This window comes from Carassius auratus, chromosome 5, assembly GCF_003368295.1.
Source record: "Carassius auratus strain Wakin chromosome 5, ASM336829v1, whole genome shotgun sequence".
Lineage (NCBI taxonomy): Eukaryota > Metazoa > Chordata > Actinopteri > Cypriniformes > Cyprinidae > Carassius > Carassius auratus.
Window position 1 is genome coordinate 27,562,829 of NC_039247.1, and position 282,963 is coordinate 27,845,791.

Consider the following 282,963-nt stretch of genomic DNA (forward strand, 5'->3'; position numbering starts at 1 on the left):
AAGATAAAAAAATAAATAAATAAACATACAGCATCTTGTATAAGCCTTATTCCCTTATTTGTCGCCACTGTATGAATCAATGTGTTGATCTTAAAGGCAGTTTACATCACTGCACAATGATGTGAATGATCAACACAAAATATCTCAGTGGTTAATTTTGTTAAATATCTCTCTTGTCTGTAGGGTCTGGCTATGTCTCCTTTTGGAGGTCTCTTCCCGTATCCTTACACGTATATGGCCGCCGCTGCAGCTGCTTCATCCGCCGCCTCTTCCTCGGTCCACCGTCATCCGTTTCTAAACGCGGTGCGGCCCCGGTTAAGGTACAGCCCTTACACTTTACCGAACGTCCCCGACAGCTCCTTGCTCACAACGGCTGTCCCACCCATGGCTAGCTCTGCCATCGATCTGAAGGGAGAAGTAATGACCACGAGTCCAACTTCAGCTGCTCTGGACTCTGAGGTCACCAGCCGCTCGTCTGGTTCAGTATCACACTCACCAAAAACCTGCGCCGAGAAAGATTCCAGCACCGAGTTACAGAGCATTCAGCGCCTTGTCAGTGGACTTGAATCCAAACCGGAAAGAGCGCGCAGTGTGTCTCCATAGAGTGCTGCGCGTGACTGACGGTGACCGGACCGGGAACTATGAAGACATTGACAGACCTACAGGTTGCGTGCCACGATTAACCCGTTTACAATACGGACCTGTATCGGACAAACAGTTTAGACTCAAAATGCACTTTGGTAAAACAAAAATAAACACGTAAAATGTATGTTGTTCTTTTGTTAAATTAAAACAGTAACTTTGATTGTTTCCCCCCAACTATTTGAATACCACAGAAGTATTGAACAGTGAATAGTTTGGCAAGGATGTCAGAGACTGAATCAAGCTGCTGCTCCTCTTTATGTTATACGTCAGGGTGACGGACTTTATTTAATTTAATATGCACTCTGAATATTTTCTTACTTTATTTGATGTGTCTTTAGCGGATGTGTTTGAAAGCATATTAATGAATTAAATCAGTTACCAGAGCAGAGGCATATTGCATGTCAAAGACCAGACTTAATCAAGACTGCTGTTTTGAGTTAATTTTTTTAGTCTGTATTGTTCGAAGCGCAAATTCACCAAGAACGAAATCTACACTACAGTTTTAAGAATATTTTGCAATGTGACGGAGTATACACACACACACACACACACTAGAAAAAGTACTTAAGTATATATATATATATATATATATATATATATATATATATATATATATATATATATATATATATATATAAATGAGGAAGGCGCTCTAGTCAAACATTTATCTTATTTTATTTGTATTTTTTCTAAACTTGTCATTGAGCCCACAGACCACTGATTAATCATGTGATTGTCTTGGTTAACACACGCGGTACTAAAATTGCTTATTAAATACAGCTTCGAACTGAACTGGGAAAAGGGATCATATGGATCAGAATGGATCATATGGTTATTACAAATACAAATGTAAATAACGATATATATATATATATATATATATATATATATATATATATATATATATATATATATATATATATATATATATATATATATATATATATATATTATATTTATGTAATTATTTCATATGAATATTGCTTGTAAATACAGTTGAGATTTTTTGTTTGTTTGTGGGAGCTTAATTTATTGTTGACATATGTGTAAAATAGTTTGTGAGCATTTTCCTTGTTGATAACGTTCTCATCTGCGTCCTCCAGACCCTGGATTCCCCCGTTATACCACAGTGCTAGTTTCTCTAGCAGAAAAAAATAATAATAAAAAAGTAATGTGCCATCGTTTCGATTAACTGTTGTGAAAGTTCTTTGGTTCAAACAAATTAAAGGCGATAACACAATGCATCAATGGCTTTCAAGTAATGATACTTTTCTTTCACAGCAAAATGCTTTAGTCCAAGTGTGTTTAAATTAACTTTTTTGTGACATATGAGCCTAAACTGCCAAAAAAAGTTCAGAAAATCTAAAGAAATAAAGATTTTGCGTTGTGCCCCCAATGTGTTCAGACTTACTTCATTTAGGATCCGATGACGAAAATTGTCAAAACATGACCACCTGAATTAGACAATTAAAATCTGTTTTCTATTTCTCTGAAAATTCGAACTACACAATTACAATACGCACAAAAACAAATTGCATGTATAACCAAATAAAGTAATAATCTAAATAAAGTGATTCATAAATCATTCATTCAAATTTTCTAGATGTGGGTAACTACTTTTCGATAATGAAAGATGTCCCCGAGCAAGTAGGGAAAGAGAAAGTATTAGCCAGGGGTCTCTAAACTCGATCTTGGAGAGTAAGTGTCCTGCAGAGTTTAGCTCCAACTTGCCTCAACACACCTGCCTGGAAGTTTCTAGTATAACTAGTACGACCTTAATGTGCTGGTTCAGGTGTGTTTAATTGGGGTTGGAGACCAAGTTTGGAGACCCCCGGTAGGCTATTTGCACATCTCGAGCAGTCATAGAATGAATTCATCCCTTTACATTAGGCCATGACAAGCCTTTATAAGGCACGTCGTGCATGTTTATGTGGACCGAGGTGAACCTGAAAGAATGTAAAATAACTTGACTGCCCACTCTGTGGAGCCTCGAGTCAGAGTTTATCAAGATTATATCTTTATTTGTATAAAGTACGGTTAATAAGTAACTGCATAGGCGCAGAACAACAGTGGTAAACACCACGTAAACTATCGCAATTGCTCTTTCTATTGCTCATCTGGCGCCTTCGTTATCAGGGCAGTGTTTATTACATGGCGGCGACGGAGCGTCTGAGTTCTGTTGTCGATAAAGTCAAACGTGTCGCCACCCAGCGGTCACAGGGCAAAGTAACAAGTCAAAGAGCAAAGTGTCATTTTCATTCATGCATATAAACATGCACACACGCACCCCCCCCCCCCCCCCACACACACACACAAATGTTCTCGCCAGTGTTTGCTTTGGGGGGCTGGAGGGACGTAGGCTATAATAACGTATTATTATATAGGCTATAAGTATAGGCTGTGTGAAGGAGATTAAGATGTCGGTTTGCAAATCTAATCCTAGTGTACCTACTAATAGGCCTACTGTACTGAGCGACACGAAAGCTTGAGATTATTATAATCTAACAATTAAGAATCGTAGTGGATTCTGACCTAGCCTATATATCGCTGTACTGCTGAACATCTTTTTTAGGTAGCCTAAACAGGGCGGTTTCCATATTGCTGTTTGACTATCAAAACTGTAGGCTACAACAGTAGTCGAAATCTGTCAAAGACAACAGTCCCGTGTTTTATGTCAAAAATAAAATAGACATGGACAGTGTTTTGAAGGGATAGCTCGCCAAAAAAATGCTAATTAGAATGCATTTATTTTTCCTTAGAAACACAAAATATGTCTCGGTTTTTGTCTTTCCATACAATGAAAGTAAAATAAGTCTAATGTTGTTTTTAGACCAGCGTTCTTCAAAACAACTCATTTTGTGTTTCGCAGAAAAAAAAAAAAAGTTTTTTTAGGCTAATAATGGAATGCATAATAATACGAATTATTCAACCACAATTTGGAAAAAGACAATAACATAAAATAAAAATAAGTAAATAGCCTAAATATTAAGTCAGAATGAAAATGTTAGACTATTTTCAGCGGAATATGGATTTGACTATGAAATAATTATCAAATGATTCTTATTTGAATGGTTCCCAATTATAATAGCCTCCATCAAAATATTCAACAAAGTATGAACATATCGCCAACCCACTGAACCCGAGACTCGGGTGATTACGATTTGATTGCAACATCATTCGTTCTGTGACAATATAAGGCTTAAAATGCTAATATTCGACGTCGCATTACCAGCATAATTTGTTATAATGAATTTGTTATAAAGATTGATATAGCATAACATTTTGAAATGCGGTTCCATCTTTGTGGTTGACCTTGTGCTGATCGGCGTTATTAAAGCGCCATCCACTGGTGATCTGAAGGTTATGAGAACCACCAGTTCCACTTTAATTCCCCACTGAGCGTTTTTGAGGGAACATTTAGGCCTGTTATTTTTCATTTACAAAAAAATATCTGAGTTTATTTTTATTTATTTTTATTTTTTTATAAGTAACACCATTTACTTGAATGACAGCTCTCCTGTCCCCACGTTGAAAGAAATGGGTGCAGTGAAGAGGCATTGTTTGAACATTATGTTACTAGACTAAATGTGAACATGCATTTACTCATCTCACTTGCACAAAAACAGACTCAGTATTCCTCAAAATGAGCAAAAACTGTGAAATGCAAAATCATCAAATATTTAATTACTTCGTGTATTTAATCCCTTCAGCCTGAGGCTTATTCATGTCACTTTTGGTGTGAAGGGCTTTGACATTTGCCAAAATAGAACTTTTATATAAAAAAAAAAACAAGCAAGCCTAGGCCAGTTTACTTAACTAAAGAGTTAGTTACTTTTAGTAACCAGTAAATTAATTACTTTTTAGGGAGTATTGTAAAGCATTACTTTTAAAACCAACATAAAGTATACAACATAACTATTAGATCTTTAAATAAGTTAGAAATGTATACTTGCCTAACTATAATAAAGACAAATGTTTGGAAAAATGGATACACACAATGAATCATCACTGTCATGCAATCTAGCAATTCATTACAGAATGCTATTCCCAGTGTTCAATTTAAAAACAAATTATAATCCTTTCCACAACCGAACAGCTTTAAAGTGTCTTTTATACTGCAGATTAAAATGTCAACTTGTTTATAAGGTAATCTTATGTTCAACTGTTCATAACTTTTAAGTGGCTAGTTCAACCAAAAGAGAAAATTCTGTCATCATTTGGAGCCAACTGACTTCCACTGTATGGACAAAAAGCCTATAGACATTTCTAAAAATATTTTATTTTTGTGGATGGAGGCAGAATTCTCTTTAATGATCCTTTTAAAATTTACGCTTTCACCACACCCAGATGTGGAATAGGTTCATGGCTGCAACACAAACATACACTTTGCACTCAATAGCCAACAAGTTGCCACAGATGACACACAAGTTCACAGGCACATAGATACTCGCTCCAGTGACTCATCTCTATATCGCTCATCATAGGGAATATGCTCATATCTATAAAAGCATGTGATATTTACACCTCCACCCCTGCTCACGGCTAAACATGCTACAGTCCCACTTTATAATTCTCCAGCCAGCAGTAGATGATAGATTGCAAGTCTGGTCTTTCATGTGGCATTCAGATTTACAGTAATAAACTCATAGAGTTGATTTGGCAAGTGATCAAAAGACACCAAAATCTCTGAGGCTGGTTGCATAAAAGTTAGTCATCTATTTTCTTTTTCTTTTTCAAGACTGGTCATTACTTTTTAAATTCAGTTATGAAAAGGTAGATTGCTCTTATTTGCATTAGAAAAGTAAGACTGATTACAAATCATCAAGTGCTAGTTGGTCAAACTAGTTTTGCTGACTCCAAACAAGTTGCTCAACGTGGTACTATTTCTAAAATATTTAAGAGACATATTCTGATTAAGTTTCTAAATGCATATCTGAACATTTTTAGTAAGTGCATTGTAACAAAGTTTGTAGATCGGAAGGAGTCGGGATCCGGAAAAAATAACACAAAACTTTAACAATAGTAAAAAACAAGGAAGGCTGCCGCATAAAACAACATGAATAATCCAGGGGCCTGTTTCAGAAAGGAATGGTTTTCTGTTACAGAATGGGAGGTTTGTCTAACCTGAGAAAGCAGGGTAAGTCGAGCCCATTTCTGAAAGAGAGGTAACTTATACTGACAGTCAATTACCGTTGTAGCTTACTCTATGAACTTAACCTGTGGTGCGTTTCCCGTACAACGACATAACCAACTGATTAACCACCACAGTATGATGCATTGTTGTGGAAACTAACTGGCCAATCATGACCAGTCATGTTTCCCAAACACGGTTGCATCTTGTTGTATCTCTTCATTTGAACCACATTACTTCAACAATTTAGGGTCGTTGTTAATGACGTCGCATGCAGGTGGTGGAGTAATAACTTCTGCTAATTAATTAATACAGCAGCAAAAGACCACACCGGGTGCCATGCCTGTCAGCCAAGAAGAGGAAACGGAGGCTACAATTCACACAGGTTCACCGAAAATGGACAATAGAACAAAAATGTTGCCTGGTCTTATGAGTCTCAATTTCTGCTGTGCATTCAGATGGTAGGGTCAGAATTTGGTGTAAAGAACATGAAAGGATGGATCCGTCCTGCCTTGTCTTAAGGGTTCAGGATGGTGGTGGTGGTGTAATGGTGTGGGGGATATTTTCTTGGCACACTTCTTTGGGCCCCTTAGTACCAATTGAGCATCGTTTAAACACCACAGCCTGCCTGAGTATTGTTACTGACCATGTCCATCCCTTTATTACAGTGCACCCATCTTCTGATGGCCACTTCCAGCAGGATAATGCACCATGTCACAAATGTCAAATCATCTCGGACAGGTGTCTTGAACAGGACAATGAGTTCACATTACTCTGCCAGCTCCTCTGTATGTAAGAGCAGCAGCTGCAGGTTACAGTCCGTATACGCGGTCTTCCCGTATCAAAATAATTGTAATTTCCTCTGTTGGAATGACCACTTCAACTTTCCACCGCCTTTATGAAATCATTGGGTCCTCCTTTTGGCCTTTTGACCAGTTCTCCCAGTTCAACTGTCAGCAGCCAAGTGTGGAATTACTGTACTTCATCTTCCACAATGAACAGGTACAAGACAGCGATTCAGGCTACATCCTTTTCCCCAGACACACGAAAACCCTACCAGGTCACTTGTACAATGCTGGTATGTTACTCATCTGTGAACTCTAGCTATAAAGCTTAAATGTCCAGGGGAGGACGGGACAGAGTTTTGGCATCAATGTTTACTCGTCCTGGCTGGTATTTGATGGCGACCTGGAAGTCAGACAGCTCCCCCAGTGATGGCCCACAGCATTTAGCTTTGCTGTGCGCATCATGTCAGTGGGTTGTTGTCAGTGTACAACGTGAAGTTCTCGCCATAGAACAGGTAATCCTGGAATTTCTCGCAGACTGTCCAATTCAAGGCCAGGAACTCAAGCTTACCACTGTGCAACCAATAGTTTTTCTCAGCATTCGTCAGTGTCCTGGACCCATACCCAATTACCCTCGGTTTCCTCTCCTGTCGCTGGTAAAGGATCGCCCACAGGTCTTCTTCAGACACCAGAGTGGAGCGTAAAAGGTAGGTTTAATTCTAGATAGTCTTTGAGGGAACTTGAGGACCCCTTCACTTTCCTTCGGCTGTGCAACTCTTGCTCTGCCCCCATCTTTGCCTGCAGCAACTCGTACAGGGGTCTTGCAACTATGGAGAAAACCTGGATTAATATGCGGTAATAGCTGAGGAAATGCAGTTACCTTCATACATCCCCCACCATCTGTGTAGACATGCGTGTGAGATATTGAACAGCTTCCAGGTCCCTCGGATCTACCCTTATTCCTTCGGCTGACACCAGGTGCCCCACGTACATCTCACATTTTACAGGATTCAGTTTTACCCTGTGACATCGGAGGGCCCTTAGCACTCTCCTAAGTCTCTCAATGTGCTCTTCAAATGACTTTTCGTAACACAGGACATCATACATATATACATATATACAACACTCATCCCTTAAAGAGTCAAGCATCCCTTCCATGCTGTGTTGGAAGGTATCTGGCACATTTGACAGGCCAAAGGGGATCCGGACCCACTCATACAGTCCCCAAGGCGTATTGAACGCTGTCATATGTCTGGAACCCTCATCGATAAAGCCCATCGGTAGGCCTTTCCCTGTTCCAGAATCTTAATACAGGAAGATCCCCAAAGCCTTTCAATTAACTCCTGTATTCTAGGCAATTGGTGTCGATCAGGGATTGTCTTTTTATTTACGAGGCAGTAGTTCACATAGAGCCAGAGCTTGCAATTCTTTTTCCCAATGCTAACCACCGGAGCTGCATATGGTGACTTGGACTTGACAATCCATCATTTGACCAGGAGTTCTTGTATGTAGCCTTTTACTTCACTGAACAGTGGTTTCAGTACAGCTGATTATGCTCTCTTAACTGGAATAGAATTTTAAAGAGTGATCTACATCTGCTGACTGGGGATGCATCCGATGTAATTCTAACCTTTATAGAAGATGCTAGTCTCTTCATATAGCATCTTTTTTTATGATTTTACGTTGACTTTACGCAGATATGCATCTGTCATAAAAGTCACTTTGGTTAGGTATCTCCAGGAGCCCCTCTCCAATCCTCTTTTGGCTCAAACAAGACTACAGGACCCAACTAGCCTAAATTTGGTGTGATCCAACATTGCACCCAGACAACCTGTCCTGCCAGAATGATAACACCTCTCTGACCAACCTTCAGATGACCACATTCATCTTCTTCTGCAGTCCATATAACTTAAATTAGGGTTTGTGCCTTCTCATTTGGGACATCAATAGCTCCAGCTAATAGAGCAGTAAGTGTTTGCATGAGCTGTATGGTTTGGCCCTGAATCAGTTCCTCAATCACATTGAAGCCCAGGAGTATTCTCTCAGTTGGCATTGTGCTACTAGAAATGTTACATTGATAGAGAGATAGAGGACCTTTTTTCCTAAGTTGATTGTAATGACTGTCCATCCCTCAACTGGAATATGATATCCATTAACTACACATTCCTCCGGATCATTCCCACATGCCAGTAGGTATTGCAGTGGTCTCACCTTAATATCAGGTAGGTATTTCTTTTTCCACACAAAATCAACTATGCTGACCTGTGCTCCTGTGTCCAGCAGTGCCCTCACAGTGAGTCAGTTCAATTGCACTGGGTTAATGCTTTGCTCCCTATCAGTTTAATTTTGGTCTGGCAAGTCTTGTGTTCCACTTTCAGGTGTGTTGATTCATCCTTTTGTCTCTGTGGTTTGTGGGTCTTTGATCTATGGCTTTTCTTCCTCCAGGTCGGTCCAGTTTTAAGTAGGTTAAATCAGTTTGGGACATTCGCTCTGTGGACACTGAATGTTCCTCTGCAGGGGGCGGTTCCCGTTTACCTGCCACCGAGGTCATCTCAAGCACCCAGCTGCCCGGTGTCTCTCCTCACCGCAAATGAAGCAATGTGGACAGTCCTGTCTCCCTTCTCCTGTACACTGTGGACAGCACCACGACCGGCTCATTCTGGAAGAAAAACCTTGGGAGAAACCAGTCTTAGTTGGGGGTCCAGTTCTCCTCTGACCAGACAAAACCAGCAGTTCAATGCCAGGCTGCAGCAAGGTCAGAGTGTGCAGAAAAATCGTCTGTTTCCTGTGGTCTTGTCCCAATGGCCATCCAGGAGACAAGGTCTAGTTGTCCTGGTCTCTGCTGACATTCAGTGCTGTAGAGGTCCTCTTTGGGTGCTGATCCACCATGGGATGGATACAGACTGGATCTAGTGGCTACAGTGACCTTGGAATAAGAGAGAAACAGACTAATATTAGCGTAGATGTCATTCTTCTAACAATGTAGCAAGTACATGGTGTGTTATGGAAAGTGTTCCTGGTTCCGCTTTTCCTAATAAATGCAGCCTAAAAATCCTTTAATGGATCTGAAAATTAGGCAAGGCTAGACAAGGCAAGTTTATTTATATAGCACATTTCGTACACAATGGTAATGAAAGAAATGCACAGCTAAACAGATGAGTTTTAAGTCTAGATTTAAATGTGACCAGTGTTTTAGCACATCTGATCTCTTCTGGAAGCTGATTCCAACTGCGGGCGGCATTATTACTAAAGGAGGACCCCCCTTGTTTTTGTGTGAACCCTCGGTATTTCCAACTGACTCGATCCTAATGATCTGAGTGCTCTGATAGGTTTATATTCAGTGAGCATATCTGCTATGTATTTCGGTCCTAGGTCATTTAGTGACTTACATACAATATCAATATCAATCCTAAATGTAACTGGAAGCCAGTATAAGGACCTGAGGACTGGTGTGATATGCTCAGATTTTCTGTTTCTAGTCAGAATTCTGGTAGCAGTGTTCTGTATGAGCTGCAGCTGTCTAATGGTCTTTTTGGGAAGGCCGGTGAGGAGACCATTACAATAGTCCACCCTGCTGGTGATGAAGGCATGAACAAGTTTCTCCAAGTCTTGGCTGGAAACAAAACATCTAATTCTTGAAATGTTTTTAAAATGATACTATGCTGATTTAGTTACTGCTTTGACATGACTACTGAAACTAAGGTCTGTCTCCAGAATCACGCCAAGATTCCTGACTTGATTTTTAGTTGTTTGACCCCTAGAGTCAAGGTATGCATTCACCTTGAAAACTTAATCTTTGTTTCAAAATGCAATGACTTCAGTTTTTTTCCTTCTGTAACTGAAGAAATTTCTGGCACATCCAACTATTCATTTCATCAATACATTCGCAGAGGGAGTCAATGGGGCTGTAGTCATTTGGAGATAAAGCTGGGTAAATCTTGGTATGATCAGCATAGCTGTGATAGACAATTTGGTTCTTTCTCATTATTTGACTTAGTGGAAGCATATACAGAGCGGTGCAAGAATTTACCCTTGTGGGACTCCGCATGTCATGGACGTCCACTTAGACTTAAGCTCTCCAAGACTCACATAATAGCCTCTCCCTTCTAAGTATGACCTGAACCATTTGAGTACCATCCAGGAAAGCCCGATCCAGTTTTCCAGTCTCTCTAGTAGAATGTAATGATCGACAGTGTCAAACGCAGCACTGAGATCTAGCAATACCAGCACCGATATTTTGCCAGAATCACAATTTAAGCGAATATCATTTATTATCTTAATGAGTGCTGTCTCTGTGCTGTGATGCGGTCAAAAACTGGATTGAAAGTTGTCCAGGTATCCATTATAGTTTAAGTATTTGTTCAGCTGATTAAAAACTATTTTTTCTATAATTTTGCCTATAAAAGAAGATTAGATATTGGTCTAAAATTGCTCACAATGGTGTTATCAAGATTGCTCTTTTCAGAAGGGGCTTAACAACTGCTGTTTTCAGGGAGTTTGGAAATGTCCCAGAAAGAAGTGAGGCGTTCACCACTTCTAAAAGATCTGCTTCTAAACAGTTTAGCACACTTTTGAAAAAGATGTGGGAAGTGTGTCAAGATAGCAGGTTGACAATTTTAGGTGCTGCACTATGTCTTCCAGAATTTTGCCATCAATTGCTTTAAAAAGAAACAGAGTATCCTTTTAATATTGTGGCTGAATCTGTCTGACCTCTGCATTACTTGAGGATGTGCTAATCGCCTTCCTGATATTGATGATCTTCTCAGAAAAGAAGGAAGCAAACTCATTGCATTTGCTGTCAGAGAGCATTTCACCGGGAATCTGACTTGGGGAGTTTGTCAGTCTCTCAACAGCAGCAAAAATATTACAGGCACACTGGGTTCCCGCTTGTTCTGTAAACATTTGTGAATGTTGCTGCTAATTATAGCAGGGCCCGACACATATCACTGAGAGCTGCTATCAGTTGTTTTTGGTTCACCTTCAGCAGATGGAGTGTTTGGGCCCTGGCGTTGTGGCAGCGGTTGGAGAGATCTCACAGGAGCAGGGCCCATGGGCCTTGGTGGTTGGGGGGGGCCGTCATTTTTTTGTTGATATCTGATGGCTTGCAGTGAATGAGTTAGAGAGTTTAGTCCCAGCATACACCAATTCCTCCATTTTCTGTGAGAAGCACAGAAGTGGAGATGCTGGAGAGAGGGATAATGTGTTCGGTGAGTGGGGCTGTGTCTCTGGTGTTGCCGGTGGCTGTGATATGTTGTCCAGGCTTCCCAGGTTTTCCCAGGTTTTCCAGAAAGTCGTCCTTCGGTGCTGAATCTTGTAGCTGTTTTGATATGTCACAGTCTGTCTGTGAGGAGCTCTGTGGGCAGGGTTCAGCTGGGATAGTGTCCATCAGCAGTGCTTGTTTTGGCTGCATGGAGTTATCAGTGTCCTTGTGGGATATGTCAACCGCATGATGACTCGGACCCAGGTGTGTGTGTGCTGAATGGATTGACACGCTCTGCCGAAGGATGACAGAGGGAAAAGTAGATATTGTCCTTAAGCACTCTAGCACCAATTTTGTTTGGATTGAGGCCATCCAGTTTAAAAAGTTGTCTATAGCCCCAGAAAAGATTGATGCTTTCAATGAAATTCACACCTTTTATACTGCAAGATCTTAGTAGCCATGTGTTCAGCCCAAGCAACTGTGAAAACATATTTGTTCCTCTTGCTGGGAGTGGTCCACTGATGAACGACTGAACTTTGAGTCTTCAAAGTGTTTCAAAGAGTTCACTGAAGTCCTTCTTAAGGATTTCTGACTGCTCTTTCCGAATATCATTCTTCCCAACATGGATGATGATTTGATTTGAAATCTTGTGCTTCATCAGAATGTTCTGTAGTTCCTTGTTCACAACAGAGACCATTGCTTGAGGAAGGCAGAATGTTGTTGTAGTCCTGCTACTAATGTTTCTGATAATAGAGTCACCCACTATCAGAGTCCTTGGCTCGGCTGCGCTCTGAGCTAAATGCTTTGTTTCAAGAATCACAATCCTTTGTAGATGTTTGCAGCAGTTCATGCAACAAGTAGTTCCAACAGTAGGCATTTTCTCTCTCTTCTGTTTGAATGTAGGCAGTTGTTATCCTGTCTCCGGAATGTAAGCTGCTAGCAGTGGGAGGCAAAGTCTTCTTTTTGTAGTATTATTCCAGTGCCAAAGTTTTTAGTTTTAGAGTTTGTGCCAAAAATCTGTTGTTTGATCACTGTGCTGATCTGCTGAAGTAAAAATCTGAGAAAAATCTGAGAAAAGTACAGAAATAAGAAGCAAAGCGCAGAGCAGTAAGCTAGAACGTCCGAACGGTAGCAAAGCCGGAAGCTAAATATTAGAAATTTGTTAGTGTGTCATGTGAAAGCCAGGTTAAAGAGGTGGGTCTTGCATCTAGATTTATACTGACAAGAGTGTGTCTGCCTCCCGAACAAGACAGGTTGGGTAGGTCAGGTAGGTTATTCCAGAGTTTGGAAGACTAAGTAGGAAAAGGATCTGCCGCCCGCAATTGATTTTGATATTCACGGTATTTTGAAAATGCAGTGGACATGGAGGACCATAGTACAATAATAGCTTGTTCAAATACTGAGGTGCTAAACCATACAGGGATATTATTATAAGTAATAAGCAAGATTTTAAAATCTATACAATGTTTAATAGGGAGCCAGTGCAGTGTTGACAGAACCGGTCTAATATTAGCCATATTATCATACTTCCTGGCTCTAGTAAGAACTCTAGCAGCTGCATTTTGGACTAGTTGAGTTTGTTTATTAAGCGTGCAGAACAACCAATCAATAAAGCATTACAATCATCTAATCTTGAGAGCATGAATTAATGTTTCTGCATTTGATTTTGAGAGCATAGATCATAATTTAGATATATTTTTGAGATGGAAAAATTCAGTTTTACAAATAGTAAAAAATGTGTCTCTCTACGGAAAGATTGCTATCAAATAACAAACCTGGGGTTACTAAATGATAATGGAGAATTGACAGAGCAGCCATCAAGTCTTAGACAGTGTTCTAGGTTATTACATGTATAGTGTTTAGGTCCTATAAATAACACATCAGATTATTATTTTTTTTTTTCAGAATTTAGCAGTAAGAAATTACTCCTCATCCAGGTTTTTATATTGACTATGCATTCCATTAATTTTTCAAATTGGTATGTTTCTCCATTCATCGAAGACATATATAGCTGAGTATCATCAGCATAACAGTGAAAGCTAACACCATGCTTCCTGATGATATCTCCCAAGGGTAACGTAAAGTGTGAAAAGTAATGGCCCTAGAACTGAGCCTTGAGGTACTCCATATTGCACTTGTGATTGATATGATACCTCTTCCTTCACTGCAACGAACTGATGACTGTCAGATAAGTCCTTAAATGCCAGCAAAATTTTCTAGTCTATTCAAGAGAATGTTGTGGTCAATAGTGTCGAATGCAACACTTAGATCCAATAGCACTAATAAAGAGATACAACCATGATCAGATGATAAGAGCAGAACATTTGTAACTTTAAGGAGAATAGCCTCAGTACTGATACAGTCTAAATCTTGACTGGATATCCTCAAAGATACCATTTTTCTCTAAGAAGGAATATAATTGTGAGGATACTATCTTTTCTAGTATCTTGGACAGCAAAGGAAGATTTGAGATTGGTCTGTAATTTCTGTTCTTTGGTGTCTATTTATTTTTTATGAGAGGCTTAATAACAGCCAGTTTGAAGGTTTTGGGGACATATCCTAATGACAATGACAAATTAATAATGGTCAAAAGATAATCTTTGACTTCTGGAAGCACCTCTTTTAGGAGCTTAGATGGAATATACATGTTGTTGGTTTAGATGATTTAACAAGTTCATACAATTCTTCCTCTCCTATTGAGAGATTGAGTGAAACTGTCAGGGGATCTATAGTGCATCTATAGTCTGATGAGATACTGTAGCTGATGGCTCCATGTTAACAATTTTATCTCTAATAGTATCAATCTTGGTAGTAAAGTAGTTCATAAAGTCATGACTGCTGTGCTGTCAACACCTGTTGTTGCTTTATTTTTCGCTAATTTATCCACTGTAATGAATACAGTGGGGTTATGTTTGTTTTCTTCTGAAAGAAACAAAAAATAATCAGATCTAGTAGTTTTTAATGCTTTTCTGTAGCAGTGTTAATTTGGTTAATGAAGACGACGACGAAAAAGGAAGGAGAGTTATGGGGTGCTGCACCAGATGACCTGGCCTCTACAGTCACTGGATCTGAACCCAATCGAGATGGTTAAGGGTGAGCTGGACCATAGACAGAAGGCAAAAGGGCCTGCAAGTGCTTAGCATCTCTCGGGGAACTCCTTCAAGACTGTTGGAAGACCATTTCAGGTCACTACCTCTTGAAGCTCATCAAGAGAATGCCAAGAGTGTGCAAAGCAGTAATCAAAGCAAAAGGTGGCTACTTTGAAGAACCTAGAATATGACATATTTTCATTTTTTTCACAATTTTTTGTTATGTGTATAATTCCACATATAATTCCACATGTGTTAATTCATAGTTTTGATGCCTTCGGTGTGAATCTACAATTTTCATAGTCATGAAAATAAAGAAAACACTTTTAGAATGAGAAGGTGTGTCCAAACTTTTGTTCTGTACTGTACAGTACAGTACAGACCAATAGTTTGACAACATTACTATTTTTAATGTTTTTGAAAGAAGTTTCTTCTGCTCATCAAGCCTACATTTATTTGATCAAAAATACAGAAAAAAATGTAATATTGTGATATATTATTACAATTTAAAATAATTGTTTTAAAATTTATTATACTTTAAATGATCATTTATTCATTCATTATCAAAGTTGGAAACAGTTCTGCTGCTTAATATTTTTTCAGAACATGTGATACTTCTTTAGGATACTTTGATGAATAAAAAGTAAAAAAAAAAGAAGCTATGTTTTTAAAATATAAATAATTTGTAATAACAATATACACTACTGGTCAGTAATTTGGGGTCAGTATTTTTTTTTCAATAAAATCAATACTTTTATTCAGCAAGGATTTGTTAAATTGATAAAAAGTGATAGTAAAGAAAATATATTATTTTTTTTAATAAATGCAGTTCTTTTTAACCTTTTATTCATCAAATATTTTAGACAGCAAAACTGTTTCCAACACTCACAATAAATCAGAATATTAGAATGATTTCTAAATGATCATGTGATAGACTGGATGTTACATGTGAGACTGAAGGCTGGAGTAATGATGCTGAAAATTCAGCTTTGCATCACAGGAATCAATTAGTTTTTAAAAGTATATTCAAACAGAAAACTTTGATTTAAAGTTGTAATAATATTTCACAATATTACTATTTTTTTCTGTATTTTTGATCAAATAAATGCAGGCTTGATGAGCAGAAGAAACTTCTTTCAAAAACATTACAAATAGTAATGTTTACAAGCTTTTGGTCTGTACTGTGTATATATATATATATATATATATATATATATATATATATATATATATATATATATATATATGATATTTTTATAAGTTGCTCCTTTTTCACTTAAAGGGATAGTTCACCCAAAAATGAAAATTGTCATAATTTATTCAAGGTTTTCCAAATTCAAAGGTTAATTGATTTGGTCTAAACAGAAAATAATTAATGATTATTTTAATTTGAAAACTAAACTTTGGTAACTACAGTTTGGCTGACTATAAGTAGTGACTAAAAGTTGACAAAAATGCAATGACTTTTCGTTGACTAAAACTAGACTAAAACTATGAAAGACTCAAATGACTAAAATGTGACTAAGACTATTAAGCAATTTTGTCTCAAGACTAAGACTAAGACTAAATCAAAAATGCCTGCAAAAATTAACACTGTTCTGTAGGATAGTCTACTTTCCCGCCAAGCAATATGAAATACCTCTAGTTTTGTTTTCCTCCAGCTGCGCTCCATTTTCCGGGATGCTCTCTTTAGGGTGCAAGTGTGCTCATTATACTACGGTCTCAGACTGTTTTCAACCGTATCTAAAATGCTAGAAAAGAGAGAGTCCATAGTTTCTGTTACATCATCAAGTTGTTCTAGTTGTTGGATGTACTAAGTAATTGAAATATATCATAAAGATTAGTTATAAAGCAGTCTTTTGTGGTAGAAGTGATGGTTCCACCATACTTGTAACAAGGAGTGGAATATACAGTTTTAACTGTATGAAGTTTACACGAGACTAGATAATGATCTGTGATATCATTGCTTGGCTGCATAATTTCAACACTATCAACATCAATTCCATGTGACAGTATTAAATCTAGAGTATGATTTCGACAATGAGTAGGACCTGGCATGTGTTATCTAACCCCAATAGAGTTTAAAATGTCTATGAATGCTGATCCCACTGCATCTTTTTCATTATCAACATGGATATTAAAATCACCAAGTATTAAAACTTTAAATTTTTGTTGAAGACAGATGAACTCACCTGCTGCCTTTTATGCCTTTTGCTGAGTTTTACAAATCACTGTGTGTAATGTTTTGCAAAAAGGGTGAAGCAGACATTGTGTGTAATGTTGTGCAAATCTGTGGAGGTGTTTTGCTCATTGGAGTAAAATTTAGCTAATTGTGTGGAAATTTAAATTTTAGTGTGTAAACAATCCTAAAAAAACTGTTATGAAAGTTTTTTAAAAAATGACACCTTTTTGAATATTTAAATATATCTAAATATTCTTTTGGATGCGATATAGAAGTCACTTTAATTATAATATTCGTTCCCTACATGAAGAGAGAGTCAGTGGTCCACTGCGAGAGGAAAGTGACTCTCCGGCTGCGCAAAGTGAGTCGCCGGCTGCGTGAGGAAAGTGAGTCGTTCGCTGAGGAAAGTGAGTTGATCGATCGCTGCATGAGGAAAATGAATCGTTCGCTCAACTTTGCTGCGTGAGGAAAGTGAATCGTTCGCTGAAGAAAGTGAGTTGCTCGCTGCCTGAGGAAAGTGAATCGTTCACTCATATTCGCTGCGTGAGGAAAGTGAATCGTTCACTCAACTTCACTGCGTGAGGAAAGGGAGTCGTTCGCTGAGGAAAGTAAGTCGTTCGCTGCGTGAGGAAAGTGAGTTGTTCGCTGAGGAAAGTGAGTCGTTCGCTGCGTGAGGAAAGTGAGTTGTTCGCTGAGGAAAGTGAGTCATTTGCTGATTGGCTTATAAGTAAACAATCCCCCACGTGGGGTGCATTCTTGTGATTGGCTAAAACAAGGTATATATCTGATTGGTTGCAGATCATTACCTGTTTAAAAAAAGGCATTTGTGTGTTAAGCCAAGTCAGGGGAGTCTCAAAATTCACACACAAATGCAGTGAAGTTCACAGACCGCAAGCAGTTTGTAAATCAAGATATATGTGTGTGTGCATCAGAAATACATTTGTGAATCTTGAATGCATTTGTAAATGTTGTTTGCATTTCTGAATTGTGTGTGTATTTCAGAATTTTGCAAGAGGGTCTGGCTGCAGACATATGGGCGAGTGGAGCTCCACTCAAGAGCGGAAATACGTCACCTCCACTTGCGACGCCGCCGCCATGTTGGACCGGGCCACACTTTCCGTAGAATTACGTCCCCTCCACTAATGACATGGCTGCCATGCTGGTCCGGGCAACACTTTCCGTAAAATTACATCACCTCCATGGCGGAGAGTGGAGCTCCATTCAAGAGCGAAAATAAGTCAACTCCACCAAACTTTCGTTTTGTATTATTACTTGTTATATACATGTATAAGGGGTGCTTTGCAAGTTATGTCACCTCTTTGTACGTAATGTTAATGTGTTCTGTACTTTTATCGTTGTTACTTTTACATAGTAGAAATAATAATATACTAATCTTTCACGGTTTATGACAGGACAGCTATTTTTTTTTATCCACCCCCCCCCCCCCCCCCCAGCAATTTGCACTACAGACATCCACAATCCATATTTTTAGAGCTTCTGTGTGACTTTTGGGTTTAGGGAAAACACAAGGAGAGGGTATGATCCAATTGCAAGGTATGATTTATTGAACAAAAAGGGAAATACAAAATAAACAGTCTTGAGAGACAAACAAAACCAAAAGAGGGAACCGGATGAAACGGGAAACTCTGAGGAACGAGAAGGTAAGGGGAAGTCTCGGGAGACGAGAACATGTCACACATAGGGTAAGGACTCCATACAGATGACAGAGAAAGACAGCTATACATAGGGAGACTAATGACAATGGATTGCCAGCACCTGTGCGATTTAATTGGAGTGCAATTACTGTGAAGACAGAACCAGACTAGAGGAATTAAAGTCCCTATGGTGAAGTGCCTAAGGAGAAGTGAGCTCACTATGGAACACCCGGGAAAACAGAGACTGACAGCGTGACATTACCCCCTCCCCTACGGAGCAGCTCTCAGATGCTCCACCTGAAACCCCGGAAAACCCAAACAGAAAAAGAGGTAGGAGGGAGGTGAAGCGGCGCTGGACTAGGGGTAGGGACGGAGGGTCAGAAAACAGGGACAGGAGAACCAGATAGCATGGACAGACTGAGACAAACAACCAGGTGGAATGGAGAGACAAAGACAGGACAACCAGGTAAAATGGAAAAAACAGAGACGGAACAACCAGATGGAATGGAAAGGCAGAGACAGGAAAGTGTAACATAAAATAAGGAGTCCAGGAGGGTGGTGGACCGGCGGAGGATGAAAGGGAGGGACGGAGGGCCAGGTCCAAAGAAGGAGATAAATAGAAAAACAAATGAAAACAAAAACACAAAAACATGGGTACATGGGGGACATTAAGTGATTAGAGGGCCAGCACACCCATGTGGTCAAGGCAGAAGCCCCCCCCAGAGCGGAGCGGAAGACCACCACGTCCTCATGGTCAAGGCCAGAGTCCCCCAGGACGGAGCGGAAGACCACCACGTCCTCGTGGTCAAGGCCTGAGTCTCCCAGGGTGGAGCGGAATATACATATATATATATATATATATTGTACAGTTTAGGTTATATTTGAGTTAGGAAATAGAAAACATTTGTGCAGCAAGAAGTAAAATAAGAGTTTATACAATTAAAATAAAAGAAAATAGGTGTTTATACAGATACTGATTGTAAGAAGTCTATGAAGGGTTGCCAAATATTATAAAAACCTGAGAGATTATCCTTCAACAAATATCTAATTTTTTCCAAATGTACTGAAAAGATCTCGAAGCCACATTTTGTCAGTAGGTATCACTGGCCCTTTCCGTGACATCAGAAGTAACGTTTTTTGCAGTAATAAGAGAGTAGGAAATGAACATTAAATACATCAGACCAATAACTGGTAACTTTAGGGCAAGAAAAAACGTTTGTCACAATTTGATCAAGCGTTCGGAAATAAGTTGTGGAAGCCTATGTATAATTTTGAACTGTATAAGACAATGTCTCTTATTGTTGGAGCAGGAGTGTATATTCAGATAATATTTTTGTGCTAATAAAAACAGACCTATGTGAACAACAGCCTTTTAAAATGCCATAAAATGCATTATATAAAAACAATGAGACAATAATGATTGGTTAATTAATAAAATTGAATAACACTGTTAAAATACAAAATAAACAATTTATGTACATTACATAGGCTATTATTACACATGCCTGCAAAGGGCTCCAAAGACCTGTAACAGGATGATCAAATCCTTGTTTAATATTGACTAAACATTTAATTCAAAAATCCACTTAATATTTAATTTCTGGCCACCTTTTTGTGATAGAAATGCTAGCCTCTATTATTTCTTCAACAAAAACATGTGGACATCACAACCCTTGCAAATACGAATCCTTGTTTTAATTGAAGTAAAATTTTCTTTTGTGTAATTCCTGAATGCTTGAGACTATAATATCAGTCAGACAACTGTATTAGTCAAATCATAGCCATAGGCAACTGTCTAGCTAACATTGTAATTTTTAAACAATAAAATGTAATTACAATTGAGTTATTTACTTTTATATTTTATTAAAGTTCTATTTTAACCCCTATAGTAGTTTTTTTTTTTTAACTTCCATAATAATTTGGAAAGGGGACACAACAATACAATTCTGCTTAGGGCACCCATTTGGCCAGCAGCGGCCCTGCATACATTAACAGTTTCCCTCTGATGGGACACTGCACTTATTCACAAAATAAATTTTTTTGCATTTGCTTTAAAGCCCTACTGGTTATTTAAATGTTTTATTTGTGTGCTGTGCTGACGTGCATTTCTTTTTTTTCAAGCAAACTCAAAGCGTGTGCACAAAAACGAAAAACCCTTCAAACTGTGCCTGATTACTGAACTAAGTTATGTTTTGTGTCGATACTGTCAAAACAAACAAGGTTTATGTATATCCTCAGTAAGTTATGTCTAAAATGAAAGAAACAGATGCATGTCTGTATATTAGATGCGAGCAGGTTTTAAAGAGACAGTACTGAACATGCTGCCACTGTAATTAAAGGGATAATTCACCCTAAAATTCTGTCATTGTTTATTCACTCTCATGTTTTCCCAAACCTACAGTATATTAATTTCTTTCTTGTGCTGCACACGAAAGAAGATATTTTGAAGAAGCTGATAACCAAACAGTTGCTGGTCCACATTAACTTTGATAGTAGGGAAAATACTCTGGAAGTCACTGGGTTCACAGCAACTGTTTTGTGTTCCACCTTCTTCAAATAGACCTTATGTTTAGCAGAAGAAGAAAACTCATTCAGGTTTTAAACCATTTTTGTGTGGGTACTTAAAGATATATAAAAAAAACTAACCTATTTACCATATTTTTCGGACTATAAATCGCACCTAAGTACAAGTTGCATCAGTCCACAAATACGTCATGACGAGGAAAAAAGCATATATAAGTCGCAACAGACTACAGGAGCACAGAACAGCATATAGCACCCTCTCGCGGCTGTAGACGGTAATGTTTTCTCTTGGTTAATTTCTCTTGGTTCATGTCAAATTAATTTTGATAAATAAGTCGCACCTGACTATAAGTCGCAGGACCAGCCAAACTATGAAAAAAAAGTGTGAGTTATAGTCCGGAAAATACGGTAAATTTTTGGGTGAATTATCACTTTAATGTGAATAAAACACCAAATACAAAGAGAAAAATCGCTCAATAATCTTCAATGAAAAACTTTAATACAGTTGCTTTAATAGGAATCAGTGTATATAATGTTTATTTTTATTCGTTCAGTCAATTTTTTGAATGCTCCTCTAAATACTATTGTACCTGAAAATAAAACACTGTTTATTTGTATCTGTATATTATGTGTATTTGTAATGTGTATCTTTGTTATTAAAGAAAAATAGAACAAAGATTAAATAATGACAAAGATTTTTATCATCTCCCACTTTGGCCTAAATATCCGCCATTCTATTTAATATTTCGTTACCTTAATGTTTTGTTTTGTTTTTCTACCATGTGTACCGTAATCATTTCCAACATCATACAACTGCTAGCAAAGCAACATCTGACACGTAAGGTTATTCATTTTATTAAAGCAATTCCTGAAAAGTACCAGGTTTTATCAATCAATCAATCAATCAATCAATCAATCACCTTTATTTATATAGTGCTTTAAACAAAATACATTGCGTCAAAGCACTGAACAACATTAATTTGGAAAACAGTGTCTCAATAATGCAAAATGATAGTTAAAGGCAGTTCATCATTGAATTCAGTGATGTCATCTCTGTTCAGTTAAATAGTGTCTGTTTTAATTTGCAATCAAGTCAATGATATCGCTGTAGATGAAGTGACCCCAACTAAGCAAGCCAGAGGCGACAGCGGCAAGGAACCGAAACTCCATCGGTGACAGATTGGAGAAAAAAACCTTGGGAGAAACCAGGCTCAGTTGGGGGGGTCAGTTCTCCTCTGACCAGACGAAAACCAGTAGTTCAATTCCAGGCTGCAGCAAAGTCAGATTGTGCAGAAGAATCATCTGTTTCCTGTGGTCTTGTCCTGGTAGTCCTCTGAGACAAGGTCTTTACAGGGGATCTGTATCTGGGGCTCTAGTTGTCCTGGTCTCCGCTGTCTTTCAGGTCCTTTCTAGGTGCTGATCCACCATCTGGTCTGGATACGTACTGGATCCGGGTGACTGCAGTGACCCTCTGATCTGGACACAGACTGGATCTCGTGGCCACTGTGACCTCGGAACAAGAGAGAAACAGACAAATATTAGCGTAGATGCCATTCATCTAATGATGTAGAAAGTACGGTGTTATGTGAAGTGTTTCCGGTTCCGGTTTACCTAATTAATGCAGCCTAAAAATCCTTTAACGGATTTGGATATTAAAAGCATATTAGTATGTTATGTGTATGCCAGGTTAAAGAGATGGGACTTTAATCTAGATTTAAACTGCAAGAGTGTGTCTGCCTCCCGAACAATGTTAGGTAGGTTATTCCAGAGTTTAGGCGCCAAATAGGAAAAGGATCTGCCGCCCGCAGTTGATTTTGATATTCTAGGTATTATCAAATTGCCTGAGTTTTGAGAACGTAGCGGACGTAGAGGAGTATAATGTAAAAGGAGCTCATTCAAATACTGAGGTGCTAAACCATTCAGGGCCTTATAAGTAATAAGCAATATTTTAAAATCTATACGATGTTTGATAGGGAGCCAGTGCAGTGTGGACCGGACCGGGCTAATATGGTCATACTTCCTGGTTCTAGTAAGAACTCTTGCTGCTGCATTTTGGACTAGCTGTAGTTTGTTTACCAAGCGTGCAGAACAACCACCCAATAAAGCATTACAATAGTCTAACCTTGAAGTCATAAATGCATGGATTAGCATTTCTGCATTTGACATTGAGAGCATAGGCCGTAATTTAGATATATTTTTGAGATGGAAAAATGCAGTTTTACAAATGCTAGAAACGTGGCTTTCTAAGGAAAGATTGCGATCAAGTAGCACACCTAGGTTCCTAACTGATGACGAAGAATTGACAGAGCAACCATCAAGTCTTAGACAGTGTTCTAGGTTATTACAAGCAGAGTTTTTAGGCCCTATGATTAACACCTCTGTTTTTTCTGAATTTAGCAGTAAGAAATTACTCGTCATCCAATTTTTTATATCGACTATGCATTCCATTAGTTTTTCAAATTGGTGTGTTTCACCAGGCTGCGTGGAAATATAGAGCTGCGTATCATCAGCATAACAGTGAAAGCTAACACCATGTTTCCTGATGATATCTCCCAAGGGTAACATATAAAGCGTGAAGAGTAGCGGCCCTAGAACTGAGCCTTGAGGTACTCCATACTGCACTTGTGATCGATATGATACATCTTCATTCACTGCTACGAACTGATGGCGGTCATATAAGTACGATTTAAACCATGCTAATGCACTTCCACTGATGCCAACAAAGTGTTCAAGTCTATGCAAAAGAATGTTGTGGTCAATTGTGTCAAACGCAGCACTAAGATCCAATAAAACTAATAGAGAGATACACCCACGATCAGATGATAAGAGCAGATCATTTGTAACTCTAAGGAGAGCAGTCTCAGTACTATGATACAGTCTAAATCCTGACTGGAAATCCTCACATATACCATTATTCTCTAAGAAGGAATATAATTGTGAGGATACCACCTTTTCTAGTATCTTGGACAGAAAAGGGAGATTCGAGATTGGTCTATAATTAACAAGTTCTCTGGGGTCAAGTTGATGTAGATGTACCTCTCACCAAAAGAGTTTTAACGTATAAAGCCAGTGATGCAATAAAGGCTTCTTAACTTTTCACTATACAATTCGAGTGCCTTGGAGTTCTAGTTCTTAAATATATACTATCCCATACAACCAAAGAGCACCGAGATTTCATACCCCATGCAGCACTTCTTGATGTATTCAGTGCTTTAAACAAATAGCTTATTTTAGTAGTTAATGATAGTTTAGATGGATAGTTCGACAAAATAAGCCATGAATTTATTCTCCCCATTTATTTTCATACACATGGTGCAAAACCTATTATTGTTACAGGAATCAGGGACAGGAGACTGGAATAACAGGAAAACAAGGTTTATTAGGGCACAATCAGAGGAGCAGGTAAGTGAATGGTGAGGATCAGGTGCTGGAGGTTAAAGTGATGAGTTGATCCGGAGGGTAGTAACACAAGGCGATGGAGGTATATGACACACACACACACACACGATGGAAACAGGAAGACGTTTGAGATCGCTGGAGAGAGGTAAGTAGGGTAAATGGTTAGTCCTTTAAGCAGGTAGGTATTGACCTAGTTGCGAATGAGACCAGACGGTGACTGAGTGTGTGTGTGACTTTTGTAAGAGGGATTGATTGCAGGTGGATGAGGAGCAGGTGGGTGTGTTTAGTATTCTGGTGAGGGTGTGCACTGTGATTGGTTGGTGTTGGAGCCTGGCGTGTCTGTTACACAGTGGTGGACGAAGTACACAAATCAAGTACTTGAGTAAAAGTACAGATACATATGGTAAAATATTACTCCAGTAAAAGTAAAAGTACTCCTTTTTCAATTTTACTCAAGTGAAAGTACAAAAGTACTCAATTTTTTATGTACTTAAGTAAAAAAGTACTGCAAGATAGATGTTTGCAATTTTATATAGGCTACTTAATTTAATTTTATATTAGCAAATTTTTTTATAATCCTACTGCTCAAAATACCTGGGATTTTTTCCAAAATATCCACTATATGGAGTCAAGATATATTTTTGTTGTTGATATGGACTACGCTGATGAGAGTAATGCTCACTGTGAAGCTTACACTGTGATGTACCCTGAGAGAAAACAGAGATGACCATCTGATTTTCACCAGTAAGAAAAAAGTATTTTAAAGTTAGTTGTTTTACAGAACATCAAAGTTACAGTACAGACCAAAAGTTTGGAAAACTCATACAAAGAGTTTTCTTTATTTTCATGACTATGAAGATTGTAGAGTCACACTGAAGGCATCAAGGGCTATTTGAGCAAGAAGGAGAGTGATGGGGTGCTGCGCCAGATGACCGGGGGAAGTTGGACAATAATTAAGACTCTAAAGACTCCATGTTTAATATGAATAAGGGATGATTTATGAAATATCTGTACTGTATTTATAGTTAATGATGACAGATTCACAAACTGAGTTTGTAGTAAACAGAACATGAACACGAGTAGAGCAGCTGATGATACTGCACAGCATGTGCCGGTGTCCTGACATTTTATCCTACCCTGTCAGATTTTCCTACCCGGGTTTTGAGCGATTCTCATTCTCGAGTCAAGAACCGGTTGTATCAGTTTTCAGATCATCAGTACACTGAACCGAAAACCGTTTCTTTCGGACGCGTCCGATTCGAGAACCGAGGAGCTGATGATACTGCGCATTCGTGATTCAGCATGAAGCTGACTTACTCACAGCGCGTCTGAACCGAACTGATTCTTTTGGTGATTGATTCTGAACTGATTTTGTGCTAATGTAATGAGTGCGGGTAAACCGAGGGCTTGAATGAAGGGCAATCTGACGAAACGTAAGTTCATTTAATAACAAATACATCGCAATAGATTATGTATCCGGTGAACTGTTTTTTTTTTTTCAACCGGTTTATTGAATCAAACCGTCCGAAAGAACCGGTTCGAGGAAAAGTATCGAACTTCCCATCACTAATCCAGATTGATATCCAGTGAGTGGTGCGTGTGTTTCGTCTGCAAGCATGAGACTTCTGTCTGCCGGTGTGCAGTAACATGACAGAAGGGGAGACATTCATTAATTTATCATTTCAATTTTATGCTGGTTTTATTGTTACACATGACGTGGACTCGACTGTACTCGGAATATTTTCCGAGTCCAAAATGTTCAAGTCCGTGTCAAGTCCGAGTACAAATTCATCCGAGTGCGTGACAAGTCCGAGTTCATTCAAAATTGGACTCGAGTCCGGACTCGAGTCCGAGTCCAAGTTCGAGTACCCCAACTCTATTAAATAGATCTCTCTTTACAACGGATTTAGTTCCCAAACAACTGACAGTTTTGACCTAAATATGATTTTCAGTTACAATAATTAATCCAAAATTTCGACATTACCTACTTTTAGCAACATCAGACGCACGCGCGCTCACAAGATCTCCCGGTTCTTACTTCTGGTGACTCGCACTAAACGGTTCAATTGAATCAGTGAGTGGTCGACTTCAGAACAGCTGCAATCGGATCATTCTAATTCGTAAACGAATCGTTTGGTGCGATTCGCGATCCGATTTAAAAGTTTCTTTTGAAAAGACTCAGTTCGTTCATGATGAATCAGACACCGCTTCTGAGTGTCGGAGCACGTGATATAGGGAGTAACGATATGTTTTATGAAATGTAGTGAAGTAAAAAGTACGATTTTATGCTTTGGAATGAAGTGAAGTAAAAGTAAAAGTTCCTCAAAATAAAACTACTCCAGTAAAGTACAGATACTTGAAAAATGTACTTAAGTACAGTAACGAAGTAAAGCTACTCTGTTACTGTCCACCACTGCTGTTACAGTACCCCCCTCCCCACAGACCGCTCCTGAGTGGTGGACGTTCTCTTCCCTGAGGAGCAGGTCTGTCAGGGTGGTTGGAATGGAAGGTGTCTAGCAGGTTTGAATCCACAATGTCATTGCGTGGGACCCATGAGCGTTCCTCTGCACCGTATCCTTCCCAGTCCAATAGATACTCAAGTTGTCCATCACAATGCCGGGAGTCCAGGATGTCGTGAAACTTGTAGGCAGCTCCATCGTCAAGGATGAGTGGCAGGGGGGCTTCGGTTACGCCAGGCTCAGTGGAGAGGGACACAGAAGGATGGTGAGGTTTGAGGAGTGACACATGAAATGTGGGGTGGATCTGATACTCAGGGGGAAGGTGCAGTTTGAAGATGACTGGGTTGATCTGCTCTGCGATGGTGAATGTGCCAATGAATCTGGGACTCATTTTGCGTACGGTAGATGCAGGTGGATGTCTCGGGTTGACAGCCAGACCTTCTGTCCTGGTTGGTATGCTGGGGCTTCAGAGCGGCGAACGTCGGCTGTCATCCTGCGTCTACATAGGGCCCATTGTAACTGATGGTGGGCTGCATCCCAGACCCTCTCGCTCTCTTGGATCCAGTAGTCGACAGATGGTATGTCCGAGGGTTCACCTGACCATGGGAAGAGTGGTGGCTGGTAGCCGAGCATGCACTGGAATGGGGTGAGTCCGGAGGAAGGTTGACGTAGGGAGTTCTGTGCATTCTCAGCCCACCCTAGGAACTGGTTCCAAGAATCCTGGTGGCCATGGCAGAAGGTACGGAGGAAGCGGCCGATCTCTTGGATCTTCCTCTCTTACTGCCCATTGGACTGAGGATGGTATCCAGATGACAGGCTGATGCCCACATCTAGGAGGGAATGGAAAGCCCTCCAAACTCGGGAGATGAACTGGGGGCTCTGTCGGAGACAATGTCCTCAGGGATGCCAAAGTATCGGCAGACGTAGTTAAACATCAGTTCGGCAGTCTTCATGGCCGTGGGCAGTCCTTTCAGGGGAATAAGACGTCAAGATTTAGGGAATCTATCAACAATTACGAGAATTCATGTATGATTATCTGAGGGTGGAGGTCAGTGATTAAGTCCACCCCTATGTGCGACCATGGGTGCTTAGGAGCGGGCAGAGGGAGGAGTTTGCCAGATGGTAGGTGACGTGGGCTCTTCAAGATTGCACATTCCTTACATCCCTGCATGTACCTTCTGATGTCAGAAGCCATGTTGGGCCACCAGAAGCGCTCACTTAGTAGAGAGAGGGTTTCATTGACCCCCAGGTGGCCAGTGCCAGGTGATGTGTGAGCCGAGTGGATGAGTGGAGTGCGCAGTGTCCTGGTGATGTACTGCAAGCCAGGTGGATAACACGGCGGGGCGTTGGTGGTGGAATTGGAGGAGGGCAAAGTTTCGGCTGACCAGGTGATGGGGCTGATGATAACCTTGACAAGGAGTATGGTTTCAGGTTCCTCCAGGTTTTCTTCAGGAGTGTAACAGCTTTGACATTTTTGGCCCCTGGCTGGTAGGAGATGGGAAAATTGACACGAGTGAAGAATAGAGCCCAGCGGGCCTGTCTGGGGTTTAACCTCTTGGCTATGTGCAGATATTCAAGGTTTTTATGGTCTGTGAGTACTAGGAAGGGTTGTTTGGCTCCCTCCAGCCAATGCCTCCGCACCTCGAGCGCTAGCTTGATAGCTAGGAGCTCCCGGTTGCTGATGTCGTAGTTGGCCTCCTGCCGGGTTGAGCTTGCGGTAAAAGAAGGCACATGGATGGAGCTGGCTGGGGTTCCCCTGCTGCTGGGAGAGCACCGCTCCTACTCTGGTGGCGGAGGCGTCATCTTCCACGATGAAGGGCCTATAGGGATAGGGATTGACTAGGAGAGGAGCAGTGGTGAAGGCCTCTTTAAGGGAACTGAATGCCTCTCTGGCGGCTGGGGTCCAAGACAGAGACTTGGGCTTGTTTCAGAGAAGACGGGTTGGTGAGTGGGTTGCTAATGGAGCTGTAACCTTGAATCAATCAGCGGTAGAAATTGGCAAAGCCAAGGAAACGCTGGAGTTCTTTTATGGTGGTAGGAGTGGACTAGTTCTGGATGGCGTCCACCTTCCCCTCGTCCATCCGGATGCCACTGTTATCGATGTAATATCCAAGGAACTGCACTGAGGCCTGATGGAAGGAGCCCTTTTCTGCCTTGAGTTACAGCTGGAATGCCCCCAGGCATTGCAGGACCAGCAATGTTCCCCTAGGCTCCAGGAGTAGATGAGGATATCATAGATGTAGATGTGGATGAACTTGTGGAGAAACTCCCGGAGCACCTCATGTTTGAAGTCCTGGAATACGGAGGGGGCGTTGACTAGACCATACAGCATGATAATATACTCATAATGACCAGTAGGGGTGATTAAAAGTTGTCTTCCACTCGTCCCCCTCACGTACCTGGATGAAGTTATAGGCGCTGCAGAGGTCCAACTTGGTGAAGACAGTGGCACCACAGAGATATTCCATATTCCATATTCCTTAGATCTTTAATCTGGGCACTGTCTCAGCCGGAAACAGATCGATGGCACAGTCCCATGACTGGTGTGGGGTTAGCTTGGAGGCCCGCTTGGGGCAGAAAACATCACTAAAGGGGGTGCAACAAGGTGGAATGTTGATCGACTGTCTCTCTACTGGGCTTTAGATGGAGGTGGTACAGACGGGTAGTGGTTTTGGGAGAGGATTGGATGGAACAGGGAATCCAGACAGATAGCCTTGGAAACAGGATTTACCCCACTTCAGGACTTCGCCGGTTTTCCATGAGATGATGGGTTTATGCTGCTCTAACCACGGGCACCCTAGTATCACGTCAGAAGTGGATTCCTCCAAAACCAGCAGATGGATCTGCTCCACATGAAGTAGTCTGATCTGGAGGGTTAGCGGTCCAACACCGTGGCAAATACATCTTCTACTCAACGGTTTACCGGTTATTGAATGGACCTGGTAGGCTGACAGCGTTGTTGTGGTAGTGAATTTGAGCTTGCAGCAGAGGGTCCAAAGTCCAAAACATGTTTGAGCATGAGCATGTTTATTTTCTGCAGTGTGTGCATTTATTTTATTAATTGGTTTATTTGTACAGGCCATCATTCATAGCCTTTGCGAGCTGCAAGACTTGTCTTGGCAGGAGGCTGAAAAGATTTGAGAATTTGACAGAAGAACTGCTCAAGAAATGAAAAATCTCCCCAACAAGAATGTAAAGCATTTATTTTATTTGATGTTATTTAATATGTAATATATACATTATTAACCCAATTTTATTTTCGCCATTTTTCTCTGCATTGTTTACAGCTCGATGACTTGTAGGACCTCATGAAAAAAAAAGTTTGGTGTAAGAAACAGACTCAGAGCACTATAATTTATTGTATGTAAGTATAGAGTTAATGTTCATCCCCTAACTCAATACTAAAGAATGTGATCAATCCTTAATAATTAGAAAAACAATAAATGAATATGAAAATATTTAAGTAACTGAACAATTTCTATTTACAAATACAATTAATAAAATTGTAATTGTGTGTTCTAGCAGTAAATTTAAAACCGGGGAAAGGTTTGAAGTGCTATCACAGTGCTCAATGAGTAAGGGACCAAATAACAATTCCACCACATAAGTTAAAACGTCTGATGTGTTTTATATAAAATGACTTTTAACATTTAAATAGAACACACTGGCAAACCGTAAAGTTTGTATTACTACTGATTTTATTATAGCCCTGAAGTGCAAACATTAATTAGAAAGAATTTTTGAACTTCGTTGTGTACTGTGAGGAAAATTTGCACACGGTTCCTAAAGCAGCCTAGACGATTATTTATTTTAACTAAATAGCCTAAATGCAGAAAAATTACAGTCCTGTGATAAATAATGGATAAATGTCATGACAAGTGACATTCCTGTGTTTGAAATTTATTTATTTTGTGGATAAGTGGATAAGACACACGTCTGTGGTGCGAGAGACCCGGGTTCGAATCCACTGTGAGACACCAATGTGTCCTTGAGCAAGACACTTAACCCCTAGTTGCTCCAGAGGCGTGCAACCTATGGAATATATAGCAATTGTTAGTAGCTTTGGATAAAAGCATCAGCTAAATGAATAAATGTAAATGTATTTGGCCAGCGAAGAAAGTCTTACTGTTGGAGATGCAGCAGGAAGTGTCGCATTTCGCGTCAGCCCCTGATAACTGAGAGAATATATTTTGCAAAATCAGCTAAAGCTGACAAATCATCCTCAATTCCACTCCAAAAACGTTCATATTCCCCTGATATTTTGTGTGGCTTGAATCAGTCTTCATACTCCCGCTGTAATGACCTAAAGCTATTCTCACTGATAGGGGCATAGACAGTAAAAGAAATGGACACAGCGACCCCATTGGATTCAACGGAGACAAGTGAAGTCAATTAGAAGCACGCACTTCCTGGGGGTTGGGTGTACTGCACAGACTCAAACTGAGCTTGATGACGTAGATGTCATGTGAGCAACCTGTCTGACAATTATAAGTCTTTTAATCGCTGTGCCAAGAGAAATCTAAATCACCAACCGAATCTTGCAGAGAAGGCGAGCGTGAACAGGAGCAAATTTTGGTAAGTATTCTGATTAATTATCTCCCTTGACTTTATGCCGCCGCGTCCCCCCCAATTGCCTCATAGACAGTAAAATGGACAGGAATGCTAACAGCAGGTGGGGGTCCGCTAGCCAATGGCGGTGCCCAGGGCTCCTTCAATAAAATATGAAACCCTGCCCCCCTGGATAGGGGTTGGCTCTTCAAATCAAGGCGAAAGTTGATTGGTTGCTCCCACGTGTATCCTGTCCAATGGCATTTTTTTAACTTGATTGACAAATGGTTAAAGCAAAGCATTTGGCAAATGCACTTTTAAAAAGTGATTTTAAAATGTCCATTCAAAATATTTATTAATGTAATCTTTGAAATATGTCTATTCAATTGTCCATTTAAAAAGTGATTTAAAAATATACATTTTTATGATTAAATTATCAAATCAATCAATTGATTCTTCATTTTATTTTAAGTGGAACTCTTGGCCCTCCATAGTAGGCTACATGAAATTTACATTTATAATTTAAATAATTGATTTATATAAATTTACAATTACAAGCATTTGATATATGACACATTTTATTCAGTGTCTATTTAAATTTGCAGCAACTTTTTTCATATACTCTAATCTTTTCAAATAGTCAAATTTTTCCACATAATTAAAGATTCTTTAATCCAACCTCTCCGACAACACTTTCATATGGCATCCTTCCATTCCATATCCGTTTCATTTTCGGAAGGTCCGATGATGGGAATATGCGCATCAATCCATCCAACTATACTTGAAATTCTAAAGGAAATTTTAATTATTGGGTTACTTCCAGAGGTCCGAAACCATAGTTCAAATGAACATTCACAAACAGCGTCGCAAACTTACATGGTAGGAACTACAGCTCTAGACCTGTGGTTAGAGGCATAGTTTTCTGTTAATAAGACATAGACTTAAATTATGCTTTTGGACATCAGCAGCCAAGTTCGCAATGACATAAGGTTTTAATATTAAAGCTGCAGTAGGTAACTTTTGTAAAAATGTATTTTTTACATATTTGTTAAACCTGTCATTATGTCCTGACAGTAGAATATGAGACAGATAATCTGTGAAAAAATCAAGCTCCTCTGGCTCCTCCCAGTGGTGCTATTGCCATTTGCAGAAATACATCTCTCCCGTTAAGAAACAACCAATCAGAGCTGTGGTCTGTAACTTTGTTTGTGTTCAAAATGTAGAAAAATCTATATAATAAGCGAGTATACCATGAATCCATTTTCCAAACCGTGTTTTTAGCTTGTCCTGAATCACTAGGGTGCACCCATAATAAGTGTTTATATTCTGACTATTTTAGATTGCTTCGGGGGTACCGCGGCGGAGTAACTGTGACGGTCACGGAAAGACCGCACATTCAACATGGACTTTAATACACACACATACTCACAAACACACACAGAGACTGTTTAGTGATAAAAGAGTTTATTGTAATTATTGATCAGAGTGAATGGAATACCTGTAAACGATGTGTATTGTTCCCGTGTAGCATTTGTCCCGTGATTTTTAGAGTCCCGGTAGGAAACAATGGCAGGAATTATTGGTTCCGCTTAGGGTGGGAATCTACCATGTATTAATTGAGCGTGGGGGTTTCAGGGGCAACGTGGCCGAGTTGTTGCTGTTATTTCCTGTTTAATGTGAATGATTTAATAACATCAAAGTAGATTTATTAATTAGAACATCATGCCAATATGTTTCTTTTAGACTCTGTATATTTAGGTGAACATGTGTAAAGTGTTGTATGTGAGTTTGTCCCTCCCCATGGGGTAATGGTGCTGGCCACCAGTATAAATGTGAATGACTTTGTAATGGAAGGCAGTCTGTGTTTGTTGCTGCAGTGGAGAGTGTGGCCTGAGGGTTGTAGGTATTGTGTGTAACAACAATGAGTTTTACAGAATAATTAACTCAAATGATATATAGGGAATTTGAATAATTAATCAGGAATATGATTAATTTATATCTCAGATGACAGTTACATTAAATTTGATTGATTATGAAAAATAGCTCAATTGCCTATACCAATAAATAATCACAGGGCACTGTAACTTACTCATTAATATGTCAATATTCCATTCTTCATACCAATTATTGTGATATCTCTTACTGTAAATTACTGCAAATCAAACAGTGGTTTGTCCAGCAAACCACTGTTGACCTATCAATTTTCAATAAAGTTATCACGCCTTATAATTCAAGGAAAAATATTCTCTGGCCATGAAAACATTATCCTATCCTTATGATAAATTTAGTTTCTAAATTTAAAGCTTGTAGCTATAGATCAGACATCTCAGTGACTCATAATGTGAGTGGGGTGGAGTCCAAGCCAATCGTCAGTATATGGGTTTTTAATAATTAAACTAGTAATACATCAAACTACAAATCACACAGAGTAAATATGCGTACGACAATACAAACAGTAAGCTTTATACAAGACATAACGGAATCCAAATAAAAGAGAGAGAGAGAGAGAGAGAGAGAGAGAGAGAGAGAAAATAGAATGAGATCACATAAGGAGCTCAGGTATGGAAATCATAGTCAGTAACTTTTGGAAGCCAACAACGATCAGATCACAGCAACAATTTAAAGCAGCATTTAAATCTCCATAGAGAAAGTGATACTTGCAAAGTGTCCAATGTGCATGAGCTGGACATCGGGGCGCGCTGGATCTTTTGAAACCGGCGTGAGCGTGCTGGAGACCGGCGCACGCTGGAGCACGTGGCCTTTTGTTCTGTCCTCGCGCAGTATTTGAAAGGTTCAACAAACAATGTTCCAGAATTCGTCTTCCTTGCGTGGAGAGGCGAATAGTTGAATAAACTTAGTAAAGAAAAGAAAAGAACAAAAACGAAAACGAAAGCTTCCAAAGGAGCCATTAAAATGGCTTTTTCTCTCAGCCCCTGTGCTGAGGGGGGGCTTGCGCTATGAGCGCGGCCTAAGGCTGTGCGGAAGCAACGTTGGTCGATGCAGGAGGGAAGGGAGTCAGCGTAAGAAGAGAGGAAGAGAGAGGGCGGACCTTGTTCGGTCGTTCTTATGGCTTGAGATGGTCCCCGCCTCTTTTCGCGTTAACAGCCAATGAACGTCCGTGATCTGAAGCGGAGGGAAAAGTTCCTTTGTCTCTGTGGAGACAACCCCCTGGTGATCTAGGGCTTGTCAGATTTCCTCAGGGAAATTTCTAGCAAGTTCGTAATTCCAGATTACATACATTTTTCAGTACTTTGCTCTAGATAAATGGGTCTGTCACAGCATGACGATTACACAGATACTAAACATAATATATATAGATGATCAAAACATGAAGTTACATTCAAATGCAGAATTACACACATTTAAAGATTTGATTAACACATGATAACACTGCAGATAGTCCCAATTTATATGGGAAATTTGTGTATGTTGGAATGTGGTTGGTTTAGTGTCTCCTTTGAGGCTCGCCCACGTGACTCTGGAATTTCTTGTCGTAAATAACTTAAGTCCAGCCAGGCTGGCGCCAGGCCCAGGCATTTAGTGCAAAAAGGGTTTTCATTTGGAAAATCTGAATTAAACACATGAATCGATGATCTGCATATCCGTTACAGTGGGTATTTTGTTTAGTTATTTTGAAATTGACCTTGTTGTTAAGGAAGTTATTTTTGGAAACTTTAGAGAGACCTGTTCCGTTCACATTTCGCACAGCAGCAGGCTCGAGACCGTCGCCTGGAGCAAGAGGCTGACCGACAAGATGCTCGGTGGAGAGCAATGCAGCATCAGTTCTCTCTTCTTCAGGAGGAAGTGCATGTGAGGACGACACCAGATCTACGGCCTGGTAGTGATATTCAGACTGGCCTTTTATCACAACCAACAGTCCAGCGAGTGCCCTACTGTTACGGGATACATCATTCAGCCGACAGATGGAATCACCAGCTGCATCTCCACTGGAAGGCCAAGGCCAGAGTCCATTGAGAATTGAGAGGGAGCCACACCTGCAACGACTGAGTGAGACAGATGACGTAGAGCATTATTTAGCTACTTTTGAACGAATAGCAATGGCGTGTCGGTGGCCAACAACCGACTGGGCAGTTAGGATAGTGCCCCGCTTGTCGGGCAAGGCTAGGGCTGCATATGTATACATGGACATGGTAGACTCACTTGATTATGACAAAGTCAAAGCAGCCATTCTTGCTAAGTATGACATAAATGCAGAGACTTATCGGCTTCAGTTCCGGTCAACAGAAGTGAAGGAGGATGAAACCCCAAAAGAGTTGTATGCCAGACTAAAAGAAAATTATGCCAAGTGGGTGCAGCCACAGCATCATACTAAGGAGGAGATCGGGGAGACAGTCATTTTGGAGCAGTTTTTGCGCATGTTGGCCCCTGATCTGCAAGTATGGATTAAGGAAAGAGGCCCTGTCTCTGCTGCAGAAGCCGCCAACTTAGCAGACACCTTTGTGGCAGCGCGACGCAAGACTCAACCATGGACATTCAAGCGTTGGAAGGGGAGTAAAGATTCCAACAAGTTCCAACACTCCTTCCCCACTACAGTAAGAGCCATCCATGAAGGTAAGTCTGTGAGTGATAAGGTTGGTTCGGCCAAACAAAGCCCTGGTTTGAAATTTGGTGTGAATAGGAGTTTGATATGTTACCATTGTGGACAAGAAGGTCACAAACAGTCAAGGTGCCCTAGTAATGCTTCTACCCAGGTCAATATGTGTACATTTCCAAGATCTAGCGGTGTAGTAACCCCAGTTATATTGCCTTGTGTTGAGGTAGTTCTTAATGGACAAAAGGTTAGAGCACTGGTAGACACAGGAAGTATGCAATCACTGGTGCGTTCAGATTTGGTCTCTGTAGATTTGGGGAGTCACACTTCTATAGCACAGATTTGTTGTGTTCATGGAGAAGAAAGGCAGTACCCCACTGTAGGTGTTCAAGTTAATGTACGCGGGCAGGCTTATATATTGGAGGTAGGTGTAGTGGATGGTTTGCCATATCCAATGATTTTGGGCAGAGACTTGCCTGTTCTAGTAGACCTACTCAGAGATGACAATGAAAGCATGATGGTAAAAGAGTGTAGTGTAGCTTTGACCCGGGCTAAGGCTCAGAAACAAAATGCAGATAGTCAGTCCTTGAGTATGTTACCTTACTTTGGAGTAGATTTGGAAGCTCATCCAGGTAAGTCGAGGAAACCTAAAAGGCAAAAAAGATTAGATAAACTTCGTTTTACTGTGACACATTGTGAGGAACCTAGTGTAGAACAAGAGTTGGCTCCAGTAGACATACCTCAGGGGATTGGATTGTGGCAGCAAGAGGATTCAGTGATTGGTTCGCTATTTAGGCAGGCTCAGGAAGAGGGACAAGATAAGAACTCTACCGCAGGTGGTTTAGGGAATTTGATGTTTGTTAAAGATGGGGTGTTGTATAAGGGGAAGGGGATAGAGGCTCGCATAGTGGTCCCTCAGAAGGCAAAGGATATGGTGCTTGAATTGGGCCATTCTATTCCCTGGGCTGGCCATTTAGGAAGGCAAAAGACTTCAGCTCGGATTAGCCGACATTTTTTCTGGCCAAATATGAATAAAGATGTGGCAGAATTTTGTAGAACGTGTCCTCAGTGTCAGAAGACTTCCGGTAGAGGTCCCCTTAGAGCCCCATTAGAGTCACTTCCCGTAGTTGGTGTGCCTTTTGAACAGTTGGGTATGGATGTGGTAGGGCCATTAGAAACGAAGCAAAACTGGAAATTGCTTTATGCTGGTTATGACAGATTATGCAACAAGGTACCCAGAGGTTTTCCCTCTTAAGACAGTCAAGGCTAGGACCATTGCAATTTGCCTTATGCAGTTGTTCTCCCGAATGGGTTTTCCTAAAACTATCTTGACTGATCAAGGTTCCAACTTCATGTCTAAACTTTTACGACAGGTGTACCGCTTGTTGGGTATTAAGGGCATAAGAACCACACCTTATCACCCACAGGCTGACGGTTTGACAGAGAGGTTTAATCAGACACTTAAACAAATGCTGCGGAAGTATGTGAGTGAATCTGGAGCTGACTGGGATCAGTGGATTCCCTATTTACTATTTGCTTACCGGGAGGTCCCTCAATCTTCTACTGGCTTTTCACCTTTTGAGCTGTTATATGGCCGGGAGGTGCGAGGTCGCTTGGCTCTATTGAAGGAGTGCTGGATGGGAGGCCAGGAGGCTCCAGAGACTCAACATGTCCTTTCTTATGTTCTTCAAATGCGAGAGAGGTTGAAGAGCATGACTCAGCTAGCCCAGTCAAACTTAGCTCAAGCACAACAACGTCAGCGAAAATATTATGATCAAAAGACCAAAGTAAGTAGTTTTGAGACTGGAGAAAGGGTGTTGGTAATGTTACCCAGCGATACCAGCAAACTGCTCGCTAAATGGCAGGGACCTTTTGAAGTGGTCCGTAAGCTTGGACCTACTGCGTATGAGGTTGCCAACTTGAGGAAGAGGTGCTCAAGTCGAGTACTGCATGTTAATTTGCTCAAGAAATGGCATGAGAGACTGCCTCAAGTGGCTGGTGTGTGTTTGATTCGTCAGGTGGAGGATGAAGATGAGGTGGAGGAGCAATATTTACCCCGGCCGGTAGTAGCCACAGTTGACCTCAATCATCTTTCCCCCCTTCAACAGTCACAGCTTCAGAAGATTTGTCGCCCAGGGGTGTGCCAAGAGAAACCTGGACGCACCACACTGATTCATCACAACATCACATTACATGAAGGGGCTGCCAATCGACGGAAGAGCTACCGTATCCCTGAACGGTTATTACCAGCATTGAAGGAAGAGGTGAATCAAATGCTAGCCATTGGTATTATTGAACCTTCTAGCAGTGAGTGGTGTAGCCCTGTAGTCTTAGTTCCAAAAAAAGATGGAACCCTACGCTTTTGTGTGGACTTCAGGTATTTAAATTCAGTTTCCAAATTTGACTCCTACCCTACTCCGCGTATTGATAATTTGATTGACCATCTTGGAAGGGTTAGGTGGCTGACCACACTTGATTTATGCAAAGGCTACTGGCAAGTCCCTTTGAGTGACACTGCAAAAGAGCTGACAGCCTTTAAGACCCCCTGGGGGCTCTTCCATTTTTGTACTATGCCGTTTGGACTGCATGGGGCACCAGCGACATTCCAAAGGTTAATGGACCAAGTGCTAGGTGGGCTGGAAGGATACGCAGCAGCTTATTTGGATGATGTCATTATCTTCAGTTCATCTTGGGAAGAACATCTTGAGTATCTCAAAGTGGTGTTTCATCGTATTCAATCAGCTGGTCTTACTATCAATCCCCGTAAATGTGCCATAGCAAAGAAGGAAACTGAATACCTAGGATATGTTATCGGTGGTGGTGTCATTAGGCCACAGATACAAAAGATACAGGCAATTCAAGACTGTTCCCTGTCCCAATTGAAAACTCAAGTGAGAGCATTCCTGGGTATGGCTGGGTGGTATAGGCGCTTTGTGCCTAATTTTGCGGTTCGAGCAGCACCTTTAACTGATCTGACTTCTTGGCTGGGAGTTCCTCCTTGAAACTGACCACCGGCCACTGCAATGGATGGATCGAATGAGAGACTCAAATGCACGAATCACTCGATGGTATCTATCTATGCAACCTTATCGTTTTATTGTCCAGCATGTTCCAGGAAAGAGTAATGCTACAGCGGACTTTCTTTCTCGCCTGCCGGCTTGAAAATGGGTGGAGGGGAGTGTGACGGTCACGGAAAGACCGCACATTCAACATGGACTTTAATACACACACATACTCACAAACACACACAGAGACTGTTTAGTGATAAAAGAGTTTTTTGCAATTATTGATCAGAGTGAATGGAATACCTGTAAACGATGTGTATTGTTCCCGTGTAGCATTTGTCCCGTGATTTTTAGAGTCCCGGTAGGAAACAGTGGCAGGAATTATTGATTCCGCTTAGGGTGGGAATCTACCATGTATTAATTGAGCGTGGGGGTTTCAGGGGCAACGCGGCCGAGTTGTTGCTGTTATTTCCTGTTTAATGTGAATGATTTAATAACATCAAAGTAGGTTTATTAATTAGAACATCATGCCAATATGTTTCTTTTAGACTCTGTATATTTAGGTGAACATGTGTAAAGTGTTGTATGTGAGTTTGTCCCTCCCCATGGGGTAATGGTGCTGGCCACCAGTATAAATGTGAATGACTTTGTAATGGAAGGGAGTCTGTGTTTGTTGCTGCAGTGGAGAGTGTGGCCTGAGGGTTGTAGGTATTGTGGGTATTTTGTTTAGTTATTTTGAAATTGACCTTGTTGTTAAGGAAGTTATTTTTGGAAACTTTATTTTGCATTTGAAATTAATTTGGATTTTTCTTTTTGGTTAAGACTTTGTTCCTTCTATTTTTTTGTCATGTTTAATTATATTATTGGGCTTGGATGATTGCCCTTTTGTAAGTTTAAATAAATATTTGTTTACATTTCAAAGTTGTGTATTCATACTGCCTCTGTTTAATTTGGCTACAAAATTTGTGGTGCCTATTATTAGGCTGACCATTACAGTAACCCAGTACCTTTGTGATTCTTCATAGACATAAACAGAGAGAAGTAGTTCCGGCTACGATGTTCTTCTGCAAGACGGAAGCAGTTCTGTTTATTAACCGATAGAGTGTCAAAAGTTACAGACTGCAGCTTTAACAGTAGTAAAATGTATATAAAAATACCTTCTTTGTAGCTGACTACGCCACCTATAGTTGAATATAAATAAAAAATAAAGAATCAGGAAAAAAAATAGAACTCACGTTTACACAGGTTCCTTTCTTTTACAGGGATGGATCAGTGGAAAACAACAAAAGATCAGAATAAAACAATTTATTATAATCAATTAAAGAAAAACATGAGAAAAACAAAAGAAAACAACACTAAAAGTTGAAGCCCAAGCTCGAAAGACAGTCTAAGTTCAATTCAGTCTCTGTTGAGCATATGCAGCACTGCTGGCGACCATTAAACTCTCAGATCCCCAGAGAATTGACGTGGCTGGAAAATATAATGGCGGCATACATGGTTTAAACACACAATCCAATCTTCATATAGGTGATAAATGTATTAACTAAAAAACTTATCTTTAAAAGAAATCTGCTGATCCAAAAAGTCACTAATTTAAATAAAATCATCCCATGCAACATGCTGCCCTTTGTTCTGTAATGGGAACTATGTTTATGTTTGTTGTTGGGCCGGCGGATATAAGTTGGGACACACTGTTATGATGTAAGTGCCTGAGTAAAGGAGTTAGACGAAACATCACGAGGAGTCCTGGTCTGTTATTGTGAATATCCAACGTAACACCCTTCACCTCCACAAGCCATCATGACAGTGTGAGCTCGCCTCGCTAGTTACGCAGACCCATCCACAGCCCTTTCCTTACCCCACTGCCAACCCCCCACCCAACCTCCTCCCCTACACAAGGCCTGCAGCCCCACTGTCCAAATCTAGTGTGAGGCTGCCTCTGCTGGTGGCGCAGGCCCTGACGCATGCCTCTTCCCCTCCTTATCTTCTGCTCCCACTCCCGGAGCCGACCTAACCACCCTGACCTAAACATGCCCCTACATGCCCCCCAATTCCCCTCTCTTCCCCTCCTTTACTTCCACTCACGGAGCCGACCCAAGCATAATGGACCCTCAGCAAAAGGTTTTGACGGCTACCTTTCATCCTCCCCTCTTGCATGTGTCACACCCAGGGGCGGCTATGCTTTGACTAAGCCACACCCCTTCTCAACTTCCACCTCGAGGAGGTCCCCAAAGCCAACCCAATGGCCAAACAACACGAGAACAAGTAAGTGATAAAACAATCTTTATTTAAATATTTAAAAATAGCTTGGGGAATAGGGAAAGGGCAATTAAAACTAAACTCTGACTCGGCCCTCCAGATGGGCTATGGCCGGGAAGAGGTCAGGGAGCAAGGGGGCCACGGGGATCCGGGACGTGGGACTCGGGGCCCGGCCAGAGTCTTAGGTATCCGTAGCGCCCTCCTTCTTCCTCCTCTTCGCTGAATACAACTCACGGTAAGTACTGGTTCACACAGTTCGTTCTCGGGGTGCTCACTCTCTTTCTCTTCCTCCACAGGCAACGGCTGGGACGCAAAGGCACAGTTAATTCGGCTTGGTTTTGCTCTCACCTCTTCGCTGATTGCAGCTCACAGTAAGTACTGGTTCACACAGTTCGTTCCTTGGGTGCTCACTCGCTTTCTCTTTCTCCACAGGCAGCGGCGTAAGTACAGGTTTCCTCGGTCTCTCCTCGTGTTACCCACTCTCTCTCCTTTTCTCTCCACAGGTATCAACTTGAGCACAATAGCACAGTTAGTTTGCTTTGAATGGCTCTCACCTCTGGGCTGGACACAGCGTACTGTAAGTACAGGTTTCGCTCTATTTCTCCTCGCGTTATCCACTCTCTCTCCTCCTCTCTACAGGTATCAACTTGGACACAAAACACAGTTACTCTGCTTTGGATGGCTTTCACCTCTTCGCTGATTGCAGCTCACAGTAAGTACTGGTTCACACAGTTCGTTCCTTGGGTGCTCACTCGCTTTCTCTTTCTCCACAGGCAGCGGCGTAAGTACAGGTTTCCTCGGTCGCTCCTCGTGTTACCCACTCTTTCTCCTTTTCTCTCCACAGGTATCAACTTGGGCACAATAGCACAGTTAGTTTGCTTTGAATGGCTCTCACCTCTGGGCTGGACACAGCGTACTGTAAGTACAGGTTTCGCTCTATTTCTCCTCGCGTTATCCACTCTCTCTCCTCCTCTCTACAGGTATCAACTTGGACACAAAACACAGTTACTCTGCTTTGGATGGCTTTCACCTCTGGGCTGGACACAACGTACTGTAAGTACAGGGTTCGCTCTATTCCTCCTCGTGTTATTCACTCTCTCTCCTTTTCTCTCCACAGGTATCAACTTGGGCACAATAGCACAGTTAGTTTGCTTTGAATGACTCTCACCTCTGGGCTGAACACAGCGTACTGTAAGTACAGGTTTCCTCTGTTTCTCCTTGTGTTACTCACTCTCTTTTTCCTTTTCTCTCCACAGGTATCAGATTGGACACAAAGCACAGTTAGTTTGCTTTGAATAGCTCCCACCTCTGGGCTGAACACAGCGTACCGTGCTATCTCCGGAGATCTGAAGCACGCTCACAACATATACTGTACTGAACTAGGCTAGAACCAGCAGTCTCCTTGTCCTCCCGCGACGGAGTGCGTGAAGGCGGGGGTTTATCTGACAGGACACAAGGCAATACACAGCAACCCACAGCAATATACAGAACCACGTCAAAATTTTAGGTTTTCACAGCACGAAGACTCACCCACCACACTCAGTGTACGAAAAGGACACCCGTCTTCCTTCACTTCGCTTGGTTCGGATCTGGCGATGGAATATGCGGCCTAGCTAGTGATGTCGTCGTTGTGACTACTTCAATAAGTATTCCTTCGGCTCTCCCACCACGCTATATTAGGGGTAGGGCCGCCCTCCTCCTCCTGGGGAGATCTACACAACGCCAGGTCAATATACAGGGCACTTTCGGCTTGCTCTTAGTACTCACATCAATGCCGCTTCCAATCCCCTTTTTCACGTCGTCTCAATTCGCCGTATAATCCGTTCACTTCTCAACCTTTAAGGTTCGCGATGTCTTCACAATCATACAATTCCAGCCTGAGGGAGAGAGAGAGTTAGACAGCCACCAGCAGCGCACCAAGACGGGCACGACACAGTGCTTCACACACACCAGAAAGAGCTCCCAGACTGTGAAATAACTTGGCCTTAAGTACTGCCTTGTCCAGCGTATCCTCCAATCACCAACCGCTGTCCCTAACTAGGCACAGGTGCATCGAATTCCCTGATTTTCCCTCTTACGGCGCTACCGGACGTTCCGGTGTTCTGTTTTTCCGGTCCGGGCGGAAACACTTCCGGGCGGAACCAAACTTCCCGAATTTTGGTTCCGCCCCTAAAGATCGTCACCTTGTGACATCCTCCCCCGCCAATCCGTTCTAGTCCCTAGAACGTCCTCGGGCTGTCCACTCACCATAGCGGGCAGGGGGTCGGCCTCGGTTCTCTCGCTGGGATCGTCTCACTGGTGAATCGGGCTCAGCTTGTTCAGGGGCTGCTTCTGGTTCTCTCGGGGCGATCGGGGGTGGTGCCACCACGGGTCTCCCTGGTACCACAGCCCAACCTTCAATCCAGGGGGCCGCTGGTACAGGTTCCGTGGGGACTTCTTCCACGGCTTCAGGGTAGTTAGGGCATGGGCGAATCATGTTCCGGTGCACCACACGGTCGGGGCCTGACTTCCCTTCTGGCCGGATGGTATAGACCGGCTGTCCCGGCCTCTGCTGCCGGCAGACTACATAAGGGGTGGCCTCCCAACGGTCACTCAGTTTCCCCTTCCCCTGCCGCCGATTATCTCTCACCAACACCCTCTCTCCTGGCAGTAGAGGGGCTTCTCTAGCAGTCCGATCATACAACCGCTTACTTTTCTCTCCTGCCGTCTGTATCCTTTTCGACACCTGCTCGTAGGCGAAATGCAAGCGCTGGTGATGGCGCCCCACCCACTCCGTTACACTTGCTTCCTCTTGGTCGGCTGTCACTCCTAGGACCAGGTCAGTAGGCATTCGTATGTGTCTGCCAAACATCAGGTACGTGGGGGCGTAACCCGTAGTACTATGTAAACTGTTGTTATAGGCCTGTAGGAGGTTTGGCAATGCACTCACCCAATCGTCCTGCCGTTGTTGGTCCAAGGTCCCCAGCAGCCCCAATAGGGTCTGATTGAATCTCTCGCAGCCGCCGTTCCCCTGAGGATGATACGAAGTGGTGTGAGTTTTCGTGCAACCGTACAACTGGCATAGTTCTCTAATTACCCTGGACTCAAAGTTGGCTCCTTGATCGGAGTGCAGAAACTCCGGGCATCCGAACGTCTGGAAGACGGCCCGCCATAAAACTGTAGCGGTGGTGGTTGCAGTCTGGTCGAGGGTGGGGATAGCCCAAGCGTACTTTGTGAACAAATCCGTTATTACCAAGATGTTCTGGTAGCGATCTCGTGGTCGGCCCAGTGTCAAGAAGTCCATAGCCATGATATGAAGGGGGGCCTTCGCATGGATGGGTACCATTGGCGCTCGGACCTCCCGTCTGGACTTAAACAATATGCATCTCGGGCAAGCTTGAATTAGGGCGTGCACCGATGCCTCTAGCCCGGGCCAAAAGAAGAATCTCCTAAGCAGGGACACGGTCCTCTCCTGTCCCTGGTGCCCCAACTGGTTGTGGTACGCCGAAACTAACGCCGTTACCTCATCTGCGGGTACCACGATCTGGCGTACTTCTTCGCCCAACTTCGGGTCACTGACCCTTCTGCACAGAATGCCATCTCTCAGCTCCAGCCTGTCCCATTGCCCCAGCAGCCTCCTCCCAGTATCCGTCTGGGCTAACCTCTCCGCTGGCGTCAGCCGTCGGCCCTGTTCCAGCCATTCTCTTACCAGCCGCACATCTTGATCCCTGGCCTGTCTCTCCCTCCACCGACGGGGATCCCATCCCCAGTTCTCAGGCACGGCCTCTTGTCTGCTGCCTGGTGCCTCTACTGCTCCTACCATATAGCCCTCCTCCGGGCTGGCCCCTCCAGGGCTTTCCGCTTCGGGCAGCCTTGAGAGGACGTCCGCGTTCGTGTGTTCACGCCCTGGTCGGTACTGTAGTTGATAGTCAAAGTTGGCCAGTTGGGCCACCCACCGCTGCTCCACGGCTCCCAGCTTCGCCGTCTGTAAGTGTACTAATGGGTTATTGTCTGTAATGATCGTCACCTTGGCACCCCAGAGGTAGTCTTTAAATTTCTCACTTAGGGCCCACTTCAATGCCAGCAGCTCCAATTTGAAAGAACTATAGTTCGCATCGTTCCTCTCGGCTGGGTGGAGGCTCCGGCTGGCGTACGCGATGACCCTCTCGACTCCGTCCTGCCGTTGAGCCAACACCGCTCCCAGCCCGAGATTGCTGGCATCTGTATACAGAAGGAATGGTTTTGTGAAATCTGCGTATGCCAAGATAGGGGCCTGTAGCAGCTCCTGCTTCAATGTCTGGAACGCCGACTCACAATTTGCATCCCAGTCTACGTTGGGCGAACCCCGGCCCCGGTTACGACCTGTGCCGACCAGCAACTGATTAAGGGGTTTAGCAATTTTTGAAAAGTCCTTTATGAAACGCCTATAGTATCCCACAAATCCTAAAAAGGATCGCACTTGCCTCACTGTCCTCGGGGCCTTCCAGTCTTTCACGGCCGATACCTTTCCAGGATCTACGGACACTCCAGCCGCACTGACCACATGGCCCAAAAAGTTGACTTCTCTCCGTAGTAAGTGACACTTATTGGGCTGTAGTTTCAATCCGTACTTCTCCATGGCCCGAAAGACTTCCTCGAGGTGCCTCAGGTGTGAATCAAAATCTGGGGAGTAAACAATCACATCATCCAGGTAAACTAATACTGACTCCATTAACTGACCTCCCAAGCACCGCTGCATCAGCCGCTGGAAGGTGGCCGGAGCGTTACAGAGCCCGAAAGGCATCCGGTCCCATTCAAATAGTCCAAACGGGGTTGTAAAGGCAGTCTTCTCCCGGTCTGCTTCGGCCACCTGCACCTGCCAGTAGCCACTGGCCAAATCTAGGGTAGAGTACCATGCCGACTGCGTGAGGCTGGCAAGCGAATCTTCGATCCGCGGCAAAGGGAAAGCGTCTTTCTTAGTCACGAGGTTCAGCTTACGGTAGTCCACGCAGAATCTCCAAGCCCCCGTCTTCTTTTGCACCAGCACTATGGGGGCCGCCCACGGGCTGCTGCTTTCCCTGACAACTCCTTGCTTCAGCATGCCTTGCAGGAGTGTACGTACCTCGGTATACAAAGTGGGCGGAATTGGGCGATACCTCTCCCGGCTGGGCCCTGCATCCCCGGTAGGTATATGATGTTGTACCACCTGGGTGCATCCGTAGTCTTCATCGTGGGTGGCGAACACATGCTGCCATCTCCGAAGGAGGGCCTGTAACTTCTGTGTCTGTGCTTGTTCTAAATCCTCCCCTTGTAATGACTCACCCGCCAGGTGGCTCGGCACACTCCTCTCCATACCACCCCATGGGGTGTCTACTTGTGTCAGGGCCACCTCGATGACAGTGGGGCACACCTGACGAAAACTAATATCCCTCTCTTCCCTTACTTGGTGGGGTGTAACCGTTGTCAGACGGGCTAATCATTGGTGCCGATGTAGTTGCACCGCGTATGGGTGTACATTCCATATCCTCACGGGGACTCTCCCCCGCCGGACCGTCGCTAGTCCTCGTGCCACTTCCACTTGTGGACAATCCACATGGGGCTCCACCAGCACCCACTCTTCTGGGCCCGCTCTTCGGGGCGGTACTCGCGCCCACACAACAGCCTCACTTTTTGCGGGGACAGACAAAGCAAAACGACACATCACTCTTCCTACCTCTTCCTGTTCTCTGCGGACTTGGCTCATTTGCACCCTTCGACAGTCAGCTACCACACACTCCCACTTGGGCCTCTCTGCAGGTGGTATCTTCGATACGGGCCTAGCCCGAAATAGCTCTTCCCAGCAATCAGCGAGGACATTCATGCCCAACAGGGCTCGATGTGCACCCAGACAATGGTCTTGCACGATAATCACACCTTTCTGGGGGACCATCACTCCGTGAACCTCTAGGTCCGTCAATCGGTAGCCAATATATGGGATGTCGAGGCCGTTTGCGCCCTTCAGAGTAAGCCAGGGGGCCTCCGCCCCTGGTGCCCCTTGTTTCCCAAACACTTCTTCGGATAAACTCTCAGCAAATAACGTCACTTGGGAGCCTGTGTCTACCAGGCATTGAATCTCCTTGCCGCACACTCTCACCTTCGCCACGGGGCTACGCCCAATCATCTGGCTCCTAGAGCCATATCCTCTTCCAGGGTCTTCTCGAGGGGTCCCGGCCCACAGTGGCCGGCCGACCTAAAAACCCCCTTCTGACGCCCTGCGGGGCCCACACTGGCGGCTATAGTGACCTGGTTTGCCACAGCGGTTGCAGATGGGTCGCCCTTGCTCGTCCCATTCAAAACGGGGCCGATTAAAGTGGTTCGGGCGCCTGAACGGCTCTCGGCCTCCCTCTGAGTACACTCGGTCTCGGGGCGCCGGCCGTGGTTCCTCCCGCGCCCGTCCTTGGCGCAATTCTCCTACGAGGGCTTTAGACAGTTCAGACATCTGATCGCGGACATCTTTCAAAAGTTCAGCCTTCAGTGCTTGCTTCCAGTCAGGGCCTCCGGGTTGTGCTGGTGCTACTTCACTGACGGCCGCACACACTGGGGGACCACTCACCTCAGTCTCATCACCTTCCAGGGCCAGTGCCTCTTTCTTCAGATCTTCGAACGTAAGACCCGGGTCCCTTCGAAACTGGATACGTAGGCTCTGTCTCACCGGACCCTCCTTCAGCCCCAGAAGAAACTGGTCCCGCAATAGAGTCTCTCCATCTCCCAACCCGTGGTCCTGACGGGTCTGTAGTCGGGCGAATTGCTCTCGCAACCTCAGGGCGAAAGCTCTAATCGGTTGACGGGGGCCCTGCTTACAATTGAAGAACTGGGAGCGAAGGACAGCTACGGGGGTGTGGTCACCATACTGTTCAGTGAGGAACTGGAACACGGTTTGGGCGTTGGCTCTAACGGCTTCGGGGGCGGCATGCACCTCTCGCCGCGCTTCTCCATCCAGGGAGTTTAACACAAATTGAAGCCGCTGGGCTGCACTAAGGCCCTGTAGGTCGGCCAGGTACTCTAGTTGGGCCTTCCATTCAGACAATCGTACCTCGGATTCTGTCCCCCCATACTTTTGGATCCAGGGGCTCCCCATAAAAACGGGCATAGCACGGGGTTGGGCTGAAGGCCCCGCGTCGTCGGTCATTGGACGACCTTGGTTACTCAACTCGAGGTGGAAACCCTGCCGACTACGCCAAATCTGTCACACCCAGGGGCGGCTATGCTTTGACTAAGCCACACCCCTTCTCAACTTCCACCTCGAGGAGGTCCCCAAAGCCAACCCAATGGCCAAACAACACGAGAACAAGTAAGTGATAAAACAATCTTTATTTAAATATTTAAAAATAGCTTGGGGAATAGGGAAAGGGCAATTAAAACTAAACTCTGACTCGGCCCTCCAGATGGGCTATGGCCGGGAAGAGGTCAGGGAGCAAGGGGGCCACGGGGATCCGGGGCGTGGGACTCGGGGCCCGGCCAGAGTCTTAGGTATCCGTAGCGCCCTCCTTCTTCCTCCTCTTCGCTGAATACAACTCACGGTAAGTACTGGTTCACACAGTTCGTTCTCGGGGTGCTCATTCTCTTTCTCTTCCTCCACAGGCAACGGCTGGCACGCAAAGGCACAGTTAATTCGGCTTGGTTTTGCTCTCACCTCTTCGCTGATTGCAGCTCACAGTAAGTACTGGTTCACACAGTTCGTTCCTTGGGTGCTCACTCGCTTTCTCTTTCTCCACAGGCAGCGGCGTAAGTACAGGTTTCCTCGGTCTCTCCTCGTGTTACCCACTCTCTCTCCTTTTCTCTCCACAGGTATCAACTTGAGCACAATAGCACAGTTAGTTTGCTTTGAATGGCTCTCACCTCTGGGCTGGACACAGCGTACTGTAAGTACAGGTTTCGCTCTATTTCTCCTCGCGTTATCCACTCTCTCTCCTCCTCTCTACAGGTATCAACTTGGACACAAAACACAGTTACTCTGCTTTGGATGGCTTTCACCTCTTCGCTGATTGCAGCTCACAGTAAGTACTGGTTCACACAGTTCGTTCCTTGGGTGCTCACTCGCTTTCTCTTTCTCCACAGGCAGCGGCGTAAGTACAGGTTTCCTCGGTCGCTCCTCGTGTTACCCACTCTTTCTCCTTTTCTCTCCACAGGTATCAACTTGGGCACAATAGCACAGTTAGTTTGTTTTGAATGGCTCTCACCTCTGGGCTGGACACAGCGTACTGTAAGTACAGGTTTCGCTCTATTTCTCCTCGCGTTATCCACTCTCTCTCCTCCTCTCTACAGGTATCAACTTGGACACAAAACACAGTTACTCTGCTTTGGATGGCTTTCACCTCTGGGCTGGACACAACGTACTGTAAGTACAGGGTTCGCTCTATTCCTCCTCGTGTTATTCACTCTCTCTCCTTTTCTCTCCACAGGTATCAACTTGGGCACAATAGCACAGTTAGTTTGCTTTGAATGACTCTCACCTCTGGGCTGAACACAGCGTACTGTAAGTACAGGTTTCCTCTGTTTCTCCTTGTGTTACTCACTCTCTTTTTCCTTTTCTCTCCACAGGTATCAGATTGGACACAAAGCACAGTTAGTTTGCTTTGAATAGCTCCCACCTCTGGGCTGAACACAGCGTACCGTGCTATCTCCGGAGATCTGAAGCACGCTCACAACATATACTGTACTGAACTAGGCTAGAACCAGCAGTCTCCTTGTCCTCCCGCGACGGAGTGCGTGAAGGCGGGGGTTTATCTGACAGGACACACGGCAATACACAGCAACCCACAGCAATATACAGCACCACGTCAAAATTTTAGGTTTTCACAGCACGAAGACTCACCCACCACACCACAAAAGGACACCCGTCTTCCTTCACTTCGCTTGGTTCGGATCTGGCGATGGAATATGCGGCCTAGCTAGTGATGTCGTCATTGTGACTACTTCAATAAGTATTCCTTCGGCTCTCCCACCACGCTATATTAGGGGTAGGGCCGCCCTCCTCCTCCTGGGGAGATCTACACAACGCCAGGTCAATATACAGGGCACTTTCGGCTTGCTCTTAGTACTCACATCAATGCCGCTTCCAATCCCCTTTTTCACGTCGTCTCAATTCGCCGTATAATCCGTTCACTTCTCAACCTTTAAGGTTCGCGATGTCTTCACAATCATACAATTCCAGCCTGAGGGAGAGAGAGAGTTAGACAGCCACCAGCAGCGCACCAAGACGGGCATGACACAGTGCTTCACACACACCAGAAAGAGCTCCCAGACTGTGAAATAACTTGGCCTTAAGTACTGCCTTGTCCAGCGTATCCTCCAATCACCAACCGCTGTCCCTAACTAGGCACAGGTGCATCGAATTCCCTGATTTTCCCTCTTACGGCGCTACCGGACGTTCCGGTGTTCTGTTTTTCCGGTCCGGGCGGAAACACTTCCGGGCGGAATTTTGGTTCCGCCCCTAAAGATCGTCACCTTGTGACACATGCTCACTCTTCTTTCTGTCTTTTTTTCAGCCACACCCCTACCCATCCTTCCGAACGCCCTTGGCTTGGATCCACCCCCCATTTGCCAGCAGCATCAGGACTCATTTTGTCAGGTGCGGACATAGACCTTTTTTTTCCTTTTGTCACCAATTTCACCTTCATCTGTAGATCGCCAAATTAACTGTATCACCCTAAAAAACACAGTACACAATCCATCACGTATTGTATCAATTCCCAAATTCATGATCGCTTTCATCCGTTACACAGAAGTCATTTGCTCATTTTTTCCATGCAGGAGACTATCTCGCGATATCTAGCCATTTCAGCCCTGCCATATGGAGGATCTCACTTTTACACCTAGCACAGATTATTTTATGCCAAATGCACCATCCATGGGGCCAGTTAATCCAGTGTCCTTACTGGAGGCTTTGGACACTGAACTCCACAATAGAGTTTTTTAGGCTGCCGTAACATCGCCCATTCCGACACAGTATGCTACTTCATCAGCCCGTTTATCTGTATTTCCTCACTGCAGCTGCAGTGTCTGTTAACGCAGGAGGCTTTATCACACTTTCCCTCTGCCACAGCAGTGGCTGCTTCGGCAGGAACCACATTCTCTTTTTCAGACAGTGCAGCTGTGGCCGCTTCCGCAGAAGCCACATTTTCTTTTTTAGATGATGCAGCAGTGCCGTTTCCGCAGAAGCCACATTCTCTTTTCAGACACTGCAGCAGTGCTGCTTCCGCCGAAGCCACATTCTCTTTTTTAGATGATGCAGCAGTGCCACTTCCGCAGAAGCCACATTCTCTTTTTCAGACACTGCAGCAGTGCCGTTTCCGCAGAAGCCACGTTCTCTTTTTCAGAAACTGCAGCAGTGCCGCTTCCGCAGAAGCCACATTCTCTTTTTCAGACAGCACAGCAGTGCCACTTACGCAGAAGCCACATTCTCTTTTTTAGATGATGCAGCAGTGCTACTTACGCAGAAGCTACATGCTCTTTTTCAGACACCGCAGCAGTGCCGCTTCCGCAGAAGCCCCATTCTCTTTTTCAGACACCTCAGCAGGGCCGCTTCCGCAGAAGCCACATTCTCTTTTTCAGACACCGCAGCAGTGCCGCTTCCGCAGAAGCCACATTCTCTTTTTTAGATGATGCAGAAGTGCCACTTCCGCAGAAGCCACATTCTCTTGTTCAGACACTGCAGCAGTGCCACTTACGCAAAAGCTACATTCTCTTTTTCAGATATCGCCGCGGTGCTTCTACTCCAGGCGACATCCAGCATCCCATCAGCCATAAGCTCTGCAGTGTTTGGGGGGTTATCAAGCCCCACTCACGCTGCTCTCCCACGCTAATTGCATTTTTGGGGGGAGCGCTATGTGTTCGTGCCGATGCCGAGTTTGGAGACCTCTCCCTGGACAGCACACCGAATATGCATACTATTCTTCTTGCTTTATTATCTGCAAGGTGAACTCATGAAGTGATGTTTTATTAACAAATTTCAGGAGGAGCACGCGCAGGTAATCAACGTCACCATTTCACTATCAGTAACCGCACCATCTATCCAACCACCTCGAGAGAGAACCTCACGCAGATAATCAACTCCGTCAATTCACTATCAGTAATCACATCATCTATCCAACCACCACAAGAGAAAACCACTACAAATAATCATAGCAGTCTTGCCTTCATTCTCTCTAGTCTTTCTGCATCCCTCCACTACCAATCCAGGGGGGATTTGCTCGGTGTTCAGGCTGATGCCAAGCTTGGAGCCCTCTCCCTGGGCAAGGGGGAATGCCCCAGGTTTGGGAAGAATTACAGAGCTCGGAACTCTCTTCGGACACAGCACATCAAATACTATTCTTCTGGCTCTATTTTCCGCAAAGCAAACTCGTGAATTAATATTTGGGTGAAGTGTTGAAATAACATGTAACAAAATTATGTGTTTAAAGAGAATAAAAAGTAATATAAAAAATTGATGGGTCCTGTCTGTTTTTTTATTAATTCCAGTGATGATGCTCTACCAGTGGTGTAATCTAACAAAGTAATAATACTTTGTTACAGAGTATTTTTGGGGAGTATCTTTACTTGAGTTTTTATATTTCAGCCTACTTTTACTTTCACTCCACTACATTTCCTAATTAAAATGTATACTTTTACACCGATACATTTTCATGAAGCATATTCATTACTTACTACAAAACAGAAGTCAGAAGAACACAGACTGCAGGAATGCTGGATGACGAATCAGTGTTCTGGCATTTCCAATTTAGACTCATGCTCATGTGCAAACAAGTGCATGCACAACCGCGGATTAATCATTTTCCATTCAAGTGGAGTCTGGGGTGTGCGATACATCATCGTCTGTGATAATTTGGTAAGTGTTGTTGTAATTATGTGCAATCTGACATTATCAAGTAAGCTTGCACATTGATTTATTAGTCTATTAAAACTTAAAATTCCAGGCATTCTAAATTGTATTCCTCAAAAAATGCTTCTGTAAGCTTTTTATATTTATATCATTTAACATAGTTGACTTAATCTATATCACACAAAAGATATCGATATATAATTTTGCCAATGAATGAATTGCCAATTTGCCAATAAGATCACAGCACTGTTTTGCATCTCTGAGCAATGGAAGATGTTTACTTATAGAATAAATCTGCTTTTTGTAGAAATCACTTGAATAAAGTATTCACTCATTAACACACTCAGATGCTTTGTTTCTGAATGAATCATTCATTGGAATAAATAAGTTGAATCATAATGACTCACTTATTAACAGCCACTGTGACCTACTGGCAGTTTTAATTTTACATTTCAACATTTTTTTTCATGTTTTAAATTATTTCAAATGTTAGTATTTAACTGATTATGTTAAAAACAAAGCATTAGGCTTATTTATGCATCTGTAACTGCAGTTTAAATGCATCCATGTCCCCTCTGAGATAAACTGTAAATACATCTAAATGTTATTTCAGATGCAGATTACATTTACTAGCACCCCTTATGTTCACATTAAGAGTTTCTCCAGCTCCTCAGATCTCCAGATCGAGTGAGAAGGGTATTCCTGCACAACCAGAGGCTACAGTTTCAGGACCGCAACTCTTGGACTGCAGCTTTAGGACCCTAGCTTTTTTGTGACAGCGCCACCTAACGTACTGGATCAACACTAAATAAAGATGGACGACGTGGACAGCAATCAGACGAGAAGGGTATTCCTGCACAACCGGAGGCTGCAGTTTCAAGACCGCAATTCTGGGGCCGCAGCTTCAGGACCCTAGTATTTTTGTGACAGCGCCACCTACTGTACTGGATAAACACTAATTAAAGATGGACGACGTGGACAGCAATCAGACGGTGAGTACCGATATTTAATTAAGTTTTATTTTATAGCATTTAAACGGTGCAAAGTTTACATATTGAGAACTGCTACCTATGAATTAATAAGGGGGTTCCCACCAAATTAAGAATTTGTGAGCTAGTTTTATTAATTACTACGACGTTAATTCGTGGCCATGATTTCAGGTCTACTCCACATACAGTTATACATTGCTATCATGTGTTAGTTTCTGTCATGTTCTGCATGGCCAATATGAAGTGATTTTATGGATTTGATTAGACTCATTGTAGGACAGCTGATTAAAAAAGGCAATAGGGATATTTTCATGATCTCAAAATATTCTCACAAGTAGGCTCTCTCTTTTTCAAGATACATATAACAATCCAAAAAGGGAGATCCCTGCCTGAATTGAAGAGATGCACCACATGCTGCAAGGATGTATATATATATATATATATATATATATATATATATATATATATATATTAGGGCCGGGACTTTAACGCGTTAATTGAGATTAATTAATTGCTCAAAAAATAACGCGTTAACTAAGATTAATTAATTACAGAAAAAAAATTCCCGAATTTTTAATAACTTATTTTTGCACCGCGGAACGTTTCTCACTGGATGAGTTTCGGCGGACCGATTATACTGAAGCACCAACTAGCGTTCGCATATCACCGCAGCAGAACATCGAGCCTCAAGGATCACCTCAACGCAAAACATATAGCAGCTAGCGTGGACTTTACACTTTATGTTGAACTATGTATTATTTTGTTGGTGCAACAGTTTATGTTGAACTCTTTATTGTTTTGGCCAAGGTTATTGAGAGTTGGACTTAGTATGTTATGGCCTCTGAAGCAACAGAGAGATGTTTCCTAATAGTCAGTGTTTCCAATGTTCTGAATGTAATTGACAGTATTGTGTTTTACTTTTAAAAAAAAACACTTTACAGAAGGTTCCAGCACCTATAAGCTTCCTGAATTTCTGAAATGTACTATTTCTAAATTGTTTCTAAATATGCTATTGCTACACTTCATGGCAAAAATTGCACTGGTCTGCTAGACTTGGTTGAACAAAAATAAACAATATTTTGTTGCTTAAGCTTATGTATTCAGTCATTATTCAATGGTATACTATAAATCCATGTGAAAAAAAATTACTTCTCACTGTTCTCAGGTCAAATATTTATCTGTGATTAAAATGCGATTAATTTCGATTAATTAATTACAAAGCCTCTAATTAATTAGATTAATTTTTTTAATCGAGTCCCGACCCTTATATATATATATTCCAGTTGAATATGTTAAACAAATGTTTCTTATTTATCTTTCTCTGTCTCTCGCTCTCTCTTTCTCTAGTGTTGAAGCCTACAGCCATTCTATCCATGCAGAGACTGATGGGAAAGGGAAAAGGGGTTCACTTTGGTGCTGTTGTGGTATTGTCACAAAAATTACATATATATGCATTACAGAACAAAAGTTTGGACACACCTTCTCATTCAAAGAGTTTTCTTTATTTTCATGACTATGAAAATTGTAGATTCACACTGAAGGCATCAAAACTATGAATTAACACATGTGGAATTATATACATAACAAAAAAAGTGTAAAACAACTGAAAATATGTCATATTGTAGGTTCTTCAAAGTAGCCACCTTTTGCTTTGATTACTTTGCACACTCTTGGCATTCTCTTGATGAGCTTCAAGAGGTAGTCACCTGAAATGGTCTTCCAACAGTCTTGAAGGAGTTCCCCGAGAGATGCTTAACACTTGTTGGCCCTTTTGCCTTCAGTCTGCGGTCCAGCTCACCCCTAAACCATCTGGATTGGGTTCAGGTCCGGTGACTGTGGAGGCCAGGTCATCTGGCGCAGCACCCCATCACTCTCCTTCTTGCTCAAATAGCCCTTGATGCCTTCAGTGGGACTCTACAATTTTCATAGTCATGAAAATAAAGAAAACTCTTTGAATGAGAAGGTGTGTCCAAACTTTTGGTCTGTACTGTATATATATACATACATATATGCATATAAATAAACATTCTTGAATCATTCTTGTGTCTTGTCTTCCCTCTCAACACCTTTTAAAATATTGGCTGTAATTTAGTGATTCCATACGCTGATTCCAACTTTAACTTACCTGATAATGAGCTAATTCACCTTAATGAGTTTAATCAATATACTGTATAATTCAAGAGACTAAGACTTTTAAGGTTCTTCATTTTTTACAATTGTTTTAACATTGATATACATCAATTTTACAAAATTGAAATTTCATTTATAATTTGTGTAAATTCATGTTTAAATTTAAAATTGTGACTCAAAGCACACTTAGTATAATTAACCTCTGCTGCATTTTGAATCAAAAATCACATTTAAAAACAAATACTACTGAGATAAATATATTGATGCTATGTACGAAGTAACGTGACTGCAAACTAAACCAACAGGGTACTAGAACTGCGGTCCTGAAACTGCAGCCATCGTTATATCGTCCAGTATGGTGGGGCTGTCACGAGTCCTAGAACCGCGGTCCTAAATCTGTGGTCCTGATTCTGCAGCCTCCGGTTGTGCGGGAACATAGCCTATATTGGATCGAGTGTGGCTAAAATCCACGCCAACGTTAAGGTTTCAGGGTCCAAACAGACACTTTTTTTGTGTTTTGGCAGAGTTGGACTCGGATTACTGCGGGTAAACTAAGGAATTCTTGCCACTCGCCATTCTTAAGTAAAGGATTTGTATGTTGACTGATGCTCTTTTATATGCGCATGACGTCAATATAGTTCGGGCGTTCGTCTGAAACCATTCTGCTGCTCACAATTTAAGGATACTCTGAATCACACGTGCACATGTTTAAGAAATGATCGTAAGATCAAACGTAGGATGGTTTCCATGCAACATTTTATAAAAAAGACCCCTGTACTGCATGAAGTATTATGCATTAACTGATATATCATCTGGTTATTAGCTTCTGGTTGGTTACAACTGGTAATGTACTATAATATATTTTTCACAAAAGAGATATGATATTATAGACTGGTAGCAACTGATTTCAACCTTGCTGAGACCAACTGTCCTGTGAAGTTTATTTTCAACCTGCTTAATAAAAAATAAAAAAATTCCGTGATTTTCAAGCGATCCTGAGGACTTTGATTCTCTGGTTCAGGTGTGTTTGTGAGTTCGAGCTAATCTTTGCAGAACACGGGCTGAAGGTTTTGGATAGAAATGAAAAAGTGTCCTACTGTGTCCACACGATGGCGACATTTACCAACTTTTATAACTATTCAAGTACACAGTTGAAGATTGCCAGTGTGTAAAAAAACTGTAAGAGTAAAACAAAAATTATAAATACATTTTAATCGGTACATTATTTAAAATGTAAAATATACATGATTTAAACCTCACATGATATGTAATCTTACCATAAAATACAGTCAAATCTTGTTTTAGATTAATTTGTGTTATCACGATGCTGTTTTGTCTTTGTTGGTATTACCCTGTGCACTTCCTATATAAAAGTACTGGCCAATTTTTATGGATAGACAACTTATTAGATTTTTAATAGTATAAAGCACCAGGGTTGGTTGTGATAAAGCAGCAGTAAAACAGCAGAGAAGCAGATCCATGTTAGAAAAAACCTACACCAGTCTAGGATGGTTTCTATAACATGGGGCTAGAGCAGCTTCTTTTTCACCAGCAAGCCACTCACTCTATCCATTACTCAGACCATGTATGCAACTTATTTATACCTATTTGTGCAGATATTGTTTTTTAAAGACATATTACAATTAAATTGCAATTAATCAGAGACAACTGTAACTAAAATGGCAGTAATTGTTTTATGAAGAATGGAAAATTGTGCATGAGCTACGTGATCATTACTTTGAGTTTTGTTTGTTCAGTGAATTATCTGTCACAATGGGTGTATTCAGTATCACAGTATCGGATGTGTCACACATTATGCATTAGATTAGACTGACGAAATAAGTATTTATAGGAATTATTATGGGTTACTTATTATTACTTATTTTTACTTATTATTATAAAATGTATGAAACTATTAAAAATATCGTAAAAGCTGAAATACTTAAGTTTTAACAGTCTGAAGAGCTGTAAATTGGAAAATATTATTTTGAATGTTTGAGCACCGTTTTTTTTTTTTTTTTCTTTTTTTTTGAGATTACAAATAACTGACATCTAATTACAAACATGCACAGGTATAGTAAAATAGGACCATTAAATAACATTATTCATTGAATTGCTGGGGATATTGTTATAATGAATTCATGCAAAATAAAATGGTGAAGTAAAATGATTGTACAGTAAAGCTTCGTAATATGATTGTATTGTATTGAGTACATTGTACTGTCCATTAGCCTCTTATGCCATAAATGCATCCTTAAAATTGACAGATAATTGCACACTCCATTTGGGCAGAAAGATGGTACATTTTCCCTGTTCTCCCATGTGCCAATTTCATAGAACTCACCAAAATGTTGTTTTACAGTGTGTTTTATTAGTCTCCATATTTTGACACAAATCAGCACTTTAGATCCCTTGACAGAAATTATAATCTCTTAAGATTATGCAAAGATACAGTAGCTGATGAATAAACCCTTCCCTGAAACACTTTTTTGTTCAGTTTAGTAAATTAACTTGAGATGCGTCCAAACGAACACCAGGAAGAGTTTTACAATTGATTCAGAGAGCTACTACAGCTGTACATGAAATCATCTCATTGAGTGTTGCCTAGTTCAGGTTGAGTGTGATTTCACCATGTACAACATTCCAATCAACCAATCAGAATTGAGAAATAACTTTGCAGGAAATATCTGTTTTAGGCTTACAACCAGAGTTAGGTGCTTCTACACCATTGTTAATCAGCTATCATTCCTCACTGATTTTGGGAATAAATTGGTTGGGTTTTGGTTGTTCAAGGCTGGCTTGTGAAATTGGAGTTGTGTTTCCGCGTTCAAGCCAAATAATGCAAGCCACAACAGCCAACAGAGGGCAGCATATTACAACGAGCAAACGCGTGGTCACACTTTAAACTACTCAGCCAAACATTCTAGGCATGACGGTACATTATATATATATATATATAGTTTGAATATTCGCAAAATAATTTCACTGGAATTTTAAAAGTGAATGCTTCTCCAGGTGGCTTTTCTCCAATATAATCAGCATTTATAGCAAATAACAAGTAACTGATAAAATGCAACTTTGTAACCATTGACCCTCATCAGAGAACTCTCTCTCTCTCTTTCTCTCTCTCTCTTTCTCTCTCTCTCTTTCTCTCTCTCTCTCTCTTTTGAGCATGACAAAGAAGATATTTTAAAAACAGAGGGATTTTCCTGTACGTTTTAAGAATAAGACTGTAATAGCAAACTTGTCGAACTGTTTTAATGACTCTGACCTCTACACACACGCGCGCGGCGGGGGGCGTCAGCCGGTGGGATCGGACCCATTGGTCGGAGGCTCTTTTGGAAGTGAATGGAGAAAAAAAAAACCCAAGGGGACCAGAGAGGCGGAATGTGGGTCCAGTGTGTGATGTGATTGTTAGCAGAAATGTGTCAGCTCCAGCCCCGCGCCCAGGGCCCAGCAGAGCGCGGAGTTGTGAGAGAGGTGAGAGGTGTTGCGGGACGCTGCTGAGCTCGGGCCGCAGAGACACTCAGATATCTTATCACCCCAGCATCCAGCCACGGGAGGGTGGGCTCAACCAACATGCTGAAATGTGTGGCTTCTGCTTGACAGGAGAAGGTACATATACATGAGTGAAAAGTACAGTTAAAGTTTGTTGATGAAGCCTCTATTCTGACTGTAATCCATTAATTCAGGACAGCGTCAAACGGGTTGAGAACCTGTGCAAACATGACCGATGGTTATATTGATCTGAAATGTTAACATGCTGCCTTTATGTTTTCATTTCGTCATGTGAATATTTACTTGAGAACCATGCATTATATGATATTAAATTATAGAATGTTTATGATTAAAAAAAAAATCACATACCTGTCTCGTATCCTGCCCAGACAGTGAATGAAAGAACGCCTTTGTCACTCACTCACTCACACACACACACACACACACACACACACACACACACACACACACACACCTACACGCGCGGTTTATGGTTTATGGGGACTCTCCATAGGCGTAATGGGTTTTATTCTGTACAAACTGTATTTTCTATTGCCCTACCCCAACCCTACACCTAAACCTAACCCTCACAGGAAACTTTGTGCATTTTTGGATTTTCAAAATATCTAATTCTGTATAATTTATAAGCGTTTTGAATTACGGGGACACTAAAAATGTCCTCATAAACCACCTCCTCATTGTAATACCTGCGTCATACCTATGTCATTATACAAATTTGTGTCCTCGTTAACCACATAAACAAACACACACACACACACACACATAATATAAATCCATGGAGAAAGCAAGTGTATTGCCTGAATTAAAGTTGTATTATTTTTATTTTTTGCTATGTTATTAGTAGTAGTAGTAGAAGTAAGCATAATTAATAGGAATATTATATAAGTGTAAATATGTGAATGCAAAGATTTGAGAGACGATATGAAGATGCTATTTTTCCCATGTTTCAAGGTTTTGTGATATGAAAAGAATAACCCGAACAGCTCACATGTTCACACAGATGCACACAGTTGTGTCGGCCGGTCTAGACACTCTCTACAGGAGCATTAAGGTTTGGAATTAAATCAGCTCTTCCCTCCGCTTAGATTTTGCAGTGTTTGTCTCGTTTCTCATATTACTCTTCTGATGTTTAGTTAAAAATTCTTTGTTAAAGTATGTAGATTGAATGTGTTAATGTAGGTTAATGTATTGCATAAAAGTAAAACTGACGTTAACACGGAAAAACTTTACTCAAGATAAAGTAATGCTGAACCAAATTGAATTTATTCTTTTAGGGGGTAAAAAAAAAAACTTTACTGGCCTTACTTAATAGTTGCTTTTTTACTTATTATTACTTATTTTTACTTATTATTATAAAATGTATGAAACTATAAAAAATATCGTAAACCACATTATATAGGCTATATATATATATATATATATATACTGAATTCTTTAATTTCTTTATTCTGAATTCTTTAAATTTAAGGTCAGTGAAACTCTGGTCCTTTTATCTTTGAGGATGAGAAGGGGCAAAGTGACCACTTTTTTCCATGCATTAATGCCTGCATTGTTCAATTTATACAAGTTTGTTGCACCAAATTGTGTATTTTTTCGTGATAAAAATAAAGCGGAGACCACGAGGAATCGCATAGACACAAAAAAAAAAAAAAAAAATACACAAATAAAGCAGACCGTGCACTTTTAACTGTATAATGTAGAGGACACAGCTTTTGTGCCTCAGCGTGATTAAGTAGAGCGTCGAAGTGCATAATCTCGTCAATAATAATAATAATAATAATAATAATAATCATATGTAGTGTTTTGTGTTATTCGCAATATTTAAGAGCTCATACATGCCGTTTTCCGAAAGTTACAACTATATTCGTACAATTGTTGCCATCTGATAAAAAAAAAAAAAAAAAAAAAAAAAAACAGAGAATCACAAAAATACGTCATATTTTGTAATCTTAGCCTATTCAAGCCACAGTAAAATAATGACAAGGCACAACTTCAACAAATAGCATATATGCCTAAACTTAAAGATGTAAAAACTCAAGTGAAAAGTTTTTTTTTGTTTGTTTGTTTTTTTTTTGTTTTTGTTTTTTTTTTTATGCCGCAAGTAGTCAAGTCTATATTTGCATTTTCACATTGGTTAATTATATTGTGCTAGGCAAGTTGGCAAAAAACTTGTGATGCAGTCTTGCCTTTCCCACACGACGAGATTCAAACTAAATTAAATTCAGATCTCAAAAACAACTGAAAAAAAAAAAACCCTTTTGAAAAAGAATATAAGGATGTTTAAGTGTATAAGCAGGCGGGAAACTTCTAGACAACAAATTTATTATTTTAAATCTGATATATTAAGTTCAAGATTTAATTTGTATTTGTCATTTTATTTCATGTATTTATTTTTATTTTTTTGTAGTATATTTTAAACAAGTTCTTCTTCTGTTTTATATTTAATAGATTAATTTCTTGTTAACTATCCGCTTAAATATCCGCACAAGACGGCTAACTCAGAAGAACTTGCGGAAAGTGTTAACATTTAATTCCTTAATCCAATGTGTATCATACGCATTTATTTCTGCACTGTGTATGAAGGCTACTGAAGCGTTTGAAAATTTCTTCTAGAGCATTCTAGAGATTTTGGACAGCAATCTCCATAATTCAGGCTGCATGATATTTTTCTACTTTTAGCTGTCTTCCTACAGCCTACACTCTTGAAAATGAAGGTGTTTCAAAAGGTCCTTCACAGCCATGCCATAGAAGAACCATTTTTGGTTCCACAAAGAACCATTCAGTCAAAGGTTCTTTAAAGAGCCATCGCTTTCTTGCCTTTTTAAAATCTAAAGAACCTTCTTTCGTTACAAAGAACCTTTTGTGAAGAAGAAAGATTCTTCAGATGTTAAAGGTTCTTTATGGATCCATTCAGACAAAAGGGTTCTTCTGGCATCGTGAAGCACATTTATTTTTAAGAGTGTAGCCACTGGTAATGAGCGCACGAATTGTGCATATAGTCGCACGATGAGAAACATGTACAAATATGTGTGGGTTAAGATCAATAGTGCATATGCCTACGTCTAACAATTTTTACTGCAAACGTTAGGAATGCATATCTTTTAAATTATTTGTATCAGCCGTTTCTTAAGCATTATCAATAAATTGGATTCGCTCATTTGTGTAGAACAAAAAACAATAGTCTACTACAAATCACACTTGTGAAGCAATGTTTGGGACACACCAGCTCATTATATCAGAGGGCTGTTTCTGTCTCGTTATCACTCATTAGAAGATTATCAATCAAATATATGCATGGAAATTATCTGTTTGGATTTTCGTGCTCATGACGGATCTTGAATGACCACAGAGCCGAGGCAGTAGAAATTGCGTCATTATATTATCTCCTGGCGGAACCGTGATTTTAACACAACGGTTCGCACGCTATAGTGTTTGAAGCCCTGGGTTATCATGTGCTATATTTAGTTCCTGTGCTCCTAGATATAGCTATGACTTGAAGACTCTGTCTAGTGGCCTGTGGAGTCCAAGTTTTGATTTTATTACAGGAGATCTATAGTCTGGTATGAAACTGAAATGAGAGGATGTCATTATTTATGAGTTTCCTAACGTCCAAGAAAGAGAACAACACTCAGTTATCTTCACTGTCAGACTCACGTTTGTCTTCAGCGCTACAATCCAACCATTCTTTGAAGAAACAGCCTAATCCAACACCAACCAAACATCAAATAAAAGTCAGTGGATGAACTGGCACGTGTTAAATATTTGACGAGCACGTTCACGTTGTCGTTCACAGCGAGCAGCGTATATTTCTGAAGCCACGGATTTGCAGGCCATGGCAGGTCCGTCTTGTCAAGCCACACAAACACAAACAAACGACACATATAAGGCCTATATGACTTCTCATTACAAACGTTAACGTCCCATCAAATGAAATCCTCTGGGTTTTTGCATGTCATGTATCTGTTTTAGGCTAAGTGCTTTTTTATCTCCATCCTTTAACTAATGGACACCAAAGCTTTCATGCATGTAGGAAATCACAATATTCTCTCTATTTTATTGTTAATTTAAGACACTTTAGTTGTTACATATCTACACACTGTTAAATAAAATAAAAACCTGATTCGATAAAAACAAGCTGTAGACTTACAATAAAACACATGAACACATCACTGCAAATGGTCCCTGATATAACACAAGTAGCCTACATCACGGAGACATCTATTTGACGTCTGCATTTACATCTGCAAGACGATTTTTTTAGAGTGTTTGCTCATGTGCAATATCCGATGTCAAATAGGCGTTAAGAAAATGTCTTTAAGATGTTTATGATTAAGAATGTGTGTAAAACATACAGACGTCTTTCAGATGTTTGTACAATGCACATCTTGCACACGTAGGCTACATGTGCTGCCCCGTGTAGGCTACAATTAGACGACGCGCGCACCTACTGTATTATACCTACAGCTATGTGCGTTTAAAATGTCCCCTCATTCAAGAATGCAGAGCTTCTGAAGGGAGGGTGGGTGGGGGTGATGTGGGGTGCAGTTATACTGTGGGTGGACCGATATTGTCACGGCAGTGCGTGTCCACATCGCAAGCCGACCCATATTACCTACGTGGTTCGTCCCAGCGCTTCCGTTCTCCAGCGCAGCGCACAGGGTTTGACCATTAGAGAAACAGACAGAGAGAAAGAAAGAGAGCGAGGGAGGGAGGAGGAGATCGTGCTTCTTTTCTCGAGGAATACTAGACAGAGCCTACTAAAGGGAAGAAGAAGGGCTGCTGTGCTCTGGAGGCTTGAGAACTGCCATTAGCGCAAGTCCATCACCACCACATGAAGAAAGATTCGCATTTTTAATCGATATATACCTACTCACGTGGACGCTTGCTGGACGAAGATCCTTGCATCAGCGAGGAAATCCATGGGAGCACAGAGCAGAATCTCGTGAGCTACACAATTGGAATATATTTGACATTCAAAGGGAAGTTCGCTATCAAACCGAGAATATTTGAACTGACACGAGCGTTTTGTACCGTTTCAGGGATTTGTAAAACTCTGCCTTGCATCGGAATTTAAGGTAATGTCAGTTTCTTCGGCTTCATCTGATTCATTTAGAGTTGTTGCACTACAGGCCATCTCTACAGACATTGCTTACAGAAAAAAAAAACAAAAAAAACATCGGGATACATAACTGCGACATCTGTGACACATAGTAGCTGTAATTGTGGTAACATCGCGAAATATTAGGCTATTTATCAAACACTTGTACTGGGGATTTGTGCCTGAGTCAAAGAAAGTTCTAATAGAGGCCCGTGCGATGATTTTATTCCTGTCTTTGATAGGAGCATGATGGAAAAGAGTAGGACTAAGAGTTTAAAATGGGCTATCTATATGTTCAGGCATATGCGTTGTGTATCTTTATATTAATGTGATGTATGTGTTTGTGTTCAAAGAAAGTTGTCTTGACCTGGATAATTTATATGAGCAGACAAATTTCAAAATGATAAGCACTGGACTGTTTTTATGGGACCGTATCGAAGTGTAGCCTGTTCATTAATACTGTTTCGAGATTTTGATTAATATCGTAGTAGATTTCGTTTGTTGTTGAAAGTTATCATAAAAGGGTTAGGCCTAGGGTAAGAATTTATGGCATTACAATCAAGGGAGTACGTGTAAATAAAGTAATGCAAAATAGTCTGAAGGGAACTGAAAAACTGAAATGCTTGTTTAAAAAGTAAGTGATGTTTTTCTTCTTTTTCTTCTTCTGTTATTCAGGCCTCGCGGTCGCAGTAGTTCTCAGGCCCTTCTGACATGGCGGACAGCGAAGACACCTTTCGGCTCCAAAACTCTCCGAGTGACACCGAGTCAAAAGAATTGCAAAACAATAGTAAACCAGACAAGCAGAATGGAGCCGTTAGCAAATCTCCGTCATCACAGACAACTTACATTCAACAGGTAACTAGGCTACTACTGTTATTCTTGTGCGTGTGTGTGTGTGTGTGTGTGTGGCTACTTGACCAAAACTTCTAAGATGAAACTTGTACCCAGAAGTGAGCCAAATCTTCCTCTTAATACCTCCTTTGGGGACGTCCTTATTTGTAAAACTATTAAAAATATATATGATAAATATGTTTTTAAAAGTTAGGGTGTGTGTTATGGTATTTATACCTAGCTATATATAAAAGCAACAGAAGTATGTCGGATGTCCAGATTTGGACTGCTAGGTATGAGATGACTGGCAGATCTGAGTCAAGTTGATCAGCCGCTGACCTGAGAATATGAATAACGCTGTGCAGTAATTTCATCAATTACTGTTGATCAGAGAGTTATCAAAGCAAAACATACTTCTTACAGAGGCTACACGAGTGCTATCGAAAAGCATTCAAACATGGACTGACAGAATTATCTAACTAAATATTGCTACTACAAGTAGGCTAATTCCGTGTACACGAACGTGTGTACGAGCTTTTGAAAATCTGGCTCCGCGTAGATGTAAGAATAGTTGACAGTCGCCTAACTAGTACACACACACACACACACACACACACACACACACACACATACATGTATATATATATATATATATATATATATATATATATATATATATATATATATATGATGTCATTCCGTGATGATTCGACAAATATTCGTTAAGTTAAAGCAATCCAATTGTGTGTTTGAGTTTTAGCTTAGTCTACTCAATGATTCACATGAAGTGCTACTAGCATGCTTATGTAGCGTAGTCCTACTAACTTAAACTTTTACTAACTTACTTTTTCAGTTTATTAATAAAAACATATTCTGCGTTTACAGTGATTTACTCTAGTCCAACATTTGGAGTGGCAGCACCGTTATTAATGCTTGAAAAGCTGCTAGTATCTGCATTCGTTGCGTTCATTCTCCATGTCTGCATCTGTCTGTTTAAAGGGAATGGAAGGGATAAAAGTTTACTTGCACGAGCGAGAGTTGTGGACCAAGTTTCATGAAGTGGGAACTGAAATGATCATCACCAAAGCAGGGAGGTAAGACACAAATATTTACAAATGATTCGAAAATGCATTGCATAGCCTATGTAGTTCTCGGATAACCTATATAAAAATAAAAAATAAATAACACAAAGAATAATTATGAATTTATAATTACAATCGTTATAATACTAATTCGCCTATTATTAAAAAATATATAATACTAACTGAACAATATTCATTATAAATGAATCTATTATTTTATATATTTTTCCTACTGCAATGGACATATTAAGATTTTTTTTTTTTTTTTTTCATTTTGATTTTTAACGGCACAGTGTGGTTTGCCTGGGGGTATAGATCAACGTTATTTATATTATTAATTATTATTTATATTATTTAGTATTATTTATATTTTGAATTATTTGTTTTTATTAAGAATGTATTTTGAAAGTTTCAGATTACAACATTTTGCAATGTTAGCAGTAAGATAATTCCAGTAAATATGTAGGCCTCAGAATTAGTTTGACTCCATAATTTAAGATTAGTTTTTATGCGAATTATTATGCATAATTATTATTATTGATGCAGATTTGTCCAATATTGTTAAAGTTATGCACCAAACTTAGGTCTCACTTTAAAACTTAGCTTAACTAAGCATTTATTTATTAGCATCGCACAGCCTACTAACAGCATTGTCTCTGAAATATAGAGTTAAATAGGTTTGTTAGTTGTAGGTCTGTTTTAAGGTTACTTACTAACTGTTAATAAGCTAGCAGCAGTGAGGTGGTTTAGATCTGCACTATTGTTATTCTTCTCTGTTTGCTGAGAAGTGTTAGAAAATATTAGTTAGTTAAAAGTTAGTGTTTCAGAAAGCGTGTAGTCCTCTTTCATTAACAATCAGATGCGGGTTAAAAAATGAAATAAGTGGGCATGAACTCCTCACTACGACTTTTTTGTTGCTTGACATAGGATCAGTGTGAGAGGATAAAAAGATCGAGAAATACCGAGATCATCGCTGGAAATTATGTTGATGTTTAACGTTATAATTGCCTCAATGAGTCCGTATGCAAGATAGTAAACTGTCTCGCAGTTCTTGTCCTGTATTATTCATAATAGTCACATCGCGGCAGCTTTCAAAAACTGGTTTTCTCTCTGCACACACTGCTGGCTTTTGTATCGTTTCCCAGTCAGTGCAGTAAAAAGAAAAAAAATAATAATATAAAAAGAAAAATAAAAACATTACATTACCTACCCTATCGATCTGGATTAATAAAATGAACACACCACGGTTTCTTTTTTTCCTTCTTTCTTGTCTTTCTTGTCCTTGTCTTTTTTTTTTTTTTAATAGGCCTACTTTATTTGTTAAAGTGAACACATTAAAATATGAAAATGGCCCACGGAAAGTAAATTGCTTTTATTGCTTTCTGACACTTTCATAATTTTATTCATCAATATACCATTGTTTTTGTTTCTTGATTTTAAAATGTCCTCTTATAATCTACGCCCACGGTAAAATGAATCTGAATCAAGATTTAGCATTTTAGCATTCATGGAACTAGTAAACTATCTAGCTACTGAAAGTGTAGTCGACTCGCCGATCAATAACTTTGTTTGTGGATTGATCGTCTCCATGAGTACGCTTGAGAATAAATATTATAGGCTGGTTTATAATGATTGATTTAGGCTATATGTGTATTTTAAATGAGTAGCTATAATCTGTTTTCTCCTGTAACAAATCTACAATGAAGTAAAAAAAATAATTGTAGTAGGAGTATGTCAGTATAATTTAATAAAAGCTTAAACACATCTTGTAGACAATCCGTGTTGTAATATTTTCCCATTTTTATCCACAGGCGGATGTTCCCAAGCTTCAAAGTGAAGGTCACCGGCTTGAACCCAAAAACTAAATACATTCTGCTGATGGATGTTGTGCCAGCGGACGACCACCGCTATAAGTTCGCCGATAACAAATGGTTCGTGAGTCAATTGTTTTATTAAGAGACAAAGTTACTAATGCAGGTTATTTATTTGCCTATTTTATTTCTGACATTACTTTTTTTCACTCAAGTAGATGGCTTCTGGAAGACTTTCAAAGTCATTTAAAGCAAACGTTTAAAGTTTTCAGTTGTCCATAGCCACCTTCTAGCACCAAAGAGAACCTTCTCAAATGTTCCTGACAAGACCTGTCAGATCATCAAGATGGTGCAACACATTCATATTAGTCAAATAATACAGTTCGGATCATTCATTCAGAGCAGAGGGACACAGAATAATTAAAGAAAGCAGTGTCCATTAAATTATTCCTAAATTAATTTTTACATTTCAGTTTAAACAATTGAAACTTTAAAATGTTTAAGTTAAGGATGAGAAAAAAATCACTTTCGCATTTCTGTACAGGCAATTCCATCTGCTGCACTACTTGTTTTATTTTCCTTTTTTTTTTTTAGGGTCAGTGGTTTTAAATTGTTGAGGTTATTGAGGGAGGATGTCCACAAGCCAATATCCCTGATAATTACCCATTCAGTGCAAGCTCTGGAACTAATGGCCCTCTTGATTAACCATCATCTTAGCCATTGACCAAATTAACCGGTCTTTGAAAGACATTATGTAGGCTACAATACAGTGATGCATGATGAATGGGAGGTAGTAGGCTGGATCACATTTCTATTGCAATAAAGGAAACATCTTTTAGTTTTAATGAAATTATCCTTGTAATAATTAATGCATGGACAAATAAACAGAATCTAAAACCTGTCACAGTGACTTCCCTAACACAGCAGAGAGCAACATCAATGCTCACTTGACAGAAAAAGATAAAAGTGATATAATATATTTAATGTATTATAGACTACAGCATTTAGGGAAGTCAATGTGTATTTACAATGAAGCAAAGGCATGCATAAATCAGAGAATAAATTGTGTTTAAAATGCTGTGTTTTGCACTACAACTCAGGTCTGTGACAGGGAAAGCAGAGCCTGCGATGCCGGGACGGCTGTACGTGCATCCAGATTCCCCAACCACTGGAGCGCACTGGATGCGCCAACTGGTGTCTTTCCAGAAGCTTAAATTAACAAACAACCACCTTGATCCCTTCGGACATGTGAGTGAATAACTGATTCATGCATCTGCTTTGAAACATTTTGTTTGAATAAACAAATATATTACTGACAAAATAGTGTAGCTACTTGATATCAGCACAAAAAAAAAAAAAAAAAAAACACAGAAATGACAGCAGAGAAAGAGGATTTGAGTTTTAAAGGGTCACACATGTCGATCTGATCAGGTAGTGTTGTGGGTGAATTGTATCGAGGCTCTAGATCAGGATATCCACCCCTGAAGAGGTGCTACTGACAAAAGCCAGAACAGTGTAATGACCGAAACACATCTTAAATCCGGTAATGATAATTGGGACAACAGAAACATGGGCAGACAGCCTCAGACGTGGAAACACTGAATTCAGAGAGAGGAACCGGAGTATTTAATCTGTAGCATCCACTTTCAGCCTAATGCACAGTGAACTAATGTAGACAAGTTTTTTTGCTATTGCAAGCTGAGCTGTTCAATAGTTGCTTTAAAAGTTGCATTTAAAAGAGCAGGAGGTTCAACATTTTTCGGATTTCTGGACACGCCATATCACCTTAAGCGTCAGATTAGAAAACGAAGTTTTGTGTCTGTGTCTGAACAGATGGTGCTTAGATCTCTCATATGCATATCTGTGACTGCAAGCAGTTTGCTGTTTAGCTCTGATCACAAGGTTGAGGTCGATCAGGCTTGTTTTCCTGCCAAACCTCAGCTGGTAGAATGAAATAGGAAACTGGAATGTGAGCCGAGTTGTAAATTTCTGTCCAGAATGCATTTTTGATTGGTTGCAGTGGTTCTTGGCAATGCCCCCTTTTGTGCTGAAATAGTGCCTTGGGATTTATAAATGAAATACGGCTTCTCGACCAAAATAACAATCTGTCGGTTTGTTGTTCCAGGTGGCTGAAATAATTTCAGACCTATTTATAATTACTAGCCTCAGAAACAGGGCTGCAGTAAGAACTTGTTAGGCAATACATAAAACAAGCCAATAGTTGAGAACTCTGTCTTAATTAGGCTCCGATGATGAGATAAAGATGTCTGAAAAGAACTCAGAATAATTTCCATGTGGATAACTTATAAAGCATGCACCCAGTAAAAGCGATAGTTAACTTGCGAGGATGGGAACACAGTTTGAATTTTCCAAGTGAAAGACAGTTTTCGATGGAAGCGAACTACAACTTTGGCTTTGATCATTTTAGTACCATTCATCAAGCGCTCGTAGGCCCACACATTCTTTGTCTCTTGTAGCCATCCAGAAATATTTGAGTCAAAATGGATAACTGTGCTTCAAACTGTTTATATTTGATGACAGAGTGTGATGAGTGATGGACAGAGGTATACAAAGGCTGTTAATCTGCAGTGTTTCAGAGTCGCTGTGATGTCGGCAACATGAAAGAGCGGGGCAACATTCATGGCCCTCAGTGATCGCTCACTATCATGAAAAACTATCATACACTGTAGGGGCAAATGGGACATCAGGGCATCCCCAGATCAGACAAATACTGCATTCCCAGTGGGTGGTCCCACAAAAAAAAAAAAATTCTCATGTCCATACAGTTCTCCAAATATTCTTATATGTCCCACTCAGCTTTTTGCCAAAACTGTGTGCCTGCAATCCTTGTTTAATCTAAGTAGGCCGACAGTGTGTGTGGCTATGTGCCAGGTGCTTCACAAAACTGTGAATTATTTCATTTTGACATCACAGATATTACAGCAATGCATTTTGTCTTTTACTTTCAACAATAAATCATCCTGTGGATCTTGAGCAAAAAGCAATATTCTCCGCTGAGAGCTGTGTTTAAAGTTTACAGTGAGCCCTGCTTTCCAAGTCTCAGTGTTGTGTTGAGCCAAGAGCCGCTCGGAGAGAGAGGACTGATGCCACTGATCAAAGCAGAAACGCTGCAGTTGTTTGGAGAATGCATGCGAGGGGAAAACATGAACATGGAAAATAGGAATGCATGTGTGTGTGTAAACTTGGCATGCTAAGCCAGAATGCATAGTTTAGACAAAATCCACTTAGAGTAGAGTAGCCTACATAACACACACACACACACACACACACACACTTGACAGAAACAACCCACAGAGCCAACAAGAACTTGGACAAAAGTGATTGTAATAATATTCTTCTTAAGACTCATACTCAAGACAAGTGACCACTGCAAAACAGCTACTACAGATCAGTTTTCAGCACTACTGTACAACTTTTGTTTAGACAGCTTTTCAGTCTCGTTTGAACAGTCAATAGCATTTGGAAATAGGTTTTAGAGATGGAGAAAACAGTTTCGCTTGTATTAAAACATGCTAAAGGAGAATAATGGAGACATTGTTTAGTAAAGTGTCTCTAGAAATCCGAGAGTACAATTAGGATTGCCATAGAGCTAATTATTGAAATGGAGAAAGTGTTTAAAAAGTGTTTAAAAACGCAGCTGAAAGCAAGAAGAAAAGAGTTCAGAGAGTTCATAACTTAATAAGTGATGTTATTTCGCAATCATATTAATCAAGCATGGTGTGATCATTTTATATAAAATGTCTAGTATATTTACTGTCTGTAATCGAAAAATATCAATTAAATAATATGCATGTGGATGCGAGGTGTCTGCTTATATTTGCGCTCTATTTCTTGTTTTCAGATTATCCTGAATTCCATGCATAAATATCAACCGAGGATCCACATCGTAAAGGCAGATGAAAATAACGGATTTGGATCCAAAAACACCGCTTTCTGCACTCATGTGTTCCCAGAAACGGCTTTCATTGCAGTCACATCTTACCAAAACCATAAGGTAAGACGATAGACGGGGAAAAATGAGGGACGAGAATTTTAGGTTATCGTGCTGTGATCATTTTTAGCATTTTAAACAACAGATAAAAAAAGACTCGATATTGTGAATATACGAAATTATAGAATTTTTCTTTAATCTGTTCTAGGAAAGTGACAAAAATTCGATTTATAATTACTTTTTGATAGAATGCATGACAACAGCTTGATTTCATTAGGGGCTACGCAGATTTGCCCAAAGATAATTATTTGTGTTGCTAGCAAAATATTATTACTAATTGTAACTGTTAACGAATTTATAATATTCAATAATAAGCATTTATAAATCTATTTATTTACTTTACCTGTGGGTTTTTTCTGAATTCAGAAAAGGGATCAGTTCAAAGGCCAGTTAAGTGATTTTCTTTAAAGCTCGTCTTGCATCAATTGAAAGTCTGCCTTTATTACAGTTAATAATGTAATTCGTTTATTGTTACATATACAAATCAGCGTGAAACAACATCATATTTTACTTAGCCTATAAAAAAAAATTAAGAAAAAAAAGTCCGACATTAGTCAGTTGTTATATTTCTCAGAATATTCAAATTTCGATTTAGTTTTTTAAGTCTACTTCCAACCATGATATTTCTACTTCGTCATCATAAGCTCGTTGATTGAACATGATATAAAAGTGGGAAAAAGTCGTTTGTGTAAAGAACTAAATAAAGAGATAAATGACTGTACGCCTAACAATATGCACAGTGTGTCCTTAATAAATGATTACATTAGGCCTATTTGCTTATTAATAAAGTTCATATGCATGTTTGTGTTTTTGTCCCATTTGTTGCACTTCTGGATAGACAGTTGTTAATGTAACTTTTGTCCAGTTAATAACTCGTTTTTCGCTGCAGTCAAACAGCCCAAATAGTTAAAAGTGCGTATCATATTTGCAAATAAGAATATAAAGATGGACACTTCGTTTCGGGTGAGTCTAACACTCATCTGGATAGCAGGTTTGTGTAATAGGCTATATGATTTGACTGATGTGAGGAAGAACATCGATCTGCCCACATTTAGCAGACTTTATTTTAGATCGCTTTTATGTAGGCTGCCACTATTTATTCATTGAATGCAATTAGAGTAAAACAGCAGGACGGTGATAGATGAGTTTGGCTGAGATGAAGTGCATACGTTGTTGTTTCTTCGTCCTTGCTTTTATCACAAAAATACAAATTCTGTTTTTTAATTAACGGACATGATTAGGTTTCTTAATTATTTACACTGCTAAATTTTTCACCGCTTATTACTTTTACTTGTAACCAATCATGTAACCTTTATTGCACCACCAGTTACAAAAGTTAAAGCATAATTTACTACAGCATATGACACATATTGTTTATTATATATTATTCCTCCTATAGGCTATATACATAACCTGCTGCTGTAGCGTGCGGTCCTTTTTTCCAAGATTTAATAAACCCGCACTTCAGTTAATTGAACTGATCAGTGAAGAAGAAAAAAAAACGGAGCAATAAAGTGAAGAATAATAAGAGGATAGATATAAACTGAATAAATGTAAAGACGAAAACAACAGGTAACTGTAGTGGCCAAACAACTCGAAAGAATTCGCATCAAAGCGCCGTCAAGTCAGGTCGAAAAGGACACTGACATATTTGGAAAAATGTTAGTTTGCACTTTTAAAAGGGGCATCAAATTGTAATACAAAACCACTCCGTTTTGTGAAGTCTGCCAAGCACATGCGTTTATGAGAGCTCAAAGGTGCGTCACAACATGCCATTTTATTATTATATATTTTCTTACAAGGTCTCATCTCAAGTGAGAGCCAAAGTAGTGTCAAAGATCAGGTCCTGTTAGGAAACACACCACAACAGCCAAAAACAAAACCCCTGCAGATACAGTGAGTCTCATTAAAAGACTCGCTCCCTAAAATCACCTCAGACCCGCCAGAAATCTCTCTTTACACTCGCATCATGTCAAATTGCTTTTGTTAATTTAGCAGTGGTACTTGGGATTAACCTTATATACAAACCTTTGCGAACTATATTTTAAAGACTTTTATAATTTAAGTAAATGTCTGTTTTCAGTAACATATAACATATAAAGTTGAAATATTTACAGATTATTACTAATAATAATTTGATCCCTTAACAATCAATGGGATTCAAATATGACTAAAAGTAATTAAAAAATAAAAAATAAAGTTATCATTTAGTAAATTATTAGTTTTAAATAAATGCTGTTTACAAAATACAAAATATTTTACGTTGACCTAACAAATTATATTTCACAGATTTCACAGAAGATGACAGGATTAACATTGATTATTATTAGAAAAACAATTCAGTTTTATGTAAGACAAAAATCTACACCAATCTTTAACCAAACTGACAGATGTCAGTTTCTAAATTCTGGCAGAATAAAAAAAAAAATATAAAAAAAAAAAACACTGCCTGTGTAATTCAAGATTTAATCTTTTCATCATCTGCTGATCAAGCAGAGAAATCCACTAGAATAATTTGTCAGTTTTCACCCAGCGCATCTCATGCTCATTTTTAGACCTTGTGCAATAAAATATTCTATTAGACGTGGTTTCAAAGACAAGACTAAAGGCATTGTTCCAGTGGGTTACCTCATTAACAGAAACTTACAAAGCAATCAGTCGTTCAGTGCAGAACAGTGGTCAGTGCAAACTCACAAATTCATTACTACACAGTAAAAAGGCAGCAAAAGCCAATCATCTATACATCTTCTTTTGAATTTTCTTTTACTCTGGCAGGATGCATCATTTAGAAATAAAACAATGTCCTGTGGGCTCTAAGATGTCATGTTCTCATGTCATTAATAACAAGATATCTGGAGTTCAGATCAGGTTGAGAATCTCATTGTTTGTTTTAAGTGAAAGTAGAGACTACAGCAGTATTTAAACAGTGGATACAGGTGCTGAAGACAAACACTGAAGCAGGGTGACACTAGTGTGTTGGCTGTTTTACAGATCACCCAGCTGAAGATCGAGAACAATCCCTTTGCCAAGGGCTTTCGTGGAAGTGATGATATGGAGCTGCATCGCATGTCAAGAATGCAGAGGTGGGTCTGTGAAAAGTGGCATTTACACGAGCGAGTGCTTGCGTAGAGATGATTATAGTGATAAACAAACCTATCAGCCATCCTAGCAGCTCAGGTTAGGAGCTCCCTCTTTATATAGGTGTACACATAGGCACTCTGAATATACTCACAGCAGGCCTGACAGGAGACCTGACCAGCACTGTCTGATGGGCAGTTAGATTAAAACTAAACAGGGCAGTGCTGATCAATGCACAAACACTCACCCAGCACAGACACAAACCAGAGACCGCTGCTTCCACAAAGGCAGTGCTCTTGACTGAGGGGACACTTGTTATTTGAGTGTTCCTCTTGAAAACCGTCCACTCTCGGAGCTGCTGACTCCCATTTGACTGGCCTTCAACCATGGCAATATCTCTTTTTCAGCTCTGTGTAGCTCCAGAACAGTTGTGATATAGTTGGTCCAGCGGAGGCAAAGACCACATGGCTCGTGTTCTTATTTTCTCCAGATGACTGCAGTATAGAGTGCGGAAAAACACATTTTCAAAGCAGAAAATCTGGTCGTATGGCCCACAGCAGCCAACACAGGCGTTGTCCACTCAAAAATGACAGACTTCATAATACACTAGGAAAAAATGTCAATACTTTTTCCATACCGTAGTTAACTTTGTCTGTTGTTACTTTCAAACAAGCAGAAAAAGAATTGACTAATGTCTCCCATGAGAGCCTTCTATTGAGTTTCCAGATAATGACCTGAAGACTTTCAGACCCAACTAATGCCTGGACGGTTCTCCTACTGAATCGTTTACACAGTGCTGCTATTAACATGACTTTATGCATTCAGCAGAAGGTTTCCTCCAGAGGTGGTGTACAAGCAAGGAAACCGCTATTCGTTAACAAGAAAAGAGTAATACATCATAAAACTACAGAGAGAATAAAGAAACTCCACCATGGTGCTCTGTAGAAGTCAAAGGTCCTGATATCCTATCTGTCCTCCACTGTCAAACACTGAGACGAAGCAGGTCTGGTCTTAGTTAAACTCAGGCCAACTGAAAACCAGGTCAGTGGTTCAAAAGAAATAGCGTAGGAATTAAAGCAAAGTGCCTCTTACAACTTTCATTGATTAATTGGCATGGAAAAGCCCCCGTCGCAGACTGACGGCGAAGAGATTATTCCGGCGCAATGGTGTGTGTGCCGATGGTGGATGTGGTTAGTTACCAATGGAATGGTTTCAAGATCCCTGACTGAAAGACAGCATGTAAATGTATGCCATCACATGGCTCATGAAGTCTGTTCTGTTCCCTAAAGCACCAAGGAGTATCCGGTGGTCCCTCGCAGTACTGTACGTCAGCGGGTTGGCACCAGCCAGAGTCCGTTCGGCAGTGATGTCCAAGGTCTGTCTGCTCCTACCGCCATGAGCTCTCAGTACACCTGTGAGAACGGGGTCACGAGCACATCCCAGGACATGCTTCCTCAATCGAGCTCTTACCCGCTGCCCCATGAACACAGCCAAGACTACCACTGCATTAAGAGGAAAGGTGGGTCCATCATGTCACTTGAAACTTTACCCTTTAGTGTTAATTATCGGATGGGATATTTCTAGACCAGTGGTTCTCAGCCGCACTCCTGGAGCCTGCATGTTACCTTAATCAAACACCCCTGATTCATGTGGGTCAAGTACATGCAAAATCTGTAGTGTTGGGCTCCAGACATGTGGATGAGAACCACTTCTCTAAATGGTGCTGAGTTCATTTCCATTCCATTTTATCTGTGCAGTTGAGGACGACCGTCACTCAGGAGAGCACTCGTACAAGAAGACCTACGTGGAAAGCTCATCTAGTGAGGACGATCACTACTATCGACCTGTTAGCTACTCTCAGTCTCTGGGTCTTAACGGCGCTCCCTACAGGGCCGAGTCTGGCCAGCGGCAAGCGTGCATGTATGCCAGCGCATCGCAATCCACCGAGCCCATGCCCAGCCTGGAAGACATCAGCTGCAACACCTGGGCGGGCGTCTCACCTTACGCCGGCTGCTCGGTGACCACCATGCAGCAGATGGAGCGACTGCCCTACCAGCACTTCTCAGCTCACTTCACCTCAGGAACCCTCGTGTCCAGATTGAGCGGCGTCGCAGGCCATGCCTCACCACAGCTGGGCGACACCCATGCGATGTACCAGGGTCCCATGTCCCATCAGTCGCTGGGCCGCCAGTGTAGTCCGAGTGCGGGAATTCAGTCGCCAACTGCCGGCCTGCAGGGCAACGAGTACTTGTACACTCATAGTATACCCCGCACCCTGTCCCCACACCAGTACCACACCGTGCACAGCGTAAGCATTATGCCTGACTGGAACGAGAGCAGCTAACTGGATTCTCTCAAGAAGCATAAGAGGAGGCAGGGAGCGTTTCTGCATATTTATATTTTTTATATCTACACTGCCTTTGAGAGCTTGCAGCATAAACTTGTATCATAAACAGTTTGAGGCTAGTTCAACTGGCTGAGGCAGCAATGAATGTCTCATTGTTTGAGCAGGACAGTAACATGAGACATGTATTTCCATCATACAGACTGTATATCAGGGACAAAGAACTATTCCCATTCAATGCAAAGACAAATGCACAAGGATTGCAGATTTATTGACAAACCTTTTATTGAAAAAAGAAAAGGATGACATAGTATTTGAAGAACCCAGTCCAGGTTTAAAGTACATTTTTCATTTCATTATCTGAGTTGTTTTAACTTTGTACTTTTAAAGTATGAGGCAATATATTATAGAACAAATGTTTGGGATCTTATGCTTGATGGTTTCTGTAAACCTGTATGGGAATCTGGTCAGTGAGCACCATCGGTCTCTCAATTCACAGCAGATCGGTTTAAGTGCTGGTTTTTAGCTGGTCAAGACAAACACATTTTGGTGGTGCACATTTTGTTCAGGGATGTATTACAAGTTTTTCCCACTTAAATCAGTTTTCACTGATTATTTATGCGTCTTTATGACTCTGAACTACCAGTAGGTCCATGATACAAAAAGACAGTAAAATAATTGGATAAATGAGCACTTTTTACAAAAAATGTTAGCTGGAAATTGTGCAGCAGAGCACATAATACAAATGAACAGTACAAGAGATTGATAGTGTAATAGTACTTATAAGCTAGTTATCATCAGGGCCATACTGGCCCCAGTGTCTCTTTTAGTACACGGATGAGTAACATCTTTCACCAATTTTGCACCAATCACAGTGGGAATAACAAAAACATGTTATTCTAGAACATCTAAGATACAATATCTCATCAAACATTGGTAAGGAGATCTTTATTTTTGGACACTTGTAGTAAGCAGATACTTCCTGTTAATAGTATTTATTTTTCTTGTATTTTAAAACTTTGTTACTTTACCTAAAAGGCCGTTTGCTAGGTTGACTTTTTTCATTACTTTGAGTTTGGTAGACAAGCTTTTTTTTTTAGATGAAAAAGAGAGGGAGGGAAAATGCAGAAAAACATAATCATCAGTCTGGTTTGAAATTTTGAATGCCTACAATTAAATGTCAAAAACATGCAAACATGAATTACTTGGGTGTACATACAACAAAATGTACATAGAAAACAGAATAAATGTTAAATATTCTTCCTTGAATTCTGAGTTTATTTAATGCAACTCTACTGACTGTGGTGTAAATACATGCCGTGATACAATGCCATGCTATAAGCCTGTTAACACTTGACTCCGTGAATAACCTCAATGGATTTGAGGAATGAATTTTCAGACTTGGTAGACCTGAAGATTGCTAGAGTGATAAAACACCATTTAAATAACTGGAAAAAAAACTAATACTAACTATTACATAAAAACAAACATCATAGTGTTATCCTAGAAGGTAAAGCACATCCATTAAAATATGACAATCTTTTTCACTGATGAAGCCTTTTCAAGTGCTTCGTTTTGTTATCTGTTTGGTTGAGGAATGGCTTGCATTATTAGCAGATATTAATGATGGTCTTGACAAATTAGCACTTGTATAGAAAGTCCTTTGGATTAAAGGGGGTTTAACCAACAATTACATCCCTGAGCTGAGGCCTATCTCTAAATCTTCAACATGTCACCCTTAAGAAAACAGTCCATTCTGAGCCAGAATGGAGTTAACCATTGACCTCTAGTGGCAGTCGGTGGATCGCTGAACTGGTAAATGGAAAAAAAATTGGAAAAGTCTGAAAAATGACACATGCATTCAGGACAAAAGACAAATGGGAGCTTGTTTTGATTTGATAAAAATATATAACTTATTTAAATAATAATAATAATAATAATAATAAAAATCTGAAAGAACAAGCCTACAAACATTTTTTTCAATTATTTTTAACTGGAAGTAAAACATTGATTCCACACAAATCAAATGCTAGATTTTCAGTAACGTTACAATAAGGTTTTATATGTTAACATTAGTTAACCACATTAGTTAACATGGACTAATAATGAACCATACTTTGACAGCATTTATGTTAATTTCAACATTTAGAAATAAAATTGCATTAAATACAAATATAAATCAACAGTTGTATTTTTTTACATTAATGTACTATGAACTAACATGAACAAATGATTATATTTTTACTAACATTACCAAAGATCAATGAACACGTAAAAAATGCATTGCTCATTGTTCATGTTAGCTTATACATTTACAGCTTATACTTACACTTATTTTTAAAGTATTCCCAGTTTTTTTTTTGTTTGTTTGTTTGTTTGTTTATAGTGATTCAAGAATTCCAAACAATGATTATGCATATGAAGTTTATAGTTGAGTACAGAATCACAGCTCTCACAACTGTTTATTAGTGTTTTTCAGTCGCTTGCCTCTCTCTGGTTCAGGACAGGTCTTTGGCCGAAACCGGTGACCTTCCCTGCAGACACCTTTGATCTGACTGATGGGGCCTCTCTGGACAACCTGCTCCTACGCATCCAGTCTTATCCCTCGCCGGGACCCTGCGCAACCCCCAACCAGCCGGAGAAATTCATTAACCCTTTAGCCTCCCTGCCTCGTCCCTACTGCTTAACGGCTGATTTATGAGCTCGCCCCCCCACGCATCTTCCGATCAGCCAAACATGCATGTGTGACTCAAGATGGATTATACCGTAGGTTTCTGAGAAATGTTTTGAGACAGGCTATGTTTTTCAAAGGCAGGTTGACTGGACTAGCCGTCAGGGTTTAAGTGGTGAGGGTTAGAGCCATTCATTATGTGATGAGCCTTTGTAGACTTTAATAATCCTAGAGAAGAGAATCAAGAGTCAGAAAGAACAGGAGGAAAAAAAATGCCAATTTATTATTGATAGACTGCCATGAAATAAAAGTCGGCTTATATTTGGCCATGTGAACCTAATGATTAAAAGAATTAACTCTACTTTTTGTTAGTACTATCAACAGCCTAATCAATATGACTGTTCTGTATAGGTCAGTTACATGATAAATCATATTTCAATCATGGTCATGATTTATTAAGCATAATCCTCTCAAATATTTGTCCGCTGGTTATTTATCCTGAAAACATTTCATTTTCCTTTGGTGTTTGTGTAATTTCGTACTGGTGTGCAGAGATATTTGGTACTGGAGCTCTACAGTAACAATGATGATATTCACATAAATATTCTGAAATGTTAATGTGGCCAGCAAACCAAAGATTTACAAATATATACTCTAACTTCCCTATATATATATATATATATATATAGGGAAGTTAGAGTAATGATAAACTATGGCCCTACTCAACCCAGAATCTGTAAAGAAAACAAATCATTGTCAGTGGCCTGAATGAGCAAAGAGAAATAGAAAGAACAAGAGCATTCCAAAGGGGAGAAAAACGAGAGGGGGATTACTTTATTAAGATGTAGTGAAATGCAGCTGACTCGTGACGGATGACTAGTTCAAAAAGGAAGGGTCCGAGAGGCAAATCTGTCTGCCGCAGGAGTCGCACAGCTGCTTTGAAACGTTTGTCTGGGCCAAACTGTAGCAGTCAAAGCCCTTTCATTAGAAACACTGAGAGTCTGACTCCCGACGGCAGCGTAGGATCTCTCTGGAGCTCCACCATGATGAAATATAGCATTTGGAGAATTCTTTGGTTATTTAGTGATTTTGAATCTCTTCCTATTGTTAGTGAGCACAAGCCGAAAACTGGGTCACAGAGAAAGCAAATGAAGTCAGGCCTTCATCAGATAGCATGTTTTCTGGTTCATGTAAAGACGTCTGGTGTATCAGCAGAGACATGCATCACCCTGTTGACGTATAGCATCTGTGCTTGAACGCTGGGGGCTTTCACCACCCAGACCCGGTCTGAAGTGAAAGGAACTGGAGTGTTGAGAGGGTAAGAAACAGTGCGGAGGCCAAAAGATATCAGACCGCTTTCTCACATGAGGCCCTACATGAAACCAAAACAAGACTTCAATGTGAGCTTAAAGGATAAAGGGCCGTCCACACTAATAATGATAACTATAACAATAACTAGATTAGAATCCTCACCAACAGATAATAGTGTTATTTTTATTCCAATTGCTATAAATGCTTTTTAAAGTCTGATGTATTCTAGTTGTCAATGTTTTTATCATTCATTAGCGTTTTTCAATTACTGCAAAAAAATCTCAAACTATAGAGCACTCAGGCTTTCATCCTTACTTCCACAATCACAATGAAGCAACATCGAGTCCATCGATCAAGTCTTCAATCCAGGATGCTCTCACCAAGCCCAGTGATTTATAAGAACAGCCTTGTGAGACTGATGAACAGCCATGGCATTGTTAAAATCATGGGGCCAGATATAACCAGGGGTAAAATCATGGCATTGATGTAAAATGCATTCATATCAGATCGTAATGCATGTCAGAACATCTCCATCTGTCCTTGTCATGGGAAGGCTGGATTGTCCAGTGGGGGTTTGGGAGTCTAATCTGTAACGAGGACTGGAAAATAACTTCCAGCTGTCTAATCATTAGGACTGATAAGGCACCCAATTCCCTTCACCTACAGCCCGTCTGTGGGAAAAGGTAAGAGTCCCACTGGATGGTCTGGTCCACCAAGCCACAGCTCCCTCACCTGCATTTTTTCTCCATATGGAAAGTATTGAGTCTTGTGGAGAGCGGCTGTGTGTTACGCAGAGGGTCTGTGCCGTCTCAGGGTCTATCTTTCTCATTATTTGTTGACAGCATGTAAATGTGTCTGTCAAGCTAAAAACCTTCAAATATTTAAAAGTTTCACTGGATTGATCTCACTTCATGCCCTATGCAAATACACGGGTAAAGTGAGATTTTGCACTTTCACACTGCCATGATGACCCGGGAAATATGCGTGCTTTCACACACAATCAGTAAAGATCCCGTAACAACACGTGACATCAGCGCTAGTCGAAAAACGAAAAACTATGTCGAAAACGCTAGGCATGTTATACTTTCACTGAAGCAAGCAAAGATCTCGGCGTCAGCGCAGAAAGTGAGGAATAAACTGATCTCTGCTTCATTACAGTTTGCACATATTTATTTGTCGCAAACGTTGATCTTTCTTCAAAACAGCCGGTTAAAGAGTCGCACGATAACGCTCATCATCACTTCGACATGGCATTAGATCTGGCTTTTGTTCACACAGCGTTCGTGTTGTTAGTTCATTCAGATCTGTCAGTGAAAAACACAAGGTACTTCTACAGGTGATCTTCATGTTACAAACATTCAGACAGACGGGGAGGGTTTAGTTTAGTTTAGTGGGTATAATTTATGTTTATAGCATGTTTTCCAGTACACAAAGCAGCTTTACAGATACTAGAAACTGTACATAAACAGACAAGGAAAGCAGAACAGTACCTTATGGTATTATTATTATTATTATTATTATTATTATTATTACTTATAGTGTTCCTGTGGCTCAGTTGGTAGAGCATTGCGCAAGGTTGGTGGTTCGATTCCCTGGGAACACATGACAGGTAAAAACTGATAGCCTGAATGCACTGTAAGTTGCTTTGGTAAAAAGCGTCTGCTAAATGCATACATTTAAATTTAATTTTAATTTATGGTGACAGACAGTCACAAGGAAAAGATCCCTAGGATGTTCATGTAGATGAGGAAAAAGCTCTGATGGGAACCCTCATTCTCAAGCTGATACCAGAATTGCATTAACCATAAAATTTCTGTCATTCACCGAATTTAAAAGAACACTTGTAAATTATATTAAGTTTCATCATAAAATAAATCACCTCATATACCATGGTTAGGGGAAGTTGTGGCCTTGTGGTTAGATAGTTTGACTGCTAACTCTATGATTGTAGGTTCGAGTCTCGGGCTGACAATACCATGACTCAGGAGCCCTTGAGCAAGGCACTGAATCCCCAACTGCTCCCTGGGCGCCGCAGCATAAATGGCTGCCCACTGCTCAGTGTGTGTGTGTGTGTGTGTGTGTGTGTGTGTGTGTGTGTGTGTGTGTGTGTGTGTGTATGTGCGCGTGTGTGTGTGTGTGTGTGTGTGTGTGTGTGCGTGCGTGTGTGTGTGTGTGTGTGTGCACGTGCACTTTGGATGGGTTAAATGCAGAGCACGAATTCTGAGTATGGGTCACCATACTTGTCTGTATGTCACATCACTCACTTAAACTTTCACCTGCACTTATGATTTCTTAACAGTAAACCAAAAAGTGAATATAACAATTAAAGGGGCATAAGAAAGATTACATGCATATGCTGCAGTTTCAATTGGAAACCTACAGTAAATGCAAATATGTTTCCAGAAGAAATGCATTTTATCTGGAGCTCTGGGATGATAATTTTTTTGTTCCCAGACTTTATAGTTTGTTATAATTTGCTAACATTAGTTACCATTAATAATGAACAATACTTATACAGCTTTTGTTAATCTTAGTTATAGGGGCCATGAATTGAGAAATCGAATGATCTTTAAGAGGTCTTATACTGTAAAAACTTACTGCAGATTTCATAACTCAAAACCTCCTTGTTCATTAATACAGTGATCTTTGATATGTAATGACTCCTGTCAGTCAAATGTCCTCACAGAATAATTTATTGTTGTTTATTAGTCAGTACATCAAGCTAGTGACTAAACAGTCAACATTGTTCCAACTAGTGTATGCCAAAGTGCTATACATATACAAACAAGAAAACGGACAAATTGACAAGTTGCTTTAGATAAAAGCATGTACCAAATGCATGAAAGAAAAAAAAAATCATGGTGCTAACCAAGGCTATCTGCTCACTGTATTAACAGCGGTCTGAAATCGATGCAGACCTATCCCTCGACACACTGCCAGCTGTTCTTTGAGGAGTATTGATCTCCCTAAATGTAGGGGTCTGGAAGCCTCTTCCTCTGGTGGGAATGACAGTCTGTGGGCTGTCTAAACACACAAGCTCCTGCCGCAGCAAGCCGAACAAGACAGCAAGGAACCTCGGAAGAGGCCGATGTGTGACTTGATGTTATCAATAAAAGCGCCTCCAAATACAGACTGGAGTCACGACCTGCCACTGTCACACAGACTCGCCACAGCAGAGAGCCTCTCTCTAGGATGCCAACACTCAATATCTTGCTGGTAGGTCTGCCCTCTCCATCCATACTGCTCAATGTCTCGCTGTTGTCATTGTTTTGCCGCATGTGTTTTATGCCCTCTGCATTCTAGAAAGTATGCTGGCACTTTTCCTCACTGGCATGAGCATCAAACAAAAATATGAAATGCATGCACAAATTGAAACTGCAATAAAAATAAATAAAAATAAATACCTTAAAAAAGTCTATTGCAAGAGATGGGCAAATCATTTACACTGGCTGTAGAAAATGAAGTCCCACCTTGCATTTGAAAGGCCTTGAGTGCTCTATTTGCTCTAGAACACACATTAGCTGGACTAGTATTTTACCGTTTTGAACTAAGGGAACAACAATTTAGGAAGGACACCCCTGCTTTGATGGTTTGCTAACACTTTATTTTGATGGACCACTTTATACATTCTACTAACTGTAAGTAACTTTACAACCACATGTCAACTGGCAGTCATTGTATTACCCTAACCACATCTGTTTAATATCTGCTAACACTTTATTTTGATGGTTTCCAAACAAATTTTCTACTGACTTTAAGTTACTATGCAAATGCACCAACTCATTCTACTAACCCTAATCTAACAGTCTACTAAAACTCTAATGAGAGTTATTTGACATGTAGTTGCAAAGTATTTATTAGAATTAATAAAGTAGAATATCAAAATTAATATTGAAACGAAACCATTAACAGTACATAATGCCATGATTTTACACAACTGTCGGTTTTTACTGCTTTTTTACTGCGGTTTTTACTAGTGGCATCTGCGTTAAGAAGGGATTTCATGACTGTACCACTGTATGATAGTATAGGTAGAGGAACAGGTTTACATTATGTAAGCAATATGTACAATATTCGGCATTGTTTGCTTCATCTAACTCCAGAAATGTGTAGTGTAGTTCTGTGTAGTGTAATACTGAAATCTAACAAACCGTCTATCCAATCCTGGTTAGTTACTATATACAAATGAACACTCTCAACATTAATGAAAGTGGATGAAAAATGAGATGATTCCCTCAAAAAGATGAAGCAAAGCTTCTGTTCAAACATTTCCAGATTATCGTGTTTTCCTATAAAACAAAAACAGCTTTTATGCCAAGCCCAGACATTTTTAATGAGACACACTGCATTCATTCAAGAGCCACAATCACAGACATTTGAGTTTATTGCAGTTCATCGCTGAGACAGTTTGCTGGCAGATTTAGTAGCAGAAAATAGAACAAGTGGCCTTGCGAATAAACACAGCCTTGCTCTATTACACTTTTCTTTTAGCAGAATAGCGCTCTGAAGATTGCTAAACTCCAAGCTTGCCAGTGTTTTCAGAACACTATAGCTATTATTACAGTGGAGAGAGAGTGGATTGACATTAAACACATTCTTCAAAATATTCTTTTGTGCTCAGCAAAAGAAAAAAACTCATACAAGTTTGGAACATATTGATGGCGAGTAAATGATGACAGTATTTTCATTTTTGGCTGTATTTTCATTGGACAGAACAACTCTTTTCTGTTACACGTTCAAATGGAGCATATGAGTTCACTTTTACAGGTAAAATGAACATGATGCTGTAAGAAGCAACTTTATGTGATAGTCTTTAAATGCATTCCAATAAGGCATTTCATGAACCATTTTGATTATATCTCGACACAAGAACTAAATTGAACTAGTGATCATTTTTGTTATCCAAACTGACTTAGAGTTTACAGCTTACAGCAACAAAACCCCTGATATATATTTTTTTAAGTTTGTTGATCAGGGTTCCAGATTATTTGTTACATTACAATCAACTAATAAAGGTTTTGTTTGTGAGAATTTTTTTTTTCAATAAATCATCAATTTCTTATTTCAAGATATCATCTGAAAAAAGCTCGTAGTGTAAGATCTTCAGTCATCCAAATCCTGACAGTGTGTCGTCTATCAGTGATGACAAAAACAAGACTGTGAAAACACAAGCACTGAGGACTCACTGCAGCTTTATCATGATGGATTGGCAGAGCAGCTCGTCGCTGATTGGATGACAGCGATGAGGGTCAGCAGGAATCTGCAAATCACAGGACTGACATGATGTTCTCAGAGCATACGAAAAATCTCCAGGCTTATTCTGTGAAGTTTATTCTTCTTATAACTTATAAGAACCACTGGGAAAAATTATATTTGTATTGCTGTCTTAAAGGTCTGGCCCAACTATGTGTTTTGTTTTATATGAATGCAAAGAAAAAGAAAGTAGTACACTCAGAATCTAAAACTCCTAAGAAAAGTTTATAATGAAACCATATACACTCATGCATACATTGCATACTCTCTAGTTCATCCACACGGATAGGTCTGTTGGCTATAGAAAGGAACCTTGGCCTCTGCCACAAGACATATGAGATTGTGACAGCTTTCTCCTCTGTCTGCTCTCTCCATGGGAGGCTCATATGAAAAGTGTGTGTGTGCGTGTCATACTGTGTAAACTTGTGGCAAGAGATCCAGGCTTGGGGAAGATAAAGACCTCTCGCTAGAATGTAAACACTCTGTGAAGTGGCGGTGGGGTCAGTGGCTGTCATACAAACACATTCGGATCAGGGTTAAGCAGTGTTCTCTTTAAGGGCCGTTTTCCCTCTTAACCCCCTCGGAGGGCAGGCTATGGAGAGAGATGTTTGATAAAGTGTGCTGTGGTTCTGGAATGAGGACGCGTCAGAGATCATCCTGCACACATACAGATGTTTGTAGAGTTGACTTCTATGGCTGTGTCAGAAACATTTTAAGCCCAAAGTTTACATCGTTTGTCATGTTTCAATCCATCTCATGGACAGTATGAGTGACGTCATGTTTGATGCTTGACGACATGTTGGAACACTCAAAAAGAAGGTGGCACTAGGTGGCAGCACTTACAGCGGGAAACTATGAATAAAAAGACTAAATTTGTGTAGCGTTAAGTGTTCAGTATTCATATGCAGAATCACTTAATTGACTTTTAATGAAATATTTTTTCATATACAATTTTATAACCTGAACTAGCCTCAAATGTCACAAAAAGGTCATATTATCTGATACCTTCACGTTCATTGTCTACGAGTGAACAGAATTTCATATTAATATAAAAAAACCTGCATGATATACAGGTGGAGTCTGGTTATCAGTCGCCATACTGGAATGATGAAACGTTGTCCTCACTGAGCATTAATCAAGAAGCATTACACGGCAAAAGTCAAGTCAAGTCACCTTTATTTATATAGCAATTTAAACAAAATACATTGTGTCAAAGCAACTGAACAACATTCATTAGGAAAACAGTGTGTCAATAATGCAAAATCAAAATAATAGTTAAAGGCAGTTCATCATTGAATTCAGTGATGTCATCTCGGTTCAGTTTAAATAGTGTCTGTGCATTTATTTGCAATCAAATCAACGATATTGCTGTAGATGAAGTGACCCCAACTAAGCAAGCCAGAGGCGACAGCGGCAAGGAACCTAAACTCCATCGGTGACAGAATGGAGAAAAAAAAACGTGGGAGAAACCAGGCTCAGTTGGGGGGTCAGTTCTCCTCTGACCAGACGAAACCAGTAGTTCAATTCCAGGCTGCAGCAAAGTCAGATTGTGTAGAAGAATCATCTGTTTCCTGTGGTCTTGTCCTGGTGGTCCTCTGAGACAAGGTCTTTACAGGGGATCTGTATCAGGGCAGTAGAGGTCCTTTCTAGGTGCTGATCCACCATCTGGTCTGGATATGTACTGGATCCGGGTGACTGCAGTGACCCTCTGATCTGGACACAGACTGGATCTGGTGGCTACAGTGACCTCAGAATAAGAGAGAAACAGACTAATATTAGCGTAGATGCCATTCATCTAATGATGAAGATCGTTCATAGGGTGTTATGTGAAGTGTTTCCGGTTCCGGTTTACCTAATTAATGCAGCCTAAGAATCCTTTAACGGTTTTGGATATTAAAAGCATATTAGTATGTTATGCGTATGCCAGGTTAAAGAGATGGGTATTTAATCTAGATTTAAACTGCAAGAGTGTGTCTGCCTCCCGAACAATGTTAGGTAGGTTATTCCAGAGTTTAGGCGCCAAATAGGAAAAGGATCTGCCGCCCGCAGTTGATTTTGATATTCTTTGAGCTTTGAGAACGTAGCGGACGTAGAGGAGCATAATGTAAAAGGAGCTCATTCAAATACTGAGGTGCTAAACCATTCAGGGCTTTATAAGTAATAAGCAATATTTTAAAATCTATACGATGTTTGATAGGGAGCCAGTGCAGCGATGACAGGACCGGGCTAATATGGTCATACTTCCTGGTTCTAGTAAGAACTCTTGCTGCTGCATTTTTGACTAACTGTAGTTTGTTTACTAAGTGTGCACATCAACCACCCAATAAAGCATTACAATAATCTAACCTTGAAGTCATAAATGCATGGATTAACATTTCTGCATTTGACATTGAGAGCATAGGCCGTAATTTAGATATATTTTTGAGATCGAAAAATGCAGTTTTACAAATGCTAGAAACGTGGCTTTCTAAGGAAAGATTGCGATCAAATAGCACACTTAGGTTCCTAACTGATGACGAAGAATTGACAGAGCAACCATCAGGTCTTAGACAGTGTTCTAGGTTATTACATGCAGAGTTTTTAGGTCCTATAATTAACACCTCTGTTTTTTCTGAATTTAGCAGTAAGAAATTACTCGTCATCCAATTTTTTATATCGACTATGCATTCCATTAGTTTTTCAAATTGGTGTGTTTCACCGGGCCGCAAAGAAATATAGAGCTAAGTACCATCAGCATAACAGTGAAAGCTAACACCATGTTTCCTGATGATATCTCCCAAGGGTAACATATAAAGGATGAAGAGTAGCGGCCCTAGTACTGAGCCTTGAGGTACTCCATACTGCACTTGTGATTGATACGATACATCTTCATTCACTGCTACGAACTGATGGCGGTCATATAAGTACAATTTAAACCATGCTAATGCACTTCCACTGATGCCAACAAAGTGTTCAAGTCTATGCAAAAGAATGCTGTGGTCAATTGTGTCAAACGCAGCACTAAGATCCAATAAAACTAATAGAGAGATACACCCATGATCAGATGATAAGAGCAGATAATTTGTAACTCTAAGGAGAGCAGTTTCAGTACTATGATACGGTCTAATTACTGACTGGAAATCCTCACATGTACCATTTTTCTCTAAGAAGGAATATAATTGTGAGGATACCACCTTTTCTAGTATCTTGAACAGAAAAGGGAGATTCGAGATTTGTCTATAATTAACTAGTTCTTTGGGGTCAAGTTGTGGGGTTTTTTTTATGAGAAGCTTAATAACAGCCAGTTTTGGTTTTGTAAAGTAAAGGTTTTGGGGACATATCCTAATGACAATGAAGAATTAATAATAGTCAGAAAAGGACCTATGACTTCTGGAAGCACCTCTTTTAGGAGCTTAGATGGTATAGGGTCTAACATACATGTTGTTGGTTTAGATGATTTAACAAGTTTATACAATTCTTGCTCTCCTATAGTAGAGAATGAGTGGAACTGTTCCTCAGGGGGTCTATAGTGCACTGTCTGATGTGATACTGTAGCTGATGGCTGAATGGTTGCAATTTTATCTCTAATAGTATCGATTTTAGAAGTAAAGTAGTCCATAAAGTCATTACTGCTGTGATGTTGGGAAATGTCAACACTTGTTGAGGCTTTATTTTTTGTTAATTTAGCCACTGTATTGAATAAATACCTGGGGTTATGTTTGTTTTCTTCTAAAAGAGAAGAAAAGTAATCAGATCTAGCAGTTTTTAATGCTTTTCTGTAGGATATGTTACTTTCCCGCCAAGCAATAAGAAATTCCTCTAGTTTTGTTTTCCTCCAGCTGCGCTCCATTTTTCGGGCTGCTCTCTTTAGGGTGCAAGTATGCTCATTATACCATGGTGTCAAACTGTTTTCCTTAACCTTCCTTAAGCGTAAAGGAGCAACTGTATTTAAAATGCTAGAAAAGAGAGAGTCCATAGTTTCTGTTACATCATCAAGTTGTTTTGAGGTTTTGGATATGCTAAGGAATTTGGATACATCAGGAAGATAACTTAAAAAGCAGTCTTTTGTGGTAGAAGTAATGGTTCTTCGATACTTGTAAGAAGAAGTAGAATTTACAATTTTGCCTATATGAAGTTTGCACAGAACTAAATAATGATCTGCGATATCATCACTTAGCTGAATAATTTCAACACTATCAACATCAATTCCATGTGACAGTATTAAATCTAGAGTATGATTTCGACAATGAGTAGGTCCTGAAACATGTTGTCTAACACCAATAGAGTTCAGAATGTCTATAAATGCTGATCCCCATGTATTTTTTTATTATCGACATGGATATTAAAATCAACACCAACTATTAAAACTTTATCTGCAGCCAGAACTAACTCGGATGTAAAATCACCAAACTCTATGTCCTAAGTCTTAAATTGGTTGGTCCATTTAAAGACATAGATTCAGAGAGTTACTGGAAAGTATATGGCCCAAAGGAAAGTTTCTGGGTTTCTGTCAACGTCACCCTTGACCCTTCTCTCATAATTGACTTTCGCCTGCACAATGCAGCTCCCAGACCATGAGGACAGCCCAGTAAGACTCAAGGAGTCATCCACAGAAGAGGAGATTATGAAACATCCCAACCCGAGCTTCTCTCCTCTCTCTCTCTCTCTGCATATGTACTAGCTCCTTTCTCTCAGAGTCCTCCATATTACTGAAATATAAAAAAAAAATAATTGTAAACATGCTCTGCGTTTATGAAACTTATTTTGTGAATATAACCTTGGTTGTGCATTTTCGCAAATCGTATGCTGTGAATTGAACTAAATTCATTAATTTATTATGTGTTTGCTTGTGCATTTGTGAATCATATTTTTTTCTAATAAATTAATAGACTATTTAAAATAAATTGTATTTAATTAAAGTTGGACTATTTAAGCACAATATTATATAGCACCATAACATTTTTACGTCTATGCTTCAAAAAATATCACAAAAAATTTTAGTTCAGAATTTAAAGAGATTCATTCAAAAAAAGAATCATAGTATGTATGGATTTCATACTTTGTAATAAAGTATCTAGCTAAACAAAAAAGTGATCCAAATATGAACGAATGACACCACAAAACCCAAGCATAGAAAGAGAGCTGAAAACAACTGCATTAGCATGGAAGAGCATGAAAAATACTGTCAAAGGTGCAGTCCGCTCAACTGACACAAGTGAAAGCTTTTGTTCCCTAGATCATTTCTGCAGAGTTCAACTCTTCTGGGATGGTATATACAATCACACGCTTATCTCTCAATGTGACTACATCTGAGATTGATGAAAGCACAGGTGGTTGGTCAGCACATATGTTTGAAAAATCCTTCCTGTTCGTTTAGTCTGCCTATGAGGATCAGCCACGTGTGCACATCTAGAAGGAACTTTGATGTGTTTAAGAGGCAGCGATCCTGTTATTTTTAGATAAGGAAAGGCAACATTAAATGCTCTATTGGTCAGAGCCTTGGTTTGGGGATATTTGTACAAGCACATTTGTTTGACTTTATGTCACAGATTGTTTATTAAGTATCTATGCACTAATATGCTTGGCATTTTTCTATTTTTTCATAAGATTCTTACATATAAACCCATTTAATTCACTTCTACTGCCCAGTCTAAATAAATCTCAGGCACCACAACTCAAGTGCATCCGTTTGACTCATTCTAAACGTTCTCATAACCAAAGCAGAGAGAAATCCTTCAGTGCACTCGGCGAAGTCATGGACATGCCCATCTTAACATTGGCTCTCGTACTAATATACACACGGCCTCTTGTGTAGAGAGAGGTGTTTATACTCTTGTGATCAAAGTGTTCAAGTGGTGCACAACATCTATTCTGCTCCCATGTCTCTCTCTATCCTAAAGGCTCCAATCACCAGGGTGATGCTTCTATGTGTCCCATACAACACACTTAACAAGCACTTAACAAAGCAGCTTCTGTGTTGATGAACATAATCCGAAATATGACAGTGGCTAAATGAATGCAACTGTGACCAGCTCTAAGACCATCTTTGTTATCTGACTTGGTGGACAGTAAGTAGATCCTCAGGGCAAAAATAACACCATCTGCATTTTGTCAGACTTATCTTTCCTTCAGCATTTGCTTCGGACAGACTACTACTGGGTTAACACTATTTTGGTCTCCAGCCTTGCAGGCATCTCCATATGTGAAAAACCAGAGCGTGGCCAATCATTTTATAAGGTAATGAATAGAAATATCATCATTTGAATGAGTAAATTCTTAAACCAGACAAATTTCACATTTCAATGCCAAAAAAACAAAGCAGCACCTCATTTATTTATGAAGGACAGAGTGGACGTACAATCATTGCTGTTCATTTGATCTGTTTACATAATTTGTGCTCTTATTTTTGTTATTTGTTTACATTTGGTTGTATTTTAATTTTTAATTTTTTTTACATTGCTTTACTTGTTACTTTTATATGCGCATTTGATTTGCTTAATGTTATGCTCATTAAAAAAAACCTAGACTAAGGAATATAGTTCCATCTTGAATGTTAATGTTAATATTTTATTGTTTATGCACAAAAAAACTGAATGGTGTTGTTGTTGCTGGATTGTTTTTAACTATTTTTGTAAATAGCAAAAAAAAAAAAAAAAAAAAAAAAAAAAAGACAATACTGTGTCTTAAAAACTGTATAACTTACAATATTAAATAATAAATTAAATATCACATCTGCAATCATGCTGACAGTCGGGAAAGACAGCACGCTGTCTTGTTTTACTGTTTAACTGCCATATACACATTTTTGACCCCATATCTTGAATTTTGTTATATTCCAATTACGTTCCAATAGGCTACATAGTGAACGCATAAACTCTCAATATATGTTTTCTCTCTCTCTCTCTCTCTTTAAGTGAGAGACATTGTCAGATTCCACATCATTAAAACAACAATTACAGTAATGTACATATGGAACAACCCTAATCTATAGGCAAAAAATCAAAAGAAAACCTCTTCAGCTGAAGTGGATCCACAACAGGTGCAAGTGAGTCAAAGCAACTAAAAGTCTGCACTATCTGCAACAGATATCAATCCAGGGGACAAAACATGAAAAAACATTAGCTGAGTTTCAGTATGACAAGGTGCAAAATGGAGTCTCACAACCGCCGATAGTTCCACTCTAGTGGATTATTGATTCTGTGATCAGACAAGCAGAAGACAGCGACGTCTCAGGGGAGCTGGTGGCACTTTAACTGGTCCTCTGGAGTACGACAAACACTGTCATACCAACAGTGTGAGGAGCTGGCCATGCGAACCCTTATTAAACTGAGACAATAGTCTGAAACTGATGGACTTGTGTCCCAGAACAACTTTCACCTATAGGCTGGAGATCCTGCTTCACTGGATCCATTCCCAAGGCTTTAAGTACAGGTCTGCAGCAAGGTGGTATGGATGAGGGCACTCAAGCACAGGGAGCTAGAAGCCACCAGCCATTGGAAATCAATATACAAGACAGCTTTTATCAATGATGGCAGCTACAAGCATGTCCCCATTCAGGTTCCACTGGAGCATGTCGGGAGGAGTTATTCTCATTTTGATCATACATTTGCAATGCAACATACTATCCTAACAGAAGAATCAAAGGTGTTAATTGTAGTTTTGTTCAGCAAGCTTCAGTATGTAAAAACAAAATGCATGATGAAAATGCAAAGACACTGAAATTTAAACATGATGACTTTTACTACCATTTTGAAGCTAATTGGTTGACTTGGGCCAACTAGACAGTCATATGTCCCACTGAAGGATGTGGTAGATCATTCCTGCAGAACAAGAAGGCATGTGACAGGCCAGTGGAAGGAAGAGACATCAGGGAAAATAAGATGTGTCAAGACAATGCGGGTCAGATTCCGTTAATGGTTGAACAGCCACAACACACAGGTGGGGCAATTAGTTTGCCTCATTATCAGTGGAGTCTCATTATCAGAGTGAACAGGAGCTTAGACTGCTGGAGATCGATGAGGAAGGTCAGTGTATCATCAACAAAAGGCAAAAGTGCCGCAGAGATAAAAGGGATCTCTCCACGGCCTTATCCTGCTGCCACGCTTGGAATTTGTCTGAGCAAAATTCCTTTCATGAGACACAATAGTGAATATTCCTGTACCTAAACTGACTTCTAATTGAATTGTCTTGATTGTGTGCAAGAACCCACAGACTGATCTTCTTACTTACAAAAGTGGGTCTCTTCAGAAGGGACACATTTGAAATTAAACTCCATTAAAACTCGTTTCACTCTCTCACAGTTTGTCTCCTAACAGTAGACATGCATGATCACAAGTGAATTCTGAACCCATGAACAAACAGAATTACCAACACATCCTAAATCATCATTCATTCTATGGCGGAAATGTCATTTTAATTTTTTTAAAAAATAAAATGGTCTTGCTAAAGCTAACTGTATAGTTAGCATTTTATGTATCCAAGAAATTGATTGGAAATGACTACTTCTGTTCTGTTTAAAAGTGTCACAAAGCAGTGAGCTTAAGTTTACAGAATGTAGTATATTTCCACTCGTAGTATATTTCAAATATTACAAATTATTACGCAAAAAAAAAAACTTTTGCCAATAACATATTAATAATGATATATTATATGACATTAATACAATGTAATATTAGATTTATACCATTTTAATAATTCATTATTAATCATTGTTTTATTAATATTTCGTCCTAAGGTTAAACATCATAAGGTTAAACTAACTGCATTTAATATTAACTTTAAATCTCTAAATTGCAATTAACAAGCAAATTACACTACATCTGAGGGATTTGTTTAAAAAAAATGCTAAATCATCTTCAAAAAATAAGTATGTATGTAGTATATAGCTCAACATCATTTTAAACATGCACATTGCTGTAATGATTTTCTACATTTTAATAATAGAATTGAAACATAAAATACATTTGAAAACACACACGTTCATGGTAAAATGTTACCAAAACAATAATAAAAGTGCAGCTGAAAAAACACCAAACGATTTAAGCTTGTAGAAAGTTTCTGTAAAGATCCAAAATACACTAGTTCAGTTAGATGCCTGACATTATGGTAACATGGATTAACAAAATCACTAGCCTGCATCTCGTGTTCACTACCTTAATCTCCACCCTCTTCCCCCACACACACACGCACACACACACTCATCAGACAGTCTGCATGGCACCAGACAGCAGTGAACAGTCGAATAGGATGTGTGAGAGCCCCCTGCTGCCAAGAGGCGGGCAGGAGGAGGAAACAAACCCCTGCTAATGGAGACATAACATGCTCACCAGAGCAGAAACTCAAACAAACCATTAATGGGCAATGGACCCTCTACTCCCGCTCCTCTTCACCATCTCTCTGTCTCTCTACTTATCTCTGTCCCTCCTTTCGCTGCTGAGACTGGCATCTTAGAGTCATGGCAGAAACACTCCTCCTCCAGCGGCCAAGAGCATCGCCCACAGGATCAGCGTGACCGAAGATCCAAGAGCATATGAGCCAAACCCCGGGGAACAGCATATTAGAACCAACGTAACCAATGCATGTCAACAAGTACGTAACAAAAACTATAATATCAAACAATTCTGTCACACTTTGAGGAGCATACATGCAAAAATAGACAGCCATTCAACTCATCTGGAGCAACGAGGTGAAGTGGCATTACCTCAGTTAGTACTTTTGAAGAGAAGATGTCAGATTGCTGTAGTCGGAGCAGGGCTTTAGGATAAAAGGGCAAACATCTATGAGCAGACTCCATGTCTCACAAATCCCTCATGAATCTCCAAGTCGCTTTGCTGCACTCAGATGGAAGATGTGACCTAATGAAGCAACAATGGCATAGGCAAAATAGGATTAGAGTTGAGGTTATTAGGCCAGAGCTCCAGCCCCAGGCCCCCATCAGGACGGAGGTCCCTTCGAAAGCACATCAGCCACAGAAGCAGATCTGAGATCAGCTCCGCTCCTGAGATAGCAATGACCAAGATGAGCAGACAGTGGAGATGATGGTCTCAGATCAGCAGCTCGGGGCAAGTTCAACTAGAGTGCACCGCGCACACCATAACACCGCCTCCGATTATATCACACGACATCGCGCGACGCTTTGCTGTCGACCTTAATTCCACTAGCCAAGCTTTATTCATGGAAGTTACAATTGGATAAATTCAACTTGCTCAGAAATCACCTGGCAAATATGAAACTGATTTAATAATCACTAATCGCTAATAATATGTGGCTTCCTACTACGTGTGAAAGAAAAGACAACAAATCCCTCATGAAGCATTCCTGTAGCTCAAACAGCATGGCGCTAGCAGTGCCTATGTCATGGGTCTGATTCCCAGGCAATGCATGAACGGATAAAATGTGTACCTTGAAAAAATGTGTCTGCAAAATGCATAAATGTAAATCGAATAAGATCAAAGAGATTTTTGGAAGACATTTTTGGTAGAACACTTGCTTTTCGAAGGCACAATCTCGGGTGTAGCTAGAGCTAGTGCCGCTTCGCATGTGTGCGGTGGAATCGGCGTATTTGTTCTCTGTGGGCTGAGTAGCTCTGATCCGGTAGCTGTCGCCAAAGTACTGCAAAAATTGGGGAGCCTCATGCTCATGTGTTTTGATTAGCAGGTAATGATCTTTGATCTAATGCGCTGACTGGGAAAGTGCGGCTCCGATAGAATTCCGGTAGATGCTCGGCCGACCTGGAGCCAGTGTCAGTTCTCATTAGGGCTGCCGTCTCCGTGACCTCCCATCTGCCTGAGCAGGGCCCCTCCTCTCAGCTGGAGAGCCCCGCGTAATGATATCAATAGCAGCAGGGGTGCAATGAATACAAATCCGCGTGCAGAATGTTTGGTCAAGAATTCCCTCCGAAGCCCCCCACAAACGAGGCTCTGTCCCTCTCCCCGACACAAAGGGCAGATTCAGTCCTAATCTGCACAGTCAGCCAGTGGACACGAGGACACACTGATGGTCAAACTCCCTCCAGTGGTGGTTCAGTTTGACATCTAGCACAGCATCAAACCTCCGGGTAATCCTGTCAAATGACACATTTCTGCTGTCCCTGTAAGGAGTTGCTCGTATGAGTTTGTTAAAGATTACTTGCAATCAATAGCATGTATCAATATTTGTTGAAAAAAAGGTAATGAGACATTAGACTAGATGATTAAAACATTAAATAGAACAGGCTTTAGAAGAGCAATTCACATCCTTTTTTTATTCCAAAACTCCCTTTGTCCAAGACAACATTTGAAAGCCCTGTACCTCTGGAACTTCTGTTGTAATCATACCTGCAATCTCCAGACCGGTGAAAAAGGTGACAAAAGATATTTTGTTGTTGTTGTTTTTTTGTAAAAATGTTCTGGAATTAGCTGTTGACAGTATAAACCATGGCTTAAACAACTTTATAGTTCAAGTACGAGTTTTAACAGAAACAACGGTTAAGAAAATTCAAAATCTTACCGTTCAGCCTAATAAATGATCAGTCTGAACAAAAACAGTAGAACGGGCTGAATGAAATTGCGAAGCCACTGTTTTTCCAGTCACCAACACATTTAAGAAGGTGTGTCAAGTCACCAAAAGTTTTCAACTATGACCTCTACACATAATGTTTTATTAACAAGATTCGAGAGGAGCACACAAGATACTTAGCCTAATTAACACCGGTGGAGCGTACTCAAGTTAATCGACACTGTGGCATAAATACAGCTGACTTACCTCCGTCCGTTGATGGTTTATCAGCATCCCCCTACGCCCCAGCTCCTCACTTCGAGTTCTTACTACACTTATACAGGGAGGGGGTACTCTAGGTTCAAGCCATTCCCGAGCATGCCAAATATGCATTACCATACTTCAGCTAACTATATGTAATCGTGAACTCGTGAAGGTCCATTATATTCTGTTGTGTTTCTTCATGTCTCCTACATCGGCACTGACTTGCATAAACATAAAAGTGATATGTAAAGCTTGATTTGTTTCAATGGTGAGATTCTTTTCTTTTTTCAGAATTATTATAAACTGCACTTAGCTGACTCTAATTAAAATATCTGTTTTGACACATGGTAATTTACTGCAGAACACTCTTGGTCAACCATCTTAAACTAGTGCCCCTATTTCCCCAAATCTGTACAGCAAAGTCTTAGTTGAACTGTGTGTACTCGCCATCACCAACATAACACAACGTCCTGTGTAAGAGCGAGCATGCCAGAAATTTGATTTCCGCCTCTGGTATTGACACAGCCGGTGTGGATTCCAGCCACAGATTCTGGTAACAAAAGCATGTTCATAGTCCTGCTAAAATGACCCCCAATTAAAAAGCAATGGTAAAGGGCCACACATCTCTGGATCCATATTACCCTCAGCAGAAACACCATAAAATGTGTCATTGATAGACCTGTTTACAATCAGCAGAGCAGAGTCTTGCTGTACCTAAATAAGTTATTCCTATTAAGTCCTGTTACTGGAAAAATGTCTAATGGTTTCAGATGAAAGCCTCGTTGATATATGTCTATATGTATATGCTTCCACACATGCATATATCTTCTTTTTGGATGAAAGGATTAAAATGATAATTGTTACAAAACTGCATAGCATCTGCAATGGCTATTTTACTTTTAAAAGCAGTTATCAGTATTATTTATGAAAAAAAAATCTGATGCAGTTTTCATTTATTGATGTATTTAATGCATCTTCAGAGACCGCAGCAAACACAACCATCACACAGACAGCTGCCAAAAACGTTCACATTATTTAACTCTTAAATAAACTAACTGTCTGCTACCTCATAATTATTGCCAAATATTTTGTACTCTTCACTTAATGCATTATTCATCAAAAAGTCCTTAATCATTTAAATAAGGTTCATTTATAGAGTGTCAAAGAGTTTCAGCAGTCATGTAAAATGCGTGATGAATGCTTTCTAGAACCATCAAAATCTCACTTATGAGAGTCACTTTTTCCTTTTAAGTCACTTTTTAATCAAATAAGATTATTTTAAAACATGGCAATAGCACAATGACACATGTGGTTGCTGGGTCTCATCCCAAAAATAAAAGTTCATATGTCAGTTCCCTGGAACGAGTAAAAGGCTGCACAACCCTTCTGTGGCGGGACGTGATTGTCATTAAAAATGAACCAAGCTGCATGTAATCACTTCAGAACAGGCCTGCTGGATGTGAACAGGGGTGTGAGGATGTCATCTCCATCACTCTCACACTCAATGGCTCCTCCAACAGAGAGCTCTTTATACAAGTACAGCACAAATGCATTAGCATGAATTAAACGTAGCCCCTTAACCCTTCACAAATAATACATTAGAGCTACACTGCCATGCATGCTAGTGCGTATCACAATGCTCCTCTGTTATTGGAACCTAATAAGGAGATCAAATCTCTCCAAATAACAAAAATTTAAATAAAAATAGTTGCCAATATTAATCTTGCATTTTAAAGTCAGCATGAGATAAAAACAGAGCCCATTTACTGTTGCTGGTTTTATTGAGAGTGATTCATCAGTGCACATTTTTATGTATGAAGAAAAAAAAATATCTCGCTCTGCTTTGAAACAAAGTTATTATTTTCTTCTTTTTCTTTTCTTTTTTTGCCTGACAACTCTACCGGTTGAGAAAACATAAAGATGCATAATCTAATATATTTTTTAGCATATTATGTATGTAATGTGTTCATTTGTGCGTGTACATGCACTCATGTCATACAGTTGTGTTAGCGAGTCTTTCAGAAAGTATCACAGTATGTTGGTATAGTGCCAATGGCAAACACTTCAACTGAAGTGTCTGCTCAAAGCAAAACCCAAAAATGCTGTAGAACAGTGTTATCAGTGACCCATTAGAGCCCTTGAAGTGGCTGGGGAAAGATTCTCATTCATTACAGTGCAGCCCTGAGTTTGGGCACTGTCATAGAGAGAGGCTTCCACAGAGGACGCCTGTTCTTCGTCTCCCATCATCCCCGACTCAGAGCTTCGCTAACACACGCCACACAACCGCGGAGTAACTCGCTGCAGATTTCTGCTTTTACAGCTCTACCAGGTTCATCTTCATTTCTTTCTGCTCCATGCTGGCCAGATTTGGAGCACGATAACTCACATCCTGACAGCGTTTGATGTCTAAGTGCCTTGAGAATTGGCCTTTTGTTGTATGATGCCATACGTGCATTGTAATAAGTAAGGCTGGAACAACTAATGATCTGATATGAGGCATGTGTTGGACATCCCGTCGATTCTATCCAGCCCTCCTCAGACCCACCGCACGAATCTCAGTTTAAACTTTGCCTGAGAAGTTGCATTACAGAAAATTAAGAATTAATGACAAGAAGGTGGTCAAATGCAATGCACTGGGAATGAGATCATACTCTGGCTGGTGTTTGGGTGAAGAGCTCTGGGATGTCCGGGATCCCCAAAGAACCTCTGAAGGAGGAGAGAGGGAAGCCTGGCCATGCAGCTGTCGTGTTCCCAGGAGTGTGGGAAGATGTACTGCTCTCAGATGCAGGGAGGCGGATTCATGCCCCCTGTACACACTCATGGACACATTTAAAAATAAAACAGGATTAACTGTGAACGCACTGGGATGACACTTTAACAGGTCTGAGACCTTTTACAGACATGCTAAGGGTAAAGTAAGACAAGGCACATAATCACATCAAATGCTTTCTTCATCCTTCTAGTCGCTTCTTCACAGTCTTGTCTGATTTCCATTGAAGCCACTAGGGAGGATTTTCCAAACACTTTCACTGTCCATCTGCCATCCTAAGGTCAGACATACAGTGACAGACATACAGTGTATAGAAAAGAATTACCTACCTTTTAAAATAATCAGGTTTTGTTGCTTTGCAGCCTGTAATTAAGACGTTTTTGTTGTTTTATCCAGCTGTATTTACTCAGTGCAGCTTATAACATCCAAGTGAAGATATAACACCAACATATCAGAAAAAATGTACATAATAAAAATAAAAAAACAATAACTGAGTTAGAAAAAGGATGACCGCAGTATATCAGTATTTTGTTCAAACCCCTTTTGATTTAATTACAGCCAGTCTGTGTGGATTTTTCTCTGCTATCTTTGCACATCTATCCTTTGCAATATTTGCCCACTCTTCTTTGCAGAACTGCTCAAGTTCAGTTCAATTTGATGGTGACCCTTAGTGGACTGCAGTCTTCAAGTCATTCCACAGAATTTCAGTCAATTTGTGATATTGTCGTCACATGCATACAATAACCACTCTTTGTCATAAATTCCTGCAGCTGCTTCAGAGTTGCTGCCTGCTTCTTGGTCACATATCTGACCAGTTTCCTCCTGGCTCTTTCATCCAGTTTGGAGCAACGTCTTGATCGAGTGAGGGCCTGTTTTGTACCAAATACCTTTCACTTCTTAATAACAGATTTCACAGTGATTCTAGGCATTGATAAAGCCTTGGAATATTTTTTTTTATTCATCTCCTGACTTGTGCCTGTCCACAATTTAATCCCAGAGATACTTTTGATAGTGCCTTGCCACCCATGGTTGATTGTTTCTTCAGATGCACTACAAAGGACTGAAATGCTCCAGGAAAACTATTTTCATGCTGAGCTGATAATGACCATAGCTGATCACTGTTGAAAGTCAAATGGCTTGGTGCTTCACCTGATTGAGTTTACAAGTACTTTTTAGGAGAAGGGGAATCTTTTCTTTTTTATTGACATGTAGTAAATGCATATAGTCATGTAGTCATCAATATAAAGCATATAGTGACCTCATATATCTTTTTTCAGCTTTGAGTCCAAATACAAAGAAATGAATTCCCATGTTAGAGAGTTACATATTGAGCAATACTGATGTATAAATGTTAAGGGTTTTTGAGTTCCCAGTATGTTATAAATCATCTTTCTGCTATTTGTCAACTTTTGTTATTGTTTTGTCACTCTTTTGCATTTGTTGACTGTTACCATTCTTGAGGTTTGTGTGTCAAGTGTTGAGCACTAATGTAAAGTACAACTTGAACATTATCCTAAAAATATTTTGTTTTTTAGGTGATTCCTGTTTAGAAATTTAGATAGCACTGTTCACTTCCTGTAAAATTACACATACGGTTATCAAAATTAATTGTAGTTGTCACCACAAATATGAGCCCCAGAGACAGATCCCCAGTGAAGACCTAGTCTCCTAGACGGCCATCAGGACAAGACCATGGAAACAGATGAGTCCTCTGCACAATCTAACTTTTCTGCAGCATGGATCAATCTGCAGATTTGTCTGGCTGGATGAGAACTGGCCCCCCAACTGAGTCTGGTTTCTCCCAAAGTTTTTTCTCCATTCTGTCACCGATTGAGTTTTGGTTCATCTGGACTGGACACTCCTGATATACAGGATCAGGAGGAGCTGATCCTAGGAGCTGCTAAATGAACTTCAGCCATAAATGTCTCTGAGATAGTTCTGCAATAGTTATGTAATGGCATATGCTTTCAAGAATACGTTTACATTCTTGAATTGTGTAACATTTTGCACAGTCATGTTTGTGGGACAGATCTGTCAGCATATAGCATGACGCTGACAACGGTGCAGCACCTTCATCCAAGACATCAATAGCAGCGGTAATCAGCATCTAGTGCAGTGTATCTCATCTGTGGCCTCAAAGGGTCCTCTGGATAACTTCAAATCATTTAAAGTGGTCATGAATTGGGAAATCAACTCTTACTTGAGCTTTTGATATTTAAGAAAGCATCATACTAAGAGAATATCCTGTAAGTTTCAGAACTGAAAACATCCTTGTTACTGAAATAAAAGCTTTTATTGACACCAGGTCCAGTGAACGCCAGATCCTGGAATGTGCCTGCCTATGCAATGTGCCTGCCTATGACGTAATAGATAGGTTAAGAAGAAATTCAATGCCTATTCTGTAGCCCCGCCCACTGACTCGAGCATGACATAGTAGGGAAATAAAATAAGTGGGGTTAAACCAGATTGAGAAACCAAGCAATAAACGTGATATTGTATAATGCCTGGTTGTGGAAGAACACAGTCACTGCATAACCTACTTCAGATTCAAGATATTTCAGGAATGTGTTTTTGAACTTTGAATGAAGTTTTACCTCATGTGAGTAAACATTAAGCGTTTGTTCGCTTCATTTTACCATGGATACCTTTTTAAAAAAAGACGCAGGTCGACACTGGATTTGCAGAGAGACTGAGATTAAAAAGCAATGCTGTGGCGCAGCCATTGACTGTAAACAAACAGGGACGTAGTGTCTGTGGCGTCACCTGTAGGTTTCCGAAGAGCGTTTTTGAAGCCTTAAGTAGACAGAGCGGTCCATCTCCATCTTGGTAGCACGTCACTGCACGTCACTCCCGGATAATCGAAAATTGTCAAAAAGTTGGGAGCTGGTTGCTGAAACCACGCCCACCTATCTCGAAGGAGGTAGCATCAGCGGCAATCCACCTGTCACTCAAGTGGCCACGCCCTTAATTATGCAGAACTGTAAGGCTTAATATAATTTAAACGGATGAGTTATAAAAAAAAAATTCACCCCCCTCACAATTGTCATGAAGGGGAAAAATTACCTATATAGATAAAAATATATTTTTTTAACCATGCTGTAAAGGTTTTTTTTCCGCTGTAAAGTTGGGCATTTTAGCACGGGGAGTCTATGGGATTGACTCCCATTGCAGCCAGCCTCTAGCGGCCAGTCGATGAATAACAGTTTAAGTCACTTCCGTGTTGGCTGCAGTTACCCCTACTTAGTCACAAGAGAGAGCGGGAGGTTGCCGCTTGAGGCGCAGCACACTTATATGAGTTAAAAATATTTATACTATGTGTCACTATTGCTTATGTGTCACTATTGTTAGAGATCACTTGATATGTCCTGATTATGTGTATTTGTCAAACCGAAGTCAAAGAAGGCTCCAACTATGAAGGATGTAGCTTGCAGAAAGTTAGTTAACTATGCAAAACTATTATCCAATCATAGCAGTGGCCGTTTACTTGCGAGTCTTTACTACGGCACACCCATAAATACATAGAGCTGGCCTCAAAACCAGGGTAGAAAATAGCCTATTACTTATCAATTTTGATGTTTTTCAATGTAATAAAAAAACATGTGAATGTAATAAGTGGACCTCAAACAACAGTATAAAACAATAAGAAGAAGCCACGACCCCTTTAAAGGTCCTGTTTTACGCGCTTTTTTGAAGCTTTGATTGTGTTTACAGTGTACAATATAACATGTGTTCATGTTTCGCGTGTAAAAAAACACAGTATTTTTCACACAATTCACCTATCTATATACCGCTGTTTTCACTGTCATAAAAACGGGCTGATGACGTCCTTGTTCTATAAAGTCCCTCCTTCAGAAATAAGTGACGAGTTCTGATTGGGCCAGCGGTTCCTGTGTTGTGATTCGACAGCAGCTTACAGCACGCTGCCCTCCTGCAAACGCCATTGGACTAGTTTTGAGAAGCAAGTGGGCAGGAGCATGTGCTGGAGATGTATTTATAGTCAGTCACAGGAGCGTAAGAAAATCGCATTCGTTTTTTTGCTCAGCTCTACCATCTAGTTAACAAAGCTAAACAGCGTTGCCCTTTGTGTAATAAGTTACAGAAACTGTTAAACGCACCAACTTAAATAATAAAATACACTTACCGGTTGTGGTCGATAAACAACGCCTTCTCCAGACAAAGAGGGAGCTGCTCCATCTTTCAAGAATAATCTTTGTGCGAATCCGGCATTAAACTGATTGAGAAAGTTGTCCTCAGCAAGCTGTCCTGAGAAAAATGTGCTGCACATAGTTTTACATGTGGATTATAATTTTCCGGAACCGAGTTAAACATAAATTGTAACCATTAATCTACAAGTACAGTGTCCCTGGGAAGGCCAAACAAAGGTGATTGAACTCAGAGATGAAAATAACAGCGTTTCAAACGACATCGTGATAAACGCAGCTCTTCCTTCTTCTCCGTCGGAGCGCAACAAGGCCACGCCCCCCTTTTTGTGAATTCATGTGGGCGGAGGTTAGTCAAAAAACTGTTTTAGTGACGTCATTACTGCAGGAACTAGAGGGATGTAGTCCAAACGGGTCGTTTTTTGTAGGCGAATTCTGTTAAATAAAATATATCGCTTGGCCTCGAACACTGAGACTCGAGACTCAACTCAGACTCGACAGTTGGTGACTCGACTACAACACTGCTCTAACAACAACATTACACACTAACTAAAGTTTAAAGCATGGAATCACACAGAAGGGGACCTTTAAAATAAGGCAAAGCATTAAAATAAGTTTTTAAAAATCAAATGTAAATTTCCCATAACAACCATTTGTTTGACAAGGAAGAGGCATAATTTTTAAAGATTTGGAAAAGTAAAACACATTATTAAAATAATAAGACATCATTAGCGTTTTTATCAAATGTATCCATTTTACTAAAATTTTTGATCAGAAAGAAATTTTTAGTAATAAATATTTTTTAATTAAACTGGAAAAATCATTAATCTTTTAAAACTTCCTGAAACCTAATTAATTTAACGTTAATAATAATTTTTATTATTTTTTTATTATTATTATTATTTAATGGAAAAGGAATGGGGACTTTGAATATTTTCTTGGACAATAAAGGGGCCTTGAGGTCCAACAGGATGAGAACCACTGATCTAGTCCATTTCTAAAAGCCAACAATTCCATGAATTAAATGTGAGCCATTAAAAGAGTGCAGTTTTCCAGCACATTTACTTCAACTGTTCAGGCAATGACCCACTTCGGGGATGGACAAAATTACAATATGAAATCAATCAGAACCATAGAAATATATACATATTTACAAATGGTGTTTAATTTAATGCTGCTTTCTGCAGCTCCCCCTACAGCTTGGTTTGCTGTCTTTCATGGGATTCAAGCCTAATTTAGGCTGTTCAAAATTTAAACTCTTGCTATAGTGGGAAATTGGTGTTGTTTTTTATTTATTACAATATCTATTTAAATGGTTTCTCATGTCTGAAAACAGCTTTGCATCAGCTGGAACACTTTTCTGGCTTTCCTTTCCTAAAACTATGGGATTGAATTCATGACCTTTGGGCCATTTGTCCAGTGGTCAGCAGCTTTGACGCACTGGCTGGAGAACTGACCTCTCATCTTTGAAGTGACTGCCCTGGATGCAGAGGTAATAAGCCACTCCAGTAAATTAGCATCAAAAGATACAGATGTCCAGCTTCAAGAGCAGCACTAATGATCCACAGATCAATGAATGAAACTCAGTCTCAGATAGTGGCAGCCAATGAACACTTGCTGATTGACAAACTCTCTCCTGGTGATCATCTCTACTGTAGTCAACTAGGTATGCTTGCACTGCATCCTCGAATGTGCCCGATTTCAGCAGGCCTTCAGCTAATGAACGTAAGAGTCTCTTGATATAGAGGGTGTGAAGTGTTTGATTCATATGCTGCTTGTTAGGGTTTGATCACTGCTGCAGCTCTGGCGTGATGGATGTTTACTCCAGCCATTGGCCGCTGGACTTCCTCTCGCAGGTCATGTCCTGTCTGCCCCCTGTCTACTGCACACTTCCACAACATGTCCAGGGTCTTTGTCCCAGCCCCCTTGAACCCACGTCGGGCGCCGGACAGCGCTGGTGGTCAGTGGCGTCCAGCCGTGACTAGACTTTATAGCACCAGCTGCAGCTGGCCAAGGTGAGACTGTATATCAAGCCAAATCAACCCTGTACATCTACTGACCTGTCATCCAAAACCAGCTTGAGCAGTTTCCTGAGATGGTGAAAAATCATGCTAATGCAATGAATCCAGTCTTAAGTCTTAGTGATAATGCAGATGTAGATGCCGAGAGCACGAGGCAATGATCACACTGCCACCCAGTGGAACAAGGGATTCACAATCACCTTGAGCCAAAAAGAGCCAACAGCCCGGAAAAAGTCTAGAAAATATTCCATGATCCCATACTAAACATTTTTTTTAGTAAACATAGTTGGGAGGTACTATCAGTTATCTCCAGCGAAATTTACCAATCAAATGCATTACTTGTACTGAGCTTCATGACACACTTACATTTTTAAATACTATAGCTTGCTCTGTTTCCAGTTAAGTATATTTTCAATGTGCTGTAGCCACCAAGATGATTAAACGGCACTTTAAATGAGCCTCTGCAAGGAGACTTAATTTTCGACATTTTCAGGGACAGGAAAAAAAGATATTCAGATGAATCGTGTCAGAACAAACCCTTTTTATTTGTATTAAATGTTTTAATCACTTTCTTTTTTCATTGTATGTAATTTACATGTTTATGTCAAAATTCTCAATTAATATACATAATAGCAGCATAGTAACTTGTTTAATATCATTTGATCGTTTAGCAGTGTTTAATTGATTAACATTGTTAATGCTGAATGTACAGAAGAGGCACTTAATGCAGTAACTGGAAACTTCTGAGCTGTACTGACGTGGACGTAGTTGTGTGAGTATGAATCTATTATGAATTGATTTATTGATAGTTGCATGCATGAGATATTAAGCATTATCAATAGTGTCACATGCTTTACTTGTAATAAATGTTTTATTTTTAATTGTATAACTATATACACAGTGTTATGATCATGTAATACACTGAATATTGTTCACTATATTTAAAAGATTATTAATACACACTATACACCTTATCCATTCATATAAGGCTAAATCTAAAATATTGATGATAAATGTTTGTGTAAGAGATTATTAAAGTCTTAAAGCCTTTGATAACAAATGGTCACTTTTGGTCACAAATGGCAGTTTTGAGATATCGAGCTTCAAAGTTTTTGCATTCCATATAGTGATATGGGGAACAAGTCTCTTTAATACATCAGTTCCAAAATATGCACGTCTTCAAAAATTAGTTGTCACAGAATAAGAATACAGAATGGCAAACACAACCTTATAATTCCAAGGTTTTCTTTTCTTCATCCTCTGGTATTTGTTTACTCAGGAGAAAGTTTACAAATAATAGGAAAAAAAGCATTCTTTAATGATTAGTAATGTTTCTTCCACTAATTCTTCACATAATATTTCAATCTAAACGCAGACACATGCATGAAACATGTATTCTTTTACGTGCATATGATCTCTTTAAAATAAATAAATAACTAGAATATAAATAAGTAGAGAGAAGCAAGCCAGAGGTAATAGTAGAGATAAAATATATATGAAAAAATAATTTTAACAAACAACACGAGCGAGTTATGGTTTGGAGGTCTGATGGCTGCACTGACATGTACACAATCTTACGAACACAGATGGCCTTAGGGATCAGAGGAAGAAACACTCAACAGCTCACTTATTACACACATGCAGGACGGCCGTCTAACATTCAGCTGAGCCGTATTAAAAATAATGAGCCTGAGAACTCAGGATCAAACATATCAATACTTTTACGGTACTGATTACATCATTAAACTGGGAATAATACAAATATGTACTTATCAGACTTATATTGAACAATATATAATTAAAAACATTTGTAATAAAATAGTAAGTGTGTATATATATATATATATATATATATATATATATATATATATATATATATATATATATATATATATATATATATATATATATATGTGTGTGTGTGTGTGTGTGTGTGTGTGTGTGTGTGTGTGTATTATAGCAAAATTGATGTAAAATGCAGCTGTTCACAATGAAGTCACATGGCAAATTGGATCCAAACAACAGATCTGTGACATGGGGACAGATAATAGATTTGAACCATATTCAGTGGTGGTTTGAACTAATGGCTTCTGTATAAAATAATGATTTAATGAAACAATGCAAAATCACAAAGTCAAACTTTTAGACAATCGTCCACATCTCTGCAGAAACACACGAGCAAAGTAAAGGAAACACTAAGAGCCCATTAACAACACAAGTGCTCAGTGCGGGCCTGGAGAATGCAGCACACACTGGGGCCCTTGATTTCTCCTCACTAACACAAACCACATGCAGACGGAGCCCAGCTTGCTTCCAGGCCTCACATGCGAGGAGAACCCACAAATCCAGTGGTGGCTTCAGGAAGCTTAGGATGGATCAACATGGAGGAGACGGAACGTGTTCAATGCATGCAAATGACTCTCACTTATGAATCACCTTGCTTTAGAAGTTTACAATGAGATGCATTATATTACCTTATAATCTGAATCAGAATAACTCAATCTCGAGAAGAAACTTTAGGGCTATTGTGACTTTTTGCATCATGACAGCATGGCAATCCACCAAACCCAACCAATTCTCAATACCGTGCTGCAAGAAAATGATGCTATATTAGAAAGCATTTATACTGTATATACTTTTAATGTATGGCGGGTTTAATGAAAAACATCCAACTAATGAGAATCACCATTGACAACGATGGATACATTACAACAATGACAATGTAGAGGTTATAAGCTTAATGAAAATAACAGAAATGTATTTTCAAATGCAAAAGGTTGAATTATTGTGTTTTTTTTTTCCATTTAAATATTGTAACCTGACTATGTTTTGTGAAATTCTTCTTTTATAAGTTATAGTACACCCAAAATTGGAAATTTGCAGTCAGACTATCCAAGGGTTAGAACAGCAAAGAAGAAGCTCTGGGTTACAGGTGAAAATGTTGTAAATAATGTTCAGTTTCTTTCAAAGAACAGTTGTTTCACTTTCTTTTTTTTAACACCTCATTGTAGATTAGGAGCCATGGGTATTAATTTTGTGTTGCCTTATATGCTTTTTTGAACCTCAACTGATGGTGGCCAAGGACCACAGTTTCAGCTAAAAAATCTTGTTTACTGTTCAGCCTGAGAAAAAAAAATTCAGTAAACTGTAAGTGTTATTAATAAATGTCAGTAAACTATATAACAGCAAATTTTCATTTTTGGGTGAAATTTCCCTTTAACTACAATATGACAGTAAAATCAATTAGAACTGTTAAACCGTCTGGAATGAAAGATCTTCAGTTCACCTCTGTTTTGAATCACTATCCTAGTCTCAAATACAGCTGCATCGCTCCGCTGGCCACAAAAGCACTTCGCGTTTGATCTGAATGAACGGCCACATCATAGTTTACTCCGATCTATGACTCGTCACCAACACAGGTTATAAAAGCAAGGCGAGCTCACACTGAAAACCCTGATAAAAAGAGTGAGCGCAGAGCGGACGGAGAGGGAAGCGGTCCCTTGCGTGCTGAGGGCTCTCTGGTGAGCAGACATAGCACATTCTCTCGCCACATGCTGTAACTAAATGCCTGGCCCTCACATTCACTTCTTCTGTCTAATAGGGTGTATCAGGATTTATCGCAGTGGGACAAAAGACTTAAGCAGGTTTGGCCAATGATTCATGTGTCACTGACAGGTGGTAGCAGAGCAGAGAGCTGGAGTTCAATTCCTCCAGCATTATTAGGATCAATGGAGGGATTTCAGTGTGTAGGGAATGCCATAATCACATCATCAGAGAGAAGCAGAGCAGGAGATGATGAGACAAGCTCAGATACACGCATTCAGGCTCGGGAATGTTTGGGAAATTGCAAAACAAAAAATACCTTAAATGCTCCCGAGGATGAGTCAGAGAAACACTTGTCATATCTGATGCCATGTGCAGGCTGTGAATAGTGCAGTAAATGAAGGCTTTCTCTGCTCAACCATCTGACTCTTGACAGAATCGCTCACTGATACTCACGGAATCAGAGCTGAGATTGACCTTTGTGTGCTAAAGAACAATTAGCTGACCAACAAGACCACCGACTCTGAGTGAAGGAGGATGTGCAGAGATATAAATGTGTCAGCCAACAACTTCCATTAGCAATGAACCAGACCAAACCAACTTCCATCAATGAACCAGACACAAGTCTCCCAACACACCTGACTTGTTATATGTGGTTCTTTGCTCAATACTGCCTTCTTGTGGCCAAATCTATCACACCAGCAAACATTCAAATCAAACTTTGTCAAGCAGCAAGATTGTGTTGGTGAGGCCAGTAAACAAAGAATGTCTGCGGGGGATCATTAAGTTGATTGATTAGAAAACTCAATGTCCTGGCTCTTCCAAACTTTATAATAGCAGTGAATGTTTCAGGGGGTGTTGGCCTCCTGTAGCGAATCGACTGCGTTTGGACAGAGGCATCTCCAGGTTTTTGTGTAGTTTAGAGTGACAAATCGCACCTGCGTACTTCGAGGTCAAAATGCATACCTGCTATGCAACATGTGTACAAGCTGACAGGTCTGTATGAGTACAGTTCGGTCCACTACTAATGTCAATCAAATGTCACTCCTCCTTTACTTAAAGGGTTAGTTCACCCAATAATCAAAAAATTGTCATTAATAACTCACCCCCATGTCGTTCCTAACCCGTAAGAACTCCGTTCATCTTCGGAACACAGTTTAAGATTAATGACATGATTTTGATTTTTGGGTGAACTTTCCCTTTAATCATGGAACGATCCAATCAGTGCCGTGTGTTTCTGTGCATTTCACCAACAGAATGATGATAGCAGCCTCCATGCTAAAAACACAACTGAAGAGAAACACGAGATTATAAAGGGCATCCATTTCTGCTGAGTGCATCAGCTGTCATCAACAATGATCACGTGCCTCAGAGACAAATGTCCATGACCCCAGACGGTGACTGACAGTCTAATAATGGCTGCACTACACAAGGCCATTCTTGATAAGGAGCACAGTGCTTTAGAACTACGGTCTTCTTAAGAGGATGCTGTGTCCGGCCTGGGAAAGCTGATAAGATGCTCGGTCCTCTTCACTTCAGAGCGACACTGGCCATCTGATTGGAAAGCTGAAAGTGCTGCTCTCTCTGGGATCAGCTGCTATCAGATGGGTTTTAATAGTTCACTTGTTATAGCGCTTGAAGGAAAAACATTACTCCAGGACCCAACCACAGTCAATTTAAAACATTCAAGGGCTCACATCATATAATATATCAATCAAATTTTCCTCATACTTCTGAAATATAAGAGTTTACTGGAAATATACTGGGGTAAATCCTCTTTTTTTTTAATTAAACTGCAAAATCAACTTGTTCTGAACTCATGAAGCTTGCTGACTTTTCAAGTAAGACACTATGGTCAGGAATACAAACATCACTCAGTTCAACTTTTTTGGATAATGAAAATTTGACTATGAGGGAAAAATCTGTTCAGCATCAAACATCAACTAAAATTATTTTTTTCTGCTATCCCAGTCAACAGTTTTGATTTTTACTTGCTCTTCCAACATCATCATCAAAATTCATTCTATAGATAAAAACAAGTTTAATTGTAGTTATTATTACTATTTTTTCTCTGTACTCCCCTCTTGTTGTTGTTTGGGTCTCTGATGTATCTTATTGAAAAAAAAAAAACTAAAAGCAAAAAAAAACAACAACAATAACAAAAACACATGATCTCAAAACTTTTTTTTCTGTACTTTTCTTCCCACAATGTCATAGATGAGGCTTAAATGATTGTCACTTCCTGTGGGTTTCAATTGTAAGGAATATTATATTATTTTTAAAATTGTGAAAAATATTGGAGTATTGGAATTGTTTGATGTTAAAATATATTTTGATTGTATGGTTTTGGTTTTTGCAGGGTGACAGATGTGTTTACAACTAGCTACTTCTCATCCTTTCTTAGTTTTTATTTTAAAGTTTTTATAGTTGAAGTTCACTTTACAAAAAATAAAAGTTCTTTTGTTGGCATCCATGGAACCCAGAAAAAAAAAAAAAGAAGAATGATTCTTGTATGGTATTGGTGAAAAAAAAAAACACTTTGAACTGTATTTATAATGCAAAATACCTGTAAGATCTTCACTAAGATAAGAACATTTATACATTTTGAATATGTATTTGTATTTGTGAAAGCGAGAGTCAACACTTCTGTCATTCATGTCACTGTCTCCATCTGCTGGTCAGTCTTCATGAATTCATCAGGATGATTTTAAAGAAGTATGTGTTAAAGCAACAGGAGGCAGTGCTGTATGATCCTGAACACCTTCATCTGATGCTTCGTCTGCACATTCATCTCATTAATGTTCATTATCATCTCACATGTCTCACAATACGTTTTGAATAAGTTCCTAACAATAGATTACTGTACATCTGTCACAGATCAGTGTGCCTCCTTGGCTCCCCTGTTGTTGTTTGTATTGTCCTGTAATTTTCGGCAGCTTGTGGTCTGGGCAATCAGCACTGATCTTACAGCAGTAGTGCACAGATCATGAGCTGACTCTCCCCCACCTTATTCCCCTGTTCACATATATGCAGGGTGCAAATTACTAGGGGGCAAGGCTCGGGTTGTACCACCTTCTCCTATCCACGAGGGAGCTGTTCCCTGTCACGCTGAACCTTGGCTCAATCTGCCCACTCCATACTCAGGTGAGCCGAACTCATGTTGGTCTTTCCTGTCCCAGTGCTCACTGATTTTTACTTTCTAGCCTTCCTGTTTTTCCAACAAAGCAGTCAAAGGTGGCATTCATCATCATGCTCTTGGTGGGTCGAGAGAGAGTGGGGAACAGCCAAGTGGGACAGCAAGCAAGACTCCTTTGAGGGATTCTCAGATGAGTTGTACAAGGTGTTCAAGGAATCAGCTCGGGAAACGGAGGGGGCACAAGCCTTGTCGCTGCTATAGGAGGGAGAGCAGTCCGTGTCTGGGTACACAATTGAGTTCCACACACTTGCTGCATCCTGTGGCTGGAATGCTAAGGTACTCTGGGATCACTTCCATGGACTGGCTGAGCATGTGAAGGACAAGATCTATTCCCTTGAACTGCACTCTAGATTGGATGTGTTAATTGACCTCACTATTCAGATCGACGTCCAGATTTTTTTCCATTCCTGGCACCGGAGATCAAGGATTCCTCGAGAGCATATAGTCCGTAGTAGCTAGTGCAATGCCATCTCAATGCCTCGTTTTCCCACAGGAGGAGCCGATGTAGGTCAGGAGATCATGGCTGACCATGGGGGAGTGACGTCATCACCTGGCTAATCAGCTGTGTCTCTACTGTGGGAAGGCAGGACACATGGAAGCTTTGTTCCCTGTAGTGGGGCAACATTTACCATGCAAGAGAGAGAGAGTATGGAGAGCGTCACTACTACTCGACTCCCATCTGGTGGTTGTTCAGAGTTTCAAGTCTTGTTACAGATCAAGGGGGCTGTTTATCAGTTGTCTGCACTGACTGTCTCGGAGGTCGATCTCATGGATTCCGAGCTGGCCACACCCTAGCCCTTTTTGTTTAGCTCAGTGTTTGGGTGCTGCATTTTTCCCTGTTTGGTCTCTATCTGTGTTGCAGGAGGAGCCGGTGAGCCTGGTGGATGTACCAGAGGTTTACCATGACTTGAGAGTAGTTTTCAGTAAGTCCTGAGCTTCATCTCTGCCTCTGTACCACCTGTATGACTGTATGACTGTGCAGAGGCCTGGCACTTCTCCACCTAAGGGGCACCTTTACTTTCTGTCTGGACCAGAGATGGAGATGGCAATGGAGAGGTATATACACAATTCTCTGGAAGCAGACATCATCCGCCCCTCTTCCTTTCCAGCTGGGGTGGGGTTCTTCTTCGTGGAGAAGAAAGATGGTTTGCTGCGCCCCTGTATTGACTATCAGAGATTGAATGACATCACGGTGAAGAATCGTTATCCTTTGCCTATGATAACATCGGTTTGGTTATGCTGTATGCTTTCAAACTCTCTGGCGGTCGTCCAGGCACTCATCAATGACGTGCTAAGAGACATGGTCAACTAGTTTGTTTTTGTATACATTGACAACATCCTGATGTCCTATAATAACATGCACGATCATGTCCAGCACGTCAGGAAAGTGCTCCAGTGACAGAATTGTTTATTTGCCAAGGTGGAGAAGTGCTTGGTTCAGGTACGTTCAGTTCCATTCCTGGGATTTATTTTCTTACCAGAAGGTATCCGAATGGATGTCACCAAGGTAAATGCATCTCAAGCCGTGTTTGTAAACTTAAAGAGTTGTTTAGTTTCAGCTCCCATTTTCAATACCCCTGAGCAGTCTTATCAATCAATCAATCACCTTTATTTATATAGTGCTTTAAACAAAATACATTGCGTCAAAGCACTGAACAACATTCATTAGGAAAACAGTGTCTCAATAATGCAAAATTATAGTTAAAGGCAGTTCATCATTGAATTCAGTGATGTCATCTCTGTTCAGTTGAAATAGTGTCTGTTTTAATTTGCAATCAAGTCAATGATATCGCTGTAGATGAAGTGACCCCAACTAAGCAAGCCAGAGGCGACAGCGGCAAGGAACCGAAACTCCATCGGTGACAGAATGGAGAAAAAAACCTTGGGAGAAACCAGGCTCAGTTGGGGGGTCAGTTCTCCTCTGACCAGACGAAAACCAGTAGTTCAATTCCAGGCTGCAGCAAAGTCAGATTGTGCAGAAGAATCATCTGTTTCCTGTGGTCTTGTCCTGGTGCTCCTCTGAGACAAGGTCTTTACAGGGGATCTGTATCTGGGGCTCTAGTTGTCCTGGTCTCCGCTGTCTTTCAGGGATGTAGAGGTCCTTTCTAGTTGCTGATCCACCATCTGGTCTGGATACGTACTGGATCCGGGTGACTGCAGTGACCCTCTGATCTGGACACAGACTGGATCTCGTGGCCACGGTGACCTCGGAACAAGAGAGAAACAGACAAATATTAGCGTAGATGCCATTCTTCTAATGATGTAGAAAGTACGGTGTTATGTGAAGTGTTTCCGGTTCCAGTTTACCTAATTAATGCAGCCTAAAAATCCTTTAACGGATTTGGATATTAAAAGCATATTAGTATGTTATGTGTATGCCAGCTTAAAGAGATGGGTCTTTAATCTAGATTTAAACTGCAAGAGTGTGTCTGCCTCCCGAACAATGTTAGGTTTTTAGTCAGTATCAGTTCGTTGTGCAGGTGGATTTATCCCATGTGGGGGTTAGAGCTGTTTTGTCTCAAATATCATCTTTGGACAAGAGAATATATCCCTGCACCTTCTAACTAGCGTTCTACAGTTTGGCCACTCATCCGAACTAGCTTGCCACCCCGGAGTGACTCGTACGTGCATGTTAATCAAGCAGCGGTTTTGGTGGCAGTATGTGGTACAGAATGATTGATGGTTTGTGTCAGACTGGCCAATTTGTACTGCGGGTAAGGGCTCCAATCGATCCCTAGCAGGGCTACTCCAGCCACTGTCTGTCCCTTCACGGCCCTTGCCAGCCTTTACGGTTCAGCGGATAAGTGATGTGAGACTTAGGGGTAAAGGTCACTAATACCTGGTAGACTGGGAAGGCTATGGTCCAGAGAAGAGATGCTGGGTTCCAGCTAGTCCATTGTCCAATCCTGTTTCTGATGTCTTATTGCTACCTGCCCTGACCTTCGCCTGTTTTGTGGAGTACTCTTTTGTCTCACCCTGGATTATACCTGTTTACTGTTGTTAAATGCTGCCTGTTTTGACCACGATTCTAATAAAAGCCTGCACTTGGATCCACTACTGTTTTGTTATGCCTCTCAATGTTCCACATATATGTCTCTGCTTTTCTTGTCCTTTGTCTTGAGTAGAATGTTTTGTCTGTTCAGTATTCTGCCGTCTTGTGTTGTTGTGCAAAGCCATCACTTACCCACGTTGTGCCTATTCCTCATGACTCGTAGAGAGGAGATCTGGCAGCTTGTGTGGTTTGCATTCTTTGCCGGCCAGCTCTGGAATCTCCAGTGACCTGTTCACAGTGTTTAATTATTGTTTATTTTACTCTGTGTTTTTTCCTGTTGAGAATAAAGATCTTTCTTCTCACAAACTCCTCTGCATTTGAGTCCTCTGTTATCCCAGGCCATGACATCATCTAATTTTAAAATTGAACTCATTTTTGAAATATTAAAATATTAGAATTTTAAATAATAGTTCTGCTTAGTCCTCAGACACACAAACCTTCTAAAACTTCAGTAATGTCACATTAATTAGTTATGTGAATTCACAGCAAAATATTTCCAGTAGCCTTCAGACTTTTTCTTTATTAAGATGATTTAAAAACAGTTAACATAATCACAAAGGATGGCTATATTTCCTTCTAAACTCAATTTAAAAATTTGTTCTTTAACAGATATGACAGTCAATAAGAGCAAGAGCATGCTTAAAATGCATTCATATTCACTTTACTTTGACTCCTTGAAATCTGTCTGTTATATGAAGATCAAATACTGTTTACTGAGCACACATTCACGGAAAATAAATGACAATATATGTGGAAATGTGTGGTAATCAAATTTTTCCAAACATTGTGTTTATACTTTTTTTCTGATATACACTTGACAAGTTCACAGACTGAACAACAACAGAATATTAGTATTTACAAAGATACGAAGTTCACCTGCACTTCATTTTACAGTATGTGCACTTAAAGTATACTAGATACTATAAATTAGCAACACTTAAAAAGGATTTAAAGGGATAGTTCTCCCAGTAATTAAAATTTGCTATACTGGAAATTTAACATCAAAGATATAGGTGACTGTTTTTCTTTTGTAGAAAAGTAAAGAAGATTTTTAGCTGAAATCATGGTCCTTCTATTCATAAAATGGAAAAATTCAAAAAAAAAAAAAAAAAAAAAAGCATATCAGGCAACACAAAATTAATACCTGTGGCTCCTGACAATATATTGAGGTCTTATGAAGCAAAATGATTAGACTGTGCAAGAAACTGAATATTATTTACAAAATTGCCTGTAATCCATAGCCTTATACAAACGGGGAAATCTGATGCTTTTCTATGAACTGGATCTTTCAGATGGATTATTTCAATGAACTAGTTCAAATAACTGATTTACCATATTGTTTACATCTAATCATGTTTACACAATAATATTATTAAAGCACCCAATAATGATGTGAAACATGAAAAAAAGTGAATAAACTAGTCTTCATCAGTTCACCAGTTTTGCATAAACAAAGAAAAACCATAAAAGCTTTAATTTACTCCTTCATTTAAGTGCTCAGTTCAAACACGCTCATATCAGCAGCTCATCAGTCTTCGGTACGGTTCCTCGGTTAGGTGACTGTTGGAGGAACTGAAGCGCATAATTAGTTCATTCATTAAAGGATTTACTGAGTGACTGTCAGTAAATCCAATAAAATAAACTTGAATTGAATTGAACTGTCGGACGTCTAAGTTTTGATTAAGTAACTTGAGCTTTGAACAGAGAGTTAAGTCCGATTTAGTTCACTAAAAACTACCAAATCTAAAGAATGATTTGTTTGTGAACTGAACATTACTCTGGACCATTTGCCTGACGATCTGAATTACAAGTAATAATGTTGTACATAATGTTCAGTTTCTTGCACATACTGATCTTTTCACTTCATAAGACTTCAATATATTATCAGGTGCTACAGGTATTATGTGTTGACCGGAAAGGTTTTTCGTTTTGTTTTTTTTTACTCTCAAAATGTCAGTAGTCATTGACATGCATTTTATGAATCAACAAGGCCCAAATTTTTATCTTAAATGTGTCTTTACTGTTTTTTTTTGTTTTTGTTTTTTTTTGAAAGAACAAACATCACCTAAATCTTGGATGGCCTGAGGATGAGTAGTAGATTAACAGTACATTTTAGTTTTTTCTGTGAACGTGAACGGTGACCTTTAACATGAAGATGATCTTCATTTAAATCAGTTGGTTCAGTTCAGTAATAGTGCCTAATGATTACCAGTTATTGTAATTACTATAATTAGTACATATGTACATGCAAAACAGGACTGTAAAGTTCTGTGCTAACCAGCAGAACAGAACCTATCATCTGTTAGAACAACTGTTCACATAATCACAATGAACACACATGAAGAGTGATGCCGATGCCTCTGCATCGCATCAGGAAGCTGTGTGGAGTATCTGGCTGACCAACATTCTGTCCACTTTCACTTTCTCAGAGGTCATCATGCAGTGAATCATAAGCACATCCGGGCAAGCACGAGCAGCAGCAGTGCATGCTGCAGTGAATGTGGTGGCCGGAGGGAGGCGCTGTTGCACAGGTCCGAGTCGCAGCAGTGGATGGAGACTCCAGGCAGTTCCTGCTGCTGGCAGTGGCGTGAGGTGGCACAGCCACTGGTGAGGACGATGCCCAGCGCCGCTGCACTCACAGAGAGAGAGAGAGAGAGAGAGAGAGAGATGTCAGTCACAGAAAACAGCTGCCACTCACTTCTGATCTGCGTTGCATCACTGGAGCTTGAGTCTGGAGGCCAAACTCTCAGTCTGATAATTAACCTAATTAATAACGAGGCTCAGGGACTCGTGTCACCGTGAGCATCATGCAGTCACTCCAGTGAATGTACAGCAAAGGTCTCTCCTGATGGCAGTCAAATCTGTTTGTGTGGCAGTGAATGGAACTCTACTGACCTTGTTTAAGGCTAAACTCTAGCTGTTGAAATAATAGCCAGCTAACAAAAATATGCTGGGCATTCTGCTAATGCTCCTATTTAAATTCTCTGAATGTTCAGAATGTCCAGTTTTTAAATGTTGTCAATATGTTTTATTGGTTATGTGAACATAAGACAAAACTTTAAGGAAACATTTCATTTTAGGGTAACACTTTAGTTTAGACATGATGACTGAAAATGGTTCTGTATCCATATATATGTAGAAATACATATACACACTTTAGGTAAAAAACTATAATATGGTCAAAATACAGATAACACCAGACAAACAGTAAATGCATACTGAGTACTGAATTTTAACTATACATGGTACATACGTGTTGTAACGTGTAAAAAATATAATATGATCGATTTAATGAATGAGCTCAAATGCCAATTAAATTTAAATCTATAGAAAACACCTTTTTAGTTTGAAGTAAAAGTTACTATGTGTTGCTTTGTACTGAAATTAAATATTTCATTATCTATTTGTAGCTTGAAAAAAAAACAAGCATTTAAGTATGATTTTAAAAACTGTAATGCTGTAGTTTAGCACTCTGTTAAAATGCATATGGAGATTTATTGTCATGAATGGGAATTCAATGTAGAATAAAATGAATTCTCAGTTTTTTTATTTTTCAGATAATTCCCTACCAACAGCCTTGAGATGCTGGGATACACCTCATCATCATCATCATCATCATCATCATCACAATCATACAGAGGACAAACAACTGGAGAATGGACCGAGCAGTTCTGGAGCCATGAAAAAACATTTGCTTTTTACTTTAAATTTCAGTTTTTCAATTTTAGTTATTTTATTTAAGTTTTACATGTCATTTGTTTTAGTCCACTATAATGTCCATTTAGCAGACATGCTTTGAGTATAAGGGTCCAGCAGGAGAAGGACTGTAAACGTGTTACACAACGGTCCAGGCAAATAAACGCTTCCTGCTGGGATTAAAGAAACACCGGTCAAGACACAATTGAAAGCTTCTCTCTGCAGTCTTATTCAACTGAAGGCTGTCATCAGCAGCTCTCCATTCTCCTGAGCTGGTGGAAACAGCGCCTCGTCAGCCGTTTGTTCGCACGCCCGCGCTTCAGACATCCAGGAGATTGACACGCTTCATTATTGACTCGCTTAGTGCTTGAGCTGGCACGTCCAGGAGAGATGTGTTTCTGAACACAGACAAACTGTGAAGCAACAACACCTAGGCCCTACTTCAACTTATATTATAAAAAATACTAATTCAGGCACTGCCTTAAAAGTTCAATCAAATTGGCTGTGAAAATTTTCTCGTCTTTAAACATGAAGTACAAATTGGTTCTGTAATTCTAATCAAATAAAGTGTTGCATATCTTATTGTAAATCATTTTTTACAGTGAATGATCTGTATACAAGATCACCACAGACTAACAATAATACCGAGTGAGGTTTATAGCTATGTGTGCGTATCTGGTACAGATGTCAGTTATATGAGGTCATTTCCGTCGAATGTCCAAAGAATATCAGAAGATTAAATTTCTAATCTTTGCATATGTGGGTCAGTGTCGATTCATCCACATAAATACTCTCCTCTCACGGCCTGCCACGCAGTGACCCTGGATTTGACAACAAGCTCGCGGTAAGAAACGCCAGAGATTTTCTCCACTGTTTAAAGGTGGGGAGAGTGAACGTGACTCACTGCTCTCGGTCCTGATGCAGAAGCGATGCTTGAAGCCCTTGTGCGAGTGTGTGCACGTGATGACCTCTGGATTAGTGCAGCCCACGTCCACATACTTCTGTCCGTGGAAGACGTTACAGCCGTAACACTGCAGGCCGGCGACTGAGAGGAGAAACACATCATCATTATCAGAGCCGCTCCACTATTTCTACTTGATTTTACCCATCAAATTAACTCAGTCCGGTCAGAGTTAAACAAAATGTATTTACTTTGATTCAGAGAGATTAAATAATATTTAAGACTTGATTTCATAAAACCAGTAAGTGTAGTTGTAATCATTTTTTGGTTACCATTTAAGATTTTCTTTTTGTTATTAGCTTTACAAGAAAAGTTGCTATAAAGTATGAAAAAGAGGACAAATAAATACATTAAACAAAAACACTGTGGTTTATATATAATATATGTACATCTATAACACAGTCTTGAATAGGTATGCTATTTCTACCTGCTTTTCCCAAATTAAAATTTTGCCTACAATTGCCTACAATTGTCATTTGTATATTGTCATTCACTGTCTAAATATTTGTATTTTTTATTCTTTTATTATGTGTTTTATGTTCTGTCGCTGTCATTCTGTTGTACTGCGGAGCTTCTGTCACGAAAACAAATTCCTCGAATGTGTAAACATACCTGGCAATAAAGCTCATTCTGATTCTGATTCTGATTTTGATTTGTCAAAATGAAATTCAATATAGGTTGATTCAGCAATATTTTCATCCACTGATTTATTTATTTATTTTTGATGCTTTCTTATTGATATGACATTAATGCTTTCTTTTTAATTACTGCTTTGAAAGAAAATATGTTATGCAGTAATGAAAAAAGAGGACAAACATAAAAAATATATAGAGTAAGGAATATATTTAAATAAAAATAAGTGTCGGTTTACAGATTTACAGACATTTTTTTTTTTGTATCTTTTTTTATTCCACTGTTTTTTGCTGTGTGTGCGCCACGAGATAATAATCTTCATTTTTGCACAAGAGCATGCTAATGAACCATTCTATGAGACGAGCTGTCATTAACACATTCAGCAGCAGTCTATGTTGTTTTTGACACTCATTATCACGACCACATGAAGGAAAACATCCATATGCACATCTGTATATGCACCATTTGCTTTTAAAAAAAAATTCTAGTCCACTTTTAGAATCCAATTAAATATAGGAAGAAAAAAAAATCCTACATACCATCCTAATTTTACAAAAGGTATCAACATTTACTCAGTGATGTTTCAGTCACACAACATTAATCAGGAATTTCTCAGTCATGCAATGGAAACATTGCTGATTAAATGTTGGTAACTTTTGCAGGCTGGGATAGTGTGCAGGATTTTTTGTTTCTATGTTTACTTTTTCCATTAGTCTATATCCTAAACATCAATCAGTGTGTTCCTGCAAGCGATCAGTGTAAATCCAAACCAGCAATACTTGTGAACTTCTGCAATACAGAATTATAAAATCATACATTTAATTACCGATACGCTTCAGCACACAAGACTTCATCAGATCCAGAAATGTTAAAGAATTAACATTTCTTCAGTTCTGATTATAGATAATCTTCAACAACCATCACAAAAAAGAAGAAGAAAAAGAAAGTGCAACTTTTACAAAATGTAAATACGCTGACTAACCCATAAGCTTCTGTGGAAGAATGTTTACAGAAAGCCAAAACTAGTGTTTTTATATGGATACAGTACAGACCAAAAGTTTGGACACACCTTCTCATTCAAAGAGTTTTCTTTATTTTCATGACCATGAAAATTGTAGATTCACACTGAAGGCATCAAAACTATGAATTAACACATGTGGAATTATATATGGAGTTATATACATAACAAAAAAGTGTAAAACAACTGAAAAAATGTCATATTGTAGGTTCTTCAAAGTAGCCACCTTTTGCTTTGATTACTGCTTTGCACACTCTTGGCATTCTCTTGATGAGCTTCAAGAGGTAGTCACCTGAAATGGTCTTCCAACAGTCTTGAAGGAGTTCCCCGAGAGATGCTTAGCACTTGTTGGCCCTTTTGCCTTCTGTCTGCGGTCCAGCTCACCCCTAAACCATCTGGATTGGGTTCAGGTCCGGTGACTGTGGAGGACAGGTCATCTGGCACAGCACCCCATCACTCTCCTTCTTGGTCAAATAGCCCTTGATGCCTTCAGTGTGACTCTACAATTTTCATAGTCATGAAAATAAAGAAAACTCTTTGAATGAGAAGGTGTGTCCAAACTTTTGGTCTGTACTGTATTTATTATGAGTGCAGGATGTCCCAGTTCTGGGTCTGGTGAAAGTTAGTGTGTTGAAACAATTGATAATAAACAGTGGATCACTCTCACTCTCTGCTTAAGTGACATAAGATAAAAGCTTCTAATATATACACAAAAATGATATATTATTTATATGAAATACTAATAAGTACCTTTAAGGTATTAATATGTATCTTTAATATGAGTACCACCCCCTTAATGCTTAATTGCAGATACAATCATATTACGGAAAAAATTATGTATTCAAATCACAGTACATTATGAAAGATTGTTATATTACATTTCCCTGCGACATTTCAGTTGAGTATTAGAAATGTTATGTTGTGTGTATGATGTAATTAAATAAAAGTTTCTATCATGTGTCATGATGTTCATTAAGTGTAATTTATATGTTTTGCATCATTATTCCATTCATAACTGAAAGCTAGTTTCCTGTACCTCACATTTTCATCACAGCCTCAACGTGACGTTATTTCCCGTAAGGGAACATTGTGAGCATCAAAAGGTTTTTTTTTTTTTTAGAGAATGAATGTTCCAGTGCACTGTAAGTATCTGCAATTGCCTTTCTGAACTAGGGAGCTTCTTAGGACACATCCGAAGATTTTTGGCGCTCATTCACTGACGGATTTGCCAAGCAACAAATAATAGAAGAGGAATCTGTAAACAGCAGTGAAGACTGAGCGGCTCTTGTCTTCCATGCTGTTTGTTCAACAGAGTGCTAGAGTGATGAGGTTTTATTTATTTTATTTTTTGCCTACATGTAAGTTAGCATCACTCTGACAAAACCCCAAAAATATATTCTAATAGTTTTTTGGATTATTGCAGAAAATCAGCTCTATGACTAACAACAGTTCATGATTCTTATACATTTGACTCATCAATATGATCTTCGATTAATATTTTATGTAACATTGTAACATTTTTTTAAGTAAAAAGAACAACGCTGGCCATAAACAAACTACACCATGGTCACATGACTTCAACATCACCACTAATAAGCTTCAACAACTCTTTTAGTCTTTATTTTAAAAAACATTTTCCTTGAAAAGCTGAGATAGAATTGTTTGATTATAAATATAATGAGGTGACAGAGATTGGTGAGTAGATGAGTTTACCTGTTCGGTGAGATGATGTTTAATGTCCCATTAGACATATGTTGGTAACAACCTCTTTAAGACAAGTAAGTTTTTATGCTGAAGAATAAAATTGGTAAAATGTGAAAATATCTTGAGCTTGTGTTGAACACAGATCTTATTTCAGGTATCAAACCAAAAACCTTTTCAAAACCCCAGGTTTCAGGACGATGGAACTGGATATGATACAAAGACTCGTTTTCAGAGTTTCAGACTACATCTCTGCAGCACTGTATTGACATGAAAAACTCTGCATAGCATTGGTTAAATAGGTGAACAGCTGTATGAAACAGCTGCTTTGTGTATCGTCATATCTCCTCTATTCTATTAGTAACACGTTTACTGTAAGAGACTTAAAAGTAGTAAATTAATCAGCCTTATTTATGGATTTATTCATCATATCAGCATCTATTGCCAAAGCAATGGGATGTGGTGCACGAGAGCATCAATCTGTGAAAATGAAAGAGACAGTCTACGAATGGCCATTCCCGAGCTGAGACGCTCCAGCCGCTCGGCACAATAAATAGCCAAAGCAAATGCTCCCGGCCCGATTTCAGATGCCCAATAATCCCAGCAAATGCTCTTTTGAAAATCACTTCAATAAAAATCTGTTGAAATGAGTGTGAAGCCCTGGGCAGCCCATGAGCGCTTTTAGAACATGTGTGTGTGTGTGTGTGTGTGTGTGCGCACGTGTGTGTGTGTGTGCGCACGTGTGTGTGTGTGTGTGTGTGTCGCTCTCTGAAGGTTTGTGTGTGCATCTGTTCAGGTGCTGCATGCCACATTCTGCTGCAGGTTACACAAAGATCATAAGTGCTTAGATCGAGTCTGAGTTTAGTCTGTACTGAGATCTGCTGTGTGTTTGACCCATTTAATGTTAACATTAAAATTATTCATAGATCATAAAGGCTGTGTAATACAGGTGATAATCAGGTCAATATGATCATTAAAAGTCAATAGAGCTTAAGCAGGATCTTCTGTCATGATCCATCATCTCTTATTTATATATCCATGTCAACCAAATATCATCATGCTGTCAACACTGGGATGTTAAGAGTGTGAGTCTGTCAGAGTCATAAATCTAATTCATAAAAGCCTTTCCCTTGAAAAAGTTTATTATTTTTACATTTGCAAACCTATGCAAACAATATTTTTTCTCTTGGCCAAAATCAGTGCAATAAGCAATCTTATGTTTGCCACTGTTAAATAGTTAAAGCTTTGTGAATTTGGATAAATCAGTGTCATTAGATTTGTAGCTGCTCCCACTTTTAAGCACATGGTTATCTTTACATATTAGGTGTGAAATACAGGCTGTAAGAATTAGTCATCTGGATTTTTTTTTTTTTTTTTTTTGGATGAAGAAATTGACTTATTAAGCTAATTATATACAGTACACAACGCAATCTATATATAAGTGGACATTTTGCATTTTAAAATAAAATGTAAATCGTTTTTCCAATTGCCTAAATGTCCCAATGTGAGGCTTGGTCAGATTCAACTCATCACACATTTGCCCTCAAACTACATCTAAACACACACACACACACTCACCCTGTGTGGAAAGCAGTGCCGATGCTAAAGTGAACCCGAGCCCGTAGAGCAGCAGCGCGTGTGAAGTCATCAGTGACCGTCCGCTCGAGCTCCAAGCGCATCTGAGATCCAGTGCAACTCCAGGGTCTGTCAGAGAGGGAGCAGCATCGCCTCCTGACGCTGTGTGTGTGCCTCAGAGATGCATCTGGAGGTGGAAAGCGCGTTCCTCCTGCTCTCTCTCTCTCTCTCTCTCTCTCTCTGTGTGCTGTGTGTGTGATCAGAGGCTGATGATGATCACACTAATGTGAGTGTGTGTGTGTTCTTTCTACTTTCGTCTAGCAGAGACATTCTATCTAATCGAGAATTAAAAATAAATCCTTTCTTAGAGTCTGTAATGCTGTGGATAAGGCAGCTTTGCTGTAAGCCTCCGCTCACAGTGCAACATATGGTCTCTTTCTCTGATATTGAGAGATATATTTATACAACTCATGACATATTTCACCTAGCAGGGCTTTGGCTTCTTCTGATGGGTCATTGAGTCTCAGCACGATCAGATGGAGACTCTGCTGAGTGAAAATGACTCTTTGTGTTTTGTTTTTGTTCCACTTTTTGGAAAAACACAAATTTGAACATCAAAGCGACTCATTTTAACTTTGAAACATTAGTTTCAAAATCATTCTGATGGTACAGTGACTTATAAAAAGGCGGATGTCTTCTCTTTCTTTTCCAAATGTTTGTTCTGGCAGGTTTAAGTTTGGTACAAAATCCAGCTAAAGGTGTGGATTGCTTTAGGGCGGCAACAAATGCACATACAGTATACAGCGACCCACTGCAAATATACTGTAGTCTCAGCCTCAGACATCACATACACAGACCGTTGGCTGAACGTCTGATGCATATGGGACACAGAAGTGGAAACACTTCAGGAGTGTCCCATAATCTTTAATACATACATCTACATATCATCTGTTCACTCTTAAATATAAAGCTCCTTTATCTTTCTTTATCATATCTTTGCACTGACAAACCCATACATTTCCATTGCACTAAAGGTTCTTTGGTGGAAAAAGATACTACATATTATTATTGTTCACAATAAGAAAATAATGGTTATTTTTAAAAAACTGTTCACTATGAAGTACTTCTGGGAACCAAAAATGGCACTGTGAAAACCCTCTTTTGGAAGTTTAATTCTGATGAGTCTAGGAGCTTCATTTATACTCACACCATCACTAGATGATAGACTGAAGCTGAAGCTGAATGCAAAGTTAACATTGAAGAGAATTCAGCACACCTTATGCCTGGGTTAGGCTACATGATTTTAGCCTGATTTTGCCATGATTTGCTTTACATAGGGTGTCGTAGGGATTCATAAGTGATGGATGATAACATTCCATGTCTGCGGTGCTTCACGACATCATGACAGAATTTTTTTCTGTCGTTCACGATGAGTTCTGTTGACCAATAGCTGACCAGAAGCTCTTTCATTCACAGTTTTCAAACATAGTGAAATGAAAGAGAGGTAATGGTGCTGCTAGGTGGAATTATGAGATGGAGGAGAGGTTCATGGAGCTGTGGCAACAGTGCTTCTGCCTGTATGATGTGTCATCAAGACTATCACAACAGAACAAAAAAAAAAATGCTGACGAATGAAAGTCATGGAAGTGCTTTAACGATGTTTGCTCTTTTTTTCCGGAAGTCATTCGCAAATTCTGAACTTCTCGATGACATCTTGCATGTCATTAAAGATGGCATGCAATGAATGGTCCAAAACTAATGTCCAAAAACTAAAGCCTGCAGGTAAAATAAAGCTTTTGCTTTTATTTTTTTCAAAATTATCAGTGTAAATTGAAACCAGATTCTCTATGCATTTCAAATGCAGAAAGACGTTGCAAATACTTCTGGAAAATTTGAGAAACTGGCTTTGAGAAGATATCTGGCAAGGCGACCTAGGGCCTGGTTTAAAGGGAGCCCGGTTAAACTACAGCAGTTTAATGATGCATCTACATTCCAGTGTATTCTACATGCATTTAATTCACTGGATTTGTTTGCAATTGCAATTGTTTAAAAAAGGAAAGAAGTCATAATTACACTTGATTATTTTATTGTAATATTGGACCTGTAAACTGATTATTTTCAGCCAACATTTCATTTTGTTCTTAAACAAACAATATGTACAAGAGACATTGAATGAAACAACATTTACAGCACAATTAAAATTATTTTTTGAATGACAAAGCTTTTTCTGCAATAGTCTATGACATCAACATTAAGTGGTTGCACATAGATTGACACCGGGAACTTTTGAAATCATATTTATGTATCAACAAGTCAACTCAGGACAATTCAGATGGCAATTGTTATTCATATGAACATGTGAAAAAATTATATAGATGGCACCTCAGTGATAACTCATGGATTTGATGATTTATTCACAGTGGAGAAAAAAAGATGTGTGATCATTAAGAACCTAGGAAAGCACTGCTGACATGGCCAGCTGCATGGTTGTCTGCTCTAAATAAAATGTCATACTCTTGGAATAATAGATTTAAATGTAATAATATATTATTTATTATTTATTTAAATCTCTGGTTTAAAAATAGGAAAATAGACCCAGTGTAGGTGAAATGGTTTTCTTAAATTTTATCTCTCAAAATGATGGGCGTTATTAAAAATGTGGAGATGTCATCACAATTTCACCATGAAATTTCACCAGTTAGGCACACCATAACTGCTTTAAAAACTGCCAGAAGCCTTGGAGTTATGATTGATGATCAGCTGACTTTCTCAGACCAAATTGCTATATATGCTATATATAAAAGACCTCTAACACTAGTTTGCTCTATTCTTTTTCTATTCTATCTGTTTTCTTTTTATTTATTATATTATTTAAAAGCCCTTGCTACGTTTCCTGTGTTTAACTTAGAGTTGTTATAGCACTTATATATCATTGCTCTTTTTGTTGTTTTTGATTGTTTCCATTGTCCTCATTTGTAAGTCGCTATGGATAAAAGCATCTGCTAAATGACTAAATGTAAATGTAAATGTAAGTATTCCCTCCACATGTTCAAATTTACTAACCCAGCCTCTGGTTCGATTTCAATGGTTGAATCTGTAAAAAAAAAAATTTCCTTTATGCCCTCAGAACATGTTTAATTAACTAAAACTTCCATCTGCCATTTCGTCAGAATTTTCCTCAGCAGCGGAAGAAGCCAGAAATGTTCCCTTGTGGCCATCCAGCATTCAAAGAGCAAATTTCTGAGCATTTTCCCTGTGATGTTGTTGGAAATGTCTCTCTGCGAGTTTGGCTCATGCAGGAGGTCCATGAAGACAGGCACAGCAAGTGTGTTGTCTGTCTGGGCAGTGCCCATAGAGGCTGCTTTCACTGGGATGGCATGGTCTCACTGCAAGAGCACAAGTCTCGCCGCTCTCCGCTTGTGGATCGCCTTCTTTAATGAATTTGATCCTTCTCACTCTACTCTCTCATTTCCTCTTTCCCCTAGGAGAAAGAAACAGTGGAGCAGTCGGGTTTTAAAACTGGGCTCGAGTGAACTCATGCTCACATGATCACTGTCCCCCCGACGCCTTGATTCAACAGTGTGCTTCACATGTGAGGATCAACGCCCCTCGTCGGCTGCAAGGGGTTTTATTTCCTATGGTGCATCTGAAGAGGAAGCCATTTTGATGACTCCATGTCATTAATGGTTTCGGATGCTGAAGAGTGGGCATGTTCTGGTGAAAAGCCTGAAACCCCGCCTCTAACACAGACAATACGGCCCCATGTGGACAGCGAGCTAATCCATGTTCTATCTAAGGTTATGAAGGATCTCGGCCTAGCTTGGCCAGCTCAAGAAGAGCCTTGACAATTGGGAAGCTGTCAACATTCCTCCTCCCAATGGCCCGGTCTGTTCACAAGGAACTCACCAGGACATGGTGTGATCCCTGCTTGGCCCGTGCTAATCTCTCTACTTCCACCAGTCTCACCACTGTTGATGGCGCTGAAGAGGTTACAGCAACCAACCTCTCTCCTCCCTTTCATACTCAAATTCACTGTTTTTAACCAAGTGCCTTTCTTTCACAGAACAACCAGCTGGACAATAACCAATCTGGCTTTAAAAGTGGTCATTCAACCGAAACTAACTTGCTGTCAGTCACTGAATAGCTGCAAAAGAAAATGATCAGTTCTCATTCTACTAGATTTATGTGCTGCTTTTGACTCTGAAGAATCATCTTATCACGGGGCATCACAGGAACTTCACTTCGATGATTCGAGGCTTACCTCGCAGGTAGGTCCTTTAGGGTTGCATGGGGAGGGGAGGAATTAAGATCACATCAATTGGTCACAGGAGGTTCCTCAGGGATCAGTTCTTGGACCCATCACATAGGCACATGGGTTATCCTACCATTTCAGCTATGCTGATGACATGCAGCTTTACCTTTCATTTCAACCAGATAAACCAACAGAACCTTCATGGATCTCAGACTGCAAAAAACATACACAGATCACACTTGAAAGAACATCACCTTCTGTTCAACCTGGCAAAAACTGAGCTTTTCGTCCTCCCAGCCAACCCATTAGTATCATCCGGAATCTTGCGGTGATCCTTAATGTTCAACCGACCCTTCAAGATCAAAAACAGCATGATCATGCAGGTTTGCACTACACAACATCAGAAAAATCAGACCCTTCCTAACAGAACATGTAACATGCAACTTTTCCAGGCCCTTGTAATTTCTAGGCTTGACTATTGCAATGCTGTTCCTGCTGGACTTCCAACATGTGCAGTCAGACATCTGGAAATGATCCAAAATGCAGCAACATATCTTGTTTTCCATGAGTCCAAGAGAGCCCATGCCAGACTGCTTCTCATCTCTCTGCACTGACTTCCAGTCACGGGTCGCATCAAGCTCAAGAGATTGGTGCTTGCCTTCTGAACAGCCACAGACTCCACACAATTCCACCTCCACTCGCTCTTACCAGCACATCACCTACAAGCCTGTGGTCCGTAAATGAGTGGCACCTTGTGGTGCCATAGCAGAGATGCACAGATTCACTCTCAAGGATGTTTTCTTTCACCGTTTCTTGCTGTTGGAAAGACTTTCTTATCTCCATCTAGACAGCCGAATACCTCACAATTTTCAAGAAACAACTGAAAACTCATCTCTTTTGTGAGAATCTAATGGCATCCTTCTAAAAACATTTGGTAACTCTTTCTATGAAGATATAGTTATAATGTATTATAAGTCTCATATCTTGCCATTGTTAACTTGTTACTTAAAGCAGACAAAGACCACTTATAAATAATAATAACAACAATAATAATACAAATAAAAATACTATTTAGTATGGGTTCATCTGTAGTGGCCTGACCGAGTGGTGAGGCCAAGGCAACGGAAGTCATGGCCTTCTGAGTTCCCTGCTCTGCCATGGTGTCCTGGTCTGCCTGCTGTGCCATGGCCGGCCGAGCTCCCTTCACCTTCATAGAGGGCAAAGCACCCTTCTCCTTCATGGCCGGCCGAGCTCCCTTCACCTTCATAGAGGGCAAAGCACCCTTCTCCTTCATGGAGGGCCAAGCTCCCTACTCTGCCATAATCGCCCAAGCACCCTACTCCACAATGGTGCCCTGAACTGCCCACTCTGCCCTGGCACCCTGAACTACCCAATCCACCATGGCTACTGGAAATACCTGTCCTGCCATGGCCCCCTAGGCTCCCTGATCTGCCAGGGCTCCCTGACCCCCTCACTGGTAAAATTGTTACAATGGGATGTGCCTAACGGAAGAGGGGAGTAATATCAGTGTTGTGGACTTGTGTTTTCTTGTTTTACCCCATCTTAGTTCCTGTTTTTCTTATTTGGTCTTTCCTCTTCCTATCCTCATTGTGTGAATTAGTTTCCAGCTTTGTTTGTTTAAGTAGTTATTTTTCTCCCAGGTGTGTCCTATTGGTGTCTGTATGTTGGTGTTCTGCCCCTCGTTTCCCATCGGCTGTTAGATTTCATCCCAAAGTTCCTGTGTGTAAACCTTAGCTTGTTGGATTAAAGTCTCAATGGAAGTATTCTCCAGCAAAGTCTCCTCGTTGAGAATGAGTTTAAGAGAATGAAAATTTGAAATCCCAAAAAGCTTGTGATCGTGGTTTTGACTATCAATCTTGATTACTTGCCCCAAATTTGACAATCTCCTTTCTTTGTTGGAATTGTCAATAAGTGATAAGTGGATAAATGAATGATCATATCTTCATCAAATCATGATCTTATTGTAACGTGCTTACAAAAGACAGAGGCAGAAACTTAATAATGACACAAAGGAGACCCAAATAACAACACAAGCATTGACAGCACTCTTATGTTGTCTTATGTTGTATCATGAAAATGAAACTGATTTTATTGATGTGACAGGATTTACCTCTCATGTTAATTGGTTGGTCTATTTTAACTTTAGTCAGTTCCGTCGTCCTGAGCTTTTAAGAGCTGAAGATTAATTATTAATCTGACACAGATATGACAGGGTAATAGTTAAACATGAATATTTACATCTTAGAGTCATGATCCACTCAATAATGTTTGATTTCCCTCAAAACCTCGGCATGGCCTCCCTCAAACAGTCCATTTGAAACGTGCAAGACCGAATCTAGAGAATCAGCAAAGGAAAAGCCTACTCCATAATCAGAGTTCATTTAGTTTCTCAACATTACATTAGCGAATCCTGCAGATGTCAGAAGCGGGTGCTAATACCAGCAGCTTTATCCTCCAAATATAATATAATCCTCTGTATGGTGTGGATTTGAATCTACACATGCTCACCAGCAACCATGAGCAAGTAATTCGTTAGTTTGATGTCTTCAGATGGAGCCAGTGAGTCTCCTGCCTGCATATTTACTCACTTGAAAGAGAATAAGTAACACAGCATCGTGTTTACACTTGTGCCAGTTTCTATGAAATTAGGTCGGAGCCCAGAAGAAATCAGATGACTTTTGTAATTTATGATGAACCTCTGTCACATTTAAGATTGATCGCCTCTGATGCAAACTGCATGTCACACACAAACATGTTCATAAAAGGATTTTCTTCTTGAATTCACATGATCTCTGCGATCAGAGGAACTGTTGTCATAAACACTAGCTTCATCGTCCATTCAAATGAAACTAATACATGTGGATGAGAGATTACTGGATGAAACACAGCATGTGTTCAGCTATCTAGAGAATAAAGTCAGTCTGTGTTCAAGCATATGCTGAAAGCGACATGATAAGGTCATGATTCTGCCACCAGCGCAGGTCATTCAGGCACACGGGAGCGAGATGAGAACAATCTCATGATGTATTTTCAAATCTCTTTCTCCCATCTACAGAATGGGAAGGACTCGGGTTTTCTGTTTAATCATATGCTGGGAGCGAGGCCAGGGATTTGAGCTGAAAGCTGTGGCTCTAAACATTTACAGGGCTTCAGAAACGCTGGCTGTGATGGACGCCTGGCTTCATGCTATTGATTATCAGTCTGCGCGTCTGTGCAAATAATAGCCTACTGCAGCTTCATTCATACAGCAGAAACGTTTCTGTTTCATCATGTATTGTCATCTGTTTTTTTTAGTCTCTTTGCAGAGAGAGCTCTCGTCCCTTTAGTTTTGCATGCATGTCCGGTGCACAGCTGTGCTGATGACTAGTGCTTCTTAATAGCTGATTGAAATGGACAAGGCAGCATTTGAATAAACAGGTTTGTTTCACCTGTTTCTCTTTAGAATTAATGGTTTGTTCACTGAATTTGGATTGATGTTAGTGTCACATCCAGAGGGAACTAATGATTCTTAATGATTACATCTGGATCTGCAAACACCTATTTTTATTTTTTTTTAAATTCAATGACTCAACAAGCATCTCTTAAACAGCTTATGTTTTCCTTTGTCACATTATTCATGAAAAATACGTAGATGTGGTATGAATTCACACAACTTGATTTGTAAAAAATGTACAAATACGATTGTACAAATTCATATGAATATGCCAGTGTCTGACAGGAGTGAAAATGAGGCTGTGAGGGGCAGAAGGCCAGAGACGTTTCTAGTTGAACGATGTTTAGAGTGCCACCAGCTGGATGGGAGAAAAAGTAATTTACTGGCCTTCATGCTGTATCAATATGTAAAGTTCCTTTTTCTGCTGAACATAGAATATACTTTAAGAATGCAGGGAACCAAACAGTTGACAGTAGCTATTGACTTCCATAGTATATTTTTCCCATAAAATGGAAGTCAACTGTTTGGTAACATTATCTTAATCAAATGGATCAATCGCCACCCCAGCTACGTTTCAAATTTAATTTAATATACTGTGAAGGTCATAATTTCATTAAAGCCTTATAGGGCAAGGTTTATTAAACTCCTATTTGTGTAACAGAAACACACTAATATGAGATATTTTTGTTCTGTTTGTTAGTAGGCCTTTTTCACAGTCCATGTGTCATCGCATCTGGCTCTAATTATTATTATAAAGGATTTTCCACTTGCATTATTATCAATGAACATGAGACAGCTTTGTGAAGAAAATGAAACTCATTTACAAACCTGGTTCAAAAAAGTTGGGACAATGTACAAATTGTGAGCAAAAAAGGAATGTAATAAATTTACAAATCTCATAAACTTATATTTTATTCAAAATAGAACATAGATAACATATCAAATGTTGAAAGTGAGACATTTTGAAAAGTCATACCAAATATTGGCTCGTTATGGATTCAATGAGAGCTACACTGTTACTCTAGGGCTATAGGACCACGTAACAGAATAAGAAAAGGAGATGTGGCAGCAAGGTTCGATTCCCAAGCCCAGAGCTTTAACAAAAGCCAACCATTGGCTCATATCAAAAGCAAGTTCTTTAATTTAACAGGTATGGGAGGATGTCAAGACTTCGAGAGGGGGCAAGGCCAACATATCAAACAAAAACCCTCTAACTATTAGGGAGAAAACTAACAAAAGAAAGAAACAAAAATACAATAACAATAAACTAACTCCCTTACTAGCGTAAACAGGAGAAAACCAATAACATGATAAAAAAAATGGCACCCACCTCTCTACTAACTTTCCCAATAAATTAACAATAAGTTTAATAGATAAACAATAACAGAATTACAAACAAACAAAATAATAACTCTCAGAACAAACCAGATTCCTTGTCACAGGCTACAGTTAGCACAAGGGTGTTAACACAATAACACTATAGAGGAATTAACCAAAAACTCCAGCAAACACCAAAGCTGTCTGGGTTGAGAACAGAATCCTAACGATGCAGCCTCCACACACACACAGCTTGTGCTGAGCCATGGTGCAGCTTAAAACCTCACAGCTTCCTCTCCTCCCGCAATCCCATCAGGTCATCAATTAGTTGAATCAGGTGGCAGCCCTTACCTCCTGCTTAGGGAAAGTAAATGAGTAGAGAGAGAAACTGGGAGAAAACAAAACAAAAAACTGCCTCTCAGAGTGGCAGTGTCTCTCAGAAGTCAAGATGGGCAGAGGATCACCAATTCAATGCTGGAGCAATATCAGAAAGGAGTTTCTCAGAGAAAAATTGCAAAGAGTTTGAAGTTATCATCATCTACAGTCCATAATGTCATCCAAAGATTCAGAGAATCTGGAACAATCTCTGTGCATAAGGGTCAAGGCCGGAAAACCATACTGAATGCCTGTGATCTTTGGGCTCTTAGACGGCACTGCATCACATACAGGAACGCTACTGTAATGGAAATCACAACATGGGCTCAGGAATACTTCCAGAAAACATTGTCGGTGAACACAATGCACCGTGCCATTCACTGTTGCCGGCTAAAACTCTATAGGTCAAAAAAGAAGCCCTATCTAAACTTGATCCTGAAGTGCCAGCGTTTTCTCTGGGCCAAGGCTCATTTAACATGGACTGTGGCAAAGTGGAAAACTGTTCTGTGGTCAGACGAATCAAAATTTGAAGTTATTTTTGTAAAACTGGGACGCCATGTCATCCGGACTAAAGAGGACAAAGACAACCCAAGATGTTATCAGCGCTCAGTTCAGAAGCCTGCATCTCTGATGGTACGGGTTGCATGAGTGCGTGTGTGTGATGGGCAGCTTACACATCTGGAAAGGCACCATCAATGCTGAAAGGTTTATCCAAGTTCTAGAACAACATATGCTCCCAACCAGACATCATCTCTTTCAGAAAAGACCTTGTATTTTCGAACATGACACACATACTGCATCAATTACAACATCATGGCTGCGTAGAAGAAAGATCCGGGTACTGAAATGGTCAGCCTGCAGTCCAGATCTTTCACCCATAGAAAACATTTGGTGCATCATAAAGTGGAAGATGTGATAAAGAAGACCTAAGACAGTTGAGCAACTAAAAGCCTGTATTAGACAAGAATGGGACAACATTCCTATTCCAAAACTTGAGAAACTTGTCGCCTCAGTCCCCAGAGGTTTGCAGACTGTGATAAAAAGAAGAGCAGATGCCACACAGTGGTAAACATGGCCTTGTCCAAACTTTTTTGAGATGTAATGATCTCATTGCATTTTGTTTTAATTCACAATTTGTACAGTGTCACAACTTTTTTTGAAACCGGGTTTGTAGGTGGATTTCGCAATAAACGGCAATATTTTAAACTGTTTATTTATACCGATGCCCTACCATGTATGTCATTCTTCATTTTGATGTGTAACATTATCTGATCGACACCATTGTTTATTTCCGAATTGTGAGGCTGATGATGCACAAATGGTAGAGACAACCAGTGACCCTGTTATTCCTACTTCTTCCCCATCACAATTTATGTGACGTGAATCTAGAAATTTCATTTGGAACTGTAACTCTTTCAAATCAGTCATGCTGCAACCCATCCATTTAGAGAGTTTAAACCGATGTTTAGAATATTACCCTATGACTTTGTACATGTTCAGGCGTTAAGCTTTGTTATGCATTGTTAAATGTTCTTGTTATTGTTCTGGTTTTATGTCAGAATTAAAACATTTAAAACAATGCAGTTGTTACAGCTGCTGTATAATTTAAGTTTACATTTTATTAAAGTTTTCTGAATACTTTGGGAATAAAATGTCCTGACCATGAATAATTGTAATGTGCCTTGTTAGCAAACTATTCTCAACATTTAAAAATCACTAAACACTTGTAATCCTGTTTACCACATCTACCAACTGAGGTAATACATCTTAAAAGAAAAACTTGAAAATACTTATATTTAAACACCACATCTTCGCTTGTGTGTAACAAAACAGCCTTTTTTTTTTTTTTTTTTGGAATAAACGATGGTTGTTTTTGTCGATGCATAGAATTGTAGGTGATCTGTGGCAGTGAAGGATACACCTCATGCATCCTCCGAATTCCTGTGAAAGGTCGCATTCGGAGGTTGCATCCGGAGTGTCCTACTTGCATTTCTGAAATAAGACAGCCTCGATGACATGCAATGAACATACAATGGTCACTTAACGGAGGTTAGGAGATCTTGTGATGCTTTTTAAATCAAAGTTGGGTTTGATTTTGACCTCACATACAAACATAAGTAGGCTAATTAAATTTGTCTATTTTAATGTAAGACAAAATATGTTTCATCAGTGATAAAAAATGTATATAGGTCAGTAGTGTGAGCAAGTTTAGTATGAAAATGTTTTATAGTAAATAAGACACAATTAGACAGTATTTAAGTAAAATAATAAGGAAGATGTATTTGCAACACCGGATGGAGTGATGAAAGCTGCACGCAAGCTCAGTGTTGTCAAGGTAACATTTGGTCAGTCATTCCCTTCACCAAGAGAGTTCCAAACACTAATGCGACAATAATGCCCTACACCCTTCAAAGAACACACTTCAAGGGCTCTGCCGTTAGATTAGAATTTATTAGAACCCGGAAGGATCTAATAAGGATTTTTACTTTGGCCATGTTAAGCATGAGAATCCAACTCTTTAACAGTGTTTGCTTCCATTGTCCTCATTTGTAAGTAGCTTTGGATAAAGGCATCTGCTAAATGACTAAATTTAAATAACTTATGAATGCATGAAACAGCAACAACATTCTAAGTAAGCTGAACCATGATTTAATATGTTTTCATGATAATTTAAGTAGTTTAATAAAGCATGTTTATTTTTTTTTCTTTCTTTTTATTTATTTATTTTTTATTTTTTTGAAAATTAATAGGTTACTGTTGCATTACTGAAAATGAAGAAAAATAATACTGTTGTTTTGAGATTGGCTATCTGGCCCAGAGTGCCGAAACTGAAAAATACACTGTTCAGTGGCTTATATTGTAGTTTAAACCTGTTTTAATACAGTATAAAAACATACTGTTCAGCTGACGAAAACATCTTCTTCCCGAAAATAACGTTCTCGTAGCAGACAAAAACTCTCAAAGTTGTGAAAATTACGTGATGTAAGTTTTTTATTTAGTGGCTGTCATTGTTAAGACTGTAAGTCCGTCCCTCGGTGCTAAATAAGGTATATTTTTAGTCACAAATACAAATTCTCTGAAATGTCAAGTAGTATTATCACGCGGTCGTTGCATTATTGCTCTGTTGGTGGCGCCACCGTGAGGCATCTCCGTGAACTGCAGCGTCCCGCTCACTGTCGTCATCACTGGGCAGTGACGTCTTGACATGTTTCAAACCTCTACTGTTTTCATCTCACGGAGCGACTGCTTACTTCAAATAGAAATAGCGACGTTTCTTCGACAGCACAATTCCTATAACGTTATCTCTCGGGTTTGAAGAAGTCCACACGATGGCGCAGAGGAAGAAGAAGCTGATGAAGAGGAAGAAGAGCTCGAAACACAGATATCACGAGCTTTAGTCTGACGATGAAGAGTTTGAAGTCGCTGCAGGAATCAAAGATGATCAGGACACAGTGAGTCACAGCAATCATTAAACATGTTTGCTCAGTTCACTTTGGTTCAATCAATCAGAGACCGTTTGTGTCCCACAAATATGAAAACATGAAGCTGATGATATCATGGCCATCACATTTTCCCACAGTATAGTAAACAACTTAAAAGAGAATGTTTGTAAAAATGTTCTTAGTTTTAGTCTGACGAACTATGAGTTAGATGCACCTTTTACAATCAATTCAGTTTCCTTTACAAATGTATAACGTTAATTATAAAGTGTAAAATTAAATTTATTAAGTGTGTTCATATAGCTTTAGATGACACAGTGCAGTTTATATTAAGACTTAACCTTCATAGCGCATTCAGGTTTATTGATCTGGTAGACAAACATTAAAAAACATAGTGTTGTTTTGTAAGGGAACAAAGAGTTTCAAATGTTACCTTAAAATATACATAATTAATTTTTGTCTGATTTGTTAGAATACTTTTTTAAAGAGATATAACCCTTTAAAAAAAATTGCACAGTTTGTGTTTCTATCATTTTGGACCCGGGTGTGTGTATGTAGTACCATAAGGTGTCAAAAATGTGTTATGTGAAATTATTTCTGAAGTTATATTTATGAAGTCTCAATTGTTTTTTGTAAAATATGTTTAACCTTTTTCCCCTATTTCTCAAACAAAAAACAACAACAAAAGAATTATGAAAAATTGTCCACTTTTTCAACTGAAAGTAAGAGTTAAGCAAGTAAAATTAATTTGTTTTGTTTGAAAACTTTTCAAGTAATAATTTTGCTGTTTTTTTGCTGTTTTGCTGTTTTGCTGTTTTTAAATCAGTAGGTTTCACAAATTTTGACTTGTTATTGAGCAATCATGTGTTAAAGGGTTGGTTCACCCAAAAATCTAAATTATGTCATTAATAACTCACCCTTGTGTCGTTCCAAACCAGTAAGACCTCCATTTATCTTCGGAACACAGTTTAAGATATTTTAGATTTAGTGCGAGAGCTCTCAGTCCCTCCATTGAAACTGTGTGTACGGTCTACTGTCCATGTCCAGAAAGGTAAGAAAAACATCATCAAAGTAATCCATGTGACATCAGAGGGTCCGTTAGAATTTTTGAAACACACTAACCTTTGAGATGAGCGTATGTAGGGTGAATCTGTCTGGTGAATCCCTCTTGGTCTCAGACTATCCTGGTGATTCTGGATGGGAAGGATGTGGTGGCCATGGCCCGGACGGGCAGCGGGTAGACAGCCGCCTTCCTCATCCCCATGTTTGAGGCGCAGACAGGGGCCCGGGCTCTGGTCCCCACGCCCACCCGAGCGCTCGCCCTGCAGACCATGAAGTTCACCAGAGAGGTCTGTACTGTCACCGCTCACCTGTACTCATGCTCACCTGCAGGAGAGTTCATTCATTCATTTAGAGTATGTGTGTGCTTTCAGCTGGGGAAGTTCACAGGCCTGAAAACAGCTCTTATTCTCGGTGGAGACAGGTGAGTCAAGTCTCAATACGCTCATATTCGATAAGGTTTATATCTGAATTGTCTCTGTGTTGTAAAAAGTGCTATAACAATAAAGGTGACTGGATTCATCTGAACGTTTTTTTTTTTTTTTGTCTTGCGTTTCACTAAAATCACCTTCTGTGTGTGTCATTTCTGTTTGTCAGCATGGATGGCCAGTACACTGCCGTTCATGAGAATCCAGACATCACCTTCTCCTGTGTGTTTGACTGTATTTGTAACGGCAGACGAGCTGAATGAGACGTAGATTCACTCTCTGACAGCAGGTGGCGTTAATGAACCGCAATTATACAGTGCCTCCTGGGTTACTGCTTTAAAAAAAACAAAAAACAAAGCAGAGCTGTGCTGTGCTTATGAGCATTGCTTTAATATGCATTTTTCAGAGGCAAAATAAAAATGCCATGTAAACTTTTCTAAAGCCAGTCAATTCATTCATATAAGCTCCTACCCCAGTGTTTTACGCTTTGTTTGGCAACTCAACCGATTTGAATCGTCACATATTTAAATCGATTTTCAAACGGCTCCCGGTTAATCGTAACATCACTACTCAGCGCACACCTCCTATGTTGTTAATTGTAACAGACTAATGGTAGTACAAAGGTGTTTTGCAGCCAGAACAAACTTTTCCCGAAAGTTTAATTTGTTAGTGGTAAGCAGTTTCGAACTCCCAAAGCGAACTTTGATTTGGATGGATTCTGTTTGAAATTACTTCTACTACTTTTACTTCTAGCCGTAATGTGTTAAAAAATATTCAGACGCACAGTCCAACATTGCCTCAGTGCTAGGCGCTAGTCAAACAAGCGTGGAAAAGGCACAGGCGACGAGGAGTTTCAGCAGAACAACAGTGAACTGCGGTCAGATGAGATGTTGTCAGGCCATATGTCAGTAAAATCTATTTATTTCTGTCCTGTCAGCCAGTATACTGTGCTCTTCAATTACAAGCACAAACGCAATGGCACGTGCTATATATAACTTCATGCAATGAGCATGCAATGTCATAGTTATGTCATCAATCAAGTCATAAAGTTTCCAAAAAGGCAATTAAAGCTGCCTTAAAACTGTGCATGTAAGTTTTTGTTATATATGAGTCAGATTTAAGAGCATGTTTCAAAACTGTCCTGGAGCAGCCCAGTCTCCCTCATCTAAAACACCCGATTCAACTTGTCAGCTCATTAGCAGAGACTTTAAGACCTGAAGTGGCTCAGAAAAGGTAAAGTGTTGTGAGAAAATAAGATGCGTGTCAGATCCACGTCATGTTCAGCAGCTCTTAAAGCAGCCAAAATAACCCAATAACCAGCTGTTGTGATGTCTGGAAAATCAAGGAAGAAAAGAAAAAAAGAGGGAATCGGTCACTTCTCTAGCTTTAAGGATTAGTCTATATTTCATTTAGAATTTAGTTTCTACATCAATTTGAAGATTGATTGTGAAATTATTGCAATATATAAGGATATTTAAAAACTTGAATGTTAGATGGGATTAATTGCAATTAAAGAAAAAAAATATGATTAAGACTTTTTTTTTATTGATTGACAGCAATGTTGAATGTTTTTGATAAATATATACATTTAGGTGTGTATATTTATATGTACATTTAAATATAAATACAAACACATTTATGTAAACAAACTTTACATAAACTTTTGAATGAAATTAATAGTTTTGACAGGCCTAAAAATAATAATAACAATAATTTATTATTATTTTTATGGAAAGTATAAAAATTAAGTAATATTTCACTGTAAAACCTAAAATGAGATATTACTTTTTTTTTTTACTTTGCTACTGTAAATGTACAATACTCGTATCAACGGCTGTCTTAATCTTCAAATGTTAAACAATGGAACTTCACAGAAAACCTCATGAAGCCATTAAAGCTTTTCTTTTCTTAAGCACTTCTCATTACAAGTTTGTGAAGATGTTTCATTCACAAATGTATGTTAAAGCGACTCGTTCTCAGAGCAGATGCAGATTGAGTTCATGTGGATAATTTACTGTGAACTGAGATGCTGGAAACACTGGATTCTGAGCTGCTCACGTGTAAATGAACACAGCGCAGATAATTCAGTCCCAGCTTTTGTCGTACTAATCCATATTGCAGTTTTGATTCGATTTGAATGAGTCCTGCACCTCTGGGGTGAGCATGACATACTCTTGGTTTCTCCAGCATCATCGGTATTCCTGACCGTCTGATGCACGTCATCAAGGAGATGAACCTGAAGCTGCAGGCTTTGGAGTAAGTGGTGTTCGATGAAGCCGACAGGTGAGACCAGAAATATATCTGCTGAATCCAAGATTAAGTGTGCATTTTACTCATTAATCCTAATTTCAGGAGTACAGTTTATATGTGTTCACTACGCTGCTCTAATGAGACATTTCTGCTTTTCCGGGCTGTTTGAAATGGGTTTTGCAGAGCAGCTTCAGCTTTGCTTTGATTTCCTATTGTTTTCATACTTACTGGTGGTAATGACTGAAAAGCATTTTGACCAATAGCATGCAGTCATTGTGCATAATTGACCGATTGTGGTGTGCGAGAAGGTGGGATCTACAGAGAATGGTTAAAGCAATGCAAATACATACAATGTATGAAGACTGTAGAGAGACAGGCAATAGGAAGACCCAGACATATTAAGCAATTTAGAAATCCTGCCCAGAGAAACAGGATGAATGGTCATCCTATTAAATTTAGTTTTTGCAAGAATACTCTGATGCTCCTCAAGGCTGCATTTATTTAATCAAAATATAACAGTGAAATATTAATACAGTTGCAAATAGCTGTTTTCTTTGTGAATATATTGTCAAATGTAACGGGAAGTCGTTAAAGGCCTAATGGTTGGAGAGTCGGACTTGCAAACGAAGGGTTGTGAGTTTGAGCCCCGGGCTGGCAGGAATTGTGGGTGGGGGGAGTGCATGTACAGTTCTCTCTCCACCCTCAATACCACGACTTAGGTGCCCTTGAGCAAGGCACTGAACCCCGGGCGCCGCAGCATAAATGGCTGCCCACTGCTCCGGGTGTGTGTTCACAGTGTGTGTGTGTGTGTGTGCACTTTGGATGGGTTAAAAGCAGAGCACAAATTGCGAGTATGGGTCACTATACTTGGCTGAATGTCACGTCACTTTCAAATGTAATTTATTGCTGTGATTTAAAGCTAACTTTTTAGCATCACAAGATCCTTCAGAATTAATTTTAATATGCTGATTTGCTGCTCAAGAAACAATGCTGATTGTAATCATTGTTGAAAAACATGGTGGAAACCATGTTACATTTTTTTAAGGATTCTTTGTTGAATAGAGAGTTCAGAAGAACAGCATTTTGTTGAAATTGAAATTTTTTGTAACATTATAAATGTCCCTCCCTACTTAGGCGGCTCCCTACTTAGGGCTGTTCGGTCCCTGTACGACCGGAGCAAGAGCTTGGTTCGCATTGCCGGCAGTAAGTCAGACCTGTTCCCGGTGCATGTTGGACTCCGGCAGGGCTGCCCTTTGTCACCGGTTCTGTTCATAATTTTTATGGACAGAATTTCTAGGCGCAGCCAAGGGCCGGAGAGTGTCCGGTTTGGGGACCATACGATTTCGTCGCTGCTTTTTGCGGATGATGTTGTCGTGTTGGCATCCTCAGACCAGGACCTTCAGTGTGCATTGGGACGGTTTGCAGCCGAGTGTGAATCGGCTGGGATGAGAATCAGCACCTCCAAGTCCGAGGCCATGGTTCTCAGTCGGAAAAGGGTGGATTGCCCACTTCAGGTTGGTGGAGAGTTCCTGCCTCAAGTGGAGGAGTTCAGGTATCTTGGAGTCTTGTTCACGAGTGAGGGAAGGATGGAACGTGAGATTGACAGACGGATCGGTGCAGCTTCTGCAGTAATGCGGTCGCTGTACCGGTCTGTCGTGGTGAAGAAGGAGCTGAGCTGTAAGGCAAAGCTCTCGATTTACCGGTCAATCTACGTTCCTACTCTCACCTATGGTCATGAGCTGTGGGTCATGACCGAAAGGACAAGATCCCGGATACAGGCGGCCGAAATGAGCTTTCTCCGTCGGGTGGCTGGGCGCTCCCTTAGAGATAGGGTGAGAAGCTCGGTCACTCGGGAGGAGCTCAGAGTAGAGCCGTTGCTCCTCCACATCGAGAGGAGCCAGCTGAGGTGGCTCGGGCATCTATTTCGGATGCCTCCTGGACGCCTTCCCAGGGAGGTGTTCCAGGCACGTCTCACCGGGAGGAGGCCCCGGGGAAGACCTAGGACACGCTGGAGGGACTATGTCTCCCGGCTGGCCTGGGAACGCCTCGGGGTCCCCCCGGAAGAGCTGGAGGAAGTGGCTAGGGAGAGGGAAGTCTGGGCGTCTCTGCTTAGACTGTTGCCCCCGCGACCCGGCCCCGGATAAGCGGAAGATGATGGATGGATGGATGGATAAATGTCCCTCCTGTCAATTTTGATTAATTTAATGCATCCTTGAGGAACAAAAGTGTGTGTGTGTGTATATATATATTATTATTATTATTATTATTATTATTATTATTATTATTTTATCATTTGAATAGTATTAATTAATTAATAGCATCCATGATATTTTTTTCCCCCTTTCTTCATCAGCTATAATTTTTCCACTTCTGCATCTACTGAGAAAAGTGGTGAAGCCGCAAGAACAGACAGTGGTGTTTGTAGGCACCAAACATCATGTGGAGTATCTTTAAGAGGTGCAAAATGTTCTGGAAAATTAGCTTTACTGTGTCTTCACGTGCTGATTGCAAACTGGACTGGATGCTTTAGTAGCTCCTCAGTGATTCATCATTCACCCCTGGTTTTTATCTGTTTCTCCTTGTGCAACAGCTACAGAAGTTATTAATCTTTGTTTAAAAATAAAAGTTTTAGTTCATGTTAGCTCATTAAATAATACAGTTGCAGATTTTATCAACGTGTTATTAAATATTGGAATACCTAAGATGAATGAATGTTCAGAAGAATTTTTCGTTATTAATATTAGTTTATATTAACTAATGAATTAACTAGTTAAAAATGAAGCCCTAATTTAACATTTAAATTAACAATAAAAAAAATCTAAACACTTTCAAACTATTTCTATGTCATGTTGTAGTCCAGATTAAAATAGCCTATTAAGACTTAATACTTAAGTATTTGGCACTGTGATGAACATCATAGTAAATACACAAATCTGACTGGCTATTTAAAATAATTAAATATGTTTTATAAAGTAGGGCAGCTGGTTTATTTGTGGTGTTTCAAGGGTAATTTTGTGCAGTTTAGCGCCATCTGCTGCCAGAGAGTGAATGTGCTTTCATTCAGCGCGTCTCATGTGTTCCCTCATTTGCTTCTCTTGTGTGCTTGTTTACATCAGAGCACACAGATTCTTTCAAGCAGCATACAGCGGTGTTGTGCATTTTGACCAGTTGATGGGAATAGTATTCTTAAAATGCATTCCAAATTCTGAATAATTTGTAATATATAATTATTCACGGTATTTAGAAGTGCCCACAAAAACAATATTGTGCATATTCATTACCATGATATATCACAATACCGAATACCGGCACAAGTCTAGTTCTAGAGTCACTGCACTACTTATTGATTTGTTGCGTTATTTCTGTTCTACAAACATTACATTCAAACTTTTTTTGCATTAAGTCTGTTCTAGAGACGTCATAAATACTGAAATGCATTTATAAATGTAAAGTATATGTGGGTGTAAGGAAATATTATCAAAATCAGGATTAAAAACTTCAGGAAAAAAAATTATTAATATTGCAATATCTATTTTGTGTCCATATGCTCTCCAGACTGTGTTCTCAGAGGTGGTTGGAGGGAAAAGACAAAAGCAATATAATGAAGCAGACAGACTGAAGGCAAAAAGAACAGAAAATTAGGAAAAGATGAGGAGTTTTACATCCCATACAGACCCAAAGACTTCAACTCAGAGCGCGGGTAAGACAGCACCAGTGCATGATTCTTCATGTTGAGCTGGGAAGCACAGATGTTCATTCTGAATGTGTGTGTTTGGGTTTGTTCAGGCTCGGTTTCGGCGGATCTTTCGAGCAGCAGGCCTCTTCTGCGGTTCTGGTCCTGATGGGAGATGAGAGCATCACTTTAAGCCAGCACAAGAACCTGATGAAATGGTGAGCAGCACCTTCTATTATTACATATTCAGTACTGACCGTATATTTGCTTATGGTCATATTACACTTGTTCACCGCAGGGATCTCAAGCGGAAACGCTTCTTCCGTGACATGGGCAAAGAGGACAAAAACAAGTAAATCAAAACAGAAAGTGGACAGGTGGTCAGTGGCAAAAAGAAGAGCTTGTATCCTTCATGAATTGTCAGTTTTCTTTATATAGCACTTTTTATAACATTGATTCAGAAAGCAGCTTTACAAAAACTCATGTTAATTTACTGCACAGCACCTTTAAAGTCAAAGGTGCATTTCAATTACCCATCATGTTGCGCAAATTGAAATGGCAAATTAAAAATTCACGCAATTTAGCAAAAACAGCCATATATCGTAACGTTTTTGTTCTCACATGAGGTGGTTTTCAAGGCAATGCGAAAAAGGAATAATTAGCAAAACTCCAATTGCAATTTTTTTTTTCGCATTAACAGGTCACATGGCATATGTAAAAAGTAATATTATCATTCTTCAATGTACCGTATTTTCCGGACTATAAGTCAGACTTTTTTTAATAGTTTGGCTGGTCCTGTGACTTATAGTCAGGTGCGACTTATTTATTTAACATGAACCAGGAGAAATGAACCAAGAGAAAACATTACCATCTAAAGCGGCTGTAGACGGTAATGTTTTCTCTTGGTTCTAAATAAATGCGACTTACAGTCCGGTGCCACTTATTAAGTTTTTTTCTTTGTCATGACGTATTTTTGGACTGATGCGACTTATACTCAGGTGCGACTTATAGTCTGAAAAAGATGGTACTGTAACCTCCGAGAAACACTTCATATGTGGCCACTCTCCAGTATAATCGGTTTTCCCCTACCATTAATGCTTAGACAATTTACACTGTACACGTATGCGGTGCAAAGGAGGGTGGAGGGTGAAAAGTGTCTCATAGGCTGCATTTACAGTTGGCATTAACATGCGACCTGTATCCGGATGTTGGCCACATACACAATGAAAAGAAGTGTAAACGTGCTTCTGATCGAAGAGTAGGCCTGTCGCAATAGTCGATAAATCAATTAATCACACAATTTAAAAAAAAATGAGCTTGATAATTTTTCCGGCTGCGATGATTTCTTTTTTAAATTTTTATAAAAAAAAATGTAACGCCACGATGTGGGGTTAGTCTTGAGTGCAGCCTGTGGACAGCCCGGGGGAGAAAACACCCTCTCCGATGCATGTCCCTGGAATAAAGAGATAACATCTCGCTAGAGTAACCAGCTTTGGGAAGCGCCTTTCATTTGCTTGTGGATGTTTGCGTCTCCAGTGATACAGCATTGTACTTGCACTACTTATTTTAATACCACGTAGCATATTTTACAAGTAACTTCATTGCCCTTTCTTTTTTTTTATTTTAAGCCACACAAATTCAACATGTTGGTATTTCTTGCTCTGAATCTGCCATAAAATAAAAGTTTATTGATCTTTGAAAAGGTGTACCTGCATTATAATGCCATTATCATTATATTAGTTGAAACTGGTCTTAGAACGACAATATTATCGTTTATCGCGATAATTTCTCGGACAAGTTATCGCCAGCAATTTTGTTATAATGACAGCCCTATAGTAGAGTTATCTGATCAGCGTGTCCTGGTCAAGAGGAAGTAAGGGTTGCATTGTGATCGGATCTCAGTGTAATGTAAACAGAATCCAAACATCGTTGTTGTATCCGCAGGTCGACGTCATGCAAAACACCACACCCTCTCTTCTGAACTGTCAGAAGACTTATTTAAATATTGTGTGGGAAAAAGAGATCTGATCGGCTATCCAGACTAGAAGTCACTTGATGTTGCCAAGTGTAAACATGTCTTGTAGGGCTGTGTATTGCCAAGAATCTGATGATACGATACGTATCACGATACAGGGGTAGTGATACGATATGTTGCGATACATTGCGTTACTGTAAGCAAGGCGATATATTGGGATATTTCTTATTTTAGGAATATATAGGCTATTGTAAGGAAAGCTGTCATTAAGAACACACCACCATATGCAAACCTTAGCAATAAATAAATAAATAAAAATGGTTTAACCAGAACACGGTGGGTTCTGCATTTGGAATAATCAGTCCCTGTAACATTAAACATTATTGAAAAACTTTTTGTGCAGTATGAGTAAAATGGGAAAAATTTAAGTGCTTGTAGGATCCTTTAGTTAAATGTATAATACATATCAAATTTATTTTATAAAAAGACCATATATATTTTTAGACCCTGTTTTGAAGGTCCACAATTTAAGTTTACAATTGTTACATACAAGGTCATAACATTTTGATCTGAACAAAAAATAAAGTGCTCACAGGATTCCTAAAGAAAACCAAACAATTGTAAAACAATAAAATAAATACAGATGGTGAACCTTTCCAACTTGGATTTCACAGGTTTTTCAGTTTGTATTTATGTTCCGCATGGAATCGCACCAACTACACAAAACACCCCCAAAATGAGAGAAAGCTGCAGCTGTGGGACAAGGCTCCCGCCTATGGCAGCACCATGCATGAGCCTCTTCACATGGGACGTGGCAAGCGGTGGAATCTTGGTGGCTCCAGTGCAACAGTCATGCAGTGGACGTTACCACAAAAGCCCAAATGACGGCACACTTAAGCATTGTACACCGAAACATGAACTGGGACAATTATTTCACTCTCCATTAACTAGCAGCAAACTACATTAATGCTAACATTAGTGGCATGCTCTAATGCTAGTATTTCCTGTCACTCAAGATTTGTTCAGAGATGAAGACTGCTATCTAGCGGTCGGGAAATAAACTTAAACTTAAAAAATACAGCTTTCCGATTCTTTCCGGAAAAAAACGAGCTCCTGGAGGTGTGTCGTGAGCGAAGCTGTAATACTGATGTTTCGTGTTGTTTCCATTTAACATATATTCACTTATGTGCTGATTTCCAACAAAAGACTGACATCTGATGCAGTTGTACTTACATGAATGGGGTCTTTTATCACTGGGACCACTCCATGTTTTAATAGCAAACGATGTGAAAATCCAGCATCAACTTGGGCCTTGTTTATAAAACATTCATCACTCAAATGACCAGAACACACAAACGCACTTGATACACTCCGTTCCTGCCCTGGAAAAACAAACTGCATCCACTGTTCATGTAACGCTGGGTTCTTGGGGAAGCTGAACACTGTAAACTTTCCCTCACATCCAAATATCCACTTATTTGGAGGCATTTTCTAACAAATTCGCTGCCGACAATTTTGAAGCTTGTTGATGTGCGCGGTCTTGCTCTCCTCTGGTCAATGTGTGCGCGGGCGCGCTTTTCCGGGAGAAATGCTCATATAAGGATTGATCTCGTCTACGTCATTAGATCCACGATCGAAAAAAAAACTACCGAAACTTGTACCAACCCGGATGTAAGATTTTCGGCACAGAAATTCTCAGTCATTCTTCTAAACTATTTTTTACAACTTTGGGTATGTTTAGCATGAGGATCCATCTCTTTAACAACTCTGAATACACGAAACACCATTGTACCCCCTCCCCCCCTTAAAACAAAATAACTGCCATGAATCTTGTATGATATATTATTCTTTTTTTAATATCTAGATTAAGTTTTTGAGTATGGATACAGTAAAAAAAAAAACAATACGTGCCAAACATCTTCCCTTCTTGCAATTAGAAGTGTTTCTAAACTTGTCATCCAACAAAAGAGAACATTATAACATGTTTTTACTCTGCAATATCAGTCGAGTGTTTTAAATAACTTAATTTTCTGACCTGATGTGTCTTCTTATCACAGAATGAAGCAGAAAATATATTTCATGCTGTAAAAAAGGCTATGCCGATTAGCAATAGAATATTAATTTAAATAATTATAATGAAAATACCCAAGATTGCTTAAAGAACACAGATAAACTATATATTGCCACCGTCGAGGGCTAATTGTGTTCTTGTTTCATCATTCAAAGTATTTTTATACACTTGTGTATTATGCCTGTGTCCATATTAGGGTTGCATATGTGGATTTTCTTGCCCTCATGCATGCTTTTCTACAGTGTACAGTTACAAAAAAATAATCTGATGTTCCAAGCCATCAGAACCAAATCGATCCAAAGACCGTTGTTAAAGGTGTGTGTGAAAGTGCAGACTGGCTAACCTTTAGAAAATATTTAACCAAGGTTGGCAGCTCTGAAAAAGTAAATTCACCTTCTAACACCAGTTGCTATTTTTCCTAAAAAAAGCTTGCATTTTTATGTAACTGCAGAGGTTCTGAGGAGCTGAACAAAGCCCAAATCCTATTGGTTGGCCAGTTTTCTGTCACATTGATTGCTTGCCAATGTTTGTGAAATGTTAACAGCCATTCATTCATGAAAGTTGATCTCATCAAACTTTTATTTGTTGTGAACAGGCCTTAAAAACGGGAACATTAATAAACTCAGTGTTGATGTCAGGTGGACCAGTAAAGGTTTGAAGCTGATAATTGCTTGTCAGTTGAGTTTCTTGACTTTGGTCTAGTTATGAAGAATGGAAGAAGCGGTATAAGACTGATAACCGAGCGTCAGACTCGGATGGAGAAACTGGAGTAGCAATCAGAGGGAGGAGCTTTGGAGGTAAGAATAGAAGGATGTGATGTCAACTCATTCAGCTCTGCTGTAGGTCTCTATTTCCACTTCATGTGTGAAATAATTTCATTACATGTCAAAGCTTCTATCTTTTTCAGTGGTTTGTGTGTTTGTTGTGGTTTCCTCAGGTCGTATAGGCAGAGGTCAATCGCAGCCGGCCAAGCAACGGAGCTGCTCACGTGTGCAATCAGAGCTGAAAAACCACGAGCAGATTCTCAAGCAGCACAAATGGAAAGTCAAACAGCAGTTTCTGCAGAGTGGGGGGATGAAGAAGGTCCATGCCAAAGGAAGACAGCGCCTACAGGAAGTGATGAAATCTGGCTTTGGTCATGGCAGCAACAAGAAAGGAAAGATGAGGAAGAAACTTTAAGACCCAATTGAGGAGTCATTACAAACTATCCCACCTCCCCAACACAGGCTTTCGACTTGAAGAGACTTGAACTCTTTTACATTTACATATTACAGAGTTGATTTAAAGGGATATTTTGGGTTCACCTGAAGCTCTGTTGACAGCAGTTGAGGAACTTGTGGCCGAATGTCCATTACCACAGAAAATAAGTTAGCAATTTAAATGTATTTATTTTTATTTAATAACTGCAAAAACCATGACAGTTACAGTAAGACACTTACAATGGATGTTAATGGGCCCGGTGAATACAAAGTCTTATCAGCGCAGCCACATAACTTTTCATTCCTGTTTACATCAGCCTATAGTGATAAAAATGTTTACCTTGTCTGTGTAAAGTTGTATCTAGGTTCACGTCATGCATGAAGGGTTTCACAAAACCTATATAGGTACGAAAGCCTAATTAATTAGTTTATGATTGTTTTGTGGAGCTGTGCCTGGGGACATAAACAAACTCATCTCATAGGATTCATGTTGGAAAAGTAGTTAAAATTAATTTATGATCTAGTCAACTGTAAATGCCCTTTGCTGTAGACTTCACAAGGTCTTTGACCATCTTAAGTGAGATTTCAATCCAGGAGTGAAGGCCATTATTTTTACAGAAATTTATTTACACATTAACTTTTATATCAATGATTTGCACAAAATTTCTAAAACTCTGTTCAGTAATATGTAACACACAACACTATTTATTAATCGTGGTGCATCTAATTAAGTGACAGTTGGAAACATTTTACAAAACACACGTTAATTTATGGACGGCAACACTTTGGTTTTACTACCTAATTATGTTCATTTAACTGGATTTCAATAGTTCACTTTTTTTTTTAATGCTTACTACTTGGCTTCACTATGCTAAATAAACAGCTTTTTAGAGGAAAGGCTTATAATTGAATGAATCGATCAACATGTTTTACATTAAACAATACTTTTGGATTTAACATTTTTCAGAGTTTACCACGAAAAAAAATGTCGCTGATTTTTTGCGACAGGTAGGATTCCACTTCTGGCACTTCTCATTTATTCCTATGTTATCCGTAAACAACAATTGAGTGTTGCACACAGTGTTGCCAAATTGTACAAACCCTCACAAAACCCCTGCCACTCAAACAAAACACCGCGGAAAACTTTTAACTGTCAAAATAATGAGATTTAGAGCCACATTGAAAAATCAAATAAAATTCTAAGATTACGAGATTAAAGTCGTAATATTTCAAAAATAAAGTCGAACACCGGGAGAAGTTGCAGGCCACCTCATGGTGCAGAGACCACCAGCTAGACCCAGCAAACTGCCCAGTTGGTACAGTTCTGTAGTTCCTACAGGCCAGGCTCTCTGCAGGGTTGACCCACTTCACGCTGAAGGTTTACGTGGCGGCCATTGTGGGCTACCATGCCCTTCTAGATGGCCAGTCTTTGGGAAGACACCCCCTAGTTACACGTTTCCTCCGTGGTGCGCTGAGGCTGAGACCTCCAGTACGGTCCAGTATTCCCCCGTGGGACTTGGTTGTGGTGTAAGAGGCGATGTGCAAACCCCCGTTTGAACCCATTCAAGATATTTCAGACAGACATCTTACACTTAAAACCTCCATTCTGTTGGCTATCACCTCTCTGTGGAGAGTAGGAAATCTTCAGGCCCTCTCTGTGGCCCCCACTTATCTTGAGTTGGCACCTGGCATGACCAAAGGGTTCTTGAGTTGGCACCTGGCATGACCAAAGGGTTTCATATACCCTCGAGCGGGATACGTTCCTAAGGTTTCCTCTGTTACACCACAACCTGTAATGCTGCAGGCCTTCTGTCCTCCTCCCTTTCGGGAGCCCGACCAAGCGAAGCTAAATTGTATGTGTCCAGTTCAAGTGCTGGACACATACGTCCACAGAGCTGCCCTGTGGAGAAAAACTGACCAAATGCTTGTATGCTACAGTACCCCCAGAGGGGTTCTCCTGCTTCTAAGCAGACTATTAGTTGTTGGATGGTCGACACTATCAACGCCACCTATGAGTCCTCTGGTCGTCCCCCGCTGTCGGGAGCCAAGGCTCACTCTACTCGAGGTATGGCGGCCTCCAAGCCCTTCCTAGCAGGTGTATCCATGCTGGACATCTGCAACACTGCGGGGTGGTCCATGCCGTCTACGTTTGTTAAATTCTATGGCCTAGACATGCCAGTCACTCCAGGCTCTTCTGTCCTCTCGTCCTAAGCTGTGCTCTTCGGATACACACTAGGCAGGGGTTTGGTAGTCTGGTGGCATTGGTACTCGTTCCCCAAAGCTTTGTTCGACGCAGCTTAAGTTCCTGAAGAGGAACGTCTCTAGGTTACGTATGTAACCCTAGTTCCTCGATGGAACGAAACTCTGTGTCTCGGAGCCATACCCCCAGCACCCCTGCCGGCTCTTGCTGGTACTCGAAGCTGACACCAGCTGCACGGCACATGCTTTTATAGCTTGCTGGACACTTACGTCACCCCGCCTGTGACGTCACGCTCTTCCATTGGACTGATTACACACGATATTCATAGTCGCTCACGCTAAGCGCGTTCCCCAAAGCGTTGTTCGACGCAGTAACTTAAAGCTAGTAACTTGCCTCCTCACTTTCAATGAGAAGTACAGTGTGAATAAGTTGTCCTTTTTTCCTAAAATCCTAAAATCAACATGGATATTAAAATTACCAATAATTTAAAACTTTATCTGCAGCCAGCACCAACTCGGATAGAAAATCAGCAAACTCTTTAATAAAGTCTGTATGGTGCCCTGGTGGCCTGTATACAGTAGTTGTTTCTCTGTACAATGTTATATGAAGCACCATTACTTCAAACGAGTTAAACTTGAAGCCTGCCCTCTGAGAACTCCTGTAAACATTGTTATAAATTAAAGCAAAACCTCCCCCTTTACCTTTTGGACACAGCTCATGTTTATAACAGTAATCTCGGGGGGTGGACTTATTTAAAATAATGTAATCATCAGGTTTTAGCCAGGTTTCTGTCAAACAGAGCACATTTAGGTTATGATCAGTGATCATAATATTTACAAAAAAATGTTTTCGTAGAAAGGGACCTGATATTCAATAAGCCAAGCTTTATCACTTTTTTTAATCCGTATTGCATCTGTTTTTTATTTGTTGAACCTCAATTAAATTGTTATTCTTAAATTGGTTTGGACATTTTTTGTAGTTCAGGTAAAATACACAATCTCTACAATGTCATTTTGCATTATTGACACACTTTTTTCCTAATGAATGTTGTTCAGTTGCTTTGACGCAATGTATTTTGTGTAAAGTGCTATATAAATAAAGTTGACTTGACTTGAATTGACTATAGTGTGATATCTAGGTGAAAGAGTCTCTATGTGCTGAGAATTAACTGATTTCTATGGAGTGATATAGTTAGCAGACGTTCTGTTTAGCCAGTCTGTCTGCTTCCTGACTTGAGCCTCAGTTAATCAAGAACAAACTCTTAGACTATGTGCCATATTTCTAGAGATAAGAGCAGCACTTATCCCAGGAGGGATGAAGAAAGACCCAAAAGCTTGTCCAATTGTCTATGCATCTCATCACCACGGTAAGCAGGGAGGGGACCAGAGCATATTACAGTGTCTGACATCATGCTTGCAAGTTCACACACCTCTTTAATGTTATTTTTAGTGATCTCCGACTGGCGAAGTCGAACATTATTAGCGCCGGCATGAATAACATTCTTACTGTATTTATGTTTAGCATTAGCCAACACTTTTAAATTTGCCAAGATGTCAGGCGCTCTGGCTCCCGGTAAACGTTTGACTATGGTGGCTGGTGTCTCTATATTCACGTTCCATACAATATAATCACCAATAACTAGAGCACTTTCATCAGGTTTCTCAGTGGGTGCATCACTGAGTGGGGAGAACCTGTTTAATGTTTTGATCGGAACAGAAGAGCGGTGTTTTGACCCACAACTACGCTGCCTCACCGTCACCCAGTTGCCCTGCTGCAGGGGCTCTGTTGCCGGAGCTGAACAATGTACAGGAATCCCTGAGCTAGATGCATCCAAGGCCATATCTAGAGCCCTAACATTCTTACTGTCCTCAATTAAAGTTTGGATGCATGTCTCTAATTCTGAAATCTTCTCTGTCAGCCTAACTATTTCCCTGCATTTATCACATGTGAATCCCTCATCAGCGACAGAGATAGATAAACTGTACATGTGACAAGAGGTGCAAATAACGATAGCAGGAGAAGCCATCACTCACCGTGCTTGATGAAATATTCTTACCACAGTTTGATTAACTTGTGAAAAACTAGAGCGAGAGAGAGGGGAGGAGAAAAGAAAACAGCGATAGGTTCGAATGCAAACGCTAACGCTTTGCAGGTGTACTGCACTCACGCATATAAAATAAAAGTGAACGAACAAAATTAATCTGATAAGATTGTTCGATAATATCAGAAATATGGTGTGAATTGAGTTAATTTTATCACTTTAAAAACAGAGAGTGATAGATAAAGATTATAGAGAAAAAAAATAAAAACAGCTACAAAGAGCTACGATTAGCTACAGAAGGCCAACAGGAAGTAGAGAAAACACTGTCCAACAGCGACACCCGAGAAATTCATCATAAGTCATTAAATGTACAATTTGTAAGATATTTGAAGTAAAATATCCAAAAACCACTAGACTAGTGTTATATATTTTGTCCAGCTGATTACTAACAATATCGCTAATGTTTTCAACTACTTGTAAATCATGAGAAAATTCCCTTTCTAAACAGTGACACAGGGGAGTGCAGTCGCCTGTCAATGACATTAGTATCCCTTTGTTACTGCCTTTACTGACGTAGAAACCACATGACAACAGTGTCGAGGGCAAATGCGGAAGTAGCTTTGCAACAAACTTCAACTAGAAAGAGATGCCGATCTCACTTTTCTTTTACTCGACAGGTGAGTTGTTTTGATTCGTATCGTTACAGAAAATGTATGCTATTATAACGATCAACAAGATTAGTATTATGGGGTATACCTGCCAAACGCAGGGAACTGCGTCTCTAGACCCGCGGGAGGACGCGTTTGATCCATAGTCTGATCACGTCTTTGCATTGACTTTGTATGTAATCTACTTGTGCAAATCGTTGAACTCGCGTTAAATCCATGATTTATCTTTCCATTTGATTAATGGCCATCAGCGGTTGGGTAGAAGACAACAAATCCCATCATTCCACGCTCCTTCTTAGCGTCATCAAAACACGAGATTGTTATTGTTTTGGTAGTGCCCCCTCTCGTGGCAGGTCCTACAGTACAACCTGTACCTTTAAATACCCAAGAGAATTCAACAACTGCCCTACCAAAAGAATCCTTTGTTTTCATAAATATACTCTTATGTTTATACAGAATAATACAACTATTCCAGATATAATGCTGATGTGGAGAAAAAAAAATTGCTTGTAAATTAACCTCCAAGCCAAAAGTACTTTCCTGTGAAAAGCTGACAATTTAACAGGCATATTTTACATTTTGTAATCACAAATTAACAAAAATGAGAGACCACCAAGTTTGTCAAAAACAGTTATTTAAGATAGAAAAATCTAAATAATCACAATTGTTATATGATTTAACTACATCAGATTTTCTAATATAATGCACACTGTTTTTCCACAAAAAAATGTAACATTGTTTGATAATTTAGCTTATTTATTTTACTGAATGAATTGAGGAAGCAACATAGGTAAGCCTAGAAATACCTTCATACTTTAGCCAGCAGAGCACAACCTCAGAGACAAATCGGTAACCAAATATTAACCCTGCTCTTTACTTTTTGATCACAGGATTAAAATTTAGTGACATGCTGTCCTGTTCATTTTTGGAAATAGCCATACCTAAATAGATTGGTGCATACTTTAAAGGTTAAATTCAAGTTCTCTGACAGACAGTCAAGACAATGCAACTCTCTTAAGATGATACAGTGTTCCTAATTTGTTTTTCATGAATGCATTTTACAACAATAGACAAAGCAATGTTTAACATTTTACCATATTTAGCCCTACACTTACTCAATTTTATTTGTTCCCCACTGTTTTTTTTCCCCCACTAAATTTTTAAAATTATGATTTATTCTAGAGTAACTTTTGCTAACCTAGTTTCTTTTTTTGTTGTTGTTGTCGTCATATATAGATTATGAATATATATGTATTAATTTGTTGTTTTTCTTTAAAGAGTGATGAACAGGTCAACATATTGAGGTATAGAAATTCTACACTGATTTTAAAAAATAAATATGATGTCCTGGTATCGGCTCTGTATCAGCCGATACTCAGAATTTCTGGTATCAGATCAGGATTGGTTCTGAAAAATGGTATCTAGCCAGACCGACTTTTTTCATTGAATGGTTTTTGGTCATTGTTTTTATCTCAGATTAACTAAGCAACATAGTGATTTATATTACTGTGGCGAGTGGGGCGGGCCGAGAGACGAGGGAACAAGGAGGGAGGCCAGCAGAATGATTGGGAAATCAGTGACACCTGCGCCCCACCACCGGTCTCCAGTCCCACGTAGGAGATGGAAGGATATACTACGATAGTGAAGGAGGAGAGAGGACCAGGCCTGGGCCATATTTTATGTTTTGCTTTTTATTTTGTGCGCACCAGTCATCCGTGAGGGGCTGGTGCGCTGTTTTGTGTTTATTTTTGTCATTAAAGTTTCATTTTGATTGTGTACTGGTTCCCCTCCTTCTTCGGGATGAATATGGAGATTGTATTATTATATTTACTATAATGATTTTATTGATAATGAATAAATGCTTTAAATAATGATCAGTTTCCATGTCATGAATTTGATGAATGTTTTGACAGCTTCATGGGGAGCCTTGAAGTAGAATTTAAATCACAAGAATGGAAGCGTGAAAGTATTTTTAGACGATTTATTAAAAAAAAAATCCAGTTCAAGTTACCATATAAACGTGTAACCATAGACAGTAAAAGCGTGTAACCCATTCAAACCTTTTTGGAATTTGGTTGGATTAAAGATTTCTTCCTCACGTGTTCCACCTTATTTTTTCCATATTAATTTAAAATTAAGAGAGTAAATAGATGAACGGGCTTTAAAAAAGAAATATGAAGATGAACGGGCTTCACTAATCTGACTATTTAGGATTGATAGTATGAACATTCGGACGCAGGGGGTTGTGTACGAGCGCGCGCCCGCTGCGGGTCACGCCGAGTGCAGTGAAGCGCGCGTACTCTGGCGCCGCCCGCAGGTGAGCCGGGGAACTGCGTCAGTCTTTGTGCCGCCGCCATCTTGACCAGCATCCGGATAATCACCACCTGAACACACTGATTTACAGCAAACACACACGACTACAGGTGAGAACATGCATGATATAGACATACGCCGCGCGCTCACACTCCACTCTCACGCGCGCTACTCCACAGAGCGCGTCCGTTCAGCGTTAAATTCAATCTGGAGCCCCGAATCAGCCGTTAGCCGCTCACACTAGCTAGCCGCTAGCAGCTCCAAATCAACATAAATTAACAGAACACGTGAAATATTTCTAAAACAGGGCGAAATCCGACAGTTAGCTGCTCAGTGTGTTAATGTGAGGGCTGTGTGTTACTGTAGTGTCATTCTCATGAGCTTTATCTGACACGAAGAGTAGCGACACCCACTCAGCTGATAGAGATTTGTGTTTATATGGGACAGTTTCACGCTCATTACAGCGCCTTTAAATGATGCTACACACACCTGTGTGCGTTAGTGTGAGTGTTTTTATCAGGACAGTTGCTGTCAGTTCTCTGGTTTACACTGTGATAGCTGTGATGATGAGGATGATGAAGGTGTGTTAAGAGAGACAGTCAGACTGTCCTGCTGAGCATCTCTCTCTCTCTCTCTCTCTCTCTCTCTCTCTTCTCTGTGTGTTATGCTCGGACTGGAGTCTGACAGTTTCTTCTGTTGTTCTCACACTCATGACACACTGTTGATATATGATAATAGTCGTAGTCCTTACCAGTTTACCAGTGAAATCACATATTACATAACTTTGCTTTCAAACACTCTTATTTGAAATACTGATATAAATAATGCTATAAATATCTAATAAATTATATTAATAATAGTGTTTCCGCTTTATGTAAATGTCGCTTCCAGTGGTAAATCATTGGAAATGAATCAATTTGAAAATATTATATAAATCCATTTTTTTTTTTTTTAATCTAGGCCTACGTCATGTAGAAACTTCTTATGGTGGCCCATTAGTGCATAATGCAACAAAATCGCCAAAACATAACAGGAACAATCTGCAACACAACAGAAGCTCCCTTTCCTGGATGTGTTAAAGCTAGGCACCAGAGGTAATAGTCTAACGAAATCCAAATTTTGGACATTTTACTGTAGTACCATTTCTTTAAACCATTAGCCAAGTCATTTATATAGCTATGTGAATTTAAAGTGTCATTTGAAAAGCCTGGTACAGTAAAAGCTGTTTGAAATTGGAAATATTGTTAGACCATTAACTCTAATATGAAGCCTAAATTTGAGCTCTGAAGCATCGTTTACGTGGTCATGAGTCATGACAAACAGCCTTGTGAAATGCATTCAACAGTAATAATCTGTCCATCAGTATGTTATGGTAAGGTAAATTTTTCTAAATTAGTATTTCCATTACCACTAGTATTAAGCTTGCATTTTAGTTGTACGCACCTTTATCGAAAGGCATCAGCAATTTGAAGTAAGTGGATATCAGAAGTCTACACACCCCTGTTAAAATGCAGGGGTGGGTTGGGTGGGGGGTTTAACTTGGCTATATTTGCCCACTCTTGTTTGCAGAAATGCTCAGATTGTGAAGGCATGTCCTTGTGCACAGCCCTCTCAGATCACCCCACAGATTTGAAATTAATTAAAAATCATAACAAAACATAATGCTATCGTGAATTCACAAATAAATAAATATATGAAATGCTGGTTTAATATATGCACTTGAGATAACTGTGACTTTACGTGACATTTTGTTTCACTGGCATCATTCTGTGACTCTTTGCTGATGATTTATTTCCGATTAAAAGTAACAAAGCACAGAACTTATTGTGTTTATGGGATGGCAGGCACACTACAAATAATGAATGGAATTAAAGACGTGAAATATTTAAAATATGTTCTTTCTAAACAAGATGTCAGATGGTTCAGTTTCTTATAATAATCCCAGTTCAGATGTACTATTTTACTGGATAATTATTACATGCTGTACTTCAGAAATATATTTTGTATTCAATTACTGTTGGCAGTATGCTGTAGAAAGTCTTGCAGTATGTTCATTTAATGTAAATGTACTCAGTACTTGATAGGGGCTCCTTTTGCTTTAATTACTGCCTCAGTTCGGCGTGTCATGGAGGTGATCAGTTTGTGGCACTGCTGAGGTGGTCTGAAGCCCAGGTTTCTTTGATAGTGGCCTTCAGCTCATCTACATGTTCTGGTCTTGTTTCTCATCTTCCTCTTGACAATAGCCCATAGATTCTCTCTGGGGTTCAAGTCTGGTGAGTTTGCTGGCCAGTCAAGCACACCAACACCATGGTCATTTAACCAACTTTTGGTGCTTATGGCAGTGTGGACGGGTGCCAAATCCTGCTGGAAAATGAAATCAGCATCTACAAAAAGCTGCTCAGCGGAAGGAAGCATGAAGTGCTCTAAAATTTCTTGGTAAACGGGTGCAGTGACTTTGGTTTTAAAAAAAACAAACAATGGACCAACACCAGCAGATGAATTTTCACCCAAAATCATCACAGACTTTGGAAACTTAACTAGGGCTGGACCAGAATATTTGATTATTTGAATGTTCCTTTGGTCTGTTGGGATTCGATTTTCAGGTTTGAGATTCAAATAATCCTTTACTTTTTTTTTTGAACACCTGGCATCCCCAGTGAAACGGTCTTCATTCGTGCTTGAATATACCTAGATGTTGTATATTTTCAGGCCGAACAGTTCTAAGGACTGTCATCAGGTTCAGTTACAGTTGTATTCTCGCTATTTGATCAAACAGCTAAGTAGGGCTGTCAAAATGGCTGAAAAACTAAATTCGAATTTGCAATGAAATTTGATCAAATTATAATCAAATTTAAAATGCATAATTAGGGTGAAGAAAAGCTTTTGGCTTCTCTTCTGAGGCCACAAGATATTACTAATGCACATTTATTCTAAGCATTAGAAAATATGACAGTGAAAAATGTGCATAATATTTAAAATAATGTTTATAAACGAATTATAATAAAGTAGCTTAAGGAACTATGAACAAAACAGCATCGTGTGTGCATGCATATAATACAAAGGGATGAAAGCCAATCACACAGTACATTTTTCATTTAAACTTGAGAGGCAGTGGGATGGGGAAACACCCACCAAGTCTCTAGATATGTTTTTGAAAAAATTTTAACCCACCTTAATTTTACATGGCTTTCTAAACATGCGGCTATGTTGTGCGAGACGCGAGTACAATGGTAATAGAATTTATCTCTCTCTAGAAAAATTTTAAGTATGCCCGGGGCAGGCCTTAAAGCAGCCTCCTTAACGGACACCTAAAATTCGAATGCAAAATTTTTTTTTTTTTTTTTTTTGACAGCCCTACAGCCAAGTAAGTTGAACAGCTACGATACATTCAAAATAAAAATGTCTGAGACAATCTGGTCTGTGGAGGAAACATTTACCTGTGTTGATATTATACCCGACGTCGCCTTCTGTTTATTTTATTTTTCACGTCAAGAGTTGTCTTTTTTTCTGTTATTGAACAAATTAAATATTAGATAAAAATATCTGATAATCGTCCATATCGCTTGTTTATATTACACAACCAAGGCATGACTGACGCATTTATAATGCATTCCAAAGAGCTCCGTTTTAAGCACCACAGTGGAAAATGAAACGGCTCGGCTCAAAGTGGAAAACTGGCTTATGAATCGCACATGAGTGAATGTCATGATTCAGTTCATCCTGAAGAGAAGGCAAAAATGCCGAAGGCTTCAGCTGTGTGGTAGCACTTTAAATTGTGTGAGGACAAGACAAAGCCAGTATGCCAGATATGCAATCTGAAACGACAGCACATCAAGTTTGAAAAATTACCTGAGTCCTGAAAAGCCCAATTTATACTTCTGCGTTGAACCTACATCGTAGCTACGCTGTAGGCTATGTGTAGTACGGCGTAGCCTGACGTGCCTCTCCCCAAAATTTAACAGCGTGTCAATTCTACGCTGACTGCAAGTGCTGTGATTGGTCTGCTAGAACCCCTCCCTCCGTATGTACTTGAGTTTTGTTAAGGTGTTTATGTGCACTTTTATATATTTTACTTTTATATACTTTATAATATATTTTAATGTAACACCCTCTTGAATAAAATAAAAACTAAGCAAAGAACAAGTGTCTTATCATTTATAATACTACATAGCATTATACATCAGTAGTTGTCCGCGACCAACAATGTTGATCTGCCATGGTGAAAGTCCTTGTGGAGATTGAAAGAATTCTGTCTTCTCTTGTTCGGTTGTTGTCACTTTTTTGTAGTTTTAAATTATGATTTGACATTTATTTGCCGCCGTCACGGCTATAATGCTTCTCTGACGAGACGCTTCTTCTTTGGCTTTTATCGTGGTACTGCAGGATACACCAACAACATGCCCCTGGTATAGCGGTGTGTCCCTCAAAATCCACTTTTCTCAAGATATAATTTTTTTTCTATTAATTTGAATGTTGTATTCGAAAGGAGATGCAAAGAAATTACCATTGTTGGGTGATAGATTTTTTAGAGTCACTTATTTGCTTTTAAAATGTCAATGACGTCATACACATTCATTAGCAGAATGCTAACGTGTTATGGGCAACTCAACCTGTAAGAAATAAAAAAGGACATGTACTCGTTCATTCAACTTTCAACCTATAACCCAATTTGAACTTGCAAAACCTACAGTTAGATCAGAGATTTCTCAACGGCAATCGGGTGAAAGGGGCAAATTTAGCCGTCTAGCCCCATAGACTCCCATTCATTTTGCACTCATGGTGATCACCCCCAGTGGAACTCTGGTGGTACTGCAACCAAAATTCTGTACAATAGGACTTAATAGGGAGTGGGAAGGCTCTCCATAGACGGACTCTGGTATAACTGTGTAGATCATGTTAGGTCTTCATCTTATATGTAGGTAGTGCTGACAGAATTAGTTTCTTATCTCTGTTTTGTTCGGCTCTGGTTTAAATCTAATAATAATAATAAAAAGTACTATCAGACTTATTGTTATAGGTTTGTATTTTATAAATTGTCTATTTGTATAAATTTGTATTAATGCAACACACATTAATAGACTAATACTCAAAAATATAGCCCTGCAAACGTAATAACTCTTTAACATACACTACACTTACTGTCATTTCAGTGCTGTAGTGTAGAAAACCTCTGACCAGATCTGATATCAAGCCTTTATTGAACTTGTATCTCAAAGAACTCAACTATTTGATGAGTGTGAACAAAATGACATGAAGTCTGTTAGAAATGTTCCAACAATTCCATTGTTTTTGATGGCAGCATGTGACTTCTGATTTGAATGTCAGGCAGGTTATCAGACTGTCAATGTTAACAGACAGCAATCTTGTTCAGAAAGTTGCTTAATGCGTGGTTTTTCCAAAAGATTTCACTGTAAATGTTAGTATAGTAACTATACGGCATATTATACTGTATACTGTAAAATAAATAATTAAGTCTGTCACACTGTCAGCCTGGAGTGACGACAAAATAGGGAAAAATAAATATATTTCTTGTTTTGTTTATTTTACTTTAACAATTAAACATTTTTTATTGAACGAATCAAAACAATGGGGATGTGGTTTATAAAAAACTCAAGTAGCGCTGCACAGTTTGGAGGTGAAATATAATTGTGGTTTATTTGGTAAAAATTGCAACGTTTTTATAAAAAATTATTATAAATGCTGTTGTTGTCAAATTAAAATATTACTGTTTTTCTTTTCCGTAGAATTAAATCAATCAATCAATCAATCAATCACCTTTATTTATATAGTGCTTTAAACAAAATACATTGCGCCAAAGCACTGAACAACATTCATTTGGAAAACAGTGTCTCAATAATGCAAAATGATAGTTAAAGTTAAAGTTCATCATTGAATTCAGTTATGTCATCTCTGTTCAGTTGAAATAGTGTCTGTTTTAATTTGCAATCAAGTCAATGATATCGCTGTAGATGAAGTGACCCCAACTAAGCAAGCCAGAGGCGACAGCGGCAAGGAACCGAAACTCCATCGGTGACAGAATGGAGAAAAAAACCTTGGGAGAAACCAGGCTCAGTTGGGGGGCCAGTTCTCCTCTGACCAGACGAAACCAGTAGTTCAATTCCAGGCTGCAGCAAAGTCAGATTGTGCAGAAGAATCATCTGTTTCCTGTGGTCTTGTCCTGGTGGTCCTCTGGGACAAGGTCTTTACAGGGCATCTGTATCTGGGGCTCTAGTTGTCCTGGTCTCCGCTGTCTTTCAGGGCAGTAGAGGTCCTTTCTAGGTGCTGATCCACCATCTGGTCTGGATACGTACTGGATCCGGGTGACTGCAGTGACCCTCTGATCTGGATACAGACTGGATCTGGTGGCCACGGTGACCTCGGAACAAGAGAGAAACAGACAAATATTAGCGTAGATGCCATTCTTCTAATGATGTAGAAAGTACGGTGTTATGTGAAGTGTTCCGGTTCCAGTTTACCTAATTAATGCAGCCTAAAAATCCTTTAACAGATTTGGATATTAAAAGCATATTAGTATGTTATGTGTATGCCAGGTTAAAGAGATGGGTCTTTAATCTAGATTTAAACTGCAAGAGTGTGTCTGCCTCCCGAACAATGTTAGGTAGGTTAGGCGCCAAATAGGAAAAGGATCTGCCGCCCGCAGTTGATTTTGATATTCTAGGTATTATCAAATTGCCTGAGTTTTGAGAACGTAGCGGACGTAGAGGAGTATAATGTAAAAGGAGCTCATTCAAATACTGAGGTGCTAAACCATTCAGGGCTTTATAAGTTATAAGCAATATTTTAAAATCTATACGATGTTTGATAGGGAGCCAGTGCAGCGATGACAGGACCGGGCTAATATGGTCATACTTCCTGGTTCTAGTAAGAACTCTTGCTGCTGCATTTTGGACTAGCTGTAGTTTGTTTACCAAGCGTGCAGAACAACCACCCAATAAAGCATTACAATAATCTAACCTTGAAGTCATAAATGCATGGATTAACATTTCTGCATTTGACATTGAGAGCATAGGCCGTAATTTAGATATATTTTTGAGATGGAAAAATGCAGTTTTACAAATGCTAGAAACGTGGCTTTCTAAGGAAAGATTGCGATCAAGTAGCACACCTAGGTTCTTAACTGATGACGAAGAATTGACAGAGCAACCATCAAGTCTTAGACAGTGTTCTAGGTTATTACAAGTAGAGTTTTTAGGCCCTATGATTAACACCTCTGTTTTTTCTGAATTTAGCAGTAAGAAATTACTCGTCATCCAATTTTTTATATCGACTATGCATTCCATTAGTTTTTCAAATTGGTGTGTTTCACCGGGCTGCGAGGAAATATAGAGCTGCGTATCATCAGCATAACAGTGAAAGCTAACACCATGTTTCCTGATGATATCTCCCAAGGGTAACATATAAAGCGTGAAGAGTAGCGGCCCTAGAACTGAGCCTTGAGGTACTCCATACTGCACTTGTGATCGATATGATACATCTTCATTCACTGCTACGAACTGATGGCGGTCATATAAGTACGATTTAAACCATGCTAATGCACTTCCACTGATGCCAACAAAGTGTTCAAGTCTATGCAAAAGAATGTTGTGGTCAATTGTGTCAAACGCAGCACTAAGATCCAATAAAACTAATAGAGAGATACACCCATGATCAGATGATAAGAGCAGATAATTTGTAACTCTAAGGAGAGCAGTTTCAGTACTATGATACGGTCTAAATACTGACTGGAAATCCTCACATGTACCATTTTTCTCTAAGAAGGAATATAATTGTGAGGATACCACCTTTTCTAGTATCTTGGACAGAAAAGGGAGATTCGAGATTGGTCTATAATTAACTAGTTCTCTGGGGTCAAGTTGTGGCTTTTTTATGAGAGGCTTAATAACAGCCAGTTTGAAGGTTTTGGGGACATATCCTAATGACAGTATTAGACCAGTAGCACATTAAAAATGATGAATTACTGCATTTAAGAAAAATAATACAATAATTTTATTTTAGATTGCTGTAAAATTACAATACAAATATTTATGACTGTCTTAAATGTTTAATTTTAAAGTGCAAAACCAGACTCTTCAGAGGCGTTTGAGAGGTTACACAACTCAGGAGCTGGACAAACACGTGTCTGTGTAACTGTGGACAGATGCACACTAACAATCACATGCGTGTGTGTGTGTCTGTTTCAGAGCGGCAATGGCCACTGCACCCTACAACTACTCCTACATCTTCAAGTACATCATCATCGGTGAGTGTATCAGCAGCAGTGAAGCATTCAGTCGTGATTCGTCAGGCTCTCATGTCTGCTCTCTCATCACAGGAGACATGGGCGTAGGGAAGTCCTGCTTACTGCACCAGTTCACAGAGAAGAAATGTAAGTATGAGTGATTGTCAGGCCTCTCCTTCAGCATGCTCGATCAACATCTTGAGCCAGATAGAATGGGTATATGGGTTACATGAGTCCAGTAGAGTTTTAAACATCCAGTCATTCACTAATAGTTTCAGTATGGTATCTTCACACGAAAATGTGCGAAACAAACATATAATCTCACAGTAATGGGAATACATGCAGATTCAGAGACACTTTCCTAATGCTGACATCCTTCTGAAGTTCCTCCTAGTGCTAAGATCTGAGCTGCTCTTAAGTTAACATGATGTCCTACACACACACACTGAGGCTACATGATGTGATTCTGATGTGAGTCAGTAGTTGTTGTTGGTGTTCACCATGAACGCTCTGCTCTCCTCAGTCATGGCCGACTGCCCGCACACCATCGGCGTGGAGTTCGGCACCAGGATCATCGAGGTGAGCGGTCAGAAGATCAAGCTGCAGATCTGGGACACGGCAGGTCAGGAGCGCTTCAGGGCCGTGACGCGCAGCTACTACAGAGGAGCGGCGGGAGCGCTGATGGTCTACGACATCACCAGGTACGTCAGCCGAGTGACGCGTCACTCATGCTGCTGTTATCTCTAGCGATGGAAACACATGCTCTGTCTGTGTGTCCTACAGGAGAAGCACATACAACCACCTCAGCAGCTGGCTGACCGACGCCAGGAACCTTACCAACCCCAATACTGTGAGTACAAGCAAAGTCTGGACTGGAAAGACACAGGTTGGGCTTAAGGCCTTCTCACACTGAATGCAAAAATTTGGCGGGAATGTTCAATGCAATGACGGTTTTGAATCAAAACAATTCAAACCAGGCACGATCATTTGCGGCATGAAAAAGCAAGGATTTTTTTAGTGCTGTGTGTCAATTTATTTTCTCTCCTGTATGCACGGAGCTTTCTTTAGAACTTCTGCATTAAAGGAACACTACACTATTTTTGGAAATTCATTCTCCAACTTCCCCAGAGTTAATAAATTGAGTTTAATCGTTTTTGAATCCATTCAGCCGATCTCCGGGTCTGGGGATAGCACTTTTAGCATAGCTTAGCAATCATCATTGAATCCTATTAGACCAGTAGCATCGTGTTCAAAAATGACCAAATTAATTTCGATATTTTCCCTATTTAAGACTTGACTCTTCTGTAATTATATCATGTACTAAGACCAGCAGAAAATGAAAAGTTGCAATTTTCTAGGCCAGTATGATTAGGAACTAAACTTGAATTCTGGCGTAATAATCGAGGAACTGTGTTGCCGTAACATGGCGCAGTGATACTACGCAGTCTCTGAAAATGGGACCACTGCAGCCATATTACAGCAGCAGAGTTCCTTGATTATTACATATCTGTGGAAAAACGCATTGTTGGTCGGCTCCATCCAGCGTGCAGGTGTGTATTATCAGATAGCAATCAATCAGTCGTTTCCTGCTTGGCGTGAAAGCAGCATTCGGTGGTGATTAGCCTCATTTTCACACTCCGATTCAGATTTCATTAACTACACAGAGCCACTGTTCACTGACAGGCTGCCTAAAATCATGATCATATTTTGCACGTTGTGCGCAACTTGACAGTGAACAACGGCTCTGTGTAGTAAATGCTGCTCCACGTGAAATCACACACGTGTAGAGATTTACCGCCGATTATAGAAACGGCTTTACCGACAAGATGTACATTAAATATTGACCAAAATTTACCGTGCATCCCTAATAAACAAGTTGTGTCTCAGCACTATAGCATTGTAGTAACATAACATAACATGTTGGGCCATTAGCAAGACACTTGACACCTACTGATATAGACAGTTAATTCTTTACATGCAGGTGCACAACGCACATGCTAGTTTGCAGTCGGTAGTAGTCTGTGCAGTGTGCTTCGGTCCAGATGCAGTCGACGTGAGGGAGCAACACCATCAGCTTTCGTCACTGCGGGTTCTGTGAGGACAGCTTGTTGTGTCCTGGGCTTAACAGGCAGTGTACTGATAGGATAGCATCAACCTAGAAACCACTGAAAGCACAAAAACACTCTGCCAGCTGCCTAGCAGCCACATCTGTATGAATGAGTCATGTCTCAGCACTGTATCATAGCAGTCACAGGGTTGAGCTCTGTTGACTTAGGGCACTGCACAGTATTGATAACATAAAAAACCCTGCAGCCTCTTTCACCAAACTGTGACATCTAGTTTAGCAACAGCAGGCAGTCAGCCGCGGGTGTGATTGACAGGTTGGGGGTGGGGTTTATGGTTGGTTTGGCTCAGAGAGGTTTCTCTGGTGTGTTTGTGCAGGTGATCATACTCATAGGAAACAAAGCGGATCTGGAAGCGCAGCGGGACGTGACGTATGAAGAAGCTAAACAGTTCGCTGAAGAGAATGGTGAGTGAAGCGTATGTCTGTCACATGACCGATCACACGACACCGTTCTGATTTCACGCTTGTTTGTGTGCACAGGTCTGCTGTTCCTGGAGGCCAGCGCTAAAACGTGAGTAATTCCAGCAGCTCCAGCATTATGGATGTGACGTGTGCAGTGAAAACATCACAAATAAGTCATCAGACAATGTGTTTATGAACTAAACCAGACGTCAGAAACATATCCGTCTGTACACATGTATTTATGAGGAAAACCCAAATGCTTTAAAAATGTTCACAGAGCTGAACTTTGAGAGAAATATGCTATTTAACATTATTATTAATATTCAGAGAATAACATTTCTGACACCAATTACTCTTCCATACTCTGTCCATCCGTAGCAACTACCCAGAACTCCCTAGCAACTAGCTTTAACACAATGCTAGCATGTTCCTTATATAAAATTCCTAAAGATAACCGCATGTTTATAAGATTTTGGTACGTTTATATATGGTGCTTTTTTAGCATGATGCTTGTATGTTCCTAACATTTAAGCATGTTGTTAGCATGTCATAGCATATGAATAGGATTCAAGTTCAGCAAAATGTAATCTATTTGAGCTGTCACGAGATTGTATTGGAAAGCCTGGTCAGAATGATTGATTTAACTTTAAGTCTGAAAGTTTTAAAGCCATGCAGTCTCTGATGGATGAAATATTACAATATTAGCACGGTGCTCGCACATTTATGTTAATAACATGCTTTAAATGTTTTCACACATTGCTCATATGTTCCTTCCTAACGTCAACATTGCTAAAGCACATTTAGCACATATTGATAACAAGCTAATAGCATGTTTATAACGTTTTGACAAAACGCTGACATGCTCCTAGCATATTTTAGCTTGTTGCTTGTGTGTTTTAGCATGTTAGTGTATTTTAATGTTTTACCATGTTGCTAGTGTTTCAAACTTTTCTTAGCATGTTGCTAACATGTTTTATTATGTTATTATCATGTTTCCAGCATGTTGTGCCACCTCATAAAATAGTTGGGTTTTCCCAAGCCATCAAGTTTGTCTTGATCTTTTATTTTTATCTAGATGTGTTCTTCTTGTTCCATGAATCTCATGTGAGTGTATAGATGCTAACCGTGTGTTTGTGGTCACAGAGGTGAGAATGTGGAGGATGCGTTTCTGGAAGCCGCCAAGAAGATCTACCAGAACATTCAGGACGGCAGTCTGGATCTGAACGCGGCCGAGTCTGGCGTGCAGCACAAACCGTCAGCGCCGCAGGGCGGCCGGCTCACCAGTGAACCACAGCCGCAGAGGGAAGGGTGTGGCTGTTAATGACCTTCATCCTCCACAACCATCCTCCTCTTCCTCCATCACACACACGCTCGCGTTGCAAGGCAACCGCAGAGAGGATCATGTGCTCATTTCCTCCTGTTTCTCTCTTCATCTGTCCATCCTCTCTCTCTGGTCAGTGTGTTCTTCAGTTCCCATCTTCACCTTCCTCTGACTGCACCGCTGCTCATCACATCACACGCATCAGTTCAGCTTCTTTTTATTGATTGATTTTATAGCCCAACAATGTGACATCACAGAAATAAGACCCATACTGAAGGAAGTGGCCAAACGTGACATCGATTCATAATAATGCTGCTGCTGCATGGGTTGTGTTAGGATCGTTTTAAGAACATCAAATACATATCTGCTGCCATTTTTCCAAACGTATGAGTGTCAGTGTGGTTGTGACGCATTCAGAGCAGTGAAATCGTGCAGGAGAATCAATCTGTTTGTGTTAGTCACCTATAGGACACCCGTCTGATGTGCATTCAGATAAAAAGCACCTGGGTTGAGGGTGCAAAATAATGCATCAGTTTTTTATGCACCTGCGGCCAGAATCATGCATTGCATTTTTTCTTAATCTCTAAATGTGCAGTGGTCTCATTGATTTCACTGATCCCAGATTTATAACCTAATGAAACGTCTCCTTTTGCAAACTCGCAATCACGTGCATGTCACATGTGAGCGCATGTGTGAGTGTAGAGTCAGTTTGGGTCAGACAGCTTTATGAATCAAAGGCAATTTACGGAAAGATTAATTATTTAATCGCTCCCATCTCCTTTTCTGCTCCTTCATTCTATCAACATTCATTCCTCTGTCCTCACCACCATTATTTCATGTTGCCTTATTATTTTTCACGTTAATATTATCACCGTTTATTCTCAGCTAGCTCAACATGCAGTTCAGTCTTGAGTTAAACAAACGGTTTTACAACAGTGCTACTGTTTTTGTATAGATCTATGAAATGTGATGGAACTGTCTCCAGTCACTGCATTGGCTTGTATATTAACAGCACCACCGCAAATTCCTCTGAAGCAGCATCTGTGTCTTAATTCAGTGTATGTACCATATGAAATCAAATCTGATTCAGCTGCTGTAAATAAGGCTGTATCTGTTGGTGATGTAACAGAGCACTGACTCCTCACTTGGCGTATACATCACAAACTCTCACACATCCAGCTGAAGAGACAGAAGGCAAATTCTCCTTCAGAAAGTCTTAAAAATGGAGCTCAGATCTTGACTGATCTAAGGCAGGCACTAGTCCTTTTGAACTGTCTGAATCTGCGATTTGAAAGACCTTGCTGTTGACATGAACAAAAACAGTACATATGTATAAACTTTGAAGGAGCTGTGCTAACGTTTGAAAATCTGTTCTTGTGTGTATATGATTTTAAAATGTTGACATTTTGATTTTAATGACGATAATAAAAATGTAGACAAAGTGTTTTTGCTTCATTCTGAGTCAAAGTTTTAAATGAAGATAAACCACAAACACATGCATATGCAAAAGCACATTAGAACAGAGAGCAGACAACATGAACACACTGACAGAAACAAATTACGTTGTTCAAGTAGAAAAATTGCTTTGTATTTTTTGCAATAAAAAAAAAATTGCACCAAGGTTACAGGAAGAATCAACTAAAAATAAGTGATGTGTATTTACAAAGATGAGCAATTAGTCTACAAAAGGGTGAAGCTTGAATACAAATTTAATAGTGGCATGATTTTAAGAGAAAAAAAACAAACAAACATGAAATGTCAACACTGGTAGTACCATGTTGAATTAAAAGCTTGTGGTTGGCCTCTTCCTCAGGCGTCGCAGTCTAATGGCAAAGTGTTGGAAAAGACAAACTAATACTGAAAACTACACAAGCAAAACAAACACAAACGTTTTAGTAAGATAGTCATTGACTCAACTCCCATCACCTCAATAAGAATCATGGCTTGTGGTCACTGGATAAAGCTGCTCCGTCAAGTCCGTGATCCTGGAGCACTTCTGTCAGTGGTGTGTGGAAAACCTTTGAAATTACGTCAAGTGGTAACTGAAGATCTTACAGAGGACATTACAAAAACATCTATACCTATACTGTTTCTGAAGCGCCGATTCTCACTTCCAAATCTTTCTCCTTGAGACAGTAGTGTTTCATTCACTGACCAATGATTCATGTTCAGCGAGTCTCTTTAAGGCAACCGTAGTTTTGGAAAGGCATGTGTGTAGTAATTGTGCTGTAGGAACACTTGTTCAAAACCCTTGACGGGCCTGGAAAAGGTGAGAAAACCTACTTAACGACCCCATCAGTGAAATGTCAATCATGGCACAGTGTTGCAATCATACAATACTTGATCAGTCGGTTTGAAGTTCCTCATATCACAGGGACCATTCACATCTCACAACAAAGCCCTTTCTCGACCAACCACACAAAGAAAACTAAGCTGGACACATCAATAAACAGTCTTTATCAATACTATGATCATGAATGTAATCAAAAATATATTTTGATCCCTTGAAAAGTGTGAGGCACATGAGGTGTTTTTCTGTCAGTCATCTGCAATGCTGAGATAATGCTGTCTATAACAAATACTTTGAGAAAATGGAGAGAAGAAAAGTCAAGGAATTGCAGACAAAGACTCATAAAATATCAAGTCACTAGGGCTTGGACCTGGGCTACCTTAAAATCGCCAAACAGAGTCTGGAGCAACATTACTGGTTCCCCTGCATTTGTGCACTGCTAGTAATAAGACACTGAATCGTTCTTAAATGTTCCACTATTTGGCATGAGAAAAGCTGAGGTGGGTTCAATGGAAATGTATGGCACGCCACAGCCAACCAAGAGAAGCCCCACACTTAGAGATATCAGTTCCATCTGTTCTCTTCTCCGCTACCTCTGAACTATGTCACTGATCTCCTTGATGGAGCAAAGTAGCTTTGAAAAGTCTTGTGTTGTGTTGGCTCCCCCAGTGGCAGCAGGGCAGATCTGCAGCTCACGCAGGCTGCTCTCCAACTTATTGATGGCTTCACGGAAAGTGAACTTGTTGCGCATCTGCTGGATGGACTCGACGTAGCTTGCGCAATACTTGGACAGATTCTTGCCAGCTTCCAACACTGCACTGTGGCTGCCGGTTTGCTCTGAAATGCGGCCAATGGCAGCTCGCACGAGCTCCGTGCTCTCCAAAACCATCTCGCGTGTAATGCAAGAATTGGAGAGTCGCTCTGATGGCTGGCGTGTTTTCCTTAGTGAGCGGCGAGTCGTCATGAGGGGAATGAAGTTGGATCCTGGGTCACCAACAGCCGATCCCGTTCCCATCCCTGGTAGCTGACTGCTTGGGGATGTCGGAGAGGTCTTTGGGGGCTGCACTTTTGAAGTGTTTTTAGGCAATTTTTTGCCACTTTCTTGGGAAAGACTTGTCCCCCTGCCTTGTTCTGTGGATCCAAGACTTAAAGGGTTTTGTTCAGAGAAGCCTTTGACTTTGGTATCCGAAGAGATATCAGAAGTGGGATTCCTCGAAGACTTTCCAGATTTGGCACTAGAGACAGGAGGTGGAGGAGGAGCCGGTTTAGGTTTTGTAAACTTCCCCTTCTCTCTGTCTCTTTGTCCAGGGACTTCAGAAGAGTTCTTGAGCCTACGAGGTCGGCATTCATCACCAGATGCTCCCAGAGGTGGAAGCACCGCTTGCAAGGCACTTGTTTTGGAATTTTCCATCTGCACATGTGGCCGACGGGTGAGCTTAGGTGTCAGAGTCAAAGGACTTGATCCAGGACTAGACTCTGAGTCCTTAAACACTTCGTCAGGTGCATCTTCAATTTTCTTGGGAAGGCGTGGTGGCGGGGTAAGGGTGCCACCACGTGGCAAGCCATCTGCTTTCTTGCGTGGTAAAGCTGGCTTGCCTCCAATGGTGCCAGAGTCAAAGTGAGATGACTGGATGTCACGCGGCAGGGTGACAGACTTCCACTCAGTGCGTTCAGACCCTGGGGGCATGCTAGAAGCAGAAGAAGACCTTAGGAAGCGCTTGGAGTTTGACATAGGATCTTCCTCTGTGGCTGGAGTTGTGGCAAGCTTCCCTCCACCACCCGATGTTGTTGCTGTGCCCTTTTTCCGTGAATGTGAAGGGAAGAGCTGACCAGGATATACTGGGGCTCCATTGGTCACTCCAACAGCCATGGTATTGTTGGAGCTAATCAATTTGCAAGGGTCAATGCTGTGCAAGGCATCATTGGTGGAAGCCCCGTTGTTGAAATCATCTTTGCAGTCAGGACCCAGTCCTTTACGATCCAAGTGCCCATCCATCTTACCAAAGGAGCTGCTGCGCTTTGGGGGTGCCGGGGCGGTTCTCTTCTTTTTCTTGATTAAACTGAATGGATTCATTCGGAACTTATCTTTATCTTTAGGTAGGAGGCGATCATCTTCGTTCAAGTTACTATCAAGGACAGACCTCGGGAGCATCGGGGGCCCTATCACCTCAGCCTCTGCTGCATCTGGAAAGGGTAAAACTTTATCAGTACAATCGCCCACTCTGCAGAAAGTAACTGAGAATTAACTGTGAATATTGGGAAAGTAAAACTTACCTGGACTGTCACCATCCCTACTGTCCATATGTCTTCTTAGTGTCCTCGTCTTAGTGGGAAGTTCTGGTGCCTGCTGTATTGGACCCAGTGTCAGCTTCTTACCCTTCTTCCCCAACTCTTTCTCCACCTCTGTAACCCATGAAGATTAAAGATGAGCTATGAGAAAAGTCCACACAAATCTCTCTAAACCGGAGACAAAATCTTACCATCAGAGATACTGGACTCTTGAAACATTGTTTCAAATGCCTGGTGAGTTTCAGCAAAAGAAGGCCGCTCTGCAGGGTTCCATTTCCAACCTAAAGATAGAAACACTAACGTCAGTCTAAAAGGCAACTAAAGACCTGAATTAATTGCTTAATTGTAACCATCTTATTCAAATACTTTAGTTTGTCTACTTTTTGCTCCTTGGATTTTCTTCAGTGATCCAACAAGCTACTTACAGGCCCTCATGAGCTCATAGACTTTCTCTGGGCATCCTTCGGGTCTGTCCATGCGGTAATCTTTCTCTAGTAGCTCGTACACTTGGGACAAGTCAATTCCAGGATATGGAGACATCCCGTAGGTGGCAATTTCCCAAAGCAGGACACCAAATGCTAAAGAGTTAAAGCAAGAATTTTAGTTTTACCCATAAGAGAATAATGAGTGTTTAATTGATTTTTGCTTACCCCACACGTCTGACTTAATGGAGAACTTGTTATAGGCCAGACTCTCTGGGGCGGTCCATTTAATGGGAAACTTGGCTCCTACATGGGCTATGTAGGTTTCTTCCGTCATCAGGCGACTCAGTCCAAAATCTGCCACTTTAACTAAGTTGTTTTCCCCAACTAAGCAGTTACGAGCAGCCAGATCCCTGAAACAAGAATCAGGTGTTAACTGGAAACGTGTCACTTCCTATAAATACCGTAAGGGACAACCCCTTATCCTTGTCCTGTAATGTTTAGTCATTTTTTTTAGTTCACAGAATGATAAGACTGGAATGGACACGGTATAAACAACACAATAAATACATTTTGTAAACTACCTGTGAAGGACCTGACATTATAATTGTTTCTGAAATTGACTTCTTAACAGGGCTATTCAGTTATCTTGTGTGCTACTTTTTGTAAATCAGGCCGAAAGAATGATACAACTGCCTATATAGTTAATTTAATTATTGTTTGTCAAAGTGCTATAAAACCTGTTCTAGCTATTGTGAAATACCTTCTGTCTGTTAAAGCATCACTAAGAGAAAGGCTCTAAGCAGAAACTCAAACTATACACATAAAGCTACTATAAACAATAGTATGAAAAGCCAAGACATTGAATATTTAATAACAATTGACTGGATTTATTACAAACGCAGCACATACAATCGTCTATGTAGGTGTCACACCTACACTGCAGAACATCTTGCTCACCTGTGGATGAAGTTCTTCTTCTCCAGGTACTCCATAGCAGAGGAGATCTGCGTGGCCATGTAGAGCAGCACCACAGCATTGACCTCCTCATGATCACATTCACGCAGGTAATCCAGCAGGTTTCCATGAGTCATGAACTCTGTGATGATATAAAACGGAGGTTCCCGTGTGCAGACACCTGACATTAGAGAAAAATAGAGTATATTACGTATAGAGTATATAAGCACTATCATTCATATCTCCATCTAAAGGCAGTTTCTTGTGACAAATTCAAGTATGATGTTTAATGTGTGCGTTTTAATTTAAAATAAAGGTAGTTGATGAAGTCAAAGTCGATTCCTAATTCTAATAATTAAACAACCCTGATGTACTGGCCCGTTACTGCTCAAACCTTTTTATAAAAATGCATTTTAATTGCAAATTATATTAGCGCTTTACATTTTCTACATCATTCTTCTGAGTTATTGTTCATCTAGATCAGTGGTTCTCAAACTGGGGTACTCCATTTGCTCACATGCACCAAAAAATGTGCAAACAGTAAGAGATGTTGTGGCAGGCAAGGTGCTTAGGTTCCACCTACAGGACACGCCCTCCATTACAGATTTAAAAAGAGGAATAAAAAACAAGGCAAGACATCTTTAAGGCTGTGTTATACTTTCCGCATGAGCAATCTGAAGGCGCACACAGACAGTGTGGAAGTAGACAACTTATATTTATACCACCGTAAGTTTAGGCTGATGGTTCGCTCTGAAACAGACATGTGAACAAACAATTGCCAATCTGTGCATGTCTTTATATTGTTTTATTGATAGATTGTACAGGTTCGAGTAGCAAAGGGCTTCTTTATAAAAATATGCAGAGCAGTGCTAAAAAGTTTGTTCCTGAATGTCTGATTGCACGCAAAGCGTGATCTGTATGAGTGACTGAGCGTTTGTGTGCGTAAGATACAGAAGACAGCGCATTAGTTTAGAACTCTTTTTCATTTTATTTTCTATTTTTATTTTAAAAAGTAGAATGCATTCATTTGTGCAATGATATTTTTGTATATATTAATATGAGTAAATTACAATATAAATTTATTAGAATGAGTAAATTATTATTTATGGGCTTAAAAACTAAATGCAAACAATCAGAATGTTGTACCTGGTGGGGAGTGCCCAATGTTAACATTACCTATATTGTTCAGTGGTACAGTTATGGAGACCCTTCATATGGCAGAGGTCAACTGCATATAGTTAGCACTGGCCCTTAAGTATGCAGTGTTTCATAAACGGCTGTTTTACTAAATTCTAAAATATGAAAATATGAAATTATAAAAAACACTGTTGTATTTGCACTCTATGACGTAAACAAGCCCAACACGCATGAACAGCATGAAGGAAAGAATGAAGGAGAAGCTTCATTCCCATTGCGTTGTCATTCCCCTTTCTAGCACGCACAAGTAACGATTTTCTGTCAACTAGGGATGCACCAGTTGACCGGCCATAAATGGGAACCGGACAGTTTTTACTTAAAATAAGTGATCGGCAATCAGACAGTTTTTAAGACTTTTTTTCGGCCGATTTTTCCAGAAGTGTGCTCGTGTGCACAGACTACATTGTAAACATTCGCTATCACGTAATGGAAGTGTGGAAGTATTTCGAAACCCGTGCGCAGGACACGGGCAGCCGTTCATTACATGAAGTGCAGAACTTCATGTCTGAGGCACAGTTAGCCGGAAACAAACAGCAGCTGGTACACTGGCGCACAAATAAGAGCCTTTCCCTGCGCAAGCGTAATCACCTGCTGTAGCACAATGAAAAAAAGTGCTTCATTCATCCAATGAAAAATTTGAGGGTAATGATTCACATCTATATTTTTTAATTTGAGCAAATAGTTATTTATTTTTCATTGGCTCAAGTAAAAAAATATAGATGTGAATCATTACCCTATTTTTTTTTAATTGGACGAATGAAACACTTTTGTTTTATTTTTTTTTCTTTGTTTTATTCACACCAACACTTTGATTTTAACATTTTGGATTTATATAGCATACTTTTTTTATTCACACTGGCAAAACTTTCTTTTTTTTTTTTTTACTTAAAACCAAATATAAAAACTAAAATACTGAATGCTGATTAAGAAACACCTTATTGAATGGGTGTTGATTGTGTTGTTTGGATTGTAGAACTATGCAGTTGTTGCTTTTAATTTCACATGGTTACAGTTAATCTTTTAATTTAAGGCCAGTTCTCTTTAGTTTCAACACAATTCAAAAACAAATGCTAAATGCTGATGTCTGTACCATCTGTGTTTGTATTGAATGTAGGCTACTTACTGTGCAGTTACTGCTGTTAATTTCAGATGGTTACGGTTATTGTTTTCAATAGCCAAAAGCCAGTTTGGCCTAGTAAATACCAAATAAACATCTTGTTTATGCATACTTTTCCTTTCCTTTTTTTTTTTTAAATGCAAATCAGTATCAGAATCGGCCATGAAAAATCATGATCGTGCATCCCTACTGTTAACCAATCAATGTTCTAGTGTGAGTCTACCTCCACCCTTTAGGTATTGGACTACTGTGCTAGGTACCCCAAAGGAGGGGGCCCAAAAAAGTGGTACGTTATGGTTTGTTATTTTGGTACCATTCACAACTTCTGACTATAGAAATGGAAATAACTGTCTGCCATACTGTACTGTACCATGCTGCTTGCCTGGAGAGGGTATGCGACTGTAAAAAGTTTGAGGATCACTGAACTAGATAAAATCACTAGTGGACCTTCCTGACCCAATTATGATTGATCAGACATACACTGAACAAAATAAGAAATTCAACACTTTTGTTTTTGCCCCCATTTTGAGCTGAACTCGAAGCCTTTTTCACAAATCTGTCTAAATCTGTGTTAGTGAGCACTTCTCCTTTGCCGAGATAATCCATCCCCTCAGGTGTGACATATCAAGATGCTGATTAGACAGTTTGATAATTGCACAGGTGTGCCTTAGGCTGGCCACAATAAAAGGTCACTCTAAATTGTGCAGTTTTATCACACAGTAACTTGACACAGATGTCGCAATTTTTTATGGAGCGTGGAATTGGCATGCTGACTGCAGGAATATCCACCAGAGCTGTTGCCTGTGAATTAAATGTTCATTTCTCAAGCCATCTCCAAAGGTGTTTCAGAGAATTTGGCAGTACATCTAACCGGCCTCACAACCACAGACCACGTGTAACCACACCAGACCAGGACCTCCACATTAAGCATCTTCACCTCCAAGATCATCTGAGACCAGCCACCCGGACAGCTGCTGTAATCAGTTTACATAACCAAAGAATTTCTGCTCAAACTGTCAGAAACCATCTCAGGGAAGCTCATCTGCATGCTCGTTGTCCTCATCGGGGTTTCGTCCTGACTGCAGTTTGTCATCGTAACTGACTTGAGTGGGCAAATGCGCACATTTGATGGCCTCTGGCACTTTGGAAAGGTGTTCTCTTCACAGATGAATCCCGGCTTCCACTGTACAGGTCAGATGGCAGTGTGTATGCTATTGTGTGGGTGAGTGGTGTGCTGATGTCAATGTTGTGAATTTAGTGGCCCATGGTGGCAGTGGGGTTATGATATGGGCAGGCTTATGTTATAGACAACGAGGTGCCTTTTATTGATGGCATTTTGAGTGCACAGAAATACTGAGACGAGATCCTGTGGCCCATTGTTGTGCCATTTATCCACAACCATCACCTCATGTTGCAGCGTGATAATGCACGGCCCCATGTTCCAAGGATCAGTGCACAATTCCTGGAAGCTGAAAACATCCCAGTTCTTGCATGGCCAGCATTGTGAACAATATTTGAGAGAAATAGGCATTTTGTCTACATAGAAAAAGTCTTAGATCTTTGAGTTCAGCTTATGAAAAATGGGGACAAAAACAAGTGTTGCATTTATAATTTTGTTCAATGTATAAATGCAGGACCAATCCCCAAACATGCCAATGCCTGAGAATGTAATAAGGTTTAGCGTCAAATCACAAAGACTGCGCTGTAATTATATATATATATATATTTTTTTTACTATTTTGAAATACTTTAGCATTACATTTCTTTATTAATTTTTATGATTAAAAAAAAAAATATTATGTATTTCCCCAATTTGTAAGTTTTAGTCCCTGTACAAATGAATAAAACTATTGCACACTAAAGGTCATGCAGTGTGCAGCACAGGAGAAACACTGGACTCACCTAACAGCTGCACTAAGTTTGGGTGCTTGATTTCTTTCATGACTGCAGCTTCTTTTAAAAACTCTTCCACTTCCATTGTGTCCTCCTGCACAAAAGAGAGAAAAAAAAACATGCCTTCACTGTTTTAAGCTCAAAAATGTATGATTTAGACGTGAATTCTTATGCTCTAATGCAATAGAGGGTCACAGACAGCAGAGAAAAACAATGCTATATATGGATAATTTGACAGTATTTCCATTGTATTCATCAGTCATGTGGTAAAAGCTCATCAAATTAGACAGATTTGAACATGGATGTGGCCTCATCTTCAGAAAGCATAAACAAAACTACAAAAGGTCCAAGCAAATGCTATAAGCAGGTGTGATGTGTTCTCGATGTCTTGAGAAGCTCCAGTTTGTCTCTATTTCACTGACCTTTAGTGTTTTGACAGCCACAGTTAGGTTGTATTTCTTCCAGACACCCTCGTACACTTCTCCATACTGCCCTCCGCCCAGCTTGTGTTTCATGGTAATATCAGTGCGCTCCATCTCCCATTTGTCATAGTTGGGTGAGACGCCATAGATGGTGGGCTTGTTGCGTTTTGGCGCTGGGTAATGAAGCGTCGTGATCAGACCATCGGACACCGTGGAATGATGATGAACCAACTCCGCCAGTGTGTTGAAGCGGCTCTCTGACGACACATACAGCTGCAGGGCGAGAGACACGAGAGTGTGAGCATGATAATAGGCTCAGAATCAGCCTCATGCCAGCCAACTATGCTCAAAAAAGAGCAGAAGTAACAATACACAAGTTAAAAGCTCCATGCTGTACCGTGATAAAATACCATTTATTTTAACATGACTTATTGCTTGTTTGCACAATGCAACTAAATAAACCACCGGACTGCACCAATAAATCAAGCACATGTTATGTTCCTTCTACTCTCAGGCTCGAAGTTTTAAAATTATTTGAGTCAAGCATTTCATGCAAGTATGAATTGTTGTTACAGCATTTCACACTAACATTTTGTGCTCTGTTGAGCAGATTCTTAAACAGCTCTGACTGGCCATTGTGTTCACATGCTGAAATTGTGTTCTCCCGCTTTTATCTGTAAGCACTCGATGATCGTTGTAGTCAATCAAAGACATATCTGTAAAGTACAGAAACACAATGGCCAATCAGAGGTTTTTTGCGCATGCATAATGAATATGCTTTTTAGTGACACTAGTGAGCTGTTTTTAATGCTATAATATAAATATTGCTGTTATCTGTGAAAGCAGAAAAAATTGTCAAGTGCTTTATAGTGTTTTTTCTTTCAGATACCCAATAAGTCAAAAAGTACATAAACAATGCCAGCAAGTATGTGAGCTGTTATCAAAGGAGGCCATTTTTGTTATTATGTGAATAAATACTGTTATTTGTCCAAAAATTCCAATAAACATTTTTAGAAGACTTTATTTTTTCTTTTGACAGATTCCTCAAATAATGACAGGTGGTCTAATAAATTGTTAAGCACTGTATGTTTTCATACTATTCAGTTGGCAAATTTGTTTTTAAGGACATTGGGTAGAAAGTCGAATAGTGTTTTTGTCAGTAAAATTAAAATAAAGAAAATAGGGGCTTTAAAGGGGGTCTCTTTAACGAAAAAATAATCGTCCAACTAATCGATTATCAAAATAATCATTAGTTGCAGCCCTACATGCAACAATGCTCAAAAAGCTAGCAGGAAATGCTGGTATCATCACATTTGAAAAATTGCAGCAGCGACAACAAGACAGGTACTTTTGACAACAAAAAAGTAAAACTGGCACAGGATTTAGGAGTGATGTGTCACGTCAAAGATCGTAACATTTCAAGAGTGATGCGCTGTTTCCTCTACAAACTCCTAATTTCTGTGTGAATGTATTATTAAGGTTTCTTTAGTGAATTCATGCATTTATATTAGTGTTGTCACAATACCAAAATTATCATTTCGATACCAATACCTAGTCAAGAATTGCGATTTCGATACTTATTCGATACTTTTCCTGAAAGGGAAAATACACTCAAATATCATTTCTATGCTTTATTTTAAAACCAGGACAACATTCTAATCATATAACACACTAATAAATGAACATATGAACAGCATATATGTTAAACATTTGAACTAAATATGAAATATCAAAATTAGGGCTGGGATAAATGATTATTCTTTAAACGATTAATCTAGCGAATATTTTTTCGATGCATCAATTAATTCTTCAGACCAATTCGATTTCGATTATCTCCCCATTAATTAACTACTAACAATTTAAACATGTTGATTTACATATCTGAATGAAAGATGAATTCCTTAGCATTGCAATATATGTTTATTGCTCTTAAAATTACAAAATAAAAAACTGACTAACTTTGCACTTGTATAGAGATAACATTCAATAAAACCTTGAAGCCTTGAAAACACATAGCTTACTGAAACAAGCTTACTGAACACATAGGGCCTAGTTTACTGAAAAAAAGTTCTTCTTTCAGATGAAAATAACAACAACTTGATGTCTAGCATTCAATAAAAAAGGTCACCCAAAATACTTGTTTAGAGCAATTGAAAGAATACAGTAACCAATGTAAACTGGAGGGCTTTAAAGGGGGGGTGAAATGCTCGTTTTCACTCAATATCCTGTTAATCTTGAGTACCTATATAGTAGTACTGCATCCTTCATAACTCCAAAAAGTCTTTAGTTTTATTATATTCATAAGAGAAAGATAGTCTGTACCGATTTTTCCCGGAAAAACACGAGCGTCTGTAGGCGTGACGTGTGGACGGAGCTAAAGAATCACGAGTGCCAGTAGGCTTTTGCTTTGATAGCGTTTGGAAGCTTGAGGACAAAACCAACCAAAACAACCATGGCTAACAGTCAGATTCACCATATATTTATGATCCAGAATCAGATCCAGGGGCTGAAATTTAACAAGAGCAGCAGCAACAACGGCAACAACAGCGTCTCTATGTGGTATGTACTGAAACTGCATATATATTTGCTTAGCGGTTTTGGAAAATGACTAAGTTCCACTTTGTCGTCTTTTTTTTTTTTTTTTTTTTTTTAAGCTTTACATGTGGAAAGTGCAGTTTGATGACAACATCACATGTTGTTTACTTGATGTGCTTACACTCCGACAGCTAAGTTAACAACACAGATATTTTAAGCAGTTTTACTCACCACCTGCGTTTCCAACACACGATCGTGCCCCCTTTTTCGTTGGGACTGCATTATCCTTAAGAAATAAACGATGTGCAAATCCGTCGTCAAACTGGGCCTTGTTTGTAAAACAAGCATCTTCGAAATGCAGGGAACAAACAAAAACACTTGAACATCTAGTTGATGCTCTGTAAAAATAAACTCCATCCACTGGTCCCTTAATGCTGTTTCTCTTTTGGTAATCTGTGCAGGGTTGTCTTGCCCTGGCAACCAAAAATACACTCCTTTTGTGATATTTCGCGACACTCTCGCTCTGATCAGTGAATGTCTCTGCTCTCTCTGCTCTGCTATACGGGAGCGTGCGCTCTTCCGGCAGACGTGTCCTTAAGACCCATATAAGGAAATTCCACTCCATCTAACGTCACACAGAGCCATACTCGAAAAAACCTTTCCGAAACTTGTGACAAACCGGAAGGAGTATTTTTGGAACAGAAATACTCCTTTAAACGTACAACTTAATTTTTGAAACTTTGTCCATGTTTAGCATGGGAATCCAACTCTTTAACAGTGTAAAAAACTCAGTATGCATGAAATAGCATTTCACCCCCCCTTTAAGCTAATACAGAGGGTGCTTTTCCCCAAAAAAAAAAAAGAAATAAAAATTAACAGTGGGAGCCAGCAGCCTGTCATGGAGAAAAAAAAAATCTCTGAATGCTCCATGTGAAACTTTGGCGTTCCGTGTCTAATGATTTTGGTTAATATGCACGAGGGAGAGAGAGAGAGAGCAAGACAGCGCTCTTATAGTTTGAAGACTGTGAGTGCACGAGCGCGCGTGAAACTTTGGTGTTTCGCCCTTTTTCTATCATGTTTAATGATTTTTATTAATATGCACAAGCCAAGGGAGAGAGAGAGCAAGAAACGCTCGTGTTGTTTGAAGACTGTGAGTGCGCGCGCAGTCGGTGCTCTCTCTCGTACGCATCCTGTCAGAAGCAACAGTCATTCTATTCTACATCCCTCACCGATCAAATAAGGCTTAGACAGCCGACAAAAAACAAAAGATCAATGCAAAAAAAAACCTGGATTGGTTATATAACGTTGGACAGAATGTTGATCCGGCCATCGCATATATTCAGCGCACATAAGGCAAACGTTTTGCAAACGTTTTTTTAGAGAAATAAAAACAGGTCGATGAATCGATGCGCATATTTTGCGTCGACGTATTTTTTGTCCCAGCCCTAATCAAATATACAAAATAAATTAGAGCAATGACATTCAAGGTAAAGAAAGAATAAATTTAGCAGCATTATCTCAATTATCATAAGAAACATAAGAGTAATAAATTTATCTTGATTCTGAACTTTTAATAAAAATATGAACAGAGATTATATTAAACAATGTTTCTGAACTCAGAAGATTAAATGTCAAAAGATAAATAATATCAATTTAAGTAATGGCATTCAAGTAAAAAAAAAAAAGCAAATAAAATTTTGCAGCAATATCTCAGTCCCGCTTTTATGAAATGATTTGGCCCGCCCCAGCCCGGCAAATAAAGTAAAATTTCTTTACCCACCTCGACCCGCGCATTGGGGACATCATGCAAAATAAATTGCTACTTAGACCTTCGTATTGTAACCTTATCATAGAACCTAATAAAATATGAAAATATGTATTTCAAATATTTTAATATAAGCTATATGAAATTGCACTAGTGATCGTTCGTCCGTGAACAAATCTTTTAGGTGAATGAATCGTTCTCATTCAGGTAACCCACTGACTCATATTTCTCGTTCACTGAAGTTCCTCCCTCCACAGCAGCTATTAGCACGGCGCTATTAACAACGCATGCGCAGCTCATGAACTGTTTCATCCGGTCAAAGAGTTACTCAAGATGTGTGTCTGTCTGACCAAACAATTAAAATGTTAATTATGCAAGAAAACCTTGTGCTTTGTTCATCTGACCAACTTATTTAAACTATTTAATTTGATTATGCACACATTTTAGTAAAGCTAAATCAGTTTAGTAAAGCCACTAATGCAGCCATCTGTTGTAGTGCTTTTTTGCTGCTTGCGTGAGGAGAAAAAACACAGCCGTCCATAGGGAGGCACTGGAAGCGTGCGTTGCACACACCAACATAAAATACTTATCTTGCAAATCTGGAACGCAGTCATTCTGTGAAGTATCAATACTAAATATAGCTGCAAGCAGCGATGTCGGGCTCAAGCCATCAGTGCAACGCCACCCTGGTGGCATCGGGAAAACTGTGCCCAGCGGGCATAAGCATTTACAGTAACCCTCTGACAATCAAGTTTTAAGGGATGTGGCAGTTAAAGGGTTAATCCGACCAATCTAGACTTTGAAATCACATACACAGAACAATATATATAACTTTAGTAACACTTTATTTTAAAATGTATAAAAAATGTATAAGGTGTGCATTGTAGCTGACACCTATATGAACACATTACAATTGTTTTGTGACTACAAGTCTTTCTTCTCAAATGCTATTGAGTGGTCGCGAACGTGGATGGGAGAATGGCGCATATTTGTTTTGTTTTTTTTGAGCAACTGGTGCCCCCTCTGGGAGTTGGTGCTCTACGAAGACTGCATACTCTGCATATAGGGAGCGGCGGTACTATCTGGAAGATATATTCCTCAAACCATCGTACAAGTGAAGGTAATGCTAGTCCTTCAAGAATCGCTCAAAACCTTTTCAAGTGTACAGTTTCCTTTTATTGCATCTTGAAATAAATATTTCTGAATTCTAAATCAAACTGGGTTGTGTTTATTGATTTATTTTATAAGACAACTGAAACTTTAATCTCCTTTGTAATATATGTGCTTTTAAACCAAGAACAATGTAATTAGAGATGTATTCCTGCTTAATAATGACTATTATTAAGGGAAAAGGCTTTATAATCATGAACTATTTACTAATGCTTAGCTAATGAGTGCAGTTATTATAAAGTGTTACCAATGCATTTACTAATGTTAACAAATTAGACATTATTATACAGTGTTACCAAACCCTTTAATAATTTATTAGTGTTTTGTAATGATTTTAATGACCTATAAGCATTTGTGAAATAGTTTTGCTTGCATTGCAGCTTAATCTGTCAGTTGAAGAGTTTTACTGTTACATCCATGAGATTAATAAATGTCATGTCACGTCACAGGTTGTCATAGGTCAGTATCAAATGAGTTTGAAATTATAATTTGCAGCACAAATAAGGCTTCTTAGGATGTTTTTAAATCCCAAAAACTGTCAGAAAAGGATAAGGCCTAAGAGATTTCTTAACCTGTAATGAAAGGAAAAAAACACCACCATTAGCAACAACAAAAACAATAACAATTTAAAATATAGATTTTTTTTCCTGATTATTAAAGGAATGATTAGGTCTCTCTCTCTCTCTCTCTCTGCCAGACAGCCCCTCCCTACAATCCACACACACTGTCAGTCACCAAAGATTCACAGTCACCAACCCCCTCACACTCACACTCCCCCTCCCTCTCCCCCTCCCTTTCCTCACACAGACGGAGTGGCCAGAGTGAGATCATGTCAGTTGAGAAGTCTGACAGTTTTTTCTTTTCTTTTATCCATACAGTGTTGTAAAGTCATGAAACTATGCATATTTCCTCATAATGATTTGATCTCTGTATGAAAACATGCCTTGAAGTGTTTGGAAGCTGCAATTTAGACATACAATACAATTAATGTTTCCCTTCTTACTGTCATTTCAAAAAATCACCACGTCAAAACCGTTCAAGCTAACCAAAATCCGTTCGCAATTTAAGTTCCTCGATGTTGTTTCTTCATGTAGTCAAAGTTTGGTGTGTATAGTGTACTTCCCATGTGAGGAGTATGCATTAATTCACAACTGTAAAATCTCAAAAATACACATTCAAATCAAAATAGCTGACTTCCTGTTGATCGTAGCTTATGACTGTGAATTAGAAAGTTGTCCGTCTTGATAAGAACAATTTAAGTACCGAGTTTGGTGTCTGTAGCTAAAACTAAATAAAATGCATTATTATTATTATTAGCTGTACACTTGCTAAACATTTTTAAATATAAACTTATGCAATTGTGTGTATATATATATATATATATATATATATATATATATATATATATATATATATATATATATAAATTCAAGTGTACAGTTTTCTTTTATTGCATCTTGAAATAAATATTTATGAGTTCTGTGTTTGTTTATTTTATTTATTTTATTTTTTATTTTACATTTTTTTAGGGAGATTACAGCCTTTAATCTCCTCAAAATAAATGTGCATATAAACCATGAACAATTTAATTATAGCTGTATTTATAAAATGCTTACTAAAATATTAATTTTGGGAGAAGGCTATATAAAGCATGAACTGACTATTTACTAATGCTTAGCTAAGAATTGCAGCTATTATGAAGTGTTACCAATGCATTTACTAATGTTAACAATTGAGACATTATTTTAAAGTGTTACCAAATCCTTAAATAATTTAAAAGTGTTTTGTTATGATTTCATTAACCTATAAGCATTTGTGAAATAGTTCTGCTTGCATTAAAGCTTAGTCTTCATCTGTGAGCTGAACAGTTTTACTGTTACATCCTTGAGATTATGTAAATTCAAATAAATGTCATGTCACAGGGTGACAGAGGTCAGTATCAAATGAGTTTGAAATTATTATTTGCAGCACAAATAAGGTTTTTTAGGATTTTTTTAATCCCTGAAACTGTCAGAAAAGGATAAGGCCTAAGATATTTCTTAAGATGTAATGATAACAGCACAATTAGCAACAACAACAAAAAAATAACTATTTAAAATACAGTTTTTTTCTGGTGATTAAAGAGATGTTTAAGTCTGTCTCTCTCTCTCTCTCTCTCTCTCTCTCTCTCTCTCTCTCTCTGTCTGTCTGCCACTCAGCTCACACCCCTCCCCCACTCACACTCACACACAGAGTCAGCACACAGAGTGACAGAGTGAGATCAGATGTCTGACAGTTTTTTAATTTTCTTTTAATCATACAGTGCTGTAAAGTCATGAAACTATGCATATTTCCTCAAAATCACTGGTTTTCTAAATTAAAAATGTTTTTTAAAGGTTTGGAAGCTGCAATTTAAAAATACAAGACGATTAATGTTTCACTTTTTACTGTCATTTCAAAAAATCACCACGACAAAACCGTTCAAGCTAACCAAAATCTGTTCGCAATTTAAGTTCCTCGATGTTTTTTCTTCATGTAGACAACGTTTGGTGTGTATAGTGTACTTCCCCTGTGAGGAGTATTCATTAATTCACAACTGTAAAATCTCAAAAATACACATTCAAATCAAAATAGCCGACTTCCTGTTGATCGTAGCTGATGACTGTGAATTAGAAAGTTGTCCGTCTTGAAAAGAACAATTTATGTACCAAGTTTGGTGTCTGTAGCTAAAACTAACCCCCCCACTTTTGACAAAAGGTGGCGCTATAGAGTGCCTCCTTCACGCCCTTTTAAAAGCTTTTGCCATTGTCTAGCTATAACTAATACTGATATGTGTTTTGAGTTTCATGTAAATCTGAGCTTGTTGTCTGCCTCAAACTCACCATAACAGAACATTCAAGTTTGACACGTTGCCATGGCAACACTATATCAGATATCAATATCCCCACAACAGATTTACATCGGCCGTGTTTTGTCATTATTCTGATGAAGTTTTAAGTAAATCGAGTAAAAATAAGATGCTGAATTCAAAGCATTTGGAAAATGACACACTTCCTGCTGCCAGTTGGTGGCACTATAACGTTGACTCTTAATAGCCACATATATACAATCGGTATCATACAACGAACAAACCCATGAAGTTTGATCAAATTCAGGAAATGTATGTGGATGTTATTAGACATTTCCTGTTTCTCATTTCTCGCCATAAGTTCCATGCCTCGCCACGGGCAAACCGTTCGAGATATCAAAAATCCCCTCGCAATTTTTCATCCTCAATGTCTTGAGATCATGTTCACCGAGTTTCGTGGCGAATGGGTTGAAAACCTCAGAGGAGTATTTCAAATTCCAGAGCATGCTTTTTTTAAACAGCCCTGAATAGCTGACTTCCTGTTGGGCGGAGCCTATGACATAAAGTGTGAAAGTTGTTCGGCTCAATGAGATCTATAAGTGTACCGAGTTTGATATAAATACATGCAAGTGTGTGTGAGCTATGGTTCAAGAATTCTGACTGTCTTCCAGGGGGCGCTGTAGAGCCCCTGTGCCACGCCCGGGTCCCAGCCTCTGCGGCGTCCTGATGGCCGCAGATTCCAATGTGTGTGCCAATTTTCATGAGTTTTTGAGCATGTTAAGGCCCCCAAAACACCCCGGAAGGTTTAATAAAAAATAAAAATAATAATAAATATAGCTGCAAGCAGCGATGGCGGGCTCAAGCCACCAATGCCATCACCACCCCGGTGGCATCAGGTAAACTGTGCCCAGCGGGCACATGCATTCACAATATCCCTCTGGCAGTGAGGTTTTAAAGGATAGAGGGGAGCGTAGAGGGGAGCGTGCATTTGCAGTGGCTGGGCCACGACTCTGGAATACCCTGCCTTTAGAGATCAGACTGGCCCCTTCCTTGTCTATTTTTAAATCTTTGCTAAAAACTTTTTTATTTTCCTTAGTGTACTGACTACTGTGTTATGCTACATTTTGAAATGGGTGGTTTTAAATTTTTTGTCTGGTCTATTTTTATGTATGTGTAATATTCTTGCTCTTATGTTAAAGCACTTTAGTCAGCCAGGAGGCTGTTGTAAATGCGCTATACAAATAAATTGAACTTGAACTTGAACTTGAACTTGATATGGCAGTTAAAGGGTTAATCCGAATCATCTAGACTTTAAAATCACATTCACAGAACAATATATATATATATATATAACTTTAGTAACACTTTACAATAAGATTTCATTTATAAACATTATGTTAACATGAACAATATTTATATAGCATTCATTCATGTCAGTTAATATTCCAAACTTAAACATTAAAACATTGTTTTATTGTGATTTTTTTCCAAGCACATTTTACCAATTCCAAACCATATCAATCTTAATAACTACCATTATTTTTTATTTAATCATTTATGAGTGCTATACAATAGTCCAGGAAAGCTGGAAGAGAAAAACAGGTCAAGAAGAACTGACAAAAGAATTGCAAAAGAATTAGGAATTAATGTGAAAATTAATTTTTAGTCAATTCTGCAAGACAGACTTTCAGGAAAGGAGGTGGAATAAAAATGAGCTCCTAAATCTTAATCCCGGATTCTGGAAGATATATTCCTCAAACCATCAAACAAGAGGAGGTGGTGCTGGTCCTTCACGAGTCAGTCTAATCTGTTCATAAAGCCTATATATAAAGTCTTAATATATAGTATTTCACAATACTTCATGGTATTCTAATTAAATATTTTTTTGGAATCTTAGATCTCTCAGAACCTGACACATTGTAATTCTGAGACTCCAGGAAAGTGGCTGTTCTGTAAAATGTTGGCGCTGGAGACTAAATGCTCACTGATAGTTTCACACCTAATTCACTTAAAACACACACAAACACACACACACAGTGACAGAGGGACAGAGTGACATCAGATGTATGTTTTTTTAATTTTCTGTCATCCATATAATGTTGTATAGTCATGAAACTATGCATATTTCCTCAGAATGACTTGTCTTCTATGTGTACATTTTTTTGAAGTGTTTAGAAGCTGCACTTTTTTTTACTGGTTCCTTTTTTACTATTATTTCAAAAAATCACCACGACAAAACCATTCAAGCTATCCAAAATTCATTCACACCTGTTCTGTAAGATAAATTCTTTAAACAGTGGTAAAAGAGGATGTGGTGCTGAACCTTCAAGAGTCACTTAAAACGTATCTGTCCATAAAGCCTATTAAGAATTATTCTTAATATACAGTTCACAATACTTCAGCTTGTTATTCTAATTAAGTGAGGGTCATTTTATCAGTAAAATTCCTAAAATACATATTATTTTATTTGAAAGATTTCTATAAATTATTTAAATCATACTCGTTTCTCCAATAATTATTTAAAAGTAATCCTATAGCTCCCTCTGGTGGCCATTATAGGTACTAAGAATTGCAAGCTTGATTTATAAGTTATGATAGTTTTAATTTTATGCTGGCTCTTGAAAATGATAAAGCTATGAAACTTACTGTGCTTCCTTCAAATGAGGACTTCTACTTATATAAAAAATTATGAAGAGTTAGAATGAAAAATTTTAAAGATATAGTAAAATAACTATTGTATTTTTTTATGTTACATTAATAAATCTCTATGGCAACACCATTTAAGCTATCCTAAACCCATTCACAATTCAACATCTCAGTATATTGGCATCATGTTGAAAAAGGAGTATGGAGTAGTATGAGGAGGAGTATGAATTCATTTACAGGCTGATTTTATCATAAATCCACAATAAAATTTATTTTTCTGTTCTGTATCAATCTGTGTTGTTGTTTGTTTATTTTTATCTTTTATTTTTCATAGGAAGATAACTGATCCTTTACTCTCCTTTTTAATAAATGTGCTTATAAACCAAAAACAAGCTATTTATAGCTGTATTTATAAACTGCTTACTACTGACTATTAATATTGGGACAAGGCTTTATAAAGCATGAACTGACTATTTACTTTTTGAGTTTGAAATTATTATTTGCAGCACAAATTAGGGTTTTTTAGGATTTTTAAAAATCCCTAAAACTGTCAGAAAAGGATAAGGCCTAAGATTTCTATGTGAGTGGCTACATTTATTTGTTTTATAACTATAATGCATAAACTATGAAATTATACAAAATGTATAAAAAAGTACAACAGTCATTGTTTTCCAATGTTTTTTTTTTTTTTTTTTTTTTTTTTTTTTTTGGATTTACATTAAAAAAATTAGCCTATTGCAATCATTCTAAACAGCTTGAATAAAACCTGTTAATATTTATTATAGACCACTGTAACTGTGTATAATCTAACAAACAAGTTTATTATGAAAATAAAAGTGTGTACACCAGATAAATTGGACGATAAAGAAATTGCTAACAATAGTATAATAGAGCATGTTTTATGTTTTTAGGCGTTTAGATGCAAATATGGACAAATCAAATGTAAAATAAAATGTAATTGATTTAATTAAATATAGATTAATTCTTGTTAGAGCAAAATAATAAATAAATAAATAAATAAATAAATACGTACACACATTAAAAAAGCAGCCAAGATGAATGAATTTCATTTTTTATATAGATTAAAATTGAAGACAGAAGCAGCTGGTATATGCGGTCACTTAATATTAAAATCCAGTAGATCCACTTCAGATTTATTTCTCAACAGTTTATGTTCACGTGGCTGTTTTCGTTTATATTCGCCAAGCTATTATGTGTTTTGAAATAATCTTGACCGTGATGTGTTCGTTCGTACGACGAAAGCCAGAATCCTGCAGCTCGAGAGATATATGTTATTCTGCCAGTCGCTCTTTCAAATAGTCTTGCGCACTTAAACAGGTCACAAACACCTGCATTTAGCTCTTGTAGTGCTACAATGGGTTTATTGTGTGCATTTGTGGTAATGTTTTATTTAAAAAAGCTCTTAAACAAGAATAAATTTGTTTGTTTTGAGCTCGACACTGTACGCGCTGATCGGAGGCGGTGATTTCAGATAGGGAGGCGCAAATATTATATTTTCACACAAACAGTTCAAAAACATCTGAATTTAGCTCTTGGTGTGTTCTAATTGGTTGATTGTGTGATATCGCTGTAATAATTTATTTTTAAAAGCTATAAAACAGGAATAAATTAGTTTTTTTCTGAGCTCTTTACTCCAGACTCTCATGATCACAGCGGTGATTCATCTCTCCTATTTCTCACGTATCTCTGGCCAGAAATAATTTATCCATGAGCCCTGAACCGGTAATAATCAGATATGTTGGTTTAGCTTGTCAGTGTGAATTAAATCTAAGTATTTGTTTGTATTTTTAACCGATTTAAAAGTGAAAGTAAAAGTCCGGGAATTGAACCTGTAGGGGCGCAATTTCTCTCAGACAATGGAAGTCTGAAGCACATATACTCAAACAGAGGGACAGAGTGAGATGAGATGTCTGACAGTTTTTTAGTTTTCTGTTATCCATACAGTGTTGTAAAGTCGTGAAACTATGCATATTTCCTCAGAATGACTTTTTCATCTGTATGAAAAAATTCTTTGACGTGTTTGGAAGCTGCAATTTAAAAATACAATAATGATTCCCTTTGTAAGGTCATTTAAAAAAATCACCACGGCAAAACCATTCAAGCTATCCAAAATCCATTCACAATTTAAGTTCCTATCAGAAATACTGATGTGTGTTCAGAGTTTTGTGAAATTCTAAGTATGTTATTTGCCTCAAAATCACCTGAGAAGTATTCCAGTTTGACATGTTGCCACGCCAACAATTTTTTAGATATCAATATCCCCCTTGCAGATTTATATCGGCTGTGTTTTAACATTATTCTGATGAAGTTTGAAGCAAATCGAGTAATAATAAGATGCTGAATTCAAATCATTTTGAAAATGACACACTTCCTTCTGCCAGTTGGTGGCGCTATAACTTTGACTCATAATAGTCACATATATGCGATCGACATCATACAACGAATAATCTGATGAAGTTTGATTAAAATCAGGAAATGTATGTGGACGGTATTAGACACTTCCTGTTTCTCATTTCTCGCCATAATTTCAACGCCTCGCCACGAGCAAACCGTTCGAGATATCAAAAATCCCCTCGCAATTTTTCATCCCCAGTGTCTTGAGATCATGTTGACCAAGTTTGGCGGCAATCGAGAAAAAAACCTATGACAAGTATTTCAAATTCCAGAGCATGCGCTTTTTACATAACTCTAAATAGCTGACTTCCTGTTGGGTGGAGCCTATGACATGCAATACGAAAGTTGTTCGGCACGATGAGATCTATATGTGTACTGAGTTTCATATGAATATGTGCAAGTATGTGTGAGCTATACATCAACATTTCTGACTGTGTTCCAGGGGGCGCCGTAGAGCCCCTGTGCCACGCCCGGGTCCCAGCCTCTGCAGGCTCCTAAAGGCCACAGATTCCAAAGTGTGCGCAAATTTTCAAGAGTTTTTGAGTATGTTAAGGACCCCAAAAGCCCCCACAACTTTGACGAAAAATTTGAATACTAAACCCTAAATAGCCAACTTCCTGTTGGGCGGAGCCTATGATATGCAATACAAAAGTTGTTTGGATTGATGAGATTTATATGTGTACCGAGTTTCATTCGTCTACGAGCAAGAATGTATGATATATGGCCCTCCATATTCCAGGGGGCGCTGTAGAGCCCCTGTGCCACGCCCGTGTATCAGTCTCTGCCCGGCCCTAATGGCCGCAGGTTCCAATCTGTGTGCCAATTTTCAAGACTTTTTAAGCACGTTAAGGGCCCCAAAAGCCCCCGAGACGTTGGAAAAAAATAATAATAATAATAATAATAATAATAATAATAATAATAATAATAAAAAATAATCCTAAGGAAAACAATAGGCCTCTCGCCCTTTGGGCTTGAGCCCTAATAATAACAAGAATAATCCTTAGAAGAACAATAGGGCTCTTCGCCCCTTCGGGCTTGAGCCCTAATAAATTTAGGAATCGTGATGTTTTTAATTTCCGAGAATCGCGATACTTTTGAAGTGTCGTTGCAGCGTGCAACACTAATTTATATGCACCTTTTTAATACTTTATTGGTGCAGTAAATGCATTTTGAATATTTTCATCCATATGCTTCTCATGTGGCACGAGGGTCAAGAAAACTTGTTTTCTTTTCATGTTGATCTGTCAAGTGTCCTGAATGGAGTTATATGAAAATGGCTGTATAATAATAAAAATAATAATAAAAACAGCTGTCCTAACTAATTGTAAAGGTTTAAATCAGGGATATACATTTTAAAAACCCAGATCTTTCACCTCAGAGCATGTAAAATATTTGAACTGTTGTGCCGAAATGGCGGCTCAGACTCATTCCAGACGGCTTACACTGGAGATTCCAGCAGGGAAGTGTGTCGCGGCCTCATGCGGAGCCAGTGAGGCTGACGAGGCACGTCAGGCATGCGAGGAATGAGTGCAGCGGTCATCAACATGCAGCAGGAATGCAGCGCTGCAGTGCATGCGTGACACATGGACTCATTTATCTGCCCACGGGCTGCACTCATCATCGTCTGTCTCTACTACTGAGTGGTGCTGTCAATAGAGCACTTCAGCGCGCTATTGGAACACATTCCATTTAAGTCTAACTATTATTAAATCTCAAAATACTATAAAAATGGAAGGTTAATTGATGCTATTGAACTAAACTGAATCAACTAGATGAAGCTGAATAAAGATCCTATTGTCTTCTATGAAACAAAAATTTCCTCATGAAATTAAACTATTTTGGAGCCCTGATTCTACAAAAAAAGTGATAATTGCTAGCAAACGTTATTTAATTTCTACTGAAATATTAAGGGTGCTATGATGATGCTTCTCACCAGCCAATGTGATGTGTCAGCAGTGAGGAAATCAAGACTAGTTAGCAACCAGCTAGTCTAAATATTGTAAGTGAATTAACTAACTATTGTTGAAAACACCCCATTTAAGTGTCCTTTTCCTGTGTCTCTGAAGTGGCACGGCTGTCAAGACATATAAGGTGTAACACTCTTTGGGTGATGTGAGCCCAACTCGTCTTGAAGTACACTACTGCTGGAATATTCTGTGACTCTCACCTTGCCATCCGAAGCTGTGTTGATGCGGTAGTGGTAGACACGTCCCTCGCAACGCAGCGAGATGGACCTCTGTCCTGGGCTGCTCTCGCTCTCACGCACCAGGAAGCTGCCGTTGATGCCACTGCTCAGCAGGTACTCGGCGGCGTTGCGGGACACAGGCCCGTGGTACCAGCTGTGCTTCTCCAGGCTGTTGACGGGTGTGATGTAGTTGCTGGGCACCCAGCCCTGGCCGTTCTTGGTCTGAGCCTCGCACCACTCGCCATTGTGATTGTATCCCAGAACCCTCAGCTTCTCTCCTGATCAGAGCACAATGAGAAATGGGTAACATCATAGGGGTCATTCCGTGTCAAATCTACCAGAGGTCTCTGGCTCAAATTTTGCTAATATTTTTTTCTGAAGAAACGTACAGAAATGAAAGCCAAAATATAAAATGTCATGGATGAATATTTACGAATAAGAAAGATAGCACAATCATAATGTTATGTTTTACAGAAAGATTGGTTGGTCTGTTAGTAAAATCTGTTGACTTCAGCAATCTGTGTTGTATTATATGCCAGTGGTGACCATTCAAAAAAGGGGGAAAGAGCACTTTTCAAGTTTTTTCTCCAATGTTTGCATGCACGCTATCTCAAGAAGTATTAAAGATATCCTAATGCCCTTTAAGATATTGGGTCTAAAACTTTCCATTTGGCTGCTTCATTTTTAAGGCCCTTTATGGTTCAGTTCCAGAGATATTGGAATTTCAATATGGCTCCAGGATAATTAAATTGTGCACGATCATTAAATAGCACACGTTCAGTGATCAAAAATAAAATTTGCATAAATATGATACTTCTTTTAATTGTAAAGAGGAATGTCTGAAGAACAAATAATGTTGAAACTAGAAATGTATCTCGTTCCCTCTGTCAAAACAACTGCATTGAGTGCCATATATATATATATATACATTTGGGGTGTAATGGGTCACAAAATTCACGGTTCGGTTCGATACGATTCACTGGTGTCACGGTTCGGTTCGGTATGGTTCGGTACGTTTTAGATACAGCAAAAAGAAAATTGGCAGATAAATTTCCGTGATTTTTAATTTATTAAAACTAACAAAGTAGGTTTTTTTTTTTTTACATTGTACAATGATGGAGCTATTCTATACCCGTCTTCTATGGTGTTTTCTTAGCAGCATACTGTATAAAACAAAAACAGCTCCTTATAAAAAAATGTAAATGTTATATTGTTGTAGTAGTTATGAACAAATGCAAAGATGTTACTTTTTATATGGAACTCTATAACTCTTTATATTGAGTGTGTTTTTACTCAATTGGTTCACTATAGGGCTTATGTTTTTTGGAACAAAGCAGGAATTACGATCTGGCTGAAATGGCCTCGTGAAGGAATATTGTAACGGTGCTCAATTACGCATGTTCTTAAAACCTGCGTTTTCCACTACAGAGAAAGGCGCTCGCTCACTCAGTACGCGCTGAAGGCTCATTGCAAAATGGCTAAAGGGTTTTTCACACAGGACGCGGTATGTGCGGCGCTGGACCCTGGACTCAGCGTTGCCCTTCAGATACAACACGATTTCCGCTGCACTATGCCAAGAGCAAAGTAGGTGGAGTTTTCAAAACTGCCCATGCATACGTTCTATTTATAACAGTTCTTCTATCTAATAACGTGTAGGCCTGTTAATTGTATCGTACTGCTCAGGAAATTCCGACACAGTACAGTACTAGTTCATTTTGATTTCCGTGCTTGTTTGGATGCCCCGATCGATTGGTAAAGTGCACCCAAACAACAGATATGTTGGTTTTTGGAGGATCTTCTATTTCTGGTCTCTTAAACGCAATGGCCATTTTGCAACGAGCCTTCAGCGCGTACTGAGTGAGCGAGTGCCTGACTGAGTAGACTAACATAAACATATAAGTTGGTGTTTTTTTTTCCTTCTTCGTGGGTGTCAGGGGCATTGCCTGTTACATCTTTTGGGTTATTGGGCTACCTTGCTGAACGCATATCATTAGATTTCACAATTTTTTTTTTCACAAATATAATTAATTAGTCCAACGAACCTTTCGGTTCATAATGCATACCACGTACCGAACCAAAAGCCTCGTACCGAATGGTTCAATACGAATACGCGTATCGTTACACCCCTAATATATATATATATATATATATATATATATATATATATATATATATATATACACACACACACACACACACTTTTTCCAAAGTTTGTGTGCCTACAACTCAAAATGTATGAAAGATATTGCAATGTGATATTAGATTCTAGTTCTTAGTAAACTTTTCTTTTTGAATCTTCATTTTCAAGGCCCTACATCGTTCGGCCCCAGAGATATGGGGACCTTAATGTGGCTTCATGTCCAAACTGTTGAATCACACATTTTCAGTGTTCAAAAACCAAATACAATTTAACGATTTACTCCTGGAGACATACTGTAATTCCAATATCTCTGAAACTAAAACACAGAGGGCCTTACACATGAAGATGCCAACAGGAAAGTTTATTAAGAACTAGAATATAAAATCACAATACAATATCTTTTATATAATTTAATAAATTCTTTAAGTTATAATGAAGTCCATTGGCTCTAAATAAAAACGCCTTCATTTTGCTTAGCACAATGTTGATATTGGATTGAGTGATCAGACGCAAGCTACTCAACAACACACGTGATCTGAGGAATCATTCCTGTCTGGAGCACAAGACTGCTGTGATCACATCACGAGCAGCACTAGTACATCATTATTGTGTGAAATTATTGAAGTGTTCATTATAAAGACTCATGACTTAGGCCAGTTTTTCATCATGTACTCTCAGAAACAACAAGCAATTCACTCTCAGATAAACTGCTTGTGGGATTTGCATTAGATAAAAGCACTAATAAACTAATGTAAACAACACATTCTCTAATAATTAACGTCCTGTCTATGACTTCTGTAGTATATCCCGTGCCCTAATAACACCTCTTTATAAAACACTCTACACTCTCTCTTTATCTAATGATGTGTTGGGCATCTGGATGGCTGTAGATCTCCCCTCACTTTTTTTTCATGGGCTGAATGGAAAGATCTGACATGTTGACCAAGACAAGGGAAGAGAGATGAAGAATGTGCAGCAAATATCTGGATTTCCAGTCAGACATGTGACCTCATACTGCGGCTAATAAAAGGAACAAAGAGCAGCTAAATTAAGAAAACATGCAACTACAAAAATAAGAAAACACATGCAATAATGTGCAGTCTGATGTTGTAAAAGATGAGAACAGGTACTGCTATTTCTGAACAATGTTGATACACAACACTACGTGAGTGCTCAAAACACATTTCTAGACCAAAATGTCAATCTTAGCTAGACTTTATTGTAAACAGTTCCTTAGTTAATGAAAACAGGAAGAACGAAACCTGATCTGTGCATTGTTAGGTTGTGCAGTGTCTTGCACATACCTTGAAGGCACTGTGTTAATAAGTTTGTGCTGAAAATCCTTCACAGGGTGTCTTCAGATATGAACAATTAAATTGAAGATCTTTTTAATACCACCTTAAATAAAATTTAAGACCTAAACCTGTGATGAAAATATTACACATGTATAATGTTTAATGTGTTTAATGTAAAAATAAAATCCTCTCCAGATCAAAATGACCGGAACACAACATGAGCGTTAATTTAATAATACCTCTAAACTTTCTTAATTAAAAGAAGTATGTTCAATATCACATTATTTACAGTTAAATATGTATGTGTTATTAAAACGTTGTAATTTCACTTGTTTTGGTTACAACTACTGAAATTTAGCCCTAGCCTGAGTCATGATGAAGTGTTTAAAGTGTTCAGATGATGAACCATGTAAAAAATAGTGTTTCTCACCTTTGGTGATGCTGAGAGTGTTGTCTCCGCTTGCGACAAAGTCATACAGCGCTACGAACAGATTGGGGTCATTTTCACTGGGTCCCGCCAACAGATTCTCTTTGGAGTTCCAACGAGCCGCTTCAGACAGACCCGGGGCCTCGAAATCTGGCCGCTGAAGAGCTTCTGCAAAGATGAGGGAAAATTCAAAGGTCAGTGAATAAGTGAATGCCAACATATCAATATAATTCATATTAGTGTAACAGGATGCCCCAGATGTTTCCAGATTTAATCAATACAGAAGGCTCGCAATAAAGGTATATCACCACAACCATGCATGTCATAAAACACTTAATGAGTCACATCCGCAACCTCAGAGTTTTTACATTCATTACTCTGTGCCATGGAGATCATGACTGATGACCTTAAGACACATAAACATGGCAAATACCATACAGCAGAAGATCTGTTTTTCATATATAAACTGTGACATGAATCAGCTTAGAAGGGAAATAAGTGTTTTAATCACCCAGAAATGTGAATTCAGTCATCATTTACTCACTCTCATCTTTGTGAAACGCAAAAGGAAAACATTTGAACAATCTTCAATGGCACCAATGACCTCAAGCCCTGGCATGTGGAGGACTGCTGCTTTTATGGTCATTTTGGAGCCTGACAACCGTGATAAAGATTATCTCCGTGTTCCACAGAACAACATGAGAGTTAAATGAGAGAATGGTAAACTAATCTTTTAACCGCCCATTTAGTGCATTTGCGGAATTGACAAAAAAATAAATAAATCACAACTCAAGGAATGTACAGGAGAATGTTTTATATCTGGTCTTCCACAATTGTTTTTTTTTTTTTTACCAACGTTTAGCTTTTTTATATATTTTTTTGCTGTTCCCTACTAACATTATTTCATGTTGATGTCATGAGCAGCCAGTCACCATAAACTGCTCATTCTTTGTGTCAAACTCAGATCAGCCATCCATCGCTACGATCAAACACGAGCAAGAGAAGAGTTATGAGGTAAAACATCAGACTACAGTCAGAGGATTCTTCACTTTCACATTTCAGCTCCTTACTACGTTCATGCCATTACAGCAACATTTCACTCTTAATAGACATTGTTTTTTTGTTACTGGCATTCAGTCATCTCTGTACTTGTTAAATTTCCCTAAAGGTTAAAGTCAAAGACACATTCACTAAGATCACTAAGTAAACTGACGCAGAAGCGTAGATGCATCCGAACTCTCCACACACACAAAAGTGCACAGATCTATCCAGACAGGAATCAGATTTCCCAGTGTTCCTCCTCCCTCGTTTTTTCCTCTCTTTCTTTTACGGCGAGCCAGTATGTCTGGCTTTCCTCTTGCTCATTCCCCCCTCCTCCACTTTCCAAACAGACAGAAGGAGCACCAAGGCCTGTGATTTTCACAAGACCATCAACCCCAGATCCATCTGTTTGTTCATCTGAAGACCATGTTGGGACTCTGCCGCTCTGTAATTGAATTTCTTACACACACACACACACACACGTTCGCCATCATGGTCACTTACCTTCAAAGTAACAGCTGGACGATGAAGACAGACCTTTTTTGGATTTACAGCCCACCAATTTTAAACAAATCTCCAACATTTTCATTTGCTTCCCAACACGACCAATTGAAGAAAAAAAAATCCAGTTCCCGGACTATAATGCGTTTTCTTTTATCTAAATAGTTTACTTCAAAAAGTAAACAAAAACACATAAAAATCTGTCCACAAAGTTTGTGTTAGTAGCTTATGCCATGTATACCGCGAAGATGATTAAAAAGATGTTTTTTCCTGGTAAAAACACTGACATCCTGACTTCACACAGTCCTTCTAGCAAGTTTCCAGAGTAAGAGGCTCCATTTTTCCCCCGTTCCAGTTCTTCTCGTTTTCTCAGTCCAGTGAGGAACTAGCCATCCATAAAGGTAATTATCATAGAAAAAACACGAGTTAAACAAAGTACTTTGACGACAGTGTTGTCTTTTTCATAGTGTTGTCGACAGAGACGATCCACAGAAAAAGCAGGACGCTCGTGCCGATCTCTGCCAACAAAGAGGCCCTTTCAGGATGAAGCGCCGGAGCCGATGACATCATGGCTCAGGCCCCGCCCCCCTCCCTGAAACCTGCAGCTGAGCAGCATTATCTGCAGTGAGAGAGTGTAACTGGAATCTGCCTTTGTCTTTCAGTCCCACACAGCTCTCGTCTCTGCTTGCTTCTCAAATATTTTCACTTTGAAACAAAGGCACAAGTGCACTCTATAAGGCAAGGATTATTCCTGCCAAACAGCCAGCATGAATTAATCACAAATATCTTCACTTGCACTTTAAAGGCTGCTTTTAAAGAACGCTGACTTATTTTAGTAATGCTGAAAAATATCATGGTAATTATTAAGGCACTATTTGGAACACTGGGTCTTATTTACTAATTCTTCGATGGATTATTCATCCAAACTATTCCTGAAAAATTTCCACCAGATTCACAACTGGTAAATATGCACAATTTGATCCAGGGCTGCAACCAGAGGTGGAGAAAGTACACAATTCCATCACTTTGAAAGTGAAAGGACAGATATTGCTGGTTAAATATTACTCCCTTACAAAGGGAAAGTTTGTACCTAAAAGTACAAAAGTAAAAGTACTTGCTTTTAAAAGCACTCAAGTACCAAAAGTAAATTTCTTTTTTTTTATGTTTTAGTATTGTTGTATGTAATACTTGCAATACCTTATGCCTCTGAAGAAACTTACAATACGTTACGCCTACTGAATACACTGACAAACAATGTTCAAACTGAAGACTATGAACCCAAATATAATAAAATTGTCCATTTTGTCTATTCTACACATTAAAGCTGAAATTGTCTACCGTATTTTCCGGATTATAAGTCACACTTTTTTTCATAGTTTGGCTGGTCCTGCGACTATACTCAGGTGCGACTTATTTATCAAAATTCATTTGACATGAACCGAGAGAAATGAACCAAGAGAAATGAACCAAGAGAAAACATTACCGTCTCCAGCCACGAGAGGGCGCTCTATGCTGCTCAGTGCTCCTGTAGTCTACACTGAAAACATAGAGCGCCCTCTCACGGCTGTAGACGGTAATGTTTTCTCTTGGTTCTTGGTTCTAAATAAATGCGACTTAACGTCCTTTGCGACTTATATGTTTTTTTTTCTCATGACGTATTTTTGGACTGATGCGACTGATACTCAGGTGCGACTTATAGTCCAAAAAATACGGTACATGTCTACAAATTGTCTGCTTGATCTTGTGGCACTTTTTCACTGCATGATACAGCTCAGATTAGTTTGCATTTCTACTGCAGTTTAGTACCGCTTTAGAGTGGGCGGGATAATAGACATGTCGTTCTAGTTGCACTGCCTTTATTTTCATTCTGAGCAACCTCCTGAAGAACCTTTTAATTCCGCGTTATACCCTCAAGCTCCTGCAGGATCCGTTTCTCAGCTATCAACGAGAGGAATGTCTGTACTTCCCTGAACAGACCACGAAACAGCCTTTATTTTGTTTGAAACTGTTGTGTTTGTTTAAAAATGTTGGGTTCAATCCTCACTGACTGTGCTGATTTTAATCTAGCAGGTTCAGTGATTCTCTCCGGCCAATCAGTTATCAGCAGGGTTTACATGTCACATTTTGGTTAAAGTACAGCTGCTTGGAACATCAGCCAAGGTGGAACTGAAAGTACCACCAGGTACTGTACACAGTGGAAAACCCCCCAAAGTGGAAAACCTACGGTAGCCATGAGAGCTCAACGCGCTGCAAATGAAACAAACACATGGAAATTAAGAAAACCTCTTCATCAATTTAACAACACATGCGCTGCACTCACAACACAACCAATCAGATTATCTGTGTATAATCCGTGTGTGACCTGAACACCAGTAAAAACATGTTTGATAGCATTTGGTTGTTTGCCTTGTGAATATTAACACATACCTGTTTTCTTCTGTCATGATTCTTTTTAAAACACAGAATCAGCTCGTTCTCTTGTGATTTTTTTTTCTGCATGGGCCGGCCACACGCTCTCCGTGCGCGCACTGACTTAAAAGTGGCGTAACGCCACTGTTACACTGTGAAACACACATACTCCGTGTGTGCAGTGCGTGACTGGTCCACGACAGTAGGCTACCACAAACACATACTCACTATTTGTATTTCAAATCAAGAAGTTATCAGAAACTTTTATAAAAAAAAGTATAAAAAAAAAAAAAAAAAAAGGTTTGTCAGCATTGCAATTCTCTTTGTACATATACACTCTTTAATAGACGTTTTAACACAATTTAAACAACGTATTATTCAGCACTACTTATATAGATTTATATATTAAGTTGTTCAAACAAGTAGTAAAATATTTAACCATGTAGTACTTATATTAAAATCGCAAACATTTCAAATAAAAACTTAAAATTGACAAAAACAGCCGACTATCATGTATTTTCTTTTGCATTTAAGTTTTAATACAATAAATATTGCATGTCACAAAGAAATTGTTTTTTCACATCCACCATGAAGGAGACAAGAGTTGTTCATTACGTCGCCTTGCTGAAGTAAATTTAATTTTTCCTTGCTTTATCCCGGTCCTAAAGTAAACAAAGATGACTGTGTAAAAGAGTATAATTAAATTAAATGCATTTATGGTGAGATTACTACATTTTATTTAATTAAATGTATTTATGGTGAGATTATTATATTTTCATGTCAATTTGTGTTCATTGTGTTCACCATGCACTGTCAGCCTGTCACTTTAATTCGGCGCTTGCAGCACATCAGAAATAGACTCGGTGCGGAAACGATCTCTGCACTGCACCGCACATGGAATAATACGGAGACCGGGAATCAGGTGTAATGATTAAAAAACCCGAGGCCCCTCCGTATATTCACCAGGCCCACCTATTAATGACGTTCTGTATCCGCCACTGCATTAAAATGTAGAAAAACCACCTGAAGAGATTTTGCTATATTCCCACACGTACTCCTCAATACATTTCACAAAAGCGTCTGAAACGCCCAAATGTCAAACCCTATCTTTGTCTGTGAAATATCCACTGCGTCTCTGCAGCACATGTGGTAATGTCAGCGGGAGGTAACAGTTCTCACGCACACAGAATGAACAGATACGAAACACGAAGGGTGAGGAGTGATGTTCCACTAGTTAATCGATTGTGGATGGTTGCATTATCTCAGGTGGGTAAAAAAAAAAAAAGAAGAAACGTATAAGAGAATAAAAATAATAAAAGCAAAAATGTTTCTCCAATATACTTGGGCGGCTTTTAATATACCTGGGAAACCTGCCCAAGTAAAGTCTATGAGTGGGACACACTGCGTCAGTTTATTATCAGAGATTTTTCACCCACGTCACGCTGCATCCAGAGTAGACAATCACTGTTTATATTATTATGGTCTTTATGTCGTGTTTATACTTAGTTATAGCGAAATGATTCTGGCCTATTGAGTGGATTTTGACTTTTTTTGGGATTTTGACTCGCCAAACCTTTGAAGCTCCTCACAGTCACAGGAGTGCTTGAAAGCAGTAGCCAATCATCAGAAACTAAATCTACCTGATACTGCAGAAAGCTTGGGGTTTTTAAAATGCAAACATCGACTTGGTACTGAAGTGCTGGTACTTCTGACGACACTAGAAACCAGTGTTACCATCTAACGGAAACCTGGTCCCCTTATAATAGGAATGTGTAATCCAGCAGACCACTACCATATTTTAGATGGCATGGCCAGCAAATACATCAGCATGGAGATCCTGTTTTATGGGCGAATGTCTCTCTAGTCATGTCGTTCCTCTAAAGTGTTCCAGATAGTTCTTGAATGAGTACTGGAGCAACATGTGGGAAATGGCTAATGAGAGTGAGCTCAGATATGAACCCATTGCCTCACAGGACACTGTGAGTGTGTGGCAAAGGGCATTAGCATTTCTCTGGGACTGACTTCAGGAGTCTCTGAGCCTCTCCAATGTTGTCTCCAGACAGACGGGAACCTGGGCTGCTCTGAAGTCCAATAACATGGCAGCTAGCTTATATTAAAGAGCCTCTAAACTTTCCAGTCACAAGAATGAGACAACGGCTGATAGGGTTGTGCTGATGCAGTCCAGCTAGAAAGAAGAAAACCCAGCGGAGGTCTGAAATGATCCATACCACACAGACGTTAACACGAGTTTGATGCTCTGCTCCATTAACATCAACACTCGACTAATTTCAGACACAAAGGAGATTGCCATTCACACCTACAGACATACAGCTCTTCTCATATAGAAATATGCTTCACTAATCATGAATTGTTTCTCTACTGTCTGACAAATCGTCAGCTTTAGTGCTTCTAATTAAAATTAATCAGGTGTTAAACTAATATAATCCTTTTTTACTTTGACAACTGCACAAATTCGGGTCTGTGATAAGGTCACATTTACTGCTATTCAGCACATTTTTGCAGGCAAAATCTAGTCATTTTAACAGCAATCCATGTGATCTGGAAATTTGGTGGAAGACTTCCCTATGCAGATTTTGCAATGGGTTTGAGTGGTTCACATAAATTCATTGTTCACTAAAAATGAACTTATGGAATAAATTAAATGGAACGCAATGTGTCAACATGGTCTCTTAATGAAAATGTCTTGTATTAACAATGCCTCGAAGTTTTAAAACAACATCCAATAGGTCTCCATTACTTTTTAGTTTTCCAGCATAAATGTCTAAAGATTCTTGAATCAAGATATATTTACTTGAAAGAAATTTGTGTGAAATTGTCCAAAATGGAGTTTGATTAAAACAAGAACATATCTGTCAGTAGGCTTTTTATTCAAAAGTTTTAAATAGAGTTGAGGCACTCGGACTTGGCCTTGAGCATTAATGTAATCTACTCTACGCATTTATGCAATTCTATCTTCAAAGAAAAATAATGCTTCAAATATCATTGCAGCAGTAGTTTTTATGGGTCAAAAACCACCTAGGGTGTGCATTACTTTCTAATAATTCAACAGCCCATCATCAATTATTACTTAAATAATGTAATTTCTTAACTATAAATGCATTCCAAAATATGCATATTGTGTTTTATGGAAAATAAATGCTGTGTTTTTATACACAGTGAGCCATTGTAAAGACTAGGACTATCCCTCACAGCTTAATTTTCATTCATGGAGAAGTTCAAAATGCTGTCTACTCGGACTAAGGTCTAACTATTCATCATGAAACCCACACAAAACACACACAGCCACAAACAGAGATAATAGGTGCATTTTCTGCTCTTCGGGTCCCATTAACCATACTACCCCTGTCACCACTGCCCAGCTAGAATTTACTGTATAATGCTATATAAAGTCATGTCCCTCCAGATAGGTCATTATTCACATTCTAAAAGCTGTTACACTCTGAAATATGTCAAAATGCATAAATCAAAAATCAAGTTAGACATAACTTCTGTTACATGACTAAGTTCACTGAGCAGGACACTAATTATGAGATGACGTGAAATCAAAAATCAAAATGGCAATAGAGGTTTGCTTTTGTTACATTTAAATTTACATTGCCTTTTACTAGTTGTAAAGGTTAAAACAAGGTTAAGATACTGACAAACAGTAGTGATTAGTTGGATTCGGACTCAACATAGATGGACTCAAACCCAACTTTAAGACTCGGTGTCAATGTTTTATCCTTGATGAGCACTATTACTGGTGATGAGTGACTTAAACGGCTCTAATAACTGAATGTTGAAAGAGTTTTCTCATTTGCACAGACAAAAGTGAAGGCTGGAGAGGCAGGTTTTGTGAAAGAGGGGGAGGTGATAGATTTAGAAACATGAAGCACATTGCTCAGAGATGAGCTCATAGAGAATCATTTATATAATCCACTCTCAGTTAGCTGACGTACACCATCCCTCACCATCATTAAAAGCACTCTTTCCAAACTGCAGTGCACATGTGAACTAGAGCCTCTACTGCTTTGCGTGACAATCTTTTCAAGCATTTATTTGAATGCGAAACAGTTGGTTAAATGTGGACGTCTGCAGGGTTTCAGCATTAGCGCAGGGACGGAAACATGATCCAGGTGTACAGGCCGCTGGGAAATCACAACAGGCCTGACGTCACTCTAAAATCTCTCACTTCCACACACATCAGTCGGTCTTCAGCCCAACACCCATCTGACCCAGTTCAGACTCCAGCGGAGCAGCTATTTGCATCAGGACTAGTTCAGCCCACCAGCTGCAGAATTAACATCCACAGTTACCATATCTAGAGGAATAATCAACCTTATTTCTATTTTATTCTAGTATTCAACAGCTAGGTTCAAGTTGATAACAGAGTAGGGCTACAACAAATTATTATTTTGTTTATCGAATAATCGAACGTTTTTTTTTTTACGATTAATCAACTAATCACTGACTATTTCACTGATTAATCAGTAGACATTTATTGATTATTCAGGTTTTGCGTTTAGTTCAAATATTGAGTAATACATACTCTAACAAATAAATTAAGGTTATCACTTCAGCTTTTGAAAGTCATAATTGTAATTACATAATACAGTTAATTTATACAAATAAATATATTTATTTAGCACACAAAATGAAATTTAATTTACTATATGAAAAAGTAACTGAAGGAATTCTGCCTGACATCTCTTTTTGTAAGTCATATGGGTAAGAAACACAAATACGGAAGAGGATTAATGCCAAGCAATAATAAAAAATGCAACAAAAAAAAAATGGAGATTAAAGTCATTATAAATGCAAGATTAAACTAGTAACATTTCAAGAAAAAAGGTCAAAATAAAATGCTGAGAATAAACATAAGTGCCTTGTTCATTCTATCTTGTTGGACAGTGCTAGTCAGCATTTTTTTCCATGAAAATACCACATACCGAACTGTCACCCTAAAACAGTACACCAATCCGAACTGTGAACAATGCACCCCTTCTAAGAATGATAACTCAGCTACTCCAAACACATCTGAATAGATATCAATTGTTTGTTTAGATCATGTAAAAAAATCATTTTAATATTTTTATTGTAACCAGTGGATAGTTTCAAGTCTAAAAGAAGTCCCTTTGTTCACCAAGCATTGTTTTTCTCTCTCTCGCTCTCTCTCTCTCAAGATGTAGCTTATAATCAAGCAGCAATATGATTCAGTGTTTCAATTGCTCCATCTGGACCATCTTGATATTTTTGATATAATTTAGCAAATATAAGTTAAGAGTTTCTAGTGTCTCAGAAGAGCAATCAGTGCATGAGAGAGAATGACATCACTGCATTAACACCTAGTTGTTCAGTTCAGATCGGAGCGCAGATGGATTAAAACGGGGGCTGTCACTTTTGTGAAAAAATCATTTTCGATTTTTAAGACATAAGTATTCATTGAATCGATTGTAAAATCGATTTTCCATGTAAAAAAAAAAGACGTTTCCTTTTTCAACTTCAAATAACTGATGAACGTTAAGAGAGCACTGGAAACGCACAAGTGAGCAATATTTCTTATTTATTGGCATGAAGTTTTGTGCAGAATAACAAACAGCAAAAAATATATGTGCAGAGGGGACGGCTGCCATAACAAAAGAAAAACATCACTGCAGGCTTCAACCCCGGCTGCATTTATGATTTAGGCAATACAAAAATCTCCAAGATTATTTTAAATAATGATTCAAAAAAAATTAAACTTTAAATGGACTTGAGAACAGGCCATGTTTGTGTTTTTTATTGAACGTAACCGACACCATTACAAATTTATTGGACAGGGAAACAAGTCGATCAACATTTTCGGGGTCCAGAGCAGAGCGTTTTTTATTCACTATATGTCCAGCTGTTGAGAAGTCGCACTCCGACCTCACTGATGTCCCAGGGACACTCAGGTACAGCTGCGCAAGGTGGGGGGTATTACTGCCAATTTTCCAATCCAAAAGCCGGTCGCAGTCAGCTTGCAATGGTCCTTTTCATAACTCAGAATCTCCTGTAACTAGATTGAAAACTAGCGAATGAGGTCAATTCACGTCTACGGCACCTCCAGACGCACGTAAACATGTCTTTACATTGACTTAACATTGAAATCATTCACGCCAGATGCTCTATTCGTGTTTGGTGTGAACAAAAACGCAGCATAAGAGGTCTTATAGGCGCGTAAAATTGCTGGTATTTTATATCTAGCTTTTGCAATGCATACTGCACTTTCTGAATTCTTTATTTTCTTTTTCTGCTTGGTTGTGGGTTTTGTTACATATATTTTTTTGTTGTTGTTTAGTTCTTTTCAAATTAATAGTGTACATATTTGGTTAAAATCGTTTTCGAAACTTTTTTTGGTTGGTCAGATCGATTGTGCAATCGATTTTCGAACTAAAAGTGACAGCCCTAATTAAAACCTAATGTTAGTGAAGAGTTTATGTGTCATTCTACACTAGATTCAGCACTCAGAAGAGCATGAGTGATGCTGAGAGGACAGAGGACATAGCATACGTACACAGGACGCATAAAAACAATGACATAGTAATCATAAATATATGGAATTAGGTTTATCTCACATATTTTTCCCATAGTATGCAGTCCTTTCACAATGGTAGTTTCAAACAAAATCGCATCAAAAAGAAGTTCAGAACAGCAAACTGCACAACTCTCTCTCTCTCTCTCTCACACACACACACACACACACACACACACACAGCGTCATCTACATGGCGCTGTAATGAGAGACAGAGGGAGGAATGCACACGGTACATTCTTGTCTTGTCCTGTTCGTGCTGTTATTCCTGTAATCTACACATCCCACTGAAACAAACAATGATGAAGCCTTCATGGTCCCACAAATAATTAAATAATAAAGCCACAAACATTATGGAATAGACCTTGAGAGGCTGTGTGTGTGCTACAGTGATTTAAAGTTAAAGGCTGAAAGTTGCTTTATTAGTGAAAAGACTATATTCTGTAAATGAGCACAGAATACGACGTTATACTCTCAATTATAAGAAACTTGGCCCAGTATTGGTTTCTGCTGTGGTTTCGATATCAGTATCAAGAATTGTGAACTTTTACAAGTAGCTATCTAAAATGTTGATATCATCGCAAACTTAAGGCAAAATGCACTTGATATATAGCCTACACCGCTCAGCTACACCGGAGGCATGGACTCCACTAGACCCCTGAAGTACCTGGCACCAAGATGTTAGGAACACATAAAGCCCTGTAAGTTGCGTGGTGGTAAATAGATCGGACTTCTTCATTCAGCACATCCCACAGATGCTCGATTGGATTGAGATCTGGGGAATTTGGAGGCCAAGTCATCACCTCAAACTCGTTCTTATGCTCCTCAAACCATTCCTGAACTTTTTTTGCTTTTTTTATGATCAACATTTTATTCAGATTTATTTCACTTACAGAAATAAATCACAAGTCAAGGTTCAAAAGAACTATGTACAAACAGATGCCATGAAGCCGTCCACTTACACAGAGAAAGAGGAAGAAATATAAAAGGACAAAAAAATCAGTGAAGCATAGTAGGGATGTCAACTTTTCATCCGATCTAGCAACTTCTCCGCAACATTTGTCCAACTCCGAATAGTGTTGTCCTTTGCGCCGTTGAGCCTGGCAGTGGTACCTTCCAGCAAGGCAATGTCTCTAAAGTATGATAGCCAAGTGAAAGTTAAAGAAGTGGAAGGTTCTATCCATAATTTCAAAATAGTATTTTTGGCAGCAGTCCTTGCAGCTGATAAAGTCCTTTTCTGATGAGCATTCAACTGGAGACTGGAATCATCTAACAATAGAAAAAGTAGGGGATCTCGAGGTACATGTAAATGCATGATATCTGAAAGGACGGAACATAAAGTTTTCCAAAAAGGAACCACCACCGGGCATTCCCAAAACATATGTAGGCGGGTAAGAGCCTACTGTGGATTTATTACATAAATGGCAGTGAGGATCAGCTCTAACCTTCATCTAGGGCTGGGCGATATGGCTTAAAAAAAAAAATCTCCGATTTTTTCACACCAAACCCGATTTTCGATTTTAATAGATTTTTTTTTTTTTTCTATTTAAAAACAAACTACAACCTACAAAGAAATTGCTCAAAACAAATGTACTCTTTATTTTGTTCTGATTTTCACCAAATTTCCCATTTGTGCATAAGTGTAACAGGAAACAAGCCTCAAAACATGCTTGTAAACGAGGTGGCAGGCACTGCCATTGTAAACAGTGAAAATGTAGCTTATCAGTTTCCTAATAACTTACAGTGACACAATGCACCTTCAAAATAAATTAAAATATAAATAAAAAATAAAATTGTGTGTCCCTCTTTGATAAAAACACTTTTGGTTAAAAAAAATGTAACAAAAATGACAAAATTAGATCTATAACAAAAATACATACTTGTCACAATGGTATTCATAAAGTGTTAACAAAATTTTAAACTCATTAGCGTTAGCATTACAGAAAGGTCTGATTTACGCACTGTTACAACAGTCATTGTTTTTTTTCTTTTTTTTCTTTTTACATTGACATTTTGAGTTCATGATTTTAATGTTGTTGTTTTTTTGTGGCACACTAAAGACTAATGACAGACTTTTGATCTTTGAATAATTTCATCTGGTCACCCTAACGCTAGTATAACCACACTTTGGAACGTTTTGCTCTCTCCGCCATCGCCACTATTTATTATTAAGCGTGAGTTTTCGTTCTGTTATTCGTGTGTGTGCACCGCACTCGTTCATGTTGTGTGTTTGTGACTGACAGACAGCCTCCACAGCGCGCATGACAGATTTCGCAGATTTCACAGACAAACGACTTAATATGACCGCACATTAGAAATGTTTGGTGAGAAAAAATGTGCAAGATAACATTATTAAGGAAAAAAATACATAGTACATAAATTTTTTTTCCCTCCAGTAACGTACCGAAAGCAGAACAGTCTTTCATAATTTAGCCCCGGGGCCAGTTTAATACCGGGTTTCAGTACCCATCCCTACTGTTTAAGATGCTGGAATAAATTTGTTGTGCTGCTACCTTTTGTAGCAACGGCTTTTAAACACACTTTGCAATGTGGCGTTATTTGTTCTGTGTCTGACACTAAAGAAGCAAACCAATTCCAAACAACGGATGAAACAGTGCCTTTTTTTGGAACGAGCTCTGCGCTGTTAACTGTCATGTTGTCTGCTTGCGGCTGTAAGGAAAGCGGGGGGAGGGCGAGCCCACTCTGAACTACGGAAGCCTAAGGGGAGAGCCGGTGGTGGAAGTTAAAGAGAAAAACGATTTTCATTAAAAATAAATCGCCCTTAACATCAAATTCGAGTTAATCGATAAAATCCATTTATCGCCCAGCCCTACCTTCATCTTATATAGTACACTAGGAGTGAAATAGGCTCTATTAATACATTTATAATGTATCATCTGATGTGCAAGATTTTTAGAAGCAGTAAAACATCTGGCCCATACCACATCCCAATCAGGTTGAACAAGACCATCCCTTTCCCAGGAGTGGATAGCTGGAATATAAGTATACTGTAATATGAGAATGGAATTATAAATCTTGAAACTAAACCACTAGAAGGAGTATCAATGTTCAACCATTCCCACAGAGGAGGAGTAAGCACATTGGTGGCCCAAGGAACGCCGTAGGCCTTTAAAGCTGCCCTCAGTCTTAAATATAGAAAAAAAGAGAATCCAGGTAAAGAAAACTCTACACTTAAGTCCGATTTGAGGCCATTATTATCACCATAAATGTCATTCAAAGTATGAACACCCGCATCAGACCAGATTTTAAAAACAAAAGGTTTGTTGCCGGTGCATAAAACGAATCAGACATTGTGTAATTATCTCTGCACTTTAGGATATCGCACAAGATTTGACAACATTGAAGGATTTCATCACTGGATAGTTTTTTTTTTCCGACACCATCGTGTCAATTGATTTTGATTAATATGCGTGAGGGAGAGAGAGCAAGACAGTGCTCATGTTGTTTGAAGACAGTGAAGGTGAGCATGCGCGGCCGGGGCTTGCTCGCTCACTCTCTCGCTCGCTCTCTCACTCTATCTCTGCTCATTCTTATATGTTCCCAGTTAAACTGACAGGACTTAAAAACACATGCAAATGATAAACTTTCACTCTACGATGGTTAAGCTGTGCAATTAATCCGCAATTCACATTCGTCTAGGGGCGGGGAGCAGCTGCTCCGAGAGAGAACTGAAGATAAACACCAAGCAGAGCCAGATAATGAACGAGAGATTGACTCGTTCTTGAGTAAAGAACAGGTTGCATCGGTTTTCAGATCACCAGTACACTGAACTGAGAACTGTTTCTATCGGATGCGTCTGATTTGAGAACCGAGGAGCTGATGATAACTGCGCATGTGTGATTCAGTGTGAACCAGACTGACACACAGCGCATCTAAATCGAACTGTTTGTTTTGGTGATTGATTCTGAACTGATTCTGTGCTAATGTTATGAGTGCGGGTAAACCGAAAGCTTGAATGGAGGGAAATCATCGTCAATGATGTCATTACGTAGAGCGCAAAAGAACCGTTGAATCGTTTTTTTCAAACGGTTTATTGAATCGAACTGTCCGAAAGAACCTGTTCGCGGAAAAACTTCCCATCACTACTGCAGTGACTTATGTCAGCACCGTCACTGCAGAGTCGTGAACGCGGATTGACAACAGACCCGGAAGAGAACACAATTGCTGAATAAAGTTGTTATTATTTTTATTTTTGGACCAAATTGTATTTTAGATGCTTCAACAAATTCTAACTGACTTTATGATGTCACATGGCAACTTTAATGATGTTTTTATTACCTTTCTGGAAATGGACAGTATACCGTGGTATACCAATGGAGGGACAGAAAGCTCTAAGACTAAATCTAAAATATCTTAAACTGTGTTCTGAAGATGAACAGAGGTCTTACGGGTTTGGAATGACATGAGGGTGAGTCATTAATGACATTTTTGGATGAACTAATAAAATAATATATTCAATATGATGATCCCACATTTCTGCTAAAATACCATGTTTTTACCAGGTAAGCTTTCTGCCTGTATCTTTGTGCAGTGTTTCTCCTATTTGTCATTTAATTTATACAGCGAACATGCAGCATCGGGGTGGGCGGTACGATACAAATCTTATTTCATGGTAGGGATGTAACAATTCACTCAACTCACAATTCGATTCACAATACTGATTGCACAATTCTATTTTCTCACGTTTTTTTTTGTGTTTTTTTTTAGCTTGGACAAAATGCTGCACATTTCTTTGTGAAACAGTAATATGTCAAAATTGAATTTACATTTTAAAACAAACCCCAAATCTAATCAAATAAGACAATTATAGACTCTTTATTAGGGCTACATGATTAATCGCATGCCATTGTCATTGTCGACTGATGGTCGAAACATATGTTTTGGAGCAGGGGCAAAATAAACCGAGTCAAGTCAGATATCCTACAGTCATAATTACTGATGTTAACACAGGGAAAATGTTTAACAAATGCCTCCCAGATACAAACTGTGTTAATAATGTTTTTATATAAAGATAGTTAACCCTTAATGTCAGCGAAACCATAACAATTAACCATTTTTACAATAGTGCTCTCATAAAGTTAGCCTATATGACATAAGTTATTAATGTTCTGCATTTCTGTTTTGAGCTGCGCCCACTGGAGATGACCAGTATAGTGAGCATTTGATAGCAAGTTTTTAATCAATGGGATTAAACTCATCATTTAATGGATAATACGCTTCGTTATTTATACAGCACAACATTAATATTAGGACTTATAGGCTATCTGCAAAAAGAGCCCGAATGCACCATATCATCAGGGCTATGAATGTGAACTCCGTTTGTGGACATGTTCTTCACGAAACATGGCAGCTAAACTCTAAAGATTCACAGTGTTTTATTATAATGGTGTTCTCATTATAATGGTATGGGTGTGACAGTTCAGTCATAATATTCTGCACTGTAGTTTGACAGCGCTGTGCGCTGAAAAGATATCACTGTAGTACTACAATGAAGCACTTGACTCAAAACCAAACGCATCTTATATCAGGTAAATAATATATCCACAATATATATACACCGGCTGAAATGTTTTGAAATCATTTGTACCCTACCTGTTCGAAGCCTCTGTCTTTTAAGATTCTTATTCACGGCTTTATCATAATAGGCTAATATTAACTCATTGGGAGAAAACCGTAAGTTCTATGTGAAATCAGACATTTGAGCTCCCCCATTTAGTCAGAATGGCATAATCAATAACACCCCACGAATATTCGACTGTTAGTTTGGTAGTCGAATCAGGCTCCTCGGATCGAAGCATCGAATCGTCAACTATTCGGGTCACCCCTAGATATGTCTCAATATATGTTTTTTTATTATTATTATAAAAAATAAGAAAAAGAGGATAATTACAAACACAACGGAACAAATAAATATAAAATAAACTTTATTCAGTTACAGTAGGTTTATGTAACATAGTAAGAAATAAAGAAATTGAAGAGAGTGTATAAATAAAACACTGCATAGTCTTTCCTGTATCAAACATGAACTGATTTCTCATTAAATATCCAACAACAACTCAGTCAAGTGCAGACAGCAGAGACACATGGAGCCTGTGGCAAGCCATTCAGACCATCACTGATTACAAGCCCCCGCCACAGGCCTGTGATAATGACACATCCCTCCCAGGTGCATTCAACCACTTTAATTCACGGTTAAACATGCAGAATGACACGCTTGCAAAAATACTGCCCACACCTCTCAACTAATACGGTCACGATACTGGAATTTCATACCTTGAAAAATATCGATATTCGATACCATTTTGATACCACAGAGAAAAAAACTGCCACAATATTAATGGGGGATTTTATTTTATTTTTTACCCTTACGCATTATTGGGGACGTTTTCGTCCACTAGGGGGTAAAGTTGAGTCTTAATTTGGCCACCGCTTTCTCTTTGTTTCAGCAAATGGAATGATTTTTGGTGACGAATCTTATTTTCACACATATTTTTGGAAAATGCTTTGAAAATTCTCAAAAACTCAACAGTAAACTGTGGGCAATTTCACTACCCTTTCGTTATGTTCGTGGATGAAAACATCCACTAAATTAAACTCCTTTAAAAATGTATCAGATAAATATTCTTTCCTATTTTTTTGCAGAAATCTATTAATCAACCTCTGTCCTGATCAAAACTACCAAATGTTTTAAAAAAATCCAAGATTTAATTACCAAGTTCATAAATTATGTCACTGATTTGGGGGGGGGGGGGGGGGCACAAACAAAATGACTTATTTTCAGTATAAAAAGTGATTGTATACTGGATATTTTTGTACCTTTTATCATAGTCTTGGACATTTCAACGATTAGTAACAACATTGGCTTTGATACATTGTTAGTTTTTGTGCAGCATTAGATTACAATTTTTTGTCCCTCATTTGTTGTTTCTGGCTGTTTTTGCCCCATTTGACATTTTTTGATTGCAAAGTCATGACACCATATAATCATGCATTCTTGATTGTTGGTGGTTTTCCCTGTTGGGAAGAGGTAACATTTGTAAATTCTATGGTTGATCACTATGTGGGACCATGAACCCTTTAGATAGGCCTGTGCAAAAAAAAGCTTAGTTTCTGGCTTGTATATGGAGTTATATGGAGTATAAGACAAAGACAAGTATCGGCAACAATACTAGCACATCTTGGTTAATGTTTCAGTAATTTTAAAATGAGAACAGTTACCAACCTATCAAATTTTTTTTCCATAGATCCGGGTGTCTGTATTTCAGGTGCTTTGCTAAATTAGAGGTGTTAGTGCCTTTTGTTAGCACTGCTCTGTATAAACTCTTGCATATTGGCTTGCTTGTGTCTTTCGGCTTTCCATGTTCATTTGCTTCATATTTGGGCTGTGTGATTAATCAAAATCATAATAAAATCACAATATGAGTGTGCGCGATTTCTAAATCGCTTTATAGAATGATTTTTCATTTCCCCGACCTTCCACAGGGCATATTTGGGCATATGCCTAACTCCAGGTTCACACACTCTGTCTGTGATGTGTAGCCTATTTTTTCAGAGCCCATGTTAATGGATCAGAGCGTTCACAATGCACGCGGTAAAAGATGTGAACAGAAAAGGTTAGGAATTAGTGTTGTCAAAAGACCTGGTACTTCGGTACCAAGTCGGTACTAAAAAAATGTAAATGTGACGGTCCCAGGTTTCTTTAAGTACCGGTAGTACCGAGGTCCCGTTGAAACCCGGTTCAGCGCTATGATTTCCGCGAAGCAGAAAACGAGGACGAAATCTCAAAATCCAGTCATGACAATGAAACTTACATTTTAATATGGACAGTCACGGAAATGTTCAAAGTTAGCATAAATTAATCAAATCAAATCTCCATATGGACCAGTATCTTTAAATGTTAAGCTGCAAAAGTTGGTTGAAATATGAATCCGTGTTCTGCGCATCTCTGTGTGAATTAATTAGACGTGCGGGTTTGTTTACTACATAGACTGAAGCACATGAATTAATTTCAGCATCTGAGCTTCAGAGTTCTCTCTCTGAACTTTTCAGTTCATCTCAATGGACGCACAGCGCATATGTATTTGATGCTCTGTCAACTCTTTGTGAAGGCGCACGACTCACCGTTGCTTTACTGATAGCGCTGTTTCTCACACATGCAAAGAGAGAGAGTCTTGCCACACAGAATCGACACGATATATGTAAAATATTCTTTGTTGTCTTCTCCTGTCTAGAATTATTCATATTAATTTTCGAACAAGCAGAAGACATACCGGTTTCTCCGGTAGTGGGCGGAGCTAATGCGCAAATGGCAATTTCATCGGCTGGCGCTGATCTAGTACCGTCCCTGTTTTGATTTCAGCAAATCAGTTTGACCGAATGTAGACAACGTGATTAATATTCATGAACCCAGCAGCTCATCAATTCATAGTGCATTGTATATATATTAGTATGATAGTAGAATTAGTAGTAGTATTATCATCTTTTAATAATAATTTATATGATCTATTACTATTTTTGTAAATACCCTCAATGACCAAAAATATCTTAAGCATCACCACCAGGCTTAAGTTCAGTTAAAATGACAAATATGCATTCATTAGGCCTAAAAGTAAATTTTTACATAAAGGCATTGTGCTAGAAATACCACTATTATTTAGTAAAATGTATGTGATACTGCTACTACTGTTGAAAAAATTTATAAAACTTTATTTTTTAAAGAAATAAATCACTATATTTCTTCCATGTTTTAATTTTAATAGCAAATCCCCTTTATTTACCAAAAATAAAATGTGTTTAAATTTCATAAATTAATAGACAAATTAAATTTGGATGAAACTTGTTTACTGTTTTTCATAATTATATAACTTTAACTTTAAACAGAATTGTAAATAAGTATAAAGAATGGCAATGGTTTTATTTTTAGTGCTAAAAAGTAAATCTTTTTTAAATTAGCATATTTTTGTGTTTTGCTTTGGTACCGAAATTGGTACAGAGAACTGTGGATTTTCACTGGTATCGTTACCGAATACTGAAATTTTGGTACCGTGACAACACTTTCTCTTTGGATTTGAGACTTTAGTCTTTAACTTTACAGATTTTCTTCATGTACCAAGAGCTTGTCCCAAGTGAACAACAAGTGCACTTCCATACTGTACTTAAAGTGCTCCATTTTCACACACTAATTTTGTACTTAATAAACAAAAAATTATACTTTAGTACTGAAGATAAACGGTCCCACTTTATATTGGGTGGCCTTAACTACTATGTACTTACATAAAAAAATAAGTACAATGTACTTATTGTGTTCATATTGTATTTTAAAACACTTTTGCTGCTATTGAGGTGGGATGGGGTAAGATTAGGGAGAGGGTTGGAGGTATGTGTAAGTTTAAGGGTGGGTTAAGGTGTAAAGTATGGGTCAACAATGTAATTATAAATGTAATTACAGAAATTAAATACAGATGTAATTACATGTAGTTTTTTTATATATATATATAAGTACAATGTAAAAACATGTATGTACACAATAAGTACATTGTACTACATTATTAATTAAAATGTAAGTACATAGTAGTTAAGGCCACTTAATATAAAGTGGGTCCAGATAAACTTAAGATCACCTAGCGTACTCAACAGCGCTATTTTGAGACACCATGAAAATGATCTAAAATGTGCTTTTAACATACTATTTTTGTGTTTTAAAGTTGCCATGTGTAAAAATTGAGGTAAAAATATCCAAAAAATGACCAACACGCATCAATAGAATGAGAAGAAATAAGGGCGATGATGTCATAAAAAAATGTCAAGTTATAGTGCTGCAGAGATATCAACCTTAATTAGCATTAGCATTACTAGTCACGGCCCGACAGGTGTCGTAATACCAGTTTCGGCCATGGGAGGCGGTATGCGGGCAACATAACCACCAGCCAACCTGCAATACACAAATAACTCGCATGGCTTGTGGGCGTACTTGAACCTGATGCCAATCATGTGGAAAGTACAGCCCACTACTTCATTTCAGTTCAGGGAAGAGAGCGGAAGGATGGCTGAAGCCCTTGGAAAGAGACCCCTACCACCACCACCCGCTACAGGGAAACAACCGCGCTCGGAATCACAAATCAAATCCGATAAGAAAAGGAGCCGAACCAGAGTAAACATCGGCACTGCTTTCCATCGCTGGAGACAACTGATGGACCATAAAGAAATGACGTTCGACTCCGAACTTGCAACATTTATTTTGGATTGGTGCTGAGAAAGATGCTGTTAGTATTTCGCTAGAAGTTTGTTTTATATGTTTGCGTATTTTTTTTCGGGAAGTTAGAAATGTATCGAAGGCTGTTCGATAAACGTGCTAATGTTCGCGATGGCTAACCGTAGCTGCGTTTGATAATTAGCTAGCTATAACTTACCCATTTTTTTTATATCATAACTAACCTGCTCTGTCTAGTCTGTTGGTCTCTGTGTCCTCTTTGCTTCGTGGTTTTTCTGTGCGTGAGAAAATTGATGTGTGGCGTGAAAGCGTGTGAAAAGAGTCAATTGCGTGTCTCACGGTGAATGCTTGAGAGTTGGCAGCTCTGGTTACGTTGGTTGGCGCTAGCTTGGTCAACATTAGCTGTCTGATGTTTACCACTGATGTTGACAGAATGCTGTCTGTCAAATTAATTTAATTCAAATAATGTGTATATACAACTCAAAATGTAATATGAACAAAACGAATATGAACATATTCACTGGTAAAGGTGAAGGGGAGTAGCTTGAAGATGTCATGTTTCAAAATCACTTGACATCACCCAACGTTCCTCTGGAGGCAAAACGTCCTCTTAGGCTTCGGCTATGGCTTTAGGGTTGTTGTGAAGGTAGGGGTGGAGCATAGAGACTACGCCATTTCTCGTTTGTTACTCTAGAGTAGACCAATTCACTATATTGACCATCTGGTATGGAATGTGGAGTATGACTTGATTTTTTTTTTGCCAGACATAACACATGGCACCTTTAAAAGTGCATTTAGTCACCATTTGTAGTATACTTGAACCCATCTTTCATACACTAGTACACTCAAGTGTACTACAAGTAGTAGCTAAATACACTTTTAAAACAAAGATAGTATGTTAAAAAATAGGGCTGAACAATAATTCAATATCAATATGTATCGCGATATATATTTTTTTTCAATAATGGTGATATGATTTTTAAACACATTTCAATATACATTACCAGTGTTTCCAATGCATTTATTTATTTGTGGCATTTGATTTAATGTTTATGTTGAATAAACATCAGCACTGCATGATTCAAAATTAAAACATGTCAACGTTGTTTTATATTAATGCATCTCTAAATGGAACCAACCGTCTTCAGAAAAGTTTCAATGGCATTTATATTTCATTTTACCTGATAAAGAAGCGTTCATGAGCAGAGCTGATTTGATTACAGCTATTATTGGCAAAAGCGTTAGTTCTACCGCTCTCAAAGCACCACCTGCTGGCAGACATTCACCTTCACCGCATTTTCAATAATAAGCCTGTCTCCAGGAACATGGTTTTGTTGTTGCTCTTCTTTTCTGCAGCAACTCACAGCACTTTTCATACTCTTTATACTAGCTAAAGCACATTTGTTTCAATCTATAAGAATAATCAGCCTACACTACCAGTGAAAAGTTTTTTAAACATTAAGATTTGTATGTATTTTTTTTAAGAATTCTCCTCTGCTCACCAAGACTGTGTTTATTTGATCCAAAGTACAGCAAAAACTGTAAAAAAAAATTTTTTAAATATTTTAAAATAAATATTATTTAAAATGACTGCTTTCTATTTGAATACATTTTACAATGTAATTTATTATTCCTAAGATCAAAGCTGAATTTTCAGTATCATTACTCCAGTATTCTGTTTCAAATGATCCAGAACACATTTTAACATGCCATTTTGCTGATCATCAATATTTAAAACAGTTAAGTACATTTACATTTATTCATTTAGCTGACGCTTTTATCCAAAGCGACTTACAACTGCTATATATATGTCAGAGGTCGCACACCTCTGGAGCAACTAAGGGTTAAGTGTCTTGCTCAGGTACACATTGGTGTCTCACAGTGGATTCGAACCCGGGTCTCTCACACCAAAGGCATGTGCCTTATCCACTGCTAAATTGGATCAAAAGTGATGATAAAGACATTTATAAAGTAACAAAATATTTATATTTCAGATAAATGCTGTTCTTCTGAACTTTCTATTCATCAAAAAGAAACCTGAAAAAAATTCTACCAGCTGTTTTTAACATAATAATAAATTATTTTTGAGCAGAAAATCAGAATATTAGAATGATTTCTGAAGGATCATGTGACTGGGCTAATAATGCAAAAAATATAGCTTTGAAATGACTGGTAGTGTATGTTAGCCTACAGTTTGAAGTTAAATATATTAATATTAATTAGGTGAGTGACCGTGAGTCTATAAAACGATTATTTGACAATGATTTCACATTTCTTGTTTGCATGAAGGCTAAATGCAAATAAAAGGTGAACATTAAGTTATTTGTGCTGGGTGTTTTTTTTTTCTTCTAAAATATTCTATGGTTTCATATGAGGTGCCATACACATGTCAAATTCATTTTTCATAATTTTGTATGCACAGACATCTGTTGTGGGCATTCTTGGCAATTTTTATTAGGCTTTTTAATAGTGTTAATATCAATATTGGATATATATATATATATATATATATATATATATATATATATATATCGTAATGACCGACATTAAGAAATATATTGTGATATAACTTTTGGCCATTTCGTCCTGTCCTAGTTAAAAGCACATTTTAGTTCATATTCATGGTGTCTCAAGATTGCACAGTTGAGTACACTTAGATGATCTTAAGTTTACCTTTCGAACCTTCAGAACACTTTAAAAATGGACTTTGATGACATTCGATTTTGGATAGATTCAAAACTGTTGTTACGTCTCTAGTGATAAATTTGTATTGTAGTCATTAAATTTAATTAGTATTGTAGGTGATCTGGTGTCAAAGTGGAAAGCAAAAACTAATATATATAATAAATTGGTCTTAGTTTGTTTTATAATTGTTCTGTTTTTCATTAAAAATAAAAATTTTAACAAAACAGAGAATGTGAAGTTGAATTGAACTGGCCGACAAACACAGCCATGCACGGACAGCATGAAGAAATCAAGCATGTTGTGATAAAATAGCCAATACTATCAGCCACAGAATGACAAACACAATTAGAGGAAACCTGTAAAAGCACATGACATATGATCGTCACCAACGTCAATTATTCTTACAACAGGGATAGGCAACTCCGGTCCCGGAGAGCCACTGTCCTGCAGAGTTTAGCTCCAACCCTAATTAAACACACCTCAACAAGGCAATCGGTGTTTTCGGTAGAGTTGTTCCGATTCCGATACTAGTATCGGACAATATCTCCGATACCAAAACAAATGCTGGCATCTGCATCGGCGAGTACATGAACCCATATACCGATCCGATACCATTTTCTTAAACAAGACCTAGTTATGACCGCTAGCTTTGCCTAACTGCTGCACGGTTCTTCTTCGCTGCTCAAAATGCATTGAAAACACAGGAAGTTGTGCTGTGTTGCCACAAGCAACCCCTGTTTAGAGCAGTGAAGAAGAAATGTAAACGCGTTATCAGCACTGATCTATACATGTCTGGATCGCTCATCGCGTTCTAAACTACCAACAGACAGTGAAGCCGCTTCTATATTATAGATCAGTGGTTAGCAGTATGTCTCTGTAGTACCGGTAGTTACCGACTCCCGAGTATATTCGGTACCCGCAGCTGCGTTCAGTCGCTTCCGTGTTAGTCAAAGCGCAGGGCTCCAGACTGTAGCCGAATATATACTAGTGTCTGTGAATATTAAACTGCAAAATACTATTTAAATATTACTCCTGCAAATTCTACATATCTGTAGGTGACGGGCGCAGATGCAGGAGCTCGCTGTTTTGTAGTCTCTGCCGTGTGTCACTATATGAGGACACAAACACACTTCATGAGAATTTACCATTTCATTTGAGAAAACTGTCATATCATACACACAGACACTCAAAGATCTTCATGGCAACCCATCAAAATAAATGTTTGGTTTAACATGAGTAAATTGACAATATATTAAGCTACTGTTGTAGCTAATAATATATAATAATAATAATACGTCTCTATTAATAATAATAATTATGCCTAGACGGTTGCTTGTTTTTTACTTGTTTTGTTGTAAAAAGATTGTCTGATTAATATATAATTTTTTATATTCCTGGACTTATTTGTTGCAGTTTTTTATACAGTTATATTGTAAAACTAAAATACCTTTTTTAGTTTGCGATGTTAGATTTTTGGCTTCATTTGAAGTTCTTTTTCGCTTAAGAAAATAAATAATACTGTCAAATTCATGTCAGACAATGAATACAGTAGTTCACCATGTATTTATTCAAGTTTAATAAAGGGATCAGTAGAAGCACAACATAGAATAATTCTAGCAATTTACACAGGGCTAGTAGTATATACAGCTGTATTTAAAGACACACACCCAGGTATCGGATCAGTACTCGGTATCGGCCGATACCCTGAGCCCAGGTATCGGAATCGGTATCGGGAAGAGAAAAAGGGTATCAGAACATCTCTAGTTTTTGGGATTACTAGATAGATACAAGCAGGTGAGTTTTTATGAGGGCTGAATCTAAACTCCGCAGGATAGTGGCCCTCCGGGACCGGAGTTGCCTATCCCTGTCTTACACCATACAAACACTAGACAATACAAACCGCAGCTGCACTATCAGCTCAAAATTACTCCATTAATACAGCAGAACCTCACTTCTGAAGGACTGTGAGAATAACTGTAAAAACACGACCCAGAGCACTCGCTCCTAAAACCAGATTACATCAGCAGCAGCACGTCGCTGACAGGTCGCTACATGTCTGAACGCATCCGGCTTGAATCACAGCAGAAAACATTGCAGCACTGCCACAGTTTCATCTGTCTGCACTCATCAGTACCTTACAGAGCGACTAATGAAGCCTACCAGGGACTGAGACAGCAAGCCTTTATGTAGCCTGGACCACTAAACACAATCTGAGAGCCTGGTTCAAAGGTCAATACCAATAATTAGAAAGTAGGGTGAGCAATATCATGCTGCTCTAACAGCACAGATACATTACCGTTTAAAAGATATTGTGAAAGAACCTATTACTTTTATTTAGAGATGCATGATATTTCAAAATAAAGCGATATCACGGACTGTGATTTAGATTAATAAATGTATGCTTTATTACCATGTTTCAGTGTCTTGGTTCATTTACAGCGAATTGATCCATTCAGAGAGGTGTGTATCATGAGCTGTATGCGTGCAAGTGAACACAGAGCCAAGCCTCACGCTGAAACTGGCAACACATGTTGTTATTTGCCACCAACCCCTTTAAAATAAAAGCATGATGGTCGTTGTTTAAACATTTGGAAATTACACTTATTTTTATTACCCAATTTTTCTTAATTTACAGTATAATTACTGACATTGTTCATATATACATATGACACTGTATGTATATATTTATTTATTTATAAATCATATAATATTAAACCACCAAAATTATAATTGCACAGTCATTAAATTGGTCAAAAGGTTTGGGAATGTGACCTATAAAAACTAATTTCAATGGTTCCTGAAAGAATCCATTAATGAACAACATTATTCTTCAAGTTGTTCCCAAATCGTTCAGCCCAAATACTCCAAAATAAATAAATACACCCATACATAAATCAGAGTAAAAATTAGGCTACTTTTCAGCTTGTTTAGAAAATGACTTTTATTTTCTTTGCATTTGTACTTCCCACCAAAATCATTCCACTAACTCTAAAATGATTAATTCTTTCATAATATAGCTATTCAGGTCATCTGGTATTTATTTTTGAACAGTATATAAATAAATAAATATAAAAAATTTGCAATGTCAGTTTTTTTTTCCCAATATTGTGCAGCCCTAATTTTATTTATGCGAGTTTGCATTAAATATAACAATATTGCTATATTTTGTAACAATATTCAGACTAAAAATCTGAAAACAGCGAACAAGCGAAGCTGTGACTCTACTGATCTCAAACAGGCAAAATATTTTTTGGTTTATCAGTTGCTGCCCTTGTCAGTCTTCACACTGAAGGACTGAAGCCTGTGGATGATGGATGAACTTTATGAATGACACATCTCTACACATGCAGTCACATGACCTGGTGTGTATATAGGTGAACAGCAGAGGTTATTACATCTCAAGTGTATGAAGCTGAACTCACCATGGACGGTGAACACATTGAAGTGCTGCGCTCCCTGCCGTGAGGTCTCTCTCTTCCCTGCTCCCTTGATGAAGGGCAGCGCCGGCAGACTCGGCCTCCTCTGGTCCCCGACCAACTTCCCTGGCTGCTGCCCCATAAGGGACACACAGCGGATGAGGATCACACTCCAGCAGATAGAGACGAGCAGGACGTTACTGAAGACGGCAAGACGGGGACAGTCCAGCCTGCTCCTCTGTGCAAGTCGTGCATCGACTGCTGGATGACTGATTTCAGAGCAGATCACTGCTTTAAAAGCTCAAACTGCATACAAGCAGATGTAAAAGAGCAGTGTGTTTCAATGCACTGAGGGATTAAAAGTAATGTCATTCTCACACAACAGAAAGCGGTGAGGACAGTGCATCCGTTTCTGGGGTCAGAATCAATGCATGAGGATGCTCTTGTCCCCCTCACTGAAATCTCCAGCGTAAATACACTGAAAACATCAACTCTGTGCACAGTCGTGTTGAGCTGTCAATCATGGTGACGTCACATCAATATGAATGGCTCCCATCACAAACCACTGACACAACAAACATGTCAATAATTCATTTACATGGCCTGATGCGTTACAGTCCAATAAATGCTAAACAAGTGCTAAAACGATGTGTGTATCTTTGGTAGTGATTGTTAGACGAGTCTGTAGTGTCATTCAGTATCAGTCAGTAGTTATTCTTGCACATCTGCTTCATCTGTAAACGAGTAAATCGTCGTCACTGACGTAAATAACTCCGAATTAAACGCCTTCAGATGGAGTTAATAAAACACAAGTAATAGTAGATACAAAATAAGAGTCATATAACTGTCTGAACCCTAACAGAAACACTCAAACGCGCTTCCGCACAGATTTATCACGATTTAACCATCGGTTCCGGTAACTTTGATTTGTAGTGTTTAGTTGGAGTTTGTTTGAGTTGTAGTTGTTCAAGTCTCTCGTCACTTCCGCGTGTCTCTCTCTCCTCGCGCGCACCGCAGGCAACCGTACACTCTTTTTGCTTCGTTCTTACGTCTCTCCTGTCGGGCTCGTTTCCTCACCGAACAACCACTGGACTCTTCCGCAGTCTTTTAATGCCGATTCTTGTCATGTTTCATAACTTCCAGCACTTTTCTTGGAGTCGTTCGTCGTTGCAGGAACCGCCATATTCGCGCACGCGAGCTGCGCTCGTGACGTCACACACCTCGTTCTTCCGCCAACAATCGCTTCAGAATCAAGAATCAATTATTATTATTATTATTATTAATCCCCTTATGAATATGATTGATAATTGTGAGAATGTTTTAACTTATGAACCATTTATGCTAACCCACAGTTGTCCTGTCCAATTTAAGGGATTTCATTATGTTATTAAAGCTATTCCTCTTACCCTTCAGCTGGTTAAGTCTATAATAACTCTATAATAATGAATAATCTAAAACATTAGATGATGCTGAGCTGACTGATAAAATATGTAATAACAAACATATTTTAACTATTTTTCAAAGACAAAATTAAATATCTCTTAGATGATTTTATTTGAAACTGTTATTGATAATATTATTTGAAAGACTGCTTCCCTTTAAATATTGTATCAGTAATAAAACTAAATAAGTACCTTTTAAAAATAATTTCAAGATACTCTGATATTAATGCTTTATGTTATTTTTATAAAAGTGAGAGAGAGCTGGTGACTCATTTTTAATTTGAATGTAAAATTCAAAACTTTTGGAGGGAATAGGCACATTTTATTTTTAATTTAGTAAAGATTTCTACATTAAATTATATTATTGTGTATAATGAAAACAAAGGTAACAAAGTTTGTAAATATGTTGTTAATTTACATTGCTGGCAAAATTTTATATACATAAGGAAAGATGTTAAATCCATCCACATTGTTTATGTTGTTTATAGCTGAATTCAATTGTTTTATGTCTTCTATGGAATTGTTAAAAAACAAAAAGTCATTATGTTTAAAATATTGTGATAGAATTTTTGGATCCCGTTACAACTTAGACTATATTATTTTATGCTATGATTTGTTCGGTACTTGTTTCTCCCTTTAATAAAATAAATAAATAAATAAATAATAGTAATAATAAATTGTATTATAATTTTATTAATAATAATAATTGCTTCAGTTGCTAGACTTTTAAGAACAATGGCTTTGGCTTCCTCTGGACTGAAAGACTGAAAGACTGAAGGACCCTGGATTGTTGTTGTATTGTTATATGATTTGACAATGATGACAATTGTTGTTTGTGTTTTATTTACTTAAATGTTTTTTTTTTTTTTTTACTCGAGTATTCAATTAGGAAAAGAAAAACAATCCCATTCCTTGATATTGTTTAGTATCCGATTGTATTTTTATTTGTTATTTGTAAATGTCTACTTGCCCCTGGCACATTTTATTTAGTTAGTAATATTTGTATTTCTCTTTCCTTTTTTTATTTTGATTTATTTAACATTATTTCTTTATCCCTGGGCAGGATGGTGTTAAAAAAAATACTCCATTACAAACAATACAATAAATATATTATTGCATCACACTCCATAGAAATAAACGAAGTGACCAAATTCAGTGATCGCATATTTGATTTCCCTTAAGCCATACTTTAAGTTGTCTCTCTAAAAAAACTGAATGTTGTACACTCTCTAATATAATAAGCAGGTTTTGAATTCCATCTTTCTTGATATATGGATTAAACTAATTTAAATCTATATTTTTGCAATTGAAAAAAAAAATCGCTTCAGTTCTTTTAACAAAAACTACTTTTAGATGGAAAAATAAACCTGCAAATATGTTTATTATTGTTGCCCCAATTCCCCCAGGCTGTATTTGTATATCTTTAAAAACAATCATATTCATTTACTAACAGCTCATCAATATCAGATTTATGATCATATTTTTTTTTTACTCAAAAGTTTTTACACTTTTGTCTTTAATTAAGAAATGAAGTTAGTTTGCAGTTTTAAACTGTGAGCTAACCACTAAAAGGAGTGGAACAAAATATATTTTTTATTTCATAAACAAGATACTGCAGCGCACGAACAAACCACAGAAACTCTCAAACACTACACTGACTCGATGAAGATTGTTTTAAAGGAACAGTTCTCCTGAAAAAAAAGACAATTTCTGAAAATAAAGCTTCCTCCAGTGACAAAGTCCATCACATCTCAAAATTAAAATCCACCTTTCTTTAATTTGTTGAGAACCGTTTTGTGTTGTAAACGGTGCTTGATCTTTGCATATTTCTCTGCTGATTCAGACCAGATGACTTTTTTTTTACTGGAGGAAGCCTAATTATGGACTCACATTTCAGATGGAAGCATTTGGCTTCACAAGAGGTTTATTGATGGACGGAAGTGGTGTGGATTATTGTGATGTTTTTAATCTGCGGTATGGACTCTTATTCTGATGGCACCCATTCACTGCAGAGGATCCATTGATGGGCAAATGACAGAATGCTACATTTCTGCAAATCAGTACATTTTCAGTCAATTCAAAATTTTGTGGGTGAACTTTTTAACACACATCTTTATGCATTTGGCAGAGGCTTATATCCAAAGTGACTTACATTGCATTCAAGGTACACTTTTACCATTTATCAGTTTGACCTGGGGATTGAACCCATGACCTTAGCGTTCGTACCTCCATGCTCTGGTTTGAGCTATTCAACCTTTGTCATGACTGTTGGGTTTCAGACGCTGTGCACGATGTGTTTCTATTCACACGAAGCAATAAAAGCCACTTGTTTTCTGACAAACTCCTTTATTCCAACATAATAAACTATACAAGGGTTTATATGAAACATCAAACGACAGTCAGCTCTTTATCCTTCGTGCTCCACGAGGCGCTGCCTTGTTTCCAGAATGATCTCCTCCATGATCTCTGGCTTCAGGATATCTTTAATCTGCAAGGAAACAAAGCGAGAGCAAAGCTTCACGCTTCATGGACATGCATGTAGAGCTTGATGATAAAATACATGATGAGAAATCCTATCAATCATACCTGGTGCGTAAGAGATGCTTCGTAGCAGTAAAGCACGCTTGTGTCGTACAGCAAAACCTTATGAGCCGCAAGAGCCAACAAACAGTTCCTGAGCCTGGAAATCACCTCCCGATCGGCCAAAGACACGGGCTGAGCGAGAGAAACCATGTGTTTAGGGACTGCTCTCTGTATTGTTAGTGTGGTTTGGTGAGCAGCAGCAGAAGGCTGACCTCCATGCTGGTGTAATATCCTCCGGCCTCCTCGTCCTGGTGTCCCGGCGTGGGATACAGCCACACATAGCCGTTGTTGCCCAGGATTATAGAGGCGCCGCACGGCAGGTTGTGGAAATGAGTCTTCTGTCTCTTCACTATCGACGGTGACACGAGCACCAGCACACCCTGACCCAGCTGACAGAACAAACACAGCATCAGTCACACTCCTCTCACAACGCTCCGGTTAATACAGTGATGGGCGTCATCCTCACCTTGCCGTACTTCAAACTGCGTGTGTGCAGAGAGAGCGCGCCATCTGAGAAGATTGACTGAACCTCTGCCTTTGACAGGGGTTAAGGAAGATAATTACAATAATAATAATAAATCTGATCCAAGAGAGATGCTGATAAACTCTTAAAATCAAGATAATAAGAGTCACAAACAACTGCACTTCCTCAATCAGACAAGACATTTAATGCATGATGAGAATTGAATAATGAAACAAATCTTTAGATTAAACCTGTTAACTGTCACCTGTCCACTCTGTGGGACGCCTACATTTACTTCACTATATTACAATTAAATCTAATCTAATCTTGACAAACTATACATCATTGGAAAGGTCTAAGACTCCCAAATATATATTTTATCAATGTTTTTTGTTAAAAATTAGGTAGGAAAAATAATAGATTAATTTATGATAAGAGTGCACCCTCAAAAATCTACATTATAACAGGAATTTTGACCTTTGTTAAAAAAAAACAAGACTTCTTTGTTGCCTTTTTCTCTATCACATTTTAGAAATCATCAGAAGTTAAATATCAACTGAAAACTTAAAATCTCAAAATTCATCCTTTAAAACTCATTTTAAAATCAGACATTGTATTACCATGTAAATGGTACATCAAAATCATGTTACAAAATGTTTTCATGAATTATACAAATTTAAGTTTGGATTGTGCACTACAAAGTCAGTGTTCAAAAATATGAGTGACAGTTAAGGGGTTAAGATATTTGAGAAATGGCACAATCACATTTTGATGATTGACTATACAAAAAAAATCGTATTGCTTTGGAAAAACAGTAGTTATTTCAGGATTATTTATACAGTGTATCATTATTAGCTTCAGCATTAGCTCTAGTCCATGTTTTATGTGCATTTTTTCACATTTAAGAATTCTTCTATTCTGAAGATTTTGATTTCGATTGATGTTTTAGTATTTTTTTTTTTAGAAGTGTGCTTTTGTCCATTTGTTTATATTTCTATTCAGATTCATTTTTATTTCAGATTTTTAATATGCTTGTCATTTTTATTAGTTTTTGTGTATAAAATGTATATTTAGCTTTATAATTAGCAGTAATTTTAGTTTAACTTCAACTACTAAACTACTTATTTTATTTCAGGTTGTTGCCAAGGCAATGTTTCTCTTTTTTTTTTTAAGTTTGTCATCTTTACATCGAACGTCAGATTTATTTAAATTACTGAAATGTGTGATATTTTCATTTTTTCAGTTCACAGTAACAGTAACTGATTGGAAATGAATGAGGATCAATCAGAGCAGGAACGTGAAAGAAGCAAGTAGAGGATGATTTCCTGACTGATGTGAGGATACGCTGATGAGATCTCCTTCCTGAAGATAGTCTCTCATGGCCAGCTCGTCCTGCGCTGATCGCCTTCTCTGAGACACAGACAACAACATCTCATTCTCTCGGACTCCTACAAACAGTCAGATGTTGGTTCTATGGGCACTTCATCTCAGACTCCGGCTGTGACTACTAGTATATGAAATAAATGAGTATTGTGCCTGGCAGCATCACTAGCTGCGTTTCCACTGTCGGGTCAAAACAGGTGTGCTAGTGCGTGCCAGGGCCAGTCGTGTTTCCACGTGCTTCCTCGGGGCCAATGGCCAGGTTTTTTTTGGCACGACGAAAATCTTGGGTCAAAGCGGGCCAGCTGGGGCTAGAGGAGGGGTTATGAACAAAGGCGGAATTTCTCCGTCTCTGGAGAGCATCAGCGCAGATTATTTCAGAAAGATAACAGCTATAACACAAGCATTAAAGACTTTTTAAAATAAGTTGAGCTCAAAACGTACTTTCAGTCAGCAGCAAGTGTTTGAAATAACTTGATCCAATGTGCATTATAATCACTAAACTAGGCAGAAATATTTATAACCTATGCATTTATAAACAGTGTCATATGTCTCGTCTCGAGAGTTTAGCTACCACGTAGCCTGTCATATAAATATAATGTTTTTTGCTCGGGAGCTTTTATAAAAATAGAGAGTCAGCTCTGCGGACCATTTAAGAAAGCTATAACACCACCAGCATTAAAAATAAAAATAAGCTGAGCTCAAAACTCACTTTCAGTCAGCAGCAAGTGTTTGAAATAATTTGATCCGTTGTGGATTATAATCGTAGCATATGCCATCAACGTAGCATATGTCATATAAATATAATAATGATTTTTGTTCAGGAGCTTTTATAAAAATAGAGATATTATCATTCTTTCTAAATGTGACGTATAGGCTACTGTGGCTACAAATAAACAGAAACAGACTCGACTGAATAAGCAGGCTATTTTCATAATGCTTAAGCGTTAAAAATAAATAAAATATAAATGAATTTCTGATAAATTAATTCATTATGAACAATGTATCACTTATAGTAAAACATTGATGCTTTTGAATTTAAATATTTAACAAAGCATACAAACAAATGCCAACTTTTATCGTGTTCGTTCTGTGATCGCGCATGTTCCAGTGACTTATTTCCTAGTTTTCTGATAACTTCTCTTTGTTGGTGAAATGATGAGGTTTCGTGACATTGTTCATGAGAGGCGTGTAAAGGGTGTGTCTTAGTGAAGCGCAGCAGAGCTTCAGGACCGACAGTGGAAACGCTGCGCTAATCTGGCCTCGGTGCTACTGGCCGGAGGCTATTAGCCCCAGCCGGCCCGTTTTAAGCCATGGCTCGTACTGGCCCAACAGTGGAAACACGGCTACTGTGTTTGATGTCTAGTCAGTGTTCGCTCTATGATCTTGGTGAGAACACATGTTCTGGCTGTGTAATATCCTCACCAGCTCTCCTCCGGGCAGATTGACGGAGGACAGCAGCAGCACTGAATCCAGACGAGAATTAGTCTCGACTTTCCATCGCTTCTGCTGCACCTGGACCATCACAGACACATCATCATCATCAGAGAGCCTTGAATACCAGAGACAGATCTTACAGAACACCGACCAATACAAACCTCTGTGATTCTGCCAATGACCACATCGCCAACCTCACCGTTATACCTGTGGAGTGACAGAAACACGGTGAGTGAGTGAGTGAGTGAGTGAGTGTGTGTGTGTGTGTGTGTGAGAGTGAGAGAGAGAGAGAGTGTGTGAGTGAGAGCGAGAGAGCATGTGATGCAGCACAGTGTAAATGCAGTGTAAGTGTGCACCTGGTCTTCAGTGAGAGCACGAGTGTGTGTGAGTTTGTGAGTGAGTGAGTACCTGGTCTTCAGTGGTCTCACACAGATGAGTTTGTTGACTCGCTCCACTTCTCCAGCCACTGAAGCCGTGAGTCTGTCTTCATCCATGTATGTGCCATGACCCCTGAGGAAGAGGAGGAGTTTCACACACACACACACACACACACACACACACACACACACACACACACACACACACACACACACACACAGGTGAACAGAATTCTCCAATAACATCCTCGACACATGACTGATGCTTCTAATACAAAAACGATCTCACTCTACACGAATAGTCAATCATATTACAGACACAAAACTGGTATTACCTATTATTACCGTCTTAACTCAGGCCTTTAATATATGCTAATATTTACAGACGTGTGCACGTGAGTCAGATTGTAACTCTCATCAGCACAGACTGTTTTCGCTCATGTAAGGACAGGTTTTTACCTCATGAAGCCGGTGTCAGATGTGATGACATCGCCAGGAACCACCAGATGTTTGTCGTCGCGGTTGGACTGTGATGCTGCCGGTGAAACGGGTTTGTGGACCGCTGGGAGCCTCATCTCCACCGACGCCATGCTTTACACCGGATTCGTGCAAAATGGCAGAGCGCGCGACCCGATTTCATAATAAAAGCTCAACTGTCTTCGTTTGAATCATTAATGAATTGACTTTATCTGGGAAAAATTAATCTCTGTTATTGTCTTCTTGACATTTTTTTCCCTGCTTGACACTGTAAAGCTGATTTGAGACTATTCATTCAATTCAATTTATCAGCATTTGATACTGAATTATTAATTAGTTTAATAAAAATAAACAACTCAAATAAATATATTTATTTTTTTAATTTGTGTTGTAAAATCTGTGAGCTTTTATTTTGTAATGAAATGAGTGCCCGCATTGATTTTTATTATAAAATTGATTTAGGTGGATTTATAAAGTGGATTTGGTTTGATGGCGTACATTTAGTTCACAATAGTACACCATCAATCAGTGCATCATCAGTGCATACAACATATACATTCTTTCAGGAAAAAAAAAAAAAAAATATATATATATATATATATATATATATAATAATGCAAAAAAAAAAAAAAACTACTTTGCAGTTTGCACAGTCATGCACTCAGAACTGTCACTTGTCGTTTAATAATTAAAAAAAAAAACGGTAGAATATTAAAATAAAAAGTTGGTTTGTTTTAATATGAAATCTTCCGAGGGCGTCACGAATCGCGATATTGGATGCACCTTAAAACTGTGGCATTGTGCAGTGTATTATGGGCTGGCAAGGGTTGGCAAACATCCAGACAGCAGATGTTTGTGTGGAGAATTAGAAACCGTGAAGCATGTAATTTAGTGTAAAATTCTTCGTGCAGCAAAAAACCGCATGATATCTGATCTGTTGGAATACGGATACTAATCTTTATCTTTAAAATCGATTCTTGAAAATAAGGAATATCAAACAACAAAGGGTTTTATACGTTTTTTTTTTTTTTTTTTTTTTTACTCAATACTGGTATTTATTTGAGGATTTAATCTATGAGATTGAGTTCTTCAGATGAACTGAGGGGGGCAGTAATACGTCTTTGAAGTGTCTAATCTGCCGCAAATCACACAAGAAGAAGAAGCGCTCGAGTGTCCGACTCGTTCCCGAGAGAGATGAGCGCTGTATCGGGTTTCGGTAAAGCGCTGGTCATCATCACCGGAGCGTCGAAGGGCTTCGGCCGGGCTCTGGCTCTGTCCATCGCGCCTCGTCTGGCAGCGGGATCGGCTCTGATCCTCGCGGCCCGATCCGATGACAGACTGCAGGAGCTGAGAGCGGATCTGTCCCGCGGTGAGTCCGGGCTCACGGTCCGATGCGTCGCAGCTGATTTAGGGTGTCAGGCGGGTGTAGATAGAGTGATCGACGAGATCAGAGACATCCATCCGGACATCCATCATCTGCTGCTCTTCAATAATGCAGGTGCGAGTTTAATATTATCACAAACTTAATTTTCTACATTCGTTTTGCACTCCCTTGAACTACACATTTGCATCCGATGTACAACAGTTGCTTAAGTTAAAAAGTAAATTCTTTTTTTTTTTTAAATCGTGCATCTTGGTAATTCATAAAAGTCTGGTCAATAGCTACCTTAACTTCGAGAGCCAAAAAAAAGCATATCAGGCAACTTTAACACAAAAATAATACATTGGCTCCTGACGATATATTTAGGTCTTATGAACCGAAATTATGAAGGTAAAACAGTTGCAAATCTCGAGAGTTTGTTGGTTTGAATGTAAACATTTAATGAATCACCAAGGACAACAACTAAAGCAATTTTTTTTTTTTACTTTTCTACTCAAAAAAAAAAAAAAAACTCATCTACGTTAGTAAATTAACAATAAATGTTCATTTTTGGTCACTGTCACTTAATCTCGCTGTGATATGAGGTTTGTGTGTCTTGTGTCCTGTGAACACAGCTTCTCTTGGGGATGTGTCGCGGTACTGTCATGATTTCACGGATGTGGATGAGGTGAACTCGTACCTGTCGCTGAATGTGAGCTCTGCGCTCTGTCTGACCGCGGGAGTTCTGCGCGCGCTCCCGCAGCGCACTGGCCTGACGCGCGTCATTGTCAACGTCAGCTCGCTGTGTGCACTCCAGCCCTTCCCGTCCTGGGTTCTGTACTGCAGCGGGAAAGCGGCCCGGGACATGATGTTCCGCGTGCTGGCGGAGGAAGAACCGGATCTCAGAGTCCTGAACTACGCACCAGGTATGAGATGATGACCAGACAGGGAGAAGTCACTGACATGCTTGTTTTAAAAATAAATAAAAAGGTATGAGTCTTTTTGTAACTGAGTTTATGTCTCAGATTTTTTGAGGGAAGATCTAAACCCTGTAAGTCTGTATGAAGTCTGATTTGTGCTATTATACATTTTTATTGATATGAAGAGACTATATGATTCACTGATGTCAGAACACTAATAATGTGACACAAGCAAGAGTGCTTTTGTTGTGCATGTTAATCATTTCACCATAAAAATAAAAAACGCTAAGTATTTTGCTTTTTTCATGCATTTATAAAACAAAGATAGTTTAAGCAATTTCCCAGTATCATACAAATATTTTAATTTGACTCTAAATTAGGGATGCACAATATTATTTGGTTTTGGCTGACAATGGCTTTAAATGTAAATATCGGCATCAGCCAATATGAAAAATGGTGCCAACATGACATGTCTTGTGATAGGAGGAACGTTACCTCATGTGCTCAGGGTGTGCTAGAGATTAATCATGTCAGCAGTGTGGCCCCGATTCGTTATGGAGTTTTAATCTGTAGGGGGCACTGTTGGCCTACTTCTAATTAAATGAAATTAAATTAAAGTGCAATAGCCTACACAAAAAAAATGTTGTGGCCTAATGGTTAGAGAATCTAACCCATAACCCAAAGGTTGCGGGTTCGAGTCTCATAGAGGCAAGTATTGTAGGTGTGGGGAGTGAATGTACAGCGCTCTCTCCAGCCTTCAATCCCACGACTGAGGTGCCCTTGAGCAAGGCACAGAACCCCTAACTGCTCCCCAGGCACCACAGCAAAAAATGGCTGCTCACTGCTCCTGGTGTTTACTGTGTTTGTGTGTGTGTACTTTGAATGCACTTCGCCACGTCACTTTCACAAATAACATTTAGACTGTGTTTCTGATTTAAAAAAGAAAAAAAAACAGTAATTGATGTAATAAAATAAGGAGCATTTTTTATTTTAAAGTTTTATAGCTTACATGAACAAAAAATCACAAAAATTACGCTTGTGAATTATTAAAAAATATATATATTTACTGATTTATTCGCTAATGTGTAATATGTTTTTTTTTTTTTTAAATCTCTAAACTATTTTGCTTTAGACCATCTACACATTTGAAACCTTTAAATAAAATATTAGGGTTAACACTGCATCTTTCGGGCCGATTGATATAGTTTATTTACAGTTATTTTCAAAGCGTCAATGTAATGTCAAAAAAATCATATTTTTTTAATTCTAACAAATAAGTTCTTGTAAAAAAAAAAAAACTAGGTTGAAAAATATCGGCTCTACTCTTAAATCTTTAAAAACATTATACTCTCTAAAATAGGATAACCATATTTTTAGATTTTCTGGCCATTCTGTTCTCCAGAGCACAGATGCATGCACTGTGCCAGAAAATGATTGTGAAAATGTGACTTTGGCTTTGATGAACTGTTTGATTACATTCTTCCATGCATCATGGGTTTGTTACGCAGAGGTGGCACTGTTCAGTTATGATTCAAACTCATGCCTTTGGCAGGCCTTCAGTGATTTAGAATATTTCAGCTCTTTCTTTCTTGAGTATCTTTCTTGTGCTCATCCTGTGACGTGTTGACTGTGGCGTCCCGCAGGGCCTCTGGACACAGACATGCAGCTGCAGGCGAGGAGCAGCTCTGCAGACGACGCTCTGAGGAACTCCTTCAGCGACATGCACGCTCAGGGTCAGCTGCTCACCTGTGAGCAGTCCATCAACAAACTCATCAAGGTCCTGCTGGAGGACAAATACACCTCAGGAGCACATCTGGACTTCTATGATTTATAGAAGTTGTGCCTTAAACAACCACCCATTCTCTAGTGTTCATCCCATTGAAGAGCAGACACAGTAATGAACCTTATTTTCTGTAATGAACCAATGAATCTCATTTATCTGATATGTTCTTGTGTTGTCGACCTTTGATATCATACCATACCTTGAAAAAATATCAATAAGCTCCACTGGAATCAGTGTATTGATACTTCTTAAAATATTTACATTTATTAATTTAACAGACGTTTTTATCCAAAGAGAGGAATACAGCAAGTGATTCAGGAACACGGGAAGTACTCAATACAAAGTTTCACACATTGTTCGGATTAGTACAAGTACTAGACGGAGGTATTATGAAAAGAGAAAGCAAAGTTTTCTTTTATGAAGCAGTCAAATTTTCAGTATCGCTGTAGATCAGAAATTCATGTGAGTAATGAGTCTGTGGGAATAGTGTGTTGATTTATTCGAGGTGTTTCATGAGCATTTTACGTTCACATTACTGCCACTGGACCAAAAGGAGAAAGCTCTCTGTCTGTGATCGTATGCCAAATGGTTCTTCATTATGTGTTCAAACTCATGATTGTTCACTGTTTGTCACGTTATAAATACATGAAAGCTTCCATGTTTAAATGTCACTTACATTATTGAAGTCGAGGCCAGCTTTTTTTAGTTTTTTTTAATAATAACGATTATTTTCTATAACTTGAAGTTTTTAAGAATGTTTTTCTGTAATCAAAACATATATTTTATGTGTATTCTATTGATTATTATTCTGAATAAAAATGTAATATTATGAATAATATGGCATTGTGAGTCTCTGTGGGTTTATATAATGCAGATTCTGTATTCGAGTCAGTTGACCTTTACTGCTAGTGTTTGTCGTCACTGGAATGAATGCTGTGTTCCTGCAGTGTTTCTCTCTTGTCATGTTTGTGTTGATTGTGTCCGGTGTCTCTGGATGCTTCTGCTCATATTCTTTCCACACTCCTAGTGTAAACAGTTGGGTGAAACATACGCAGATGTTTGGAGAGATGGCACTTTTTCCAAAAATCAATCATGTTTGGAAGCTCTGGATGTTACACACCTGATGTAAACCCTGACAAATAAGGAGCATTCTGTGTCGGGGAGCGCCTGGAGCTGCTTTCAGAACGGCCTAATTTCTTAGAAATCATTCTCGGGAATAATTCTTGTCTTCAACTGTAGAATGTTTTTGTCTGAGGGGTTGATTTTATAGATTTCAGTTTTTTTTTTTTTTTTTTTCATAATTTCGAACAGTTTTTATTTTGCCTTTTACAAATTAAGGCCATAACGGTCTTAAATCAGAGGAGAAAGTCTTAAGATGCAATTTCTTGATAATGAAATTGAAGACATGAAGTCTTGTTTTCTGAGAAGTAAAAAAGAAGAGGTCTTTGGGCACATTTACATGGATTTATCTGCACAAAATAATTGTTTTAATTAAAATAACGTGGTTCACACACTTTATATATATATATATATATATTTATATTAGTTGACTAAACTACTTTTACTGTGTATCTACATATTTTTATGGACGTCTCCCACTCTGGATTAGGTTATTTTGCTCTTTGAACAGATTTTTTTTGGGGGATGGTCTTTAATTGGCACACATACAAGAATTTATCTGTACAAAATATTTTTGGTAAAAAAAAAAAAAAACCTTGGTTAAATGCCAGTGGAGAAGTATAGGGGTGTACATGTACATAACAAAATGGAACAAAAATCATGAGGTTTACATATCCCTTCAAGAATATGCAAAATGTTAATAATTTTCACAAAATACGAGGGATCATGAAAATGGCATGTTATTTATTTAGTAGTCTTGAATAAGCTATTTCACATAATGGATGTTTATATATATACTCCACAAGATAAAATATCTGAATTTATCAAAATTACCCTATTCCAAAGTTTACATACCCTTGTGTAATTTCCTGAATGATCAATGATTTTTTTTTGTTTACTGATAGTTGTTCATGAGTCCTTTTGTCCTGAACAGCTCATCTGCCTGCTGTTCTTCAGAAAAGAGTCCACATTCTTTGGTTTTCCAGAATCTCCTGGATATTTGACTATGATTTTGAGATCCATCTTTTCAAACTAAGGACAACTGAGGAACTTTGATACATATCAATTACAAAAGGTTAAAACATTTACTGACGCTCAAGAAGGCAACACAATGCATTAAGAGCTGGTATAAGAACACACATTAAGTACAACCTGTCTCTGTATGGTCAATGATGGGCAACACATCTTTGGAAAATTATAGCAGACATTAGCATTGCACTGACCTCTGACAGTATTCAACACAAATATAATATCTTAACCACCTCTATTCTAAATGAATATTAGAGGATAATGTACTGGATTAATCATAATTGAAACATAAGCCTAATAAACCTCACCAAAAGTCAACAAAACCATTCACCCCAACAATGTAAAGAAACATGGGACCATAAATGGCATTTTTAAAAGGACTTCACACACTCCCGCTATTGAGATCACCTTAGACCCTTGATTTACCAATTAAACCATGATTTACTGTGTTATCTACATGTTTCTGGAAAATTCCCATGTTTGCTGCTAATGAGTTTGAGGTATGGTTAGGTTTAGGAGTTAATTTAGGGTTAGTGTTATAAAGGTTATAGCTGTTAGATTTGTGGCATCGGCTTGGGTTACAGTTATAGAGATTAAGTTAACAGTGTAACTAATGTTAATGAAATACAAATACTTTAAATGTAATTACCAACATTAAAAAAATAAGCATGTTGGATTTGTGATGTGTGCAGAACAGTAGCTATGAAATTAGCCTTTGAAGTCAGCCACTTTATTACATGACTATTCAGAGCAGGTGCAACATTTCAAATATTTAACATGTCATTTCCACCACCGAATGAATGATGTTTTGAGATGACACATTAGGCTGAACCCTTATTCAAAGATCATGTGAGTGATGATGGATGAAGGTAAAAGATGATGTTCTGTATCAGTTTCTGAACTCCAATGCTCATCTGTATTCCCTCACACTATCCAGTATTTCACCACTTTCACTGACACAGTCAGTCCGGTTCTGTCAGCTCATGTTCCCCATGATGAGCACACACAGCTGACAGACAAAAATACTCCTGGAGCTCCAACCACGTTCTCTAGGTTTGCTTCCTTCATGCCAGTGACAGCACTTCTCCTCACTGTATCTGCGGTTTGACGCAGGAAAGGAGCGGCTCTATTTTTAGCCGTGCTCTGGGGAGTGGACAGGGTGCATGGGAAGGTAAGCACTGGGAACAGCAGTTCCTCCCTCAGCAGTAGCGGACAGCAGTCTGTCACCATGACTGTGGAAAAGATGGATCCTGTGGAAGTGTTTGCGGCCGGGGAGAAAGGCCGTGGCCTCCGCGTCACCAAGGAGATGTCAGCTGGAGATGTTGTGTTTGCTGAGGCGAGCTTCGCTGCAGTTGTGTTTGACAGGTAAGATCAGGGTTGGCCAACTAGCTGCGAGTTGACCAGACTGGTGAGGAATGGCTTACTTTGGGAGAGGAGTATTTGAGAGAAGAACTAAGCTGAATGTTGTGGACCCTGACCTGTTGACATCTCAAAGAAGTGATCCTTGTTGTCTTTGGACACGGAGATGGTGAAGTTGTGGTGTAAGAGGATATAATCACAAATATTACTTGATTAAGAGAGATCATACTGAATACTTGTCATTTTCCAAATGTAATCGCACTAAAATAAGAGTAAAACTCCATGTTTTTGGTTACTTTGCTCTTTGGACTTGAAGAGATTTGGTTGCAGTATGTAAGCGCACTCTCAGAAAAAAAGTACAAATCTGTCAACGAGGCTGCACTTTTTCAAATTGTACAAATTTGACATTTTACATACTAATATGCAAACTTTAGGCACCAATGTGGACCCTTTAGATACAAAGCTGTGACAGCTTTCGTAACTTTTTTTCTGAGAGTATGTCAACTCTGCATAGTTTTTATCTGCATTAAATAATAGTTTTCTCTTGTCCCAAACACAACAGTGCTTGTGGTAGATCAATATTAGAAAGTGTCCTTGTACGTATAACAATCCAGACAGTTTTCTATAGATGTACTTCACAATTCTATATCGGAATTGGTGGTTAAATAATGTAAAGTGACATTTCTGGGACTGGTTTAGTTCTGTTAAATGGAGAACAAGGTTTCTTAAGTACATATTCTGCTGGTTAAGCTCTAGCTACAGTATGTGAAAGCTCGGATTACTGAGCAGCCAATGTGTCTGATCCAGGATCAGCTGTGCTAAACATCTTAAAATGGTGAAAAATGGGCTTTCACATTGTGCTTTGTGAGTAAATATTATGTAGATTGAAGGGTTATCACTAAAGATGTTGTTCATGTAAATGTTTAAAGTTAGTCTTTTGTTGATCTGAAGAGCTTCATTGTGCTCAGAGTAACCAGAACAACTGGAGGACATGCTTTAGCTGTAACATTATTTATAATCATGTGAGTGTGATGGTTTAAACCAGCTGCATTGCCATGTTTCTCCTTAATGCCAAATTTTAATTTCTTAAAATAGTATTTTTTTTTCTTTAAAGGCAAAGCCTCTGTGCCTGTTAGATACACATTTCGATTTGGGTTTTTTCCCAAGGAGAATTTCAGACTGCGTTATGTTTAGTCACTATTGTGTTGTTTATGGGTACTTGCAGATTTTAAGAGCGCTAAACGGTGTGAGAGATTTCATTCTCATGTGACAAGATCATAGTTTCACCTCCATAAAAAGACAAGAGCCACTGCGGAAAACAGCACAGAGTACTCAGCCCTTCGAGCTTCTGTAAACACAAACATGCTTCCGTGAACGTCTGGATGAAACCAGTACAAATGACAACAAAGAGTTAACCTGGATGTCATGCCTGCTTACTGTACGCTGACTTTTAAAGGAGGAGGCGATGGTGCGTCTAATGACATCAGTGTTCAGTAATGCCATCTTAAAATAGATTATTAGGTAAATCACATGAAGCAATATTTCTAAGCGTGCAAGTTGACACCAGAAGACTGAGTTGACAGTTCCTTACCTTTATAATTAAAGCAAAGTTCAAATATCTTAACTGGTATAAAGGATATGCCCTGCAGAGTAGAATCACCTCAGTTAATCACAAATGTGTTTATTCATTGTTAAATAGCTTATTCCTCAATCAGGTTACTAATAAAAAATGGTACAAAAATTACTCCATACCTCATACAATCTTCCAGTCACATTAAATATAACCCATTTTTAGAGATATAAATATATCACACAAGTTAAGCATCCAGATGGTCTTTTATTTGATCCTTTGGGATAAGATATGAGTTTAATGTTGCCCATATAAAGAGCATTTATATAAGGATCCTTCTGAGAGTTTTCTGCCTGTCTGATTCACATGTGTCTGAGGAGGGATGGGATCATAAAAACAACCAAAGACATCAGACTCAGATCCAGATCTACTTGTTTATATTAACAGATACATGTCGGGATAAAGGAAGCATAATGGAAGAGAAAATAATACTGGCATCCAGAGTTTGTGGTTAAATCTTTTTTCTTTATGAATAAATGTATATATTTTTTGTTTCTATAAGTAAACACAGAATACCTAAACCGTTCAGTTATTGCGATTAAAATATATGCCAGTGACCTTTAACATTTGAACATTTTCTCCATGTTGGCCCTCTGTCCAGACTCTTTACCAAAGGGTTCATCCCTGGGACCCTACTAAGAACAAGTGGTTTGCAGAATGGATGGATAAAAGGGTTACATTATGTCACTGTGGCAAAGACACCTGTTTTTGATGGCAAGGCCACTGAAAATGGTTTTTGAACCTAATTAAGACATCTGCAATTAGGATATGTGAGTGTGGAATTGTAGGATATCTGTGGTGGGACCTGTCTAGATTGGTTTGTGCAAAACGCCATACAGCTCTGTTCTGGATTCACTGGTTTTCAAATTTTTCATCTTTCAGTTTAGAGCAATGGTCTTCAACCCTGCTCCAGACCTACAGAGTTTAGCTCCAACCCTGATCAAACATACCTGAACCAGTTAATCAAGGTCTTCAGGCTTGCTTGAAAAAAGCAAATTGTGTTGAAGCAGGTTTGGGATAAACTGGACAGGATAGTGGGTCTCCAGCAGCATGGTTGTAGACCTCTGGGTTAAAGGAATAGTAATCAGTAATGACCAAGAATGCCATCGTTGGTGAAGCATATCTATCTTTGTAGTGGCTTGCACATGGCAGATGTAGATGAGGGACCCATCCTGCTTAAATATGACTTAAAGCTGCAGTAGGTAACTTTTGTAAAAATATATTTTTTTACATATTTATTAAACCTTACATCACATTATGTCCTGACAGTAGAATATGAGACAGATAATCTGTGAAAAAATCAAGCTCCTCTGGCTCCTCCCAGTGTCCTATTGCCATTTGCAGAAAGTCATCGCTCCCGGTAAGAAACAACCAATCAGAGATGTGGTCCGTAACTTTGTTTGTGTTCAAAATGTAGAAAAATGTATATAATAAGCGAGTACACCATGAATCCATTTTCCAAACCGTGTTTTTAGCTTGTCCTGAATCACTAGGGTGCACCTATAATAAGTGTTTATATTCGGACTATTTTAGATTGCTTAGGGGATACCGCGGCAGATTAACTCAATTCCCTTAGTGATTCTTCATAGACATAAACAGAGAGAAGTAGCTCCGGCTATGATGTTCTTCCGCAAGACGCAAGCAGTTCTGTTTATTAACCGCTAGAGCGTCAAAAGTTACCGACTGCAGCTTTAAATTAAGATAAACATTCACCTGTCCACCGGTCCGAGACATGCTGGGAGAGGCTCCAGCACTCCCATAACCCTACAGAAGATAAAAGAGAATGAATTAGTGGATGGAGTAACACAGTTACAAGTGCCAGAAAGAGAATGAAAATGACAGGAGCCGGATCAACGTAATCTCAATGGAGTCTATTTACTGAGCCAAATATCTCAGTAAGCATCAATCAAGTTCATTTACTGGATTGAAATTGGTAGGGGATCTAACATGCTGGAGTTTGAAGGTTTCCTTTGGTTGTGGTCTTAATTTCTATACGTCTATGTATTCCAATAACCTCAGACCAGTGTGTACTGCTTTAGTTCTGGAAAATTGCCATCAAATTGCAGGAGGGCCTTCTGCATAAATGCAGTTCGGAGCCAGATTGCCATTTTCAGACCTTTACTGGGATCCAATAACATGCCAGATCAAGCCCGGTATTGAGACAGACAAATCGAGAGCTGATGTGCACCTTTGTCTTTATGGTACAGCTGGGATGTTTTCAAAGGAAAGCACAGAAAACATTAATATTCTGGCAGTGTGAAGGAACAAGATCAAGCAATGCCAGAACAGTTACCAGAACATATCAGAATTTGGAACCTTCCATGCAACTGAGTCCAAGGACTCAAAAAAAAAAAAAAAACGTTAGATCAGAGATCTTCAATCCAACTCCCGAAGAGTCACCATCATGTAGTGTTTAATTTCAAAACTTGCCTGGATGTTTTTAGTAATCCTGAAGACCTTGTTTCAGGTATGTTTGATTAGAACTGAAACTAAACTCTGCAGGAGTTTTTACTTTTGAAAGCAAAGTCCCTTCCATACTGTCGATGGGATTTGACCTTTCCAAAGGAAGGTGTATTGCTCAACTTTAGTCTGAGATTACAGAGGATTGTGTATACTTAAAGACTGTGAAGTCTACATTGTGTATGTATGCTCAGTTGCAGTGGTGATATCTTTTGGCATTGTGAGTGTATTTAGTAGAGTGTGTCATTGCATTATGAGATTGTTTACTTTTTGTCTGAACAGAGGGATGCTAGGCCACTGAGGTCAATTTTGAAATAGGCCATTTTAGGTCACCATTTAATTCCCTCCCCTGTCAAGGAGTGAGCAGGGCAGACCTCTAAAGGCACTGCTCAGTGATGCGAGTGCTGGTCCGTCATATTCACATCCACACAATCAGAGTCAAAATTCAACAACAGGTGGAAGTGACACCCTGCCCAAAGAGTCCTGGCAATACAGCTTGATTCCATGATTTAGGTACTAGCGCAAGAGATAAACTGTAAGCCAACAGTGTTAGGACTAAGCGGCAAAGGGGACGGAAGTCTCACTCTCAGTCCATTCCTGAGCCTTCCTCTCACATGCTCCCAACAATGTCCTGCCAATAAAAACAGATGTCCTGATAAAAAGAAGTTCTGTCCTTCTGCTTTTGTTTGATTCTGTGGACTTTTAGTTTAATGTTCAGTTTGTGTTCATAGTATGTTTTCAGTGAGGACTCTACTAAAACAGATATGTTGTATATATTGTCTGTCAGTCTCTCTCTGCAGGTGTGTCACAGCTGTTTCCGCCGGCAGGCGAACCCTCATCGCTGCGCCCAGTGCAAATTTGCCTACTACTGCGACCGCACGTGCCAGCGTGCCGCATGGGACGAACACAAGCAGGAATGTTCTGCCATTAAAAAGATAGGAAAAGCTCCCAATGAGAATGTGCGGTGAGTCATGTGATCTCAGACTGAGCTTTATTAAAAATGAAACATTTTGAATGTAAAATGTGTAATTACTATGATGATGATGAAACAAGTTAGTCATTTTAGTTTCAGTTTAAATACTTGTGGTTGCAAATCTGGAAAAATTCAGGCTCAAATGGCATGTTTATTGGCATTCAATGCCCTGACATTGCAGTCTGGTCGCTCGTATCCTGTGGCGTATTCAGAAGGACACAGGTCTGGTCTCTGATACTCAGCTCACCACCCTCGATCTCCTGGAGGATCATCTGTCCGAAATGTCCCCCGAGGACCTGAAAGAACTCAAAGTTGATGTGCAACACTTCTATAATTACTGGCCTAAAAAGAGCAAACCCGTTGGCGAGGACTACGTGTCGCATCTCTTTGGTGTGGTAGGCACTGATTTGCCCAAACGAACACTTCTTCACTAGCATTCATGTAACTCAGGTGAGAAAGATGTTTCTCTCTTCCTCAGATTAACTGCAATGGTTTTACGCTGAGTGATCAGAGGGGTCTTCAAGCGGTGGGCGTAGGTCTCTTTCCTAACCTATGTTTGGTCAATCATGACTGCTGGCCCAACTGCACAGTCATTCTCAATCCTGGCAAGTGAGTAGATGAGAATTTAGTGAAACACCATATGTCTGTCAGCTCCAGTGAAAACATCCTAAATCATACAGAAGGTGTTAATCCAGATCTAAATGGCTGGGGTGTGTTTCTCTCTTGCAGTCAAACAGCTCTGGATGCTTCATTCCATTCAAAGAGCAGGTGAGTCAGTGTGACACACATTAACATCTGCCCTCTGACCCCTGAATTTCTCACACCATCGTATCCATGTCATATGCTTAAACCAGTTAAGCACAAGTACGTTTTTTGGTATTTTCGCCTAAATTTGACTCAAATTCAAATGTTTACCCTACAGGAAATGAAAAAACCCTTTGAACTACAAAATATGTAATTCTTTATAAATAACATTATATATGTTTCAAATATTACAATAAAAACAAAACAAAAAAACATAGGTATTTTGGAAAAAAAGAAAAATTCAGTTTTTTTTTCTTTGCATCTAAATATGTCATTTTGAGTTTCCTTTGCAAAAACAGTATTTATAAGGCACATTACCCCCAGAAGTGAGATGAACATAATTAATCATAACGGGTTATTATTAACTACATTCATATTCAGGAATTACTTATAGCATTCTAGCATTAATAGTACAATGAAAAAAAAAATGTCCACAGGGTGAACAGTGTTAATCGTTTATTTTTTACTCTTCTCTGGCCACAAAAAAATAATTTTACTACTAATACATTGCTTCCAGAGCATGTAACAAAAAGTTACCTTGTCCCGTGAGCATCAAACACAGACAACCAAGTGTGAATACATATGGATTTTTATTAAACTTTACTACAGGGGAACATGCAACATCTGACTAGACACAAACACATTAAACATAGATGCCAGCTCAAGGAAGGCACGGACAGAGAGAGAGTGAGAAAGAGTGAGAGAGCGAGAGAGAGCGAGAGCACTGCAGAGGAGAGAGAGAGAGCGAGCGAGCGCTCGTGCAAGAGTGTCATGGCAGTATTTTACTCAAACTAAATCACAACCTGATAAGAACCATCAAAGAATTTTATCACCTTAATTTAAAGGGGTCAAAGCCTAGAAGCACATCTAAATAGTTAACAACCGGTTACTTGCATTGGTTCTGTAGTTCCTGAGTAAAGTGCATGTATAATGCGTAGAGTCCGGTTGAATCCTGTTAGGAGTAAAACCCTTGTCATTTCATCCATGGGTTGACTGCTCCAAAGTGAATCAACAAAGTTGCTGAAAACTGCCAGAAGATCGGACTCCCCCGGAAGGGGATTCGCGAGTTTTCTAAGGTGATCGGTGTCTCCAGGGCACCCCACTTTTTGGGTGTGGAAGAGGTTTTATCTGGTTTCCCTGTAACTCCCATTTTGGATAGATTGACCAGTAACAAGGTGTATAGTTTTGGTGGGAAAGTGTTTCTTTGTCCCCGTGACACCTCATTTGCATGCTTTATGACAGGCTGATTAACTCGTGTAGTTTTACCCCCAAATATCGTACAAATAGTATGATGCATTTCATGATCACATAGAGTACATCATGGTTTGAGGAATAAATAGCAGATCATTTTGATACCAAGTACGAAACATTTAGAAGATATTAAACCAGTGATACATTCATACACCTGAATGTAAGCATTTAGACCGTAACTAAATGCAAATAAACTTTGGTAACTAGAATAATGTAATAGGGAAACATACAACACATGCATATACCAGATGCATTTGTAACTAAGGCCTCGTCCACACGGAGACGGAGCTTACCCCAATCCGATCTTTTTTTTCCTCGTCTCAAGAAATATCCGCGTCCACACGAAACCGCAAAATTATGTAGTATACATGCCAGACCAGTATGTGGCGCTGTAATTCCTCCACAGAGATACACTAAAAACAGAGAAAAAGACTTGCGCTGAGTCCCAATTCGCCTACTTATACTACGACCTAAAAGTATGTACTTTTTTTGTGAGGAAAAAGTACATACTTTTGAGTGTGTAGCAAAAGAGTATGCACGTTCTGGGACATACTTCGATGACGTCATGCAACGTGAACGACAACGTGGTTGCCTAGTTACGCTCACCACAACTGTTAACGTTTCATTCATTCTTTATGTCCAATACAATTTTGTTTACTATTCCCATCTTTTTTTTTTCATTGTTTTTTTTCACAATACATTTTACATTGTGTTCTTCTACCAAGTTGAGGAGTGAAGAAGCAGGGTGGCGTCGTCGTAGAACCAAACGCAGGTCGTTTGTGAGGCGGCTGGTTCTGACGTTCATGTGCAATGTGTGTAACGAAATCAAATATTACTTTAATTACGGGTTAAAAATTTGAATTCTTACACTTAAATACTGAGGGCGCATCTCTGCTGCTGCATATCCGGCTGCCATGTTTATGTCATCGCAAAGCTTCTCCCTCCCGCACGCAATGGGTTGTGGGCAATATTAGCACTTAGAGTGTGCATTGATCTGCACTTCGAATTCTAACCGGAAATAGTAGACCATCCGGGTATCTTTGGAATACTCTTTTCAACATACTACGATTTGTGATGTAATAATTCTAGTTTCGCATACTATTTAGGACGGATAGTATCGGATTTGGGACTCAGCTTTGGACTATGCTCATAAACCTTGCGCGTGTTACACAAACGAACATGGAACAATACATTTATTAATCAGTGTTAATGTTAGTTAATAAAAAGACAATCGTTCAGTGTTTGTTCATGTTTTTGTTACTGTTACGGGACGTAGAGGCGTCATCGTTTCAGAAAATATACGGATTAGCCGTCCAGACGAAAACGCAAAGACGGCGTTTTCAAATTTATCCACTTTGGGTTTCCGGTTTCAAAAAATAGCGGTTTCACCTTGCGAAAACGCCGGATCCGTGTGGACGAAACACCTATCCGATAAAATATATATCCATGTGGACGGGGCCTAATTGATTATAGTCTAAAATAAAGAAGACATTTTTATGTGTGTGTGTATGTGATGTGTTTTGAAATTGTGGAGACAGGCCACTGCTTTAGTGAGGGTGCCTGGCACAGGGGTCATTTGCTCCTCCTGGAATGCGTTTGAAGTCCAAAGGAGAGGAGCAGAGAGTTGCTGTTTAACATCATCTTTATAGTTGGGGGGGAGGGGCTGGCAATTAGCACCAATAAATGTAGAATGTGAGGCCATGTCTACGATTTATATGCAAATGTCACAGGGCTAAAAGGAATTTCTAAGATTTAAAGCCCCAACGATCTTACATGATCCAAAGCAGATGCTACATTTTAATTTTTTTCTGAGTAGTAATATACAAAATGGCAAAAGCGAATTGGACCAAATTTCACATTTTGTGTTTTTTACAATCAGTTTTATTCTTTCAGGATACAAAAGACTGGATACATTGTAAAATATATCTGGTCTATCACAATCTAAAATAGAATCCACATTCTCCAGCTTTATATAATTTTATTTATGTGCATAATGTATTGGTATACTGATTTAGAGCATCTCACCAGCATCCCCTGCGTCCAGCAGCATCTCTTCCTTCGTCAGTCTTCTTGGTCGAGAGCTGCGTGCTAATCCGCTAGCCGCAGCTGCTATATGGCCTTCAGAGCATCAAACAAACAAATATATGTTCATCCACACAGCACTGTAATAATCCATGTATGTTTACTGAAATGTATTATGTACTGTACTTTTCTGTCAATAAACAGTTTATCAGATTGTTAGCTGTGCTTTCAGGTTTCAAAATAAAGATTCAAAGAAAAAAAAAGTAACTAACACGCTTATAGCCTAACCAGACATGCATTCATTCCTCTCCACGGCGCCGCTGAATGTACTTCTTCATCCATAACTTGTAATATGATTATTATAAATTGATATTCTCTGAGCCACATATGCATTGCTTTCCACGAGTGATGCATACAAAACAGCCGAGAATATATTTCTAATTTTAATTTCACTACTTTATGAATCATAAAACAAAAAATGTCATTCTTTGTAAAGAAGACACTCCAAGCTTTCAAATGAATCCATATATGGGCTGATACCATATAAGGAAGGCTTTGCAAATGAAGCACAAACATTTTGTACATAGTTTTGGACCCAGTACTGGGTCAGCCGTGTTGATATGGTTTCTAAAAGTTTACCTACCAAATGTAAATTCTGTCATTGTTTACACGTCATTACAAACCTGTATGGTTTTCTTTCTCTTTTCCATCCAATTACAGTTACTACTGGAACCTTCATGCTTCAAAAAGGACATAAAATTCATACATTTTTTTTTTTTTTTTTGTCATTTTGAGAGTTTGGCTGTCCCGGACATCTTTATTTTCATGACATGGAAAACAGGCCATGATTCAGATTTAAACTTTTTGTGTCCACCTTAGTTTTATTTTAGTATCATTGATATACTGTTATAGTTTTGTTAAAGGGGTCATATGATGTTGCTTAAAGAACATTATATTGTGTATTTGGTGTAATGAAATGCGGTTATGCGTTTTAAGGTAAAAAAAAAAAAAAAAAAAAAAAAAAAAAACTTATTTTCCACATACTGTACATTATTGTTTCTGTGATTGGCCGAATACCTCAAGCATGTGACAAATGTCACACCCCTTAACATACTGGCACAACGAGACAAAAACAATAAAACCCATTACAAAAGAGTCATTTGTTGCATCCAATGTGGACATAATTACTGGTTATCATGACTTTTACTGTCTTTTTACACATTGCATATCGTGACGCATAAACATAAAACCATGTATGCATTTGTGATCTGAGAAATGGCAAACAACAAGCATTACTCTACACTGCTCAAAACTCACTTTTTAATCATCAGTGGCAAATTATTTAAGTATGTAAAAATGTACTCACAGTCTGTGAGCCAGAACAGCCGGCATTGTAGTCTAGCCTCCCAGGATCAGGAAACAGTCCTCCATAAAATGCGTTGCACACATCTGAATATTTGGCTTGAACAGTTCTGGAAGAGTGTTGTAAATACAAATTAACCACTGATTTCTAGTTGTGTCCTCTTTTGGAAGGCCAAATATAGTAGTGTGACTTTCACAACGAAACACACAGCTTCTCCTCAACATGGTGCCAGCTTTATTCACCAAGAGCTTGTTATGGAGCCAAAAGAGTCTCAATAAAGATAAATGCACACACTACATTCACATATGCACACACAGGATTCATACATGCACACACATGATTCATAAATACACACACAGGATACACAAATGCACACAAAATTTACAAATGCACACACTACATTCACATATGCACACATAGGATTCATACATGCACACACATGATTCATAAATACACACACAGGATACACAAATCCACACAAAATTTACAAATGCACACACTACATTCACATATGCACACATAGGATTCATACATGCACACACATAATCCATAAATACACACACAGGATACACAAATGTGCACAAAATTCACAAATGCATACAAAATTGTGAATGTATGTGAATGTAGTGTGTGCATTTATCTTTATTGATACTCTTTTGGCTCCATACTTGTAGCACTCCAAAGAGAAAGGAAAATTTGAAAATGCATCATATGAGCCCTTTAATATTTTGAATACATTTTTATTTTTGGATATCACTTTAATTTTAGTTCATGTTTTAGTAATTTTGTTTTGTGCTTTTGTCATGTTTATTATTTTTCTAATATGTTATATAGTTTTTAATAATTCTAATTTATCTGCTTTATTAGGCTTAGTTTCAGTTAGTTTAGTATTTCAAGTTAAATTAAATGAAAATGACTGAAATAAAATAATTGTATTTATTTAATATCAGTTAACATTTATTTTGTTTCAAGTAATGATTTTTTTTATGGTTTTAGATTCCCTTAAAGGAGTGTCTATTTACACTAAATATAAATAGCCCGCCTTGTTGGCAGAGGCCATTTACATGAACTCCGCCCACCAAAGTGTAATTGTCATAGTCAACAATGAAAAAAGATAAATGTAAAGTATTGTTTCAGTGGCGTAGACCATAAGATTTATGCTTTTTTAAAACATGATCAACCCGAGTTCGAACCCAACTTTTGCAGAACATTTCCCCTCCATTTTCAAATCTCATATCGCTTCAGAAAGGTATTTATTTTCAATAAAAATGAAGGAAATAATCAAAAAGTTTTAAAAGTATCAGGTAGCGTTAGGGTAGGGAGGGCTTTTATTTTACCAATAAGGTGGCATCCATTTAATGATTTTAATTAAAATTATAGATTACACAATACGTTAGTATAATGACTGTTTTATAATGTACTACAAGGTGCAGATAATGGCTACTATATGCAAAGAATACTATAAATAGCAGAAAATATTGCCATTTTACAATGGTGTAAATACACTAAACAAAATTATAAAACGCAACACTTTTGTTTTTGCCCCCATTTTTCATGAGCTGCCTTAGGCTGGTCACAATAAAAGGTCACTTTATCACACAGTAACTTGACACAGATGTCGCAAGTTTTCAGGGAGCGTGCAATTGGCATGCTGACTGCAGGAATATCCACCAGAGCTGTTGACAGTGAGTTGAATGTCCATTTCTCTACCCTAAGCCGTCTCTCCAAAGGTGTTTCAGAGAATTTGGCAGTACATCTAACCGGCCTCACAACCGCAGACCAAGTGTAACCACACCAGACCAGGACCTCCACATCCAGCATCTTCACCTCCAAGATCATCTGAGACCAGCCACCAGGACAGCTGCTGCAATCGGTTTGCATAACCAAAGAATTTCTGCTCAAACTGTCAGAAACCATCTCAGGGAAGCTCATCTGCATGCTCATCATCCTCATGAGGGTCTGAATGTTCCAAGATGGCGCCGCACATGGCTGCCTCAGTGCTTGGCTCTCCAGTGTTTGTACTGTTTTTATTCATTTTTCCTGTTTTTTGTTTAACAAACACGATCAGTTTCACCAGGGATGAACTGCTGAACATTCGGCAGAACATACCACAGGATATTTTTCTGGATTTCTATTATACAGACGTTTTACTGAACATTGTTATCGGAGGAGCAGCGGCGCTGATCAAACACTTCAGGACGCGCAGACGGGGAAAGATCTCCGCTCTCTACCCAACAAAATGGACGAACTCCTTCTGCTCTCTCGGACAAATAAGGATTTCTCTCACTCTGCTGCTCTGTGTTTCACGGAAACCTGGCTGAATGACACCATACCGGACAGCGCGCTCCATCTTCCGGGCTTTCAGCTGTTTAGAGCGGATCACGAAGCAGAATCAATGGGGAAATCGCGCGGTGACGGGACATGCAGCGGTGGTGTACAGATGTAACGGTGTTAAAGAATATGTACCGTCCTGATCTAGAAATGCAGTTTGTCAACTGAAAGCCATTCTATTCGCCGCGGGAGTTTCATTCGTTCATTCTGGCCAGTGTTTACATTCCTCCACAAGCGCATGTGAGCTCAGCTTTACAGAAACTCGCTGATCAGATCACAGAGACAGAACAACAACACCCGGACTCGGTTTTAATCGTTCTTGGGGACTTTAATAAGGCCAATCTCTGTATGTAACTGCCAAAATACATACAGCATATTACATGTCCCACCAGAGACAGTAATATATTGGATCACTGTTACACCACAATAAAGGATGCATATCACTCTGTTCCACAAGCAGCTTTGGGACGTTCTGATCACTGTCTGGTTCATCTTATACCAACCTACAAGCAGAAACTTAAATCTGCTAAACCCTTAGTACAGACTGTGAAGAGATGAACCATCGAAACAGCAGGATTTACAATCTTGTTTTGCCCTCACTGATTGGAGTGTTTTTGAAGCTGCTACCACCGATCTGGATGAACTCACAGAGACCGTAACATCCTATATTAGTTTCTGTGAGGATATACGCTTTCCTACCAGGACTTATTTAACATTCAACAATGATAAGCCATGGTTTACAGTAAAACTCAGACATCTTCGTCAGGCCAAAGAGGATGCCTACAGAAATGGGGACAGGGTCTTGTACAATCAGGCCAGGAGCACACTGAACAAAGAGATTAGAGCGGCTAAAAAGACCTACACTAAAAAGTTGGAAGACCAGTTTACTTCCAACGACTCAACTTCAGTTTGGAGAGGTTTGAGGGCCATCACTAACTACAAGACACCATCCCCTTGCACTGAGGCTAATCAACGACTTGCTAACGAACTGAATGAGTTTTTATTGTAGATCTGAATCCCCCAACACCCATTCTGACCATCTCCCTACACATCCATTAACACCTCCTGCAATCCCCCTGTCCATACCTCCTGCTCTTCAAATCTGTGAAGATGATGTGCGCCAGGTCTTCAAGAAGAACAAAAGAAGAAAAGCACCAGGCCCAGATGGCGTTACACCAGCCTGTCTGAAAATCTGTGCTGACCAGCTGGCCCCCATCTTTTCACAGATCTTCAACAGATCCCTGGAGTTGTGTGAAGTGCCTTCCTGCTTCAAACGCTCCACCATAATCCCCATTCCAAAGAAACCCAAGATAACAGGATTTAACGACTACAGACCTGTGGCTCTAACGTCTGTCGTCATGAAGTCGTTTGAAAAACTGCTTCTGGCTTATCTGAAGGACAACACTGGACCCTTAATGGACCCCCTGCAGTTTGCTTAACGAGCAAACAGGTCCGTGGATGATGCAATCAACATGGGATTGCACTTCATCCTGCAACATCTGGACAAAACAGGGACTTATGTGAGGATCCTATTTGTGGACTTTAGTTCGGCTTTCAACACCATCATCCCAACAGCCCTTCAGACCAAACTGACCCAGCTCTCTGTTCCTAGCTCTATCTGTCAGTGGATCACCAGCTTTCTGACAGATAGGCAACAGTTAGTGAGACTGGGGAAATTCATGTCAAAAAGTTGCTTCACCAACACTGGTGCCCCTTAGGGATGTGTTCTCTCCCCTCTGCTCTTCTCCCTGTACACCAACGACTGCACCTCTAAAGACCCCTCTGTCAAGCTCCTGAAGTTTGCAGATGACACTACAGTCATCTGCTTCATCCAGGACGGTGATGAGTCTGCTTACAGACAAGAGTTTGAGCAGCTGGCTGTCTGGTGCAGTCTTAACAACCTGAAACTAAACACGCTCAAAACAGTGGAGATGATCGTGGACGTTAGGAGAAACCCCTCTGCACTTTCCCCACTCACCATCATGAACAGCACTGTGACTGCAGTGGAGTCATTCAGATTCCTGGGAACCACCATCTCTCAGGACCTAAGTGGGACAATCACTTTGACTCCACTGTGAAAAAGGCCCAGCAAAGGTTGTACTTCCTTCGCCAGCTGAGGAAGTTTTACCTGCCACAGGAGCTGCTGAAACAGTTCTACTCAGCCGTCATTGAGTCTGTACTGTGTACTTCAATAACTGTCTGGTTTGGTTCATCAGAAGTCTACAGAGTTCTGTTCGGACTGCCAAAAGGATTATTGGTGCTCCTCTGCCCACCCTTCAAGAACTCTATACATCCAGAGTGAGGAAAAGGGCTCAGAAAATCACTCTGGATCCCTCACATCCAAGTTACCCTATCTTTGAACTTTTGCCATCTGGCTGGCGCCTCAGAGCCGCAAATACCAGAACAGCAAGGCACAAGAACAGTTTCTTCCCCCAGGCAATCTACCTCATGAACAGTTAAATGTTCCCTACTTATGCTTATAAATGTGCAATATCCTTATATTTATTTGTTAACCCTCCATCCTAGAACATTCCTGCATCTCACTCAATCCTATTCCATTTTCATTTATAGCACAATTGTTTATACACTTATTTATTTGCCAATTTGTAATTCCCTTTTTTAATGTGTGTTGTTGTCTCTGTGTACTGGAAGCTTATGTCACTAAAACAAATTCCTTGTATGCTCAAGCATACTTGGCAATAAAGCTCTTTCTTTCTTCTTTCTTTCTTTTTTTTCTTTACCTGAATGCAGTTCATCATCGTAACAGACTTAATGGGCAAATGCTCACATTCAATGGCCTCTGGCACTTTTGAGAGGTGTTCTCTTCACGGATGAATCCTGGTTTTAACTGTACAGGTCAGATGGCAGACAGAGTGTATGGTGTCATGTGGGTGAGCAGTTTGCTGATGTCAATGTTGATTGAGTGGCCCATGGTGGTGGTGGGGTTATGGTATGGGCAGCCATATGTTATGGACATCGAACACAGTTGCATTTTATTTTACCAGATACTGACTGGTTTTCAGACCCCCGGGCCCCCCAATACAGTAAAACTGCATTATAGAGTGGCCTTTTATTGTGGCCAGCCTAAGGCAAGCTCTGTCACATGTTGAGTTGTGATCCACTCTAGGGTTCTCACTTAGGGTCTTCATCAGATATTAATTATTTTTTATTTGATTTAGCATGGTGTTTAGCATGATGTGAGCAGCAAAAATAGCTTTTATAGTTTTCTTTTTTTTTTTACTAACACAGCAAATGTTAAATATTTTATAACTCCTTATGCCCGTTTCACACATACTCCGTTTGCGGTGCGTATGCGTTGTGTATCTTTTTACGCACCCGTGTTAACGGATTCCAGCGTTCACACTGCGCACGGTTGCAGTCCGTTAATGCGTTCCAGAAGCAGTGCGTCTGCAGCAGTGCAGTGATCGTTTACGTACCGAGTCTATTTTTGCTGTGCTGCATGCGCTGAATTAAAGCGACAGCGCATTGTTCGCGGTAAAAAGTAACATGGATTGACACGGAAATGCAGTCATTTCACAATAAATGTATACTAATCAAAGCCTACTGTGTTTCACACGCAACATGGGTTTTGGCTAGATTAAAAACAAGAAAGGGAGTAACTTTAGAGAAACAAGCAACAATATATATGCACTCTTATAGAGGCAGAAAAACAAAGTTATTGAAGACCGTTGGATTGCGTGTAATAAAGATTTAAATGCAAAAGGCATGAGAGTCGAGTTTTAGTTTTAATTCTGAATGTTTGTGATATCCTAACAAGGCTAATGTTGTGTTTAAATGTGTTGCAGCTTGTTTCAGCAACTTATTATAAAAACCTAGCCGTCAAATGCATGAGTAGTAATACGTTGTTTGTATTTGAATTTAAATGTCTATGAAAGATTGTTACTGTAGCCTACTGTGATGAAAGAGTATCACAATGCTGAAAAAGCTTCTTTTTTTTTTTTCTTTTACATGATTTGATATCAAAATAATGGACAAAGCTTGTGTTTTGTGACTTATACTGCCGCGGATCAGTAGTGGACTGCAAACGCGTCCTTGTGTGAAAGCACAATGAGTCTGTGCTGCTTCAGCACAACATACGTAACGCACACGGACTGCATACGCACTGCAGACGGATTATATGTGAAACAGGCATTACTTGTGTGAGACTGAATAGATGTTGTTTGTTAAAGTTTATTGTTCTCTCTGTGACTCTGTGAATGAGCCAGGATCGAGCTGAGGGCTCTGGGGAAGATCTCTGAAGGAGAAGAGCTGACCGTCAGCTATGTGGACTTCCTGAGCGTGTCTAAGGAGCGCCAGCGGCTGCTCAAGCAGCAGTATTACTTCGACTGCAAGTGTGAGCACTGCACCAGCGGCATCAAAGATGACCTGATGACGGCCATCAGAGACACTGATGGACACAAGGTTCATATCGGCCTCCAAATCTGTACTACAGTAATATACACAGAAACAATGTCCCTGGCAGTCTGAGTTTAACATGATCTGAATTCACTACCGGATTCAAAAGCAGTTAGCACAAGTTAGTTGGTGTTTATATGTAGATGAAAGAGTGCCTTTCTGTGGCAGGGAATGATAATACAGTCATGTCAGAAAGTTCATCAGTTCATCAGTCTGTAGTTATAACGAAGTGTGTCTGTCTGTCTGCAGCCGTCTGCTGATGTGGTGAAGGCAGTGACAGATTTCAGTCTTCAAGCTCTGCTTAAGATCGAAGAAGCTCGTACTGAAGGAAACTTTCATGAGGTGAGTCAAACTATCCCATCCTAATTTCACAGAAAGTGCTAGAACTGAATCACTTGTGTTTTATTGGTAGGTTGTCAATTAAAGGGGATCATCATCATCTGTTTTTATTTGGGCATCAGAATTCCACAAAATCAACATAGTAACAACTAACAATCATCAACACAACACAACAGGCGAAACCAAAAAGGATACATGCGCAGATGATCAAGTACATTAAAACAAATAAATAAAACCGTGGATCTGATGCTCAAAAGGAGTAGGCAGAAGCTTAAGCTTATTGACGCCTACCCCCTTTTTTTTTTACATTTAAACCGTAGGTATCTACTATAATCGATAAGACAGTTGCCACATATTAGTGTTGTCCTATTCCAGTGACAGTACAGTCAACAATATTAACTCACAATCATTCTGCTAATTCCAAAAAGAAGAATCTTCAATAAGTACAAAAAAAAACACACACAAAAAAAACTCGCTAGTCACCAATCTTTTAATTTGATCTTTTGTTCCTTACTTGTTATGAGTTCAATACATTTACTGGCCACAATTGTTTATAATTATAAATAGTTTAATTATATTATCTTGATTAACTTATATTATCTTTTTAGTTTGTCAGTCAAAAAAAATACAACATAAATAGATTGCTCTGCAGCTAATTCCATTTCTACACCTAAGGACATTCTTCTGTCCTGTACTTAGACAGTATAACTTGTTTATACTTTGATTTAAATTGATAAATGAATGGGCACTGCTTGAGTTGGGCTCTCAGGTTATTCCAGAGCCTGGCACCACACACAGACACACACATACTTTTCTTCGTCGTTCTGAAAGCCGGTACTTTAAAATGACCATAACCTCTCAAATTGTAACAGCTATCTCTTTTTATGAATAGTTTTTGAATATTTGCAGGTAGTAGGATCCAATTTGCTTTATACATTAATTGTGCAGTATAAAAAACGACTAAGTCCATGAATTTAAGCATATTACTTTGTAAAAACAGTATATTTGATCTAAACAGCATTTCCATACATCAGCAATGAGCTTTACACTGTGCTCACCAAAGCAAGATGAAAAGTGTTATAGCCTACTTAAAATAATAATATTATTAATTTTTTGTAGCCAAATTCTGTATTTTTTCTTTTCAAATGAATGATTTTTTAATCAAATTATATATCAAAAGTATTTTTATTTACATATTTTTTTAAAATATGTACTTTAAAGACTGCATTTTTAATCAATACATTTCTTTACAGGTATAAGCCAAAATGTTACATTAGAATTTTCACTTAAAATGTAACCACTTACTATAAATATAGAACTGTAACTTTGAAAATGAATGTTTATTTTTATTTATTTTTAAAGTATATATTATATTTTCTGTTATGTAGCCTACTTACAAAAAAATTAACAAAAATGCATACGGTAAATGAATGAAACTTTTCCTTTTATTGTAATAAATTCATTTCTGTGATCAGTAGCCTAAATCATGTGCTAAAGTAGGCCTATTAGTATTTATTTATGTTTGCTATGCGTAATGCTATTTGCTTTTAGACAAAGTGTTAGTTTACTGAATTGAACTATTAAAATGTATTCAACTGAACCACCATGATTTTTTACTAGACTACTATATATGATTCGGTCGTGTTACTGTAGGTGTTAGTCTGCACTCATTAACGGCCGATTGGTGCTGCAGGTGGTTAAGATCTGCCGCGAGTGTTTGGAGAAGCAGGATCCAGTGTTTGGAGACACAAACCTGCATCTGCTGCGCGTCCTCAGCACCGCCAGCGAGGTTCTGTCCTTCCTGCAGCAGTTCACCGAGGCGGCGGGTTACGCGCAGCGCATGGTGGACGGATACGCGTGAGTCTACTCGAAACCTCGTTTATTCCTGAAAATCTAAACTAACTCTCCTAAAATGAGGTCAGCTGGGCTCTGTTCTGCTCTCAGGAAGCTTTATCATCCCAATAACGCGCAGCTGGGCATGGCCATCATGAGAGCGGGCGTCACGCACTGGCACGCGGGCCTGATCGAGGCCGCGCACGGGCTGATCTGTCGCGCCTACGGCGTCCTCATCATCACACACGGAGCTCATCACCCCATCACCAAAGACCTGGAGGTAAAACAGCTACCTCTACGCCATCAAACTCAGTGGAATCACTGAATAATGTAACTGTGGTGAAGTCAGTTCAGAGACGCCAGTCAGTTTGATGCTTATTAAAAACTCATCGAGTTTCTCCTATAACAGCTGAACTTAAGCTTAATGAGGCCTGTACAAATCAAGACTTAGAGAAACTTACTTCTGATCATTTACGGTGTCAATTTAATATAATGTCAGACAGATCACAGCAATATGTGATGGCATAACAGGGCTGAAGAGCAGAATCTTGTCAAAAATAATAAAAATAATTTATATATATATATATATATATATATATATATATATATATATATATATATATATATATATATATATAGTGAGAACCATTGGAGGACAAATATGGCATACAATTATTCATTAAACCAATTAAAAATATTTTTAATTTGTTACAGCTAAATACATAACTGAAGTTTTGGTTTAATATTAATACAAATATTTATTTTCCCAAAGAAAAAAACATTCAGAAAAAATAAAAAGATTGTTCATTACAAGACCATTTAGTTTGAGACATAGTCCACAGTTTTACTTAATGTACATCAATATAATTTATTTTTTGCCTTTAGTTTTTACAATTTAGTTTCACCAGTAAATAAAAGATAATTTAGCTAAAATACAAAACACAAATTTTTCACTTAAGATAAAATTTGAAATCATTTTTAGTCAATGTTTAATTTATTTTACTAACTATAGATTATGATAACTTCGGAAGACCTTAACATGTGTGATGTCCTTTTAAAAACATGCATCATGTTTCATATTTTTATCATATTTGAAAAAAAAAATACATTCAGTAAAACTAGGCATTGAAAGTATGTTATTTTAATGAAAGCAAAGTGTTTGTATCATTTTAACCAAGTTTTTACAGTTGTAATGATTATGAATATATGATATTCCAATGAAAACTTAGTTTGAGGCAGAACACCACAGGTGAATAAGGTACAACTTGCAGAAATCTAATTCCCCAGTTTTTTTTTTCTATCACAGTCCATTTTATATTACGGGTTTTCTAATATGTCGTGTTATGCAAATGAGGCATAATATATTTAAATTTGCTTTAATATGCATACATTTCCAGAATAGAAATCTAGACATTGGATAAAGCCAAATTCTTGTTTGATTTGTCGACATATTAGAGGTTTTTCCAGAGGGGATTTTGGATTTCTCTTGTAATCACTCCATCAGAAATTACTGTCAACAGACAGAAAACAAATACATTTTCACCATGTTTTTAAGAATAAAATGTCACATAAATCAGTGTGAATGATTTATGAACAAACCTTCAGAATACAGAAGCTGTATGGTTTGCTGTATGTAGGAGAAAAAAACTATTTGTATTTTGGGAAGTTTTCTTTCCACTAATCTGAAAAGACCAAAAACTGACGAGTGCATGAAAACATTTTGCCTGTTGTGTCTTACCTTAGCTTCTGTTGAATCTATCACAAAAGCTGGATGTTTAATGTGAAGAAGCACTGTGAGCGTTTCTTTGATCGTGATTGTATGTGAATGTGTGTTTCAGGTGATTCGGACGCAGACTGAGATGGAGCTGTGTTTGTTCAAGCAGAACGAGCTGGTCTATCGCAGCATGAGGGAGGCCGTGCTCAGCGACAAACCCATGATGCTCGCTGGAGAACAAATCAAAACCACTTCATAAACTAGCTCCTCAAAACTTACCTGAATCTGCAGAGTAATAAAGGCATTTCCAGCAGATTTCTGTTTTGTGCTGTTGATTCTTGATTGAATGTTGCTGAGATGTGCATGAGAACATTCCTAACATCTGATCAGGAGATGCGTCTGTTGTTCCTCTTGTAGATGATGCCGTCGAAGGTGAGGATCTGAAACGAAACGCAACAGCAAACGGGACTGATCGTCATGTGGTGTACAGAGATGATGATTATGATGATGATGAGTCTTACATTAATGATGGTATCTCCATTCAGCTCCGTCATTGAATCTATCCCCTTCAAACACACCATCAGCTTATTCCCATCCATGTGAACCACAGTCTGACACACACACACACACACACACACACACACACACACACACACACACACACACACACACAGCTTTAATATCTCAATCTCATGACCACCAGATCATATTACACTTAAAAAAATTTAGATTGAAAACTGCTTATTTAAAGCAACTTTTAAGAGATAATTTCCCCCTTAAATTATCATTAAATGTATGCCAATAAATAAATCTACAGAATGATTAATTGAGATAAAATGTTTATTTCAGTTAACCCTTTAATTGTCACCCTGTCCCGTATACGGGACGCCTACATTTACTTCACTATATTACAATTAAATCTAATCTAATCTTGACAAACTATATATCGATGGAAAGGTCTAAGCAGGGCTGGCAATTGCTATAGGCAAACTAGGCGGTTGCCTAGGGTGACAAATATGTTGGGGGCGCCCTCCCTCTAGGGTCGCCGTTACGTTATGTTAGGCAAGTGCACAGTTGATGAAGAAAATGAAACGGTCTAATAAATCCAGGGCTTAATTTGTGCCAGAACATGCCGGGATCCGGCACCTCCGAAATCCGATCCAGTACCTCATTTTGGCAGATCCCCCTTCTCCAGGGGCAGCGTTTCAGTATGGCAGATAGAGAATAGCCAGATATGTGCTGTGAAAAACTATCCTAAATTCATATCTCTTTTATAATTCTTTATTATTATTTTAAATCACAGGGGTTTAGAATTATTTAACGAATGATAAGTATTTAAAGGAACTTGTAAAACTTTGTAACCCCATCGGATCTCGTGAACCCTCTTCGCTTCACCCTGTCTCCACTCCACGCACACGCACAGCCTGGAGGAGACCGATCTCCGCTTATTTGCAAAGCAAGGGTAAACAAATAACTTTGAATAGTACAGCATTTCTTTACTCAAACACTATGTCTGTGAAGGCTATTGTTTTTGTGTGTTTGAAGACTGGAGAAGTAGTTTTTTGCCATCTAGCCAATATACTTTTGTACGTTTAAAATATCCTGTGCATATGTGCTTAATAGTTTATATCATGAGATTTTGGCCAAGTGTATTAAACAGCAAAAAAAAAAAAAAAAGAAATAAATGTTATATCCTAACCTGTAAATACCTCAGATGCGGACAAAACACAGATCTCCTCATTCACCAGCCAAAGACCCTGTTTACTCCATTTTAGCTTGTTTTTCATATAGCCTGATGTTAATAGCAAGTGTCTGATACAACACTAACACTGATGACGCATTGTTGTTTAATTATTGATTTGTTCCCCTATTCTTTCTTTCCCCCCCTGTATTTTAGTAGAGTGTGCCATGAAGCTGTTGTATTTGTCAATACCCATCGGACATCATATTGTTTGTATTTGGTTGCTTAAACTCAAGAAACTACGGAAAATAACTCCTATATAAAACTTGCAAATCAGCTTTATATGCACAAGCTTTGGATGTGACTGTGAGGACACATAATACAGCCTTTGGAGCATGTGAGTACTAAATGGCTTAAAATTCTTAAAAATTATTATACATTTTTGTGACAATGCAACAATGACCTGATTAGTCAAGTGACAGTTCTGTCAGCTGTCCTGAAGTGCGAGTGAGTCTTATTTTATTAATCAAACCTACAAGCTATGTTGAATAAATGCAGGAATTGCCCTCATTCTAAACTTGAAAGCTACAAGATTTATTAAAACCATGCGACACATAGTCCCCCTCAGAAAAGTTTTTAGGCCTGGAAATTTTTGTTTTAAAATCGCATGGCATTTCCATGTTATTCATGACTTTAAAGACCCTATAAAATCAACTGATGCACGCTCTTAATCATTTAAACTGGTCCACCAATGTGATCGGTTACCTCTCCCTTCTGTAGTCGCGTGCCGGATCTGTTGCCCCGGTTTGTTCCGGTACCTCGCAATTTACAAATTAAGCACTGTACGTATTACTAGAAAATGTAACTTCACTGATAACCTACATGGTTACGATTTAATTTAACTCCACTGATCTGGCTGTTGCAGGTGAAGGGGCCACATCTAGCATTCCAGGTCCCAGTGAAATACAGACCAATGAGACCAGGGATACTCAGCCTGGGGGGTGCAAAACTCAATCTTGCCTAGGGCAACCAAAGGGCTAGAGCAGGTCCTGGCTGTTACTGTTATGAATATGAGAATATGATGTTAGTTCTTTAAATGTAAACTAGTTTCACTCCTTCCAGAGTACACACACACAAACTCTCTCTCTCAGTCAGATGTGTGTTTTATTGAGTTGTTTATCTTTTCTAAACCTGTGTGAGGCACTGATGTGTTTGTAGCGCCACCTAGTGACCATTAAACACTGACCTGCAGCACAGGGCTGATTAACTTGTAATCCATAACCAGATAACTGAAAAGAAGAACGAACTGCAATAGTTCATAAAAGTACTATTCAAACTATTGGATGATTCAATTTTCAATATGATTCAAGTTTATTTGTATAGCGCTTTTTACCATACAAATCGTTACAAAGCAACTTTACAGAAAATTCTGTTTCTACAGTATTTAGTAGTAGCTAGTAGTTTGTGCACGTTTGAGAGGATTTTAGAAAAAATAAAAAATAATACAAGACGTAGTCAGCTAGACGATGAACTATCAATATTATTAATTAATAGTTATTATATGATGCAGTCACACATGTAGCAATAATTGTTAGTTCTGTTTGTTGATTCAAGGTTAGCATACATTATTTGTATGCTTGGTGAAAGAGATGTGTTTTTAATCTAGATTTAAACAGAGAGAGTGTGTCTGAACCCCGAACATTATCAGGAAGGCTATTCCAGATTTTGGGAGCCAAATGTGAGAAAGCTCTACCTCCTTTAGTGGACTTTGCTATCCTAGGAACTACCAAAAGTCCAGCGTTTTGTGACCTTAGGGTGCATGATGGGTTGTAGCATGGTAGAAGGCTAGTTAGGTACGCAGGAGCTAAACCATTTAGGGCCTTATAGGTAAGTAATGATAATTCTTAACTGATACGGAATTTAATAGGTAGCCAGTGCAGAGACTGTAAAATCGGGGTAATATGATCATATTTTCTTGACCTCGTAAGGACTCTAGCTGCTGCATTTTGGACTACCTGTAGCTTGTTTATTGACGAAGCAGGACAACCACCTAGAAGTGCATTACAATAGTCCAGTCTAGAGGTCATCAGAAACAGATAACATGTTTTGTAGCTTGGCAATGTTTCTAAGATGGAAGAATGCAGTTTTTGTAACATTGGAAATATGATTTTCAAAAGACAAATTGCTGTCTAATATAACACCCAGATTTCTGACTGTTGAGGAAGTAACAGTAAATCCGTCTAGTTGCAGATTGTAATCTACAAGATTCTGTGTAGTGTTTTTTTGGTCCAATATTTAATATCTTTTTCTTATCCGATAATTGGAGAAAATTATTTGTCATCCAATCTTTTACATTTTTAACACACTCTGTTAGCTTAGATAATTGGGAAGTTTCATCTGGTCTCGTTGAGACATATAGCTGAGTATCATCAGCATAACAGTGGAAGCTAATTCCGTATTTTCTAATAATATTACCAAGGGGCAACATGTATATTGAAAATAGAAGGGGACCTAGGACGGATCCTCCATATTTTACTGATGATAAATGAGATGACACCCCATTTAAGTAAACAAAATGGTAGCGATCGGACAGGTAGGATCTAAACCATCTTAGAGCCTGCCCTTGAATACCTGTATAGTTTTGTAATTGATCTATGACTATGTCATGATCTATGGTGTCGAACGCAGCACTAAGATCAAGTAAGACTAGAAATGAGATGCAGCCTTGATCTGACGCAAGGAGCAGGTCATTTGTAATTTTAAAAAGTGCAGTTTCTGTGCTATGGTGGGGCCTAAAACCTGACTGAAATTCTTCATACAGATCATTTTTATGCAGGAAGGTGCTCAATTGAGCAGACACAACTTTTTCTAAAATTTTAGACATAAATGCAAGATTTGAAATAGGCCTATAATTTGCCAGTACACTAGGATCTAGTTTTGGTTTCTTAATAAGAGGGTTAATAACCGCCAGCTTGAATGGTTTTGGGACGTGACCTAAAGATAATGATATTGAGAAGCAGATCTTCGGCTACAAGTAACAACTCTTTCAGTAATTTAGTGGGTACAGGATCTAATAAACATGTTGTTGGTTTAGATACAGTGATAAGCTTATTTAGCTCTTCCTGTCCTATATTTGTAAAGCACTGCCGTTTATCTTTGGGTGCGATGGATGAAACTGAAGTGTTAGATGCTGTAGAATCTACATTCGCTATTGTATTTCTAATGTTATCTATTTTATCAGTGAAGAAATTCATAAAGTCATTAATATTTAACGTTGGTGGAATATTTGAATCAGGTGGCGTCTGGTAATTTGTTAACTTAGGCACTGTGCTAAATAAAAACCTTGGATTGTTTTGGTTATTTTCAATGAGTTTGTGTATATGCTCTGCCCTAGCAGTTTTTAGAGCCTGTCTATAGCTGGGCATACTGTTTTTCCATGCAATTCTAAAAACTTCAAAGTTAGTTTTTCTCCATTTGCGTTCAAGACTACGAGTTACTTTCTTGAGAGAGTGAGTATTACTGTTATACCATGGTACAGTACGTTTTTCTCTAACCTTTTTCAATTTGATGGGGGCAACAGCATCTAATGTATTAGAGAAAATAGTGCCCATGTTGTCAGTAATTTCGTCTAATTCATGTGTATTTTTGGGTACAAATAGCAGTTGAGATAGATCAGGCAGGTTATTTGCGAATCTTTCTTTGGTGGCTGGAACAATAGTTCTGCCCAGACGGTATCGCTGAGACATATAGTTGATATCAGTTATACGCAGCATGCACGATACAAGAAAATGGTCTGTAATATCATCACTTTGAGGTACAATATCTATAGCAGTAAGATCGATTCCATGCGATATAATTAAATCTTGTGTATGATTAAAACGATGAGTGGGCCCGGTGACATTTTGCTCGACTCCAAAGGAGTTTATTAGGTCAGTAAACGCAAGTCCTAATGTATCATTTGCATTATAAACGTGAATATTAAAATCTCCCATGATTAGCGCCTTATCAACTGTAACTAGAAGGTCTGAGAGGAAATCTGCAAATTCTTTTAGGAATTCTGTATATGGCCCTGGTGGTCTATACACAGTAGCCAGAGTAAGAGATACATTAGATTTCTTTTGCATGTCTGACAGTGTAACACTTAGCAGAAGTATTTCAAAAGAGTTAAACCTGTATCCTGTTTTCTGGGTAACATTGAGAATATCACTATATATTGTTGCAACACCTCCGCCACGACCAGTCTGACGGGGCTCATGCTTATAACAGTAGTTTGGTGGAGTAGACTCATTTAGACCAAAATAATCATTTGGTTTTAGCCAGGTTTCAGTCAAGCAGAGTAAATCAAAACAATTATCTGTGGTCTCAAGGAGAGAAACCACCAAATAATAAAAAATAAAAATAAAAACAACACACACACACACACACACACACACACACACACACACACACACAACTCTTCAAATCAAGCAATTCTTAATTTGAGGTGGAGCAGACTGAAAAGTTTTCAAAGTACAGTTTGAGCAAACAGGGAAACCATGCCATAAGATTAACACCGAACTGAAAAGATCTCAAGTAAGAGTTAAGCAAAAGTCCCATGTCCACTTCAATGACCACATCCCTGACTATTCTCTTGACTTCTTCCCTGACCTCTTCCTCTTCCCTGACCCTGTCCCTGGCCGCTTCTGTGTCCCAGACCGCATCCCTGGCCATGACCGCTTCCCTGTCCGCGTCCCTGACGCTGACCACTTCACTGGCCCTGGCCCTGTCTGCTTCCCTGGCCCTGGCCCTGGCCACTTCCCTGGCCCTGTCCCTGACCCCGTCGGCATCCCTGGCCCGGTCCCTGGCCCCGTCTGCTTGCCTGGCCCTGTCCCTGGCCCCGTCCGCTTGCCTGGCCTTGTTCCTGACCCTGTGCTTGTCCCTGACCACTTCCTTGGCCTTGTCCCTGACCCTGTCCTTGCCCTGACCGCTTCCCTGGCCTTGTCCCTGACCCTGTCCTTGTCCCTGAACGCTTCCCTGGCCTAGTCCCTGACCCTGTCCTTGACCACTCCCCTGACACTGTCCCCGACCGCTTCCCTGGCCCTGTCCCTGGCACCGACCGCTTCCCTGGCCCCGTCCGCTTGCCTGGCCCTGTCCCTGGCCCCGTCCGCTTCCCTGGGCTTGTCCCTGACCCTGTGCTTGTCCCTGCCCACTTCCCTGGCCTTGTCCCTGACCCTGTCCTTGTCCCTGACTGCTTCCCTGGCCTTGTCCCTGACCCTGTCCTTGTCCCTGACCGCTTCCCTGGCCTTGTCCCTGACCCTGTCCTTGACCACTTCCCTGACCTCGTCCCCGACCGCTTCCCTGGCATTGTCCCTGACCCCGTCCCCTTCCCTGGCCTTGTACCTGACCCTGTCCCCTTCCCTGGCCTTGTACCTGACCCGGTCCCCTTCCCCGGCCTTGTACCTGACCCTGTCCCCTTCCCCGGCCTTGTCCCTGACCCTGTCTCTGACCGCTTCCCTGGCCTTGTCCCTGGCCTTGTCCGTGACCGATTCCCTGGCCTCTTCTCTGGCCCTGACCGCTTCCCTGGCCTTGTCCCTGACCCTGTCCTTGTCCCTGACCTTGTCCCTGGCCCTGACCCTGTCCCTGGCCTTGTCCCCGACCACTTCACTGGCCTTGACCCTAACCCTGGCCTTGTCCCTGACCGCTTCCCTGGCCCTGTCCCTGACCTTGACCACTTCCCTGACCCTGTCCCTGGCTCCATCCCTGACCGCTTCCCTGGCCTTGTCCCTGACCCTATCCTTGACCACTTCCCTGTCCTTGTCCCTGACTGCTTCCCTGGCCTTGTCCCTGACCCTGTCCTTGTCCCTGACTGCTTCCCTGGCCTTCTCCCTGACCCTGACCTTTTCCCCTACCGCTTCCCTGGCCCTGACCCTGTCCCTGACCACTTCCCTGGCGCTGACCCTGTCCCTGACCGCTTCCATGGCCCTGACCCTGGCCTTGTCCCTGACCGCTTCCCTGGCCTTGTTAACCATTAAACATTGACCCGCAGCACAGGACTGATTAACTTGTAATCCATAACCAGATAACTGAAAAGAACGAACTGCAATATTTCATAAAAGTAAATGGTCTGACTAGCAAAGACCCTAATGTTTCATGTTATGTTTAAATTATACTGAAAACATTACACTGTTATGAAAATACTTGCTGTTTTGTTAAAGGTCTCGTTAGGATTGTTGCATTACACCGTTTTGACCAGTAGGTGGAACCCGCGTGACGCAAATCAAACTCAATCAATCAATCACCTTTATTTATATAGTGCTTTAAACAAAATACATTGCGTCAAAGCACTGAACAACATTCATTAGGAAAACAGTGTCTCAATAATGCAAAATGACAGATAAAGGTAGTTCATCATTGAATTCAGCTAAGTCATCTCTGTTCAGTTTAAATAGTGTCTGTGCATTTATTTGCAATCAAGTCAACGATATCGCTGTAGATGAAGTCACCCCAACTAAGCAAGCCAGAGGCGACAGCGGCAAGGAACCGAAACTCCATCGGTGACAGAATGGAGAAAAAAACCTTGGGAGAAACCAGGCTCAGTTGGGGGGGCCAGTTCTCCTCTGACCAGACGAAACCAGTAGTTCAATTCCAGGCTGCAGCAAAGTCAGATTGTGCAGAAGAATTATCTGTTTCCTGTGGTCTTGTCCTGGTGCTCCTCTGAGACAAGGTCTTTGCAGGGGATCTGTATCTGGGGCTCTAGTTGTCCTGGTCTCCGCTGTCTTTCAGGGCAGTAGAGGTCCTTTCTAGGTGCTGATCCACCATCTGGTCTGGAAACGTACTGGATCCGGGCGACTGCAGTGACCCTCTGATCTGGATACGGACTGGATCTGGTGGCTATGGTGACCTTGGAATAAGACAGAAACAGACAAATATTAGCGTAGATGCCATTCTTCTAATGATGTAGAAAGTACGGTGTTATGTGAAGTGTTTCCGGTTCCAGTTTACCTAATTAATGCAGCCTAAAAATCCTTTAACGGATTTGGATATTAAAAGCATATTAGTATGTTATGTGTATGCCAGGTTAAAGAGATGGGTCTTTAATCTAGATTTAAACTGCAAGAGTGTGTCTGCCTCCCGAACAATGTTAGGTAGGTTATTCCAGAGTTTAGGCGCCAAATAGGAAAAGGATCTGCCGCCCGCAGTTGATTTTGATATTCTAGGTATTATCAAATTGTCTGAGTTTTGAGAACGTAGCGGACGTAGAGGAGTATAATGTAAAAGGAGCTCATTCAAATACTGAGGTGCTAAACCATTCAGGGCTTTATAAGTAATAAGCAATATTTTAAAATCTATACGATGTTTGATAGGGAGCCAGTGCAGTGTGGACAGGACCGGGCTAATATGGTCATACTTCCTGGTTCTAGTAAGAACTCTTGCTGCTGCATTTTGGACTAGCTGTAGTTTGTTTACCAAGCGTGCAGAACAACCACCCAATAAAGCATTACAATAGTCTAACCTTGAAGTCATAAATGCATGGATTAACATTTCTGCACTTGACATTGAGAGCATAGGCCGTAATTTAGATATATTTTTGAGATGGAAAAGTGCAGTTTTACAAATGCTAGAAACGTGGCTTTCTAAGGAAAGATTGCGATCAAGTAGCACACCAAGGTTCCTAACTGATGACGAAGAATTGACAGAGCAACCATCAAGTCTTAGACAGTGTTCTAGATTATTACAAGCAGAGTTTTTAGGCCCTATGATTAACACCTCTGTTTTTTCTGAATTTAGCAGTAAGAAATTACTCGTCATCCAATTTTTTATATCGACTATGCATTCCATTAGTTTTTCAAATTGGTGTGTTTCACCGGGCTGCGAGGAAATATAGAGCTGCGTATCATCAGCATAACAGTGAAAGCTAACACCATGTTTCCTGATGATATCTCCCAAGGGTAACATATAAAGCGTGAAGAGTAGCGGCCCTAGTACTGAGCCTTGAGGTACTCCATACTGCACCTGTGATCGATATGATACATCTTCATTCACTGCTACGAACTGATGGCGGTCATATAAGTACGATTTAAACCATGCTAATGCACTTCCACTGATGCCAACAAAGTGTTCAAGTCTATGCAAAAGAATGTTGTGGTCAATTGTGTCAAACGCAGCACTAAGATCCAATAAAACTAATAGAGAGATACACCCACGATCAGATGATAAGAGCAGATCATTTGTAACTCTAAGGAGAGCAGTCTCAGTACTATGATACGGTCTAAATCCTGACTGGAAATCCTCACATTGTTTTGAGGTTTTGGATATGCTAAGGAATTCGGATACATCAGGAAGATAACTTAAAAAGCAGTCTTTTGTGGTAGAAGTAATGGTTCTTCGATACTTGTAACAAGAAGTAGAATTTACAATTTTGGCTATATGAAGTTTACACAGAACTAAATAATGATCTGAGATATCATCACTTGGCTGAATAATTTCAACAGTATTAAATCTAGAGTATGATTTCGACAATGAGTAGGTCCTGAAACATGTTGTCTAACACCAATAGAGTTCAGAATGTCTATAAATGCTGATCCCAATGCATCTTTTTCATTATCGACATGGATATTAAAATCACCAACTATTAAAACTTTATCTGCAGCCAGAACTAACTCGGATGTAAAATCACCAAACTCTTTAATAAAGTCTGTATGGTGCCCTGGTGGCCTGTATACAGTAGCCAGTACAAACATAACAGGGGATTTATCATTAACATTGGTTTCTCTGGATAATGTTATATGAAGCACCATTACTTCAAACGAGTTATACTTGAAGCCTTCCCTCTGAGAAATCCTGAAAACTTTGTTATAAATTGAAGCAACTCCTCCCCCTTTGCCTTTTAAACGCGCCTCATGTTTATAACAGTAATCTTGGGGGGTGGACTCATTTAAAATAATGTAATCATCAGGTTTTAGCCAAGTTTCTGTCAAACAGAGCACATCTATATTATGATCAGTTATCATATTATTTACAAAAAGTGTTTTCGTAGAAATGGATCTGATATTCAATAAGCCAATCTTTATCATTTGTTTATCCATATTGCATTTGTTTTTTATTTGTTGAACCTCAATTAAATTGTTAACCTTAACTTGGTTTGGACGTTTTTTGTATTTTCTAGTTCGGGGAACAGACACAGTCTCTATAGTGTGATATCTAGGTGAAAGAGTCTCTATGTGCTGAGAATTAACTGACCTCTGTGACGGGAGGCAGCTAGCAGACGGTCGGTTTAGCCAGTCTGTCTGCTTCCTGACCTGGGCCCCAGTTAGTCAAGTATAAACACTAAGACTATGTGCCATATTTCTAGACAGAAGAGTGGCGCCACCCCAGGAGGGATGAAGACCATCTCTTTTAAACAGGTCAGGTCTGCCCCAAAAGCTCGTCCAATTGTCTATGAAACCTATGTTATTCTGTGGGCACCACTTAGACATCCAGCCATTGAGTGATGACAATCTGCTATGCATCTCGTCACCACGGTAAGCAGGGAGGGGACCAGAGCATATTACAGTGTCTGACATCATGCTTGCAAGTTCACACACCTCTTTAAAGTTATTTTTAGTGATCTCCGACTGGCGAAGTCGAACATCATTAGCGCCGGCATGAATAACAATCTTACTGTATTTACGTTTAGCATTAGCCAGCACTTTTAAATTTGCCAAGATGTCAGGCGCTCTGGCTCCCGGTAAACATTTGACTATGGTGGCTGGTGTCTCTATATTCACGTTCCGTACAATAGAATCACCAATAACTAGAGCACTTTCATCAGGTTTCTCAGTGGGTGCATCACTGAGTGGGTAGAACCTGTTTAATGTTTTGATCGGAACAGAAGAGCGGTGTTTTGACCCACGACTACGCTGCCTCACCGTCACCCAGTTGCCCTGCTGCAGGGGCTCTGTTGCTGGAACCGGACAATGTACAGGAATCCCTGAGCTAGACGCATCCAAAGCCGTATCTAGAGCCCTAACATTCTTACTGTCCTCAATTAAAGTTTGGATTCGCGTCTCTAATTCTGAAATCTTCTCTGTCAGCCTAACTATTTCCCTGCATTTATCACATGTGAGTCCCTCATCAGCGATAGAGATAGATAAACTGTACATGTGACAAGAGGTGCAAATAACGATAGTGGCAGAAGCCATTACTCACCGTGCTTGATGAAATATTCTTACTGCGGTTGTTTGATGAACTTGTGAAAAACTGGAGCGAGAGAGAGGAGAGGAGAGGAGAAAAGAAAACGCTAATGACAAGCTAACGGGTGCTAACGCTTTGCAGGTGTACTGCAGTCACGGAAGAGTGAACGATCAAAGTTAATCTGATAAGATTAATTGATAATATCAGAAATATGGTGTGAATTAAGTTATATTTTACAACTTAAAAAACAAACAAACAAACAGACAGTGATAGTAAGAAAGATTATAGAAAAAAAATATAAAATAAAAACAGCTACACGGAGCTATGATTAGCTTCAGAAGGCCAACAGGAAGTAGAGAAAACACTGTCCAACAGCGACACCAACAGGCCACACACAATATCAACTCAATTCAAATCAGAATCAAACTAATCAAAATGGTGGATATTTTTTTGTTGTTGACCGTCTGTCACAGGATCATATATTTCTCAGTGCAATTCGCTAAAAGAAGTCCATTATTCATTCCAATCATAGTTTTGCAGAAGTAAAAAGAAAAATCCCCTTTAACACCTCTTCAACACAACATCTACAGCAAGCCTCTGTGTGCTTCATGTTGGACTCTTCAGATGAAAAAGGCATTTAGGTTTCTTTCAGTGTTTGAGTCGTCTTGCGGTTTCTGAATGCCATTTACATACAAACAGCTTATTTGTGTATAGTTTTAAATGAAACTTTTAATTTTTACCGTTAGCAGTGGTGGACGAAGTACACAAATCAAGTACTTGAGTAAAAGTACAGATGCGTATAGTAAAATATTACTCTAGTAAAAGTAAAAGTACTCCTTTTTCAATTTTACTCAAGTGAAAGTACAAAAGTACTCAATTTTTTATGTACTTAAGTAAAAAAGTACTGAAACATAGATGTTTGCAATTTTATATAGGCTACTTAATTTAATTTTAAATTAGAACATATATTTTTTTAATAATCCTACTGCTCAAAATATCTAGGATTTTTTCCCAAATAACCACTATATGGAGTCAAGATATATTTTTGTTGTTGATATGGACTACGCTGAGAGTAATGTTCACTGTGAAGCTTACACTGTGATGTCCCTGAGAGAAAACAGAGATGACCATCTGATTTTCACCAGTAAGAAAAAAGTATTTTAAAGTTTGTTGTTTTACAGAACATCACAGTTATGACATGATAATAAGGCCTGAAATTAGGAAGAACATTTTAAGGAAAATATAATTATATTTTCATAACGATTTTTTCCTTCTCAAATCTTGTCTGGGGTGTAAAAACACCCCTGGCCAAACGGGGTGCATCTCTTCCCCTCTTTGATAATTATTGTAGTTACCATGTTCTGAACAAGACATCCTTTCTTTTCTCCCTATATATATATATATATATATATATATATATATATATATATATATATATATATATATATAGGTTGTTTATATATATATATATATATATATATATATATAGGTTGTTGAATAAAAATATTAGGACATTATTTATAAAAATTACCTCAAGTTAGCACCAGCAAGCTTGTTAGCTAGATAGTTAGCATCAGCTAACAATATTTACTTATTTTCAGTACGGTTATGAATAAACATTCATGTCTGTCTACTCATCTAGTTAATCCAAACAATATAACATTACTGTTGATAAACAATATAAAAACAGACGTCACATAGGACAAGGTAGCATTTTAATAAAACTGTTAATATTACGGCAGCTAGGATTTTGAAAATGCACGAGTTATTGTATTTAAGCTGTGTTAGTTTAAGGTTTTTTTTTTTTTCCTAAAACAGAGACGCTGATTGAGGTGTCTGCATCGTATGCACTCGAGCATTTCAGTGGGCTTAAACAGATCACTTTTTACAGCGGATTTAGTTCCCAAACAACTGACAATTTTGACCTAAATATGATTTTCAGTTACAATAATTAATCCTAAATTTCAACATTAATAACTTACTTTTAGCAACATCAGACGCACACGCACTCACAAGATCTCCCGGTTCTTCCTTCTGGAGACTCGCACTAAACGGTTTCATTTGAATCAGTGAGTGGTCGACTCCCGAACAGCTGCAATCCATAGACAGTAGGCTGCAATCGGATCATTCTAATACATAAACGAATCGTTTGGTGCGATTTGCGATCCGATTTAAAAGTATAATTTTGAAGAGACTCAGTTTTGTTCATGATGAATCAGACACCGCTTCTGCGTGTCGGAGCACGTGATATATTACAGGGAGTAACGATATGTTTTATGAAATGTAGTGAAGTTAAAAGTACGGTTTTATGCTTTGAAATGTGAAGTAAAAGTTACTCAAAATAAAACTACTCCAGTAAAGTACAGATACTTGAAAAATGTACTTAAGTACAGTAACACATTAAAGCTACTCCGTTACGGTCCACCACTGACCCGTTAGTATGTGAGTGACAAGAGTGATTAGAAATTTAAGAATTAAACTATTGCATTTAAACGGTTCTGCTCACGTAAAAGGTTTCCATTTGGATGAGGGTAAACCTCTGTAACTACACATTGCTCTGCAGCGAGTTTACAAACTACGTCCTGCCTTACGAACAACTGGTGCAACCAAATGTGTAGATTTAGTTACAGGAGTAGCTAGTGGTAACTAAAGCCTTGCAGTCTTAATGATCTTAATTTAAGAACTTACGAATGGCTGGTGCAACCCTACCCAGGTCTCAAGGAGAGGAACTTAAAAGCACTGTGAGAAACCGCCAAATAATACTAAACAACACCAACTCTTCAAATCAAGCAATTCTTTATTTGAGGTGGAGCAGACCGAAAAGTTTTCAAAACACAGTTTGAGCAAACAGGGAAACCATGCCATAATATTAACACGGAATTGAAAAGATCTCCAGTAAGAGTTAAGCAAAAGTCCCATGTCCACTTCAATGACCACATCCCTGACCATTCTCTTGACTTCTTCCCTGACCTCTTCCACTTCCCTGACCCTGGCCGCTTCCCTGTCCTTGTCCCTGACCCTGTCCCGCTTCCCTGTCCTTGTCCCTGACCCTGTCCACTTCCCTGTCCCTGGCCGCTTCCCTGGCCCCATCCCTGACCTTGTCCCTGACCGCTTCCCTGGCCCCGTCCCTTGACCCTGTCCTTGTCCGCTGACCGCTTCCCTGGCCCCGTCCCTGACCCTGTCCTTGTCCCTGTCCGCTTCCCTGGCCCCGTCCCTGACCCTGACCCTGTCCGCTTCCCTGGCCCTGTCCCTGACCCTGTCCGCTTCCCTGGCCCTGTCCCTGTCCGCTTCCCTGGCCCTGTCCCTGACCCTGTCCGCTTCCCTGGCCCTGTCCCTGACCCTGTCCGCTTCCCTGGCCCTGTCCCTGACCCTGTCCGCTTCCCTGGCCCTGTCCCTGACCCTGTCCGCTTCCCTGGCCCTGTCCCTGACCCTGTCCGCTTCCCTGGCCCTGTCCCTGACCCTGTCCGCTTCCCTGGCCTTGTCCCTGTCCCTGGCCCCTGGCCCTGTCCCTGACCCTGACCTTGTCCCTGTCCCTGACCCTGGCCGCTTCCCTGGCCTTGTCCCTGACCCTGGCCTTGTCCCTGACCCTGTCCCTGACCCTGTCCCTCCTGTCCCTGGCCTTGTCCCTGACCCTGACCCTGGCCCTGGCCTTGTCCCTGACCCTGCCTTGTCCCTGACCCTGGCCGCTTCCCTGGCCTTGTCCCGACCCTGGCCTTGTCCCTGACCCTGTCCTTGTGTCCCTGACCCTGTCCTTGTCCCTGACCCTGTCCGCTTCCCTGGCCTTGTCCCTGACCCGGGCCTTGTCCCTGACCCTTGTCCCTGACACCTGTCCCTGGCCTTGTCCCCTGACCCTGACCTGGCCTTGTCCCTGACCCTGACCCTGTCCCTGGCCTTGTCCCTGACCCTGACCCTGGCCTTGTCCCTGACCCTGCCTTGTCCGCTTCCCTGCCTTGTCCCTGACCCTGTCCCTGACCCTGTCCGCTTCCCTGGCCTGTCCCTGTCCCTGGCCTTCGTCCCTGTCCCTGACCCTGGCCTTGTCCCTGACCCTGGCCTTTGTCCCTGACCCTGGCCGCTTCCCTGGCCTTGTCCCTGACCCTGGCCTTGTCCCTGACCTGGCCGCTTCCCTGGCCTTGTCCCTGACCCCTGGCCTTGTCCCTGACCCTGGCCGCTTCCCTGGCCTTGTCCCTGACCCTGTCCGCTTCCCTGGCCTTGTCCCTGTCCCTGACCCTGGCCTTGTCCCTGACCCTGGCCCTGTCCGCTTCCCCGGCCTTGTCCCTGTCCCTGGCCTTGTCCCTGACCCTGGCCGCTTCCCTGGCCTTGTCCCTGACCCTGTCCGCTTCCCCGGCCCTTGTCCCTGTCCCTGACCCTGGCCTTGTCCCTGACCCTGGCCGCTTCCCTGGCCTTGTCCCTGACCTTGTCCCTGCACCCTGGCCTTGTCCGCTGACCGCTTCCCTGGCCTTGTCCCTGACCGCTTCCCTGGCCTTGTCCCTGTCCCTGACCCTGTCCGCTTCCTGGCCTTGTCCCTGTCCCTGGCCTTGTCCCTGACCCTGGCCTTGTCCCTGACCCTGGCCGCTTCCCTGGCCTTGTCCTTGTCGCCCTGACCCTGGCCTTGTCCCTGACCCTGGCCCTGGCCCTGTCCCTGGCCGCTTCCCTGGCCTTGTCCCTGTCCCTGGCCTTGTCCCCTGACCCTGGCCCTGGCCCTGACCCTGGCCGCTTCCCTGGCCTTGTCCCTGACCGCTTCCCTGGCCTTGTCCCTTGACCCGCTTCCCTGGCCTTGTCCCTGACCGCTTCCCTGGCCTTGTCCCTGACCGCTTCCCTGGCCTTGTCCCTGACCGCTTCCCTGGCCGCTTCCCTGGCCTTGTCCCTGACCGCTTCCCTGGCCGCTTCCCTGTCCTTGACCCTGGCCGCTTCCCTGTCCTTGTCCTTGTCCCTGGCCCTGTCCCTGACCCAGACCCGCTACCCTGGCCCTGACCCGGTTCCATGAAACCGGTCCATGTCCCTGACAACTCATCTGACCTCTTCCCTGACCACGTGGTTCACTGCATGCAAAGCCACCGGTGGTTGGGCAACACTTCTGTGTGGCAGGACACTGGCCATCATGGAACAGCTTTCAGCACACAGTGGAATCATCTCTGGTAGGGGACACTGACCCGGCTTCACTGCGTGGACACAGACGGTCAGCTTTAGATGTTGGACATAGTCAGCCACTTCA

General features: G+C 39.4%; 7 protein-coding genes and 1 pseudogene across 9 annotated transcripts in view; 6 read left to right on the forward strand and 2 right to left on the reverse strand.

Annotated features, from left to right (window-relative positions):
* Window positions 1–1,222, forward strand: part of LOC113084526 (T-box transcription factor TBX3-like) — a 7,538-nt gene extending 6,316 nt beyond the window's left edge. Inside the window, exon 7 of the mRNA XM_026254873.1 lies at window positions 184–1,222. Coding sequence (XP_026110658.1) covers window positions 184–603 — 420 coding nt within the window. The 3' untranslated portion in view covers window positions 604–1,222. The remainder of the gene's footprint in view (window positions 1–183) is intronic.
* A 63,212-nt stretch (window positions 1,223–64,434) lies between these two features.
* Window positions 64,435–79,413, forward strand: LOC113084542 (T-box transcription factor TBX5-A-like). Of its 2 annotated transcripts, XM_026254880.1 has the most exons (10): window positions 64,435–64,830; window positions 64,928–64,963; window positions 65,662–65,841; window positions 66,817–66,911; window positions 68,711–68,830; window positions 69,811–69,958; window positions 72,573–72,725; window positions 75,714–75,805; window positions 77,090–77,319; window positions 77,558–79,413. In XM_026254880.1, the coding sequence occupies exons 3-10, from the start codon at window positions 65,698–65,700 to the stop codon at window positions 78,142–78,144; spliced, it is 1,569 nt and encodes a 522-aa protein (XP_026110665.1). In that variant the 5' UTR covers window positions 64,435–64,830; window positions 64,928–64,963; window positions 65,662–65,697; the 3' UTR covers window positions 78,145–79,413. The 2 variants fall into 2 exon arrangements, with proteins under 2 accessions (XP_026110665.1, XP_026110659.1); XM_026254874.1 differs by having other exon boundaries at window positions 64,435–64,963.
* A 60,737-nt stretch (window positions 79,414–140,150) lies between these two features.
* On the forward strand, window positions 140,151–153,756 carry LOC113069649 (ATP-dependent RNA helicase DDX54-like; annotated as a pseudogene).
* A 6,367-nt stretch (window positions 153,757–160,123) lies between these two features.
* Window positions 160,124–173,667, forward strand: rab14l (RAB14, member RAS oncogene family, like). Its single transcript, XM_026254907.1, has 8 exons — window positions 160,124–160,248; window positions 168,340–168,398; window positions 168,471–168,524; window positions 168,901–169,078; window positions 169,161–169,227; window positions 170,820–170,907; window positions 170,983–171,013; window positions 172,048–173,667. Exons 2-8 carry the CDS (start codon window positions 168,347–168,349, stop codon window positions 172,223–172,225), a joined length of 648 nt encoding a protein of 215 aa, XP_026110692.1. The 5' UTR covers window positions 160,124–160,248; window positions 168,340–168,346; the 3' UTR covers window positions 172,226–173,667.
* Window positions 173,668–173,788: 121 nt separating this feature from the next.
* On the reverse strand, window positions 173,789–230,269 carry abl1 (c-abl oncogene 1, non-receptor tyrosine kinase). 2 transcript variants are annotated; one of them, XM_026254892.1, is made up of 11 exons: window positions 229,060–230,269; window positions 202,221–202,385; window positions 198,338–198,633; window positions 182,813–183,085; window positions 182,400–182,484; window positions 178,187–178,364; window positions 177,455–177,639; window positions 177,230–177,382; window positions 176,996–177,085; window positions 176,790–176,918; window positions 173,789–176,699 (listed from the first exon to the last, which is right to left on the reverse strand). In XM_026254892.1, exons 1-11 carry the CDS (start codon window positions 229,193–229,195, stop codon window positions 175,105–175,107), a joined length of 3,285 nt encoding a protein of 1,094 aa, XP_026110677.1. In that variant the 5' UTR covers window positions 229,196–230,269; the 3' UTR covers window positions 173,789–175,104. The 2 variants fall into 2 exon arrangements, with proteins under 2 accessions (XP_026110677.1, XP_026110682.1); XM_026254897.1 differs by lacking the exon at window positions 229,060–230,269 and adding an exon at window positions 203,763–204,308.
* A 2,552-nt stretch (window positions 230,270–232,821) lies between these two features.
* Window positions 232,822–237,361, reverse strand: exosc2 (exosome component 2). Its single transcript, XM_026254908.1, has 9 exons — window positions 237,195–237,361; window positions 236,767–236,868; window positions 236,520–236,565; window positions 236,347–236,436; window positions 234,886–234,951; window positions 233,545–233,613; window positions 233,291–233,467; window positions 233,082–233,210; window positions 232,822–232,983 (listed from the first exon to the last, which is right to left on the reverse strand). The coding sequence occupies exons 1-9, from the start codon at window positions 237,323–237,325 to the stop codon at window positions 232,903–232,905; spliced, it is 891 nt and encodes a 296-aa protein (XP_026110693.1). The 5' UTR covers window positions 237,326–237,361; the 3' UTR covers window positions 232,822–232,902.
* Window positions 237,362–238,311: 950 nt separating this feature from the next.
* Window positions 238,312–242,115, forward strand: spra (sepiapterin reductase a). Its single transcript, XM_026254919.1, has 3 exons — window positions 238,312–238,710; window positions 239,208–239,498; window positions 241,136–242,115. Exons 1-3 carry the CDS (start codon window positions 238,407–238,409, stop codon window positions 241,324–241,326), a joined length of 786 nt encoding a protein of 261 aa, XP_026110704.1. The 5' UTR covers window positions 238,312–238,406; the 3' UTR covers window positions 241,327–242,115.
* A 2,388-nt stretch (window positions 242,116–244,503) lies between these two features.
* On the forward strand, window positions 244,504–266,233 carry smyd1a (SET and MYND domain containing 1a). The gene is made up of 10 exons (XM_026254922.1): window positions 244,504–244,788; window positions 249,660–249,836; window positions 250,027–250,240; window positions 250,324–250,454; window positions 250,575–250,613; window positions 261,843–262,038; window positions 262,282–262,374; window positions 264,065–264,228; window positions 264,316–264,484; window positions 266,043–266,233. The coding sequence occupies exons 1-10, from the start codon at window positions 244,652–244,654 to the stop codon at window positions 266,175–266,177; spliced, it is 1,455 nt and encodes a 484-aa protein (XP_026110707.1). The 5' UTR covers window positions 244,504–244,651; the 3' UTR covers window positions 266,178–266,233.
* Window positions 266,234–282,963: the final 16,730 nt, after the last annotated feature.

Coding starts and splice junctions, on each gene's coding strand:
- LOC113084542 (XM_026254874.1), top strand. CDS start 65,698: ATGGCGGACAGCGAAGACACCTTTCGGCTCCAAAACTCTCCGAGTGAC. Junction 68,831..69,810: donor AAGTTCGCCGATAACAAATG/GTTCGTGAGTCA, acceptor ACTACAACTCAG/GTCTGTGACAGGGAAAGCAG. Junction 69,959..72,572: donor ACCTTGATCCCTTCGGACAT/GTGAGTGAATAA, acceptor TCTTGTTTTCAG/ATTATCCTGAATTCCATGCA.
- rab14l (XM_026254907.1), top strand. CDS start 168,347: ATGGCCACTGCACCCTACAACTACTCCTACATCTTCAAGTACATCATC. Junction 169,228..170,819: donor ACCTTACCAACCCCAATACT/GTGAGTACAAGC, acceptor GTGTTTGTGCAG/GTGATCATACTCATAGGAAA. Junction 171,014..172,047: donor CTGGAGGCCAGCGCTAAAAC/GTGAGTAATTCC, acceptor TTGTGGTCACAG/AGGTGAGAATGTGGAGGATG.
- abl1 (XM_026254892.1), bottom strand. CDS start 229,195: ATGGGGCAGCAGCCAGGGAAGTTGGTCGGGGACCAGAGGAGGCCGAGT. Junction 177,086..177,229: donor CTATGAGCTCATGAGGGCCT/GTAAGTAGCTTG, acceptor TTCTATCTTTAG/GTTGGAAATGGAACCCTGCA. Junction 176,700..176,789: donor TAGGGATGGTGACAGTCCAG/GTAAGTTTTACT, acceptor TACCCTTTCCAG/ATGCAGCAGAGGCTGAGGTG.
- exosc2 (XM_026254908.1), bottom strand. CDS start 237,325: ATGGCGTCGGTGGAGATGAGGCTCCCAGCGGTCCACAAACCCGTTTCA. Junction 236,437..236,519: donor TCATTGGCAGAATCACAGAG/GTTTGTATTGGT, acceptor GTGATGGTCCAG/GTGCAGCAGAAGCGATGGAA. Junction 232,984..233,081: donor AAGCATCTCTTACGCACCAG/GTATGATTGATA, acceptor GTTTCCTTGCAG/ATTAAAGATATCCTGAAGCC.
- spra (XM_026254919.1), top strand. CDS start 238,407: ATGAGCGCTGTATCGGGTTTCGGTAAAGCGCTGGTCATCATCACCGGA. Junction 238,711..239,207: donor GCTGCTCTTCAATAATGCAG/GTGCGAGTTTAA, acceptor CTGTGAACACAG/CTTCTCTTGGGGATGTGTCG. Junction 239,499..241,135: donor AGTCCTGAACTACGCACCAG/GTATGAGATGAT, acceptor GGCGTCCCGCAG/GGCCTCTGGACACAGACATG.
- smyd1a (XM_026254922.1), top strand. CDS start 244,652: ATGACTGTGGAAAAGATGGATCCTGTGGAAGTGTTTGCGGCCGGGGAG. Junction 250,241..250,323: donor TGTCGCATCTCTTTGGTGTG/GTAGGCACTGAT, acceptor TCTCTTCCTCAG/ATTAACTGCAATGGTTTTAC. Junction 250,455..250,574: donor GTCATTCTCAATCCTGGCAA/GTGAGTAGATGA, acceptor TCTCTCTTGCAG/TCAAACAGCTCTGGATGCTT.